The sequence below is a fragment of the Sinohyriopsis cumingii genome, chromosome 17 (assembly GCF_028554795.1).
Source record: "Sinohyriopsis cumingii isolate HCF-2022 chromosome 17, ASM2855479v2, whole genome shotgun sequence".
Lineage (NCBI taxonomy): Eukaryota > Metazoa > Mollusca > Bivalvia > Unionida > Unionidae > Sinohyriopsis > Sinohyriopsis cumingii.
In genome coordinates this window covers 14,334,211-14,622,568 of record NC_142977.1, presented here as the reverse complement: position 1 = coordinate 14,622,568, position 288,358 = coordinate 14,334,211, and the positions used below count along the sequence as shown (strand labels likewise).

Below are 288,358 nucleotides of genomic sequence, written 5' to 3'. Positions count from 1 at the left end.
CTATTTCATTGTTGTTTCTTTTCCACATAATAGCTTATTTTTATAAAAAGTTAAACTTTACTAATCTTTTTTCAAGATCACTTTAGTTTGCAAAAATATGTCATTTATTGGCATTCTACATTGAATTTTGTAAACTAGCTATAAACCTGACCTAATTACTCAACTTAACTGCTGACAGAAACAGTCTACAGTAAATGTATTTCATTTCTATAGCTCGATGGATAAACATTACATTTTTTCAAAGCTGTGCACAGAATAGGCCGACATATCACTAGTCAGGAAAACATGGGGGTGGTATCCCCTGTGTCCAAAATTAATATCATTTTGAATAGAATATTCTAGTGACAGTTGCCTCTTTTCAAATGGTAAGCATTGCTTTATTTTATTTTCGTCAATCTGTCAAATTCGGTATGCATTTTGCTTTAATATTTGAGATGGAAACCTTAGGTGCATAGAAATGTCAGACAGCATTGTACATCATGGATGGTGTCCAATATACTTTTATGATCAGAAAACAAAATCCCATTGTTTTAGTTATGGCCACTGATTTTAAAAATATTCATCCAAGCGAGATATAATAATAATAATAATGAGGACTTTGTATAGCGCCTAATCTTTAGAAGTTCTAAGCGCTTTGCAACATTCGACAACATAAAAACATACACAATGATATGATTACAAAAACAAACACCATGAAATTAGAAAACATAAAAAACATGCTGAGAATATTTAAGGTAGTTAACATTATTAAGTCTTTAAGTTTGTTTTTGCAGTCAGAATAAGTAGTTTTGAGAGCGCTTTTGAATGGGATCACTGCGTCTTTGTGTCTAAATTCAGTGGGCAATTCATTCCATGTTGCTGAGCCCTGGTATGCAAAAGAATGCTGTCCATATGACTTTGTTTTCATAGTGAGAATAATGAGTATATGATTGTCGGAAGAGGAGCGTAAGTATCTTGCTGGTGTGTACACATAGGTGAGGTTGGATAGGTATGTTGGACTAGAGTCTGTCAGTGAAACGTAGCACAGAGAACAAATTTTGTGTTTGATTCTGGATCGAATGGATAGCCAGTGTTGGGTACAGAGCAGTGGGGAGGTGTGCTCTGATTGTGGTACTCTAAGTATGATCCAAGCAGCTATGTTTTGAACTTTTTGAAGTCTCTGCAGTAGATATTAAGATGAACCAGACAGAATTGAGTTTCCATAGTCCAGTCTTGAAAGTAGTAATGAACACACAAGTGTTTTAGTGGCATCAACTGAAAGATATCTGAGAATGGAGCTGATGCGTCTCAGCTCAAGATATGCAGCCTTGCATATGTTCATGACATGTTGGTGCAGTGTGAGAGTACTGTCCAGAGTAACACCAAGGTTTTGTACTGATTGTGTGAATTTAATATTGATGTTGCTGATATTTATTGTGTGAGGTAAAGGATGTGAATGAGAAAGTCTTTGTGTTTTGATCAGAATGGCATCAGTTTTATCATCATTCATCTGCGGCTTTTTACAAGTCATCCATGATTTCACATCAGAAATGCACATCTCTACACCTTGGATGGTAGCATCAACTTCATTTGGGTGGATAGATTTGTATATTTGGGTGTCATCAGTGTACAATTGGTGAGACACTGGATGCTGATCTATGACACTTGAGAGCAGCTGAGTGTATAGAATGTAGAGAACAGGTCCAAGAACAGACCCCTGTGGAACATCACAACATAGATCAGCTGGGCTGGAGTGTAATCTATTTGCAGACACAATTTGTGTTCTGTGGCAAGGGCGATATGCAGATTGTACATTGCTAAAAAGACTGTTTGAATTCAGACAAGATACAAGCTGGGATCGAACAACCTTTTCTAAGATTTTTTTTTATGAATTGGAGATTAGAAACCGGGCAGTAGTTCTTTAAATCGTTATGGTGTAGTGTTAGTTTCTTCAGCAGAGGTTTTACAATGGGAGTTTTGAAAAATGATGGAAATTATGCTGATGAGAGAGAGGTATTAATAACATCAGTTAGTGAAGGCAATACTGGATCTAAGCACTGAAGCAGCAGTAATGTTGGAATTGGATCAAGTTCACATGACTTTGGTGCACTCTAGGATGATTACTTAAGAATGCATTTATTGGTGGTGAGAGACTAAATACATGACTTGATACTTGTGTTTAGCATTAATTGGAAAGCTGAAGATTAGTAATCTTTTGACATACATATCTTAATTGTACCATTTAATTTGCAAAATTCAATGTAATTTGCATTGGTAAAATGTGTAGCACAAGAAAAGTCATTATGAATCAGAGATAAATTATATCTTTGTTTTGTCTGGAGCTTGACTAATTTATTGCACATTTCTGTACACTATTTTGTCTTTGATCCAGGATTATTCACTGCATTCGGATGCATTTCATGGTGAAAATTCACCAGCTGGATTTAAAAGTGGTGAATATTGCTAGCGATTGTTCTGCAAACCCTGTATGTCACAAGGAGTCATTGTATTCAAGGACTCATACAGTATTTACAAGTTCTCATTGATATTTCAGATGAAAATGAAGAACTGAAAAAAAGATGAAAATCTCAAGTGGAAACCTTTCTGGTCAGCCATCTCATCCAAAACCTCCTGAAATGGAGAGTATTTTGCAGACTCCAAGATTTCCTCTTATCCTGCTGGTATGTTCTGTTTAGTTTATCTGGTCTCTTTTTATCAATTGCTTTTATACCATGCCACAATTGGAAATTCCTTATCAAAAGTGTGTATAAATTTCATCATTTTTCTGTCTGTTTAATAAGATGTGTTTAAGAGTACTTACTTACTCATGATGCTGTATATATGAGATTAGATGTTTTGTTAAAAAAGAATGCATTTTGTGATATATTGTATCACTGCCTTATATACAGTGGTCATTGCAACCAGTATGCATTTTGTTTACATGCCAAACAATCCAGTCTGATTTCTTTGTTTATTTTTAATGCAATTAAGGACTAGTGATTATTTTTATACATTTAGCTGCATCGAGAAGGACAACACCATCACCATCCCCATCCACTCTGGAGTGGAGAATATAAAGATTTCTCTCTGCCAGTTCCTCTGCAAGTAGTAAGTATTGAGGATGGAAAAAAATGTACATTATAGAATAATGAAACAAATACAACAGGTGTTGACTTTTATATAATCTCTTATTTCATTTACAGCTTACTAAATACGAGTAAGTCAATTATACACTGTATTCATGAATTTAATTCTCATCTAAGGTAGTAGAACTGTTTTATGTTTGACAAAATGTTGGGCAATTTGTGGCAGTACACTAAAAACACATTTTGTAGCATTTAAAAATGCTTATGTTCAATGCACGTAAAACTCATTGGTTTGTTGTCACTTCAGTTGGTAATAGTTTTGTCGTCTTGTAGACATTTTGAATGTTAGTGTTCAATGCTAAGGTCATATACATTGAGTCAACATCAACATTTGTTTGGAAAATGGAAGATTATGACATGAAAGCACAAGCTCTTGTAGCTTAGATATTGTTATTTCAGAACATTGTGAGATGTTAATTAATTAAATTATAGGTCATAAAACATACTGTTCAAGACTTATTTGTGCAAATAAACAATGAATTGTTTTTCATTGATGTGTCGACTGTTCATCATTCCATTGGTTTTTTTTATTTTCCTTTCTTATGTATACCATTGTTTTCTGTAAGTCAGACGCCTAAACCATCTACATTGAATGCAGACTTTACAGACACCAGCAGTGAAACAACATATCCAGGGAATAAAAACATAAAGGATTATAGGGAAAAGTTTTATTTATTTTCAAATAAACTGTACAAAAACCATGTATTTCATTCCGTAAATATTTTTCATTGTTAAACCCATGTTCACTGTACAGATCTTTATAAGGAGTTTATAATAATGATCTTGATCTTTCAAAACTAATTTCATCACAAATCTCTTACAGATTTCCAGTTCAATGTACTTATGAAACTGGACACAAATGTTGAGAATTTGTTGGAGCAGCTGGCCCTCCAAGTTCATACACAAGGCCCAGACACAGAATATAGAGAAGAAATTCTTGCAATGCCATGTGATTCAGTGGAGGAACTAGAAGGCCTTTGCCAGAGGTTGGAGGAGAATCCCAAACTCTCCAAGAAGATGGTAAATTGGGGCCTTATTTTCTATTTTAAAAAACTGTTATAACCTTTATTTGCTGTTGTGAACCTCAATATGCATTATGCAAGTTCTGTGGTGCCTGTATAATTATTTTTGAGGGTGGGGTGAACATGTAGTGGTCAGCTGTTTTGTCTTATAGATGTAGGCCAAAACATGTTTAGAGATGAACATGTAACAGGTATTTTACTACATACACTATTACATATTATGTGGCTATTTTAATTCAATCCTTGAGTGAATGTCATTTATGAAGTTAATAGATTCACGGTGGTTAATTTGGTTTATAATTGCTGTTAGTACATTGTGTTGCATAGTTAATGTTATCAAATTTTTTTCAAGTTAGAGAAAATAAATTTGCTTGCAAAACCATGGCAAAAAATAACCATATACAAGCATATTTTGTCACATCGATCATGAAATACTACTACTAATAATAATATCAAAATCAAAAAATAGTAATATTATTATTATTATTATTATTATTATTTTCAGATATGCTACTTGAGCTCCCTTGGCAGGTTTACAATTGGGGATAGTGTCTGCAGGATGATGAAAAAGCTTGGAACAAAAAGACTGGCCAGAGTATAGTCCAAAGGGACGTAAAGGGAAAAAAGCATTTCAAGAGCTTGTGATATGTCAGGTTTTGATAAGTAAGTATGGCTTGATTTAAATTGTGTTTTTCATGTGACTTGCCAGAGGTTTTTAAATGAATTGATAAAGTAACTTGAGACCACATTTCAAAGTACATGTTTTAAAAATATTCCATTGATTATTGCTGGCATTTAGAAAAATGCAATGCATCCTTTGTTGTGAAACTTATTTTAAAACATTGTATTACTCTTGCAGAAGCCTGCTTGAAAAATAATGGCAAAGCAAAGGCAAATGGAATGGAAGAGGCCATATCAGAGACCCTCAAATATGCACCCAGCCAACGCAGAATGATAAAAAACAAGGTAGTCCAACTGACTCTTATTTCATCAATATTGGATTCAATTTCGTCTTTTAAAGCATAGTATTTGCAAAGCGGATGCATTTCTAAACTGATAACAAAATCAGCTTATCCTATTGCCCAGGACTATCAGAGCTAGAGTACAGCTAACTACAATATACATACATCTTGTCTGATCGGACAAGTGCCTCCATTTGGAATTTTTATTCACATGAAATATTTGGACAAAATAAATTCATCTTTGCGCAAATTGATTGCACCATCCACTTGCCAGAAATAACAAGTGCAAAGTTACCTTGTATCTTGGCTTAATGATATTAAGGGAAGCACAAGTGCAGTGAAGAAAATTTCATACATTTTTATAATGCTGATTAACATGACTTCTGCATATGTAAGTAGTGCTGAGATGATATGACTTTATTTAAGCATTACAATTTTGTTTTAATTTGCAGGTGCCTGAGCAGAAGAAGTAATAGATAAACTTTACAGTGGAGTTGGAGACTGATTATGATTCATAATCTTAATTAAATCTAGAAAATAAACATTAAAGTCATATTAAAATATCTGTTGTATTGTTTCCTTCTTTCATTTTTCTCTTAAAAACAAATGTCTGAACCTTTAGTCTGTAAATTCAGTGGATTCCTTATCAGCCCATCTACTTTTACCTTACACCATGCTACTTTAAAAAAAAAATGAATTATCCCCATTGGGGTAGGTCTTCCCAACTCCTCACCCTACTTTGTCAACTTACCTGCCACATTTAAATCTAATGGAAGGCCCTGCTGTAAAACCTGTTAGTAAAACTACCCAACAAGAGGATTTCATACATTTGCAACTCCTAGATGGATGGTAATGTTTTCATTTTTGTAATGTAGATTTGGACATTCTTGCCACCAGTATGGAATATGTGTTTCAGAAACACAAGCAGCTTTCATCAGGTTTGCATATAGGTTTTATATGTTGTGAGTATGTTGTAGGAAGTTTTTTTTAATAACATTATACAGCATTCCAGCAAGTTCACCAAATCACATTGCCACAACGTTATATGACGTTGCCACAATCTTATGGCAATGTTATTTCAACATGTAACTGTTAGCTCTGTTACACCTCTCCATGATGATGACACTGACAGCCTGGAAGAGGACCGCTCCCACAGACTATTATGAAAGCAAGTTCAATTACAAATTTTATTAAATCTCTCTAGGTCTTCATTGCTTTCATGGCCAAATACATGGAAATGGAGGAAAATGAGGGAAGATCATATGATCTGAAGCCAGTGGAAATGGCAGAAAAGTGTCTGTATTGTTCACCAACTACACCTTGTTCTTACAAAATGTGGCTGTTACACATTCCCATGATGATGTCACTGACAGCCATCAGTGAGGAATGCTCCAACAAGCATAATACAAATTGCTTCCATTGTAATTGTTACAATTCCATTCTGACCGCTCCGATGTCCTAGTGGTTAGAGCATCCGCCTCAGAAGCGGGAGGTCATGGGTTCAAACCCCAGCCAAGTCATACCAAAGACTTACAAAAATGGTATTGACAGCTGCCTCGCTAGACGCTCAGCATTAAGAGGTTAGTGTTAGGACTGGTCGGCCTGGTGTCAGGATAATGTGACTGGGTGCAACATCATACTACATGTTTGCAGCATGATGCCCCAGTGCTATACATCACTATAAACTGCCACACTGCAGACATCATAGCAATATGACTGAAAAATTATTCAAGCTACGTTAAAAATCCAATCACACACACACAATTCCATTCTATGATCCAGAACGGACACTAATTCCATACTACAGTTCTTGCATTTCAATCCAATTTTGCTTTTGAAATGTAGTGCCACTCGATTCATAATGAACCCATTCATTTCAAACACTCGCAAATACTTATTATTCCTGTCTACAACTGAAAAATATCTATATAAAAAAACGTGTAACTGTGTTTTATGCAAGGGCATGGACATGCACAAAAACTTGCACTTGAAGCTTGAATAAAACCCCGACTTTGGATAAGACTTTACCCATCGATTACTCCAGCTTGGGGTAAATTCCGACCATGGCGATTTATTATATATCCATTGACTGCTCCAGCTTGAAGGCAAAATCCAAACACATCCCGAAAAAGATAACAAGTATAACTGCTCTTTACCTTCTGTAAATGCCACTTGAGCTTCCTGATGCTGTTGTATCTGCCATTTGACAGAATCACGAATGTGGATATATTTCTTAATTGCCTCTAGTTGTTGAGCTAGTTTAGGTGTATGAAATTCCATAGTGCAGACTCACTTATTATTAATATTACAACAGTGATTTAATTACACATCACCTGTCAGCACACCAATGATAAGTCAGTTATTTTATAACACATCAACAAGCTTGCCCCTTGCACCCCACCTTTTAATTTGGGCACCTGTGGACATGAATCTGCAAGGCTCAAATTGTCATTTTAATATAAGATCTCAACATTTTTAAGGCCTTAATTTTAAAGACTGATCCTTAAAACCCCCAAAAGGTCAGTTCACCCCAACCCGTCTGGTGGATACAAGGCTCAGATTGGCATTTTACGAGGTTTGTTTACCCCTGTCCCTGCTGGTTAGAAGTACATAATAAATACAAAGTAGAACCTTGGTATGCATTTTCTTTGGCCATGTTTCTCATTTCCTCACACTTGTTTTGAAATCCTTATGTTATCAACTGGGTCACCAGCCTTCATTTAGAGTAACAGCAAGTACATATATATTTAGGTCAAAGGAAACACAATAAAAATGTTTGATTTAACAATGACATATTTGCCTCAGGTCTGTGATCCTGAAGTGAATATTAACTGTCCATTTATTTTCTTGGCTTTTCTTTGCTAGGAAATTGATAATAGAGATTTCTGCAATGGTGAAGGCAATGTAAAAATTGGTTACTATAACATACTTTTTACGCCATGTTTGAAAAAATAAATCCAATGGAAAGGTTATAGTCTGAAAATCTTCATTAAATTAAGTTAATATAGGGGAAAAAACTTTAAGAGTCCATAAATATTTTTCAGTGCTGAATAAAGATATAACACTTTCTGCTGTGCTTTTAATAGTTTCTGGCAGCATGCAAAATTTCTAGAACTATAATGTATAAATGTTCTCAAAAGATTATGTTAATATGGGGGAAAAATCTGTTATGAAATAAACCGACAAGATCTTGTATGAATTCATGTTATCTTTAAATATGATATTGGTGTGAAAATATCTGGAAGGAAAAACAAGATGGTGCCACTCACACATACAATGTGGTTGCCACAGTGGCCATATTAATAAACTTTTTATCACTACTTCTGAATGGATAATTGTGTCAGCGTGTCAACATGTGTACAAAATACTTATGTTGATGTCTAGCAGGTCCTGAATGAGAATTATGGTGCTGTACAGACATCCTATAAGGCCACCAATGTGGCCATCCTGAAAATCTTGTTATCACTACTTCTCCTGAATGAATCGTCATATCAGTGAAAGACTTCTTATGTCTAGTTGGACGTAAATGAAAATGGTGCCAATCTAACCTCCAATATGGCTGTTTTAATGGGCATCTGGAAAACCCTTTCCTTGCTACTTCTCCTAGATGGCTGGTCATTTTGACATTGTGCTTTCACTAGATGACCTATTTGATGTCTAGTTGGCCGTAAATGGAACTATGCATATGGTTTTGATGTCTAGTTGGTCCTAAATGTGGTTTTTGCTCATAGACTTCTAATGGTATTATAGTTGGTTCCGCAATGAAACTGCTGTACAAAATTAAAAGGTCTTCTCGCTTTGTACCAAGTTTGGATACAATTATCTTCACCAGCTAGGATTTCTTGATCCTCTCTTTTATACATCAACCCTTGGCATATGTAGTTAGCTAAAACAGTATTTTGAACAATTAATTGCCCTCTTGCAAATAAAATCCCAATTGCATGCTTTTACCAATGTGAGAGCTTCTTATATAAGTAGCTAAGTATTCAGTAACTGAATTTCCACATCCACATGCATCAACTCAGAATTAAAAGTTGCAAAACATATACAAATTGGAAAATCTTGAGACATGTGTCACTTTGCATGGTGGGTGTTATGATTTAAATGCAACAAGGATTTTGAATTAGGGTTAATTTCTTTAAGCTGTATTCAATCATGGGGCCCTGGGTTATAGAATGGTCTAGGCATACACATCACTCAAACTAATCAACTCTCTCTAGTCCAACCAATGTGTGTATATGAGAAAGCTTGCCAGTAGCGTTATGTGTGTTGATTTCCTCCAATAAATATGCTGGCTGCCATGTAAAGCCTATGATGTCCTGAAAAATGGTGTTAAGCTCCATACAAGCAAGCTAAACAATCAATGATGTAATGGAACAGTAGACACCATTTTAGCTAAATATGCCAAGAATTGATTTAGAGACTTGGTTAGTGATGATGACTTAAAATTGGCAAGAGATTAAAAAGATAAAAGAAATGACCTTTCATGGCACTGTAATATAACAAATGAGGAAAAACAAAAGTATATTGCATCTGAACCTTTTGCTTTTTCACAGTTTCAATTTAATTTAAGTCATAACGCCCCTTATTTTGCCTTACCAAACATATAGCAAGTTATTACCTTAAGCCCTAGCACTGATAATGCCTCACAAGTAAGCAGTCTTTTATGCAGTCTCAGGTCTGAGTATATGTCTAGCAATACTTATGTCCAGTTTGTTTATAAAATTCTTTCTCACATGGTACAGTTTTCAGAGAGACGCGATAAATTCAACAAGTGTGGTAATGAAGGAACAGGCATTCTTTATTTATGCACACATCCCAAAGGTACATTGCTATGTTTGAATCAACACTGAACTGAAGAATGGAGCATCAGCTGCATCAATTAAAATATTGTGGCCCACACAAAATACTGCAAGGACGGTGAACTATTTATGAGTGCAATGGGCATGAATTACTGTAGCAGACTGGAGGAAGTAATCTGAATTTATTAATATCTTGAAGCTAAATATAGTAAAGTTTTCATCTATAATCTGTGGAATCGTTTTTACACACAGTTTGCAGGATTTGTCTTTGGGTCATTGTTTTTCTTTTTCTTCATCTTTCTAGCTTATGGTATCTTGATAAGTCTTATGGTGCCATGCAACTGCACTTGATGATTACCATAGCCAGTGACATTGTATCAAATCTTCTGGGATCAGATGATTCAATGCAAATTCCACATAACCTATCACCATCCCACTTACTAAGTTATTTTGCCTAAAAAATAATAAAAACAATCTGGTCTGATGTATTGATAGCGTTCTGAATGACCATAATATATTCTCTGTATCTACCCTAGAAAATCCTGAGTGGATCGCTGTTTGGTTTTAATAAACCAAAGTAATCCAATGAAAGGCACTTTGCAGACACAAGTGTCTGTTTCCTGTATGCAGTGATTAAATGATAGTAATATGTCTTTATTTTTTAAAACTGATGATACATATGATCGCCTTCAATGTGCAATATTAGTTATATTAATTAACGAGTGGGCAATATTTGAATTTCAAAGATAAAGTGTATGCCATGATCACTTTAGTAGGATGATTTGTCAAGTGAGGTGATCTTTTCTGTTAGAATAAATATTGTTAACTAAACTATTTTCGCAAGTTATGACATAAGAATAATTCAAAGAAAGAAAATTTATTAAATTGAGCATATAAAATGTAAGACTGCAACAGAGTCTAGATGAACTATTTCTTCAGAGACATAATCCAGACTCTGTGGCAGCAACATTATCAAATAGGACACAACTAAGAGACAAACACATTTTCAGTCACAATGGTTTGACAATTATCAATGGCTTGAATTCATTGACTATGAAGGCAAAGTGATTTGTAGTTACAACAAAAAAGTTCCCAAACTGTCACAGATTTTAAATTCTACCAGTGGACTTGTAAGTGTAACTGACAAATTCAGGATTTAATCAAGCCAGTCTCATGATAGTTTTATACCTAATAAAGCAAAATGTAGCACAGTATATTCATGACACTTAGGCCAGCATGTACAAAATATTCCTCAAGTTACAGTTGCTAGCACTCCACTAAGAAATGTCATTTTATAATAAATAAAAATGTAATGGAAAAAAAAATCGATAAAGTGATTGCACTCTTTAACATAGCCTACAACCTAACTCAATAATGAAAATGATTTGGTTCATTATATCTTTGTGTTTTATGAAATAAATGCATATATCTGATTGAATTTTAGGCAAGAGACTGAACTTTTGGGTTAAGTTAAAATGTATGTGGAACAAATGCATTTTCTAAAACCACTTGTATCAGTGTGCATTGTGACTTTTCTTTAAGATAACTGTAAATGGTACTGGGTATATTATCATTTTCTTCAACTGCACACTGTTGTCTTCCATTTGATTTGATGACTTACAGCTATACTGTCTACACAGTAGGCCTCAGCATCAGAAAAAATCTGTATACTTCAGTTACAGCTGAAATAAGTTTTGCATTAGCAGCTGAATCAGACAAAAAAGGTTGTGTTCTGGTGTGTGAATAGAAATGGCTAAAAGTAATACAGACAAAAGCCATAAGAGTACACAAGTTACATATGAAAACCACCAATTCGCTTGCATGTGTGGCATACAAGTGCAAAGATTTGCTTCATGTTTATTTGTGTACACACATTATTCAACTCATAAGATATTTTAAGAGCTATTTCTCTATTGTATGCATAATTCATTTACAAATATGATTAGTGGGCCACACCAAAGGCCATACTATTAGTTCACTTGGCAATATGGTAACGTCAGCTGAAAAGCATAATCATCCATTAAAAGAGCATTATGATATGAAAATTAGGTATTTAGAACATATAGATTTTTCTTTTCCAAATGGAGTCCAAGTAATTATTGCCCAATCCAGGTATAATTTTGTACACAAGTAAAGAACAAAATAAGATAAATCTTCATTTATTTGCAATTGATAATACACTTCTTAATGAATATACACTTTTACATTTATTTTGTATCACTTGAATAAACAATATTTCTTTCAGTTCATTTTAAACTTTTATTTTATATCACTTGAGTAAACAGTATCTCTTTTGTTTCATTTAACACTTAGAAACAGGTTCTTCGAGTTACAATAATCAACTTTGGAAACAATAAACAAACTGGAACTTTTGACCTAATTATATTACATTTACTAGGGTTAAAACAATAAATTCCATAACATAATAAATTAACAGTTCCAGTTAATCAAACACAAAATCATCTTTTATACAGGGTGTGAACTGTTAATATTTAGAGGATAAAGCTTATAGTTTCCAAATCGATTGAAGCTTACATGTTGCAGTTGCTGGCACATATCTATTTCCAGCATGGTTTGCATACATTCCACCTTTAATAATTTTGTTACTTCCCCACCACCCCATTCAGTAACAAGTATCAAAAATCAGGATCATTCTAAGGCAAAGTTTGTAACTTGTGTACCACAGTCATCAGAGAGACAAAGATGCAAAACTTTATGATGCCTGTCAAAGGAAGAAAACAATTTGTTGTTTTCCCAAGTTTTGAACCAGTTAACTTGAATTCTCAGACCATCAATTGCTACAGCCCCATTAATTACAATTGTTAGGGAATAATGAGAACTCACCTTCAGTTATCTGTGTATATATATATAATTTTAATAACCAAGAATACTGCATGCCTAGGAACATTATAGCATTCAATGGTAAAGTCAGAACTGAGATGAGAGAATTAAACAAGCATAGTACATGACATAATATATCCATAAACTATTGACTGGGAAAAATACTACAGAACACCATTTCTGCTGGCAGTAAGATGTTGAACCTATATGTCATAAATATCAGGTTGGACATCTAGGACCAGTAATATTCATAATGGGTAGTAATCCCCCCTCCCGCCCCCCCCCCCAATTGAGAAGGGCCTGATTTGTAATCTCAGCCACCCAACATATCACAGCCTTTATAGTACTTGAAACAAATATTGAGTAATAGTAAAACAAACTCTGAAAGTTATTAAAACCAATTTGTTGTATTTCCATAACTCTGCTTAGTTAACTGTGCAAGCAGACTTAAACATATCAGTGTATGACAGTTAAATTGAGCTATAGCATCGATTAACAGAAGCAGCAGAGAGGGTGAACAGACCACTTAAGGGAATGGTCACCTTTATGTTTAGACCACAAAAAAAAACAGTGGCCACTCATAGAGGTCAATACCACATCTACGATTATTGTTTGTCCCAAACAGAACCGTAGACGCCCCCTCTCTGCTGCTCAATAATCCTGGGAATCTTCATCTGAATCCTGGGAATCTTCATCTGTTTCATCTTTATTTGTTTTATGTTTCAAGTAATATTCAAGTTCTGATGGTGGTTTTTCTATTTTTGGATTTATGTTCTTTCTTTTTTTGTAATATATCATCAAACTTCTGTATCGATCTCCACCACAATTTTTGCAAATCTGATATAATCCTCTAACGCCGTTGTTACAACCAACACAACTTCGTGAAGGTTTTTCTTTATAAGATAATTATGTTTCTTGCAATATTCTCCACGACATTTTTTATCACGGTTCCTTGACGCAGCCACGTACAATTGTTCATTATCAGTTTAATTTTATCATCACCTTGTTATCCAAATATTTTATCAAGTCCAATACGATATCTTGTTCTAGGATCGTGCAAATTTATTGTTATAAACCCGTGCGGAGTAGTTTGCGCTCGTGAAAAGAAGTTTCTGAATTTAATTATATCCATATCTCCGCTGCACCAAGTTTGATGAATATTTCGCAACGTGTGTGTGTCTACGCCATTAAACACAACTAAAATATTACAGTTATCTCTGATCACTTTTGGTATTTGTGTGTATCGTTGAGTAACGTAGATCACATCTGTATTTTTATGTCTACCACGGGAAAATATTCTGGCTGGATTTGACTGTTTATCTAGCATCACATCGTCGTATACAACTAAATTATTAATAAATCCGTCTAAAACATCTACGGACGGTGCTTCATCAATATCTGTTATAAACTCTATAACATCATTATTTTCGTCCAGTAATCGCGCGTTTTCGTTAAAATCTTTAAGTACTTCATAACATCGTTGATCATCAGCGGATGGTGCTACCAAATACAACTTATCCCATTTCAACCATCTCATTATCAGATTAAGTAATAATTGCGTCTTACCCGATCCAGATGGTCCCATGATAATCATTCTGATGGAATTCGGTAGTGCAGGATGGTGCTTAACTGGCTTTCGCTGCCGAGTTGCTGAGAAATCAATTATATCCATATATGTTATAACATGAATCTATATTGTTTACGCTGTAAAGTTAAAACTCCAACCACTGATTTAGCTACGGTTGTAACAAAAAATAAAAAAATAGCGTATGGTGGAAAATGTTCTGTATGTGGTAGAAAGAAATTTTCGTTTTTACCTAATAGGCGCGGTGGTGATATTGCTAATTTGATGTCAAAGTTTCCAGGTGCTCCATGGGCTAAATACAGCGGAGAAAAACATCTACCAGGATATAATTATTGCGGTCCTGGTACTCGACTCGATATCAGGCTTGATAATCAGGATCAACCAAAACCAGGCGAGGAACCAATAAATGCTATTGATCGAGCTTGTCATGCTCATGATGTAGCTTATAAGAGTAAAAATCTACAAGATAGGCATATTGCAGATGTGAAATTAATTCATGCACTAAATTCTATAAAAAATAAAAATATCAGAGAATCATTAGCTAATTGGTTAGTAAGATCTGCGATGAAAAGTAAATTAGCGCTAGGGGCTGGTAATATATAATGGAATCGATTTATTATTCACCAATTGGATACTGGAAGGGTAAAGCAGCAATTAGTAAACTTTCTGATGCAGCAGCGGTTAAACATTCTACTGCTAGCGCGTGGTTGTCCAGCAGGCAATATGGCAAATTTATCTACCACGTCCTAAACAAATTAAGTACGCGTATTTCGATGTCAGCGTTCCCAATGAAGTTCATCAAGCTGATATTCTGTTTTTACCGCATGATACTGTGCGTGGAAAAACGTACAAGTACGCGTTAACTGTCATTGACGTTGCAAGTAGATATAAAGAAGCAGAACCGTTAGCGACTAAAACAGCTGCTGAAGTAGCTGACGCATTTAAACGAATTTATCAACGAGGTGGTCTGCGATGGCCACAATTATTGCAGGTTGATCCTGGCAAGGAATTTCTTGGTCCAGTATCATCGTTGATGAAACAACATAATACCAAAATACGACGAGGACATACTGCAATTCATCGTGATCAGGCAATTGTTGAGCGATTTAATCGAACACTCGCTGAGCGGTTATTTGGATATCAATACGCGAAGGAATTTATTCAGGATAAAAGATCTCGTGAATGGGCTGCAAGATTACCAAACGTGATAGCTGCGCTAAATAGCGAGATCACACGAACAACCAACATGAAACCCATTAGCGCGGTCACAAAAAAAATATACCAACACAACGAAAAGGTATTGAAAAACAAAAAATATTGGGTGATGTTACAGTTAGATATTTATATGAGCCCGGTGGTAGCGCGAGAGCGACTGATCCTATTTGGAGTGTTACCACACACAAAATATCTACCGTGACAAGATCCTCAGGTAGATCTGCAATCTACAGATTAGATTCGGCTGCTCCTCAACGCGGATTTGTACGTGAACAATTACAAGTAATCCCCACGGATACACAATTACCGCCAAAATCACTTCGCTGATTTCGATCACTTAACTAGCGCTAGTGCCTGCACCCCGACGTCGATTACACTCAAGACAGGTCAACATGATATTTTCTCGTGTATGACCGCGACTATTATCTTTTCTATCTACGGTAAATTGTCTTGAGTCATTACTCGAATACCGCCATGACATTATACAATTACAACTTGTGCAATGATTATTCTGCTGCTGTTTTAACTCAATAATAAATTCAACATCAAGATCAAAGTCACGTTTATTTTTTTTATCAGATTGTTTGTATCCGATTAGTTTTTTTCTTATTATATCATCATCGATGATGTTAAATTTATCAACGATTTCAGGAATTATAATTCTACGTAATTGAGATATTTTTCTGACCCTCGATACCGCTAAATAAACTAAATTTGACCACTCGATGTGATCGTCTACAATCCAGACTCGTGTATCAGAAATAGTTAATCCCTGAGACGAGTGGATTGTCATGGCGTATCCCAACACCCATGGAGATTTGTCAGCGTGTAATGCATCTTCGACCACACTGATATCAACGGCGACAATATCATTTAATACGAGATTATGTTTCCTTGATTCTGTCTGTCCTGGAATATCAACATTAATATTCTGTTTTGGTGTATCTGATGGTCTATAACACAACGGTACGGGTAATTCTGAATATTTTTCTTTATGTAGTTGAAATAACTGTTGTTGTAAATTGTCTCTGATTATTTTTCTACTTGCTACGATCAAATCTGTGGGTCTCCATAAATTTAAAAAATCACTCATTGAGGTCTCTGAGATCACTCCACGTATTATTTCACACTGAATTTTGTTTGTAATCTGATTAATTTTTTAAACTCCTTTAAATTTGCATCGAGAGCTCTATGATCATCATCTATTTCTTCATAATAATCAACGAAATTTTTTAACCAATCATGTGGAGATGGTCCAACAAAAGGCGGCGGTTGACCATGATCGCCACACATTATTATGGCGGTATTTTTCGTCAACAACCAATCAAGAAACGTTTTTAATGTATCCAACGACACCGTACATATCTCGTCCCAAATAATTATTTTAGGTATATATTTTTCTCCTATCCGTTCAGGAGTTCATGTATCCACGCGCCACCGAAAGAAACTATGATACGTGCACGATTGTACTTGCCGCTGTTTCATCTCACGTGCGAGTCTATGTGTGGGTGTCAGCACGATAATATCTGAATTTCTAAAAACATTAATCGCTCGAGTCGTTTTGCCGCATCCACCAGGTCCGTTGAGATATACTGTCTTATATCTAGTTATTGGATCACTCAACGATGGCGCTTTCGATATTTCTGATATTTTATTACCCTTACGATAAAAATCTCTCATTGGAACATCTGCTGATTCTGTGTAATTGTGTAATAGTTCCTTTTTTATTCTCCACGAACCCCATCGTTCATCATCACCTGTAAATTTCATAACAGGTTCTAAATATTTACTTGAAATATAAAATGAGTCTGTTGCGACTCTGACTGCGGTCTTGGGAAATCTATTAATCATCGATAATAAATTTATGGAAACATAAGCCAACATGGAAGATCTTAGATGAGTATACTGTGGGGAGACGTCATTTACGTAACTAACGATCGTACCCAATTTTGTTCCGTCGGATAAATAAACACTTTCTCGATTTACAAATATATTTTTCGCTGTTGTATCAGCGATTATAAAATCGTACTCGGCATCATCTAAAATTAATCGTGCGTGATGTCTTTTATAATCATATGCACCACCTTGAGTAAATTTGCCTATAATTTTTCTACCGAGATCTTTTGCGGTTTTGAGTTTATTGGGAATATCATCCTTAAACTCGCTAACAACTTCAGAATCTGACATGGGCAACCAAACTTTGGTCTGTGCATGATATGATATAATCGCCTCACTGACCACCAACGATGTCAGTATCATACAATCCAGCATATATCGTAACAAAACTATAGGTGCCCAACGTTTTTCACAAAAATGTCTACCAAACCAAACATAACAAATCTTGTGAAGATTTTCGTTAAACTCGAATGATTCAATACAGGCGAATCCAGTCAGATCAAATTCAGGTAATGGTCCATTAATTGCCACTCGCGTCATCTCGTTTGTAGGGTGACCAAATTTTTCAAAGTACACAGAACAATCTCCGCATCCCAGAAAACTTCCTGGATAACATGCAACCATATCAACCGAAATAACATCATTGTAATTATATTTGGTATTCCATAATCCGCCATGTCCGTATTCGACGCAACTTGCGCGTACGTCCTCGAGTAAATCAAATCGTGTTGGTTTCCATGAATTTTTTTCTCTAGCAAAATGAGCCGCAACAGATGGAACGGTAAAACAATTAGTTAGTAATTTGTCAGTATTTTCCGTGGAGTGCTTGCACTCTAAAAACATCTCCGCAAGATTTTTCATCTCGTCATGGAGGGATTCTGTGCGATATATTTCACCATTTGGTCTGACAAACTGATCAAATTCACCTTCCTCATTACTTTTAAATAACCATAACGATACAGGATCGTTTTTACTTATTTCGTTAATAAAATCAAACATATCTGCCCCAGAATTATCTGGGGGGTAAAATCTAACAGTTCGATCACGTGGAAATATTGTTACTGCGTTAGTCCATGCGTGCGCGTTATGATCGATAATATTTATTGGAGCTCCTTTCGATTTATATTTGGATTCATACAGAATTTCTCCCGTTATTGTCGCTACGGTTATTGGAAATTTTAATAGTTTTCCTAGTTCAGCAACATCTTTTATTGTAGCACCAGTATCCTTAACTGAATCAGCCCACGAGTTTATTTTTTTACGTCTTAAATCAGTTAATCCATTTCCACGCATCGCGTTTGTAAAGTGTTCTATTACTCGTTCAGCTACACAATTTAACCTTGAAAATTTCATCGGCGCTAGTTTATCAACGCTGGGTTTTTTATTTATCTCATAGATTCCATAAATAACCGCTGTTACAGGATACGCTCGCTCATAATACGGTTTGTCAATACCCGTCAGTAGACCCGGTTTGGAATTTTTACTTAATATGACAGTTTTATTATTACCAAGGACAGGATCATATTTGTCACGGATAATCCAACTACCTGTTTCTGTTAGTACAATAAATTTTACTCTGAAGAAATATTTTTGATTACCCTCGTATTCAGCGATGTAGTTAATGATAGTTGCCGCTCGCTTGTCGTTCATTGTGGCGTCCGTAACAGAGTCGACACTGACTTTGTCAGCGTTGCGTATAATCTTGAACGTTGACCATGTATGAGATGCACCATCCGTGTAAAATTCCTTCTTGGCGTCGTGAATTTTCGAGATCAGACTTTTATTTTTCGGATCAACCAAATCTCGCACTGGCAAGTCAGAAGATAATCTGTCGAGGTTGAATTTATATTTAACAGGCCTAGTTTGGGATAATCTCTCAAACTCGTTCATATAATTAAAACAAATATTTAAATAAAGAAAATTATATATATATACAATGTCTCAATGCAAATGGTTGATGATTGGCTCAGTAAATCGATGCAACAAATCCTGCAGAGGTGAATTTTGTTGGATGCACTCACAAAACATACGACGAGGAAGTCTAGGACCACTACCATGTCTGCGGTGTGGTATTGGAGTGCGAGGAAAAACAAAATTATGTGGAAAGTGCGGCGGAAAACGGTTCAGAGAACTTAAATGATATTATGACAAAAAAAATAATAGCGGTGAAAATGCTATAAAATCAGTGGAGGATTATATATCAAGATTTCAGACAAACAATGATTTAAACAAATAATTTTATTATAATGGAGCAAAATGAATTTGTCCAACATCCCACAATAACAAACTATGAATCAAATATTAATGGTATCATCAGACATTGCAAGTTGAAGAGACCAGTTGGTTTTGTCATTAATACTGGTTATCTAATGTTTACTACTGGAAGGAAATCCTATCTATGTCATAGATTTATTTTCGAGTGTCACAACGGATTGATCGAAGATGGTTTTGTTATTGATCATCTTGACGGAAATCCTCAGAACAACTCCTTATCCAACCTTCGTGTTGTCACGCAAAGCGTGAACTCTGCACGTGGTAATACTGGAAGATGTAAGACAGTTCCTAGAAGGGTGGTAAAGTCTACAAACATAGAAACCGGTGAAGAAATTACATTTCAGTCTATGAACACGGCTGCGAAATATTTTGATATTAACACGAGTGTGGTAAAATACGTCGCAGAAAATATAACCAAATCTACTTTCTCAAAAGTATATAAACAGAAAATCACCTTTCAATATTGTTAACTATCATCACCACATTGAATTATATTTAACCACATTGAATTATATTAGTCGCTGTATGTCCCCCTTATACTACTGAATTTTTAATTATGCAAAGGGAGATTACTTTGTAATATATAGTTTTCTTCGTAAATTTCCGATTTTTATGGTCAGATTAACCATATACGTCGTAATTAATTACTCGTAGAAGTATATTTATAGTTTCTAACTTACAAAATAGAAATTTCCCATCATACAACATAGCGAGAAACTGAGGTAACTTGACCGTTGTTATTGATCCGCATGTAGCTGTATATGCTGCATTTACAAACCGTTGTTATGCACAAATCGATATGCAGTGATTCATACCGCACGCAGGTTTGTATTTGCAGTCTGTTACGAAAAACACTGTTATATTCAGAAACCGTTGTTATAATACAGATATATTCAGAAACCGTCATTTTAATGTAGAAACAGTTATTTAAATGTAGAAATTATTCCGCTGTTTTAATTCAGAAATGCTGTAGCTATATATTAACTTCCGAAACATATGTTTGTAATAAGATTTGATAGCTCAATCCGTATCGTATTGGACTGTGACGCTCGCGGTCCAGGATCGAATCCCATGACTGACAATTGGTCGGTGGTTACGCATATTAGCGATTTTTATAATTAATTGGGGCACCGCCAGCCTCTCTCCGCTCTCAAAACCATCCAAACCACGTATCACCGGTGGTTAATACATGTTTTGTATTACCTACGGGTTGATTATTGGGGTAGGTGGTTCTGTTGAGCGGAGAAAATGGCCATTCATTTCATTCATTCATTCATTACATTTCATTCATTCATTCATTACATCTCATTACATATTTACTGAACCTACTAAAAGACTCGAATAGAGGTTCATTCATAATATATGTTTGTGCCGTCCACCCTTCTGTGGCCTCTAGACCGTTGTTTGACGGGTTAGAAGCTCTCGTAGAAGGAATATTTCATGTGCCTGGTGAACTTGATAGAATGCGATGGCAAGCTATGAGTTCTTGGCTGTACTGTCTTTCATTCATTTCATAATATATGTTTGTGCTGTCCTTGAAACATCCCGACGAACTCGCTAATAACTCGCTAGGGGTTCTCTATAGGGATAATTTTTTTATTTTAAAGATTTATATACTAAATAATGAACTACGAAAATATCAATGATGTAATTGTTGCTATTAAAAAATTGGGAAAAGATGAAATTAATATATCTAATGAACTAAATCCTGAAAAAATAGTTTCTGATTTTGAGATTTTACAAGAACGTAAAAACCAAGGAATACACACACTATCATCTGAATATAAGCTCATGAAACGGATTCAGGCAGCTATGTTTCAGTCGCTAGCTACCGTAGAAGATGATCATGTGAAGGAGTTCGTTCCTCTCTCTGCCGCAGTTGAAAAAATTAGATCTCTGTTATCCCGCGAGTACGAGGCAAAGAAAACGATTAGTACTCGTATAAGACAATTAAGAAAAATTATGTCAGAGAGTAACTTCGTCCAAAGTAACCCCGTTACTGATGATAATGAAAATGAAAGTTTTGGTAACTGGGGTCCCTGTCAACGCTGACCACGTGTAGTGTAAAATGATCAACTTAAAAAAAAATATTTTTTTTTGCAAGGCCGATTAATTTGTACCAAACACAATTTTGTATCAGTAATAAAATATTTTTTTTTAGTTGATCGAATATCCTCGTGTATAAAAACTCTCCACTACATAAAGATCTACGATTTCACATACAGATTTATTACAAGCTCTTCTCCACGTAGGTCAATTAAGCGATTAAGGTGGTCCGTGAGTTTGAAATTTATTCGTGACAAATACTGATTATGTGTGCGTAGATAAACAGGATTGGTTGGTACTTGTACGATCAAATCGCCAGGGGGAACTTGTGGTGTGAACGTGTATAGGATGTATCCTTGTTGAGCCTGATTTGATTTTCCAAGATCTATTTGATAACTGCCTTCGATTACGTCACAAACTAGATTAACCGCGATCGTCGACGTTATATTAACGATTCCCGGAGATACGTGTCTACCGCCGCCGAGTGGATCATTATCATGTCTGAGAACAGTTGGATATGGTGCTAGTTTTCTCCATGCATCAAGTATTTTAGGAAAAAACTCATCAATGACATCGTTGACAGATTTTCTTAATTTATCCGGATTATAATCAGAAAATTTAAATGTTACAATGTCAGCTTCGGATATTTTGTATTTGGTTGCGAAAAATCTTCTATAATCGCCTGATGATTCAAAAACCAGGTTTATGATTCTATTATGAAAATATTCAATAGTATCAGCTATACGATTTAAAATTTCCACCCGTTTAATAATTTCTTCACGCGTAGATGTCAAATCAGACAAATATTCCCGAAAACTATTACGTAAATTAATCAGTTGTTCTTCATGATCTGAATTTATGATATTAATGACATTATTGATATTTATATCGTAAAATAAATTACCACCATCAACGTTGTGTAAGAGCCAATAGTACTCACCAATATTATTGACATGAAACTGATCCCGTCTATCCCATACACATTTTTTCTATATTCCACCAGAAACTTGTGTAGTTCATTTTAATATTATGATGAAAACTTTTCGATGATGTAAAATTATCCCGAGTTGGTTCTGGTAGTCCTTCATACACCGGGGGAATTTTAGGCCAACCTAGTACGGATCTTATCGTGGATTGATAAATATCAACGGCATAATCAGGAAAATGTATCTCAACCGTCGAGGACAGGGTCGGTTCATGAACATTAATTGATATTTTTGCTTCTTTTCCCGTTATCGATTTTATTCTACGAGCAAATTCATCATTGATTTGTTCGACCTCATAACTACCAGTTGGTATTCCAACAACAACCCAGTCAGGTGTTCCATCAGGTTTGTTTTTATCAGCAAATACAAGCGAATTATTTGCTGGTGTACCATTAAATGATTTTGATCTGATATTTGGCCAGCTGTAATATACTCGTAATTGTGCTAGTGCAATTTCATTCGCGCGAATTGCAGTTGGAAAATTGATGTTAAATTCAGGATTAATCGAGCTTAGCGAGATCATCTTGGTCTTGTGCGGGGTTGTGTTCGTCACGATCTGCTGGAGTAATTCTGCCATTATTAATACTTGTATCTTTAATACCGATACCCTCGTCGTATATTTTAGTCATCATTGAAAACTCGAAATCAGATATAATTCCATCATTGAGACTCGCTGATAACAACGAGGATAATTTCGAGTATGCTACCGTCGCTGTGTGTAATTTTATTATGTAATCGGATAATTTTTCGTTCGTGCAAGTACATATTTTTTTTGTGATGATATTAAGCACACCTGCAATAGTTGTTGCCGCTGAAATACAAATAGTTACAGCTACTGGTGCCATCATTATCAACGCTGATAATATGACACCGGTTCCAGCAACAACAGCGGATACTGAATAAACAGCAACGTCGATGATAACTAATCGTCGTTGATACATTTTATTTTTACTGTATATTGCTCGACTCGATCTTTCAACGCTGCCTGCCATTCACGCGCTTGATTGTACCTAAATCTTTGAACGTCGATGGCACTCATTATATTTTATGCCGTAACCAATTGAGGTGTTTCAGCTATAATTTCCAAACACCACCAGAAGGATGTTGCGGTTAATTTCTTATCAGCTGCTTCCAGAATAAATATTTCCTCGGTTCCGTTATTTAATATAACAGATACAACCCCGGAAAACCTGTCGGTCGAATGACGCCATGGATACGTTGTAAATATTTCAAATTTTGCAGCACTAAACACAGACAGCCTGTACACGCCAGTGACTGTTGCGGTATATTTGATTGTATTATTTTGCTGCGACCATGTAGCAAATCCCGATGATACCGTGCATACGATGTTTGTGATATGTCCGGGAGATATTCCGGTTGGAATTTTAATCAAGTTGGTTTTGTTAACGATCTCAGGAATTCCAGCCACGATGTTTTGCTGTGTTTGTATAATCGTGTCAATGTTGGTCTTGATATCCTGCTGTGTTTGTTTGATCGTGTCAATGTTGGTTTTGATATCAACGAGTTTTATGTTGACGACAAGCGGAGTTCCGAAGAATTCTTCTGTGGTTTTTTGATGGTTTCTGCGAAATCTTGCAAAAGCGCCCACGTGAACGTCATACTCAGCCCGTAACGTGGATAATTTACCATCTACGGTGTCAACATACCTTTTCGTTGCAGCATCTTCGTCGGATGTTGGATCTCTTAAAACTACTATTTTGTTTCCGTTCATGCTAAGTTCACCCGTCATTGTGTCGCCGGTGTTTTTCACGCGATTAGCAACGCTTCTTCCAATTTCATCTCTAATGGTTGTAAACGATATACTTGAATCCCTGATTTTGCCGCTGTCAGTAAACACGGGTATATTATCCGCAACTGCACCAAATACTCGTCGAACTATATCATTCCATCTGATATTGCTCGTTTTTAGTTTACCATGTCGATCCTGAAAAATAACAACCTCATCTGGGTCAACTCCAGCAAGGTTCATAATATCAACGAGGTCATCCTTAGTCGCGTACTTTGATAGATCAACGTCGCCGGGCTTTTTCTTAACACGTGAAGAAGATTTTCCGTAAATATCAACCATTATAATAAGACCTGTTGTTTAAAACGAATCGGTTGCTTGTATAATCATGCACAACTTTATGTGGCGGCCTGGATGATTTTGATATAGCGTCGAGTACATTAATTACTTCACGGCCGCATATTGGCGGATCTGTCATTGTTTGTGTGGGTAGCGTTGAATACCAAACTTTCGCGTGGAGTGGTGCAACATACTTGATAAATTCAACAGGCGGAGCTAACCCGTATGAATCAAAATAAACGATTCCACGTGGATCAACCGCGTATGATACCCAATGAGTACCAGGTCCGGAACGTTCGTCGAGATTAATAATACCCGTTTCGAGTTTGTTTGGTTGTTTTGATAATTGATCTCGCATGAAAACACCTCTAAAGGCTTTTATTTTTAATTTTTAGCGGCATCAAGTAAATCAAAATTTGATGCTGGAACGTCTAACGTGGAAGTCTCAGGCCTCTTCCCCAACGAGATCCTGGCAATCTTAAGCCGCGTCCCTTTTTTTTGTACCCTTGCCCTGTTGCTTTCTTTAGAGCCATTCCAGCAGCTGTTCCAACAGCACCTAACGCGGCTGCTTTTGCTACGGCTGGAGCAGCAGCAGCTATTATCGCTGGTAGCGCTGCGAGAAGTGGAAATATACCGCCTGTTTTAATTGAGTCTTTAACCGCACCCTCAGAGAGATTGAGTTTGACGCCTGTTTTTGATTGTTTAGCGTCGTTGAAATGTTTAAGCTGGCGCTCTGATAATGATAGTTTATTTTGACCACCCGTGATCTGATCTCGCTTTAGTGATATTTTCATTCCGCAGTTTTTTGCTGAATTTGATTGAAGGTTTTTAATCTGACCGTGAGTCAGACTGACACTAACGTGTTGATATGGCATTTTATGATAAATACTTGCCATTTTCCAAATGGTGATCAAAGATTTTCCACTGGTGCATCAACGACTCTCATTCGACCACTACCACCTTCGAGTAACATGGCTTTATCGCTAAATATAACCGCGATTGCTCTGTAGAAGGCACCACCAGGTGGTGGGTTAGTAACATGAGCTCGAAAGTGTATATCAACAACAGATTGTTTGGATAAATCAAGATGTTCTAGCGAAAAATAATAAATCGGATATAAAGTTCTAAAATCTAATTGTGATATTTGCAAACCGGTATCTATATTTTGATCACGTCCCATAAATGACATCAAACGATGATATGCACGCGTTACATGATTTTGTTCAAAATTTAACAATATATCCTCAGCCGGTTCTTGATGTCCATTTATCCGCAAGGAAACTTCATTAACTCCAAGGTTATCAAATATCATATGTGAATGTTCTTGATTATTCGTCCGGTCATTATTTTGCAGCGCAATAAAAATATGTCGTGGTGCAGAAACACCCTGTTGTGATGCTATATGCCATGTAAATAAACCATTAATATTGCTTTGAGCAGCATCTGTGGTTACTGTTAACCATGATAGCAACGATTTACCACCTTGATCCATAAAAGATAGTAATTTTTGTTCCTCAGTAATAGATGGAGTCATTACTGGCATCCACAATGAAAGTTTTGATATATTTACTTTACCATCAGCAACACCAGCACCTCGCCAGATTGCATCATTATCATCACCTTTTCTTACGAGCACAATTGTGTGTTTAGCTCCAAAGATGACCTTTCTAACATTTCTGCAAAATCCAAAGATGTGAGATAATGGAATTGCACACGAAAAATTTCTATTATCTCCCGACAACGCTGCTCGGCGTGTTGCAAATCCCAGGTTGTAAGTCGCATTAACGCTTCCTATAATATCAAAATCAGCACCTGATCTATCTTCGTGCTCAAAATCAACTGGTTGTGGATCAACTGCAGTATTTTGTGGTGTTCGTATTTTGGTATACTGAACATGATCAGCGTGGTTAGTAATATCCTTGGCAAACATCATTGTTGGACCAGCCGATCTTATAAAGTCGTCAGAATATCTCGCTAGACCAATTATTGTTGTGGCAACATCAACATCTTTCTGAACTGATTCAATATTTTTTCCATCAATCATGTATGTGGCGCTATCAAACAACGCCATAATCCCGTTGTTGACAAAACCAACACGCAAATTGGCACCATATGGCGTATTAGCTACAACATTCGTTACAAGTCTACCTTCTACTTCAATAAACGCCTCAGCGGGCAAGAAATATCTACTCGTATCATGAACCTGTAATTCGATTCTCCCCCGCTGATTTGGTTGTCTTGCGTCATAAGAATAAAACTGATAATCACGCATAGATTCATCTTTAAGGACAGGTGCTTCCATGTCAAATGCTGGGTCTGATTCGCGCTTGAACATTTTTTATTATAGTTACCATTTTTCAAATGATGATCTAAATCATCGTCGACGAAGACCGCTTCCTGCTATTAAATTTGCTGTTATATTTTTTTCTGCTTCTTCAGATATCGCCGCTAGTTTTTGATTTGCAGCCTGATTTATTATTTTACTTACGTCTGCGGGCATAATTTCAGTACTTGCCAATTTCACCGGTGGTTGTCGTTTTCGTCGCAATAATCGTGCTAGTCTATCTTTGATCGCCGAGAATGCCCTACCAGCAACATTGATAATTGCTCCAGGAGCTTTTTCACGAACAATATCAACAGCTTTCATCAATAATTGTTTTGCAACGGGTGCTGCTTTTGGAGCTATCCTTGTGAATAATCCCCGAATGACATCACCAAGTCCATCCCCGTAAATAACACTATAGATTGGTAATCGTGAGTTTACCGCTCTGACCTGTACGGGTTTACGATGATTATTGTGTATGATCATCTTATTTTATTTACCATTTATCTAATCGCGGTGACTAATCATCAACGAGCTCATCAATAAGTTCTCGGTAAACGCCGATATCCATGATGCCGCCGCGAAATAATCGCTGGCAAATATCAGCTGCTTCATTGTTTATTTCTGGTGAATTATTTCCGGCACGTTTTCCCCCTATGAGAACCTCTAACCGTGACACGTCATTGAGGATATTATCAGGACATAAACCAGATCCTGTTTTAGGTTCATCTTGAGGTGTTTTAAATACTGGTGGTTGCATTACCGGAGAAAGTACTTCAGCGAAGACCGGGGAGTCACTTCTTCGAAATCCATGTGGTGAATCTGTCGGTGTAAATGTCATTTCTGGCGCGGAAATTTTACGTAAAGGTGGTTGTTCTTGTCCTAGTTGTTTTATTCTCTCTTCATAAAGTCTTTTTACTTCTTCATGAAGACTTTTGTCTTCTGGACCTCTAGCTTGTTTTTTGTTGTAATATACGCGATATATCCATTTAATGAAATTATCATCATTTACTTTTTCATGACGTGGTTTTAAAATACTAGATTTATTAAATATACCAAATAATATCATCTCAGGTAATTTTTCTCTTTCAGTATTTCTAATATCATCAACAACCCCTTCGTTAAATCTTGCAATTAATTCTAAGTTTTCTCCTACTGGTTTGGATTCAGATACATGTTTTTTTCTCACGTCGGCGACTTCAGTACGAAGTTTTCCAATTTTTTCAAGTATTTCCTCACCGACAGGTGGAGGTTGAGCCGCAGCTATTTCCCTGGCTATGCCAGGTGGGAGATCTCGTAAAATCTTTTTTGTCTGTTTAGTTCTTCTTGCTATTTTTTCAGTCTGCGCCGCAGTTTGTTTTGATACCGGAAGAAGATCTTCTTTGATGACAGTTGTAACTTTCTCAGTAGCTGCAGTGACGGGCTTAAACAGTTTTTTAGTTTCTTCTTCGTACTCAACTTGAGCTTCTTGCTGCGCTTGTAGATTTTTTCTAAATGAATCTCTAACAGGAAGAAATTTTTTAATTGCTTCTAATCGTTCTCGAGCTATCCTTGCAGTATAAGATTCCGGATATACCATTTTATTATAACATAATAATTTAATTATTATAACAAGGTGATGATAAAATTAAACTGATATCATTAATATAATGAACAATTGTACGTGGCTGCGTCAAGGAACCACTAACAAATGTGATAAAAAATATTGCAAGAAACATAATTATCTTATAAAGAAAAACCTTCATGCTGGTCCACGAAGTTGTGTTGGTTGTAACAACGGCGTTAGAGGATTATATCAGATTTGCAAAAATTGCGGTGGAGATCGATACAGAAGTTTGATGATATATTACAAAAAAAGAAAGAACATAAATCCAAAAATAGAAAAACCACCATCAGAACTTGAATATTACTTGAAACATAAAACAAATAAAGATGAAACAGATGAAGATTCCCAGGATTCAGATGAAGATTCCCAGGATTATTGAGCAGCAGAGAGGGGGCGTCTACGGTTCTGTTTGGGACAAACAATAATCGTAGACGTGGTATTGACCTCTATGAGTGGTCACTGTTTTTTTTTTGGTCTAAACATAAAGGTGACCATTCCCTTAAGTGGTCTGTTCACCCTCTCTGCTGCTACAGAAGCTACGAATTCATCGACAAGCAGTGAACAATCATCTTCACAATAAATGTCAAACATTAGCATCCATAAGCTGTCAAGACAAGTTGTTACACTGGATATATAATCATCCATTTATTTCAAACAAGCTGTGAAAAACGAACCTCACGTCCGCTATATGTACGCTGGCCATTGCAAAAGATGCTCTAATAGATTAATGTTTATCGTCGTGTCCTGACAACCATTTTGCGCGCGCACACCGGAAAGTCATGCTATATATTTGTTACTTGTAAACATATTTGTGGGCAGTACGCTATATATTGTTCCCGTAGGCGTATTCGCGGGCAGAATGCTATATGTTTGTTCTTCGTGAACGTATTTTTGGGCAGTTACTTTGTCAACTTCAACCTAAAGGTCAAAACTGCCCATGAAATTTATATATCTGCCCACGAACCGAAAACATGAATAGGACTATAACATAAGTATATATACTTATTTTCAACATATACATAATTACTATGTAAGAAATACAACCTATGTATATATATATTTTGATTTGAAATGTAAACTATATCATGTCCTTCCCGTAAACCCACTTTCGGGATGACTGCCCACAATCAGAGGATACACATAAGGACAATACAATCCTCATATAAACTGCTAGCCTGCCACCGCATTCTAACAAGTTTAGAGGATACACATAAGGACAATGCAACATATAATCCTCATATAAACTCCTAGCCTGCCACCGCATTCTAACAAGTTTAGAGGACAGTACAACATATAAATCTTAATTAATGTATAACTTATTTCTAAGGACAGTACAACATATAAATCTTAATTAATGTATAACTTATTTCTAAGGACAGTACAACATATAAATCTTAATTAAGGACAGCACGACATTAAGGACAATCACAACATATACGGGGTTATTTTCTACACTCAATATATTTTTTCACACACGCCCCAAGAATCAGCCTGTGGATGATACAAAAATATGTATCCACCACGTAGTGACATGGTGGAAGGGTGTTTTTCCTGTTGAGTTTCGGCTGAGCTCCCAATTAGTTATAAAAAACACAAATATACTTAACCACCGTCAGTTGTCAGTCATGGGACTCGATTGCCAGACCTCAAGTTTCATGGTTCCCTGCTCTAGCAATGAGCTACTGAAGCATCTGACAGATATATGATTCAGAAATTAATATATATAGTTACATACAGATCGGTTTCTGTACTCAAACAGCGGTTGTACTCGAACAGCGGTTTCTAAATATTTCTTCTGCACAAGATAAATATAACAGCAGTTTCTGAACAGATTCTGCACAAGATAGATATAACGGCGGCTTCTGAACACACTGTAAATATAAATGTTATAGCGTGTTCTGCCTCGATAAAATACATTTATCTCGTAACTGTACAATGTAACCGCATTTATTTTTCTATTTTCTAAGAAACCATAAATATCTTTTAACTAATTTGAACTGTTATGTAATTAAGTTACATTACTGATATTAATGTAGATGGCTAACTAACAAATTAGGACTACAAAAATCACAATCTACGGAGAAAGATATATTACAGAATTATCTCCCTTCGCTCAAGTTGAAAAATAAGTAGTATATGGGTGGAGATTGCTGACCCAAAAAATAAAAAATTAAATAGATAATAAATATAATTCGAGGTATTTACTTCCTAAAGATGACAGTTTGTCTCCATTATTGATATTGAAAAAAAAATTTGCGACTTTTTTTACTGAATACGGATGAATATCAAAATATCTCGCAGCAGCGTTCATTGATTGAAACATTTTCTCTTTACCGGTCTCTATATTGAAGGATTTAATCGCTCTAGGACCCTTTATGTATTTACCTGTCCCTCCCCGTGCAGAATTTTAATTTTGTGTAATAGCCTGAAGATTCTGTAAAGGGTTGTTCTGAGGATTTATGTTTTGCTCCATATATGTAATATTATTTGTTTAAATCATAATTTGCCTGAAAACTTATTTAGATAGTCCTTTACGGATTTTTAGCTCTGTCACCGTAATTATTTTTTTATCATAGTATCCTTTAAGTTCTCGATACTTTTCCACTACAATTTGCGCATAATTGTGTTTTTCCTCGTACTCCGACACCACATCGTAGACATGGTATTGGTCCTAGACTTCCACCACGAATGCACTGCAAGTGTTGTCCCCAGAATTCCTTTTTACAGGATTTATTACAAGTAAGTAATGAACCGATCATCAACCATTTGCATCGAGACATTGTATGCATAGCATTTAAATTTAAATATTTGTTTGAAATATAATATGAACGAAATCGATAGATTATCCAGAATCAAGTCCTGGAAAGCAGATAAATTTAATCTCGACAGGATATTTCCCGACTTACCGATGCGAGATCTGGTTGATCTGAAAAATAAAAGTTTGATTAATAAAATTCACGGCGCCAAGAAAGAATTTCACACAGATGGTGCATCTCATGCATGGTCGACGTTCAAAATTATACGCAACACCGAAGGTGTCATTGACGCTACGATGAATGACAAACGAGCAGCAACTATCATTAACTACCTCTTTGATGAATACCAAAGCAATCGAAAATATATTTTCAGAATAAAATTTGTCGTGCTAACAGAAACATATAATTGGATTATCCGTGACAAATATGATCATGTCTATGCTAATAAAAAAAACTATCATACTAAGTAATGATTCCAAACCAGGAATGTTGACTGGTATTGACAAACCGTATTACGAGCGAGCGTATCCAGTAACCGCAGTTATTTATGGAATCTATCCGATAAATGAAACACCCAGCGTTGATAATCTGAAACCGATATTTTCAAAAATAAACTGTATAGCCGAACGAGTAACGGAGCATTTTACCGTTTCGACTCGTGAAAACGGTATAACGGATAAAAGACGTAAAATAATAAACGAGTGGGGAGAAATGGTTAAAGATAGCGGGGCGTCTATCAAAGATGTCGCTGAGTTAGGGAAATAACTAAAATTCCCAATTATCGTAAAAACAATAACAGGAGAAATATTATATGAATCAAAATATAAATCAAAAGGAGCTTCGATTGAAATTATTGATCATAACGCACACGCGTGAACTAGCGCAGTAACGGTGTTTCCACGAAATAGAACTGTTAAATTCTATCGCGGAGACATGTTTGATGTTATTAACGAAATAAGTAAAAGCTATCCTGTGTCATTATGGTTATTTCAGAGTTCTGAGAACGAAGAATCAGATATGGAAGAAAAAAGCAAGTTTGATCAGTTTGTACGACCTAATGGCGTTATTTATCGAACAGATCTTCTCCACGAGAAAATGAAAAATCTTGCGCTGCAATATACTGATGATACTGACGAACTATTGAACAATCGTTTTACTGTTCCGTCAGTTGCGGCTCATTTTGCTAGAAAGAAAAATTCGTGGAAACCGACTTGATTTGATTTTCTTGATGATATAATATCGAGCTTTGTCGAATACGGACACAGTGGACTTTGGAATACTAAATACGACCATAAATATGTTATTTCGTTTGATATGGTTGCATGTTATCCGGGAAGTTTTCTCGGATACGGAGATTGCTCTGTATATTTTAAGAGATTCGGTCATCCGACACACGAAATGACACGAGTATCTATAAATGGACCATTACCGGATTTTGACCTAACTGGATTTGCTTATATCGAATCGTTCGAACTTGCTAAAGATCTCCAAACGATTTGTTTTGTTTAGTTTGGAAAACATTTTTCAGACAAAACGTGGGCACCAATAGTACTATTACGATATATGCTTGATTGTGCGATGTTAATATCGCTGACGATCAGTGAAGCAATTATACCATGCCGGAAACAAACCGAAGTTTGGTTACCACAACAAAAGAAATATTCTGATGACGAAAACCCCGAGAAAACTGATTATGAGAATAAAATTATGAAAGATCTTGGTAGAAAAATAATTGTCAAGTTCACCCAAGGAGGGTCATATGATCATAAACGACATTGTACAAGATTAATTATGGACGATGCTGAGTTAGATTTTATAATCGCTGATACTACGAGTAGAAACACGTTTATAAGTCGAGAAATAACTTTTTTGTCAAATGGAACTAAATTGGGTACAATTGTGAGCTATATAGACGGTCAGTCACCGCAGTTTACTCATTTAAGATCATCAATGTTAGCGTACGTTTCGATAAATTTATTATCGATGATAAATAGAGTTTCTAAGTTAGCTGTCAGAGTCGCTACAGATTCGTTTTATATCGATGACCATAGAACACTTGATGCAGAATTAAAACAGTTTAAAAAATTAATCAGACTACAACCGAATAAAATTCAATGTGAAATTATGCGTGAAAAAATTTTCAGAAACTTCAATGAACGACTTTCTGCAAACGTGGAGACCAAACGATTTGATGGTGGCAAGTAGAAAGATAGTTCATGATACACTTCAGCAGCTGTTGTTTCAGTTGCATAAAGAAAAGTTTCCAACGTTGCCAGTTACCGACCAGCAGATAAACGGCGGCAGAATATTGACGTTGATATACCAGTAGAGTCAAGGAAGAAACAAAATCTCGTTCTTAATGATATTGTCGCAGTTGATGTCAATGTTGTTGAAGATGCTGTACGCGCTGATAAATCTCCATGGACACTAGGATACGCAATGGCGATTAATTCATCTCAAGGGTTAACTGTTACCAATATAGTTGTCTGGGTTATAGATGATCGTATGGAGTTGTCAAATTTAGTTTATCTCGCAGTATCCAGAGTCAGAAGAATATCTCAGCTGCATAGAATTATCATGGACGTTACAATTATCAATGATGATGTTGACAATGATATAATAAGAAAATAAATTAGCTGGTTATAAGCAAATTGACAAAAAAAAATAAACCCCATTTTGATCTTGATGTTGAATTTATCAACACTCTGAAAAAACGGTAGAATAATCATTGTGCGAGTTGTAATTGTATAATGATGTGGCAGTACTCGAATAATAATCCAAGACAATTTACTGTAGATAGAAAAGATAATCGTCTTGGCCATACACGCGAAAATGTGATGTTGACATGTCTTGAGTGTAATCGACGTCGGGGTGCTAGTTAAGTGATTGCGGTGGTAATTGATTGTCTTCAGGAATTATTTGTAATCGCTCACGTGTAAATCCACGTTGAGGAGCAGTTGAATCCATTCTGTAGATTGCAGGTCTACCAGTAGATCTTGTTATGTTAGATATCTTGTGCGTCGTAATACTCCAGATGGGATCAGTCGCTCTTTTTTTTACCACCTTCAAGTTCACCGGGTTCATATAAATATCTTAAAGTAACATTACCTAATACTGGCTGCGCTGAAAAATCACGTCGTTGTACGGGTATATTTTTTTGTAATTGCATGAATGGGATTCATGTTGGTTGTTCGAGTAATCTCATTATTTAATGCGGTTATCACACTTGGTAATCTTGCAACCCATTCGTTGATAAATTCGTTCAAACGCAGAAGCTGCTTCAGTTGGTGTCTTTGTTGACAACGGTCCTGCTTCTCTGTATCTACTTGCAACATCAGCTACAGTTAGCGCGTACTTGTATGTTATTTGACGTCATTGGATTTTAACGGTATCGTGTGGCAAAAACAGAATATCAGCCCAGTGAATTTCATTAGGAACACTAACATCGAAATACGCGTGCTGAGTTCGTTTCGGTGGTGGTTGATAAATTTGCCGTATTGCCTGTTTGGATAACCACGCTTTAGCAGTAGAATGTTTGACTTTTGCTGCATCAGCGAGTTTACTAATTGCTGCTTTACCCCTCCAGTATCCTCTTGGAGAATAATAAATCAATTCCATTTATACATTACCAGCCCCTAGCGCTAATTTACCTTTCATCGCGGATTTTACTAACCAGTTAGATAATGATTCACAAATATTTTTATTTTTTATAGAATTTAATGATTGAATCAACTTCACATCTGCAATATGTCTGTCTTGTAGGTTTTTGCTTTTATACGCTACATCGTGAATGTGACATGCTTTATCAATATCATTTATAGGATATTCACCTGGTTTTGGTTGATCATGATTATCAAGCGTGATATCGAGTCGAGTACCAGGACCGCAATAATTATATCCTGGCAGATTTTTTCCTGGGTATTTAGCCCAAGGAATACCCGGGAACTTTGACTTTAATTTAGCAATATCACCACCATCATTTTTAGGTAAAAAAAAGAAAACTATTTTCTGTTACATACTGCACATTTTCCACCATATGCTATTCTCGCATTTTTTGTTGTAACCGTGGATAGATCATTAATTGGGGTTTTAGTTCTACAACGTAAACAATATAGATTCATGTACTTATATAACATGGATATAATTGGTTTCTCAGCGACTCGAAAACGAGAACCTGTCAAGCACCATCCTGCGTTACCGAATTCCATCAGAACGATAATGATAGGACCATCTGGAAGTGGAAAGACACAGTTGTTACTTAATCTTATAATGAGATGGCTAAAATGGGATAAGTTGTATTTGGTAGCCCCGTCTGTAGATGACCAGAGATTTTATGATGTGCTTAAAGATTTAAATGAAAACGCAGGATTATTGGATAAAGATAACGATGTTATCGAGTTTATAACAGATATTGATGAAGCACCATCCGTAGATGATTTAGACGGATTTATTAATAATTTGGTTGTATATGATGATGTGATGCTGGACAAACAATCAAATCCAGATAGGTTTTTTCTCGAGGTAGACACAAAAACACTGATGTGATCTATGTTACTCAACGATATGTACAAATACCAAAAGTGATAAGAGATAACTGTAATATTTTAGTTGTGTTTAATTTAGTCGATACTCATACGTTGCGAACTATTCATCAAACTTGGTCTGGTGGTGACATGGATATGATTAAATTTAGAAACTTCTTTTCACGAGCGCAAGCTACTTCACACGGATTTATAACAATAAATTTACATGATCCCAAAACAAGATATCCTGCGGTTCTTGATAAAATTTTTGGATAAATTAACAGCAGCAGGGGAGGTGCGACCTCAGGTTGGTTCAATTTTTATAATATATTCGTTACTAAACTAGGTTACGGCCGGAGAAATAATATGACTACCCATCCAAGAGGAAATCCTCAATGTAGTTAGTCATTTTGACTTTTAAGGTTATTAATTCCTTTTTTAAGGAAGGTTTATTTAGGTATTTGGACGCCTCTACAAAAAGGTCTGTTCACCTCCCTTGCTGCTATGTCTGTAAAATCACACAGTTGTGTTAGACATTGTGAAAAATTAGACAGAAATACAATTTAATACTTTAAACGTCTTGTTTGAAATCTAAAAATTAACTGTAATATTGTAATATTCAATTTAAGTTTTTCCTCGTTATATCAATCATACTGTAGCATGATGAGGTAAACAATCAGATCTAATATTCTTAATTGACTCTTAACTTTCAATGTCTCTACCTTGTCGTACTAACCGTACAAAATAGGGGGCTTTTTCAAGAAATACTGGGAAGCAATTTTGTACCAGGAGCTAATTTGCTCTATTTAACATGAACTAAAGTCATCTGGCTATGGTGTCATAAAGTCTAAGTCAGCATTATCTTCCTATATTAAATGAACAACATACTCAGTTACATAGTTTTAAGTCAGAAGATGGAGATAAAGCCTGTAAATGAGTCATCTCTCTCACAAATCTCTTTGCATCACCTGTCGACTGAGTCACATGTAAAGAAGTAATGATCTCCGTACCTACTTCATTAGAATGTAGACAAAAAAGACACACTTCATACGTAATCAATAACATTTATAAATAATGATATTACATTTCACGCATCAGTACATAATTCATAAATCACTTACTGATCATCACAATGAATCACATACATTAATCAATTCGAACTTACTTATAAGTCATCCTAAAAATATTAAAAATGTTCATTTATTTTTAAGCGCTGGATGACAATTGTCCATAAGTAAATGTTCGTCCATAAAATGGTTCATCCTCACACTGAATAAAAATTAACTAAATTATGCATTCCTTGGGGACTTTTTGAGGATTGGGCTTCATCTGTCCCATACCGTAATCTGATTGGCTCCTATTTAACTGCGTATATCGCAAATCTTTAGAAATCATATTTTCCTGCTGAATAAGTTTCCTTTTCAGAATATCTGGTTTCCTTTGATAATTCTTTTGACATTCAGCTTCCCTATTGACTTGATCTACTACATGCATCTAATGAGATGATGTAGGACATCAAAATTTAACAACAGAATCCTACCATTTTGTAACAGCTGATGTTCCTTGGTTGTTATTCAATTTGCGAATGGTCGAGAATATGTTTCGCAACGTTCCGTTTGGGTGCCACGTTGGCACACGCGACAATTATGTGATTAAAGGATCATAGATATAATTACCTTTGTAATATTTATTATTACTTTGTGTCAATTTTAACCGTTTTGTAAAAACAAAGACTTTGAACTATTTGGTCACTAATAATGAAAACGGGCTGTTAATATCAGTAGTGAATGGGGATACTTGAGCCTCAATGGGAATTATCATTACAGAGACCCCTGAGACACTCTAGCCTCAATGGAAATTTAACATGGAGAAAAATCGTGGGACACTCTAGCCTCAAGGGGAATTTAACATGGGAAAAAGTCTTGGGTCACTCTAGCCTCAAGGGGAATTGAACATGGTGAAAAAATCGTGGGTCACTCTACGTACAAGGGGAAATTAACATGAGGAATAGAGTTTGGGCTTGTCTAGGGACAAGGGGAATTGAACATGGGGGAATAAAGTGTGGGTCTATCTAGGGACTAGGGGAATTTAACATATGGAAATGGAACATGGTGGGTCTGTATAGCGCCAAGGGGAATTGAACATGGTGGGATTGTCTAGGGACAAGGATGGTAGAGGGTCAAACACAACAGAGACAGAAACATACATACACTAGTACAAGCGTGAGATTTATATATAAAGCATTACCAAGACCTGAAATCTTGCTGGGGTGTTGAAAAATTTGCATAATTGTAATGATGCTATAAATAGCTATAATCAAGGAAATGCTCAACGACAAAATGGATGTGACTAAAAGTAACGCTAAAATGACGAAATTGTCCCAGAATTTAAAGAAAAATAAACATATCCCCGAAAATTAAGTTACAATGGTTTAGACTAAAATGGATAAAATTAGTAACTACTTACAATATCAACTTCTGTGACGATCGTGGATAAATACCTATGTATATATAATCAGCTGAAATTCCTATGAAATCCCACTATCTATTTATAGCTCCAACTTGTGGGTTTTTCCTTTGGAAAATCCCACTATCTTTTTATAGCCTCAGCTTGAGTGACGTTCCTGTTTATGAATTCTAGTATATATGTATAGCTACAAAATGTGGAAATCCCGAAGTCGATATTTATAGTCTCAAAATTTCCAGCGTCAGTGACGTCACTGTACTGAACACTAGGGGATAAATGGCAACAGTGTTGCAAGTGGCTGACCTGAATACGCGCTACTGTAGGTAGGTAGGTAGAGTGTATCTGATAGGGATAAAGTGAGTTTTATAGGGAAAAACAGAGACCAATACACACACACACACACACACACACACAACATACGCGCGCAGACACACACACACACACACACACACTATAAAATGGATAAAATTAGTAACTACTTACAATATCAACTTCTGTGACGATCGTGGATAAATACCTATGTATATATAATCAGCTGAAATTCCTATGAAATCCCACTATCTATTTATAGCTCCAACTTGTGGGTTTTTCCTTTGGAAAATCCCACTATCTTTTTATAGCCTCAGCTTGAGTGACGTTCCTGTTTATGAATTCTAGTATATATTTATAGCTACAAAATGTGGAAATCCCGAAGTCGATATTTATAGTCTCAAAATTTCCAGCGTCAGTGACGTCACTGTACTGAACACTAGGGATAAACATCAACAGTGTTGCAAGTGGCTGACCTGAATACGCGCTACTGTAGGTAGGTAGGTAGAGTGTATCTGATAGGGATAAAGTGAGTTTTACAGGGACAAACAGAGACCAATACACACACACACACACACACACACACACAACATACGCGCGCAGACATACTCACACACACACATAGAGGGAAGAGGAAAAAACAAACCCCAAAATATACTATCCACACTCGGGAGGAAGAAAAAAAAAACAACCAAATATACGATCTACACAACGTACGCGAACACACACAGATACACACACACACACACACACACACACACACACACACACACAGAGGGAAGAGGAAAAAACAAACCCCAAATATACTATCAACACAGAAGGGAGATAATACAAACCCCAAATAAACTATCCACACAAACGTACTCGAACGCATACAAACCCGAAATATACTATCAACACAGAAGGGAGATAATATAAACCCCAAATAAACTATCCACACAAACGTACGCGAACGCATACAAACCCAAAATATACTATCCACACAACGTCGCTAACGCATACAAACTCCAAATATGCTATCCACACTCGGGAGGAAGAAGAAAAAACAACCAAATATACGATCTACACAACGTACGCGAACACACACACACACACACACACACACACACATACACACACACACACACACGGAGGAAAAGGAAAAACAAACCCCAAATATACTATCAACACAGAAGGGAGATAATACAAACCCCAAATAAACTATCCACACAAACGTACGCGAACGCATACAAACCCGAAATATACTATCAACACAGAAGGGAGATAATACAAACCCCAAATAAACTATCCACACAAACGTACGCGAACGCATACAAACCCCAAATATACTATCAACAGAGAAGGAGATAATACAAACCCCAAATAAACTACCCACACAAACGTACGCGAACGCATACAAACCCAAAATATACTATCCACACAACGTCGCTAACGCATACAAACTCCAAATATGCTATCCACACTCGGGAGGAAGAAGAAAAAGCAACCAAATATACGATCTACACAACGTACGCGAACACACACACACACACACACACACACACACACACACACACACACACACACAGAGGGAAGAGGAAAAAACAAACCCCAAATATACTATCAACACAGAAGGGAGATAATACAAACCCCAAATAAACTATCCACACAAACGTACGCGAACGCATACAAACCCCAAATACACTATCAACACAGAAGGGAGATAATACAAACCCCAAATAAACTATCCACACAAACGTACGCAAACGCATACAAACCCCAAATATACTGTCCACACAACGTCGCTAACGCATACAAACCGCAAATATACTATCCACACTCGGGATGAAGAAGAAGAAAAACAACCAAATATGCGATCTACACAACGTACGCGAACACACACACACACACACACACACACACACACACACACACACGCACACCACAGAGGGAAGAAGAAGAAAACCATTATACACTATCCACACGCAGTGAAGAAATAACCCTTTATATATATATACTATCAACAGAGAGTGAAGAAAATAACCCATTATATTCCATCAACACAGAGTGAAGAAGAAAAAGTTTTCTGAAAGCACCTAAGCCCTCACCTGCAATGACCAACTCTGCCAAACACCTACACCCACCCACCCCCACTCCCAACACTACAAAACCCATTTAACCCGTTATTTTATGGCATCAGTGTGTGATTTAGGAAACATCAAGACACAAAATGATGGAAAATAGACTGACTATTGTTTACGGACTTGCATGCCTAAAGAGCGTGCGTGAAGGAAAACATCTTTCCATTTCAATTCTAACTAAAACATGATCCAGAGGGATAGAGAGAGGTGAAAGAGCACAATTTCATAAAGTGTGAGTAAAAACAAAACACGCCATCCTTATTATACAATGTCAAGACCAAGAGACACTTACGTTTTCTTTCTGGTCTATTCTCTTTTAGAAGGTAGTATGAAATTTCACATCAGGGCCAACGCATCGGCTCACATTGTCAATTTTTCCATTTCCATGTTTTTACTGGCACAAGTTCTTCATCATCTTCAATTTCTTCTTCTTCTGAATCCCTCTTCTCTGTTTCGTCTTGTTTTTGTTTCTTCTCTTTTCTCGTAGGGCACTCTGAATTCCAGTGTCCTTTCTCCTGACAACGATATTAGGTATCTTGACTTTTGTCTCTCTTTCTTAGACGAAGCAGGTATTCTGGAGACAAATACCCATTTACCTTTGCAGATATAGCAAACTTCATTAGCACTTACACACTTTTGTATGACTCTCATCAAATCAACGACCAAAAGAGTAAGTTTTGTTGCCACTTTCGCATGTGAATTATGCTTTCGTATGACTTTTAGCAAATATTTGACCAGCAGGTCGATCTGTGCTGACTCTTCCATCTTCTTGATCGCTTGAGAGCGGAATGAATACTCTGACGCTAAGACACTCTCCTTATATACATGGACCTGCTGCGTATGAAACCTAGTCAAATGTAATTTTGCAATAAGATGAAACGATTTCATTGAGGAAGTAAAAAGCAATGATGTACCGTATCGCCTCACACAAAACCTGAAGTTTTAGTTCAAATCCGTGTCAGCGATTTCGAAGACGACATAACTGAGCTTTAATCAATGCTCTCCAATTATGCCACAAAACCACGAGTCCTGATTCACGCCAAAAGAAATTTCGTTCGGTCCATAAAAAATAGTATCACATCTGAGAAACGCAAAAACGAACTTCCAGAAAACTGAGAACGACGGCTTACACCTACAACGTAAATGTGTGAGTTCAAGTAGTGCGTAAAACTTAGTCAAATTAGATTTTTATAGTCAAGACGAAACGATCTCTTTTCGAACAAGAAAGCAGACACCAAGCGACAATGGCGATCCGTGTCACACAACACTTTTCAAAATGTATATTATCAGAGGTTTGTTCTAGCGATCTGCACGGTTAAATTAAATGTTGATGTATTTTGCAATAAGACGGACACAATTTCCATGGGATCGCCCATGGTACGATTGTTCGTGCATTAGTTTAATTTTTAAAAATATTTTTTTATATAAATCGCCTACAGGATAGACCCAGTAAAGCATGGCCATTCTCGTCACTGTCTGAATAGCTACTCAAGTCAATTCGAAGCGAACGCGGTAAGAAAATAAGTATAACCAATGAAATGGCTTACAACGGGTGATGCATTGTTTTGTTCTAGGGCTGTGTGGCATAATAATCCCTATGTTCTTGCGTTGTTACCATTACAGTGCAGACAGACTGAAATGTGAACTTACAAGCCCTCTTTGTGTGTGTTGTACCATTTCCTCTTACCACATCAAAATACTGAGCGTCACAGTATTGGTTCGCGTTTTCAAGCTGACCATTTTTTTTATATCTCACTTAAACATTTCGACATAAACACTCACATCGATAGAGTCAGAACAGACGTGTTACAGTATTGAGGGGCATGTTATCTTTTCTTTTTCAAACTAATAAATTTGGGGTTTGTATGAAGTAAAGAACCGAAAGTACAGTGAAACTCAAGGATGATGACCCAATCTGTCTGTTTATTGATGCGTGTATTTACTTAAGAAGAAATATGACCTCTAAAACACAAAGAGATACGGCAAGCATGATTAGATTAAACACAACGATGTTTTCCTTCACGCCCGTGTAATTTAGAGTTTCAATCGTCTTTGAAGACAAACTTGGTCTCCTTTTGTAGGGCTTGAATTAAAAAAACTGAAAAATCTTAAGCACTTTGCTATAGATAATTTCATCAACAGACCAAACAACATAAATACCGTTACAACAATAGAAAGCCTTAAATCTTCTATCAAAAAGAAATGCATGAAAAAAATTAAAGATTAACGATAACTAACCAATGAAACCGAATTTAACAAAGGCAATGACATGTGAAGAAATGCCTCTCACTTTGGAAAGGTAGGCGAATGTACTCTGTCATGCACCGTCAACTTGAAAAAAATTATAAACAGAGAGAAACCTGAATTCAAAATTCAGTTGTTTCTTTTTCTTCAAAATTATTTCGTTTCTTTTTTCTTTTTTTTTTTTGGAACAAATCTAAGCACTAATATAGAGTGGAAAAGGGAAAATGCACATACAAGCTTTGATATTTCTGAAAAAGGAGGGGATATTCCTAACGTTCATAACTACCTATATATGCTTGGACTTGTCTGTGACTTATCCACAAAACAAGATATACATATTTCTGGTCAAGCTGCAAGTGTGTGCGTGTTTTTGAAAATGGTAAAAATTGGATATACAATTTTCTCGTGACACTTATAAAGTGAAGAGTCTGTGCAAGTGTCAAAAGCCAAAGTCATATAAGTTTTGTATTTTGTACGGCTTGTAAAGATTTCTACTTTAGAAAATGTGAAGTATCACAAGTTATTATCACAAACAGAAGTGGAACATAGGGGCTTGCAAGAAAGAAAATAACCCAGACAGTTGGTGTCATCAAGAGTGCTAGAGACGGTACCCGAACTTGCTTGCCTGCTTACTTGAATTAAAGTGATTTTCGCTCTAATGGAGCATGTATCACTGGTTTAATAACGCACCGCGTGATTTTTAATTACTCCTGGGGAAGGAAAGAGAGCCTCATCCCTCAGGCTTTTATGTACTCACAGACTATTTTTAAATTTAGCCACTCAGGTGTAGGACTAACTAGTCCTTAACAACCTGACTGAAAGACTTTAAACATGAGTGGGAATCGTCTCACCACACACTCATTTTTCTGTCCGAGCGTGGTAAAGGAGGAAAAAGGTGCTCAGCAAGACAGCCATGGATGTTAAGTACTCACCAAAACGCTAGCCCGTACTTATTTCAAATCAAGTCCCGTTTTTGCTAATGGACAATAAAAGGTACCAATAATGTGTTAACCACCTGTGCAATTAGTTCAAATCTAACGAGTCTGTTAAATTTCCTACTTTCTAACATATCTGTCTAATATTAGTACTTAGTGTACATAAAAATAGCCATACTGATCTTATTTAAAATTATTATGTCTAAGCGACATATACCAGTTTGGTCACTGTTAGGTTTAAAAAGTTAAGTTTGTTGTGGTGTTCCAATGGGTCAAGTTTGTTTCGAGAATAGTTTAGTCAAGGAGGGATACCAAGCCAAATATGGTTCCCTATTTAATAAAAAGCAATCTTTTGGAGCCCTAAAAAAAGTCTGTTTTTTCTGTTAGAAGGTAACACGTCTCTCTTTTGCTTTCACGTTCTTTCCCGCACTCCTAGTCTCATGATTCTTGATATCAGGAAATGCGTAGCCATGATGGGCGGTAATGTAAGCAACGGTTTCTACCAGTTGACTGTGGGGGTATCCAGTGTAGGCTTGTCTGTAGAATTGGGGAAGAACTCTGACCCCTAATCCCCATTGAGAAGGTCTTGGTTTAAAGGTGTCTAGAGATTTGTAGGCAACGTATTGTATGGCTGTAATAAACTGCCCTGCTATGTTGACGTCATACAATGCTTGATCTAGCCCCATTTCGGTGTACTTCTCAACGAGGGTCAGCGTCCCCCTCCTCCTCAACCGCCTCAATTTCCTCTTCTGGTTCTGATACTAATTCTTCAGTTGAGGTAGATAGTTTCAAATCCGCTGCTATGGTGTCTGTCGCTGTTATTGTTGTTGTAGTTGTTCTTTCAGCTGAGATTGCCTGTAGCATCGGAGTGAGAAAAGAACGTAGTGCCTCCGATAATTACATCTGAGTTTGCCATACCGTTTGTGTAACATAATTGGACCTTTGTTTTGCCACCACTCTTTCCGGGACGGGTTGTTTGTTAGGTATAGTCGGCTGTTGACTAGCTGTTATTTGTGTTCTCGAGGTGGGTGGAGTGCTAACTGGCTAGGTCTGCATTTCTTGCTCCCGCTGCTGTTGCGTATATTTCTTCCCTCCACACCGAGTTCTGGACCTAATTCTTTAAATTTCGTTGTACCCGAACTTACATTATCCATATTATCACCAACAAAAGAAAACAAAACGCACAGACCTAAAAGAAACACTCATTCACTTTTTACAGAACATTACTATTTTTAAAATTTTGATAAGCGACGGAAACGAACAACTTAGAGTCACACTTTCTAACCAAGATAAAGAAATCATGTGCTGATAGACTCACTTCTGTATTTTTTCTTCTAACTGACTAACGTATCATAGGCAATGGAATGTGATTTCTTTTCGAGAGTATGGGGTAGCCCTGAAATTTTTTTTTGGGAAGTTGAAGCTATGGCGATCGCTTAGGTTATAAGATGACGGCCTCCTCTGACGACAGGCTTTCTCACAGGATAAGGTCTGCTTCTTCGGAAAGAGAAGAAGAACTCTTTGGTGTCGATAAAACTGTTAACAAAGCCTCTGCCAGGTTCATGCTGCTGCTGCTGTTGCTGCTCTCTCTGCTGTTTATGAAGTCTGTACTTCTCCGTCCATTCTTCTTTCTCCTTCTTGAATTCCTCCTTGAAAAGCTCTTCTTTCAGGTCTTCAGTGACTTTCAACATTATGATATTGTCTATTTCTTCAGGTCTCGGTATCAGACTTGTCATGACCCTATGCAAATTCACATAGGCTTCGTTCAACTTGGCTTATCTTGAGCACATCTTCGTAGGAAGATGAGTCGACAATGGATGGACAGACTGGAGACACAACACAACACAACACAACATTTTTGAACTCAATACGCTTTGATACGTTAGTACGTACTACGTACTACGGACTAACGTATCATAGCGTATTGAATTCAAAAATGTTGTGTTGTGTTGTGTTGTGTCTCCAGTCTGTCCATCCATTGTCGACTCATCTTCCTACGAAGATGTGCTCAAGATAAGCCAAGTTGAACGAAGCCTATGTGAATTTGCATAGGGTCATGACAAGTCTGATACCGAGACCTGAAGAAATAGACAATATCATAATGTTGAAAGTCACTGAAGACCTGAAAGAAGAGCTTTTCAAGGAGGAATTCAAGAAGGAGAAAGAAGAATGGACGGAGAAGTACAGACTTCATAAACAGCAGAGAGAGCAGCAACAGCAGCAGCAGCATGAACCTGGCAGAGGCTTTGTTAACAGTTTTATCGACACCAAAGAGTTCTTCTTCTCTTTCCGAAGAAGCAGACCTTATCCTGTGAGAAAGCCTGTCGTCAGAGGAGGCCGTCATCTTATAACCTAAGCGATCGCCATAGCTTCAACTTCCCAAAAAAAAATTTCAGGGCTACCCCATACTCTCGAAAAGAAATCACATTCCATTGCCTATGATACGTTAGTCAGTTAGAAGAAAAAATACAGAAGTGAGTCTATCAGCACATGATTTCTTTATCTTGGTTAGAAAGTGTGACTCTAAGTTGTTCGTTTCCGTCGCTTATCAAAATTTTAAAAATAGTAATGTTCTGTAAAAAGTGAATGAGTGTTTCTTTTAGGTCTGTGCGTTTTGTTTTCTTTTGTTGGTGATAATATGGATAATGTAAGTTCGGGTACAACGAAATTTAAAGAATTAGGTCCAGAACTCGGTGTGGAGGGAAGAAATATACGCAACAGCAGCGGGAGCAAGAAATGCAGACCTAGCCAGTTAGCACTCCACCCACCTCGAGAACACAAATAACAGCTAGTCAACAGCCGACTATACCTAACAAACAACCCGTCCCGGAAAGAGTGGTGGCAAAACAAAGGTCCAATTATGTTACACAAACGGTATGGCAAACTCAGATGTAATTATCGGAGGCACTACGTTCTTTTCTCACTCCGATGCTACAGGCAATCTCAGCTGAAAGAACAACTACAACAACAATAACAGCGACAGACACCATAGCAGCGGATTTGAAACTATCTACCTCAACTGAAGAATTAGTATCAGAACCAGAAGAGGAAATTGAGGCGGTTGAGGAGGAGGGGGACGCTGACCCTCGTTGAGAAGTACACCGAAATGGGGCTAGATCAAGCATTGTATGACGTCAACATAGCAGGGCAGTTTATTACAGCCATACAATACGTTGCCTACAAATCTCTAGACACCTTTAAACCAAGACCTTCTCAATGGGGATTAGGGGTCAGAGTTCTTCCCCAATTCTACAGACAAGCCTACACTGGATACCCCCACAGTCAACTGGTAGAAACCGTTGCTTACATTACCGCCCATCATGGCTACGCATTTCCTGATATCAAGAATCATGAGACTAGGAGTGCGGGAAAGAACGTGAAAGCAAAAGAGAGACGTGTTACCTTCTAACAGAAAAAACAGACTTTTTTTAGGGCTCCAAAAGATTGCTTTTTATTAAATAGGGAACCATATTTGGCTTGGTATCCCTCCTTGACTAAACTATTCTCGAAACAAACTTGACCCATTGGAACACCACAACAAACTTAACTTTTTAAACCTAACAGTGACCAAACTGGTATATGTCGCTTAGACATAATAATTTTAAATAAGATCAGTATGGCTATTTTTATGTACACTAAGTACTAATATTAGACAGATATGTTAGAAAGTAGGAAATTTAACAGACTCGTTAGATTTGAACTAATTGCACAGGTGGTTAACACATTATTGGTACCTTTTATTGTCCATTAGCAAAAACGGGACTTGATTTGAAATAAGTACGGGCTAGCGTTTTGGTGAGTACTTAACATCCATGGCTGTCTTGCTGAGCACCTTTTTCCTCCTTTACCACGCTCGGACAGAAAAATGAGTGTGTGGTGAGACGATTCCCACTCATGTTTAAAGTCTTTCAGTCAGGTTGTTAAGGACTAGTTAGTCCTACACCTGAGTGGCTAAATTTAAAAATAGTCTGTGAGTACATAAAAGCCTGAGGGATGAGGCTCTCTTTCCTTCCCCAGGAGTAATTAAAAATCACGCGGTGCGTTATTAAACCAGTGATACATGCTCCATTAGAGCGAAAATCACTTTAATTCAAGTAAGCAGGCAAGCAAGTTCGGGTACCGTCTCTAGCACTCTTGATGACACCAACTGTCTGGGTTATTTTCTTTCTTGCAAGCCCCTATGTTCCACTTCTGTTTGTGATAATAACTTGTGATACTTCACATTTTCTAAAGTAGAAATCTTTACAAGCCGTACAAAATACAAAACTTATATGACTTTGGCTTTTGACACTTGCACAGACTCTTCACTTTATAAGTGTCACGAGAAAATTGTATATCCAATTTTTACCATTTTCAAAAACACGCACACACTTGCAGCTTGACCAGAAATATGTATATCTTGTTTTGTGGATAAGTCACAGACAAGTCCAAGCATATATAGGTAGTTATGAACGTTAGGAATATCCCCTCCTTTTTCAGAAATATCAAAGCTTGTATGTGCATTTTCCCTTTTCCACTCTATATTAGTGCTTAGATTTGTTCCAAAAAAAAAAAAAGAAAAAAGAAACGAAATAATTTTGAAGAAAAAGAAACAACTGAATTTTGAATTCAGGTTTCTCTCTGTTTATAATTTTTTTCAAGTTGACGGTGCATGACAGAGTACATTCGCCTACCTTTCCAAAGTGAGAGGCATTTCTTCACATGTCATTGCCTTTGTTAAATTCGGTTTCATTGGTTAGTTATCGTTAATCTTTAATTTTTTTCATGCATTTCTTTTTGATAGAAGATTTAAGGCTTTCTATTGTTGTAACGGTATTTATGTTGTTTGGTCTGTTGATGAAATTATCTATAGCAAAGTGCTTAAGATTTTTCAGTTTTTTTAATTCAAGCCCTACAAAAGGAGACCAAGTTTGTCTTCAAAGACGATTGAAACTCTAAATTACACGGGCGTGAAGGAAAACATCGTTGTGTTTAATCTAATCATGCTTGCCGTATCTCTTTGTGTTTTAGAGGTCATATTTCTTCTTAAGTAAATACACGCATCAATAAACAGACAGATTGGGTCATCATCCTTGAGTTTCACTGTACTTTCGGTTCTTTACTTCATACAAACCCCAAATTTATTAGTTTGAAAAAGAAAAGATAACATGCCCCTCAATACTGTAACACGTCTGTTCTGACTCTATCGATGTGAGTGTTTATGTCGAAATGTTTAAGTGAGATATAAAAAAATGGTCAGCTTGAAAACGCGAACCAATACTGTGACGCTCAGTATTTTGATGTGGTAAGAGGAAATGGTACAACACACACAAAGAGGGCTTGTAAGTTCACATTTCAGTCTGTCTGCACTGTAATGGTAACAACGCAAGAACATAGGGATTATTATGCCACACAGCCCTAGAACAAAACAATGCATCACCCGTTGTAAGCCATTTCATTGGTTATACTTATTTTCTTACCGCGTTCGCTTCGAATTGACTTGAGTAGCTATTCAGACAGTGACGAGAATGGCCATGCTTTACTGGGTCTATCCTGTAGGCGATTTATATAAAAAAATATTTTTAAAAATTAAACTAATGCACGAACAATCGTACCATGGGCGATCCCATGGAAATTGTGTCCGTCTTATTGCAAAATACATCAACATTTAATTTAACCGTGCAGATCGCTAGAACAAACCTCTGATAATATACATTTTGAAAAGTGTTGTGTGACACGGATCGCCATTGTCGCTTGGTGTCTGCTTTCTTGTTCGAAAAGAGATCGTTTCGTCTTGACTATAAAAATCTAATTTGACTAAGTTTTACGCACTACTTGAACTCACACATTTACGTTGTAGGTGTAAGCCGTCGTTCTCAGTTTTCTGGAAGTTCGTTTTTGCGTTTCTCAGATGTGATACTATTTTTTATGGACCGAACGAAATTTCTTTTGGCGTGAATCAGGACTCGTGGTTTTGTGGCATAATTGGAGAGCATTGATTAAAGCTCAGTTATGTCGTCTTCGAAATCGCTGACACGGATTTGAACTAAAACTTCAGGTTTTGTGTGAGGCGATACGGTACATCATTGCTTTTTACTTCCTCAATGAAATCGTTTCATCTTATTGCAAAATTACATTTGACTAGGTTTCATACGCAGCAGGTCCATGTATATAAGGAGAGTGTCTTAGCGTCAGAGTATTCATTCCGCTCTCAAGCGATCAAGAAGATGGAAGAGTCAGCACAGATCGACCTGCTGGTCAAATATTTGCTAAAAGTCATACGAAAGCATAATTCACATGCGAAAGTGGCAACAAAACTTACTCTTTTGGTCGTTGATTTGATGAGAGTCATACAAAAGTGTGTAAGTGCTAATGAAGTTTGCTATATCTGCAAAGGTAAATGGGTATTTGTCTCCAGAATACCTGCTTCGTCTAAGAAAGAGAGACAAAAGTCAAGATACCTAATATCGTTGTCAGGAGAAAGGACACTGGAATTCAGAGTGCCCTACGAGAAAAGAGAAGAAACAAAAACAAGACGAAACAGAGAAGAGGGATTCAGAAGAAGAAGAAATTGAAGATGATGAAGAACTTGTGCCAGTAAAAACATGGAAATGGAAAAATTGACAATGTGAGCCGATGCGTTGGCCCTGATGTGAAATTTCATACTACCTTCTAAAAGAGAATAGACCAGAAAGAAAACGTAAGTGTCTCTTGGTCTTGACATTGTATAATAAGGATGGCGTGTTTTGTTTTTACTCACACTTTATGAAATTGTGCTCTTTCACCTCTCTCTATCCCTCTGGATCATGTTTTAGTTAGAATTGAAATGGAAAGATGTTTTCCTTCACGCACGCTCTTTAGGCATGCAAATCCGTAAACAATAGTCAGTCTATTTTCCATCATTTTGTGTCTTGATGTTTCCTAAATCACACACTGATGCCATAAAATAACGGGTTAAATGGGTTTTGTAGTGTTGGGAGTGGGGGTGGGTGGGTGTAGGTGTTTGGCAGAGTTGGTCATTGCAGGTGAGGGCTTAGGTGCTTTCAGAAAACTTTTTCTTCTTCACTCTGTGTTGATGGAATATAATGGGTTATTTTCTTCACTCTCTGTTGATAGTATATATATATAAAGGGTTATTTCTTCACTGCGTGTGGATAGTGTATAATGGTTTTCTTCTTCTTCCCTCTGTGGTGTGCGTGTGTGTGTGTGTGTGTGTGTGTGTGTGTGTGTGTGTGTGTTCGCGTACGTTGTGTAGATCGCATATTTGGTTGTTTTTCTTCTTCTTCATCCCGAGTGTGGATAGTATATTTGCGGTTTGTATGCGTTAGCGACGTTGTGTGGACAGTATATTTGGGGTTTGTATGCGTTTGCGTACGTTTGTGTGGATAGTTTATTTGGGGTTTGTATTATCTCCCTTCTGTGTTGATAGTATATTTGGGGTTTGTTTTTTCCTCTTCCCTCTGTGTGTGTGTGTGTGTGTGTGTGTGTGTGTTCGCGTACGTTGTGTAGATCGTATATTTGGTTGTTTTTTTCTTCTTCCTCCCGAGTGTGGATAGCATATTTGGAGTTTGTATGCGTTAGCGACGTTGTGTTGATAGTATATTTGGGGTTTGTATGCGTTCGCGTACGTTTGTGTGGATAGTTTATTTGGGGTTTGTATTATCTCCCTTCTGTGTTGATAGTATATTTGGGGTTTGTTTTTTCCTCTTCCCTCTCTGTGTGTGTGTGTGTGTGTGTGTATGTGTGTGTGTTCGCGTACGTTGTGTAGATAGTATATTTGGTTGTTTTTTTTTTTCTTCCTCCCGAGTGTGGATAGTATATTTTGGGTTTGTTTTTTCCTCTTCCCTCTGTGTGTGTGTGTGAGTGTGTCTGCGCGCGTATGTTGTGTGTGTGTGTGTATTGGTCTCTGTTTGTCCCTATAAAACTCACTTTGTCCCTATCAGATACACTCTACCTACCTACCTACAGTAGCGCGTATTCAGGTCAGCCACTTGCAACACTGTTGCCGTTTATCCCTAGTGTTCAGTACAGTGACGTCACTGACGCTGGAAATTTGGAGACTATAAATATCGACTTGGGGATTTCCACATTTTGTAGCTATAAATATATACTAGAATTCATAAACAGGAACGTCACTCAAGCTGAGGCTATAAAAAGATAGTGGGATTTTCCAAAGGAAAAACCCACAAGTTGGAGCTATAAATAGATAGTGGGATTTCATAGGAATTTCAGCTGATTATAGATACATAGGTATTTATCCACGATCGTCACAGAAGTTGATATTGTAAGTAGTTACTAATTTTATCTATTTTATAGTGTGTGTGTGTGTGTGTGTGTGAGTGTGTCTGCGCGCGTATGTTGTGTGTGTGTGTGTGTGTGTGTGTGTGTGTGTGTATTGGTCTCTGTTTGTCCCTATAAAACTCACTTTATCCCTATCAGATACACTCTACCTACCTACCTACAGTAGCGCGTATTCAGGTCAGCCACTTGCAACACTGTTGCCATTTATCCCCTAGTGTTCAGTACAGTGACGTCACTGACGCTTGAAAATTTGAGACTATAAATATCGACTTGTGGATTTCCACATTTTGTAGCTATACATATATACTAGAATTCATCAACAGGAACGTCACTCAGGCTGAGGCTATAAAAAGATAGTGGGATTTTCCAAAGGAAAAACCCACAAGTTGGAGCTATAAATAGATAGTGGGATTTCATAGGAATTTCAGCTGATTATAGATACATAGGTATTTATCCACGATCGTCACAGAAGTTGATATTGTAAGTAGTTACTAATTTTATCCATTTTAGTCTAAACCATTGTAACTTAATTTTCGGGGATATGTTTATTTTCCTTTAAATTCTGGGACAATTTCGTCATTTTAGCGTTACTTTTAGTCACATCCATTTTGTCGTTGAGCATTTCCTTGATTATAGCTATTTATAGCATCATTACAATTATGCAAATTTTTCAACACCCCAGCAAGATTTCAGGTCTTGGTAATGCTTTATATATAAATCTCACGCTTGCACTAGTGTATGTATGTTTCTGTCTCTGTTGTGTTTGACCCTCTACCATCATTGTCCCTAGACAATCCCACCATGTTCAATTCCCCTTGGCGCTATACAGACCCACCATGTTCCATTTCCATATGTTAAATTCCCCTAGTCCCTAGATAGACACACACTTTATTCCCCCATGTTCAATTCCCCTTGTCCCTAGACAAGCCCAAACTCTATTCCTCATGTTAAATTCCCTTTGTACGTAGAGTGACCCACGATTTTTTCACCATGTTCAATTCCCCTTGAGGCTAGAGTGACCCAAGACTTTTTCCCATGTTAAATTCCCCTTGAGGCTAGAGTGTCCCACGATTTTTCTCCATGTTAAATTTCCATTGAGGCTAGAGTGTCCCAGGGGTCTCTGTAATGATAATTCCCATTGAGGCTCTAGTATCCCCATTCCCTACTAATATCATTAAAGTCGTAACAATATTTCTCGGGAATTCCCATACGTTCCTTACCGGCGGAAACTACTGACGTACCAGTATAGTGTAAAATAATGTGGTACATACCACCTGAAGAAAATACCGAGGTAAACCGTTATTCCGGTAATACCTATATCGTGAACAGTCTTCACCATACCATAGCAGAGTGGATTCAGTCGGTAAGTGTTTACTAAGATGTTTCATTAGCTCCTTTAGAATCCTATTACATCTAGGTTTTGTATTCTAGCCGATTGCTATATGTGCTGCCATTTTTCTACACGCATTATTCTAGAGGACATGTCAGTGTTACAATTTTCTATGTTAAAGCTTGTTTCAAATGAACAGGGTCAGCTTGCCGTTGTACTCATCACACGGGATCAAGAGTTTGAAGGGCATAGTCGAATCCATTAAGCTGATCTAGGATCTTCGTCTGTGGTGACATATTTTATAAATGCACATCGTAGAGCAAGCAGATCACTAACTTCCTTTCTTATATATTATGACAGCGTGGCAAAGGCTGATAAGCTTGCTGTAACTGTGGTTGAAAACCTGGGCATTGCATATTCATTCCTAGTCATTTCAATCAAGCTCCAGTCCGGAAAGGTATATTTTGGGTCCAAGCACTTACCGTATACTGTTGGACAGTCATTATTTCACATGCGTTGACCATAGCTAGTGAAACATTTTGGCCGAGCTTTTGCAACTTACTATGATTATCCCATTGTATGTGTCATCGACTGCAATGTGTACTGTACTGAGTTCATGTCCACGCTTTACATTAATGGTTTCTATAATTCTTTTTCAGCCGCACGGTTCTTTACACGCTGACCACATGCTGTTTCTGGCTATTGCTGGTATATCCATGTTAGATATAATAAGTTGCGCTTTTGTATTAACTATAGGCAGAACTGAACACTGACTGCAAGTCCAACATTGACGTGTGGCAGTCTTGCTTGTGTGCACGTACTTACTTTATCGGTAATTCAGTTAAACATTACACACTGAATTATTATTTTCTAACAGACTCCCCATTTATCTCCTTAGAAATTTGCATTTAGGGTCCATTGTAATGAGAGTATGCCTGATGATGATGCTTTTAAGATGTATTCCATGCATCTGCCATTTTTTTCCATTATCTACAAGTTGTATTCCAACCTTAGGTCCTGATATTCTGTTGTACTTGTTCAGGTATTATTTTATACGGGGAACAGATTGCATCGGTAGAATTAGCTTGGACGCACGGTCACACTGTGTTGTTGATACAGATGATCCATCAACATTTCACTTGACTACTAGATAAAACTCAGCTTCACGTACTCTGGCAACTGTCCTGATGTCCTGGACTGTGTTGCAATAGAGGCAGCGGGTAAGGCTTTGCTGCAAGTAGTATGGCACTTAGTATAAGGTATATATATATATATATATATATATATATAATTTGATCACTCTCTGCATCCTTAATTGAACTTATAAAAGTTGAGCAATAGCTAGACTCTGTTGTGGTCATTTATATGTTTTGTATGTTGCTTAGGGTAATAACATCTCTGGGAGTTTTATATTTGACCCTGAGATCACCTAACTTACAATGTTGATAGAAATGTTCAAGGCAGATGTTATGCAAATCCCAGTACAGAAATGGTGTGTGTGCATGTGTGTGTGTTTGAAATTACAAATAAAGCATATTTAAAACTTTTGCAAAAATTTATACTGATAAGCCTTCAAGATTTTTTTATACGGACGAGTACGTTACACCAATGTTTATAAATAGTTTATGTGAAATATAGACCATTTCTCCCCTCCGTGGCTATTTCAGGCACACTTGGTAAGTTTATTATAGCTTTCAATCCTTAAAAAGTCGTTAGCAATACTATGTTTTACTTGTGTCTCTAAGTTTTCAAAGTTATTTGACCTGCTTGACTGTATCTTAAATTCTTATCCTGAAACCTTCGTCCACTATTATCAATGACCTAGATTACGTTCGTTGTTAAGTTCTCATACTGATCTCTTTTTAAAGTTTTATGAATGGCCTGGAATACCATCGATGTACATAACATTTTATTCCTATACGGAAAGGTCGGAGTTCAAACGAACTGTTTGAGCATTATGACGTCGAAAAGTGATACGTGTGTGAATTTCACATCTGTACATGGATTTTAAGTTTGAAACATTACAGGCGGTATCTTTATTATGCTTATTTGGTGTCCACATAATTCCTTTGTGAAACTGGTATCGTATATATCAATAAACGTTCCTCAGTACTTGTGAATAGTGGTTCGGAAGTGTATATACACATGACCATATTGTAAAGGTACTACAAAACACGTTTGGTGCAGATAAATAGTTTCTTCCCCGACCATGCAACTAAGAGCTCTTTCAAAAATCTCCACTCCATTCCCCACGAGTGCAGTTTGGTAATAAAATAACTTTCGTGAAACGTTATGAAATAAAAAAAAAAACATTAAAATAAATATATAGATGAATAGAAGAGTGAACATATTTGTTGTCTTTTGTTTTAGACGACACAGTCAACAAACGTGTCAGAAATATTAAATAATATGTTTAGTTAAGATTCTATAGGTACGCTCACAGAGATATGGGTTATTATTGATGTATATCCGTCTCGCTAATTCCGATCTGGCTTGAACATAAGTTAGAGTCAAAATCAAGCTCCTTCATGGATCGCATATCTGTTCCTACCTTTCCACAACAAGTATCCGTTATATAATAGTCGAATGTGAAAGAATGGCGACGAAAAATCATGTATCGAACACAAAGTTATTTAAATAGTGTCAAAAAACGTAAAGTTAGTGTCGCTAGAAATTATTTCAGCATTGCAAATTATCTTGGAAAATTTTATAAGAATGCTAAAGACCTATTATTTATAAAACTGCGTAAAACGATAATGAAGAAACCAATCTACAACCGTACAGGTCAAAGAGCTCCTTCTTTCGGCACCAAGGAGGGTCTGACTAAATCAGTGCAGGACTTTTTAACTGATGTTAAAAATTGGCATTTGCATAAGATGTCAGCATATTTGACTGTATGTTGTTATACTAGTTGGTAATAAAGTCTAGCAAACAATGCCGTCAAAGGACCTCGATTCAAGCATTAGTGTTCGGATACGTCTTGAGTACCGGTGAGTACTGTCCCTTGAGTAATGTCCCTCGCCTCAGCTCCATGTGTTTGAACTGTGTGGTACAAATAAGCGACACCAGTGTATATTACGTTTTGCCAGTGTAAAACCATCTTGTGCAGTTGGTGTGTGTGTGTGTGTGTGTGTGATTTGAATTTGTAAAGTAGCCTTACCAACTTTTTAGTCATATCAGTACGATGTCTGCAGTGTCAGGTTTTAATGATGACATCATGCCACAGACACATATCGTGATGCTGCAGACATGTAGCATGATGTTCCACCCAGTCACGTTATACAGACACCAGGATGTGAGATCCTAACACTAACATCTTAATGCTGAGCGCCTAGCGAGGCATCTGTTTGCACATTTTTTTATATGTTTGGTATGACTTGTATCATAATTATGTTACCACTTGATACCCTTGATACACCTTGCCATCTCGTGTATCATAATCATGTTGCCACTTGATACCCTTGATTTGTATTGCCATCTCGTGTATAATAATCATGTTACCACTTGATACCCTTGATTCACCTTGCCATCTCGTGTATCATAATCATGTTGCCACTTGATACCCTTGATTCACCTTGCCATCTCGTGTATCATAATCATGTTACCACTTGATACCCTTGATTCACCTTGCCATCTCGTGTATCATAATCATGTTGCCACTTGATACCCTTGATTCACCTTGCCATCTCGTGTATCATAATCATGTTGCCACTTGATACCCTTGATTCACCTTGCCATCTCGTGTATCATAATCATGTTACCACTTGATACCCTTGATTCACCTTGCCATATCGTGTATCATAATCATGTTACCACTTGATACCCTTGATTCACCTTGCCATCTCGTGTATCATAATCATGTTGCCACTTGATACCCTTGATTCACCTTGCCATCTCGTGTATCATAATCATGTTACCACTTGATACCCTTGATTCACCTTGCCATCTCGTGTATCATAATCATGTTACCACTTGATACCCTTGATTCACCTTGCCATCTCGTGTATCATAATCATGTTGCCACTTGATACCCTTGATTCACCTTGCCATCTCGTGTATCATAATCATGTTGCCACTTGATACCCTTGATTCACCTTGCCATCTCGTGTATCATAATCATGTTGCCACTTGATACCCTTGATTCACCTTGCCATCTCGTGTATCATAATCATGTTGCCACTTGATACCCTTGATTCACCTTGCCATCTCGTGTATCATAATCATGTTACCACTTGATACCCTTGATTCACCTTGCCATCTCGTGTATCATAATCATGTTACCACTTGATACCCTTGATTCACCTTGCCATCTCGTGTATCATAATCATGTTACCACTTGATACCCTTGATTCACCTTGCCATCTCGTGTATCATAATCATGTTGCCACTTGATACCCTTGATTCACCTTGCCATTTCGTGTATCATGATCATGTTACCACTTGATACCCTTGATTCACCTTGCCATCTCGTGTATCATAATCATGTTACCACTTGATACCCTTGATTCACCTTGCCATCTCGTGTATAATAATCATGTTACCACTTGATACCCTTGATTCACCTTGCCATCTCGTGTATCATAATCATGTTACCACTTGATACCCTTGATTCACCCTGCCATCTCGTGTATCATAATCATGTTACCACTTGATACCCTTGATTCACCTTGCCATCTCGTGTATCATAATCATGTTATCACCCGATACCCTCGTTTCACCTTGCCTTCCCGTATCTCTTAATTATGTTACGAGTCGGTACCCTTGTTTTCCGTTCCCACCTCGTATATCATAATTATAATGGCATTGTTTTACCTTGTCGTCTCGTATATCATACTTTTGCTACCACTTGCTACCCTTGCATCACCTTGCCTTTTTGTCTATCATAATTATGTTACCAATTGTTAACCTTCTTTAACCTTGCCTTCTCGTATATTATTAGTGTTACCACTCAATATAGTTCTTTCACCTTGCTGTCTCGTATGTCATAATTATATTATCATTCGGTACGGTTGTTACACTTTGCCATCTCGTATATCATAATTATGTTAGCGCTTGATATCCTTGTTTTACATAGCCATCTTGTGTATTATAATAATGTTATCACTCGATACCCTTGTTTTTCGTTACCACTTCGTATATCGTAATTATGTTACCCTTGTTTTACCTTGTCATCTCGTGTATTATATTTATGTTAGAACTCAATATCCTTGCTTTATCTTGCCACTTCTTATCAAGATTAAACTATCTTGCTCTCAATACCGCTATCTGCCATTCCACTTACGACCCATTTTAATCATTGTGCAAAACGTGATCAACTCCTCCCTCCCCCCGCTTAGTCCTAACAAGGTAATACTCGAGGATTTGGTTTTCAGTGACTGTCTAAAACACTCAATAAATACCTGCATTATGCGGCAGATCCCGCTTTAAAGTTTTTAGCCTGAGAGACCTTTTCCTAAAGAATATGTTCAGGATATTCTGAGTGCAAACGGATTAAAGTAAGACTCGTAAATATAACAGTAACGTTTTGGTATACGTACAAGGAACGGTATATGTTAATGTATTCATAATTATCTTAAATAATGATTATAAGTGGTAATCAGTAAGTTTTTTAAGTAATGTATAGTGCTCTCGGAAGAAATGTTGAGCTGTTATTTGACAAATGCTGCAAAAAATGCTTGTTTTAACTGTTACTTAGCAACCGCAGTGTCTATTGTATATTAATGAGTCTAGATTCGCTTTCGTTTCATGATTGCAATAAAGAGGTTTCATCATGTACTGAAGATTTATGTTTCTAATCATATTTATTGTTTGCGTATTGTTAGTTCTATCCCATTTTTGGAATTGCTATAATGGATGAATTTCTTCTCGTTTATTGCTATGATTCAACTTTCCAGTTTCCACACCTGTTCTTCAGAACGTCCCACTCACACTCACACATGCGCGTGCGCGCACACACACACACACACACACACACACATACATATATATATATCATGAGTTTTACATGCAATTTTAGCCAGGTTTTATTTACAGGTTATATGCCGTATTAAGCGATTCGATGCGTTCGTTGCATGGAAGGGTCAAAATATAACATGATTAATTGGTCGACCTTTGCGTATTTAGTACATTTTCAGTAACGCTATATATGTATTACATGCGTCGATATCACTACATATGACAAGTGCAAGCGTCTGCGTCAGTACACATTGCCAAGAGTAGGCGTCCATGTCAATTCGTATGATCAGATCAAGCGTTTATGTCAATATATATGCAAAAGCCAGCGTTTATTTCCGGTCCAATGCAAAGAGCAAGTGGCGATGTCAGAGCAGGAAGCTATGTCAGTACACTTGTCTAGAGCAGGCGTCTAGGTCAGAACACTTGTCTAGACAAGGCGTATAGGTTAGTACACTTATCTAGAGCATGAGTAAAATGGAGATTATATTTCGGTCTAATAATAATCAAATGTATTTTGAAGTCCTATTTATTTAAACTAGAGCTTCATCTTATCTGTGAAATAAATTACTTTTACAAAATTAATCAAATTGATAAAATACAGGATGATGTGAATATTTCTTTGTTCAGTTGTTACTCTGAAAAGGTGTACCCGTTGAAACATGTCAGTCTTCAGTTATTTCTATTTACTATATTCATAATGTCTTTTATATATATATATATATATATATATATATATATATATATATATATATATATATATATATATATATACTTGTTTTCATACATTATATATATAACAGATATAACAGATATATAAAACAGATGAATTTGCTGGATGCGAAATAACTGTTGTCTAAACAACAATTACGCCTCGTGAGTGTAGTAAATAAGACAAACTCAGGATCTGACTAGTCTATAATGTTGAAAATTGTAAGCGATATTTAGAGACACTAGGTAGAAGTTTGCGAGAGAATTAAAGTTGTTTAACATGATTGAGAATGTACCTTCTCAAACGGAAGAGGCAAAACTTGTATCTACGTGAGTGATAAGTTAAAACTACTTAAAGAACTGAAGGTTCTTTCCGTTTTAAATGCATGTTGTAAGACCGGTTCAGCATGTATTGCCAACATGTAAGAAAGGCTTTACCTAATATTATAAGTACATTTCTGAATATCTTTATTAAGGAAGGGTATATTGCTGAAAAATTTGGTAACGTATATGTCTCACCCTGTTTTTAACAGATTTTGAAGAGCGCAATTTTAATGTAATCTAAAACTGTTTGGAGATCTTTATGTTCAAACTGAACCAGATGCATTCGCGAGTTCTTCAGAAAAAATGATTTATCGGGTGCTGGTCATTTAACAATACGCAGTGGTCCCGATATACATTCATACCAGCGAAAACGAGGATTGATCATTTTGTGATTCTGAGGAAATCCGAAGCACCTGACAATGCTCGATTTTGTAATGAACATTTGATACTTGGTAGTGACTACCTCGTAGAATGACAACTGTATTTACTCTTATGATTGATCAGTCTACATACCTGTAGTTTGCGAAAAATGGTGATTAATACCCCTATGCAGAGGTAACAGAAATGTTAATTAAAAACTCTCTCGAAAATTATAGGCATGTTATCTACAAAACAGTTTGAGAAATATATTAACGAACAGATGGTCACTTGGTTCAAGATATTAATTCTAGCATTCCTAGTTCATAGCACATGGTTCATCATAATATGGGATTAGGCTACGCAGCTGTGAGTTACACTGTTGTTGCTATCAGTACAATGTAAGGTAGCGTATATTTCACGGATTTCAATATTTTTCTTGATAAATGAACGACATTATACACAATATCGCACAACTGCTTTCGTTTAAAATTTTTCACGATGGGCGTTACGGGCAAATCTCTTGTGATATTTCTTAATATGAACTTTTCCTGTCAATGGACATTTTCGGCCTGCTTGCCAATTGGCCAATTAGTTAAGAAAGGAGTAGCTTGGTCAACATTGATGTTTACAATATTTCTAAATGGCTTACTAGTCTAGTTTGAGGGTTGTGAATTTCGAACAAATATTGGATCCATATTATATATATCTAAATATAACTTGAGTAACACGTGGCAACTTGAGCTTAGTGCCACAGAGTTATATGTTGTTATTGGCAGTGTGACATCCAAGAATTATGACAATATCATATGATACCTGAGATCGTTATATTTGACTGATGCTAATCTGGAGAACGGATTAACTTACAGCTTACTCTACGTGACCCATTAAAGGGGCGTCAAAGAAAAGTCATTTGTAATGTTCCTTTGGTATCGGCATCAATGCATCTAGTTTTAAATCTTCCGTTGCTGCAAATGATTCGAATTAGTAGTATGTCCTTCAATGTTTATGGTAGTGAAATGTGGTGTAGTATTTCATAAAGAGATCTCTTCATGGAATAGAGAATGGATTTATTTTACCAAATATGGACAAGGCTTCCCAACACATATAAGATCAGACATTGCACTTTTGAGGGCTTGGTTGGACATCAGCGCAGTCCGAAATTTATAGAAGAAAACTAAAGTTTTTTTCTTTTCACATGATATAATTGATGCATAAGGATATACATATAACACGTTTGTTTAACAATGCGCGATTTCACATCATTTCGAACGGATGCAAGTCAAGCTATCGGATAATTTCAAATACTTACGATAGACTGAAGAAGTTTCATTTGCATCAGTATCTGGCTATTTACAACTGCTTTTAACAGGTTTTTTGCATCAGTGTCTAACTCGTTATTGGCATCAGTATCTAAATAATTATTAACTCCTTATTTACATCAATACCTAACTGATTATTTACAGGGTTATATAACTCGTTATTTGTATCAGTACCTAACTGGTTATTTTCATCAGTATCTAACTCGTTATTTTCATCAGTATCGAGTTCATTATTTGCAACGTTTGTTTTACAATGCGCGATTTTGCATTATTTAGAACGGATGCAAGTCAAAATATCGGTTAATTTCAAATACTTATGATAGACTAAAGAAGTCTCATTTGCATCAGTATCTGGTTATTTACATCTCTTTAAATAGTTTTTTTTTCCATCAGTATCAAACTGGATATTCGCACAAGTATCTAAATGGTTTTATCTAACTAGTTTCTAACTGGTTATTTGCATCAGTATCTGACTGGTTATTTGCGCCATTATCTAAATGGGTTTCGTTCACTATTATCTAAGTAATTTTTACCAGTATCTAACTGGTTATTTGCATCAGTATCTAACTGCTTATTTGCACCAGTATCCAAATGATTTTTGTCAGTAGTATCTAACTGGTTATTTGCATCAGTATATAGCTATTTATTTACACCGGAATCTAAATGGTTATCATGAATCAGTATCTAATTGGTTATTTGCATAAGTATCTAACTGGTTATTTGCACCAGTATCTAACTGGTTATTTGCATCATTATCTAGCTGGTTATCTGCACCAGTATCTAACTCGTTATTAGCATCAACATCTTACGGATTATTTGCATCAGTACCTGATTCTGTTTTGCATCAATATGTGGTTATTTGTACAAGTACCTAACTTGTTATTTGCATGATTATATATTTGATTATTTGCATCAGTACCTGGATATTTACATCAGTATCTGCTTTAAATTATACAGATTTTGAAAGGTTTCATTCGATACGTGTATCCTGTGACATTATTTAGTATGGCAGGCTAAAACATGACTAAACGGTATGGTATTTACTTATATAGCTTGAACAGCGACTGTTGTTCCTAAAACACAGCTTTATCGTGTATTTACGTGCCAATGTTTTTGCAGACTTGATACGCCATATTTGTGTTGCCAGGCCTTATATGACGTGTTTCAGAATTTGTGTTTGGATTTTGTGACTGATAACATTTCACAATTCCCACATGTTGAGTTATTTAAAGAAAAAGATAAGCTGCAACTGAATTAATTTATCTGTAAATGGCTACCAGCGTGTGTAGTTGACAAAGAACATATTTTATTCTTATGTCATTATGCATGCATTGTAATGCAATATTCACATTATGTTCCGTAAGTACAACTTTAAAATTCATGCTAAATTTAATGACGCATATAATTTTAATATTTTGAAATTTAATATTATATTTTATAGTTTACACAACCTGTATCATGATAATGCTACTGTATGTTTTGATTTACATTTTAATGTGCTAAAGATCATTTATATCACTTCTGCAACCTATTATTGGGTTCCACCACAGGATGGCAGGCTGTATAGTTCGGTTATTTCTTTCGTGATTGACATTTGTTTGTAACCTTGTATAAGTTTTATGACTGCAATGAAGTGTTTTATTCTACTGAATACTTATGTCATGTATTCGTGTAGGGAAGGAGATGATGATGATGATGATGATACTCTTTATTGACATAGTATTCAAGCTTTCCAGTTTTAAGTCTGAGTTAGATTAGAGATACAACAATTCCAAAAACGTATCACTCTCAAGCTATACTTCTATTTTGTTTGCAGATAGTTTGGACAAACTCATTTCAAATCACATTATGATTGGCTATTGACACTCACTAACTTTTGGTAGCTATTGACACTTCACTGTGAATTGGAGGCTATTGACACTTTACTGCGCCTTGGTGGCTATTGACACTTTACTGCGCCTTGGTGGCTGTTGACACTTTCCTTACTGTAGATGGCTATTGCTTTAGAAGGCTCAGACACATCACTCACATTGAATTCGATTTTGTTATATTTGGCTTTAACGTTTTTAACATGGATGCTTTTACATTTTCCGGTTCTAACACATATGCTAACAAGATTGGGACAATACTGCTTGAAATTATAACAAATTTAAATATCCCATATTACTCAAAATACAATTTCGAAAGCGACTGTTCTGAATTCTTCGTTTTTCATATTTACAAAGATAAATGTCTATGACGCTATCAAATTAAACTATAAACATTAGGGACGAAAACAACAATAATTCATTTTAAGGCATCATCTAATACTTCTATAAAAATACTACACGAATTATCTACATTTTGTAATAATTTCTTACGAGTCGACGTAATATTAATTTTTTAAACAAATATAATGTACAAAACTAAATTCAGCGAATGTGCGTTAATGTTTTAAAATTGTCTTTGGTTAAAAAGACTTGTGACATTTGATTCTAAACATGGAAACAAATTAGTTAATCTTCCAATACGTATATTAATACATTTCTATTTTGGCAGATGGATCTACATAGATCAATATGTGAAAAAATATTTGAATTTTGTATACGTTTCTACGACTTTTAAATTATTGTGTTTGAGGCAGTTAAAAAAGACCTATTTTTCCAAAAGAATATATTTTGATAAAATATTAAGGCAGAGAAATGTTCGTATGATCTGTACAAATCTTGGTGTGTGCATAACAATATTGGTTTAGTACATAATGTTATAAATGAAGATACATCATAGGTGTATTTAAATGGTCTTTAGCAATTTTCAATGTTCAAATTAGATATCATTCCACTGTATACACATACACACACACACACACACAGATATATATATATATATATATATATATATATATATATATATATATATATATATATATATATATATATATATATATATATATATATATATGAATGATATCTAACTTTTTATTTTTCTAGGATCTAATTATGATCAACTTCATTAGTTGCTAACTCTCACTACTTAATTACATTTTCAGGTTTGTGTTACTTTCAATCGGACCCACAGAAAGTGATTAACAGATGAATTTGAAACGAGTGTGGTGCTTTATAGTTGCCATAGTTGTGTCCCTCTTTTTTGTGCAACATGGTGTATATATATATTTCTTGTCACCTGCTTCTCATAGCCTTCATAATCTGAAAGCAGCTGGTGAAATTCAGATCGAAAGAATCATTCCATTTAGCGGGGGTGGTTTTGAAAATATGAAGCCATTGAATATTGTCAGCTGTAGGAAATTATTTGATGGAGATTCCACTGAGATGAAAAAGACGTATACACTTATGGAAATCTTTAAGCCAAAACCTATAAGTGACACAGAGTATATCAATATGACCAAACATTGCGATTCTTTTCTAGAGAAAAGAGGATATATCATGAGCTCACTAACGTCAGTGGAAGAAACCTTTCCATTGGCCTTCAGCATATTGATGTACAAAGATGTTTATCAGGCAGAGAGACTCCTTCGAGCGATATACAGACCTCAGAATATATATTGTATACACGTGGACAGAAAAGCTGCACATGACGTGAAAGACGCAATGACAAGCATTGCATCCTGTTTTGAAAATGTGTTCATTGCTTCTAAATTATATGATGTTCAGTGGGGTACACTTTCAGTTCTAGATGCTGACCTGACTTGCATGAGGAACTTACTGCATAAACACAAATCATGGAAATACTTCATCAACCTTACTGGACAGGAGTTTCCACTCAGGACAAACTACGAATTGGTCAAAATACTTCTTGCATACGATGGCGCCAATGATATAATGGGTGGTAAAGAAAGGTAATTTTTCAAAGAATTTTGACCACAATCATCTCTTAGGACTAAGAAAAAATATACATACTTTCTAACACTTAATTATTTCATTGGTAATTACATTTGATAATGTTTAATACTAAATAATTTAATGATCTTTTCCATCAACTTCCAGTTATAAAAAAGGCCACAGTGGTAAAATGCTATCTGAGTTTACATTACAATGTTATGCTTAACACGAAAGACGATCATATGGCTATTATAGTTTGTGTCAGGTCTTCTAATAATCATTCTCCACCTCGTATTCCAATGATTGTACGTAATTACAAACTAGCGGAATATTATTTAACCCTTCATAACCTTGAAAATTTGAAACCAAATTTTGGTCTGTCGCTGGAAACGTTTGTAATCTGGAAATATAAAGTCGACATCGGTGAGTGCAATAATAAAAAATGTTATTTTTATTTACACCTTGTTGCGCAAAAGTCTAATGTTCATCCACGTGTGTCGGGTTGGAACGGCTCACAGGTAAACTAAAACTCGGTACATCAATCCTATATACAACGTGCAAGATACCAACCGCTATATTCAGCAAAATTAACATAAACGGGACGAAACTACAGTGGCAAAATTATGTGAATCATAATAATGTAATGTTAACAAAATATAGATTTACCAATAATTTTAATTATATGCCATTCATTACAAAAACATGCAGTCTGAATAAAACCGTCTTTATAATGTTTCTGTAAAATTCATAATAACAAATCATATAACGTGTCAGTGTATTTGATAACTTTCAAAGACTAAATTGTTTTAAAAAAGGTATATTTTTCTCACCTGTTTAAGGTTAGATTATGAATTATTTGTGTTGTATGTGCGCTAATAATAATAATAATAATAATAATTTGTAAATAGCATATTCATTATAAAGGTAAATTAAATTTCTGATTTCCTAAATATCCTCCAAAAATATAATTTTAACATATTTCTAGGGTTAAGGCTCTTTGGTTTCGGAGCCATTATTATGTATTTTTATATATAATCTAAAAATGATAAATCAACACAAAATCTACTTTTACCACCTATCTATGACTTGAAAAATAACCTGTTTATGACGTGGAGAATTTGTTTCGGTAGCTTTGTACTCCATCATTACTAGAATAAAGCAAGACACTTTTCATCCCCTTTCTCCCAATAACCTATGCATCCACCTCTCTATCAATAACACTTTGCATCCCCCTCTCTCCCAATAACAATTTTCAACCCCTCTCTCCCAATAACACTTTCCATCCCCATCTCCCAATAAAAATTTGCATCATCCTCTCTCCCAATAACACTTTGCATCCCCCTCTCTCCCAATAACACTTTGCAACCCCCTCTCCCAATAACACTTTGCATTTGCCTATCTCCCAATAACAATTTGCAACCCCCTGTCTCCCAAAAACACTTTGCATCCTCCTATCTCCCAATAACACTTTGCATCCCATTCTCTCTCAATAACACTTTACATCCCCTTTCTCCCAATAACACTTTGCATCCTCCTTTCTCCCAATAACACTTTGCATCCTCCTATCTCCCAATAACACTTTGCATTCCCTTCTCTCACAATAACACTTTGCATATCACTCTCTCCCAATAAAACTTTGCAGCCACCAATCTCCCAATAACACTTTGCATTTACCTCTCTCCCAATAACACTTTGCATCCACTCTCTCCCAATAACTCTTTCCCTCCACTCTCTCCCAATAACACTTTGCATCCCCCTCTCTCACAATAACACTTTGCATCCCCCTCCATCACTCTATTAAAATAACACTTTGCATCCCTTATCTCGCAAAAACACGTTGCAGCTCCGTCTCTCACAATAAAACATTGCATCCCCCTGTCTCCCAATAACACTTTGCATCCCCCCTCTCCCAATAACACTTTGCATCCCCTCTCCCAATAACACCTTGCATCTTCCTATCTCCCAATAACACTTTGCAGCCCCCTCTCTCCCAATAAGACTTTGCATCCCCCTCTCCCCCAATAAGACTTTGCATCCCCCTCCCTCCCAATAACACTTTGCGTCCACCTCTCCCCAAATAACACTTTGCATACACCACTCTCCCAATAACACCTTGAATCCCCTCTCCCAATAACACCTTGCATCTTCCTATCTCCCAATAACATTTTGCAGCCCCCTCTCTCCCAATAACACTTTACAACCACCTCTCTCACAAAAACAATATGCATCCACCTCACTCCCAATAACACTTTGCATCCCCTGTCCCAATAACACTTTGCATATTCCTATCTCCTGATAACACTTTGCAGCAAACTCTCTCCCAATAAAACATTGCATCCCCCTATCTCCCAATAACACTTTGCATCCCCCTCCCTCCCAATAACACTTTGCATCCCATCTCCAAATACCACCTTGCATCTTCCTATCTCCCAATAACACACTGCATCCCCCCTCTCTACCAATAACACTTTGCATCCCCCTCTCTCCCAATAACACTTTTGAACCCCTCTCTCCCAATAACACTTTGCATCCGCATCTTCCAATCAAACTTTGCATCATCCTCTCTCCCAATAATACTTTGCGTCCCCCCCTCTCCCAATAACACATTGCATCACCTCTCCTCTCCCAATAACAATTTACATCCTCCTTTCTCTCAATAACACTATGCATCCTCCTCTTTCCAAATAACACTTTGCACCCCATTCTCTCCCAATAACACTTTACATCAGCTTTCTCCCAATAACACTTTGCATCCCTCTCTCTCACGATAACACTTTCATAGCACTCTCCACCAATAACACTTTACATAAACCTCTCTCCCAAACACATTTTGCATTCCTCATTCTCCCAATAACACTTTGCATTCCCCTCTCTCCCAATACCACTTTGCATTCCCTCTCTCCCAATAGCACGTTCCATCTCCCTCTCTCCAAATGGAACTTTGCAGGCACCTCTCTCCCAATAACAGTATAGATCCTCCTCTCTCCCAATCACACTTTGCATCCCCTCTCCCAATAACACGGCGCATCCCCCACTCTCCCAATAACACTTTGCATCCACTCCCTCCCAATAACACTTTGCATCCACTCCCTCCCAACAACACTTCGCATCCTTCTCTCTCACCATAACAATTTGCATCCCCCTCTATCACTCTATTAAAATAACACTTTGCATCACTTTTCTCGTAAAAACACGTTGCAGCTCCGTCTCTCACAATAAAACTTTGCATCCAGCTCTCTCCCAATAACACTTTGCATCTCCCCTCTCCCAAAAACCCTTTGCATCCACCTCTTTCCCAATAACACTTTGCATACACCTCTCTCCCAATAACACTTTGCATCCACTCTCTCCCAATAACACTTTGCATCCCCCTCTCCCCCCAATAACACTTTGCATCCGCTCTCCCAATAACACCTTCCATCTTCCTATCTCACAATCACACTTCGCAGCCACCTCCCTCCCAATAACACTATGCATCCCCTCTCTCCCAATAACACATTGCATCCCCTCTTCTCTCCCACTTTGCACCCCATTCTCTCCCAATAACACTTTACATTAACTTTCTCCCAATAACACTTTGCATCGCCCTCTCTCACGATAACACTTTCATCCCACTCTCTCCCAATAACACTTTGCATCCACCTCTCTCCCAAAAACATTTTGCACTCCTCATTCTCCCAAAAACACTTTGCATTCCCCTCTCTCCCAATAACACTTTGCATCCCCTCTCTCCCAATAACACTTTGCATCGCCCTCTCTCCCAATAACACTTTGCATCCCCACTCCCAAAAACACCTTGCATCTTCCTATCTCACAATAACACTTTGCAGCCCCTCTCTCTGAATAACACATTGCATCCCCCTCCCTCCCAATAACACTCTCCATCCCCCTCTATCCCAAAACACATTGCATCACCTCTCCTCTCCCAATAACAATTTACATCATCCTATCTCTCAATAACACTATTCATCATCCTCTTTCCAAATAACACTTTGCACCCCATTCTCTCCCAATAACACTTTACATCAACTTTCTCCCAATAACACCTTGCATCCCCCTCTCTCCCAATAACACTTTGCATCCCCACTCCCAAAAACACCTTGCATCTTCCTATCTCCCAATAACACTTTGAAGTCCCCTCTCTCCCAATAACACTTTGCAACCATATCTCTCACAAAAGCAATATGCATCCACCTCACTCCCAATAACACTTTGCTTTCCCTGTTCCAATAACACTTTGCATGTTCCTCTCTCCTGCTAACATTTTGCAGCAAACTCTCTCCCAATAAAACATTCCATCCCTTTCTCTCAGAATAACACTTTGCATCCCCCTCCCTCCCAATAACACTTTTTGCATGCAATCTCCAAATACCACATTGCATCATCGTCTCTCCCAATAAAACTTTGCAGCCCCCTCATTCCCAACAACACCTTGCATCCCCCTCTCTCCCAATAACACTTTGCATCCTCCTATCTCCCAATAACATATGCAGCCTCCTTACTCCAAATATCACTTTGCACCCCATTCTCTCCCAATGACACTTTACATCCCCTTTCTCTCAATAACACTTTCCATCCTCCTCTCTCCCAATAACACTTTGAAACCTCCAATCTCCCAATAACATTTTGCTCTCCCTTCTCTCCCCAAAACAATTTGCAAACCACTCTCTCCCAGATACACTTTGCATTCCGCTCTCTCCAAATAACACTTTGCATCTCACTTCCTCCAAATAACACTTAGCATCCCCAACTCTTCCAATAACACTTTGCATTCCCCTCTCTCCCAATAACAATTCGAATCCCCTCTCTCCCAATAACACTTTGCATCCCCGTCTCTCACAATAACACTTTGCATCCCTCTCTATCCCAAAAAAAACTTTGCATCCCTTATCTCGCAAAAACACGTTGCCCCTCTCTCCCAATAACACTTTGCATCCCCTCTCCCAATAACACCTTGCACCTTCCTATCTCACAATAACACTTTGCAGCCTCCTCTCTCCCAATAACACTTTGCATCCCCCTCTCTCTCAATAACACATTGCATCCCCCTCTCTCCCAATAACACATTGCATCCGCTCTCCTCTCCCAATAACAATTTACATCCTCCTATCTCTCAATAAAAATATGCAGCCTCCTCTTTCCACATAAAACTTTGCACCCCAATCTCTCCCAATAACACTTTATATCAACTTTCTCCCAAAAACACTTTGCATCCCCCTCTCTCCCAAAAACATTTTGCATTCCACATTCTCCCAATAACACTTTGCATTCCCCTCTCTCCCATTAACACTTTGCATTCCCTCACTCCCAATAACACGTTCCATCCCCCTTTCTCCGAAGGGAACATTGCATCCACCTCTCTCTCTCAATAACACTATAGATACCCCTCTCTCCCAATAACACTTTCCATCGCCTCTCCCAATAACACATTGCATCTTCCTATGTGCCAATGACACTTTGCAGATACCTATCTTCCAATAACACTTTGCATCCCCTTCTCTCAGAATAACACATTGAATCCCCCGTTCTCCCAGTCACACTTTGCAATCCCGTCTCTCACTATAACACTTTGCATCCCTCCTCTCCCAGTAACACTTTGCATCCTCCTCTCTCCCAAGTACACTTTGCATTTCCTCTATCCCAATAAAACTTTGCATTCCACTCTCTCTCAATAACACTTTGCATCTCACTCTCTCCCACTAACACTTGCAATTCCAACTCTCCAAATAACACTTTGCATTCCCCTCTCTCCCAAAAACACTTTGCATCCCCTCTCTCCCAATAACACTTTGCATCCCCCTCTTTACCAATAACACTTTGCATCCCCCTCTCTCCCAATAACACTTTCCATCCACCTCTATCCCAGTAACACTTTTCATACCCCTCTCACAATAACACTTTCCATCTTCCTGACTCAGAATAACACTTTACAGCCCCATCTCTCACAATAACACTTTGTATCTCCCTCCCTGCCGATAACACTTTGCATCCACCTCTCTCCCATTAACACGTTTGCATCCCATCTCCCAATAACACTTTGCATCTTCCTATCTTCCAATAACATTTTGCAGCCCCATCTATCCCAATAACAGTTTGCATCCCCATGTCTCCCAATAACAATTTGCAGCCCCCTCTCTTCCAATAACATTCTGCATACCCCTAACTCCCAATAACACTTCGCAACCTCTCTCCGAATAGCACTTTGCATTTTCCTCTCTCCCTATAACACTTTGCATCACACTCTCTCCCAATCACACTTTGCATTCCCCTCTCTCCGAATAAGACTTTACATCCCCCTCTCTCCCAATAACACTTTGGATACCCCTCTCTCGAAATAAAACTTTAATCACCATTCTCTCCCAACAACATTTTACATTCCCTTTCTCCCAATAACACTTTGCATCCCCCTCTCTCCCAAAACCATTTTGCATCCCTCACTCTCCCAATAACACTTTGCATTCCCCTCTATCCAAATAACACTTTGCATTCCCCTCTCTCCCAATACCACGATGCATCCCCCTCTCTCCCAATAACACTTTGCATCCCACTGTCTCCGAGAAACACTTTTCATCTTCCTATCTCCCAATAACACATTGCAGCCCCTCTCTCCCAATAGCACCTTGCATCCCACTCTCTCCCAATAACACTTTGCATCCTCCTCTAACCCAATAACACTTTGCATCCAACTCTCTATTAACAACACTTTGCATACTGCTCTCTTCCAATAACATTTTGCATCCTCCTCTCTCCCAATAGCACTTTCCATTCCCCTCTCTCCCAATAACACTTTGCATCCCATTCTCTCCCAATAACACTTTGCATCCCACTCTCTCACTCCATTAAAATAACACACTGTATCCCGTATCTCGCAAAAACACGTTGCATCCCCCTCTCTCCCAATCACACTTTGCATCCCACTCTCTCCTAATAACACTTTGCACCCCATTCTCTAACAATAACACTTTACATCAACTTTCTCCCAATAACACTTTGCATCCCCCTCTCTACCAATAACACTTTGCATCCCTTCTCCAAATAACACCTTGCATCTTCCTATCTAACAATAACACTTTGCAGTTCCCTCTCTCCGAATCACACTTTGCATCCACCTTTCTCACAAAAACAATATGCATCCACCTCACTCCCAATAACACTTTGCATCCAATGTCCCAATAACACTTTGCATATTCTTATCTCCTTATAACACTTTGCAGCAAACTCTCTCCCAATAAAACATTCCATTCCCCTCTTTCCCAATAACACTTTGCATCCACCTCCCTCCCAATAACACTTTGCATCCCATCTCCACATACCACTTTGCATCTTCCCATCACCCAATAACACTTTGCATCCACCTCTCTCACAAAAACAATTTGCATCCACCTCTCTCCCAATAACACTTTGCATCCCCTGTCCCAATAACACTTTGCAGATTCCAATCTCCTGATAACACTTTGCAACAAACTCCCTCCCAATAAAACATTGCATCCCCCTCTCTCCCAATAACACTTTGCATCCCATCTCAAATTACCACTTTCCATCTTCCTATCTCCCAATAATACTTTTCATCCCCCTCATTACCAAAAACACTTTGCATCCCCCTCTCATAATAACATTTTGCATCCTCCTATCTCCCAAAAACATATGCAGCCTCCTCTCTCCAAATATCACTTTGCACCCCATTCTCTCCCAATAACACTTTACATCCCCTTTCTCCCAATAACAGTTTCCATCCTCCTCTCTCCTAATAACACTTTGAATCCTCTAATCTCCCTATAACACTTTGCAATCCCTTCTCTCCCAAAACCACTTTGCAAACCACTCTCTCCCAGATACACTTTGCATTCCGCTCTCTCCAAATAACACTTTGCATCTCACTTCCTCCAAATAATACTTAGCATCCCCAACTCTCCCAATAACACTTTGCATTCCCCTCTCTCCCAATAACACTTTGCATCCCCTCTCTCCCAATAACACTTTGTATCCCCACTCTCTCCCAATAACACTTTGCATCCCCCTCTATCCCAATGACACTTTGCATCCCCCTCTCTCCCAATAACACTTTGCATCCCCCCTCTCTAAATAACACTTTGCATCCAACTCTCTCCTAACAACCCTTTGCAAATTCCTCTCTACCAATAACACTTTGCATCTTCCAATCTCCCAATAACACTTTGCAGCCCCCTGCTCTCCGAATAACACCTTGCATCCCCCTCTCTCCCAGAAGCACTTTGCATCCACCTCTCCCCCGAAAGAACTTTCCATCCACCTCTCTCCCAGTAACACTTTGCATCCCCTCTCCCAATAACAATTTGCATCTTCCTATCTATCAATAAGATTTTGAAGCCCCCATCTCTCCGAACAACACGTTGCTTCCCCTCTCTCCCAATAACACTTTGCACCCCCTCTCCCAATAACACTTTGCAGCCCCATCTCTGACAATGACACTTTCCATCTCCCTCCATCGCAGTAACACTTTTCATCAACCTCTCTAAAATTAACACTTTGCATCCCCTCTCCCAATAACACTTTGCATCTTCCTATCTCCCAATAACAATTTCAAGCCTCCTCTCTCCCAATAATACTTTCCGTCCCCCGCTCTCTCCAAAACAATTTGCATCCACATCTCTCCCAATAACACTTTGCATTCCCCTCTCTCCAAATAACAGTTTGCATTCCCTCTTTCCCAATAACACTTTTCATCCACCTCTCTCCCAATTACACTTTGGATACCCCTCTCTCCCAATAACACTTTGCATCCCCTCTCCCAATAACACCTTGCATCTTCCTATCTCCCAATAACACTTTGCAGCCCCTTCTCCCCCAATAACACTTTCGATACCCCTCTCTCAGAATAACTTTTTCCATCCTCCTCTCTCTCAATAACACTTTGCATCCTCCTCTCTCTCAATAACACTTTGTATCCCCCTCTGTCCGAAAAATCTTTGCATCCCCTCTCCCAATAACACTTTTCATCCTCCTATCTCCCAATACCATATGCAGCCTCCTCTCTCGAAATAAAACTTTGTTCCCCATTCACTCCCAATAACACTTTACATCCCCTTTCTAACAATAACACCTTGAATTCCCCTCTCTCAAAATAACACTTTGCATCCCCCTCTCTCCCAAAACCATTTTGCATCCCTCACTCTCCCAATAACACATTGCATTCCCCTCTGTCCTAAAAACACTTTGCATTCTCTCTCTCCCAATTACACGATGCAACCCCCTCTTTCCCAATAACACTTTGCATCCCCCTCTCTCCGAAATATACATTGCATCCCATCTCCAAAAAACACTTTGCATCTTACTATCTCCCAATAACACATTGCAGCCCCTCTCTCCCAATAACACCTTGCATCCCCCTCTCTCCCAATAACAGTTTGCATCCCCCTCTCTCCCAATAACACTTTGCACCCCATTCTCTACCAATGACACTTTACATCAACCTTCTCCCAATAACACTTTGCATCCCCCTATCTACTAATAAGACTTTGCATCTCTTCTCCCAATAACACCTTGCATCTTAATATCTCCCAATAACACTTTGCAGTCTCCTCTCTCCGAATAACACTTTGCATCCATCTCTCTCACAAAAACAATATGCATCCATCTCACTCCCAATAACACTTTGCATCCCCTGTCCCAATAACACTTTGCATATTCCTATCTCCTTATAACATTTTGCAGCAAACTCTCTCCCAATAAAACATTCCACCCCCCTCTCTCCCAATAACACTTTGCATCCCCTCCCTCCCAATAACACTTTGCATCCCATCTCCAAATACCACTTTGCATCTTCCTCTCTCCCAATAACACGTTGCAACCCCCTCATTCCCAATAACACCTTGTATCACCCTCTCTCCCAATAACACTTTACATCCCCTTTCTCCCAATAACACTTTCCATCCTCCTCTCTGCCAATAAGACTTTGCATTCCCTTCTCTCCCAAAAACACTTTTAAAACCACTCTCCCAGATAAACTTTTAATTCCGCTCTCTCCTGATAGCACTTTGCATCTCACTTCCTCCAAATAACACTTAGCATCCCCAACTATCCCAATAACACTTTGCATTCCCTTCTCTCCCAATTACACTTTGCATCCCCGCTCTATCAATAACATTTTCCATCCCCCTCCCTCACAATAACACTTTCATCCCCCTCTATCCCAATAACACTTTGCATCCCTTATCTCGCAAAAACACGTGGCAGCTCCGTCTCTCATAATAACGCTTTTCATCCACCTCTCTCCCAATAACACTTTGCAACCCCTCTCCCAATAACACCTTGCATATTCCTATCTCACAATAACACTTTGCAGCCCCTCTCTCCCAATAAAACTTTGCATCCCCCCTCCCCATAACACTCTGCATCCCCCTCTCTCCCAATAACACATTGCATCCGCTCTCCTCTCCCAATAACAATTTACATCCTCCTATCTCTAAATAACACTATGCAGCCTCCTCTTTCCAAATAACACTTTGCATCCCATTCTCTACCATTAACACTTTACATCAACTCTCTCCAAATAACACTTTGCATCCCCCTCTCGCACGATAACAATTTCATCCCACTTTCTCCCAATAACACTTTGCATCCCCATCTCTCCCAAAAACATTTTGCATTCCACATTCTCCCAACAACACTTTGCATTCCCCTCTCACTCATTAACACTTTGCATTCCATCTCTCCCAATAACACGTTACATCCCGCTTTCTCCGAATAGAACTTTGCATCCACGTCTCTCCCAATTACACTATAGATACCCCTCTCTCCCAATAACACTTTGCATCCTCTCTCCCAATAACACTTTGCATCTTCCTATGTGCCAATCACACTTTGCAGCCCCCTATCTTCCAATAACACTTTGCATCCCCTTCTCTCAGAATAACACTTCGCAGCCCCCTCTCTCCCAATAACACTTTGCACTCCCGTTTCTCTCAATAACACTTTGCATCCTCCTCTCTCCTAATAGCACTTTGCATTCCTCTATCCCAACAAAACTTTGCATTCCACTCTCTCCCAATAACACTTTGCATTCTCCTCTCTCTCATTAACACTTTGCATCTCACTCTCTCCCACTAACACTTGGAACTCCAACTCTCCCCATAACACTTTGCATTCCCCTCTCTCCCAAAAACACTTTGCATCCCCTCTCTCCCAATAACACTTTGCATCCCCCTCTCTCTTAATAACACTTTGCATCCCCCTCTCTCCCAATAACACTTTGCATTAACCTCTATCCCAGTAACACTTTGCATACCCCTCTCTCCCAATAACACTTTGCATCCACCTCTCTCCCAGTTACACTTTGCATCCCATTTCATAATAACACTTTGTATCCCCTTCTCTCCCAGTAACAGTTTGCATCACCCTGTCTCCCAGTAACACTTTGCATCCCCCTCTCTCCCAATAACACTTTCCATCCCCTTTCCGAATAGCACTATGTATCTTCCTCTCTCCCAATAACACTTTGCATCCCACTCTCTCTCAATCACACTTTGCATTCCCCTCTCTCCCACTAACACTTTACGTCCCACTCTCTCGCAATAACACTTTGGATACACCTCTCTCCCAATAACATTTTCCTCCTCCTCTCTCCCAATAACACTTTCCATTCCCCTCTCTCCCAAAAAACCTTTGCATCCCCTCTCCAAATAACTCGTTTCATCCTCCTATCTCCCAATGCCATATGAAGCCTCCTCTCTCGAAATAAAACATTCCTCCCCATTCTATCCCAACAACATTTTACATCGCCTTTCTCCCAATAACACTTTGCATTCCCTTCTCTCACAATAACACTTTGCGTCCCCCTCTCTCCCAAAACCATTTTGCATCCCTCACTCTCCCAATAACACTTTGCATTCCCTTCTGTCCAAATAACACTTTACATTCCCTCTCTCCCAATAACACGATGCATCCCCGTCTCTAACAAAAACACATGGCATACACCTCTCTCCCAAAAACACTTTGAATCCCCTCTCTCAAAAACACCTTGCATCTTCCCATCACCCAATAACACTTTGCAGCCCCCTCTCTCACAATAACACTTTGCATCCCCCTCTCTCACAATAACACTTTGCATCCCCCTCTATCCCAATAACACTTTGCATCGCCCTCTCTCCCAATCACACTTTGCATCCCCCTCTCTCTAAATAACACTTTGCATCCAACTCTCTCCAAACAACACTTTGAAAACCCCTCTATCCCAATAATACTTTGCATCCCATCTACCAATAACACTTTGCATCTTCCTTTCTCCCAAAAACACTTTGCAGCCGCCTGCTCTCCGAATAACACTTTGCATCCCCTCTCTCCCAAAATCACTTTGCATCCACCTCTCTCCCAAAAGCACTTTGCATCCACCTCTCTCCCAATAACACTTTGCATCCCCTCTCTAAATAACAATTTGCATATTCGTATATATCAATAGCATTGTGAAGCCCCCATCTCTCCTAACAACACCTTGCATCCCCCTCTCTCCCAATAACACTTTGCACCCCCGTCACCTAATAACATTTTGCAGCCCCATCTCTCACAATGACACTTTGCATCTCCCTCTATCGCAATAACACTTTTCATTATCCTCTCTAAAATTAACACTTTGCATCCCCTCTCCCAATACCACGTTGCATCTTCCTATCTCCCAATAACACTTTCAAGGAACCTCTCTCCCAATAACACTTTGCATCCCCCTCTCTCCCCAAAACAATTTGCATCCACCTTTCTCCCAATAACACTTTGCATTCCCCTCTCTCCACATAACAGTTTGCATTCCCTCTTTCCCAATAACACTTTGCATCCACCTCTCTCCCAATTCCACTTTGCATACCCTATAACAATAACACTTTGCACCCTCCTATCTCCCAATCCCATTGCAACCTCCTCTCTCGAAAAAAAAAACTTTCCTCCCCATTCTCTCCCACACTTTGCATTCCCCTCTCTCCAAATAAAACTTTGCATTCCCTCTCTCCCAATAACATGTTGCATCCACCTCTCTCCTAATTACACTTTGGATACACCTCTCTCCCAATAACATTTTGCATCCCCTCTCCCAATAACACTTTGCATCTTCCTATCTCCAAATAACACATTGCAGACCCCTCTCTCCCAATAGCAATTTGTATCCACATTTCTCAGAATGACACTTTGCATCTCCTCCCTCCTAATAACACTTTGCATTTCCCTCTCTCCCAATAACACCCTGCATTCCCCTCTCTCCCAGTAACACTTTATTTCCCCTTTCTCCCAATAACACTTTCCATCCTCCGCTCTCCCAATAACACTTTGCATCCTCGTATCTCCCATTAACACTTTGCATTCCACTCTCTCTCAGTAACACTGTGCATTCCCCTCTCCCAATAACACTTTGCATCTCACTCTCTCCCAATAGCACTTTCCATCCCCCACTCTTAAAATAACACTTTGCATTCCCCTATCTCCCGATAACACTTTCCACCCCTCTCTCCCAATACCACTTTCCATCCCCCTCTCTCACAATAACACTTTCCATCCCCCTCTATCTGAATAACAATTTTTATCCCTTACCTCGCAAAAACATTTTCCTGTTTCGTCTCTCCGAGTAACACTTTGCATCCACCTCTCTCCCAATAACACTTTGGATCCCCCTCTCTCCCAATAACACTTTCCATCCACCTCTCTCCCAATAATAATTTCCATACCCCTCTCTCCCAATAACACTTTGTATCCCCTCTCCGAATAGCACTTTGCATCTTCCTCTCTCCCAATAATACTTTGCATCCCACTCTCTCACAATAAATCTTTGTATTCCACTCTCTCCCAATAACACTTTACATCCCCTCTCTCCCAATAACATTTTGCATCCCCTCTCCCAATAACACTTTGCATCTTCCTATCTCCCAATAGCACTTTGCATCCCCCTCTCTCCGAATGACACTTTGCATCCCCCTCTCTCCCAATAACAATTTGCATCCTCCTCTCTCCTAATAACACTTTGCATTCCCCTCTCTCCCAATAACACTTTACATCCCCTTTCTCCCAATAACACTTTCCATCCTCCGCTCTCCCAATAACACTTTGCATCCTCGTATCTCCCAATAAAACATTGCATCCCCTCTCCTCTCGCAATAACAATTTACATCCTCCTATCTCCCAATAACACTATGCAGCCTCCTCTCTCCAAATAAGACTTTGCACCCCATTCTATCCCAATAACACTTTACATCCACATTCATCCAATAACACTTTGCATCCCCCTCTCTCCCAAAAACAATTTGCATGACTCACTCTCCCAATAGCACTTTGCATTCCCCTCTCTCCAAATAACACTTTGCATTCCGCTCTCTCCCAATGACAATTTCCATCTCACTCTATCCCAATAACACTTTGCATCCCCCACTCTCCCAATAACACTTTGCATTCCCCTCTCTCCCAATAACAGTTTCCATTCCCTCTCTCCCAATAACACTTTCCATCCCCCTCTCTCACATTAGCACTTTACATCCCCTCTATACAAATAACACTTTGCCTCACTTATCTCGCAAAAACACGTTGCAGTTCCGTCTCTCACGATAACACTTTGCACCCACCTATCTACCAATAACAGTTCGGATCCACCTCTATCCCAATAACACTTTGCATCCCCTTTCTCAAAGCAACACTTTGCATCCCCCTCTCACACAATATCACTTTGCATCCCTCTTTATCCCAATAACACTTTGCATACTTTATCTCGCATAAACACGTTGCACCTGCGTCTCTCACAATAACACTTTGCATCCCCCTCTTTCCCAATAACACTTTGCACCCCCCTCTCTCCCAATAACACATTGCATCCACCTGTCTCACAAAAACACTTTGCATAGCCCTCTCTCCCAATAACACTTTGCATCCCCTCTCACAATGACACCTTGCATCTTCCTATCTCCCAATAACACTTTGCACCCTTTCTCTCCCAATTACACTTTGCATCCTTCTCTCTCCCAATAACACTTTGCATCCCCTCTCTCTCAAAAACTCTCTGCATACCCTCTCCCAATAACACTTTGCATCCTCCTACCTCCCAATACCATATGCGACCTCCTCTCTCGAAACAAAACTTTGCTCCCCATTCTCTCCCAATAACACTTTCATCCCCATTCTCCCAATAACACTTTGCATGCCCCTCTCTCGCAATAACACATTGCATCCCCCTCTCTCCTAAATACATTTTGCATCCCTCACTCTCCCAGTTACAGAGTGCATTCCCCTCCCTCCCAATAACACTTCGCATTCCCTCTCACCCAATAACACGATGCATCCCCCTCTCTCCCAATAACACTTTGCACCCCTCTCCCAATAACACTTTGCATCTTCCAATCTCCCAATAACACATTGCACCCCCCTCTCTACCAATAAAACTTTGCATCCCCCCTCCCCATAACACTCTGCATCCCCCTCTCTCCCAATAACACTTTGCATCCCATCTCCAAATACCACTTTGCATCTTCCTCTCTCCCAATAACACTTTGCAACCCCCTCATTCCCAATAACACCTTGTATCACCCTCTCTCCCAATAACACTTTACATCTCCTTTCTCCCAATAACACTTTCCATCCTCCTCTCTCCCAATAAGACTTTGCATTCCCTTCTCTACCCAAAACACTTTCAAAACCACTCTCTCCCAGATACACTTTTAATTCCGCTCCTAACAACACTTTGCATCTCATTTCCTCCAAATAACACTTAGCATCCCCAACTATCCCAATAACACTTTGCATTCCCTCTCTCCCAATAACATGTTGCATCCACCTCTCTCCTAATTACACTTTGGATACACCTCTCTCCCAATAACATTTTGCATCCCCTCTCCCAATAACACTTTGCATCTTCCTATCTCCAAATAACACATTGCAGACCCCTCTCTCCCAATAGCAATTTGTATCCACATTTCTCAGAATGACACTTTGCATCTCCTCCCTCCTAATAACACTTTGCATTTCCCTCTCTCCCAATAACACCCTGCATTCCCCTCTCTCCCAGTAACACTTTATTTCCCCTTTCTCCCAATAACACTTTCCATCCTCCGCTCTCCCAATAACACTTTGCATCCTCGTATCTCCCATTAACACTTTGCATTCCACTCTCTCTCAGTAACACTGTGCATTCCCCTCTCCCAATAACACTTTGCATCTCACTCTCTCCCAATAGCACTTTCCATCCCCCACTCTTAAAATAACACTTTGCATTCCCCTATCTCCCGATAACACTTTCCACCCCTCTCTCCCAGTACCACTTTCCATCCCCCTCTCTCACAATAACACTTTGCATCCCCCTCTATCTGAATAACAATTGTTATCCCTTACCTCGCAAAAACATTTTCCTGTTTCGTCTCTCCGAGTAACACTTTGCATCCACCTCTCTCCCAATAACACTTTGGATCCCCCTCTCTCCCAATAACACTTTCCATCCACCTCTCTCCCAATAATAATTTCCATACCCCTCTCTCCCAATAACACTTTGTATCCCCTCTCCGAATAGCACTTTGCATCTTCCTCTCTCCCAATAATACTTTGCATCCCACTCTCTCACAATAAATCTTTGTATTCCACTCTCTCCCAATAACACTTTACATCCCCTCTCTCCCAATAACATTTTGCATCCCCTCTCCCAATAACACTTTGCATCTTCCTATCTCCCAATAGCACTTTGCATCCCCCTCTCTCCGAATGACACTTTGCATCCCCCTCTCTCCCAATAACAATTTGCATCCTCCTCTCTCCTAATAACACTTTGCATTCCCCTCTCTCCCAATAACACTTTACATCCCCTTTCTCCCAATAACACTTTCCATCCTCCGCTCTCCCAATAACACTTTGCATCCTCGTATCTCCCAATAAAACATTGCATCCCCTCTCCTCTCGCAATAACAATTTACATCCTCCTATCTCCCAATAACACTATGCAGCCTCCTCTCTCCAAATAAGACTTTGCACCCCATTCTATCCCAATGACACTTTACATCCACATTCATCCAATAACACTTTGCATCCCCCTCTCTCCCAAAAACAATTTGCATGACTCACTCTCCCAATAGCACTTTGCATTCCCCTCTCTCCAAATAACACTTTGCATTCCGCTCTCTCCCAATGACAATTTCCATCTCACTCTATCCCAATAACACTTTGCATCCCCCACTCTCCCAATAACACTTTGCATTCCCCTCTCTCCCAATAACAGTTTCCATCCCCTCTCTCCCAATAACACTTTCCATCCCCCTCTCTCACATTAGCACTTTACATCCCCTCTATACAAATAACACTTTGCCTCACTTATCTCGCAAAAACACGTTGCAGTTCCGTCTCTCACGATAACACTTTGCACCCACCTATCTACCAATAACAGTTCGGATCCACCTCTATCCCAATAACACTTTGCATCCCCTTTCTCAAAGCAACACTTTGCATCCCCCTCTCACACAATATCACTTTGCATCCCTCTTTATCCCAATAACACTTTGCATACTTTATCTCGCATAAACACGTTGCACCTGCGTCTCTCACAATAACACTTTGCATCCCCCTCTCTCCCAATAACACTTTGCACCCCCCTCTCTCCCAATAACACATTGCATCCACCTGTCTCACAAAAACACTTTGCATAGCCCTCTCTCCCAATAACACTTTGCATCCCCTCTCACAATGACACCTTGCATCTTCCTATCTCCCAATAACACTTTGCACCCTTTCTCTCCCAATTACACTTTGCATCCTTCTCTCTCCCAATAACACTTTGCATTCCCTCTCTCTCAAAAACTCTCTGCATACCCTCTCCCAATAACACTTTGCATCCTCCTACCTCCCAATACCATATGCGACCTCCTCTCTCGAAACAAAACTTTGCTCCCCATTCTCTCCCAATAACACTTTCATCCCCATTCTCCCAATAACACTTTGCATGCCCCTCTCTCGCAATAACACATTGCATCCCCCTCTCTCCCAAATACATTTTGCATCCCTCACTCTCCCAGTTACAGAGTGCATTCTCCTCCCTCCCAATAACACTTCGCATTCCCTCTCACCCAATAACACGATGCATCCCCCTCTCTCCCAATAACACTTTGCATGCCTCTCCCAATAACACTTTGCATCTTCCAATCTCCCAATAACACGTTGCACCCCCCTCTCTACCAATAAAACTTTGCATCCCCCCTCCCCATAACACTCTGCATCCCCCTCTCTCCCAATAACACTTTGCATCCCATCTCCAAATACCACTTTGCATCTTCCTCTCTCCCAATAACACTTTGCAACCCCCTCATTCCCAATAACACCTTGTATCACCCTCTCTCCCAATAACACTTTACATCTCCTTTCTCCCAATAACACTTTCCATCCTCCTCTCTCCCAATAAGACTTTGCATTCCCTTCTCTACCCAAAACACTTTCAAAACCACTCTCTCCCAGATACACTTTTAATTCCGCTCCTAACAACACTTTGCATCTCATTTCCTCCAAATAACACTTAGCATCCCCAACTATCCCAATAACACTTTGCATTCCCTCTCTCCCAATAACATGTTGCATCCACCTCTCTCCTAATTACACTTTGGATACACCTCTCTCCCAATAACATTTTGCATCCCCTCTCCCAATAACACTTTGCATCTTCCTATCTCCAAATAACACATTGCAGACCCCTCTCTCCCAATAGCAATTTGTATCCACATTTCTCAGAATGACACTTTGCATCTCCTCCCTCCTAATAACACTTTGCATTTCCCTCTCTCCCAATAACACCCTGCATTCCCCTCTCTCCCAGTAACACTTTATTTCCCCTTTCTCCCAATAACACTTTCCATCCTCCGCTCTCCCAATAACACTTTGCATCCTCGTATCTCCCATTAACACTTTGCATTCCACTCTCTCTCAGTAACACTGTGCATTCCCCTCTCCCAATAACACTTTGCATCTCACTCTCTCCCAATAGCACTTTCCATCCCCCACTCTTAAAATAACACTTTGCATTCCCCTATCTCCCGATAACACTTTCCACCCCTCTCTCCCAGTACCACTTTCCATCCCCCTCTCTCACAATAACACTTTGCATCCCCCTCTATCTGAATAACAATTTTTATCCCTTACCTCGCAAAAACATTTTCCTGTTTCGTCTCTCCGAGTAACACTTTGCATCCACCTCTCTCCCAATAACACTTTGGATCCCCCTCTCTCCCAATAACACTTTCCATCCACCTCTCTCCCAATAATAATTTCCATACCCCTCTCTCCCAATAACACTTTGTATCCCCTCTCCGAATAGCACTTTGCATCTTCCTCTCTCCCAATAATACTTTGCATCCCACTCTCTCACAATAAATCTTTGTATTCCACTCTCTCCCAATAACACTTTACATCCCCTCTCTCCCAATAACATTTTGCATCCCCTCTCCCAATAACACTTTGCATCTTCCTATCTCCCAATAGCACTTTGCATCCCCCTCTCTCCGAATGACACTTTGCATCCCCCTCTCTCCCAATAACAATTTGCATCCTCCTCTCTCCTAATAACACTTTGCATTCCCCTCTCTCCCAATAACACTTTACATCCCCTTTCTCCCAATAACACTTTCCATCCTCCGCTCTCCCAATAACACTTTGCATCCTCGTATCTCCCAATAAAACATTGCATCCCCTCTCCTCTCGCAATAACAATTTACATCCTCCTATCTCCCAATAACACTATGCAGCCTCCTCTCTCCAAATAAGACTTTGCACCCCATTCTATCCCAATGACACTTTACATCCACATTCATCCAATAACACTTTGCATCCCCCTCTCTCCCAAAAACAATTTGCATGACTCACTCTCCCAATAGCACTTTGCATTCCCCTCTCTCCAAATAACACTTTGCATTCCGCTCTCTCCCAATGACAATTTCCATCTCACTCTATCCCAATAACACTTTGCATCCCCCACTCTCCCAATAACACTTTGCATTCCCCTCTCTCCCAATAACAGTTTCCATTCCCTCTCTCCCAATAACACTTTCCATCCCCCTCTCTCACATTAGCACTTTACATCCCCTCTATACAAATAACACTTTGCCTCACTTATCTCGCAAAAACACGTTGCAGTTCCGTCTCTCACGATAACACTTTGCACCCACCTATCTACCAATAACAGTTCGGATCCACCTCTATCCCAATAACACTTTGCATCCCCTTTCTCAAAGCAACACTTTGCATCCCCCTCTCACACAATATCACTTTGCATCCCTCTTTATCCCAATAACACTTTGCATACTTTATCTCGCATAAACACGTTGCACCTGCGTCTCTCACAATAACACTTTGCATCCCCCTCTTTCCCAATAACACTTTGCACCCCCCTCTCTCCCAATAACACATTGCATCCACCTGTCTCACAAAAACACTTTGCATAGCCCTCTCTCCCAATAACACTTTGCATCCCCTCTCACAATGACACCTTGCATCTTCCTATCTCCCAATAACACTTTGCACCCTTTCTCTCCCAATTACACTTTGCATCCTTCTCTCTCCCAATAACACTTTGCATCCCCTCTCTCTCAAAAACTCTCTGCATACCCTCTCCCAATAACACTTTGCATCCTCCTACCTCCCAATACCATATGCGACCTCCTGTCTCGAAACAAAACTTTGCTCCCCATTCTCTCCCAATAACACTTTCATCCCCATTCTCCCAATAACACTTTGCATGCCCCCCTCTCGCAATAACACATTGCATCCCCCTCTCTCCTAAATACATTTTGCATCCCTCACTCTCCCAGTTACAGAGTGCATTCCCCTCCCTCCCAATAACACTTCGCATTCCCTCTCACCCAATAACACGATGCATCCCCCTCTCTCCCAATAACACTTTGCACCCCTCTCCCAATAACACTTTGCATCTTCCAATCTCCCAATAACACATTGCACCCCCCTCTCTACCAATAAAACTTTGCATCCCCCCTCCCCATAACACTCTGCATCCCCCTCTCTCCCAATAACACTTTGCATCCCATCTCCAAATACCACTTTGCATCTTCCTCTCTCCCAATAACACTTTGCAACCCCCTCATTCCCAATAACACCTTGTATCACCCTCTCTCCCAATAACACTTTACATCTCCTTTCTCCCAATAACACTTTCCATCCTCCTCTCTCCCAATAAGACTTTGCATTCCCTTCTCTACCCAAAACACTTTCAAAACCACTCTCTCCCAGATACACTTTTAATTCCGCTCCTAACAACACTTTGCATCTCATTTCCTCCAAATAACACTTAGCATCCCCAACTATCCCAATAACACTTTGCATTCCCTCTCTCCCAATAACATGTTGCATCCACCTCTCTCCTAATTACACTTTGGATACACCTCTCTCCCAATAACATTTTGCATCCCCTCTCCCAATAACACTTTGCATCTTCCTATCTCCAAATAACACATTGCAGACCCCTCTCTCCCAATAGCAATTTGTATCCACATTTCTCAGAATGACACTTTGCATCTCCTCCCTCCTAATAACACTTTGCATTTCCCTCTCTCCCAATAACACCCTGCATTCCCCTCTCTCCCAGTAACACTTTATTTCCCCTTTCTCCCAATAACACTTTCCATCCTCCGCTCTCCCAATAACACTTTGCATCCTCGTATCTCCCATTAACACTTTGCATTCCACTCTCTCTCAGTAACACTGTGCATTCCCCTCTCCCAATAACACTTTGCATCTCACTCTCTCCCAATAGCACTTTCCATCCCCCACTCTTAAAATAACACTTTGCATTCCCCTATCTCCCGATAACACTTTCCACCCCTCTCTCCCAGTACCACTTTCCATCCCCCTCTCTCACAATAACACTTTGCATCCCCCTCTATCTGAATAACAATTTTTATCCCTTACCTCGCAAAAACATTTTCCTGTTTCGTCTCTCCGAGTAACACTTTGCATCCACCTCTCTCCCAATAACACTTTGGATCCCCCTCTCTCCCAATAACACTTTCCATCCACCTCTCTCCCAATAATAATTTCCATACCCCTCTCTCCCAATAACACTTTGTATCCCCTCTCCGAATAGCACTTTGCATCTTCCTCTCTCCCAATAATACTTTGCATCCCACTCTCTCACAATAAATCTTTGTATTCCACTCTCTCCCAATAACACTTTACATCCCCTCTCTCCCAATAACATTTTGCATCCCCTCTCCCAATAACACTTTGCATCTTCCTATCTCCCAATAGCACTTTGCATCCCCCTCTCTCCGAATGACACTTTGCATCCCCCTCTCTCCCAATAACAATTTGCATCCTCCTCTCTCCTAATAACACTTTGCATTCCCCTCTCTCCCAATAACACTTTACATCCCCTTTCTCCCAATAACACTTTCCATCCTCCGCTCTCCCAATAACACTTTGCATCCTCGTATCTCCCAATAAAACATTGCATCCCCTCTCCTCTCGCAATAACAATTTACATCCTCCTATCTCCCAATAACACTATGCAGCCTCCTCTCTCCAAATAAGACTTTGCACCCCATTCTATCCCAATGACACTTTACATCCACATTCATCCAATAACACTTTGCATCCCCCTCTCTCCCAAAAACAATTTGCATGACTCACTCTCCCAATAGCACTTTGCATTCCCCTCTCTCCAAATAACACTTTGCATTCCGCTCTCTCCCAATGACAATTTCCATCTCACTCTATCCCAATAACACTTTGCATCCCCCACTCTCCCAATAACACTTTGCATTCCCCTCTCTCCCAATAACAGTTTCCATCCCCTCTCTCCCAATAACACTTTCCATCCCCCTCTCTCACATTAGCACTTTACATCCCCTCTATACAAATAACACTTTGCCTCACTTATCTCGCAAAAACACGTTGCAGTTCCGTCTCTCACGATAACACTTTGCACCCACCTATCTACCAATAACAGTTCGGATCCACCTCTATCCCAATAACACTTTGCATCCCCTTTCTCAAAGCAACACTTTGCATCCCCCTCTCACACAATATCACTTTGCATCCCTCTTTATCCCAATAACACTTTGCATACTTTATCTCGCATAAACACGTTGCACCTGCGTCTCTCACAATAACACTTTGCATCCCCCTCTCTCCCAATAACACTTTGCACCCCCCTCTCTCCCAATAACACATTGCATCCACCTGTCTCACAAAAACACTTTGCATAGCCCTCTCTCCCAATAACACTTTGCATCCCCTCTCACAATGACACCTTGCATCTTCCTATCTCCCAATAACACTTTGCACCCTTTCTCTCCCAATTACACTTTGCATCCTTCTCTCTCCCAATAACACTTTGCATTCCCTCTCTCTCAAAAACTCTCTGCATACCCTCTCCCAATAACACTTTGCATCCTCCTACCTCCCAATACCATATGCGACCTCCTCTCTCGAAACAAAACTTTGCTCCCCATTCTCTCCCAATAACACTTTCATCCCCATTCTCCCAATAACACTTTGCATGCCCCTCTCTCGCAATAACACATTGCATCCCCCTCTCTCCCAAATACATTTTGCATCCCTCACTCTCCCAGTTACAGAGTGCATTCTCCTCCCTCCCAATAACACTTCGCATTCCCTCTCACCCAATAACACGATGCATCCCCCTCTCTCCCAATAACACTTTGCATGCCTCTCCCAATAACACTTTGCATCTTCCAATCTCCCAATAACACATTGCACCCCCCTCTCTACCAATAAAACTTTGCATCCCCCCTCCCCATAACACTCTGCATCCCCCTCTCTCCCAATAACACTTTGCATCCCATCTCCAAATACCACTTTGCATCTTCCTCTCTCCCAATAACACTTTGCAACCCCCTCATTCCCAATAACACCTTGTATCACCCTCTCTCCCAATAACACTTTACATCTCCTTTCTCCCAATAACACTTTCCATCCTCCTCTCTCCCAATAAGACTTTGCATTCCCTTCTCTACCCAAAACACTTTCAAAACCACTCTCTCCCAGATACACTTTTAATTCCGCTCCTAACAACACTTTGCATCTCATTTCCTCCAAATAACACTTAGCATCCCCAACTATCCCAATAACACTTTGCATTCCCTCTCTCCCAATAACATGTTGCATCCACCTCTCTCCTAATTACACTTTGGATACACCTCTCTCCCAATAACATTTTGCATCCCCTCTCCCAATAACACTTTGCATCTTCCTATCTCCAAATAACACATTGCAGACCCCTCTCTCCCAATAGCAATTTGTATCCACATTTCTCAGAATGACACTTTGCATCTCCTCCCTCCTAATAACACTTTGCATTTCCCTCTCTCCCAATAACACCCTGCATTCCCCTCTCTCCCAGTAACACTTTATTTCCCCTTTCTCCCAATAACACTTTCCATCCTCCGCTCTCCCAATAACACTTTGCATCCTCGTATCTCCCATTAACACTTTGCATTCCACTCTCTCTCAGTAACACTGTGCATTCCCCTCTCCCAATAACACTTTGCATCTCACTCTCTCCCAATAGCACTTTCCATCCCCCACTCTTAAAATAACACTTTGCATTCCCCTATCTCCCGATAACACTTTCCACCCCTCTCTCCCAGTACCACTTTCCATCCCCCTCTCTCACAATAACACTTTGCATCCCCCTCTATCTGAATAACAATTTTTATCCCTTACCTCGCAAAAACATTTTCCTGTTTCGTCTCTCCGAGTAACACTTTGCATCCACCTCTCTCCCAATAACACTTTGGATCCCCCTCTCTCCCAATAACACTTTCCATCCACCTCTCTCCCAATAATAATTTCCATACCCCTCTCTCCCAATAACACTTTGTATCCCCTCTCCGAATAGCACTTTGCATCTTCCTCTCTCCCAATAATACTTTGCATCCCACTCTCTCACAATAAATCTTTGTATTCCACTCTCTCCCAATAACACTTTACATCCCCTCTCTCCCAATAACATTTTGCATCCCCTCTCCCAATAACACTTTGCATCTTCCTATCTCCCAATAGCACTTTGCATCCCCCTCTCTCCGAATGACACTTTGCATCCCCCTCTCTCCCAATAACAATTTGCATCCTCCTCTCTCCTAATAACACTTTGCATTCCCCTCTCTCCCAATAACACTTTACATCCCCTTTCTCCCAATAACACTTTCCATCCTCCGCTCTCCCAATAACACTTTGCATCCTCGTATCTCCCAATAAAACATTGCATCCCCTCTCCTCTCGCAATAACAATTTACATCCTCCTATCTCCCAATAACACTATGCAGCCTCCTCTCTCCAAATAAGACTTTGCACCCCATTCTATCCCAATGACACTTTACATCCACATTCATCCAATAACACTTTGCATCCCCCTCTCTCCCAAAAACAATTTGCATGACTCACTCTCCCAATAGCACTTTGCATTCCCCTCTCTCCAAATAACACTTTGCATTCCGCTCTCTCCCAATGACAATTTCCATCTCACTCTATCCCAATAACACTTTGCATCCCCCACTCTCCCAATAACACTTTGCATTCCCCTCTCTCCCAATAACAGTTTCCATCCCCTCTCTCCCAATAACACTTTCCATCCCCCTCTCTCACATTAGCACTTTACATCCCCTCTATACAAATAACACTTTGCCTCACTTATCTCGCAAAAACACGTTGCAGTTCCGTCTCTCACGATAACACTTTGCACCCACCTATCTACCAATAACAGTTCGGATCCACCTCTATCCCAATAACACTTTGCATCCCCTTTCTCAAAGCAACACTTTGCATCCCCCTCTCACACAATATCACTTTGCATCCCTCTTTATCCCAATAACACTTTGCATACTTTATCTCGCATAAACACGTTGCACCTGCGTCTCTCACAATAACACTTTGCATCCCCCTCTCTCCCAATAACACTTTGCACCCCCCTCTCTCCCAATAACACATTGCATCCACCTGTCTCACAAAAACACTTTGCATAGCCCTCTCTCCCAATAACACTTTGCATCCCCTCTCACAATGACACCTTGCATCTTCCTATCTCCCAATAACACTTTGCACCCTTTCTCTCCCAATTACACTTTGCATCCTTCTCTCTCCCAATAACACTTTGCATTCCCTCTCTCTCAAAAACTCTGTGCATACCCTCTCCCAATAACACTTTGCATCCTCCTACCTCCCAATACCATATGCGACCTCCTCTCTCGAAACAAAACTTTGCTCCCCATTCTCTCCCAATAACACTTTCATCCCCATTCTCCCAATAACACTTTGCATGCCCCTCTCTCGCAATAACACATTGCATCCCCCTCTCTCCCAAATACATTTTGCATCCCTCACTCTCCCAGTTACAGAGTGCATTCTCCTCCCTCCCAATAACACTTCGCATTCCCTCTCACCCAATAACACGATGCATCCCCCTCTCTCCCAATAACACTTTGCATGCCTCTCCCAATAACACTTTGCATCTTCCAATCTCCCAATAACACATTGCACCCCCCTCTCTACCAATAAAACTTTGCATCCCCCCTCCCCATAACACTCTGCATCCCCCTCTCTCCCAATAACACTTTGCATCCCATCTCCAAATACCACTTTGCATCTTCCTCTCTCCCAATAACACTTTGCAACCCCCTCATTCCCAATAACACCTTGTATCACCCTCTCTCCCAATAACACTTTACATCTCCTTTCTCCCAATAACACTTTCCATCCTCCTCTCTCCCAATAAGACTTTGCATTCCCTTCTCTACCCAAAACACTTTCAAAACCACTCTCTCCCAGATACACTTTTAATTCCGCTCCTAACAACACTTTGCATCTCATTTCCTCCAAATAACACTTAGCATCCCCAACTATCCCAATAACACTTTGCATTCCCTCTCTCCCAATAACATGTTGCATCCACCTCTCTCCTAATTACACTTTGGATACACCTCTCTCCCAATAACATTTTGCATCCCCTCTCCCAATAACACTTTGCATCTTCCTATCTCCAAATAACACATTGCAGACCCCTCTCTCCCAATAGCAATTTGTATCCACATTTCTCAGAATGACACTTTGCATCTCCTCCCTCCTAATAACACTTTGCATTTCCCTCTCTCCCAATAACACCCTGCATTCCCCTCTCTCCCAGTAACACTTTATTTCCCCTTTCTCCCAATAACACTTTCCATCCTCCGCTCTCCCAATAACACTTTGCATCCTCGTATCTCCCATTAACACTTTGCATTCCACTCTCTCTCAGTAACACTGTGCATTCCCCTCTCCCAATAACACTTTGCATCTCACTCTCTCCCAATAGCACTTTCCATCCCCCACTCTTAAAATAACACTTTGCATTCCCCTATCTCCCGATAACACTTTCCACCCCTCTCTCCCAGTACCACTTTCCATCCCCCTCTCTCACAATAACACTTTGCATCCCCCTCTATCTGAATAACAATTTTTATCCCTTACCTCGCAAAAACATTTTCCTGTTTCGTCTCTCCGAGTAACACTTTGCATCCACCTCTCTCCCAATAACACTTTGGATCCCCCTCTCTCCCAATAACACTTTCCATCCACCTCTCTCCCAATAATAATTTCCATACCCCTCTCTCCCAATAACACTTTGTATCCCCTCTCCGAATAGCACTTTGCATCTTCCTCTCTCCCAATAATACTTTGCATCCCACTCTCTCACAATAAATCTTTGTATTCCACTCTCTCCCAATAACACTTTACATCCCCTCTCTCCCAATAACATTTTGCATCCCCTCTCCCAATAACACTTTGCATCTTCCTATCTCCCAATAGCACTTTGCATCCCCCTCTCTCCGAATGACACTTTGCATCCCCCTCTCTCCCAATAACAATTTGCATCCTCCTCTCTCCTAATAACACTTTGCATTCCCCTCTCTCCCAATAACACTTTACATCCCCTTTCTCCCAATAACACTTTCCATCCTCCGCTCTCCCAATAACACTTTGCATCCTCGTATCTCCCAATAAAACATTGCATCCCCTCTCCTCTCGCAATAACAATTTACATCCTCCTATCTCCCAATAACACTATGCAGCCTCCTCTCTCCAAATAAGACTTTGCACCCCATTCTATCCCAATGACACTTTACATCCACATTCATCCAATAACACTTTGCATCCCCCTCTCTCCCAAAAACAATTTGCATGACTCACTCTCCCAATAGCACTTTGCATTCCCCTCTCTCCAAATAACACTTTGCATTCCGCTCTCTCCCAATGACAATTTCCATCTCACTCTATCCCAATAACACTTTGCATCCCCCACTCTCCCAATAACACTTTGCATTCCCCTCTCTCCCAATAACAGTTTCCATCCCCTCTCTCCCAATAACACTTTCCATCCCCCTCTCTCACATTAGCACTTTACATCCCCTCTATACAAATAACACTTTGCCTCACTTATCTCGCAAAAACACGTTGCAGTTCCGTCTCTCACGATAACACTTTGCACCCACCTATCTACCAATAACAGTTCGGATCCACCTCTATCCCAATAACACTTTGCATCCCCTTTCTCAAAGCAACACTTTGCATCCCCCTCTCACACAATATCACTTTGCATCCCTCTTTATCCCAATAACACTTTGCATACTTTATCTCGCATAAACACGTTGCACCTGCGTCTCTCACAATAACACTTTGCATCCCCCTCTCTCCCAATAACACTTTGCACCCCCCTCTCTCCCAATAACACATTGCATCCACCTGTCTCACAAAAACACTTTGCATAGCCCTCTCTCCCAATAACACTTTGCATCCCCTCTCACAATGACACCTTGCATCTTCCTATCTCCCAATAACACTTTGCACCCTTTCTCTCCCAATTACACTTTGCATCCTTCTCTCTCCCAATAACACTTTGCATTCCCTCTCTCTCAAAAACTCTCTGCATACCCTCTCCCAATAACACTTTGCATCCTCCTACCTCCCAATACCATATGCGACCTCCTCTCTCGAAACAAAACTTTGCTCCCCATTCTCTCCCAATAACACTTTCATCCCCATTCTCCCAATAACACTTTGCATGCCCCTCTCTCGCAATAACACATTGCATCCCCCTCTCTCCCAAATACATTTTGCATCCCTCACTCTCCCAGTTACAGAGTGCATTCTCCTCCCTCCCAATAACACTTCGCATTCCCTCTCACCCAATAACACGATGCATCCCCCTCTCTCCCAATAACACTTTGCATGCCTCTCCCAATAACACTTTGCATCTTCCAATCTCCCAATAACACATTGCACCCCCCTCTCTACCAATAAAACTTTGCATCCCCCCTCCCCATAACACTCTGCATCCCCCTCTCTCCCAATAACACTTTGCATCCCATCTCCAAATACCACTTTGCATCTTCCTCTCTCCCAATAACACTTTGCAACCCCCTCATTCCCAATAACACCTTGTATCACCCTCTCTCCCAATAACACTTTACATCTCCTTTCTCCCAATAACACTTTCCATCCTCCTCTCTCCCAATAAGACTTTGCATTCCCTTCTCTACCCAAAACACTTTCAAAACCACTCTCTCCCAGATACACTTTTAATTCCGCTCCTAACAACACTTTGCATCTCATTTCCTCCAAATAACACTTAGCATCCCCAACTATCCCAATAACACTTTGCATTCCCTCTCTCCCAATAACATGTTGCATCCACCTCTCTCCTAATTACACTTTGGATACACCTCTCTCCCAATAACATTTTGCATCCCCTCTCCCAATAACACTTTGCATCTTCCTATCTCCAAATAACACATTGCAGACCCCTCTCTCCCAATAGCAATTTGTATCCACATTTCTCAGAATGACACTTTGCATCTCCTCCCTCCTAATAACACTTTGCATTTCCCTCTCTCCCAATAACACCCTGCATTCCCCTCTCTCCCAGTAACACTTTATTTCCCCTTTCTCCCAATAACACTTTCCATCCTCCGCTCTCCCAATAACACTTTGCATCCTCGTATCTCCCATTAACACTTTGCATTCCACTCTCTCTCAGTAACACTGTGCATTCCCCTCTCCCAATAACACTTTGCATCTCACTCTCTCCCAATAGCACTTTCCATCCCCCACTCTTAAAATAACACTTTGCATTCCCCTATCTCCCGATAACACTTTCCACCCCTCTCTCCCAGTACCACTTTCCATCCCCCTCTCTCACAATAACACTTTGCATCCCCCTCTATCTGAATAACAATTTTTATCCCTTACCTCGCAAAAACATTTTCCTGTTTCGTCTCTCCGAGTAACACTTTGCATCCACCTCTCTCCCAATAACACTTTGGATCCCCCTCTCTCCCAATAACACTTTCCATCCACCTCTCTCCCAATAATAATTTCCATACCCCTCTCTCCCAATAACACTTTGTATCCCCTCTCCGAATAGCACTTTGCATCTTCCTCTCTCCCAATAATACTTTGCATCCCACTCTCTCACAATAAATCTTTGTATTCCACTCTCTCCCAATAACACTTTACATCCCCTCTCTCCCAATAACATTTTGCATCCCCTCTCCCAATAACACTTTGCATCTTCCTATCTCCCAATAGCACTTTGCATCCCCCTCTCTCCGAATGACACTTTGCATCCCCCTCTCTCCCAATAACAATTTGCATCCTCCTCTCTCCTAATAACACTTTGCATTCCCCTCTCTCCCAATAACACTTTACATCCCCTTTCTCCCAATAACACTTTCCATCCTCCGCTCTCCCAATAACACTTTGCATCCTCGTATCTCCCAATAAAACATTGCATCCCCTCTCCTCTCGCAATAACAATTTACATCCTCCTATCTCCCAATAACACTATGCAGCCTCCTCTCTCCAAATAAGACTTTGCACCCCATTCTATCCCAATGACACTTTACATCCACATTCATCCAATAACACTTTGCATCCCCCTCTCTCCCAAAAACAATTTGCATGACTCACTCTCCCAATAGCACTTTGCATTCCCCTCTCTCCAAATAACACTTTGCATTCCGCTCTCTCCCAATGACAATTTCCATCTCACTCTATCCCAATAACACTTTGCATCCCCCACTCTCCCAATAACACTTTGCATTCCCCTCTCTCCCAATAACAGTTTCCATCCCCTCTCTCCCAATAACACTTTCCATCCCCCTCTCTCACATTAGCACTTTACATCCCCTCTATACAAATAACACTTTGCCTCACTTATCTCGCAAAAACACGTTGCAGTTCCGTCTCTCACGATAACACTTTGCACCCACCTATCTACCAATAACAGTTCGGATCCACCTCTATCCCAATAACACTTTGCATCCCCTTTCTCAAAGCAACACTTTGCATCCCCCTCTCACACAATATCACTTTGCATCCCTCTTTATCCCAATAACACTTTGCATACTTTATCTCGCATAAACACGTTGCACCTGCGTCTCTCACAATAACACTTTGCATCCCCCTCTCTCCCAATAACACTTTGCACCCCCCTCTCTCCCAATAACACATTGCATCCACCTGTCTCACAAAAACACTTTGCATAGCCCTCTCTCCCAATAACACTTTGCATCCCCTCTCACAATGACACCTTGCATCTTCCTATCTCCCAATAACACTTTGCACCCTTTCTCTCCCAATTACACTTTGCATCCTTCTCTCTCCCAATAACACTTTGCATTCCCTCTCTCTCAAAAACTCTCTGCATACCCTCTCCCAATAACACTTTGCATCCTCCTACCTCCCAATACCATATGCGACCTCCTCTCTCGAAACAAAACTTTGCTCCCCATTCTCTCCCAATAACACTTTCATCCCCATTCTCCCAATAACACTTTGCATGCCCCTCTCTCGCAATAACACATTGCATCCCCCTCTCTCCCAAATACATTTTGCATCCCTCACTCTCCCAGTTACAGAGTGCATTCTCCTCCCTCCCAATAACACTTCGCATTCCCTCTCACCCAATAACACGATGCATCCCCCTCTCTCCCAATAACACTTTGCATGCCTCTCCCAATAACACTTTGCATCTTCCAATCTCCCAATAACACATTGCACCCCGCTCTCTACCAAAAAAAACTTTGCATCCCCCTCCCCATAACACTCTGCATCCCCCTCTCTCCCAATAACACTTTGCATCCCATCTCCAAATACCACTTTGCATCTTCCTCTCTCCCAATAACACTTTGCAACCCCCTCATTCCCAATAACACCTTGTATCACCCTCTCTCCCAATAACACTTTACATCTCCTTTCTCCCAATAACACTTTCCATCCTCCTCTCTCCCAATAAGACTTTGCATTCCCTTCTCTATCCAAAACACTTTCAAAACCACTCTCTCCCAGATACACTTTTAATTCCGCTCTCTCCTAACAACACTTTGCATCTCACTTTCTCCAAATAACACTTAGCATCCCCAACTATCCCAATAACACTTTGCATTCCCTCTCTCCCAATAACATGTTGCATCCACCTCTCTCCTAATTACACTTTGGATACACCTCTCTCCCAATAACATTTTGCATCCCCTCTCCCAATAACACTTTGCATCTTCCTATCTCCAAATAACACATTGCAGACCCCTCTCTCCCAATAGCAATTTGTATCCACATTTCTCAGAATGACACTTTGCATCTCCTCCCTCCTAATAACACTTTGCATTTCCCTCTCTCCCAATAACACCCTGCATTCCCCTCTCTCCCAGTAACACTTTATTTCCCCTTTCTCCCAATAACACTTTCCATCCTCCGCTCTCCCAATAACACTTTGCATCCTCGTATCTCCCATTAACACTTTGCATTCCACTCTCTCTCAGTAACACTGTGCATTCCCCTCTCCCAATAACACTTTGCATCTCACTCTCTCCCAATAGCACTTTCCATCCCCCACTCTTAAAATAACACTTTGCATTCCCCTATCTCCCGATAACACTTTCCACCCCTCTCTCCCAATACCACTTTCCATCCCCCTCTCTCACAATAACACTTTCCATCCCCCTCTATCTGAATAACAATTTTTATCCCTTACCTCGCAAAAACATTTTCCTGTTTCGTCTCTCCGAGTAACACTTTGCATCCACCTCTCTCCCAATAACACTTTGGATCCCCCTCTCTCCCAATAACACTTTCCATCCACCTCTCTCCCAATAATAATTTCCATACCCCTCTCTCCCAATAACACTTTGTATCCCCTCTCCGAATAGCACTTTGCATCTTCCTCTCTCCCAATAATACTTTGCATCCCACTCTCTCACAATAAATCTTTGTATTCCACTCTCTCCCAATAACACTTTACATCCCCTCTCTCCCAATAACATTTTGCATCCCCTCTCCCAATAACACTTTGCATCTTCCTATCTCCCAATAGCACTTTGCATCCCCCTCTCTCCGAATGACACTTTGCATCCCCCTCTCTCCCAATAACAATTTGCATCCTCCTCTCTCCTAATAACACTTTGCATTCCCCTCTCTCCCAATAACACTTTACATCCCCTTTCTCCCAATAACACTTTCCATCCTCCGCTCTCCCAATAACACTTTGCATCCTCGTATCTCCCAATAAAACATTGCATCCCCTCTCCTCTCGCAATAACAATTTACATCCTCCTATCTCCCAATAACACTATGCAGCCTCCTCTCTCCAAATAAGACTTTGCACCCCATTCTATCCCAATAACACTTTACATCCACATTCATCCAATAACACTTTGCATCCCCCTCTCTCCCAAAAACAATTTGCATGACTCACTCTCCCAATAGCACTTTGCATTCCCCTCTCTCCAAATAACACTTTGCATTCCGCTCTCTCCCAATGACAATTTCCATCTCACTCTATCCCAATAACACTTTGCATCCCCCACTCTCCCAATAACACTTTGCATTCCCCTCTCTCCCAATAACAGTTTCCATCCCCTCTCTCCCAATAACACTTTCCATCCCCCTCTCTCACATTAGCACTTTACATCCCCTCTATACAAATAACACTTTGCCTCACTTATCTCGCAAAAACACGTTGCAGTTCCGTCTCTCACGATAACACTTTGCACCCACCTATCTACCAATAACAGTTCGGATCCACGTCTATCCCAATAACACTTTGCATCCCCTTTCTCAAAGCAACACTTTGCATCCCCCTCTCACACAATATCACTTTGCATCCCTCTTTATCCCAATAACACTTTGCATACTTTATCTCGCATAAACACGTTGCACCTGCGTCTCTCACAATAACACTTTGCATCCCCCTCTCTCCCAATAACACTTTGCACCCCCCTCTCTCCCAATAACACATTGCATCCACCTGTCTCACAAAAACACTTTGCATAGCCCTCTCTCCCAATAACACTTTGCATCCCCTCTCACAATGACACCTTGCATCTTCCTATCTCCCAATAACACTTTGCACCCTTTCTCTCCCAATTACACTTTGCATCCTTCTCTCTCCCAATAACACTTTGCATCCCCTCTCTCTCAAAAACTCTCTGCATACCCTCTCCCAATAACACTTTGCATCCTCCTACCTCCCAATACCATATGCGACCTCCTCTCTCGAAACAAAACTTTGCTCCCCATTCTCTCCCAATAACACTTTCATCCCCATTCTCCCAATAACACTTTGCATGCCCCTCTCTCGCAATAACACATTGCATCCCCCTCTCTCCTAAATACATTTTGCATCCCTCACTCTCCCAGTTACAGAGTGCATTCCCCTCCCTCCCAATAACACTTCGCATTCCCTCTCACCCAATAACACGATGCATCCCCCTCTCTCCCAATAACACTTTGCACCCTCTCCCAATAACACTTTGCATCTTCCAATCTCCCAATAACACATTGCACCCCCCTCTCTACCAATAAAACTTTGCATTCCCCCTCCCCATAACACTCTGCATCCCCCTCTCTCCCAATAACACTTTGCATCCCATCTCCAAATACCACTTTGCATCTTCCTCTCTCCCAATAACACTTTGCAACCCCCTCATTCCCAATAACACCTTGTATCACCCTCTCTCCCAATAACACTTTACATCTCCTTTCTCCCAATAACACTTTCCATCCTCCTCTCTCCCAATAAGACTTTGCATTCCCTTCTCTACCCAAAACACTTTCAAAACCACTCTCTCCCAGATACACTTTTAATTCCGCTCTCTCCTAACAACACTTTGCATCTCACTTCCTCCAAATAACACTTAGCATCCCCAACTATCCCAATAACGCTTTGCATTCCCTCTCTCCCAATAACATGTTGCATCCACCTCTCTCCTAATTACACTTTGGATACACCTCTCTCCCAATAACATTTTGCATCCCCTCTCCCAATAACACTTTGCATCTTCCTATCTCCAAATAACACATTGCAGACCCCTCTCTCCCAATAGCAATTTGTATCCACATTTCTCAGAATGACACTTTGCATCTCCTCCCTCCTAATAACACTTTGCATTTCCCTCTCTCCCAATAACACCCTGCATTCCCCTCTCTCCCAGTAACACTTTATTTCCCCTTTCTCCCAATAACACTTTCCATCCTCCGCTCTCCCAATAACACTTTGCATCCTCGTATCTCCCATTAACACTTTGCATTCCACTCTCTCTCAGTAACACTGTGCATTCCCCTCTCCCAATAACACTTTGCATCTCACTCTCTCCCAATAGCACTTTCCATCCCCCACTCTTAAAATAACACTTTGCATTCCCCTATCTCCCGATAACACTTTCCACCCCTCTCTCCCAATACCACTTTCCATCCCCCTCTCTCACAATAACACTTTCCATCCCCCTCTATCTGAATAACAATTTTTATCCCTTACCTCGCAAAAACATTTTCCTGTTTCGTCTCTCCGAGTAACACTTTGCATCCACCTCTCTCCCAATAACACTTTGGATCCCCCTCTCTCCCAATAACACTTTCCATCCACCTCTCTCCCAATAATAATTTCCATACCCCTCTCTCCCAATAACACTTTGTATCCCCTCTCCGAATAGCACTTTGCATCTTCCTCTCTCCCAATAATACTTTGCATCCCACTCTCTCACAATAAATCTTTGTATTCCACTCTCTCCCAATAACACTTTACATCCCCTCTCTCCCAATAACATTTTGCATCCCCTCTCCCAATAACACTTTGCATCTTCCTATCTCCCAATAGCACTTTGCATCCCCCTCTCTCCGAATGACACTTTGCATCCCCCTCTCTCCCAATAACAATTTGCATCCTCCTCTCTCCGAATGACACTTTGTATTCCCCTCTCTCCCAATAACACTTTACATCCCCTTTCTCCCAATAACACTTTCCGTCCTCCGCTCTCCCAATAACACTTTGCATCCTCGTATCTCCCAATAAAACATTGCATCCCCTCTCCTCTCGCAATAACAATTTACATCCTCCTATCTCCCAATAACACTATGCAGCCTCCTCTCTCCAAATAAGACTTTGCACCCCATTCTATCCCAATAACACTTTACATCCACATTCATCCAATAACACTTTGCATCCCCATCTCTCCCAAAAACAATTTGCATGACTCACTCTCCCAATAGCACTTTGCATTCCCCTCTCTCCAAATAACACTTTGCATTCCGCTCTCTCCCAATGACAATTTCCATCTCACTCTATCCCAATAACACTTTGCATCCCCCACTCTCCCAATAACACTTTGCATTCCCCTCTATCCCAATAACAGTTTCCATCCCCTCTCTCCCAATAACACTTTCCATCCCCCTCTCTCACATTAGCACTTTACATCCCCTCTATACAAATAACACTTTGCCTCACTTATCTCGCAAAAACACGTTGCAGTTCCGTCTCTCACGATAACACTTTGCACCCACCTATCTACCAATAACAGTTCGGATCCACCTCTATCCCAATAACACTTTGCATCCCCTTTCTCAAAGCAACACTTTGCATCCCCCTCTCACACAATATCACTTTGCATCCCTCTTTATCCCAATAACACTTTGCATACTTTATCTCGCATAAACACGTTGCACCTGCGTCTCTCCCAATAACACTTTGCACCCCCCTCTCTCCCAATAACACATTGCATCCACCTGTCTCACAAAAACACTTTGCATAGCCCTCTCTCCCAATAACACTTTGCATCCCCTCTCACAATAACACCTTGGATCTTCCTATCTCCCAATAACACTTTGCACCCTTTCTCTCCCAATTACACTTTGCGTCCTTCTCTCTCCCAATAACACTTTGCATCCCCTCTCTCTCAAAAACTCTCTGCATACCCTCTCCCAATAACACTTTGCATCCTCCTACCTCCCAATACCATATGCGACCTCCTCTCTCGAAACAAAACTTTGCTCCCCATTCTCTCCCAATAACACTTTCATCCCCATTCTCCCAATACCACTTTGCATGCCCCTCTCTCGCAATAACACATTGCATCCCCCTCTCTCCCAAATACATTTTGCATCCCTCACTCTCCCAGTTACAGAGTGCATTCCCCTCCCTCCCAATAACACTTCGCATTCCCTCTCACCCAATAACACGATGCATCCCCCTCTCTCCCAATAACACTTTGCACCCCTCTCCCAATAACACTTTGCATCTTCCAATCTCCCAATAACACATTGCACCCCCCTCTCTACCAATAAAACTTTGCATCCCCCCTCCCCATAACACTCTGCATCCCCCTCTCTCCCAATAACACTTTGCATCCCATCTCCAAATACCACTTTGCATCTTCCTCTCTCCCAATAACACTTTGCAACCCCCTCATTCCCAATAACACCTTGTATCACCCTCTCTCCCAATAACACTTTACATCTCCTTTCTCCCAATAACACTTTCCATCCTCCTCTCTCCCAATAAGACTTTGCATTCCCTTCTCTACCCAAAACACTTTCAAAACCACTCTCTCCCAGATACACTTTTAATTCCGCTCTCTCCTAACAACACTTTGCATCTCACTTCCTCCAAATAACACTTAGCATCCCCAACTATCCCAATAACGCTTTGCATTCCCTCTCTCCCAATAACATGTTGCATCCACCTCTCTCCTAATTACACTTTGGATACACCTCTCTCCCAATAACATTTTGCATCCCCTCTCCCAATAACACTTTGCATCTTCCTATCTCCAAATAACACATTGCAGACCCCTCTCTCCCAATAGCAATTTGTATCCACATTTCTCAGAATGACACTTTGCATCTCCTCCCTCCTAATAACACTTTGCATTTCCCTCTCTCCCAATAACACCCTGCATTCCCCTCTCTCCCAGTAATACTTTATTTCCCCTTTCTCCCAATAACACTTTCCATCCTCCGCTCTCCCAATAACACTTTGCATCCTCGTATCTCCCATTAACACTTTGCATTCCACTCTCTCTCAGTAACACTGTGCATTCCCCTCTCCCAATAACACTTTGCATCTCACTCTCTCCCAATAGCACTTTCCATCCCCCACTCTTAAAATAACACTTTGCATTCCCCTATCTCCCGATAACACTTTCCACCCCTCTCTCCCAATACCACTTTCCATCCCCCTCTCTCACAATAACACTTTCCATCCCCCTCTATCTGAATAACAATTTTTATCCTTACCTCGCAAAAACATTTTCCTGTTTCGTCTCTCCGAGTAACACTTTGCATCCACCTCTCTCCCAATAACACTTTGGATCCCCCTCTCTCCCAATAACACTTTCCATCCACCTCTCTCCCAATAATAATTTCCATACCCCTCTCTCCCAATAACACTTTGTATCCCCTCTCCGAATAGCACTTTGCATCTTCCTCTCTCCCAATAATACTTTGCATCCCACTCTCTCACAATAAATCTTTGTATTCCACTCTCTCCCAATAACACTTTACATCCCCTCTCTCCCAATAACATTTTGCATCCCCTCTCCCAATAACACTTTGCATCTTCCTATCTCCCAATAGCACTTTGCATCCCCCTCTCTCCGAATGACACTTTGCATCCCCCTCTCTCCCAATAACAATTTGCATCCTCCTCTCTCCGAATGACACTTTGTATTCCCCTCTCTCCCAATAACACTTTACATCCCCTTTCTCCCAATAACACTTTCCGTCCTCCGCTCTCCCAATAACACTTTGCATCCTCGTATCTCCCAATAAAACATTGCATCCCCTCTCCTCTCGCAATAACAATTTACATCCTCCTATCTCCCAATAACACTATGCAGCCTCCTCTCTCCAAATAAGACTTTGCACCCCATTCTATCCCAATAACACTTTACATCCACATTCATCCAATAACACTTTGCATCCCCATCTCTCCCAAAAACAATTTGCATGACTCACTCTCCCAATAGCACTTTGCATTCCCCTCTCTCCAAATAACACTTTGCATTCCGCTCTCTCCCAATGACAATTTCCATCTCACTCTATCCCAATAACACTTTGCATCCCCCACTCTCCCAATAACACTTTGCATTCCCCTCTATCCCAATAACAGTTTCCATCCCCTCTCTCCCAATAACACTTTCCATCCCCCTCTCTCACATTAGCACTTTACATCCCCTCTATACAAATAACACTTTGCCTCACTTATCTCGCAAAAACACGTTGCAGTTCCGTCTCTCACGATAACACTTTGCACCCACCTATCTACCAATAACAGTTCGGATCCACCTCTATCCCAATAACACTTTGCATCCCCTTTCTCAAAGCAACACTTTGCATCCCCCTCTCACACAATATCACTTTGCATCCCTCTTTATCCCAATAACACTTTGCATACTTTATCTCGCATAAACACGTTGCACCTGCGTCTCTCCCAATAACACTTTGCACCCCCCTCTCTCCCAATAACACATTGCATCCACCTGTCTCACAAAAACACTTTGCATAGCCCTCTCTCCCAATAACACTTTGCATCCCCTCTCACAATAACACCTTGGATCTTCCTATCTCCCAATAACACTTTGCACCCTTTCTCTCCCAATTACACTTTGCGTCCTTCTCTCTCCCAATAACACTTTGCATCCCCTCTCTCTCAAAAACTCTCTGCATACCCTCTCCCAATAACACTTTGCATCCTCCTACCTCCCAATACCATATGCGACCTCCTCTCTCGAAACAAAACTTTGCTCCCCATTCTCTCCCAATAACACTTTCATCCCCATTCTCCCAATACCACTTTGCATGCCCCTCTCTCGCAATAACACATTGCATCCCCCTCTCTCCCAAATACATTTTGCATCCCTCACTCTCCCAGTTACAGAGTGCATTCCCCTCCCTCCCAATAACACTTCGCATTCCCTCTCACCCAATAACACGATGCATCCCCCTCTCTCCCAATAACACTTTGCACCCCTCTCCCAATAACACTTTGCATCTTCCAATCTCCCAATAACACATTGCACCCCCCTCTCTACCAATAAAACTTTGCATCCCCCCTCCCCATAACACTCTGCATCCCCCTCTCTCCCAATAACACTTTGCATCCCATCTCCAAATACCACTTTGCATCTTCCTCTCTCCCAATAACACTTTGCAACCCCCTCATTCCCAATAACACCTTGTATCACCCTCTCTCCCAATAACACTTTACATCTCCTTTCTCCCAATAACACTTTCCATCCTCCTCTCTCCCAATAAGACTTTGCATTCCCTTCTCTACCCAAAACACTTTCAAAACCACTCTCTCCCAGATACACTTTTAATTCCGCTCTCTCCTAACAACACTTTGCATCTCACTTCCTCCAAATAACACTTAGCATCCCCAACTATCCCAATAACGCTTTGCATTCCCTCTCTCCCAATAACATGTTGCATCCACCTCTCTCCTAATTACACTTTGGATACACCTCTCTCCCAATAACATTTTGCATCCCCTCTCCCAATAACACTTTGCATCTTCCTATCTCCAAATAACACATTGCAGACCCCTCTCTCCCAATAGCAATTTGTATCCACATTTCTCAGAATGACACTTTGCATCTCCTCCCTCCTAATAACACTTTGCATTTCCCTCTCTCCCAATAACACCCTGCATTCCCCTCTCTCCCAGTAATACTTTATTTCCCCTTTCTCCCAATAACACTTTCCATCCTCCGCTCTCCCAATAACACTTTGCATCCTCGTATCTCCCATTAACACTTTGCATTCCACTCTCTCTCAGTAACACTGTGCATTCCCCTCTCCCAATAACACTTTGCATCTCACTCTCTCCCAATAGCACTTTCCATCCCCCACTCTTAAAATAACACTTTGCATTCCCCTATCTCCCGATAACACTTTCCACCCCTCTCTCCCAATACCACTTTCCATCCCCCTCTCTCACAATAACACTTTCCATCCCCCTCTATCTGAATAACAATTTTTATCCTTACCTCGCAAAAACATTTTCCTGTTTCGTCTCTCCGAGTAACACTTTGCATCCACCTCTCTCCCAATAACACTTTGGATCCCCCTCTCTCCCAATAACACTTTCCATCCACCTCTCTCCCAATAATAATTTCCATACCCCTCTCTCCCAATAACACTTTGTATCCCCTCTCCGAATAGCACTTTGCATCTTCCTCTCTCCCAATAATACTTTGCATCCCACTCTCTCACAATAAATCTTTGTATTCCACTCTCTCCCAATAACACTTTACATCCCCTCTCTCCCAATAACATTTTGCATCCCCTCTCCCAATAACACTTTGCATCTTCCTATCTCCCAATAGCACTTTGCATCCCCCTCTCTCCGAATGACACTTTGCATTCCCCTCTCTCCCAATAATACTTTACATCCCCTTTCTCCCAATAACACTTTCCATCCTCCGCTCTCCCAATAACACTTTGCATCCTCGTATCTCCCAATAAAACATTGCATCCCCTCTCCTCTCGCAATAACAATTTACATCCTCCTATCTCCCAATAACACTATGCAGCCTCCTCTCTCCAAATAAGACTTTGCACCCCATTCTATCCCAATAACACTTTACATCCACATTCATCCAATAACACTTTGCATCCCCCTCTCTCCCAAAAACAATTTGCATGACTCACTCTCCCAATAGCACTTTGCATTCCCCTCTCTCCAAATAACACTTTGCATTCCGCTCTCTCCCAATGACAATTTCCATCTCACTCTATCCCAATAACACTTTGCATCCCCCACTCTCCCAATAACACTTTGCATTCCCCTCTCTCCCAATAACAGTTTCCATCCCCTCTCTCCCAATAACACTTTCCATCCCCCTCTCTCACATTAGCACTTTACATCCCCTCTATACAAATAACACTTTGCCTCACTTATCTCGCAAAAACACGTTGCAGTTCAGTCTCTCACGATAACACTTTGCACCCACCTATCTACCAATAACAGTTCGGATCCACCTCTATCCCAATAACACTTTGCATCCCCTTTCTCAAAGCAACACTTTGCATCCCCCTCTCACACAATATCACTTTGCATCCCTCTTTATCCCAATAACACTTTGCATACTTTATCTCGCATAAACACGTTGCACCTGCGTCTCTCACAATAACACTTTGCATCCCCCTCTCTCCCAATAACACTTTGCACCCCCCTCTCTCCCAATAACACATTGCATCCACCTGTCTCACAAAAACACTTTGCATAGCCCTCTCTCCCAATAACACTTTGCATCCCCTCTCACAATAACACCTTGCATCTTCCTATCTCCCAATAACACTTTGCACCCTTTCTCTCCCAATTACACTTTGCATCCTTCTCTCTCCCAATAACACTTTGCATCCCCTCTCTCTCAAAAACTCTCTGCATACCCTCTCCCAATAACACTTTGCATCCTCCTACCTCCCAATACCATATGCGACCTCCTCTCTCGAAACAAAACTTTGCTCCCCATTCTCTCCCAATAACACTTTCATCCCCATTCTCCCAATAACACTTTGCATGCCCCTCTCTCGCAATAACACATTGCATCCCCCTCTCTCCCAAATACATTTTGCATCCCTCACTCTCCCAGTTACAGAGTGCATTCCCCTCCCTCCCAATAACACTTCGCATTCCCTCTCACCCAATAACACGATGCATCCCCCTCTCTCCCAATAACACTTTGCACCCCTCTCCCAATAACACTTTGCATCTTCCAATCTCCCAATAACACATTGCACCCCCCTCTCTACCAATAAAACTTTGCATCCCCCCTCCCCATAACACTCTGCATCCCCCTCTCTCCCAATAACATTTTGCATCCCATCTCCAAATACCACTTTGCATCTTCCTCTCTCCCAATAACACTTTGCAACCCCCTCATTCCCAATAACACCTTGTATCACCCTCTCTCCCAATAACACTTTACATCTCCTTTCTCCCAATAACACTTTCCATCCTCCTCTCTCCCAATAAGACTTTGCATTCCCTTCTCTACCCAAAACACTTTCAAAACCACTCTCTCCCAGATACACTTTTAATTCCGCTCTCTCCTAACAACACTTTGCATCTCACTTCCTCCAAATAACACTTAGCATCCCCAACTATCCCAATAACGCTTTGCATTCCCTCTCTCCCAATAACATGTTGCATCCACCTCTCTCCTAATTACACTTTGGATACACCTCTCTCCCAATAACATTTTGCATCCCCTCTCCCAATAACACTTTGCATCTTCCTATCTCCAAATAACACATTGCAGACCCCTCTCTCCCAATAGCAATTTGTATCCACATTTCTCAGAATGACACTTTGCATCTCCTCCCTCCTAATAACACTTTGCATTTCCCTCTCTCCCAATAACACCCTGCATTCCCCTCTCTCCCAGTAATACTTTATTTCCCCTTTCTCCCAATAACACTTTCCATCCTCCGCTCTCCCAATAACACTTTGCATCCTCGTATCTCCCATTAACACTTTGCATTCCACTCTCTCTCAGTAACACTGTGCATTCCCCTCTCCCAATAACACTTTGCATCTCACTCTCTCCCAATAGCACTTTCCATCCCCCACTCTTAAAATAACACTTTGCATTCCCCTATCTCCCGATAACACTTTCCACCCCTCTCTCCCAATACCACTTTCCATCCCCCTCTCTCACAATAACACTTTCCATCCCCCTCTATCTGAATAACAATTTTTATCCTTACCTCGCAAAAACATTTTCCTGTTTCGTCTCTCCGAGTAACACTTTGCATCCACCTCTCTCCCAATAACACTTTGGATCCCCCTCTCTCCCAATAACACTTTCCATCCACCTCTCTCCCAATAATAATTTCCATACCCCTCTCTCCCAATAACACTTTGTATCCCCTCTCCGAATAGCACTTTGCATCTTCCTCTCTCCCAATAATACTTTGCATCCCACTCTCTCACAATAAATCTTTGTATTCCACTCTCTCCCAATAACACTTTACATCCCCTCTCTCCCAATAACATTTTGCATCCCCTCTCCCAATAACACTTTGCATCTTCCTATCTCCCAATAGCACTTTGCATCCCCCTCTCTCCGAATGACACTTTGCATCCCCCTCTCTCCCAATAACAATTTGCATCCTCCTCTCTCCGAATGACACTTTGCATTCCCCTCTCTCCCAATAATACTTTACATCCCCTTTCTCCCAATAACACTTTCCATCCTCCGCTCTCCCAATAACACTTTGCATCCTCGTATCTCCCAATAAAACATTGCATCCCCTCTCCTCTCGCAATAACAATTTACATCCTCCTATCTCCCAATAACACTATGCAGCCTCCTCTCTCCAAATAAGACTTTGCACCCCATTCTATCCCAATAACACTTTACATCCACATTCATCCAATAACACTTTGCATCCCCCTCTCTCCCAAAAACAATTTGCATGACTCACTCTCCCAATAGCACTTTGCATTCCCCTCTCTCCAAATAACACTTTGCATTCCGCTCTCTCCCAATGACAATTTCCATCTCACTCTATCCCAATAACACTTTGCATCCCCCACTCTCCCAATAACACTTTGCATTCCCCTCTCTCCCAATAACAGTTTCCATCCCCTCTCTCCCAATAACACTTTCCATCCCCCTCTCTCACATTAGCACTTTACATCCCCTCTATACAAATAACACTTTGCCTCACTTATCTCGCAAAAACACGTTGCAGTTCAGTCTCTCACGATAACACTTTGCACCCACCTATCTACCAATAACAGTTCGGATCCACCTCTATCCCAATAACACTTTGCATCCCCTTTCTCAAAGCAACACTTTGCATCCCCCTCTCACACAATATCACTTTGCATCCCTCTTTATCCCAATAACACTTTGCATACTTTATCTCGCATAAACACGTTGCACCTGCGTCTCTCACAATAACACTTTGCATCCCCCTCTCTCCCAATAACACTTTGCACCCCCCTCTCTCCCAATAACACATTGCATCCACCTGTCTCACAAAAACACTTTGCATAGCCCTCTCTCCCAATAACACTTTGCATCCCCTCTCACAATAACACCTTGCATCTTCCTATCTCCCAATAACACTTTGCACCCTTTCTCTCCCAATTACACTTTGCATCCTTCTCTCTCCCAATAACACTTTGCATCCCCTCTCTCTCAAAAACTCTCTGCATACCCTCTCCCAATAACACTTTGCATCCTCCTACCTCCCAATACCATATGCGACCTCCTCTCTCGAAACAAAACTTTGCTCCCCATTCTCTCCCAATAACACTTTCATCCCCATTCTCCCAATAACACTTTGCATGCCCCTCTCTCGCAATAACACATTGCATCCCCCTCTCTCCCAAATACATTTTGCATCCCTCACTCTCCCAGTTACAGAGTGCATTCCCCTCCCTCCCAATAACACTTCGCATTCCCTCTCACCCAATAACACGATGCATCCCCCTCTCTCCCAATAACACTTTGCACCCCTCTCCCAATAACACTTTGCATCTTCCAATCTCCCAATAACACATTGCACCCCCCTCTCTACCAATAAAACTTTGCATCCCCCCTCCCCATAACACTCTGCATCCCCCTCTCTCCCAATAACATTTTGCATCCCATCTCCAAATACCACTTTGCATCTTCCTCTCTCCCAATAACACTTTGCAACCCCCTCATTCCCAATAACACCTTGTATCACCCTCTCTCCCAATAACACTTTACATCTCCTTTCTCCCAATAACACTTTCCATCCTCCTCTCTCCCAATAAGACTTTGCATTCCCTTCTCTACCCAAAACACTTTCAAAACAACTCTCTCCCAGATACACTTTTAATTCCGCTCTCTCCTAACAACACTTTGCATCTCACTTCCTCCAAATAACACTTAGCATCCCCAACTATCCCAATAACGCTTTGCATTCCCTCTCTCCCAATAACATGTTGCATCCACCTCTCTCCTAATTACACTTTGGATACACCTCTCTCCCAATAACATTTTGCATCCCCTCTCCCAATAACACTTTGCATCTTCCTATCTCCAAATAACACATTGCAGACCCCTCTCTCCCAATAGCAATTTGTATCCACATTTCTCAGAATGACACTTTGCATCTCCTCCCTCCTAATAACACTTTGCATTTCCCTCTCTCCCAATAACACCCTGCATTCCCCTCTCTCCCAGTAACACTTTATTTCCCCTTTCTCCCAATAACACTTTCCATCCTCCGCTCTCCCAATAACACTTTGCATCCTCGTATCTCCCATTAACACTTTGCATTCCACTCTCTCTCAGTAACACTGTGCATTCCCCTCTCCCAATAACACTTTGCATCTCACTCTCTCCCAATAGCACTTTCCATCCCCCACTCTTAAAATAACACTTTGCATTCCCCTATCTCCCGATAACACTTTCCACCCCTCTCTCCCAATACCACTTTCCATCCCCCTCTCTCACAATAACACTTTCCATCCCCCTCTATCTGAATAACAATTTTTATCCCTTACCTCGCAAAAACATTTTCCTGTTTCGTCTCTCCGAGTAACACTTTGCATCCACCTCTCTCCCAATAACACTTTGGATCCCCCTCTCTCCCAATAACACTTTCCATCCACCTCTCTCCCAATAATAATTTCCATACCCCTCTCTCCCAATAACACTTTGTATCCCCTCTCCGAATAGCACTTTGCATCTTCCTCTCTCCCAATAATACTTTGCATCCCACTCTCTCACAATAAATCTTTGTATTCCACTCTCTCCCAATAACACTTTACATCCCCTCTCTCCCAATAACATTTTGCATCCCCTCTCCCAATAACACTTTGCATCTTCCTATCTCCCAATAGCACTTTGCATCCCCCTCTCTCCGAATGACACTTTGCATCCCCCTCTCTCCCAATAACAATTTGCATCCTCCTCTCTCCGAATGACACTTTGCATTCCCCTCTCTCCCAATAACACTTTACATCCCCTTTCTCCCAATAACACTTTCCATCCTCCGCTCTCCCAATAACACTTTGCATCCTCGTATCTCCCAATAAAACATTGCATCCCCTCTCCTCTCGCAATAACAATTTACATCCTCCTATCTCCCAATAACACTATGCAGCCTCCTCTCTCCAAATAAGACTTTGCACCCCATTCTATCCCAATAACACTTTACATCCACATTCATCCAATAACACTTTGCATCCCCCTCTCTCCCAAAAACAATTTGCATGACTCACTCTCCCAATAGCACTTTGCATTCCCCTCTCTCCAAATAACACTTTGCATTCCGCTCTCTCCCAATGACAATTTCCATCTCACTCTATCCCAATAACACTTTGCATCCCCCACTCTCCCAATAACACTTTGCATTCCCCTCTCTCCCAATAACAGTTTCCATCCCCTCTCTCCCAATAACACTTTCCATCCCCCTCTCTCACATTAGCACTTTACATCCCCTCTATACAAATAACACTTTGCCTCACTTATCTCGCAAAAACACGTTGCAGTTCCGTCTCTCACGATAACACTTTGCACCCACCTATCTACCAATAACAGTTCGGATCCACCTCTATCCCAATAACACTTTGCATCCCCTTTCTCAAAGCAACACTTTGCATCCCCCTCTCACACAATATCACTTTGCATCCCTCTTTATCCCAATAACACTTTGCATACTTTATCTCGCATAAACACGTTGCACCTGCGTCTCTCACAATAACACTTTGCATCCCCCTCTCTTCCAATAACACTTTGCACCCCCCTCTCTCCCAATAACACATTGCATCCACCTGTCTCACAAAAACACTTTGCATAGCCCTCTCTCCCAATAACACTTTGCATCCCCTCTCACAATAACACCTTGCATCTTCCTATCTCCCAATAACACTTTGCACCCTTTCTCTCCCAATTACACTTTGCATCCTTCTCTCTCCCAATAACACTTTGCATCCCCTCTCTCTCAAAAACTCTCTGCATACCCTCTCCCAATAACACTTTGCATCCTCCTACCTCCCAATACCATATGCGACCTCCTCTCTCGAAACAAAACTTTGCTCCCCATTCTCTCCCAATAACACTTTCATCCCCATTCTCCCAATAACACTTTGCATGCCCCTCTCTCGCAATAACACATTGCATCCCCCTCTCTCCCAAATACATTTTGCATCCCTCACTCTCCCAGTTACAGAGTGCATTCCCCTCCCTCCCAATAACACTTCGCATTCCCTCTCACCCAATAACACGATGCATCCCCCTCTCTCCCAATAACACTTTGCACCCCTCTCCCAATAACACTTTGCATCTTCCAATCTCCCAATAACACATTGCACCCCCCTCTCTACCAATAAAACTTTGCATCCCCCCTCCCCATAACACTCTGCATCCCCCTCTCTCCCAATAACACTTTGCATCCCATCTCCAAATACCACTTTGCATCTTCCTCTCTCCCAATAACACTTTGCAACCCCCTCATTCCCAATAACACCTTGTATCACCCTCTCTCCCAATAACACTTTACATCTCCTTTCTCCCAATAACACTTTCCATCCTCCTCTCTCCCAATAAGACTTTGCATTCCCTTCTCTACCCAAAACACTTTCAAAACCACTCTCTCCCAGATACACTTTTAATTCCGCTCCTAACAACACTTTGCATCTCATTTCCTCCAAATAAAACTTAGCATCCCCAACTATCCCAATAACACTTTGCATTCCCTCTCTCCCAATAACATGTTGCATCCACCTCTCTCCTAATTACACTTTGGATACACCTCTCTCCCAATAACATTTTGCATCCCCTCTCCCAATAACACTTTGCATCTTCCTATCTCCAAATAACACATTGCAGACCCCTCTCTCCCAATAGCAATTTGTATCCACATTTCTCAGAATGACACTTTGCATCTCCTCCCTCCTAATAACACTTTGCATTTCCCTCTCTCCCAATAACACCCTGCATTCCCCTCTCTCCCAGTAACACTTTATTTCCCCTTTCTCCCAATAACACTTTCCATCCTCCGCTCTCCCAATAACACTTTGCATCCTCGTATCTCCCATTAACACTTTGCATTCCACTCTCTCTCAGTAACACTGTGCATTCCCCTCTCCCAATAACACTTTGCATCTCACTCTCTCCCAATAGCACTTTCCATCCCCCACTCTTAAAATAACACTTTGCATTCCCCTATCTCCCGATAACACTTTCCACCCCTCTCTCCCAGTACCACTTTCCATCCCCCTCTCTCACAATAACACTTTGCATCCCCCTCTATCTGAATAACAATTTTTATCCCTTACCTCGCAAAAACATTTTCCTGTTTCGTCTCTCCGAGTAACACTTTGCATCCACCTCTCTCCCAATAACACTTTGGATCCCCCTCTCTCCCAATAACACTTTCCATCCACCTCTCTCCCAATAATAATTTCCATACCCCTCTCTCCCAATAACACTTTGTATCCCCTCTCCGAATAGCACTTTGCATCTTCCTCTCTCCCAATAATACTTTGCATCCCACTCTCTCACAATAAATCTTTGTATTCCACTCTCTCCCAATAACACTTTACATCCCCTCTCTCCCAATAACATTTTGCATCCCCTCTCCCAATAACACTTTGCATCTTCCTATCTCCCAATAGCACTTTGCATCCCCCTCTCTCCGAATGACACTTTGCATCCCCCTCTCTCCCAATAACAATTTGCATCCTCCTCTCTCCTAATAACACTTTGCATTCCCCTCTCTCCCAATAACACTTTACATCCCCTTTCTCCCAATAACACTTTCCATCCTCCGCTCTCCCAATAACACTTTGCATCCTCGTATCTCCCAATAAAACATTGCATCCCCTCTCCTCTCGCAATAACAATTTACATCCTCCTATCTCCCAATAACACTATGCAGCCTCCTCTCTCCAAATAAGACTTTGCACCCCATTCTATCCCAATGACACTTTACATCCACATTCATCCAATAACACTTTGCATCCCCCTCTCTCCCAAAAACAATTTGCATGACTCACTCTCCCAATAGCACTTTGCATTCCCCTCTCTCCAAATAACACTTTGCATTCCGCTCTCTCCCAATGACAATTTCCATCTCACTCTATCCCAATAACACTTTGCATCCCCCACTCTCCCAATAACACTTTGCATTCCCCTCTCTCCCAATAACAGTTTCCATTCCCTCTCTCCCAATAACACTTTCCATCCCCCTCTCTCACATTAGCACTTTACATCCCCTCTATACAAATAACACTTTGCCTCACTTATCTCGCAAAAACACGTTGCAGTTCCGTCTCTCACGATAACACTTTGCACCCACCTATCTACCAATAACAGTTCGGATCCACCTCTATCCCAATAACACTTTGCATCCCCTTTCTCAAAGCAACACTTTGCATCCCCCTCTCACACAATATCACTTTGCATCCCTCTTTATCCCAATAACACTTTGCATACTTTATCTCGCATAAACACGTTGCACCTGCGTCTCTCACAATAACACTTTGCATCCCCCTCTTTCCCAATAACACTTTGCACCCCCCTCTCTCCCAATAACACATTGCATCCACCTGTCTCACAAAAACACTTTGCATAGCCCTCTCTCCCAATAACACTTTGCATCCCCTCTCACAATGACACCTTGCATCTTCCTATCTCCCAATAACACTTTGCACCCTTTCTCTCCCAATTACACTTTGCATCCTTCTCTCTCCCAATAACACTTTGCATCCCCTCTCTCTCAAAAACTCTCTGCATACCCTCTCCCAATAACACTTTGCATCCTCCTACCTCCCAATACCATATGCGACCTCCTGTCTCGAAACAAAACTTTGCTCCCCATTCTCTCCCAATAACACTTTCATCCCCATTCTCCCAATAACACTTTGCATGCCCCCCTCTCGCAATAACACATTGCATCCCCCTCTCTCCTAAATACATTTTGCATCCCTCACTCTCCCAGTTACAGAGTGCATTCCCCTCCCTCCCAATAACACTTCGCATTCCCTCTCACCCAATAACACGATGCATCCCCCTCTCTCCCAATAACACTTTGCACCCCTCTCCCAATAACACTTTGCATCTTCCAATCTCCCAATAACACATTGCACCCCCCTCTCTACCAATAAAACTTTGCATCCCCCCTCCCCATAACACTCTGCATCCCCCTCTCTCCCAATAACACTTTGCATCCCATCTCCAAATACCACTTTGCATCTTCCTCTCTCCCAATAACACTTTGCAACCCCCTCATTCCCAATAACACCTTGTATCACCCTCTCTCCCAATAACACTTTACATCTCCTTTCTCCCAATAACACTTTCCATCCTCCTCTCTCCCAATAAGACTTTGCATTCCCTTCTCTACCCAAAACACTTTCAAAACCACTCTCTCCCAGATACACTTTTAATTCCGCTCCTAACAACACTTTGCATCTCATTTCCTCCAAATAACACTTAGCATCCCCAACTATCCCAATAACACTTTGCATTCCCTCTCTCCCAATAACATGTTGCATCCACCTCTCTCCTAATTACACTTTGGATACACCTCTCTCCCAATAACATTTTGCATCCCCTCTCCCAATAACACTTTGCATCTTCCTATCTCCAAATAACACATTGCAGACCCCTCTCTCCCAATAGCAATTTGTATCCACATTTCTCAGAATGACACTTTGCATCTCCTCCCTCCTAATAACACTTTGCATTTCCCTCTCTCCCAATAACACCCTGCATTCCCCTCTCTCCCAGTAACACTTTATTTCCCCTTTCTCCCAATAACACTTTCCATCCTCCGCTCTCCCAATAACACTTTGCATCCTCGTATCTCCCATTAACACTTTGCATTCCACTCTCTCTCAGTAACACTGTGCATTCCCCTCTCCCAATAACACTTTGCATCTCACTCTCTCCCAATAGCACTTTCCATCCCCCACTCTTAAAATAACACTTTGCATTCCCCTATCTCCCGATAACACTTTCCACCCCTCTCTCCCAGTACCACTTTCCATCCCCCTCTCTCACAATAACACTTTGCATCCCCCTCTATCTGAATAACAATTTTTATCCCTTACCTCGCAAAAACATTTTCCTGTTTCGTCTCTCCGAGTAACACTTTGCATCCACCTCTCTCCCAATAACACTTTGGATCCCCCTCTCTCCCAATAACACTTTCCATCCACCTCTCTCCCAATAATAATTTCCATACCCCTCTCTCCCAATAACACTTTGTATCCCCTCTCCGAATAGCACTTTGCATCTTCCTCTCTCCCAATAATACTTTGCATCCCACTCTCTCACAATAAATCTTTGTATTCCACTCTCTCCCAATAACACTTTACATCCCCTCTCTCCCAATAACATTTTGCATCCCCTCTCCCAATAACACTTTGCATCTTCCTATCTCCCAATAGCACTTTGCATCCCCCTCTCTCCGAATGACACTTTGCATCCCCCTCTCTCCCAATAACAATTTGCATCCTCCTCTCTCCTAATAACACTTTGCATTCCCCTCTCTCCCAATAACACTTTACATCCCCTTTCTCCCAATAACACTTTCCATCCTCCGCTCTCCCAATAACACTTTGCATCCTCGTATCTCCCAATAAAACATTGCATCCCCTCTCCTCTCGCAATAACAATTTACATCCTCCTATCTCCCAATAACACTATGCAGCCTCCTCTCTCCAAATAAGACTTTGCACCCCATTCTATCCCAATGACACTTTACATCCACATTCATCCAATAACACTTTGCATCCCCCTCTCTCCCAAAAACAATTTGCATGACTCACTCTCCCAATAGCACTTTGCATTCCCCTCTCTCCAAATAACACTTTGCATTCCGCTCTCTCCCAATGACAATTTCCATCTCACTCTATCCCAATAACACTTTGCATCCCCCACTCTCCCAATAACACTTTGCATTCCCCTCTCTCCCAATAACAGTTTCCATCCCCTCTCTCCCAATAACACTTTCCATCCCCCTCTCTCAAATTAGCACTTTACATCCCCTCTATACAAATAACACTTTGCCTCACTTATCTCGCAAAAACACGTTGCAGTTCCGTCTCTCACGATAACACTTTGCACCCACCTATCTACCAATAACAGTTCGGATCCACCTCTATCCCAATAACACTTTGCATCCCCTTTCTCAAAGCAACACTTTGCATCCCCCTCTCACACAATATCACTTTGCATCCCTCTTTATCCCAATAACACTTTGCATACTTTATCTCGCATAAACACGTTGCACCTGCGTCTCTCACAATAACACTTTGCATCCCCCTCTCTTCCAATAACACTTTGCACCCCCCTCTCTCCCAATAACACATTGCATCCACCTGTCTCACAAAAACACTTTGCATAGCCCTCTCTCCCAATAACACTTTGCATCCCCTCTCACAATAACACCTTGCATCTTCCTATCTCCCAATAACACTTTGCACCCTTTCTCTCCCAATTACACTTTGCATCCTTCTCTCTCCCAATAACACTTTGCATCCCCTCTCTCTCAAAAACTCTCTGCATACCCTCTCCCAATAACACTTTGCATCCTCCTACCTCCCAATACCATATGCGACCTCCCCTCTCGAAACAAAACTTTGCTCCCCATTCTCTCCCAATAACACTTTCATCCCCATTCTCCCAATAACACTTTGCATGCCCCTCTCTCGCAATAACACATTGCATCCCCCTCTCTCCCAAATACATTTTGCATCCCTCACTCTCCCAGTTACAGAGTGCATTCCCCTCCCTCCCAATAACACTTCGCATTCCCTCTCACCCAATAACACGATGCATCCCCCTCTCTCCCAATAACACTTTGCACCCCTCTCCCAATAACACTTTGCATCTTCCAATCTCCCAATAACACATTGCACCCCCCTCTCTACCAAAAAAACTTTGCATCCCCCATCCCCATAACACTCTGCATCCCCCTCTCTCCCAATAACACTTTGCATCCCATCTCCAAATACCACTTTGCATCTTCCTCTCTCCCAATAACACTTTGCAACCCCCTCATTCCCAATAACACCTTGTATCACCCTCTCTCCCAATAACACTTTGCATCCCCTCTCTATCAATAGCACTTTCCATCCCCCTCCCTCACAATAACACTTTCATCCCCCTCTATCCCTATAACACTTTGCATCCCTTATCTCGCAAAAACACGTGACAGCTCCGTCTCTCATAATAACACTTTACATCCCCCTCTTTCCCAATTACACTTTGCAACCCCTCTCCCAATAACACCTTGCATATTCCTATCTCACAATAACACTTTGCAACCCCCTCATTCCCAATAACACCTTGTATCACCCTCTCTCCCAAAAACACTTTACATCCCCTTTCTCCCAATAACACTTTCCATCGTCCTCTCTCCCAATAAGACTTTGCATTCCCTTCTCTCCCAAAAACACTTTCAAAACCACTCTCTCCCAGATACACTTCTAATTCCGCTCTCTCCTAATAACACTTTGCATCTCACTTCCTCCAAATAACACTTAGCATCCCCAACTATCCCAATAACACTTTGCATTCCCCTCTCTCCCAATAACACTTTGCATCCCCTCTCTATCAATAACACTTTCCATCCCCCTCCCTCACAATAACACTTTCATCCCCCTCTATCCCAATAACACTTTGTATCCCTTATCTCGCAAAAACACGTGGCAGCTCCGTCTCTCATAATAACACTTTACATCCTCCTCTCTCCCAATAACACTTTGCAACCCCTCTCCCAATAACACCTTGCATATTCCTATCTCACAATAACACTTTGCAGACCCCTCTCTCCAAAAAAAACTTTGCATCCCCCCTCCCCATAACACTCTGCATCCCCCCTCTCCAAATAACACATTGCATCCGCTCTCCTCTCCCAATAACAATTTACATCCTCCTATCTCTAAATAACACTATGCAGCCTCCTCTTTCCAAATAACACTTTGCATCCCATTCTCTACCAATAACACTTTACATCAACTTTCTCCAAATAAGTTTCCATCCCCCTCTCGCACAATAACACTTTCATCCCACTTTCTCCCAATAACACTTTGCATCCCCATCTCTTCCAAAAACATTTTGCATTCCACATTCTCCAATAACACTTTGCATTCCCCTCTCACTCATTAACACTTTGCATTCCATCTCTCCCAATAACACGTTACATCCCGCTTTCTCCGAATAGAACTTTGCATCTACGTCTCTCCCAATTACACTATAGATACCCCTCTCTCCCAATAACACTTTGCATCCTCTCTCCCAATAACACTTTGCATCTTCCTATGTGCCAATCACACTTTGCAGCCCCCTATCTTCCAATAACACTTTGCATCCCCTTCTCTCAGAATAACACTTCGCAGCCCCCTCTCTCCCAATAACACTTTGCACTCCCGTTTCTCTCAATAACACTTTGCATCCTCCTCTCTCCTAATAGCACTTTGCATTCCTCTATCCCAACAAAACTTTGCATTCCACTCTCTCCCAATAACACTTTGCATTCTCCTCTCTCTCATTAACACTTTGCATCTCACTCTCTCCCACTAACATTTGGAACTCCAACTCTCCCAATAACACTTTGCATTCCCATCTCTCCCAAAAACACTTTGCATCCCCTCTCTCCCAATAACACTTTGCATCCCCCCTCTCTCTTAATAACACTTTGCATCCCCCTCTCTCCCAATAACACTTTGCATTAACCTCTATCCCAGTAACACTTTGCATACCCCTCTTTCCCAATAACACTTTGCATCCACCTCTCTCCCACTAACACTTTGCATCCCATCTCAAAATTACACTTTGTATCCCCTTCTCTCCCAATAACAGCTTGCATCACCCTGTCTCCCAGTAACACTTTGCATCCCCCTCTCTCCCAATAACACTTTCCATCCCCTCTCCGAATAGCACTATGTATCTTCCTCCCTCCCAATAACACTTTGCATCCCACTCTCTCTCAGTCACACTTTGCATTCCCCTCTCTCCCACTAACACTTTACGTCCCTCTCTCTCGCAATAACACTTTGGATACCCCTCTCTCCCAATAACATTTTTCCTCCTCCTCTCTCCCAATAACACTTTCCATTCCCCTCTCTCCCAAAAAACCTTTGCATCCCCTCTCCAAATAACTCGTTTCATCCTCCTATCTCCCAATGCCATATGAAGCCTCCTCTCTCGAAATAAAACTTTCCTCCCCATTCTATCCCAACAACATTTTACATCGCCTTTCTCCCAATAACACTTTGCATTCCCTTCTCTCACAACAACACTTTGCGTCCCCCTCTCTTTCAAAACCATTTTGCATCCCTCACTCTCCCAATAACACTTTGCATTCCCTTCTGTCCAAATAACACGATGCATCCCCGTCTCTCCCAAAAACACATGGCATACACCTCTCTCCCAATAACACTTTGAATCCCCTCTCTCAAACACACCTTGCATCTTCCCATCACCCAATAACACTTTGCAGCCCCCTCTCTCACAATACCACTTTGCATCCCCCTCTCTCACAATAACACTTTGCATCCCCCTCTATCCCAATAACACTTTGCATCGCCCTCTCTCCCAATCACACTTTGCATCCCCCTCTCTCTAAATAACACTTTGCATCCAACTCTCTCCTAACAACACTTTGAAAACCCCTCTATCCCAATAATACTTTGCATCCCATCTACCAATAACACTTTGCATCTTCCTTTCTCCCAAAAACACTTTGCAGCCGCCTGCTCTCCGAATAACACTTTGCATCCCCTCTCTCCCAAAATCACTTTGCATCCACCTCTCTCCCAAATGCACTTTGCATCCACCTCTCTCCCAATAACACTTTGCATCCCCTCTCTCAATAACAATTTGCATATTCGTATATATCAATAGCATTGTGAAGCCCCCATCTCTCCTAACAACACCTTGCATCCCCCTCTCTCCCAATAACACTTTGCACCCCCGTCACCCAATAACACTTTGCAGCCCCATCTCTCACAATGACACTTTGCATCTCCCTCTATCGCAATAACACTTTTCATTATCCTCTCTAAAATTAACACTTTGCATCCCCTCTCCCAATACCACGTTGCATCTTCCTATCTCCCAATAACACTTTCAAGGAACCTCTCTCCCAATAACACTTTGCATCCCCCTCTCTCCCCAAAACAATTTGCATCCACCTTTCTCCCAATAACACTTTGCATTCCCCTCTCTCCACATAACAGTTTGCATTCCCTCTTTCCCAATAACACTTTGCATCCACCTCTCTCCCAATTCCACTTTGCATACCCTATAACAATAACACTTTGCACCCTCCTATCTCCCAATACCATTGCAACCTCCTCTCTCGAAAAAAAAACTTTCCTCCCCATTCTCTCCCACACTTTGCATTCCCCTCTCTCCAAATAAAACTTTGAAGTCCCTCTCTCCCAATAATATGTTGCATCCACCTCTCTCCTAATTACACTTTGGATACACCTCTCTCCCAATAACATTTTGCATCCCCTCTCCCAATAACACTTTGCATCTTCCTATCTCCAAATAACACATTGCAGACCCCTCTCTCCCAATAGCAATTTGTATCCACATTTCTCAGAATGACACTTTGCATCTCCTCCCTCCTAATAACACTTTGCATTTCCCTCTCTCCCAATAACACCCTGCATTCCCCTCTCTCCCAGTAACACTTTATTTCCCCTTTCTCCCAATAACACTTTCCATCCTCCGCTCTCCCAATAACACTTTGCATCCTCGTATCTCCCATTAACACTTTGCATTCCACTCTCTCTCAGTAACACTGTGCATTCCCCTCTCCCAATAACACTTTGCATCTCACTCTCTCCCAATAGCACTTTCCATCCCCCACTCTTAAAATAACACTTTGCATTCCCCTATCTCCCGATAACACTTTCCACCCCTCTCTCCCAATACCACTTTCCATCCCCCTCTCTCACAATAACACTTTCCATCCCCCTCTATTTGAATAACAATTTGTATCCCTTACCTCGCATGAACATTTTCCTGTTTCGTCTCTCCGAGTAACACTTTGCATCCACCTCTCTCCCAATAACACTTTGGATCCCCCTCTCTCCCAATAACACTTTCCATCCACCTCTCTCCCAATAATAATTTCCATACCCCTCTCTCCCAATAACACTTTGTATCCCCTCTCCGAATAGCACTTTGCATCTTCCTCTCTCCCAATAATACTTTGCATCCCACTCTCTCACAATAAATCTTTGTATTCCACTCTCTCCCAATAACACTTTACATCCCTCTCTCTCCCAATAACATTTTGCATCCCCTCTCCCAATAACACTTTGCATCTTCCTATCTCCCAATAACACTTTGCATCCCCCTCTCTCCCAAAAACAATTTGCATCACTCACTCTCCCAATAGCACTTTGCATTCCCCTCTCTCCAAATAACACTTTGCATTCCGCTCTCTCCCAATGACAATTTTCATCTCACTCTGTCCCAATAACACTTTGCATCCCCCACTCTCCCAATAACACTTTGCATTCCCCTCTCTCCCAATAACAGTTTCCATCCCCTCTCTCCCAATAACACTTTCCATCCCCCTCTCTCACATTAGCACTTTACATCCCCTCTATACAAATAACACTTTGCCTCACTTATCTCGCAAAAACACGTTGCAGTTCTGTCTCTCACGATAACACTTTGCACCCACCTATCTACCAATACCAGTTCGGATCCACATCTATCCCAATAACACTTTGCATCCCCTTTCTCAAAACAATACTTTGCATCCCCCTCTCACACAATATCACTTTGCATCGCTCTTTATCCCAATAACACTTTGCATACTTTATCTCGCATAAACACGTTGCACCTGCGTCTCTCACAATAACACTTTGCATCCCCCTCTCTCCCAATAACACTTTGCACCCCCTCTCTCCCAATAACACATTGCATCCACCTGTCTCACAAAAACACTTTGCATAGCCCTCTCTCCCAATAACATTTTGCATCCCCTCTCACAATAACACATTGCATCTTCCTATCTCCCAATAACGCTTTGCACCCCTTCTCTCCCAATAACACTTTGCATCCTTCTCTCTCCCAATAACACTTTGCATCACCTCTCTCTCAAAGACTCTCTGTATACCCTCTCCCAATAACACTTTGCATCCTCCTATCTCCCAATAAGATATGCGACCTCCTCTCTCGAAACAAAACTTTGCTCCCCATTCTCTCCCAATAACACTTTCATCCCCATTCTCCCAATAACACTTTGCATGCCCCTCTCTCGCAATAACACATTGCATCCCCCTCTCTCCCAAATACATTTTGCATCCCTCACTCTCCCAGTTACATAGTGCATTCCCCTCCCTCCCAATAACACTTCGCATTCCCTCTCACCCAATAACACGATGCATCCCCCTCTCTCCCAATAACACTTTACACCCCTCTCCCAATCATACTTTGCATCTTCCAATCTCCCAATAACAATTTGCAGAAACTTCTCTCCCAATATAACTTTGGATTCCTGTCTCTCAGAAAAACTTTTTGCATCCCCCTCTGTCCAAATAACACATTGCATCCTCCTCTCTCCCAGTAACACTTTGCATCCTCCTATCTCCCAATAACACTTTCCATTCCAATCTCTGCCAATAACAATTTACATTCCGCTCTCTCCCAATAACACTTTGCATCACCTCTCCCAATAACACTTTGCATCTTCCTGTTTCCAAATAACACTTTCCAGCCCCTTCTCTCCGAATAACACTTTGTATGCCCGTCTCTCAAAATAACACCTTGCATCCTCCTCTCTCCCATTAACACTTTGCATCCCGTCTCCCAATAACACTTTGCATCCTCCTATCTCCCAATAACATATGCAGCCGCCTATCTCGAAATAACACTTTCCACCCCATTTTCTCCCTATAACACTTTACATCCAATTTCTCCCAATAAAATTTTGCATCCCCCTCTCTCCCACAAACAATTTGCACCCCTCACTCTCCCAATAATACTTTGCATTCCCTCTCTCCCAATAACACTTTGAATATTCCTATCTCCAAATAACACTTTCCAGCCCCTTCTCTCCCAATAACACTTTGCCTCCTCCTCTCTCCCAATAACACTTGCATATCCCTCTCTCCCAATAACATTTTGCATACCCTCTCCTCTCGCAATAAATAACACTTTACAACGTCCAATCTCCGAATCACACTATGCAGGCTCCTCTCTCCAAATAACACTTTGCACCCCATTCTCTCCCAATAGCACTTTACATCCCCTTTCTCAAAATAACACTTTGCATCCTCCTCTCTCACGATAACACTTTCATCCCCCTGTCTCCCAATAACACTTTGAATCCCTATCTACCATTAACACTTTGAATTCGTTTCTCTCCCACTAACACTTTGCATTCCCTCTCTCCCAATGACACGTTCCATCCTCCTCTCTCCCAATAACACTTTGCATCCACCTCCCTCTAAATAACACTTTGCATACCCCTCTCTCCCAATAACAGTTTGCATCCCCTCTCCGAAAAAACAGTTTGCATTTTCCTATCTCCCAATAGCACTTTGCATCCCACTCTCTCCCAATAACACTTTGCATCCCCCTCATTCCCAATAACACCTTGCATCCTCTCTCCCAATTACACTTTGCATACTCCTATTTCCCAATAACATATGCAGCCTCCTCTTTCCAAATAACACTTTGCAAACCATTATATCCCAATTACACTTTACATTCCCTTTCTCCCAATAACACATTGCATCCCCCTTTCTCACAATAACACTTTACATCCCCCTCTCTCCCAAAAACATTTTGCATCCCTCACTCTCCCAATAACACTTTGCACTCCCATCTCTCCCGATAACACTTTAAACCCCTCTCTCCCAATAACACTTTCCATCCCACTCTCTCACAATAACACCTTGCATCCCGCTCTCTCTGAGTAACACTTTGTATCCCTTATCTCGCAAAAACAGGTTCCAGTTTCGTCTCTCATTGTAACACTTTGCATCCACCTCTCTCCCAATAACACTTTGCATCCCCCTCTCTCCCAATAACACTTTACATTAACCTCTATCCCAATAACACTTTCCATACCCCTCTCTAAAATAGCACTTGGCATCCCCTCTCCGAATAGCACTTTGCATCTTCCTCTGTCCCAATAACACTTTGTATCCCCCTCTCTCCGAATGACACTTTCCAGCCCCCTTTCTCCCAATAACAATTTGCATCCTCCTCTCTCCTAATCACACTTGGCATTCCCCTCTCTCCCAATAACACTTTGCATCTCCCTCTCTCCCAATCACACTTTACATCCTCTTTCTCCCAATAACACTTTGCATTATCCGCTCTCCCAGTAACACTTTGCATCCTCGTATCTCCCAATAACACATTGCATCCCCTCTCCTCTCGCAATAACAATTTACATCCTCCTATCTCCCAATAACACTATGCAGCCTCCTCTCTCCAAATAACACTTTCCACCCCATTCTGTCCCAATAACACTTTACATCCACTTTCATCCAATAACACTTTGCATCCCCCTTTCTCACGTTAACACTTTCATCCCCCTCTCTCCCAGTAACACTTTACATCCCCCTCTCTCCCAAAATCATTTTGTATCCCTCACTCTCCCAATAACACTTTGCATTCCCCTCTCTCCCAATAACACTTTGCATTCCCATCTCTCAGAATAACACTTTCCGTCCTCCTCTCTCCCAGTAACATCTTGCATTCCCCTCTCTCCCAATAACACTTTGCATTCCACTCTCTACCATTAACACTTTGCCTCCTCTCTCCAATCACACTTTGCACCCCATTCTCTCCCAATGACAATTTACATACAATTTCTCCCAATAAAACTTTGCATCCCCCTCTCCCACAATAACACTTTGCATCCCCCTCTCTCCCAAAAACAATTTGCATCATTCACTCTCCCAATAGCACTCTGCATTCCCCTCTCTCCAAATAACACTTTCGATTCCGCTCTCTCCCAAAGACACTTTGCATCTCAGTCTATCCCAGTAATTCTTTGCATCCCCACTCTCCCAATAACACTTTGCATTCCCCTCTATCCAGATAACACGTTCCATCCCCTCTCTCCCAATAACACCTTGCATCCCCGTCTCTCACAATAACACGTTGCATCCCTCTCTATCCCAATAACACTTTGAGTCCCTTATCTCGCAAAAACACGTTGCAGTTCCGTCTAACACAATAACAGTTTGCATCCACCTCCCTCCCAATTACACTTCGCATCCCCCTCTCTACCAATAACACTTTGCATTCCCCTCTCTCCCAATAACACATTGCATCCACCTCTACCCCAAAAAACTTTGCATCCCCTTTCTTAAGATAACACTTTGCATCACCCTCTCTCACAATAACATTTTGCATCCCTCTTTATCCCAATAACACTTTGCATACCTTATCTCGGATAAACACCACGCACCTCCATCTCTCACAATAACACTTTGCATCCCCCTCTCTCCCAATGACAATTTACATACAATTTCTCCCAATAAAACTTTGCATCCCCCTCTCCCACGATAACACTTTGCATCCCCCTCTCTCCCAAAAACAATTTGCATCATTCACTCTCCCAATAGCACTCTGCATTCCCCTCTCTCCAAATAACACTTTCGATTCCGCTCTCTCCCAAAGACACTTTGCATCTCAGTCTATCCCAGTAATTCTTTGCATCCCCACTCTCCCAATGACACTTTGCATTCCCCTCTATCCAGATAACACGTTCCATCCCCTCTCTCCCAATAACACCTTGCATCCCCGTCTCTCACAATAACTCGTTGCATCCCTCTCTATCCCAATAACACTTTGAGTCCCTTATCTCGCAAAAACACGTTGCAGTTCCGTCTAACACAATAACAGTTTGCATCCACCTCCCTCCCAATTACACTTCGCATCCCCCTCTCTACCAATAACACTTTGCATTCCCCTCTCTCCCAATAACACATTGCATCCACCTCTATCCCAAAAAACTTTGCATCCCCTTTCTTAAGATAACACTTTGCATCACCCTCTCTCACAATAAAACTTTGCATCCCTCTTTATCCCAATAACACTTTGCATACCTTATCTCGGAAAAAAAACGACGCACCCCATTCTCTCCCATTAACACTTTGCATCCACTTTCATCCAATAACACTTTGCATCCCCCTTTCTCACGTTAATACTTACAACCCCCTCTCTCCTAATGACACTTTGCATCCAACTCTCTCACAAAATCATTTTGTATCCCTCACTCTCCCAATAACAATTTGCATACCCCTCTAATAACACTTTGCAGCCCCTCTCACAATAACACTTTGCATCTTCCTGTCTCCCAATAAGACTTTGCAGCCCCATCTCTCACAATAACACTTTGCATCTCCCTCACTCACAATAACACTTTCCATCCACACTCTCCCAATTACACTTTGCATCCCCTCTCTCACAATAACACTGTGCATCCCCCTCTATCACTCTATTAAAATAACACTTTGTATCCCTTATCTTGCAAAAACACGTTGCAGCTCCGTCTCTCACAATAAAACATTGCATCCCCCTCTCTCCCAATAACACTTTGCAGCCCCCTCTCTCCCAATAGCACTTTGCATACCCCTATCTCAGAATGACACGTTGCATCTCCTCTCTCCTAATAACACTTTGCATTTCCCTCTTTCCCAATAACACTTTGCATCCCCCTCTCTCCCAATAACACTTTACATGCCCTTTCTCCAATACCATTTTCCATCCCCCGCTCGCCCAATAATAATTTCCTTTCTCGTATCTCCCATTAACACTTTGCATTCCACTCACTCTCAGAAACACTTTGATTCCGCTCCCCCAATAACACGTTGCTTCTCACTCTCTCCCAATAACACCTTGCATCCTCCACTCTACCAAAAACACTTTGCATTCCCCTCTCTCCCAATAACACTTTCCACCTCTCTCTCACTATAACACTTTGCATCCCCCTCTCTCACAATAACACTTTGCATCCCCCTCTATATGAATAACACTTTGTATCCCTTATCTCGCAAAAACAGATTCCAGTTTCGTCTCTCAGAATAACACTTTGCATGAACCTCTCTCCCAATAACATTTTGCATCCCCCTCTCTCCCAATAACACTTTCCATCCACCTCTCTCCCAATAACACTTTGCATCCCATCTCCAAATACCACTTTGCATCTTCCTCTCTCCCAATAACACTTTGCAACACCCCATTCCCAATAACACCTTGTATCACCCTCTCTCCCAATAACACTTTACATGCCATTTCTCCAATACCATTTTCCATCCCCCGATCGCCCAATAACAATTTCCTTTCTCGTATCTCCGATTAACACTTTGCATTCCACTCTCTCTCTCTCAGAAACACTTTGATTCCGCTCTCCCAATAACACGTTGCTTCTCACTCTCTCCCAGTAACACCTTGCATCCCCCACTCTACCAAAAACACTTTGCATTCCCCTCTCTCCCAATAACACTTTCCACCTCTCTCTCACTATAACACTTTGCATCCCACACTCTCACAATAACACTTTGCATCCCCCTCTATCTGAATAACACTTTGTATCCCTTATCTCGCAAAAACAGACCCAGTTTCGTCTCTCAGAATAACACTTTGCATGAACCTCTCTCCCAATAACATTTTGCATCCCCTCTCCGAATAACACTTTGCATCTTCCTCTCTCCCAATAACACTATGCATCCCACTCAATCCCAACAAAACTTTGCATTCCCCTCTCTCCTAATAACAACTTACATCCCCCTCTCTCCCAGTAACACTTTGGATACCCCTCTCTCCCAATAACACTTTACATCTTTCTATCTCCCAATAACACTTTGCAGCCCCCTCTCACCCAATAGCACTTTCTATCCCCCTCTCTCAGAATAACACATTGCATCCCCCTCTCTCCCAATAACACATTGCATCCTCCTCTCTCCTGATAACACTTTGCATTCCCCTCTCTCCCAATAAAACTTTGCATCCCCCTCTCTCCCAATAACACTTTACATCCTCTTTCTCCCAATAACACTTTCCATCCTTCGCTCTCCAATACACTTTGCATCCTCTTATCTCCCAATAACACATTGCATCCCCTTCCCTCTCGCAATAACAATTTACACCCTCCTATCTTCCAATAACACTATGCAGCCTACTCTCTCCAAATAACACTTTGCAGCCCATTCTCTACCATTATCACTTTGCATCCACTTTCATCCAATAACACTTTGCATCCCCCTTTCTCACGTTAATACTTGCAACCCCCTCTCTCCTAATGACACTTTGCATCACCCTCTCTCTGAATGACACTTTGCATCCCCCTCTCTCCCAACAACAATTTGCATCCTCCTCTCTCCTAATAACACTTTGCATTCCACTCTCTCCCAATAACACTTTACATTCCCTTTCTCCCAATAACACTTTCCATCCTCCGCTCTCCCAATAACACTTTGCATCCTCGTATCTCCCAATAAAACATTGCATCCCCTCTCCTCTCGCAATAACAATTTACATCCTCCTATCTCCCAATAACACTATCCAGCCTCCTCTCTCCAAATAAGACTTTGCACCCCATTCTCTCCCAATAACACTTTACATCCACATTCATCCAATAACACTTTGCATCCCCCTCTCTCCCAAAAACAATTTGCATCACTCACTCTCCCAATAGCACTTTGCATTCCCCTCTCTCCAAATAGCACTTTGCATTCCGCTCTCTCCCAATGACACTTTGCATCTCACTCTATCCCAATAACACTTTGCATCCCCACTCTCCCAATAACACTTTGCATTCACTCTCTACCAATAACACTTTCCATCCCTTTTCTCCCAATAACACTTTGCATCACCCTCTCTCACAATAATACTTTGCATCCCCCTCTATCCAAATAACACTTTGCATTCCGTTCTCTCCCAATGACACTTTGCATCTCACTCTATCCCAATAACACTTTGCATCCCCCACTCCCCCAATAACACTTTGTATTCCCGTCGCTCCCAATAACAATTTCCATCCCCTCTCTCCCAATAACACTTTGCATCCCCCTCTCTCACATTAGCACTTTGCCTCCCCTCTATACAAATAACACTTTGCGTCACTTATCTCGCAAAACACGTTGCAGTTCCGTCTCTCATGACAACACTTTGCATCCACCTATTTACCAATAACAGTTCGGATCCACCTCTATCTCAATAACACTTTGCATCCCCTTTCTCAAAACAACACTTTGCATCCCATTCTCACACAATATCACTTGGCATCCCTCTTTATCCCAATAACACTTTGCATACTTTATCTCGCAAAAACACGTTGCACCTGCCTCTCTCACAATAACACTTTGCATCCCCCTCTCTCCCAATAACACTTTGCACCCCTAATCTCCCAATAACACATTGCATCCACCTGTCTCACAAAAACACTTTGCATAGCCCTCTCTCCCAATAACACTTTGCATCCCCTCTCACAATAACACCTTGCATCTTCCTATCTCCCAATAACACTTTGCACCCTGTCTCTCCCAATTACACTTTGCATCCTTCTCTCTCCCAATAACACCTTGCATCTCCTCTCTCTCAAAAACTCTCTGCATACCCTCTCCCAATAACACTTTGCATCCTCCTACCTCCCAATACCATATGCGACCTCCTCTCTCGAAACAATACTTTGCTCCCCATTCTCTCCCAATAACACTTTCATCCCCATTCTCCCAATAACACTTTGCATTCCCCTCTCTCGCAATAACACATTGCATCCCCCTCTCTCCCAAATACATTTTGCATCCCTCACTCTCCCAGTTACAGAGTGCATTCCCCTCCCTCCCAATAAAACTTCGCATTCCCTCTCACCCAATAACACGATGCATCCCCCTCTCTCCCAATAACACTTTGCACCCCTCTCCCAATAACATTTTGCATCTTCCACTCTCCCAATAACAATTTCCAGAAACTTCTCTACCAATATCACTTTGGATTCCTCTCTCTCAGAATAACTTTTTGCATCCCCCTCTGTCCAAATAACACATTTCATCCTCCCCTCTCCCAATAACACTTTGCATCCTCCTATCTCCCAATAACACTTTCCATTCCAATCTCTACCAATAACAATTTACATTCCGCTCTCTCCCAATAACACTTTGCATCACCTCTCCCAATAACACTTTGCATCTTCCTATTTCCAAATAACACTTTCCAGCCCCTTCTCTCCGAATAACACTTTGTATGCCCGTCTCTCAAAATAACACTTTGCATCCTCCTCTCTCCCATTACCACTTTGCATCCCGTCTCCCAATAACACTTTGCATCCTCCTATCTCCCAATAACATATGCAGCCTCCTCTCTCGAAATAACACTTTGCACCCCATTCTCTCCCAATAACACTTGACATCCAATTTCTAGCAATAAAACTTTCCATCCCCCTCTCTCACGATAACACTTTACATCCCCCTCTCTCCCACAAACAATTTGCATCCCTCATTCTCCCAATAAGACTTTGCATTCCCCTCTCTCCAAATAATACTTTGCATTCCCTCTCTCCCAATAACACGTTGCATCCCCCTCTCTCCCAATAACACTTTGCATCTGCCTCTCTCCTAGTTACACTTTGGATACACCGCTCTATCAAAAAGACTTTGCATCCCCTCTACCAATAATACTTTGCATATTCCTATCTCCAAATAACACTTTCCAGCCCCTTCTCTCCCAATAACACTTTGCCTCCTCCTCTCTCCCAATAACACTTGCATATCCCTCTCTCCCAATAACATTTTGCATACCCTCTCCTCTCGCAATAACAATTTACAACGTCCAATCTCCGAATCACACTATGCAGGCTCCTCTCTCCAAATAACACTTTGCACCCCATTCTCTCCCAATAACACTTTACATCCCCTTTCTCAAAATAACACTTTGCATCCTCCTCTCTCACGATAACACTTTCATCCCCCAGTCTCCCAATAACACTTTGAATCCCTATCTACCATTAACACTTTGAACTCCTTTCTCTCCCATTGACACTTTGCATTCCCTCTCTCCCAATGACAAGTTCCATCCCCCTCTCTCCCAATAACACTTTGCATCCCCCTCTCTCCCAGTAACACTTTGCATCCCCTTCTCTGACAAATAACACTTTGCATCACCCTCTCTCCAAATAACAATTTGCGTCCACATCTCTCAAAAAAACACATGGCATACACCTCTCTCCCAATAACACTTTGAATCCCCTCTCTCAAAAACACCTTGCATCTTCCCATCACCCAATAACACTTTGCAGCCCCCTCTCTAACAATAACACTTTCATCCAACTCTCTCCTAACAACACTTTGCATACTCCTCTCTTCCAATAACACTTTGCATCCTCCTCTCTCAAAAATAAAACTTTCCATTCCCCTGTCTCCCAATAACACTTTGAATCCCCTTCTCTCCCAATAACACTCTGCATTCTATTCTCGCCCAGTAACACTTTGCATTCCTCTCTCTCCCAATAACACTTTCCATCCACTCTCTCCCAATAATACTTTGCATCCCCTCTCTCACAATAACACTGTGCATCCCCCTCTATCACTCTATTAAAATAACACTTTGTATCCCTTATCTTGCAAAAACACGTTGCAGCTCCGTCTCTCACAATAAAACTTTGCATCCCCCTCTCTCCAAATAACACTTTGCATCCCCCTCTCTCCCAATAACACTTTGCACCCCATTCTCTACCAATGACACTTTACATCAACCTTCTCCCAATAACACTTTGCATCCCCCTCTCTACCAATAACACTTTGCATCTCTTCTCCCAATAACACCTTGCATGTTAATAACTCCCAATAACACTTTGCAGTCTCCTCTCTCCGAATAACACTTTGCATCCACCTCTCTCACAAAAACAATATGCATCCATCTCACTCCCAATAACACTTTGCATCCCCTGTCCCAATAACACTTTGCATATTCCTGTCTCCTTATAACACTTTGCAGCAAACTCTCTCCCAATAAAACATTCCACCCCCCTCTCTCCCAATAACACTTTGCATCCCCTCCCTCCCAATAACACTTTGCATCCCATCTCCAAATACCACATTGCATCTTCCTCTCTCCCAATAACACTTTGCAACCCCCTCATTCCCAATAACACCTTGTATCACCCTCTGTCCCAATAACACTTTACATCCCCTTTCTCCCAATAACACTTTCCATCCTCCTCTCTCCCAATAAGACTTTGCATTCCCTTCTCTCCCAAAAACACTTTTAAAACCACTCTCCCAGATACACTTTTAATTCCGCTCTCTCCTAATAGCACTTTGCATCTCACTTCCTCCAAATAACACTTAGCATCCCCAACTATACTAATAACACTTTGCATTGCCCTCTCTCCCAAATACACTTTGCATCCCCGCTCTATCAATAACATTTTCCATCCCCCTCCCTCACAATAACACTTTCATCCCCCTCTATCCCAATAACACTTTGCATCTCTTATCTCGCAAAAACACGTGGCAGCTCCGTCTCTCATAATAACACTTTACATCCCCCTCTCTCCCAATAACACTTTGCAACCCCTCTCCCAATAACACCTTGCATATTCCTATCTCACAATAACACATTGCACCGCCCTCTCTCCCAATAAAACTTTGCATCCCCCATCCCAATAACACTCTGCATCCCCCTCTCTCCCAATAACACTTTGCATCCCATCTCCAAATACCACTTTGCATCCTCCTCTCTCCCAATAACACTTTGCAACCCCCTCATTCCCAATAACACCTTGTATCACCCTCTCTCCCAATAACACTTTACATCCCCTTTCTCCCAATAACACTTTCCATCCTCCTCTCTCCCAATAAGACTTTGCATTCCTTTCTCTCCCAAAAACACTTTCAAAACCACTCTCTCCCATATACACTTTTAATTCCGCTCTCTCCTAACAACACTTTGCATCTCACTTCCTCCAAATAACACTTAGCATCCCCAACTATCCCAATAACACTTTGCATTCCCCTCTCTCCCAATAACACTTTGCATCCCCTCTCTATCAATAGCACTTTCCATCCCCCTCCCTCACAATAACACTTTCATCCCCCTCTATCCCAATAACACTTTGCATCCCTTATCTCGCAAAAACACGTGGCAGCTCAGTCTCTCATAATAACACTTTACATCCCCCTCTCTCCCAATAACACTTTGCATCCCATCTCCAAAAACCACTTTGCATCTTCCTCTTTCCCAATAACACTTTGCAACCCCCTCATTCCCAATAACACCTTGTATCACCCTCTCTCCCAATAACACTTTACATCCCCTTTCTCCCAATAACACTTTCCATCCACCTCTTTCCCAATAAGACTTTGCATTCCCTTCTCTCCCAAAAACACTTTCAAAACCACTCTCTCCCAGATACACTTTTAATTCCGCTCTCTCCTAATAACACTTTGCATCTCACTTCCTCCAAATAACACTTAGCATCCCCAACTATCCCAATAACACTTTGCATTCCCCTCTCTCCCAATAACACTTTGCATCCCCTCTCTATCAATAACACTTTCCATCCCCCTCCCTCACAATAACACTTTCATCCCCCTCTATCCCAATAACACTTTGCATCCCTTATCTCGCAAAAACACGTGGCAGCTCCGTCTCTCATAATAACACTTTACATCCCCCTCTCTCCCAATAACACTTTGCAACCCCTCTCCCAATAACACCTTGCATATTCCTATCTCACAATAACACTTTGCAGCCCCCTCTCTCCCAATAAAACTTTGCATCCCCCCTCCCCATAACACTCTGCATCCCCCTCTCTCCCAATAAAACATTGCATCCGCTCTCCTCTCCCAATAACAATTTACATCCTCCTATCTCTAAATAACACTATGCAGCCTCCTCTTTCCAAATAACACTTTGCATCCCATTCTCTACCATTAACACTTTACATCAACTTTCTCCAAATAACACTTTGCATCCCCCTCTCGCACGATAACACTTTCATCCCTGTTTCTCCCAATAACACTTTCCATCCCCATCTCTCCCAAAAACATTTTGCATTCCACTTTCTCTCTATAACACTTTGCATTCTCCTCTCACTCATTAACACTTTGCATTCCATCTCTCCCAATAACACGTTACATCCCGCTTTCTCCGAATAGAACTTTGCATCCACGTCTCTCCCAATTACACTATAGATATCCCTCTCTCCCAATAACACTTTGCATCCTCTCTCCCAATAACACTTTGCATCTTCATATGTGCCAGTCACACTTTGCAAACCCCATCTTCCAATAACACTTTGCATCCCCTTCTCTCAGAATAACACTTCGCAGCCCCCCTCCCCCAATAATACTTTGCACTCCCGTTTCTCTCAATAACACTTTGCATCCTCCTCTCTCCTAATAGCACTTTGCATTCCTCTATCCCAACAAAACTTTGCATTCCACTCTCTCCCAATAACACTTTGCATTCTCCTCTGTCTCATTAACACTTTGAATCTCACTCTCTCCCACTAACACTTGGAACTTCAACTCTCCCAATAACACTTTGCATTCCCCTCTCTCCCAAAAACACTTTGCATCCCCTCTCTCCCAATAACATTTTGCATCCCCCTCTCTCTTAATAACACTTTGCATCCCCCTCTCTCCCAATAACACTTTGCATTAACCTCTATCCCAGTAACACTTTGCATACCCCTCTCTCCCAATAACACTTTGCATCCACCTCTCTCCCACTAACACTTTGCATCCCATCTCAAAATTACACATTGTATCCCCTTCTCTCCCAATAACAGTTTGCATCACCCTGTCTCCCAGTAACACTTTGCATCCCCCTCTCTCCCAATAACACTTTCCATCCCCTCTCCGAATAGCACTATGTATCTTCCTCTCTCCCAATAACACTTTGCATCCCACTCTCTCTCAATCACACTTTGCATTCCCCTCTCTCCCACTAACACTTTACGTCCCTCTCTCTCGCAATAACACTTTGGATACCCCTCTCTCCCAATAACATTTTTCCTCCTCCTCTCTCCCAATAACACTTTCCATTCCCCTCTCTCCCAAAAAACCTTTGCATCCCCTCTCCAAATAACTCGTTTCATCCTCCTATCTCCCAATGCCATATGAAGCCTCCTCTCTCGAAATAAAACTTTCCTCCCCATTCTATCCCAACAACATTTTACATCGCCTTTCTCCCAATAACACTTTGCATTCCCTTCTCTCACAATAACACTTTGCGTCCCCCTCTCTCCCAAAACCATTTTGCATCCCTCACTCTCCCAATAACACTTTGCATTCCCTTCTGTCCAAATAACACTTTGCATTCCCTCTCTCCCAATAACACGATGCATCCCCGTCTCTCCCAAAAACACATGGCATACATCTCTCTCCCAATAACACTTTGAATCCCCTCTCTCAAAAACACCTTGCATCTTCAAACCACCCAATAACACTTTGCAGCCCCCTCTCTCCCAATAACACTTTGCATCCCCCTCTCTCACAATATCACTTTGCATCCCCCTCTATCCCAAAAACACATGGCATACACCTCTCTCCCAATCACACTTTGCATCCCCCTCTCTCTAAATAAAACTTTGCATCCAACTCTCTCCTAACAACACTTTGAAAACCCCTCTATCCCAATAATACTTTGCATCCCATCTACCAATAACACTTTGCATCTTCCTTTCTCCCAAAAACACTTTGCTGCCGCCTGCTCTCCGAATAACACTTTGCATCCCCTCTCTCCCAAAAGCACTTTGCATCCACCTCTCTCCCAATAACACTTTGCATCCCCTCTCTAAATAACAATTTGCATATTCGTATATATCAATAGCATTGTGAAGCCCCCATCTCTCCTAACAACACCTTGCATCCCCCTCTCTGACAATAACACTTTGCACCCCCGTCACCCAATAACACTTTGCAGCCCCATCTCTCACAATGACACTTTGCATCTCCCTCTATCGCAATAACACTTTTCATTATCCTCTCTAAAATTAACACTTTGCATCCCCTCTCCCAATACCACTTTGCATCTTCTTATCTCCCAATAACACTTTCAAGCAACCTCTCTCCCAATAACACTTTGCATCCCACTCTATCTCCAAAACAATTTGCATCCACCTTTCTCCCAATAACACTTTGCATTCCCCTCTCTCCACATAACAGTTGGCATTCCCTCTTTCCCAATAACACTTTGCATCCACCTCTCTCCCAATTCCACTTTGCATACCCTATAACAATAACACTTTGCACCCTCCTATCTCCCAATACCATTGCAACCTCCTCTCTCGAAAAAAAAACTTTCCTCCCCATTCTCTCCCACACTTTGCATTCCCCTCTCTCCAAATAAAACTTTGCAGTCCCTCTCTCCCAATAACATGTTGCATCCACCTCTCTCCTAATTACACTTTGGATACACCTCTCTCCCAATAACATTTTGCATCCCCTCTCCCAATAACACTTTGCATCTTCCTATCTCCAAATAACACATTGCAGACCCCTCTCTCCCAATAGCAATTTGTATCCACATTTCTCAGAATGACACTTTGCATCTCCTCTCTCCTAATAACACTTTGCATTTCCCTCTCTCCCAATAACACCCTGCATTCCCCTCTCTCCCAATAACACTTTATTTCCCCTTTCTCCCAATAACACTTTCCATCCTCCGCTGTCCCAATAACACTTTGCATCCTCGTATCTCCCATTAACACTTTGCATTCCACTCTCTCTCAGTAACACTGTGCATTCCCCTCTCCCAATAACACTTTGCATCTCACTCTCTCCCAATAGCACTTTCCATCCCCCACTCTTAAAATACCACTTTGCATTCCCCTATCTCCCGATAACACTTTCCACCCCTCTCTCCCAATACCACTTTCCATCCCCCTCTCTCACAATAACACTTTGCATCCCCCTCTATCTGAATAACAATTTCTATCCCTTACCTCCCAATAACACTTTGGATCCCCCTCTCTCCCAATAACACTTTCCATCCACCTCTCTCCCAATAATAATTTCCATACCCCTCTCTCCCAATAACACTTTGTATCCCCTCTCCGAATAGCACTTTGCATCTTCCTCTCTCCCAATAATACTTTGCATCCCCTCTCTCCCAATAACATTTTGCATCCCCTCTCCCAATAACACTTTGCATCCCCCTCTCTCACAATAACACTTTGCATCCCCCTCTATCTGAATAACAATTTGTATCCCTTACTCCCAATAACACTTTACATCCCCTCTCTCCCAATAACATTTTGCATCCCCTCTCCCAATAACACTTTGCATCTTCCTATCTCCCAATAGCACTTTGCATCCCCCTCTCTCCGAATGACACTTTGCATCCCCCTCTCTCCCAATAACAATTTGCATCCTCCTTTCTCGTACTAACACTTTGCATTCCCCTCTCTCCCAATAACACTTTACATCCCCTTTCTCCCAATAACACTTTCTATCCTCCGTTCTCCCAATAACACTTTGCATCCTCGTATCTCCCAATAAAACATTGCATCCCCTCTCCTCTCGCAATAACAATTTACATCCTCCTATCTCCCAATAACACTATGCAGCCTCCTCTCTCCAAATAAGACTTTGCACCCCATTCTGTCCCAATAACACTTTACATCCACATTCGTCCAATAACACTTTGCATCCCCCTCTCTCCCAAAAACAATTTGCATCACTCACTCACCCAATAGCACTTTGCATTCCCCTCTCTCCAAATAACACTTTCCATTCCGCTCTCTCCCAATGACACTTTGCATCTCACTCTACCCCAATAACACTTTGCATCCCCCACACTCCCAATAACACTTTGCATTCCCCTCTCTCCCAATAACAGTTTCCATCCCCTCTCTCCCAATAACACTTTCCATCCCCCTCTCTCACATTAGCACTTTACATCCCCTCTATACAAATAACACTTTGCCTCACTTATCTCGCAAAAACACGTTGAAGTTCCGTCTCTCACGATAACACTTTGCACCCACCTATTTACGAATAACAGTTCGGATCCACCTCTATCCCAATAACACTTTGCATCCCCTTTCTCAAAACAACACTTTGCATCCCCCTCTCACACAATATCACTTTGCATCCCTCTTTATCCCAATAACACTTTGCAGACTTTATCTCGCAAAAACACGTTGCACCTGCGTCTCTCACAATAACACTTTGCATCCCCCTCTCTCCCAATAACACTTTGCACCCCCCTCTCTCCCAATAACACATTGCATCCACCTGTCTCACAAAAACACTTTGCATAGCCCTCTCTCCCAATAACACTTTGCATCCCCTCTCACAATAACACCTTGCATCTTCCTATCTCCCAATAACGCTTTGCACCCCTTCTCTCCCAATAACACTTTGCATCCTTCTCTCTCCCAATAACACTTTGCATCCCCTCTCTCTCAAAGACTCTCTGCATACCCTCTCCCAATAACACTTTGCATCCTCCTATCTCCCAATAAGATATGCGACCTCCTCTCTCGAAACAAAACTTTGCTCCCCATTCTCTCCCAATAACACTTTCATCCCCATTCTCCCAATAACACTTTGCATGCCCCTCTCTCGCAATAACACATTGCATCCCCCTCTCTCCCAAATACATTTTGCATCCCTCACTCTCCCAGTTACAGAGTGCATTCCCCTCCCTCCCAATAACACTTCGCATTCCCTCTCACCCAATAACACGATGCATCCCCCTCTCTCCCAATAACACTTTGCACCCCTCTCCCAATCATACTTTGCATCTTCCAATCTCCCAATAACAATTTGCAGAAACTTCTCTCCCAATATAACTTTGGAACCCTCTCTCTCAGAATAACTTTTTGCATCCCCCTCTGTCCAAATAACACATTGCATCCTCCTCTCTCCCAGTAACACTTTGCATCCTCCTATCTCCCAATAACACTTTCCATTCCAATCTCTGCCAATAACAATTTACATTCCGCTCTCTCCCAATAACACTTTGCATCACCTCTCCCAATAACACTTTGCATCTTCCTGTTTCCAAATAACACTTTCCAGCCCCTTCTCTCCGAACAACACTTTGTATGCCCGTCTCTCAAAATAACACCTTGCATCCTCCTCTCTCCCATTAACACTTTGCATCCCCTCTCCCAATAACACTTTGCATCCTCCTATCTCCCAAGAACATATGCAGCCGCCTATCTCGAAATAACACTTTCCACCCCATTCTCTCCCAATAACACTTTACATCCAATTTCTCCCAAAAAATTTTGCATCCCCCTCTCTCCCACAAACAATTTGCATCCCTCACTCTCCCAATAATACTTTGCATTCCCTCTCTCCCAATAACACTTTGCATATTCCTATCTCCAAATAACACTTTCCAGCCCCTTCTCTCCCAATAACACTTTGCCTCCTCCTCTCTCCCAATAACACTTGCATATCCCTCTCTCCCAATAACATTTTGCATACCCTCTCCTCTCGCAATAAATAACACTTTACAACGTCCAATCTCCGAATTACACTATGCAGGCTCCTCTCTCCAAATAACATTTTGCACCCCATTCTCTCCCAATAGCACTTTACATCCCCTTTCTCAAAATAACACTTTGCATCCTCCTCTCTCACGATAACACTTTCATCCCCCTGTCTCCCAATAACACTTTGAATCCCTATCTACCATTAACACTTTGAATTCGTTTCTCTCCCACTAACACTTTGCATTCCCTCTCTCCCAATGACACGTTCCATCCTCCTCTCTCCCAATAACACTTTGCATCCACCTCCCTCTCAATAACACTTTGCATACCCCTCTCTCCCAATAACAGTTTGCATCCCCTCTCCGAAAAAACAGTTTGCATCTTCCTATCTCCCAATAACACTTTGCATCCCACTCTCTCCCAATAACACTTTGCATCCCCATCATTCCGAATAACACCTTGCATCCTCTCTCCCAATAACACTTTGCATACTCCTATTTCCCAATAACATATGCAGCCTCCTCTTTCCAAATAACACTTTGCAAACCATTATATCCCAATTACACTTTACATTCCCTTTCTCCCAATAACACATTGCATCCCCCTTTCTCACAATAACACTTTACATCCCCCTCTCTCCCAAAAACATTTTGCATCCCTCACTCTCCCAATAACACTTTGCATTCCCCACTCTCCCGATAACACTTTCCACCCCTCTCTCCCAATAACACTTTCCATCCCACTCTCTCACAATAACACCTTGCATCCCGCTCTCTCTAAATAACACTTTGTATCCCTTATCTCGCAAAAACAGGTTCCAGTTTCGTCTCTCATTGTAACACTTTGCATCCACCTCTCTCCCAATAACACTTTGCATCCCCCTCTCTCCCAATAACACTTTACATTAACCTCTATCCCAATAACACTTTCCATACCCCTCTCTAAAATAGCACTTGGCATCCCCTCTCCGAATAGCACTTTGCATCTTCCTCTGTCCCAATAACACTTTGTATCCCCCTCTCTCCGAATGACACTTTCCAGCCCCCTTTCTCCCAATTACAATTTGCATCCTCCTCTCTCCTAATCACACTTGGCATTCCCCTCTCTCCCAATAACACTTTGCATCTCCCTCTCTCCCAATCACACTTTACATCCTCTTTCTCCCAATAACACTTTGCATTATCCGCTCTCCCAGTAACACTTTGCATCCTCGTATCTCCCAATAACACATTGCATCCCCTCTCCTCTCGCAATAACAATTTACATCCTCCTATCTCCCAATAACACTATGCAGCCTCCTCTCTCCAAATAACACTTTCCACCCCATTCTGTCCCAATAACACTTTACATCCACTTTCATCCAATAACACTTTGCATCCCCCTTTCTCACGTTAACACTTTCATCCCCCTCTCTCCCAGTAACACTTTACATCCCCCTCTCTCCCAAAATCATTTTGTATCCCTCACTCTCCCAATAACACTTTGCATTCCCCTCTCTCCCAATAACACTTTGCATTCCCATCTCTCAGAATAACACTTTCCGTCCTCCTCTCTCCCAGTAACATCTTGCATTCCCCTCTCTCCCAATAACACTTTGCATTCCACTCTCTACCATTAACACTTTGCCTCCTCTCTCCAATCACACTTTGCACCCCATTCTCTCCCAATGACAATTTACATACAATTTCTCCCAATAAAACTTTGCATCCCCCTCTCCCACAATAACACTTTGCATCCCCCTCTCTCCCAAAAACAATTTGCATCATTCACTCTCCCAATAGCACTCTGCATTCCCCTCTCTCCAAATAACACTTTCGATTCCGCTCTCTCCCAAAGACACTTTGCATCTCAGTCTATCCCAGTAATTCTTTGCATCCCCACTCTCCCAATAACACTTTGCATTCCCCTCTATCCAGATAACACGTTCCATCCCCTCTCTCCCAATAACACCTTGCATCCCCGTCTTTCACAATAACACGTTGCATCCCTCTCTATCCCAATGACACTTTGAGTCCCTTATCTCGCAAAAACACGTTGCAGTTCCGTCTAACACAATAACAGTTTGCATCCACCTCCCTCCCAATTACACTTCGCATCCCCCTCTCTACCAATAACACTTTGCATTCCCCTCTCTCCCAATAACACATTGCATCCACCTCTACCCCAAAAAACTTTGCATCCCCTTTCTTAAGATAACACTTTGCATCACCCTCTCTCACAATAACACTTTGCATCCCTCTTTATCCCAATAACACTTTGCATACCTTATCTCGGATAAACATGACGCACCTCCATCTCTCACAATAACACTTTGCATCCCCCTCTCTCCCAATGACAATTTACATACAATTTCTCCCAATAAAACTTTGCATCCCCCTCTCCCACGATAACACTTTGCATCCCCCTCTCTCCCAAAAACAATTTGCATCATTCACTCTCCCAATAGCACTCTGCATTCCCCTCTCTCCAAATAACACTTTCGATTCCGCTCTCTCCCAAAGACACTTTGCATCTCAGTCTATCCCAGTAATTCTTTGCATCCCCACTCTCCCAATAACACTTTGCATTCCCCTCTATCCAGATAACACGTTCCATCCCCTCTCTCCCAATAACACCTTGCATCCCCGTCTCTCACAATAACACGTTGCATCCCTCTCTATCCCAATAACACTTTCAGTCACTTATCTCGCAAAAACACGTTGCAGTTACGTCTAACACAATAACAGTTTGCATCCACCTCCCTCCCAATTACACTTCGCATCCCCCTCTCTACCAATAACACTTTGCATTCCCCTCTCTCCCAATAACACATTGCATCCACCTCTATCCCAAAAAACTTTGCATCCCCTTTCATAAGATAACACTTTGCATCACCCTCTCTCACAATAAAACTTTGCATCCCTCTTTATCCCAATAACACTTTGCATACCTTATCTCGGAAAAAAAACGACGCACCCCATTCTCTCCCATTAACACTTTGCATCCACTTTCATCCAATAACACTTTGCATCCCCCTTTCTCACGTTAATACTTGCAACCCCCTCTCTCCTAATGACACTTTGCATCCAACTCTCTCACAAAATCATTTTGTATCCCTCACTCTCCCAATAACAATTTGCATACCCCTCTAATAACACTTTGCAGCCCCTCTCACAATAACACTTTGCATCTTCCTGTCTTTACATGCCCTTTCTCCAATACCATTTTCCATCCCCCGCTCGCCCAATAATAATTTCCTTTCTCGTATCTCCCATTAACACTTTGCATTCCACTCACTCTCAGAAACACTTTGATTCCGCTCCCCCAATAACACGTTGCTTCTCACTCTCTCCCAATAACACCTTGCATCCCCCACTCTACCAAAAACACTTTGCATTCCCCTCTCTCCCAATAACACTTTCCACCTCTCTCTCACAATAACACTTTGCATCCCCCTCTATCTGAATAACACTTTGTATCCCTTATCTCGCAAAAACAGATTCCAGTTTCGTCTCTCAGAATAACACTTTGCATGAACCTCTCTCCCAGTAACATTTTGCATCCCCCTCTCTCTCAATAACACTTTCCATCCACCTCTCTCCCAATAACACTTTGCATCCCATCTCCAAATACCACTTTGCATCTTCCTGTCTCCCAATAACACTTTGCAACACCCCATTCCCAATAACACCTTGTATCACCCTCTCTCCCAATAACACTTTACATGCCATTTCTCCAATACCATTTTCCATCCCCCGCTCGCCCAATAACAATTTCCTTTCTCGTATCTCCCATTAACACTTTGCATTCCACTCTCTCTCTCAGAAACACTTTGATTCCGCTCTCCCAATAACACGTTGCTTCTCACTCTCTCCCAGTAACACCTTGCATCCCCCACTCTACCAAAAACACTTTGCATTCCCCTCTCTCCCAATAATACTTTCCACCTCTCTCTCACTATAACACTTTGCATCCCACACTCTCACAATAACACTTTGCATCCCCCTCTATCTGAATAACACTTTGTATCCCTTATCTCGCAAAAACAGACCCAGTTTCGTCTCTCAGAATAACACTTTGCATGAACCTCTCTCCCAATAATATTTTGCATCCCCCTCTCTCCCAATAACACTTTCCATCCACCTCTCTCCCAATAACACTTTGCATCCCATCTCCAAATACCACTTTGCATCTTCCTCTCTCCCAATAACACTTTGCAACACCCCATTCCCAATAACACCTTGTATCACCCTCTCTCCCAATAACACTTTACATGCCATTTCTCCAATACCATTTTCCATCCCCCGATCGCCCAATAACAATTTCCTTTCTCGTATCTCCCATTAACACCTTGCATTCCACTCTCTCTCTCAGAAACACTTTGATTCCGCTCTCCCAATAACACGTTGCTTCTCACTCTCTCCCAGTAACACCTTGCATCCCCCACTCTACCAAAAACACTTTGCATTCCCCTCTCTCCCAATAACACTTTCCACCTCTCTCTCACTATATCACTTTGCATCCCACACTCTCACAATAACACTTTGCATCCCCCTCTATCTGAATAACACTTTGTATCCCTTATCTCGCAAAAACAGACCTAGTTTCGTCTCTCAGAATAACACTTTGCATGAACCTCTCTCCCAATAACATTTTGCATCCCCTCTCCGAATAACACTTTGCATCTTCCTCTCTCCCAATAACACTATGCATCCCACTCAATCCCAACAAAACTTTGCATTCCCCTCTCTCCTAATAACAACTTACAACTTGCATCCCTCACTCTCCCAATAACAGTTTGCATTCCCCTCTCTCCAAACAACACTTTCCATTCCCTCTCTCCCAATAACACGTTGGTTCCTCCTATCTCCCAATAACACGTTGCATCCACCTCTCTCCTAATTACACTTTGGATAACCCCACTCCCAATAACATTTTGCATCCCCTCTCCCAGTAACACTTTGCATCTTCCTATCTCACAATAACACTTTGCAGCCCCCTCTCTCCCAATAGCACTTTGTATCCCCCTTTCACAGAATGACACGTTGCATCTCCTCTCTCCTAATAACACTTTGCATTTCCCACTTTCCCAATAACACTTTGCATCCCCCTCTCTCCCAATAACACTTTACATGCCCTTTCTCCAATACCATTTTCCATCCCCCGCTCGCCCAATAACAATTTCCTTTCTCGTATCTCCCATTAACACTTTGCATTCCACTCACTCTCAGAAACAATTTGATTCCGCTCTCCCAATAACAAGTTGCTTCTCACTCTCTCCCAATAACACCTTGCATCCCCCACTCTACCAAAAACACTTTGCATTCCCCTCTCTCCCAATAACACTTTCCACCTCTCTCTCACTATAACACTTTGCATCCCCCTCTCTCACAATAACACTTTGCATCCCCTTCTATCTGAATAACACTTTGTATCCCTTATCTCGCAAAAACAGATTCCAGTTTCGTCTCTCAGAATAACACTTTGCATGAACCTCTCTCCCAATAACATTTTGCATCCCCCTCTCTCCCAATAACACTTTCCATCCACCTCTCTCCCAATAACACTTTGCATCCCATCTCCAAATACCACTTTGCATCTTCCTCTCTCCCAATAACACTTTGCAACACCCCATTCCCAATAACACCTTGTATCACCCTCTCTCCCAATAACACTTTACATGCCATTTCTCCAATACCATTTTCCATCGCCCGCTCGCCCAATAACAATTTCCTTTCTCGCATCTCCCATTAACACTTTGCATTCCACTAGCACTTTGTATCCCCCTTTCACAGAATGACACGTTGCATCTCCTCTCTCCTAATAACACTTTGCATTTCCCACTTTCCCAATAACACTTTGCATCCCCCTCTCTCCCAATAACACTTTACATGCCCTTTCTCCAATACCATTTTCCATCCCCCGCTCGCCCAATAACAATTTCCTTTCTCGTATCTCCCATTAACACTTTGCATTCCACTCACTCTCAGAAACAATTTGATTCCGCTCTCCCAATAACAAGTTGCTTCTCACTCTCTCCCAATAACACCTTGCATCCCCCACTCTACCAAAAACACTTTGCATTCCCCTCTCTCCCAATAACACTTTCCACCTCTCTCTCACTATAACACTTTGCATCCCCCTCTCTCACAATAACACTTTGCATCCCCTTCTATCTGAATAACACTTTGTATCCCTTATCTCGCAAAAACAGATTCCAGTTTCGTCTCTCAGAATAACACTTTGCATGAACCTCTCTCCCAATAACATTTTGCATCCCCCTCTCTCCCAATAACACTTTCCATCCACCTCTATCCCAATAACACTTTACATCCCCTCACCGAATAGCACTTTGCATCTTCCTCTCTCCCAATAACACTATGCATCCCACTCAATCCCAACAAAACTTTGCATTCCCCTCTCTCCCAATAACAACTTACATCCCCCTCTCTCCCAATAACACTTTGGATACCCCTCTCTCCCAATAACACTTTACATCTTTCTATCTTCCAATAACACTTTGCAGCCCCCTCTCACCCAATAGCACTTTCTATTCCCCTCTCTCAGAATAACACATCGCATCCCCCTCTCTCCCAATAACACATTGCATCCTCCTCTCTCCTGATAACACTTTGCATTCCCCTCTCTCCAAATAACACTTTGCATCCCCCTCTCTCCCAATAACACATTACATCCTCTTTCTCCCAATAACACTTTCCATCCTTCGCTCTCCAATACACTTTGCATCCTCGTATCTCCCAATAACACACTGCATCCCCTCCTCTCTCGCAATAACAATTTACATCCTCCTATATCCCAATAACACTATGCAGCCTTCTCTCTCCAAATAACACTTTGCACCCCATTCTCTCCCATTAACACTTTGCATCCACTTTCATCCAATAACACTTTGCATCCCCCTTTCTCACGTTAATACTTGCAACACCCTCTCTCCTAATGACACTTTACATCCCCCTCTCTCTGAATGACACTTTGCATCCTCCCTCTCTCCCAATAACAATTTGCATCCTCCTCTCTCCTAATAACACTTTGCATTCCCCTCTCTCCCAATAACACTTTACATCCCCTTTCTCCCAATAACACTTTACATCCTCCGCTCTCCCAATAACACTTTGCATCCTCGTATCTCCCAATAAAACATTGCATCCCCTCTCCTCTCGCAATAACAATTTACATCCTCCTATCTCCCAATAACACTATCCAGCCTCCTCTCTCCAAATAAGACTTTGCACCCCATTCTCTCCCAATAACACTTTACATCCACATTCATCCAATAACACTTTGCATCCCCCTCTCTCCCAAAAACAATTTCCATCGCTCACTCTCCCAATAGCACTTTGCATTCCCCTCTCTCCAAATAACACTTTGCATTCCGCTCTCTCCCAATGACACTTTGCATCTCACTCTATCCCAATAACACTTTGCATCCCCACTCTCCCAATAACACTTTGCATTCCCTCTCTACCAATAACACTTTCCATCCCTTCTATCCCCATTAACACTTTGCATCACCCTCTCTCACAATAATACTTTGCATCCCCCTCTATCCAAATAACACTTTGCATTCCGCTCTCTTCCAATGACACTTTGCATCTCACTCTATCACAATAACACTTTGCATCCCCCACTCCCCCAATAACACTTTCTATTCCCGTCGCTCCCAATAACAATTTCCATCCCCTCTCTCCCAATAACACTTTGCATCCCCCTCTCTCACATTAGTACTTTGCATCCCCTCTATACAAATAACACTTTGCGTCACTTATCTCGCAAAACACGTTGCAGTTCCGTCTCTCATGACAACACTTTGCACCAACCTATTTACCAATAACTGTTCGGATCCACCTCTATCTCAATAACACTTTGCATCCCCTTTCTCAAAACAACACTTTGCATCCCCCTCTCACACAATATCACTTTGCATCCCTCTTTATCCCAATAACACTTTGCAGACTTTATCTCGCAAAAACACGTTGCACCTGCGTCTCTCACAATAACACTTTGCATCCCCCTCTCTCCCAATAACACTTTGCACACCCCTCTCTCCCAATAACACATTGCATCCACCTGTCTCACAAAAACTCTTTGCATAGCCCTCTCTCCCAATAACACTTTGCATCCCCTCTCACAATAACACCTTGCATCTTCCTATCTCCCAATAACACTCTGCACCCCATCTCTCCCAATTAAACTTTGCATCCTTTTCTCTCCCAATAACACTTTGCATCCCCTCTCTCTCAAAAACTCTCTGCATACCCTCTCCCAATAACACTTTGCATCCTCCTACCTCCCAATACCATATGCGACCTCCTCTCTCAAAACAAAACTTTGCTCCCCATTCTCTCCCAATAACACTTTCATCCCCATTCTCCCAATAACACTTTGCATGCCCCTCTCTCGCAATAACACATTGCATCCCCCTCTCTCCCAAATACATTTTGCATCCCTCACTCTCCCAGTTACATAGTGCATTCCACTCCCTCCCAATAACACTTCGCATTCCCTCTCACCCAATAACACGATGCATCCCCCTCTCTCCCAATAACACTTTGCACCCCTCTCCCAATAACACTTTGCATCTTCCAATCTGCCAATAACAATTTGCAGAAACTTCTCTACCAATATCACTTTGGATTCCTCTCTCTCAGAATAACTTTTTGCATCCCCCTCTGTCCAAATAATACATTTCATCCTCCTCTCTCCCAATAACACTTTGCATCCTCCTATCTCCCAATAACACTTTCCATTCCAATCTCTGCCAATAACAATTTACATTCCGCTCTCTCCCAATAACACTTTGCATCACCTCTCCCAATAACACTTTGCATCTTCCTATTTCCAAATGACACTTTCCAGCCCCTTCTCTCCGAATAACACGTTGTATGCCCGTCTCTCAAAATAACACTTTGCATCCTCCTCTCTCCCATTAACACTTTGCATCCCCTCTCCCAATAACACTTTGCATCCTCCTATCTCCCAATAACATATGCAGCCTCCTCTCTCGAAATAACACTTTGCACCCCATTCTCTCCCAATAACACTTGACATCCAATTTCTAGCAATAAAACTTTCCATCCCTCTCTCTCACGATAACACTTTACATCACCCTCTCTCCCACAAACAATTTGCATCCCTCACTCTCCCAATAAGACTTTGCATTCTACTCTCTCCAAATAATACTTTGCATTCCCTCTCTCCCAATAACACGTTGCATCCCCCTCTCTCCCAATAACACTTTGCATCTGCCTCTCTCCTAGTTACACTTTGGATACACCGCTCTATCAAAGAGACTTTGCATCCCCTCTACCAATAATACTTTGCATATTCCTATCTCCAAATAACACTTTCCAGCCCCTTCTCTCCCAATAACACTTTGCCTCCTCCTCTCTCCCAATAACACTTGCATATCCCTCTCTCCCAGTAACATTTTGCATACCCTCTCCTCTCGCAATAACACTTTACAATGTCCAATCTCCGAATCACACTATGCAGGCTCCTCTCTCCAAATAACACTTTGCACCCCATTCTCTCCCAATAACACTTTACATCCCCTTTCTCAAAATAACACTTTGCATCCTCCTCTCTAACGATAACACTTTCATCCCCCAGTCTCCCAATAACACTTTGAATCCCTATCTACCATTAACACTTTGAACTCCTTTCTCTCCCATTAACACTTTGCATTCCCTCTCTCCCAATGACAAGTTCCATCCCCCTCTCTCCCAATAACACTTTGCATCCCCCTCTCTCCCAATAACACTTTGCATCCACTTCTCTGACAAATAACACTTTGCATCACCCTCTCTCCAAATAACAATTTGCGTCCACATCTCTCCCAAAAACACATGGCATACACCTCTCTCCCAATAACACTTTGAATCCCCTCTCTCAGAAACACCTTGCATCTTCCCATCACCCAATAACACTTTGCAGCCCCCTCTCTAACAATAACACTTTCATCCAACTCTCTCCTAACAACACTTTGCATACTCCTCTCTTACAATAACACTTTGCATCCTCCTCTCTCAAAAATAAAACTTTCCATTCCCCTGTCTCCCAATAACACTTTGAATCCCCTTCTCTCCCAATAACACTCTGCATTCCATTCTCGCCCAGTAACACTTTGCATTCCTCTCTCTCCCAATAACACTTTCCATCCACTCTCTCCCAATAACACTTTGCATCCCCTCTCTCACAATAACACTGTGCATCCCCCTCTATCACTCTATTAAAATAACACTTTGTATCCCTTATCTTGCAAAAACACGTTGCAGCTCCGTCTCTCACAATAAAACTTTGCATCCACCTCTCTCCCAATAACACTTTGCATCCCCCTCTCTCCCAATAACACTTTGCACCCCATTCTCTACCAATGACACTTTACATCAACCTTCTCCCAATAACACTTTGCATCCCCCTCTCTACCAATAACACTTTGCATCTCTTCTCCCAATAACACCTTGCATGTTAATAACTCCCAAAAACACTTTGCAGTCTCCTCTCTCCGAATAACACTTTGCATCCACCTCTCTCACAAAAACAATATGCATCCATCTCACTCCCAATAACACTTTGCATCCCCTGTCCCAATAACACTTTGCATATTCCTGTCTCCTTATAACACTTTGCAGCAAACTCTCTCCCAATAAAACATTCCACCCCCCTCTCTCCCAATAACACTTTGCATCCCCTCCCTCCCAATAACACTTTGCATCCCATCTCCAAATACCACATTGCATCTTCCTCTCTCCCAATAACACTTTGCAACCCCCTCATTCCCAATAACACCTTGTATCACCCTCTGTCCCAATAACACTTTACATCCCCTTTCTCCCAATAACACTTTCCATCCTCCTCTCTCCCAATAAGACTTTGCATTCCCTTCTCTCCCAAAAACACTTTTAAAACCACTCTTCCAGATACACTTTTAATTCCGCTCTCTCCTAATAGCACTTTGCATCTCACTTCCTCCAAATAACACTTAGCATCCCCAACTATCCTAATAACACTTTGCATTCCCCTCTCTCCCAATTACACTTTGCATCCCCGCTCTATCAATAACATTTTCCATCCCCATCCCTCACAATAACACTTTCATCCCCCTCTATCCCAATAACACTTTGCATCCCTTATCTCGCAAAAACACGTGGCAGCTCCGTCTCTCATAATAACACTTTACATCCCCCTCTCTCCCAATAACACTTTGAAACCCCTCTCCCAATAACACCTTCCATATTCCTATCTCACAATAACACATTGCACCGCCCTCTCTCCCAATAAAACTTTGCATCCCCCATCCCAATAACACTCTGCATCCCCCTCTCTCCCAATAACACTTTGCATCCCATCTCCAAATACCACTTTGCATCCTCCTCTCTCCCAATAACACTTGCAACCCCCTCATTCCCAATAACACCTTGTATCACCCTCTCTCCCAATAACACTTTACATCCCCTTTCTCCCAATAACACTTTCCGTCCTCCTCTCTCCCAATAAGACTTTGCATTCCTTTCTCTCCCAAAAACACTTTCAAAACCACTCTCTCCCATATACACTTTTAATTCCGCTCTCTCCTAACAACACTTTGCATCTCACTTCCTCCAAATAACACTTAGCATCCCCAACTATCCCAATAACACTTTGCATTCCCCTCTCTCCCAATAACACTTTGCATCCCCTCTCTATCAATAGCACTTTCCATCCCCCTCCCTCACAATAACACTTTCATCCCCCTCTATCCCAATAACACTTTGCATCCCTTACCTCGCATAAACACGTGGCAGCTCAGTCTCTCATAATAACACTTTACATCCCCCTCTCTCCCAATAACACTTTGCATCCCATCTCCAGAAACCACTTTGCATCTTCCTCTTTCCCAATAACACTTTGAAACCCCCTCATTCCCAATAACACCTTGTATCACCCACTCTCCCAATAACACTTTACATCCCCTTTCTCCCAATAACACTTTCCATCCACCTCTCTCCCAATAAGACTTTGCATTCCCTTCTCTCCCAAAAACACTTTCAAAACCACTCTCTCCCAGATACACTTTTAATTCCGCTCTCTCCTAATAACACTTTGCATCTCACTTCCTCCAAATAACACTTAGCATCCCCAACTATCCCAATAACACTTTGCATTCCCCTCTCTCCCAATAACACTTTGCATCCCCTCTCTATCAATAACACTTTCCATCCCCCTCCCTCACAATAACACTTTCATCCCCCTCTATCCCAATAACACTTTGCATCCCTTATCTCGCAAAAACACGTGGCAGCTCCGTCTCTCATAATAACACTTTACATCCCCATCTCTCCGAATAACACTTTGCAACCCCTCTCCCAATAACACCTTGCATATTCCTATCTCACAATAACACTTTGCAGCCCCCTCTCTCCCAATAAAACTTTGCATCCCCCCTCCCCATAACACTCTGCATCCCCCTCTCTCCCAATAAAACATTGCATCCGCTCTCCTCTCCCAATAACAATTTACATCCTCCTATCTCTAAATAACACTATGCAGCCTCCTCTTTCCAAATAACACTTTGCATCCCATTCTCTACCATTAACACTTTACATCAACTTTCTCCAAATAACACTTTGCATCCCCCTCTCGCACGATAACACTTTCATCCCAGTTTCTCCCAATAACACTTTGCATCCCCATCTCTCCCAAAAACATTTTGCATTCCACATTCTCCCAATAACACTTTCCAGCCCCCTCTCACCCAATAGCACTTTCTATCTCCCTCTCTCAGAATAACACATCGCATCCCCCTCTCTCCCAATAACACATTGCATACTCCTCTCTCCTCATAACACTTTGCATTCCCCTCTCTCCCAATAACACTTTGCATCCCCTTCCCTCCCAATAACACTTTACATCCTCTTTCTCCCAATAACACTTTCCATCCTTCGCTCTCCAATACACTTTGCATCCTCGTATCTCCCAATAACACATTGCATCCCCTCCTCTCTCGCAATAACAATTTACATCCTCCTATATCCCAATAACACTATGCAGCCTACTCTCTCCAAATAACACTTTGCACCCCATTCTCTCCCATTAACACTTTGCATCCACTTTCATCCAATAACACTTTGCATCCCCCTTTCCCAGCTTGATACTTGCAACACCCTCTCTCCTAATGGCACTTTACATCCCCCTCTCTCTGAATGACACTTTGCATCCTCCCTCTCTCCCAATAACAATTTGCATCCTCCTCTCTCCTAATAACACTTTGCATTCCCCTCTCTCCCAATAACACTTTACATCCCCTTTCTCCCAATAACACTTTACATCCTCCGCTCTCCCAATAACACTTTGCATCCTCGTATCTCCCAATAAAACATTGCATCCCCTCTCCTCTCGCAATAACAATTTACATCCTCCTATCTCCCAATAACACTATCCAGCCTCCTCTCTCCAAATAAGACTTTGCACCCCATTCTCTCCCAATAACACTTTACATCCACATTCATCCAATAACACTTTGCATCCCCCTCTCTCCCAAAAACAATTTCCATCACTCACTCTCCCAATAGCACTTTGCATTCCCCTCTCTCCAAATAACACTTTGCATTCCGCTCTCTCCCAATGACACTTTGCATCTCACTCTATCCCAATAACACTTTGCATCCCCCACTCCCCCAATAACACTTTCTATTCCCGTCGCTCCCAATAACAATTTCCATCCCCTCTCTCCCAATAACACTTTGCATCCCCCTCTCTCACATTAGCACTTTGCATCCCCTCTATACAAATAACACTTTGCGTCACTTATCTCGCAAAACACGTTGCAGTTCCGTCTCTCATGACAACACTTTGCACCCACCTATTTACCAATAACAGTTCGGATCCACCTCTATCTCAATAACACTTTGCATCCCCTTTCTCAAAACAACACTTTGCATCCCCCTCTCACACAATATCACTTTGCATCCCTCTTTATCCCAATAACACTTTGCAGACTTTATCTCGCAAAAACACGTTGCACCTGCGTCTCTCACAATAACACTTTGCATCCCCCTCTCTCCCAATAACACTTTGCACACCCCTCTCTCCCAATAACACATTGCATCCACCTGTCTCACAAAAACACTTTGCATAGCCCTCTCTCCCAATAACACTTTGCATCCCCTCTCACAATAACACCTTGCATCTTCCTATCTCCCAATAACACTCTGCACCACATCTCTCCCAATTGCACTTTGCATCCTTCTCTCTCCCAATAACACTTTGCATCCCCTCTCTCTCAAAAATTCTCTGCATACCCTCTCCCAATAACACTTTGCATCCTCCTACCTCCCAATACCATATGCGACCTGCTCTCTCGAAACAAAACTTTGCTCCCCATTCTCTCCCAATAACACTTTCATCCCCATTCTCCCAATAACACTTTGCATGCCCCTCTCTCGCAATAACACATTGCATCCCCCTCTCTCCCAAATACATTTTGCATCCCTCACTCTCCCAGTTACATAGTGCATTCCACTCCCTCCCAATAACACTTCGCATTCCCTCTCACCCAATAACACGATGCATCCCCCTCTCTCCCAATAACACTTTGCACCCCTCTCCCAATAACACTTTGCATCTTCCAATCTGCCAATAACAATTTGCAGAAACTTCTCTACCAATATCACTTTGGATTCCTCTCTCTCAGAATAACTTTTTGCATCCCCCTCTGTCCAAATAACACATTTCATCCTCCTCTCTCCCAATAACACTTTGCATCCTCCTATCTCCCAATAACACTTTCCATTCCAATCTCTGCCAATAACAATTTACATTCCGCTCTCTCCCAATAACACTTTGCATCACCTCTCCCAATAACACTTTGCATCTTCCTATTTGCAAATGACACTTTCCAGCCCCTTCTCTCCGAATAACACGTTGTATGCCCGTCTCTCAAAATAACACTTTGCATCCTCCTCTCTCCCATTAACACTTTGCATCCCCTCTCCCAATAACATTTTGCATCCTCCTATCTCCCAATAACATATGCAGCCTCCTCTCTCGAAATAACACTTTGCACCCCATTCTCTCCCAATAACACTTGACATCCAATTTCTAGCAATAAAACTTTCCATCCCTCTCTCTCACGATAACACTTTACATTCCCCTCTCTCCCACAAACAATTTGCATCCCTCACTCTCCCAATAAGACTTTGCATTCCCCTCTCTCCAAATAATACTTTGCATTCCCTCTCTCCCAATAACACGTTGCATCCCCCTCTCTCCCAATAACACTTTGCATCTGCCTCTCTCCTAGTTACACTTTGGATACACCGCTCTATCAAAGAGACTTTGCATACCCTCTACCAATAATACTTTGCATATTCCTATCTCCAAATAACACTTTCCAGCCCCTTCTCTCCCAATAACACTTTGCCTCCTCCTCTCTCCCAATAACACTTGCATATCCCTCTCTCCCAGTAACATTTTGCATACCCTCTCCTCTCGCAATAACACTTTACAATGTCCAATCTCCGAATCACACTATGCAGGCTCCTCTCTCCAAATAACACTTTGCACCCCATTCTCTCCCAATAACACTTTACATCCCCTTTCTCAAAATAACACTTTGCATCCTCCTCTCTAACGATAACACTTTCATCCCCCAGTCTCCCAATAACACTTTGAATCCCTATCTACCATTAACACTTTGAACTCCTTTCTCTCCCATTAACACTTTGCATTCCCTCTCTCCCAATGACAAGTTCCATCCCCCTCTCTCCCAATAACTGTTTGCATCCACCTCTCTCAATAACACTTTGGATACCCCTCTCTCCCAATAACACCTTGCATCCTCTCTCCCAATAACACTTTGCATCCTCCTATTTCCCAATAACATATGCAGCCTCCTCTTTCCAAATCACACTTTGCAAACCATTCTATCCCAATTACACTTTACATTCCCTTTCTCCCGCTAACACATTGCATCCCCCTTTCTCACAATAACACTTTACATCCCCCTCTCTCCCAAAAACATTTTGCATCCCTCACTCTCCCAATAACACTTTGCATTCCCCTCTCTCCCGATAACACTTTCCACCCCTCTCTTCCAATAACACTTTCCATCCCACTCTCTCACAATAACACTTTGCATCCCCCTCTATCTGAATAACACTTTGTATCCCTTATCTCGCAAAAACAGGTCCCAGTTTCGTCTCTGAGAGTAACACTTTGCATCCACCTCAATCCCAATAACACTTTGCATCTCCCTCTCTCCCAATAACACTTTACATTAACCTCAATCCCAATAATACTTTCCATAGACCTCTCTAAAATAGCACTTTGCATCCCCTCTCCGAATAGCACTTTGCATCTTCCTCTGTCCCAGTAACACTTTGCATCCCACTCTCTCCCAATATCACTTTGTATCCCCCTCTCTCCGAATGACACTTTCCAGCCCCCTTTCTCCCAATAACAATTTGCATCCTCCTCTCTCCTACTAACACCTTGCATTCCCCTCTCTCCCAATAACACTTTGCATCTACCTCTCTCCCAATTACACTTTACATCCTCTTTCTCCCAATAACACTTTCCATTCTCCGCCCTCCCAATAACACTTTGCATCCTCGTATCTCCCAATAACACATTGCATCCCCTCTCCTCTCGCAATAACAATTTACATCCTCCTATCTCCCAATAACGCTATGCAGCCTCCTCTCTCCAAATAAACTTTGCACCCCATTCTCTCCCAATAACACTTTACATCCACTTTCATCCAATAACACTTTGCATCCCCCTTTCTCACGTTAACACTTTCATCCCCCTCTCTCCCAGTAACACTTTACATCCCCCTCTCTCCCAAAATCATTTTGTATCCCTCACTCTCCCAATAACACTTTGCATTCCCCTCTCTCCCAATAACACTTTGCATTCCCATCTCTCAGAATAACACTTTCCGTCCTCCTCTCTCCCAGTAACACTTTGCATTCCACACTCTAACATTAACACTTTGCCTCCTTTCTCCAATCACACTTTGCACCCCATTCTCTCCCAGTGACAATTTACATACAATTTCTCGCAATACAACTTTGCATCCCCCTCTCCCACAATACCACTTTGCATCCCCCTCTCTCCCAAAAACAATTTGCATCATTCACTCTCCCAATTGCACTCTGCATTCCCCTCTCTCCAAATAACACTTTCGATTCCGCTCTCTCCCAAAGACACTTTGCATCTCAGTCTATCCCAATAATACTTTGCATCCACACTCTCTCAATAACACTTTGCATTCCCCTCTCTCCCGATAACACTTTCCATCCCCTCTCTCCCAATAACACTTTGCATCCCCGTCTCTCACAATAACACGTTGCATCCCTCTCTATCCCAATAACACTTTGAGTCCCTTATCTCGCAAAAACACTTTGCAGTTCCGTCTAACACAATAACAGTTTGCATCCACCTCCCTCCCAATTACACTTCGCATCCACCTCTCTACCAATAACACTTTGCATTCCCCTCTCTCCCAATAACACATTGCATCCACCTCTAGTCCAAAAAACTTTGCATCCCCTTTCTTAAGATAACACTTTGCATCACCCTCTCTCACAATAACACTTTGCATCCCTCTTTATCCCAATAACACTTTGCATACCTTATCTCGGAAAATCACGACGCACCTCCATCTCTCACAATAACACTTTGCATCCCCCTCTCTCCCAAAAACAATTTGCGTCATTCACTCTCCCAATTGCACTCTGCATTCCCCTCTCTCCAGATAACACTTTCCATTCCGCTCGCTCCCAAAGACACTTTGCATCTCAGTCTATCCCAATAATACTTTGCATCCCCACTCTCCCAATAACACTTTGCATTCCCCTCTCTCCCGATAACACTTTCCATCCCCTCTCTCCCAATAACACTTTGCATCCCCGTCTCTCACAATAACACGTTGCATCCCTCTCTATCCCAATAACACTTTCAGTCACTTATCTCGCAAAAACACGTTGCAGTTCCGTCTAACACAATAACAGTTTGCATCCACCTCCCTCCCAATTACACTTCGCATCCCCCTCTCTACCAATAACACTTTGCATTCCCCTCTCTCACAATAACACATTGCATCCACCTCTATCCCAAAAAACTTTGCATCCCCTTTGTCAAGATAACACTTATTTCACCCTCTCTCACAATAACATTTTGCATCCCTCTTTATCCCAATAACACTTTGCATACCTTATCTCGGATAAACACGACGCACCTCCATCTCTCACAATAACACTTTGCATCCCGCTCTCTCCCAAAAACACTTTGCATACCCCTCTAATAACAGTTTGCATCCCCTCCCACAATAACACTTTGCATCTTCCTGTCTCCCAATAACACTTTGCAGCCCCATCTCTCACAATAACACTTTGCATCTCCCTCACTCACTATAACACTTTGCATCACCCTCAGTTCCAATAACATATGCAGCCTCCTCTCTCCAAATAACACTTTGCACCGCATTCTATCATAATTACACTCTGCATCCCCTTTCTCCCAATTACATATTGCATCCCCCTTTCTCACAATAACACTATACATCCCCCTCCCTCCCACAAACATTTTGCATCCCTCACTCTCCCAATAACAGTTTGCATTCCCCTCTCTGCAAACAACACTTTCCATTCCCTCTATCCCAATAACACGTTGCATCCTCCTATCTCCCAATAACACATTGCATCCCCTCCCCTCTCGCAATAACAATTTACATCCTCCTATCTCCCAATAACACTATGCAGCCTACTCTCTCCAAATAACACTTTGCACCCCATTCTCTCCCATTAACACTTTGCATCCACTTTCATCGAATAACACTTTGCATCCCCCTTTCTCACGTTAATATTTTCAACCCCCTCTCTCCTAATGACACTTTGCATCCAACTCTCTCACAAAATCATTTTGTATCCCTCACTCTCCCAATAACAATTTGCATTCCGATCTCTCCCAACAAAACTTTTCATCCTCCTCTCTCCCAATAACACTTTGCATTCCTTTCTCTCCCAATAACACTTTCCGTCCCCTCTCTCCCAGTAACATTTTGCACTCCCCTCTCTCCTAAACACACTTTGCTTTCCCCTCTCTCCCTATAACACTTTGCCTCCTCCCTCCAAATAACACTTCCACCCCATTCTCTCCCAATAACACTTTACATCCAATTTCTCCCAATGAAACTTTGCATCCCCCTCTCTCACAATAACACTTTGCATCCCCTCCTTTCCCAAAAACAATCTGCATCACTCACTCTGACAATAACCCTTTGCATCCCCTCTCTCCTAAATAGCACTTTGCATTCCGCTCTTTCCCAATGACACTTTGCATCTCACTCTACCCCAATAACACTTTGCATCCCCCACTCTCCCAATAACACTTTGCATTCCCTGTCTACCAATAACACTTTCCATCCACTCTCTCCCAAAAACACTTTGCATCCCCCTCTCTCACAATAACACTTTGCATCCCCCTCTAACCAAATAACACTTTGCATCACTTATCTCGCAAAAACACGTTGCAGTTATGTTTCTTACATAACACTTTGCATCCACCTCTCTCCCAATAACACTTCGCATCCCCCTCTCTCCCAATAACACTTTGCATTCCCCTATCTCCCAATAACACATTGCATCCACCTCTATGCCAAAAATACTTTGCATCCCCTTTCTCAAAATAACACTTTGCATCCCCTCTCTCACAATAAAACTTTGCATCCCTCTTTATCCCAATAACTTTGCATACCTTATCTCGCAAAAACAGGTTGCACCTTATCTCTTACAATAACACTTTGCGTCCCCCTCTCTCCCAATAACACTTTGCACCCTCCTCTCACCCAATAACACTTTGCGTCCCCTTCTCTCCCAATAACACTGTGCATCCCCCTCTCTCCCAAAAGCAGTTTGCGTCGCTTCTCCCAATAATACTTTGCATCATCCTATCTCCCAACAACATATGCAGCCTCCTCTCGCGAAACAACACTTTGCACCCCATTCACCCCCAGTAAAACATTGCATCCCGGTCTCCCACAATAACACTTTGCATCTCACTCTCTCCCAAGAACACTTTGCATCCCCCACTCTCCCAATAACACTTTGCATTCCCCTCTCTCCCAATAACACTTTACATCCCCCTCTCTCACAATAACACTTTGCATTGCATCTCCGTATAGCACTTTGCATCCCCCTCTCTCCCAATAACACTTTGCATTCTCCTCTCTCCCAATAACACTTTGCATCCCCTCTCCGAATAGAACTTTGCATCTTCCTCTCTCCCTATAACAGTTTGCATCCCCCTCTCTCCCAATGACACCTGGCATCCTCCTCTTTCCTAATAACACTTTGCATTCCCCTCTCTCGCAATAACACTTTGCATCCCTATCTTTCAAATAACACTTTACATAGCCTTTCTCCCAATAACACTCTTCATCCAACCTCTGCTAACAACACTTTGCATCTCACTCTCTCCCATTGACATTTTGCCTCCCCCACTCTCCCAATAACACTTTGCATTCCCTTCTCTTACAATAACACTTTGCATCCCCTCTCTCCCAATAACACTTTGTACCACCACTCTCGCAATAACACTTTGTAGCCACCTCTCTCAAAATAACACTTTGCACACCGTTCTCTCCCAATAACACTTTGCATCCCCCTCTCTCACAATAACATTTTGCATCACCCTCTATCCAAATAACACTTTCCATACCTTTTCTCGCAAAAAGACGTTCCAGGTTCGTCTCTCACAGCAACACTTTGCAACCCCCTCTCTCCCAATAACACTTTGTATCCCCCTCTCTCTCTCAATAACACCTTGCATCCACCTCTCTCCCAATAACACTTTGGATACCCCTCTCTCCCAATAACCCTTTGCATCCCTCCCTCAATAACACTTTGCAACTTCCTATCTCCCAATAACACTTTGCAGCCCCCTCTCTCCCAATAACACTTTGCATCCACCTCTCTGTCAATAACACTTTGCATCCCCCTCTGTCCCACTAACACGTTGTGTCCCCCTCTCTCCCAATAACACTTTGCATCCCCTATCCCTATAACACTTTGCAGCCCCTTCTCTTCCAATGACACTTTGCATCCCCATTACTCCCAATAACACTTTGCATCCTAATCTCTCCCAATTACACTTTGCTTCCCCTTCTCTCCCAATAACACTTTGCATACCCCTCTCTCTCAATTACACTTTGCATCCCCTTCTCTCCCAATAACATTTTGCATAGCCCTCTCTCCCAATAACACTTTGCATCCCACTCTCTCCCAACAAAACTTTGCATTCCCCTCTCTCCCAATAACAACTTACATTCCCCTCTCTTCCAATAACACTTTGGATACCCCTCTCTCACAATAACACTTTACACCTTTCTATCTCCCAATAACACTTTGCAGCCCCCTCTCACCCAATAGCACTTTCTATCCCCTCTCTCATAATAACACATTGCATCCTCCTCTCTCCCAATGACACTTTGCATCCTCCTCTCTCCTGATAACACTTTGCATTCCCCTCTCTCCCAATAACACTTTGCATACCCCTCTCTCCCAATAACACTTTAATCCTCTTTCTCCCAATAACACTTTCCATCCTTCGCTCTCCAATACACTTTGCATCCTCGTATCTCCCAATAACACACTGCATCCCCTCCCCTCTCACAATAACAATTTACATCCTCCTATCTCCCAATAACACTTTGCACCCTACTCTCTCCAAATAACACTTTGCACCCCATTCTCTCCCTTTAACACTTTACATCCACTTTCATCCAATAACACTTTGCATCCCCCTTTCTCACGTTAACACTTTCAACCCCCTCTCTCCTAATGACACTTTGCATCCAACTCTCTCACAAAATCATTTTGTATCCCTCACTCTCCCAATACCAATTTGCATTCCCCTCTCTCCCAACAAAACTTTGCAACTCCTCTCCCCCAATAACACTTTGCATTCCTTTCTCTCCCAATAACACTTTCCGTCCCCTCTCTCCCAGTAAGATTTTGCACTCCCCTCTCTCCCAATCACAATTTGCATTCCCCTCTCTCCCTATAACACTTTGCTTCCCCCCTCCAAATAACACTTTGCACCCCATTCTCTCCCAATAACACTTTACATCCAATTTCTCCCAATAAAACTTTGCATCCCCCTCTCTCACAATAACACTTTGCATCCCCCTCTTTCCCAAAAACAATCTGCATCACTTACTCTGACAATAACCCTTTGCATCCCCTCTCTCCTAAATAACACTTTGCATTCTGCTCTCTCATAATGACACTTTGCATCTCACTCTTCCCCAATAACACTTTGCATCCCCCACTCTCCCAATAACACTTTGCATTCCCTCTCTACCAATAACACATTCCATCCCCTCTCTCCCAAAAACACTTTGCATCCCCCTCTCTCACAATAACACTTTGCATCCCACTCTATCCAAATAACACTTTGCATCACTTATCTCGCAAAAACACGTTGCAGTTACGTTTCATACATAACACTTTGCATCCACCTCTCTCCCAATAACACTTCGCATCCCCCTCTCTCCCAATAACACTTTGCATTCCCCTCTCTCCCAATAACACATTGCATCCACCTCTATGCCAAAAATACTTTGCATAACCTTTCTGAAAATAGCACTTTGCATCCCCTCTCTCACAATAAAACTTTGCATCCCTCTTTATCCCAATAACTTTGCATACCTTATCTCGCAAAAACACGTTGCACCTTATCTCTTACAATAACACTTTGCATCCCCCCTCTCTCCCAATAACACTTTGCACCCTCCTCTCTCCCAATAACACTTTGCGTCCCCTTCTCTCCCAATAACACTGTGCATCCCCCTCTCTCCCAAAAACAGTTTGCATCCCCTCTCCCAATAATACTTTGCATCATCCTATCTCCCAACAACATATGCAGCCTCCTCTCGCGAAATAACACTTTGCACCCCATTCTCTCCCAGTAAAACATTGCATCCAGGTCTCTCACAATAACACTTTGCATCTCACTCTCTCCCAAGAACACTTTGCATCCCCCACTCTCCCAATAACACTTTGCATTCCCCTCTCTCCCAATAACACTTTACACCCCCCTCTCTCACAGTAACACTTTGCATTGCATCTCCGTATAGCACTTTGCATCCCCCTCTCTCCCAATAACACTTTGTATTCCCCTCTATCCCAATAACACTTTGCATCCCCTCTCCGAATAGAACTTTGCATCTTCCTCTCTCCCTATAACAGTTTGCATCCCCCTCACTCCCGATGACACTTTGCATCCTCCTCTTTCCTAATAACATTTTGCATTCCCCTCTCTCGCAATAACACTTTGCATCCCCTTCTTTCAAATAACACTTTACATCGTCTTTCTCCCAATAACACTCTTCATCCAACCTCTGCTAACAACACTTTGCATCTCACTCTCTCCCATTGACACTTTGCCTCCCCCACTCTCCCAATAACACTTTGCATTCCCTTCTCTTACAATAACACTTTGCATCCCCTCTCTCCCAATAACACTTTGTATCCCCCACTCTCCCAATAACACTTTGTAGCCACCTCTCTCAAAATAACACCTTGCACACCGTTCTCTCCCAATAACACGTTGCATCCCCCTCTCTCACATTAACATTTTGCATCACCCTCTATCCAAATAACACTTTGCATCCCTTTTCTCGCAAAAAGAAGTTCCAGGTTCGTCTCTCACAGCAACACTTTGCAACCCCCTCTCTCCCAATAACACTTTGTATCCCCCTCTCTCTCAATAACACCTTGCATCCCCCTCTCTCCCAATAACACTTTGCATCCCCTCTCCGAAAAAACACTTTGCATCTTCCTATCTCCCAATAATACTTTGCAGCCCCTGCTCTCCGAATAACACCTTGCATCCCCCTCTCTCCCAGAGGCACTTTGCATCCACCTCTCTCCCAAAAGCACCTTCCATCCCCCTCTCTCCCAATAACGCTTTGCATCCCCTCTCCCAATAACACTTTGCATCCTCCTGTCTGCCAATAACATATTCAGCCTTCTATCTCCAAATAACACTTTGCACCCCATTCTCTCCCAATAACACTTTACATCCCCTTTCTCCCAATAACACTTTGCATTCTCCTATCTCACAATAATACTTTGCATCCCATTCGATCACTATGACACTTGGCATCTCCTATCTCGCAAAAACACTTTGTAGCTCTGTCTCTCACAATAATACTTTGCTTCCCCCATCTCCCAATAACACTTTATACCCCATTCTCTCCCAATAACACTTTTCTTCCCCTTCTCTCCAAACAACACTTTGTTTTACGTTGAAACGTTGAATGTTCTTTATTGTATCAGACTATATTTTACACTGTTTGTTTTTGCTTTTGTTATTTTGTTGGCACATAAGTTAAATTATAGATAATTGAGCCTTGTTATTGGTACGAGGACTGGAAGAAAATGTCTGCACGAGACATATATCCGTGTAAGCGACGTTGTATAATCGTCATGTTATTGTAGTGTAGGCTAAACAATGTTCACTTGTAAAGAAATTTTTAAAAAGTTGATAAATCAGAGTCTCTAATTTAAATGCGACTTCGTTTCCTCGTTTGTCTTGAAGCATTTCAAATTGCACGCTGTCATTTAAAATATGTCCGACGTCCAATTGCATGTCAGTTTTGCACAAGACTTCGCGTATCGAATTGTTTTAATTGGATGAGATTTACAACTAATGTAGAAAACTGCAAAATGGTACAAATGCATGTTGCGTAGATTGTGAGATATTTTATGAGGAGATTTCGTTAATACATTTTTCAGATACTTTCTTCAGTAGCATTTTTGTTGTATGCAACCAATAGCGGCACCTTCCTGATGCATGAATGTGCAATAGATTTTCTATGAGAGATGGGTTTCCACATTGGTGTCACTCGTAGCGATGTTGGTGTTATTTCAGATCACTGGGGACGCAGTCATAGTGTGGGATCAATTAATAGAAAAGGAAACTCTCATGTAGTTTGCCCGAATCGAACTGTAGAGAACAGGCGATCTATATGCATCATCAATTCCAACGGAATACTGTTTTTGTTGACAATATAGAATAATTGGTATAGAAAAGCACATTCCGGATATAGAAATACGTATATATAAGTTTTACATTTTAAATCTATAAATACATATACCAGTACAATATTCCTTCAAGGTTAGCAACCTCATACAATTCTAAAATGTCTGTCTTTTCAAATAAAATGTATACAACAAGATATAGAAAAATTTAACAATAGCCAAAGTGCTTAAAAATTCTATATCTTAGAATAATATCACAATCATTTGTCAAGAAAGTATTTTTAATGGGCGTTTAACCTAAAATATAAATATATTATGCTCTGTAACTTTAAGAATATTTTATTTCTAAATTATTGCTGAGCATGAAGCTGCTAGCGAACTCGTCTTTACAATAATCATTTCTATGATTACTAATATATATAATTTTTTTTTAAAGTTGAAACAAACAAGTACATGCCATATTTACAAAATTCACATCCAATAATAAAGAAATATATTTTTAACACTGTTTCAAAGCTTCAAAAGAGACTTGAATCAAATTGTGTCAAAATATTTACATCTTTTCATTACTATCATACATAATGGAACTGTTTAAAATATAGTACTTAGTTCTGTTCTTACCTGCAAAGAAAATGTAAACTATTCACGGCTTTAGGAGTTTAATATAATTCTGGAGAATCATAACTCGATTCCAAGAAATGTCTTTACCTAGGGTGATTCATTTAACCTGTGTTTTATCGTTAAAACATTATAATGTCCATTTTCCCGAGTTTGACGACGATATACGAACTGTACTATAACATCGTCTTATAAATATGGTCGCAGGCCTGTTAACTTTCAGCTTCCGTTTAACTTCATAGCTTACAAGATTTATAATACATGTTCTTTGGATTCACTCGAGGCATCACAGGAAAATCGCTCCAGGAGCACTTCATCAAGACGGGAGTAATAAACGCCAGCCAAGGAGAACTTGCTGATAAAGCAGAACACTTCCTATGTCGACTTGCACAACATTTCTGATTACAGAATTGCAAAAAAAAAATTATAATGCACATTTAAATTGTAAGAGTAAATTTGCATCCAATATAAATTCCTAAACATTCAATCCTAAGATTTTCTACACGAAACATGTAATGATAACCAAGCTGGTCTTCTTCTTCTCACTACTACTATTGATGCTACTGCAGCTACCACTTCTATCACAACTAATAATGGTACTAATATTACTACTACTACTGCTACTGCGACTATTATTACCAATACTACTACATCTACTACTGGTACTATTACAGCTACGACTACTACTACCACTACTGAAGCTACTACTAAAGCTACTAATGCTACTACTACATCTACTACTACTTCTACTACTAATGTTATTACTACTACTGCCTACTACTAATACAGCTACTACTGCCTACTACTACTACTACAGTTACTAATGCTACTACTATTACTGTTACTGCTACAGCTACTGTTGTTATTACTACTACACTACTTCTGCTACTTCTACTACTACGGCTAATACTACTATTACTGCTGCTACTACTGCTACTAATAGAGCTACTACTGCTAATAATACAGCTACTAATGCTTCTACTACCATAAATACCACTACTACTGCTGCTACTACTACAGATTCTACTGCTACTGCTACCGCTACTACTGCTACAACTACTGCTAATACTGCTAATGCTATTATAAAATTAGTAATGTAAACGAGTGAGAACAATAGCATTGTAAAATTCAACAAAAATCTTATTCCCTAGAATAGAAAGAGAAAATTTAAAAACAAAGGAAAATTACTGTATTGCGTATTAAATCCCAAAAAATATCATAGAATTACAGAGTCCTTACAATTGATGTTTTGATTAAACGATAGAGGAAATCCAAATTATATCCAACGCTGAAGGTGTTGATGTGCCCGTAGTGGCCTGTATAATGCTAATGTACCAACAGTCCTTTGTTAGATCACAAAAGTACAATCCAGAAATACATTCTTGTTTGCAATTGCAATATAAATTCAAGTGTATATTTCCAGGAATGTTAGTTTTGAAGAGCACTTTGTATTTCCAGAGACGAATCACTTGAATGAAATAATTTAAAGAAATAATTTCCAGCCCATAAGAATTATGGACTTTATATAATACAAGTGATTATGCCAAGATCTTAAAGCCATATCGGATAATTGTTCTCGTAACAAGATTATCGTCTTCTACCTGACCTCAGGCTGCAATTAGATTTTTGTACAACTAACATTACCTAATGGAATATAACCTTCTAGAAGGTTGAAAATATTTACAAGATAAAATCTAGTCATAATTAGAAATATGTTACTAAAATTGTAATATAAAATGTGTAGTAAACAACCCGGCAATTTAATGTTCAAGATTGAGATTGTGATAACCATGTTTACTAGAGAGCCAAAACCAATAATTCAGTTCAGGTAGAAAATTAACTTGATTTTGGACAAGATCAGGTACATTAAAAGAACTTTGAACAAATAACGCGCAACTAGAAATGTAGCATATTTAAGATCTGAACACACCAAATAATTCTGCCTGACATGGTTTTCAGAGCCTAAACTGAGTGGATTTGACTGAATCGATACTCTGGTTTATGTCATAGAAATGTTTTTAAAAATGTCTACCTACTATTATTTTTCCCTTATGCCCAGTATATGATGATTGTATTTAACACAAGACTCACGCTTGGGTCTCAACTATACTACTCATATATTTATATCGTACATAAAGATGCAAATAGAACCTTGCATGACATAAATCAACCTTATGGCTTCTATCGTTTTAATCAAATTATATCTGCTATGATTGTTTCATGCAGTGAATGGCATCAACGATGGGAACACGCAGGAACACCTCCACATAATATCCGTCCTTTCAAGGGGGGTGTCCACATTGTGGCGAACAGAGACTTCGTTGATTTCCTCATAAATAATCACGTAGCACAGGATGTCTACAACTGGACCAAAAATACCACAATACCTGATGAGATTTTCTTTAATACCATGAACCATAATCCCCAGCTTGGGCTCAGAGGGCAATATAATGGTAAGTTGTATAGTTATAATTCTTCTATGTAACGGGAGTTTCTTAGTTTGCAGATAACGAATCGCAAAAGGTGACCGTTTTAGTACCATGTGAATTGTTTTCCTTTGTAGGCCACCGAACACGTATTAATAATACTCGATCAAACGTCATTGAATATAAATATACATCTTTGCTTGGTCTCTTGTATGTACGCACGTACATGCATTTTTTTCGATGAATGTGTCTAAATCGATAATGTTAATTTTAGTCAAGTGTGCAGAAATATATAGATATTACCTAAATATCACGTGACCTTTGCAATATACGCTAAAAGACGATGTAACATTGTCACGAGTGCTTGTATGGAAAGTTTCATACATATTTTCGATACATGGATTTCACACGGGTAAATACAAGTTAGTTAATATGTAGAATCAAATGCATACAATAACATTTAGTGTCATGATAATTACAGATAATTAGGAAGTGATTCACGTGCATCACCTTTCAAATGTTCCATGAATTTTGACCATCTACCCAATAGAATGTTTCATACTTTCAGTTGTTTCTACTCTTTGATGGCATCAATCGTTTCTTTCTATATTATATCGTATAAACGTAAAAGGTTGGTCTTGATATCTTCGTTTGTGCTGCAATTCTTTAATAACAATAGGCATTATTTACGGCCTTCATTTGCTCCATGATGAGCAACGTTATTTATTACCTCAGATGAATATCGATTTTGTTACTTTTCAATATATTGAACAGAAGGAAATGTCACTTTAAGTATTCAGTTTGAGTCTAGACTCAAAAAGAATTCAAACATAAAGACCCATTTTCCTGAATGAAATTTTGTATTTACCTTTCTGGCTAAACAGAAATACTTTTTAATTAAACATATATCAGTTCAAATTCAGATACTCACATAAACTTCTTCCACAGTTGGATCAGAGGAGGGGCGAACGAGCGGAACGACCATTTACTTCAGCAGTGACACAGCTCATAAGAAATAATGTGAACAATAAGTAATAGCATGTGTAATGCGTTTTTGCCCATAGTACTTTACGTTCTTTTTTAAGAATAGGATAATTATATCATGTTCATTCATTATATTATTTTAAAGACTATTGGATTTCATAAATAACTAATAAGAAGTTACCACTGTAATCTAAATGTAATTTTATATAAATAAACAATGACGGCATAGTACAAATGAATACAATAGCAATCTTCCTTGGTTTTCATTAAATCAATAGACTACATAATTTTAGATGTAAAATGCCTAAATAACATTATATTATGGATTATTCATAACGTATTATTTAAATGATTTTTCTTCAGTCTCAAAGGTTAAATAGCTTAAACATTATATTATAGAGGAAAACCTTCAAGTGTGTTTATGCTTTTGAGGTAGGGGTATGTCGTTTGTTTACTCGGTCACTGAGAGAATGTATTCGAGACACCTCATAGATGTTAGATATATTGACTGCACACACTTTCTCACTATAGTTGACTCGTTGCTATGGGGCAAGGTAATATTGCAATCGGTTGAACTTTATTCAAATTGAAAATAATGTGGATATTAGGGAACCGTAATAGGTAAGGGAAAGGTCTGCATCGTTTGTATTTTTAATTAATTGAAGCGTCAGATTGACCAATACAAATAAATATCATCTAGCTGAAGATTTAAAACATGCACTGTATCTTGCCTATTCACAAACATTTGGCTTACGATAACAAGGAGCCATGTTCCAGAAGACGAACAGGTTAACCAGAAACATTAGAGTTTAAGAAGATTAGATATGAGCAAAAATTAATAATCAGAATTAGCTTTCAGTTTGTATGGAAACCGCTGGGTAGGACAAATTTAGATTGGTAGAGTGAAAGTCCAACTATATTTATCAATTATACTCGTAGGAAAAATAGATAAAAATTACGTTCGATATATTGACATCACATATGGTCACATGTGAGCACAATGTACAACCGGATAACGGAATGTAATTTTTTGATGATGTTTAATATATAATAGAGGCAATAGTTAGGAGGGAAGTAAGACATAATACGCAATGGTGTTTAATCAAAAGAGATCGTCGAACGTTACATACCGATAGATATCTACCGAAAGGAGGTAAATGCTACCAGAACGGGCAAAATAGAAATAAAGGCGCCTCAGTGTTCTATATCGACCAAATCAATTTGCATGTCATATAATCTGTTATTTTAAGACAGAATTGGTTAGTCGTAGGTCGCTCTCATAGATCCAGTCATACTGAATTTGCCCTTATTTTCGTCAGTCATTTTAGTTTATACTGTTAAATCAGTCGATGTTTCTAAATACAATAATGTATCACTATTTAATAATCGTCATTTCCTGTTTTATTACAGCACACTTAAAGTTGGAAATTCTCAATCCTGTTGTATGATAAACTGATTAATCTGTTAAAGTGTAACTGCTGAATTCTCGACAAAAAGCCCTTTCAGTTCTCTCTTTCGAAAATATTTCGTTTCAGTTTTCGATATTTTGACTTTCTGCTTATACATTGTAATCCTGATTGCTATTTTTATCGCCCAGCATCTGTTATACTATGTGATTACGTTCCTCCTGGTTTATTTATCAACCTACTTATACTATCATTTAGAATCTTATTGCGTTTACTTGGTTTCAAATCTTGATTGTATATTACCTTTTGTTTTACAACCTTTTGTAACAAATTTTAATAACATTCCAGCAAAACAATAAAACCTAGTAAGGTTATAATTCCTATTGTTTTTTTATAACTACGAAACTAGGAACTGCTCTGTCTATGCTACCTGAATAAACGACCATGTTATCTTCTATTCAGTTCAAAAGTTTGTACGTTATTTTGAACATTTTCTTACGCATCTCTAATGTTCTATCTATTGAGCTGATTCACTTCAACTTCCGTTGCCTCTCAAGAACCTAATTTTATTTTTAAGTGTTTCTTTGTCCACAAAGAATACTAAATATGATGCACCTTTCATTTTGCCTGAGACATATATGTAATAAATAGACAGTTTTCTACTATGTCTATCTCCTCTATAGAAATAGGTATCGTTCTTATCTTTTAGATTTATGAGACATTTGTATTTTTTGGTGTGTTTTCGCATATATGTTCGCTTTCTTTGCTAATATTTATCCTCATTATGTTCACTGACACTGCTTTATGTACTTTGTCTTGTAGCATCCCTTGATCTATCAAGTTATCAAATCATAAAATGGCTGTATAAATTCGGCCGGCCCCGGGTGGTCTAAAAAACTAGCCTTTACAGATCACTGCCATCACACACCGTCCGCGTGACTCTCGGTTTCGACCAATGTGGATATGTGAGAAAGCTCTAGATGTTCGCCATGGGTCGGCAGTTGTTAGTACCTGGGTTTTACACGGATTATACCTGCACCAGTTATACTGGCGGCCATGTATAACCTATATTAGGCTGAAAAATGGTGCAAACCAAACTTAACAACAACATTAAGAAATTGGAATAAAGAACTTCTATGATTTCTTCTCTATAGATCTTTACTGGTATATATACATACCTCTTAAATACTTGTTCATCACTTTGATATAACTGATTGGATGAGTTGAATATAATTACTGCTTCTGGGAAAGCTAGGTTATATTACATCACTTTCGCTCTTTTCTTGCATCGATTGTACCTTCCTCTCGTGTTCTAATTTCTCATATAGTTTCCATGAATCTCTTACGCCGCATTCGTTCTTTTCTTATATCACTTTGGTTTCTCTCTCATGTCGCGTAGGCTGTATTTTACAAACAATCAGGAGATGGATTTCCAATTCTTTAACAAACATGTACTGGCTTTGGCTAATCTGGTAATGCAGTTGTGAAAACATTTTCTTTGTGCTTGATTTCAAACTACTAATGCCATCTTCTCCGTATTATATCATTCCTTTGGTTTTCACTCTTTCAATACCTTTTCTGCTTTATCAATTTTACAAATTCTTGATAATGTTTCCCGGCTGCTTTCCAAGTCTCTCTCTCTCTCTCTCTCTCTCTCTCTCTCTCTCTCTCAGTGTGAGGTTAGAATCTCTGTATATTCGTCAACCTTCCAAAATTTCTTCTAGGTCTCATTTCACGAACATGTCGGCTTCACTCTATATTTTACGTTTATTTGCAACAAAGTTATCAGTTAAGGCTAGTATGCTTCTAAAGCTAGTAGTAAATCATTATTCACCGTCTCTTAACTAATAAAGTTGGAGAACAGCCTATTTATTTATCTTTATCTTTAGTGGAGTCATTTGCAGGGTTCTGTTCAAGGTTTTGTTGCTTTGTAATTGAACGTTATTTGGGTAATTAGTATTATAGTGCTGCAGGTAGGATCTACCCTACACTACTGAGTCGCACTTGTGTAAATATATTTATATTCTGTGAATACATTTTAATATTAATGTGTGTAAATATTGTAAACTTTACGCTTAATATAGACATATTCACTATTAAAGAAAAATTTGGAAATATAGAATTTCATTTCAACTCTTCTGTCAACTCTTTTTGCTGAAATTCAAGGAAATTATCAATTTGAGGAAAATTCCTTAAAACATATGGTAATCCTATTATTGCTATATCTGCAAATGAATTTGATATTTCGTTGATCTCGGATTTACAAAACTCTCTTACTTGCTTGAAACGATTTTTGTTCATAAATGTTTCCGAGCCTATTGTGCTGAATGTGTTTTCAGTTCTTTTATGTTTCGTTTTCAATACCAATTTTTAAGGTTGTATTTTCGTCTTACTAGCTTTTTTCAACTTTGCTCCTGTGATTGTCATTGCTGTATTGTAGAAAACGTAATCAATTTTGAGGTTCATTTTAATGCATTTAAATGGTCTACAATGACCGGTTGCAGTGGTAGGGAATTTAATGTGCTTTGATAATCCTGTTTATAGTCAAAATGATTATGTTCGACAAACTGAGTCAATAATTGATAACCACATTTGGTAAATACAATAACCTATTTAAATATGGATTAGAAATATTATTAAACATCAGAGAAAAAAATATCATATAATGAAAATAATACACATTTTTAAAAAGGTCATCAAGTATTGTGGCGTCACATGACCTTATAGCTGAACAAAAGGAAAAAGCAATATTCCAACATATTTGGCTTGTACTTGAGAATCAAATACAGATAAACAATAAACAGAAAATAGGTTCCTATAAATATAATGATTCACGAATTAAACCAAAATGAACCATTATATTAAGATTGCTCAACAGTCTGTCAATACAAACCTTATTGTAGTGAATGTGTTTTCAGTTTTTTTTTCTGAGCACTTTATATTTGCAGAGAAGAATATGGAATTAAACGAATTGAATAAATAAATGCGAGCTCACATGAATTACCGGACACAACAGTAACACACCTGATTCTGCTCAGATATTAAGGCACGAAAACATAATTCTCCAGTAACAAGATTATATAGTCCTCGGTCTGACCTCAGAGATTAGCGTTTTCTAAACAAAACATTTACCTAATCGACCATATCTGGAAGGTCCAAAATGTTTACCTGATAAACTCTTATTTATAATTAGAACGTATGTTACAAAAAAAAATATTAAAGAAAATGGGAAACACAATATCCTTGACTAGCCCAAGTTAAATGTTTCCTTCTGTAGATAAGATTCATAATATTAAAAACATGTTCACAGAGAACATATTAGCAATGCATTAATTATTCAAAAAATAAATGGATATACATGATTCAGGGCAGGAAGAAAATTAACTTCAATTTGGACAAAAACTAGTCCAAAAGAAATATCTAGCTATTCATTGTATATCATGAAACAACAAAACAACAGAACCTAACTAAAAACAATGCAAATTAAATATACATAACAGTACAGACAATTAACATATATCAAGAAACCAAAAGCTACAAAAGTTAAGAGATAATGGAAAGGACACACGTAGTTGATTAATTAACAGGCATCTCTATATGTATCTGATAATGTTACCAGTTTTCATAACTATAACATTATAAAAATTCAATCACCAACAATAACATAGTTTATTCTAACTTTCAAAACTGAATATTTTGCGAAAACCTTGTCATAATGTTTTCATATATTTGTTTACTTAAACTGAATTATTCAAAACAACATTTTGCAGTTTGCGCATGTGCGAAAATAGACTTTGTAATATACGTTCTTTTAAGCACTTCGCCAACTAATACAACTCACATACGATATAATACTTGGATTTTATATATACACACACACACACACACACACACATATATAATATATCGTTCTCAATCCGCCAAGTTTATTTGATTTTGCAAATATTTCAAATATAATTTTCTCTTTCTATTGTATAATCATAGTTAAATTTTCAAGTGTTATTTCTGACAAAACTGAATTTAATTTTTTGTTCTTGATTTCAGTTGCTATTTTAGCTTCACATAGGCAAGTTAACCAATTTAATTTGTTAATCTGAAATTTTAGACAATAATAGTGTGATGTTCTACTTACCTAAATAATAATAATAATAATAATAATAATAATATAACATCGATCATTTATATATCACAAATTTTGTATGTTCCTTATCGTGGAGGCGTCGGCAAACGATATTGATAGGACACTGCCTTTGAATGGGAAAATGCGAACGTGTTTTTCCGATGGAAATACTGCACGACCTTAGGAGTGAAGTATATCCATTCAACAAAACGAGTTCCTATTTTCCCATACAAATACAGTAACCTTTTTATTATATGTTCATTTTCTTAATCTACCTAAGGCTTAATTATGTAAAGAAAAATACACTACATGAAACAAAGTAATTGAATGTATACCGTATTCCAAACTAAATACACAAGTGCAGATTCATCATTACACAACAACAATAAATGCGCATATAACTCCACCGAGATAAATTTAAACTTTGTTGCGCGCTAGACATAACGTTTGAAAGAAAATAGCGTTTTGGTTTACTTAAAATTGAAATTTCTAATCACAATTTTAATTAATGCTCATCGCAACAACTTTTCCATGTGATATGGAATAAATAGAATGTTATATTTTGGTCGATACTACGAATGTTCGTGACTATGGACTGGATTTATCTACCAATTCTACATGAAATACATGGGATTGAAGCAGCTAGGGAAAAGCATGTTGACATTTGCAAGCGTGTTTCAGTTCTGTCATTGAATATGTCAAATAATAATGTGGGAAAATATAAAACGTTTCAATTGCAATTAGCGAAAGACGCTGTGGAATTGAATAGTTATTTCATTGTGAATGCAGTAAGTAGGATGTAATTGCACCTGGAATATAGTTGAAATTAGAGTACAATTTCGAAATGTGTAATCAATCTTGAGACCCATGACAAGACTCGTTTAATTCGGATTTGCAGAACTAAGAAAGTGCATTTTGAGTAAATTCAGGATGTAAAACTGTAAGTATATATTTTGCATTAGTATTACCAGCAAAAGATAGTTTATGCATTGTAACTTGCATGGTATTTGTAAGGAACCAGTCTGGAGTCCATAGCTAGCCTAAACCCAAAACATTGAATCAAAAAGTTCACTCGGAATGCGACAAATCAGCTCATATGTCGCAGTCAGCGAAACATCTGCTTTAGTACATTCAGTTGGTTTACTTCATCAACAGACAAATAAAGTAAGTCCTGCGTCTGCGTCCATTGTCTGTTTACAATCGAGAGTAGTTTCTATTTTCACGTGACTTTAATATGAATTGAAAACGAGTTCAGTATCGTAAAATGCTGCACGATCCTGACAATGTAAAGTTAACGGAGAAAACAATGAGGATATAATTAGAACTTTAATATTTACCGCTGATCGTATTTCTTATGGTTGCAGTAGTATCGTCGCTCCAATGTTTGCAGTATTTAGTCATTGTTAAATATCTTTATGAAAGGAAGTTGTATAATTTATATATTATACTTTATTGTTTCATTTTTGTTTTCTAAATTTATTTTTAATTCATTTTTTAAAGTTTATCCAGACAAATTAAAGCGAATTAACATTTTCAGGCCAATAGAGCAGAACCTAGAAAAATATAGAAATATATCATATATAGAATTGCTGTACTAACTCCAAAGAAAATAAGTCAACCTTTCATTATATAGATCATTGTGCCTTGAATTTTTCAAAGCAATTTATTGTATTAATGGTTGTACAGTAACACAGGGCACATCATTTCTACACTAATGTACCAAATATATATATATACGTGGTTATATCCGTTTTTCATTAAGCACTGTTGTCGTTTTCAATCTTAACGTACGGCACTAACTTCCCCATTATACACCGTGTGATGCCATTGACTACACACATACAATATATACAAAACTGCACTCTAAACGAGATCTCTATGTTTGTTTGATATTGTTAGGATTCGACTTTTGAAATGTTATAGAAAAAATGATAATTTTTATTTCATTGTTATGTTTTCTTTTTCATTTTACAGGATCAATAGCACCTCATGAAATCAGGTACTTCAGCCGTATCAAAATTTGGACAGATGGTGTCGGCGATGATTGTCATGGAAAGGTTGTTCGTGATATATGCATATTTGGCATCGGAGATCTTCCGCTTCTAATGACAAAAGAGGAATTCATCTTCAACAAATTCCATTGGGACTTCCAGAGTTTTACCTTAGACTGTATTGAAGAGCTCTATTTTAATACAACTAGAGACGAATACTTAGGTATTAAGGACTTTAACACGTCTGTATATGAGACAGCAGATATTGTGAAATACAAAATCAAATAAAATTGTGGACATTTGGGGATTCATTGTCTTGGAAGCTTGCTTCAAAGCCAGATCATTAGGAGTGACTGTAGCAATTTATTTTTAAATATTTTTTATCTAGAAACTAAACAGCTATGATATATGTCCAAATGAAATTAACATACTTACATATTTTGACTTTATAATCTTTACCATAACACATGTTGTTACATGATCCGTTTTTTTTTTGTCGTCTATTGATTTTTCTGAAAAAGCGTACCAAATACGATATGTATTAAAAACGTTCAGAATATTTTGTTTTACATATTTTTTCTTTGCCCATGTCATGAATTTAAACTCTAACGCATATTGCCAGTTGACAAAATAACGTTGCATAAACTGCATACTGATACGTTATAAGAATGTGATGAAAGAAAACTATGCAAGGGTGAGATTGAGTCTCCTGAATATTTTCTCGTTACTTCATCGACTCAACGTATCGTGTTTTGCAAGGTATGTGGTTTACACCTAAGGTATTTTGATCCGATAATATATCTGATCAAGAAAGACGATAATTGTCAAACTGACTTCTAGTATCAATGATATATTTTGTGTTATATAAAGTTTGAGACAAATCAATAAAATAAGGACAGTGCATGTCAGGTTAATCCTCACAAAATAGTTGTCATTCTTGCAATGTGATTTAGAAAATAGAAAATCGGTCTTATGCATTGAGTAGAATCAGAAAGTAATACAATAATATAAATTTAGTATTTTGTATGTTTATATTAAGACATACTTATCAATAATATGTATGTATATATGTAGTAATTGTGCATATTATGTGACTTAGTTAACACAGATCAATATACATATGGACAGGAAATTGTACAAACAAAAAAATAAAGACACATGGTAAATTATATCTGTTATGGAAGAAAGGGTATGGAACAAAGCTGAGAGGTAAGACAAAACCAGTGAAGAAAAACAAACGACTCAGCGAATCTAGAAGAGATTAGTTGCGACATAGAAGAGATTAGGAGGAACTGAATGCAAGTAATAATGGTTACTGTTAGCGCACAATGACGGGGAAGAAAATAGCAAAATGTTTTTAAATCTACACAACAGAAACTTCGTTAGTAAAATGGTGCACGTCCTTGACAAATAATCGAGTTAATTGAAAAAGATGCTGAACTTTGATGTATCGATCTTCACCAAGAGGAATACATAAAGAAAACAAACGAATATCCTCCTAAATCAAGCCTGTTGGAATCGAGACTGTTCGAAATTTAATTATATTAACATGGATTTAATGAATAGTCATATATCCTATCTAGAAGACATTAATAGTCTCTGCAAATGACAAATGATAAAAGCCTAGGATTCGATGGTGTTACGGTAACACTAATGATGGATGTGAAAGGGACATGAATATTTGTATTGTATTTATGTCCATATTCTAAAACATTAATATTTGAAACAAACAAACAGCTAAACTGAAATTCTGTCCTGAATACATACTTAATAGAGAATGGGACTAATTATTTTCATTGGACCTTAACTCTTGAATTATTTTATGGCATAATCCAATTCCTACTTGTTCCATCGAAATTAGAGGAAACACAAATTTATTTTCCATTAGGCAAGCGTGCCCTAAAGCAAATCTAGAAATATAGCATTAATAAAATGTCAGGTTACCTCAGATGCCTAATCCTTCGGAACGCTGATGGTTGAAATGGAATGGAGAGAAAACTAAAATACAACTACAATTTGAAATAAAATGCAACTATTGCGGACATTGAAAGATGGTAAACGATTTCCTCAATAGATGACTTAAAACTTGTGAATTATATCTGAGAAATATAAATGCGTTAAATAAATTGTTTCATTTATTCTTTTCTAGAACAAATTTGGCTCTTTCCATAAGAATTAATCTTAATCCATTTGGGATAGCTATTTTGTTTTCACAGTTATATTAATCAATTCATGTTAATTCACATGAATATTTTTCAATATTTTATGTTGCTAAACCGCAGCGTAAAATAGCAGATGCAAGCGCATCTAACAAAATGGGATTTGAGAAGAGTATCATTTATGCTATTGATATGATTGCTAAAAATGGTTCCCGTGATATTGTTACGTGTTTAGGCTCTTTCAAACATTAAAAAGAAAAGGTGAAGTCATCAACCTTTGTACAGTTTAACAAATAGTTTATTTTCCTTGAACATCAAGGTTAAAATGAGAAAATGAATTTACAGTTTCACAAATCAAATCCAAAATTAATCCAAGAATTAAAATATAGAAAACGTAGTATTAAAAATTCCAAATGAAGCTGAGTTCGAATCCAGATAAAATCCAAAATGGAAGGTGATGCCGTATGTTGTGGTCAGCGTTGCACTGATGTGTCAACAGTTCTAGAAAATAATATTCCAGTGTTTGAATTCTGTCCAAGAATTAAGTTCATTTGAACTTTTACTGTTTCAGAATCAAAGTCAGAAACTAGGTCAGCATTAGATACAAAGTTTATATTATTAGTTGTTAACAAGTAACAGGTGAAACAGAACCGAACTGAATTTTTAGACAATGTCAAATCCAGTAAATAAAGTTACATTACAATAGAATATTAGAAGAAATTAAAACTAACAAACAAACAGTTAAATTAAATAAAATATAAATTAAATAAATATACATAACAATATGTTTTGTTTTATATAAAAGTCATACAATACATTCTCCCTTAGCTGTAGCATAGTAGATTTTTAAGGCATACAACGGATATAACATTTTGCAAAGGAAATTTAAATTAAATTGGAGTTATTGTTTATAGTAATAGGTTATACATGTTTTGGCACACCCTAGAGACAAACATCAGAGAGGTATTTAACGCCGTTGTCAAAACGTAATTGCAAATGGTGAAAAACCAAGCTTCACATCCAAATGTAATGTTCCTTTTAGTAATAGAACAGTAAGGATAGGCATCAATGTTCTAGGGTTCCATAAAAAATGATGAAGTCCCCTATTCTTCCATAGATGGTATGGAACATTTCACATACATACTGGTATCATTACTTTACTTAAAACAGTCACGATAAATAATCTTTGTTCCCTCTGTATCTGCTGAAAATATGCCTCATTATCATTAACATATGAGAAGCATTGTTAACTGACATGTTACTATGGATAAAGAGAACGTGAAGTAACACCAACTTAGCGTTCCTAAAGAAATGTTTAATGCTCAGAAACGACGATAAAACTAAGTATGATGATGTAATACATTTACTACAGTTGTATTTAAAGTACTGCCTAACAAAGGAAGATACTAGGAAGGAAGACAAACATGACTGGTATATTTTAAAACAAAATTACTTTTATTTCGTTAAAATTGCGGAAGGGAAACGATCCATAGCAATAGCTTTGAAACAGACATGATCGAATACATTTATGTATATAATAATACTTGTGTGTAAAGAACAATTTGTTAATTTGCTTTATCTTTGATCTTTACTTCATATAAGGTGTAATATTTCACACGTTTTCTGTGTGCATGTGACCTTGATCAGGTTCAAACAAGATCTCAATAAATTTGAATAAATATACTGAAAACGTTCGTGTGGTCTCCTGGTACGTATGTACATGTACGCATTTGGTTCCATCTTCTATTTCTGGTTCTTTTTATTTGGTTTCTTTTAATATAATTCGTTCTGTTTTTATTAACTTTAGAGCCCATTTATATTTTAAATGGTTTATTTTAAGTAACCTGTATTTATAATCACAAACAAAACTATTTAGATCGACACAATAAATTAAGAAAGAGTGCAATGTCTTAAAGGTGTTATTTTTAACAGATGTTCATGAAAGTTGATATTTCTAACTGATCGTTATGACATATTAAACACCGAAACATATTAACTGTATACATTCTTTATTTCATATTAGTATATGTACAAACTGATCCCTAAGATACCAATTTTGGTGTTGTTATCTTCATGGGGGTAACACAAATTTGGCCCCAAAGACCCAAACCTTGGATCGTTATCTTCATTGGGTAACAACACAACTTTAAAACATGACTTCAAGATATAACGGCTGGCTAGAAGTTTCTAAGCACTGATGAATAACATCAAATCAGACACGTCATTAAAGATAATTAATGTACCGGCTATTACCTTCTAAAGACAGTTGTTCAGCTTTATATAATTCTACTGTGTCAGAGATAGTTTTCTTCATATGCTTCAGTGTGTAACGTTTGGCCCCTCCAGCCTAAATCAGCATAGTCACCGTTTATATTGTACCAATGTCATATGAATGATAGCCAGAAAAAACCATGACTGAGCATGAGAAACTGATTTTGATCAAGAAAGACACCATTTCTTTTGGACCAATGCCAGATGGATGATAGCCAGAGAAACCATGACCAAGCATGAGAAACTGCCTTTGATCAACAAAGACACCGTTTCTCTTGGACCAATACCATATGCACGATAGCAAGCATAACCATGACCAAGCATAAACTGCCTTCGATGACGATACAGATTAGCGCAAGAAATAAATTAAATCACAAGCAATTGAGCTCCATATTTTAGTGCTTGACAAAAACTACTGCAGCCACTAAGAGCACAAATGTGCCAAGACCATATCAAGGGGTGTGAATTCTTGCTATTAATCAATTGTTTTAAAAGGTACCGGTATGCATTCATTGTTACAACAGGTTTTTGTTTGACATTATCCTCATTGGTTTCTAATGTATTGTTAAGGTTAAATATTGTCAAAATTTCACTCAGTATAGTTAGAGGCAAACCTGATTTAAATGCCCATATTCCTGAAAAAAGTTTATAATTTTGTTCCTGATCATGATGAAGTATACCATCTATGATGTCGCAGAGTAAACGAACTGGATAGCCTTCTTCGATTTATTTCTCAGTCATCATTTCAAACTCTCTTTCAACCATGATTTTATGTCATTTTTTGTGTTCCATTATCAATAGCGAATCACAGTTATTGATAAAGTTTGTAAAATTCTGGATACACGGAGTTATTTACGTCTTTCAATAAATCCCATTTTCATTTTGAGTGGTGAGCAGACCATGTTTTCTTATTTACATAACAAACATAAATAAAGTTGAGACTGGTGGGTGATGACTGGGACTCAAAGAATAATAAAACATGTGCAGATGATGATGTAGTATTCTCACAACAGGTAGATGATTATGATCCTGTACATCTAGATGTTACTACAATCAAAGGTAACAATATTTAACAGCAAGGTCTTGACCTGTAGAAAGAGGACATATCGGAAAGCAATGTAATTAATGCATAACAATGTAAGAACAAAAGATAAAACACTATAGTTTGAATATATATACATTGGTTCTGATTTCAAAGAAAGGGATCATTCCTTTTATACTAAAGCGTATGTCAGAAATGCTATGTACGCTGCGTATCCAATGTATATTTCATCATAATTGTTACTTGCTTAGCACCTTAAATGTCTTCAAACTTGCTGATCTCAATAGAATTTGCAATGGTTACCATGTACTAAACTGCGTGAAGAAAAAAGGACGTCGGGTCTAACATTACAAATAACAGGATATCACACGTTCATTGTTAATGCACAGATGTTTTTATGACCCTACAGCCAAGATTTTTAATCAGTTGTTTACAGTATGACACCTTCAGCTTGACCTCATGGAAAACTATCCATATACTTTAAAATTGATTGATGCCGAATGTGTTTCTCTGGGCGTGTATGTAATGAAGTTCGAAACGAATATAGGTGCATGAAGATTCAATGACGTGATAACTTGGCATTTAACGATATGTGTAATCTAATTATAATATTGATGAAATAGTAGCTATTGAAAGCCCATGTGGACTTTAAACTTGTACTATATCGCGCTAATTTTTAGCAGTCAAAACAAGTAGGACCTGTAAGTCTTGTAATATATGACTCTACATCTTAGCACTCAAAACTAGTGGGACCTGCAAGACTTGTGCTAGATCACCCTACATTTTAGAAGTCAAGACTATTAGGACTTGTAAGACTTATACAGTATCACCCTACATTTTAGCAGTCAAGACTAGTAGGACCTGTAAGACTTGTACTATATCACCCTACATTTTAGCAGTCAACACTAGTAGGAGTATCTATGTAAATTAATGCGTTAAGAAAAGATAATTAAAAGAGCGACAGCAATGACTATATTATCGATTGATCTGACTAAAACAATGACTTTATTATCGATTGATCTGACGACAGCAATGAATATATTATCGCTTGATCTGACGACAGCAATAACTATAGTATCGATTGACCTGATGATATCAATGATATATTATGTATTGATCATACGACAGCAATTGCTATATTATCTATATTATCGATTAATCTGGCGACATAAACGATTATATCATCGATCAATTTGACTAATGCAATGACTTTATTATCGATTTGAATAAAGCAAATTTGGTACAAAGAACATTTTCCTCTCCACTATTCCGGTTCATTCGGGGGCCAGCAGAATAATTTGTGTGGGCGAGTGTGGAACACATAAAGACTTGAGTCAACATGCTGTACATACAGTGTGCGATTTCTACATGCGGTGGCATTGTAGCGAAGCGACTAACGACCTAATATAGAGCTTAATGTTTTGTTCTTTTAGCGTGTCATATTATTGTTGTTCTAGGGTTTGACGCCATTTTTCAACACACTATAGGCAATATGGCGGCCAGTATTAATAGTGGAGGAAGACACCGGGAAAACCCCGGAAAGAACCACCGACCCACGAGAAGCTACTGGCAAGCTTTCTTACATACCCACATTAGCCGAATCCGAGACTCGAACCCACGCAGAGAGAGGTGAGATGGCAGTGATCCGTAACGGAAAGCGCTTTAGACCACTCGACCACTCGGGGCCCCCTTAGCGTGTCATATAACGTTGCGTGCGGATCATTAGTTTGAGGGAACATGAGCTCGTCCAGATTCATATCCAGATAATGTAGGTCAAGGAGCAACGAAGTAGTGGCCATCAACTGCTGATATTGCCACTTCCTAGCAACAACAACAAAAAGGAATATTACGCATCATAGTGGTAGCAATTTTAATAAAGTTCAAATATTGTATTGGTGTGTCACCATATTTGTTTCATTTATTAATAAAGCGTCTAATTACGGTAACCAATAAAATCAGAAAATATTAGCAGTTGTATGTGTAGTATGTTATTTGTAGTAAAAGTAGAAATAGTAGAAATAATAGCAGTACTATTTCTGAATAATTGTAACTATATTATTGTCATAAATTGTAAATCAAGGAAAGAAGCATAACAAATTTAATTTACTGTTAGGACAAACATTTTATTACCTAGCTATTAAAGACTTTCTTTCTTATTATTGTCATCGTAATAGGCATCACAGACTTCAAAGATGATGCTACGTTGTTGTATAAAATCTAATCAGTTGCACTATTTCATAACAATTGTGTTTATTAATTGTTATGAGTCGTGTAAGGACATAAATAGAACAAAGATAAACAAACGAACGATTCAATGCTTGCAGAGAGACACAAATGCATGAACAATATGTGCCTGGGAAGTTATGTGTGGGATCGTTTTCTATGAGGGCGGTAATAGGTGGGATGTAGTTTGACATAAATTCTTGCTCGATGTTTATGTTTGCAAAGTTAGCAAGGATGTACTTGAAGAAATAAACATTTGGTTTGTACAGTATCCTTTGTCGAGATACGAATTAGCGAGGCGTGAATAAAGTGCAAGTATTGACAAATCTTGTTTAGTCCATGTGACGTAGTGTTATTATCAAGCATTTGTTAAATTACTATAATTATGTTAGAAATGTGTATATAGTCATCAAACCTTTTCATGTAAAAATACAATATCGTTTACTGTCCTTGGCGGTAGCATCCACTTCAAATTTTTGATATTACAGAAGCCCTTATTCACAGCATCTTGCCCCTTTTTTATCAGGTTTCATTGGAAGCTTCACAGTCTCTAAAATTAAATTTCCAAACACATATATATCCAGCTAAACAAAACAGATATGCAAACATTAAATGTTAATGCACACACACGTCAAAGTATAGCGCGAAATAGTATGTAGGGGATGTTCCAAAGAGGCTATGATACATGTGATTCAGTGAATTGAATTGATTAGGGCATGATTATTACTGTTACTAGAGGGTATAGTTTTAAAGGCAATTCACAACTTCAGACAGCAGTTACAATCAGTTATTTGGCTGTGTATTTTAGTATGTCTGCTTTTTCATAAACATTAGTGGCAATGTTCTCAATGCCCTCATATTCATTTCTTGTTTTATTGAAATATACTTCTTCCATACAATCTAAGGTAAAATGTTGATAGTGCCAATATAATTTGTTGACGAAGAATTCATCTGTTTTTCGCAGCAACGGAAGGTCACGAATCCTTAATATGCATATACTGCGGAAAATCTTTCCATGACAACTAGTTCCAGTCCGCCTCGTCCATATTTTTAATCTGCTGAAATACCTGACTTCATGAGACGGTTTTGATCCTGCAATATGCAAAATAAAAATAAAATTGAACAAAACCAGAAAGATTTTTAACGACGCGTAATTTATTATGCTCATATCTGTGTTAAGTGAAATTATTGCATATTTTCTGTGGAAATTGGATTAAACTTAAAATGAATGTAGATCAGGCTTCAGCTTGCAATGCTTGCAGAATATTAAATATATATGTATATATGTGTGTGTGTGTGTGAATGGGAAGATGCCTAATGTTTGGCCATTTTTTCCCCTGAATTTGCTGGATATTTACAAATGATTTAGCTTTAATTCCTTTTGAAAACGGTGTTCAAATTGCATCGGACACAGCGATATGACATTTATAAACATCAAAACATCTAAAGCTAAGGAGCAAGATCATGTCAACATGAACGGTTTCCATTCTATAAATAGTATTAGTCAGATACTATTTCAAGAAGGTGTGTCGAGTGATAAACTGGAGCGTGTAAGGTGACAATATTATTGTCATGTGCTGAAAGACCTCTATCACAACACGTAGTTTATATTGATGAAATCAATACTATGTAGCTGGATTGAAACATTTCCATGCAAAATCCCTTCCTTTACCATTAAATATAAACAAATTTGTTATATGGTTTCCTTGAAATATTTATTGACTTCCTGATTGTTTGCATTTTGAATAGTTAAATGTTTCCAAATGCTACATAATGATATATACTTGTGTATTTCGGTGACAGTGCACAGTGAGTAATATACATGTTCATTTCTCAAATTTATAAATTATAAAGATATTTTATGTTAGCGTGTAATCTCGTGTAACAATTTCTTATCTTTGATCCAGTGATCAAGATAAAGGTTCAAGCATATTTAGGACAAATGACGATTACATGTATAAATTATTCTCATGTCCCACATGAACTGCGTTAAATGCATAGCACTATTGACCGAAATGCTTTGTTAATACACGGATGCAACTTTGTTAATACAAACTGTGCTACCAACAGGTTCCATAGCTTAATTTTGGAATGTACGTGTCAATTCCAGTTACTACTAACATATTCACGTAGCCTGAGTACTAACGTAGAATGTACATGACAATTCAAGTTACTACCTACAGGTTCTCACAGCCCAACACCTGATGTAGAATGTACATGACAATTCCAGTTACTACCTACAGGTTCTCACAGCCCAACACCTGATGTAGAATGTACATGACAATTCCAGTTACTACCTACAGGTTCTCACTGCCCGACATATGATGTAGAATGTATATGACAATTCCAGTTACTACCTACAGGTTCACACTGCCCGACATATGATGTAGAATGTATATGACAATTCCATTTACTTCCTATAGGTTCCCGCAGCCTGACTTCTGACGTAGAGTGTATATATTAATTCCAATTACTACAGACAGGTTCCTGCAGAACAACATCTGACATAGAATGTATAGACCAATTCCAGTTGGAATCAGGTCACAATTAGTACTTCCAGTTCAGTACCCAAGAATGTAGTTCTAGTCTTTTTTACAACATTCTTTCCGCTCTAATTTTGTGGTGATATAATAGTTATATTTATGCATTTTTGGTATGGATTTAAAGGTATTTGCTTATTATTGAGAATATGATCTCAGAGTGTGGTTTGCGTGTGTATTTCGGTGACAGTGCACAGTGAGTAAAAAGGCATTGGTGATGATCCGGAAGTAAAATCTGTGTTTTGTTTACATGCAGCTCTTTTGACAGTCCAGCATCTCGACAAACTGCAGGTTAACCTTTTACAAGAACTCCTTCACCCTTAAGTCATCTTTGAAGGTATTAACATATGATTTGTATTCATTGTCACCCAGTGGAAAGGTCAGTATTGAGAAACAAATGTAGTGAACATATTATTACTATTATTTGTATTCTATGTCCAGGTACTACCTGCAGGTTTTCGCAGCCTAACATCTGATGTGGAATGTAGATGACAATCCCAATTACAACCTATAGCTTCTCACAGCCTCAGCTATGACTTACGATAAGATTAAGTCCATACGGAATGAAAGCTAAGACTGGATAGCGTTAGGTTTGATCATAAGGAGGAGGTCACACAACTATCTTCCTTGTAAGCATTTATCGTCATTAGATCATCTGTTAAAACAAACTAATAATTTGAGAGAGAGAGAGAGAGAGAGAGAGAAAGAGAGAGAGAGAGAATTTTGAAAGGTCTAACGCATTGTGTGAACGATACAAAGACTGCTCCATTTCCTAACATGTTGACATGTATACAAATTATTTACCTTTTGAAAAATGTTTCATGGCGTAATTCCAAGTTTTCAAAGCAAGGTCCTTATATCAAACATTGTACACAATTATTTTGGCGCACATAACCTGAGAAGAAACATTTAACTGAGTGATGCGTGTTTTGTTTGTTTTCTTGTGAACCTAAAATAAAAGCTTGTAACTGAACGACAGGTAAATAATAATGCATTAATAACACGCGATGCCCTCAAATTTTACAATATGTTGGGTAATTTTGGCGCTGGATTTAGTTCACGATTGACGATGAATAAAAATTATTAAAATGAAACAAGCAATAATTTTGTATTCTCGAAGTTATAATAATATCAGGATTAGAGCATAATAATAATATGCACGGTAATAGGCAGGGAAGCACGGTTGTGAACAGCCAACTACCTCAAGCGACATAAACACTTAATGATTACTTGCAGACGTAGCTATTATATTCTTGCCGTTACTTAATCAAATTTACAAATTTACAACATACTGTAACACTTCAGCGCACATTTATGCACATTTTTAAAGTTTATGGAGTCGTTATTATTCCCTCCCAAGTCTGCTCACATTTCACTTCAGTCTTTCATAAGTATGGACGACTCGTTCACAAAGGAGCGAAAAAACATACACTGTGGCCTGCCGGGGTGTTATGCTGACACTGTGGTAGGTGTTGGATGGGGTGCTTCCAATATTTATTTAAATTATTATAGAAGCCCCATTCTTGTTGCCGAGAAATCAGTGACATCCATGTTATAGAAATATAATAAATAATATGGATTTATATTGTGTGAAATGCAGGACACATACTCGTACAGGTGAACTAACAACTAGTACAACACAGAATAACAGATCAGCAGTTACAGGTATGTATGAACAATGTGGTACAAAGAAATTTAAATTTATTTCTAATCCAAACAATATAACGAAGTGACCAGGAATTCCATGGGGGAAATACCCAGGAGAAAAACACCTTCCAGGATAGAATTATTGTGGTCCTGGTAGTCGATATGATATCAGGCTTGATAACAAAGATCAGCCAAAACTAGGTGAATAGCCAGAAATTGTATTGATAAAGTGTGTCACGCTCATGATGTAGCTTATAAAACTAAAAACTTGCGAGATAGGCATATCATAGATGTAATATTAATTCATGCGTTGAATTCCATAAAAAATAAATCTTTCAAAGAATCATCAACTAATTGGTTGATGAGATCTGCGATGAAGGGTAAGCTTGTATTAGGAGCTGGAATTTACTCAACCGATTAATATTATAATGGAGTAGATTTATTATAGTCCAAGGGGATATTGGAGGGGTAGAGCAGCGCTTAGTAAACTCGCTGAAGAAACAAATGTTACACGTGTTGCTGCTGAAAAATGGTTAGCACGACAGGCAATATATCAAATTTAGCTACCACCGCCTAAACGAATCTTGAATGCATATTTTGATGTTAGTGTGCCAAATGAAGTTCATCAGGCTGATATTTTGTTTTTACTATCAAAATTGGAAGATGCCGATTAACGTACAAATACGCGCTAACTGTCGTTGATGTTGCAAGTAGGTACAACGAAGCAGAGCCGTTATCAACAAAAACAGCGACTGAAGTAGCTTCTACGTTTGAACGAATTTATCAACGTGGACCCTTGCAATGGCCACAGCTGTTACAAGTTGATCCTGGCAGAAAATTTCAAGGTATAGTATCATAGCTGATGAAAAAAACAAAATCAGACAAGGACATACTGCAATTCATCGTGATCAGGCAATTGTTGAACGATTTAATCGAACGTTTTTTTTTTTGGATATCAATACGCGAAGGAAATAAATCAAGACAAAATATCTCGCGAATGGGTTGTAAGATTGCCAAGTGTGATAGCTGTGTTAAATAATGAAATTACTCGAACAACTGCCATGAAACCTATTAGCGCGATCACAAAAAAACATATACCTGTACAACGACATGATGTTTCAGAGCAGCCAGTATTAGGTAATGTAACTGTAGAATATTTATATTAACCCGGTGAACTTGAAGGTGGTAAAAAATGAGCGACTGGTCCTATCTGGAGTATTACCACACACAAAATTTCCAGTGTGGTTACATCTACGGGTTGACCTGAAAACTACAGACTAGATTAAACTGCTCCTCAACGTGGATTTACACGTAAACAATTACAAGTAATTCATGAAGACATGCAATTACCACCACGATCACTTAACTAGCACCCATACGCCGATTATACTCAAGACAGGTCAGAATCACATTTTCACGCGTATGACCAAGACTATTATCTTTTCTCTCTACGGTAAATTGTCTTGGATCATTATTTGAATATCGCCACAACATTTTACAATTACAACTTGCACAATGATTTTTTTGTACCTGTTTTAGTTCTATGACAAATTCAACATCGTGATCAAAGTCTCGTTTGTTTGTTGTTTTGTTTTTTTTTTGTCACTTTTTTATAACCAACTAGTTTTTTCTTTCTATATCACTATCATCGAGGACATCATTGGTGGTCTCTGTAACGCCAATGACAAAATGACATCAGCTGCGACATCATTTAATACCAGATTCTGTTTCTCAGTCTGTCCTGGTATTTTAACGTCGATATGATGTCGTCGTGCATCAGCTGGTCTATAACACAATGGTACACGTAGATCTGAAAACTTTTGCAACTGAAATATCCGCTGTTGAAGTGTATCACGAACTATCTTTCTACTTGTCACTGTCAAATCATTTGTTCTCCACACTTGCAGAAAGTCGATCATAGAAGTTTCTGAAATTATTTTATGCATTATTTCACATTGAAATTTATTCGGATGTAGTCTGATTAATTTTTTAAACTCCCTTAATTATACATCAAGAGATCTATGATCATCAGTTATCTCCTCGTAAAAATCTACAAAATTCTTTAGCCACCCGTGAGGAGATGGCCCAACAAACGGTGGTGGTTGACCATGATCGCCGCACATGACCATAGCGTTATTTTTCAATAACAGCCAATCGAGAAACATTTTTAATATATCTAGCCACACTGTGCATACTTCATCCCAAATGATGATCTTTGGAATATATTTCTCTCCCATTCGGTCAGGAGTCCATATCTCATGTCACCCTTGTACCGAAAAAAAGCTATGATAAGTACATGACTGCATTCCTCGTTGTTTCATTTCTCTTGCGAGTATGTCTGTAGGTGTTCAAACAACCATATCATCTGAATTATGTCGAAATAATTCGTTCACTCGAGTCGTCTTACCAGAACCCACGGTCCGTTTAGATAGACCGTCTTGTGTCAGGAGACTGGGTCATACACAGATGCCGCAGACGATAATTCTGATATCTGATTATTTTTGTAATGAATATCATTTATCGCAACATCTGCGGATTCAGATTAATTATATAACATTTCTTGTTTTATTCTCCATTCGCTCCATGATGCATCAGTGGTTGTAAATTGAGATTGCAATTCTGAATAAATTTGTTTCGATATAGAATGAATCTGATGCAACTCTGATTGTAGTGTTAGGGAATATAGTTATCATCGATAACAAATTTAAAGAAAATAAGCGAGCATTGAGGATCTTAAATGAGTAAACTGAGGTGACTCACCATCAATATAACCAATAATTTTACCTAATCGTGTTCGGTTAGACACGCAAACGTTTTCTCGACTTACAAATATATCTCTCTTCGTTGCATCGGCGATTATAACATCATACTCAACATCGTCCATAATTAATCGTGCACAATGTTGTTTATGATCATATGCCCCACCTTAAATAAATTTACCGATTATTCTTCTACCGAGATCTTTTGCGGTTTTATCATCATCAGGTGGTGGTAACTAAGCTTCGGTCTGCTTCCGATATAATATAATTTCCTCACTTACAATCAACGATATTGATATTTTACAATCAAGCATATATCCTAATAAAACTATTGGTGCCCAGCGTTTCTCTGAAACGTGCCTACGAAAGCAAACATAACAGATCAGATGAAGACATTTAGCAAACTCGAATGATACAATACGAGCGAATCCAGTTAGATCAAAGTCAGGTAGGGGTCCATTTATCGATACTCTTGTCATCTCGTGTGTGGGGTGTCCAAATCTTTTAAAATATCCAGAATATTCTCCGTAACCAAGAAAACTTCCTGGATAACATGCACCCATATCAACCGAGATAACATCTCTGTGGTCATACTCTGTATTCCACAATCCACCGTGTCCGTATTCACGGCAACTTAGTTGTACGTCTTCGAGAAATTCAAATCGTGTTGGCTTCCACGAAAGTTTTTCTCTTGCAATGTCAGCTGCAACTGACGGAACTGTAAAACAATTATTTAGTAATTGTTCAGTATTCTCTGTTGAAAATATCTGCGCAAGATTTTCGATTTCTTCATGAAGAGATTCTTTACGATATATTTCGCCGTTAGGTCTTACAAATTGATCATATTTCTCATCATCGAAACTCTGAAATAGCTATATAGACACAAAATCGTTTTTACTTATTTTGTGAATAAAATCAAACATGTTTCTCCCAGAGTCTTTCTCTGAGTAAAATCTTACAGTCCGATCTCGTGGAAATATTGTGACTGCGCTGCTCCAGGTGTGTGTGCATTATGGTCAATAAATTTTAACTTATTTCCTAGCGCGGCGACATCATTTATTGTATCTCCGGTATCCTTGACCGATTCGGCTCATTTTTTTTTCACGTCGTAGATCCGTTAACCCATTTCCGCGCATCGCGTTTGTAAAATGTTCGATTACTTGTTCGGCTACACAGTTCAGCTTTGAAAATCTCATTGTCGCAAGATCATTAATGTTAGGTTATCATTTTGGTGATAAATTCCATAAATAACCACGGTCATATGATACGCTCGAGTGTAATATGGTCTGTCAATTGCAGTCAGTATTCCTGGTTTGGAATTTTTACTTAGCACAGCGGCTTTTCCATTAGCAAGGACAGGATCACGTTTGTCACGGATAATCCACTTAGAGGAATCTGTTTCTGATAATGCAACAAATTTTATTATGATTATCGATAATCGTTTTCGCCTGCTCATCGTTCAATGTAGCATCAATGACTTTATCGATGACTTTGTCATTGCGTATGACCTTGAATGTCGACCACGTGTGAGATGCCCCATCATCACGAAATTCTTTTTTAGCATTCCAAATATTATTAGATTATTCGTCGGATCAGCCAGAGTTCGCCTGCGCAAGTCAGGAGTTATTCTGTCAAAATCGAATCTGGATTCAGGAAACGAAGTTTTCCAAGGCTTGATTGTAGATGATCTCTAAAATTCTTCCATATTATATTTTAGACAAGTATTTAAATTAGGATATTATATATATGATGACTCAAATAAGAAATCAGTGCAAGTGGTTGATGGTAGGGTTTTAAACTCCTTGTAACAAATCCTGCGTAAATGAATTCTGTGGTCAACATTTGCAAAGAGTGCGAAGAGGGATTCTTGGTCTAAAACCCTGTTAACGGTATGGTGTTGGAGTCAAAGAGTAAACGCAGTTGTGCGTACAATGTGGTGGTAAAAGATATAGAGAACTAAAGCGGTATTATGATAAAATAATAACGTTGACTCTGTCAAGGACAACGTCAAGGACTCTACCCTTGATAAAGTTATAAGAAACTATGAAGATTATATAGCCTCTCAAATAAAGCCTGTGTATATGAATTCTGTGATCAACGTTTGCAAAGCGTGCGTCGAGGAAGTCTTGGCCCAATCCCGATCTTACGGTGTGGTGTTGAAGTTAGAGGGAAAACGCAATTGTGTTTGCAATGTGGTGGTAAACTATATAGCTAGATTTGAAGACAAATTATACGAGATTTGTAAACGTACTTACGTGAATGTCATATTCGGCCCGCAACGTGGATAATTTACCATCAAGGTGCTGTAGTTAACGTCTACATATTTTTTGGTTGCGGCATCTTCGTCATATGCTGGATCTCTGAGCACTACCATTTTATTTTCCGTTCGTGCTGAGTTTACCTGTAGCACCGAGAACTCTACGAATTATATCATTCCATTATCATATTGCTCGTTTTCAAAACACCGTATTTATCCTGAAAAACAAGAATCTCATTTTGGTCAACCCCACAGAGGTTCGTGATATCAGCGAGTTCGTCTTTAGTCGCGTAATTTGACAAATCTATTTCGTCTAACATTTTTTACTCTTAGTAGTATCACCGCGGGATCTTCCATAAATATCTACCATTATTCTTTTCTTTCTGATCTAAATCAGTCATTTCTCGAACGGTTGACTTGTATAACTGTGTACAACTTTGTGAGTTGAGAACGATGATTTTGATACAGACTTGAGTACAGCAATTACTTCACGGCCGCATATTGGCGGACGGTTAATTTTTGTGTTGGTAGCGTTGAGTACCAAACTCGCGTATGATACAGAATGAGACCAGGTACAGTGCTGTTATCTAGATCAGTAATACCGGTTTCAATATTGTTTGCTTGTTGTGGTAATTGATCCCGCATAAAACACCTCTAATTTGTTTAGTTGCTTAGCAGCATCAAGTAAATCAAAATTTGACATAGGTGAAATCAACGCAGTGTTCCTGGAAGTCTCAGACCTTTTCCCCGATGAGTTCCTGGAAGTCTTAAGCCCTTTCCCGTTGCTTTTATTAATGGCATTTCAGCATTCGTTCCAACAACACCTAACGCGGCTGCTATTGCAACGGCTGGAGCTGCAGCGGCTATCAGTGCTGGTATTTGCCGGGAGAAGTGGGAATATCCCGCCTGTCTTAGCGGTATTGCTGATGGCACAAGTGGAAAGTTTAAGTCGTGTTCCGGTCTTGGTTTGTCTAGCTTTATCAAAATTTTTGCGCTGACGTTCTGTCAACGACAGTTTATTTTCACCACCTGTGGTTTGATTGTGCTTCAGCGTTATTGTGGTTCCTGTGTTTTTTTTACTGATGCAGTTTGAAGTTTCTTGATCTGACCAGGAGTCAGACTAACACTAACGTGATGGTAAGACATTTTATAAAATACCTGTGTTTCTAAATAACGTGGATTAAGGTAACACATTAACATTTTCCACTCGTGTATCAACAACCTTCATTCGACCACCACACCTTCAAGTAACACTGCTTTGTCGCTAAGTATAACCGCGATTGCTCTGCAATTAGCACCAGCACATGGATTCACGTTACCTCTATAGTGTATATCAACGACAGATTGCCTAAATAAATCTAAATGTTCTAGTGAAAAGTAATAGATTGAAAATCCAGCTGAGATTTGTAAACCAGTATCGACGCTTTGATCACGTCCCATATCGACAACAATCGATGATACGCGCGCGCAACATAATTGTTTTCATAATTTAAAATTATATCTTCGGATTGTTCTTGATGTCCGTTTATTCGTAAAGAAACCTCACTAACTCCAAGATTGTCAAATATCATATTGCTGTGTTTTTGACTATCCACCCGATCAGCATTTTGCAGCGCAACAAATATGTGTCTCGGTGCAGAAATACCCTGCTGAGTTGCTACTTGCCACGTAAATAAACCCGCAACATTACTTTGGATACTATCTGTCGACACTTCAAACCATGATGACAGAGACTTACAGCCTGTGGTCATAAAATAAAGTAATCGCTGTACTTCAGCAATCGATGGGGTCATTGCTGGCATCCATAGCGATTGTTTAAACAGTATTACCTTATCAGCAGCAGCAGCGATGGTCGCCAAATGGCATCATTATCGTTACCTTTTCGTACAAGCACAAAGTATCTTTCCGGACATTTCTGCAATATCTGCAAAATCCAAAGATATGTGATAGTGGAATCGCCCATCAAAATCTTCTACGGTCACCTTTTAACATTAATTTACGTGTAGTAAATCCTATGTGGCATCAAAAAATCAGCACCTGGTCTATCTATCGCTCCAGGAGGTTGTGGATCAGTCGCAGTATTTCGTGGTACTTGTACTTGACGAAATGGGTTGGTATCAGGATAATTCGAATAATCTTTCAAACATCATTGACGAACCGGTTGATCTTGTATAAGCGTCAGAGTATCTTGCTAATTATACTATTGTTGTGGCAATATCAACCTCTTTTTGAATTGTCTCGATTCTTTTTTTCCATCGATCATGTATGTGGCACTGTCAAATAACGCCATAATACCGTTATTAACAAAACCAACTATGACATTCCTCCCATATGGTGCATTGAGAGGAACATCACCTTCTACTTCAATAAAACCATCAGCGGGTAGAAATATCTACTTGTATCATGGACCTGCAATTCAATTCTTCCTCGTGCATTAGGTACACGTGCGTCATAAGAATAAAATTGATAATCACGCACAGATTCACCTTTTTGGACTGGTTAATCCATGTCGAATGCTGTATCGGATATACGTTTGAACATCTTTATTATACTGATATTTTTTAAATCGTGGTCGCCTGGATCTTCGGAAAACTCCACTTCCTGAAATAAAACTCGTGTTTATTTTTTCATCTCCACCTTGTTTTACAAAGGTTGCTAGTTTTTGATTTGCGGCCTATTATTTTACTGACATCCGCGGGCATAACCTCTGTGGATGATAGTTTTACTGGTTGTTGTGGTTGTACCGAACGTCTGCGTAATAGTCGTGTTAATTTGTCTTTGATTGCCGTGAACGCTTTACCAGCAGCATTAGCAACTGCACCAAGAGCTTGTTCATGAATAACGTCGATGGCTTTCATTGATAATTGTTTTGCGATTGGTGCTATCTTGGGAGCCATCCTTCTAAATAATCCCTGAATAACATTACCGAGTCCATCTCCGTAATACGCTCTATAAACAGGTAATAGTGAATTTGCTACTCTGACCATCACGGGTCAGCGGTGACCGTTGTTGTGTATGATCATCTTATGTGTTAGTTATTTGTTTGATCGCTGTAGTAGCCGTCCGCGATTTCATCCATGAGAGATCGATAAACATTAATATCCATGATACCGCCTTGAAATAATCGACGACAAATATCAGCTGTTTTGTTAATAATTTCTGGAGAATTGTTACTGGCTCGATTTCCTCCTATAAGAACCTCTAGCCGTTGCACGTCATCTAGAATATTGTTAGGGCAAGTAACAAGACCACTTCCCGTAAAACCGCTACCAGTAGCACCGATGCTAGGTGTATCGAAACATTCTTCCTCCTCAATACGAGGTGGAGCGAATTAAGTTTTTTTTTTTTTTGATGACAAAATCTCCCCTGGTAACAGATGTTTTTTGATATCTTCAACTTCTTTCCCAAATTGTTCGTATTTGTCCTTGTATTTACCAGTGATTCTTTGTATATTTTAGAATAATCGAAATATAAAAGTAGTTCATTTTTCTGAAATATCTGCGGTGTTTGGATCTAATAATTTATCACGATCTTTATATCCGTGAGCGGCAATCACCCTATGATTTTCATAAAGTTGTGTATAACCCTCTTTGGTAAATTTAGCTGGTGATTTTGAATGTGGTTTTGATTCTGGCGTAGCAAGTTTTTTTTATCTTCACTGACCTCCTTGCGGCCTTTATCAATACTCAAATATTTGTTGTATTTCTTCATCGACGGGTGGAGGTTGAGCTGCAGCTATTTCCGTTGGGCGCTTATTTAAGATTCATTTTGTTTTCTTAGTTTCCTTCACTCTTTGTCCAGTTTGCTCAGCAGTTTGTATTACTGATGGAAGAAGACCTTCAGTAGCCGTTGCGACTCTTTCAGTAACTTTTGTAAGGGGTTTAAACAATTGTTCTGCACCTTCTGCAAATTCAACTTAGGATTCCTGACGCGCGTGTAGTTTTTTTTAAAACAGAATCTCTCAAGGGAATATATTTCTTAATTGCTTCTAGTCGTTCTAGAGCTAATCTAGCTGTGTAAGATTCCTGCGCTGGTGGCATTATTTGTTATAATTTTATTTATTCAATAGCAGCAGAGAAGGCAAAGTCTCCTACTCGGAACCCAGTCACCGCGATACCTTTTTTTGCGAATTTCAGGAAGACTTATTTTTGCAATTCGAGCGTAAGTCAATTAGAGTATGTTCGCCCTCTCTACTGCTTAGCATCATTTGATTTGTAGTGTGATATAGCTTTCCACCTGATCTTGTATCCTACTTATCTGTGTATTCTCTACTATTCCTCCAATCCCTTCTCCTCTTCCTTCCGACTTTCTCCAACTTCTTTCTCCTCCTAGACTTCTCTATATTTCTCCACCTTGTGAACTTTCCATGAACTAAATAAATATAATGCATACTATAATTTGATTAAAATTTAAAGTTTTGAAATAATTATTTGACGATGAACAAGGGTCTTGTCTTGGATGTTTTTTTCCTTCCTTCAGAAGTGAGTACGAAGAAGTTTGTAGTCATTGGATACTAATGTTGACTTTGCTTCGAGATGGGTATTTAAAAACCATTTCTTCTATCTAAATATTTTGTGAATCTATCTATACAAATAACAAGTCATCTGGCCTAATTTGGCTGTCGACTGCAAACGTAGTAAAATCGTTGTCGCAAATCAGTTCGGGCAGCCGGGTGGTTTATAGAACTCACCTTTACTGATCACCTCCACCTCATGTCTGCCAGCTTAGATTCGTGTCTCGCGCTTGGCAAATATGTGTATGTGAGAAAGCGTGCCAGTCACTTTCGGTGGGTCGGTGGTTCTTGCTTGATCTTTTCTCCACGTGCTATGCTGGACGCCAAGTATTGCCAGCCTATCGAGTGCCGAAAAATGACGCTAAGCCCGCAAGAACATTACAAAACGACTAGATTTTCTCATTCTGGCTTAAAAATGCATTTCCATTTCTGTCTGACACATGTTTAGCAGCAGAGAAGAGGAACAGACCTTTTGCTGAAACGTCATTTTGAAAGCTAACACATCATACGAAAAAAATATAAGGTCACTAACGCTAAACCAAAGCCTCTAACTTTACAGATAGTTTCTCTAATTGGGTTAGTTTTAGTTTGTTACTTTGTCTTTGACGTTAGTGTTTTTCTAAATTTGTATGTGTGTTTTTGTTTACCCACCGGACGTTTCGTTGAGATCGCACCCTCTCTGCTGCTTTAATTGAATCATTATTATATCAACCAAATATTACACGATATCATGTTCAGGGATCGTGTAAATTTATTGTTATAAATCCGGGTGGAGTGGATTGTGCTTTTGCAAAGGAATTTTTTAACTTAATCATTTCCATATCCCCATTACACCAAGTCTGATGAATATTTCGCAGAGTGTGTGTATCAACTCCATTAAAGCAACTAAAATATTACAGTTATCTCTGATCACTTTAGGTATTTTTGTATATCTCTGAGTAACATGAATCACATCAGTATTTGTATGCCTACCTCCAGAAAATACCTGAGATGGATTTGTTTGTTTGTCCAGCATTACGTCGACGTATACTATGAGGTTGTTAATAAATCCACCAAGGTCGTCAACGGATGGTGCTTCATCGATATCAGGCATAAAATTAATAATGTAATCGCCAGCTTCATTTAACAAATTTGCATTTTCATTAAACAATTTAAGAACATAATAGCACCACTGATCATCAACTGACGGTGCAACTAAATTTAGCTTATTCCACCTGAGCCATCTCATCATCAAATTAAGTAATAATTGCGTTTTACCGGACACAGATGGACCTATTATTATCAGTCTGATAGAATTCGGTAATGCTGAAATATGTTATACTGGCTCGTGCTTTCGTGTCGCATGCATTAAATTCTATAAAAAAAATAAATCCTTCAGAAAATCATTAGCTATTTGGTTGGTAAGATTTGCGATGAAAGGAAACTCATTATTCGGAGTAGGTTATTAATTAACCGATCATTAAAGTAATGGAATCGATTTATTATAGCCCAAGACAATATTGGTTGGCAGAGCATGAATTATTAAATTCGTTGATGCAGCAAATGTTACACGTTCTGCTGCTGAAAGATGGTTAGCACGACATGCAATATGGCGGATTTATCTGCCACCACCTAAAAAATTGAGTATGTATATTTTCATGTCAGCACTCCTATTGAAGTTGATCAAGCAGATATTTTATTTATACCACATGATGGTATTAAAATTGGAAGGCGTCAATCATGTACGTATAAATACGCGTTAACTGCCGTTGACGTTGCAAATAGATATTAAGAGAGATAGAACCGTTATCAGCTAAAACAGCAACTGAAGTTTCTTCTGTCTTTGAAACAAATTATCAAAGAGGACACTTATGATGGGCACAACTATTACAGGTTGATCCGGGCAACAAGCGTATTGGTTCAGTATCATCTCTGATGAAGAATCATAACGTAAAAATCAGTCGAGGACATACTGCAATTCATCGTGATCAGGCAATTGTTGAACGATTTAATCAAACACTTGCTGAGCGGTTATTTGGATATCAATATGCAAACAAAATAATTCAGAAAGATAAGAGATCCTGCGAATGGGTTGCAAGAAAACAAAGTGTGACAAAAGCATTAAATAATGAAATTACCCGAACATCTTCTATGAAACCCATTAATGCGATTACAAAAAAAAACATATACTAATACAACGACAAGAATTTTCAAACAACCAGTATTAGGTAATGTTACTGTCAGGTATTTATATGAACCCGCTGAACTTGAAGGCGGTAGGAAAAAGAGCGACTGATCCTATTTAGCGTATTACGACACGTAAAACTTCTAGTGTGGTAAGATCTACGTGTAAACCTACAAACTACAGATTAGATTCAAATACTCATCAACGTGGATTTGTACGCGAGCAATTACAAGTAATTCCTGAAGACACACAATTACTACCTCATTCACTTTTGTAAACTAGTACCTCGACGTGGATTACATTCAAGACATATCAGCATCCATTTTCGCTTGTATGACCAAACTTACTATTAATTCTGTATACCGTGAATTGTCTTAGATTATTATTTGAATACTGCCACATTACAGTGTTACAGCTCGCACAATGATTATTTTGCTGTTGATTCAATCTCATGATAAATTCAGGATCGAAGTCAAAGTCGCGCTTATTTTTTTGTCACACTGTAAATAACTAATTTTTTTCTTACTATAACATTGTCACTAACATCGATTTTACCAGTAGTTTCTGTGAAGTCAATTATCTGCAGCTCAGAGATTGTTCTGACTCAAGACACTGCGAGATAAACTAAATTTCACCATTTGATACGATCATTGACGATCCAAACATTTGTACCAGAAATGGTTAATCCTTGTGATGAGCACATTGTCATTGCTTATCCTAGGGTCCATGAAGTTTTGTTCATAGTTAACGTGCTCTCTGCTCTTAATAACACTGACAATATCATTTAATACAAGATTTTGTTTCTCTAACGATCCTGGTAGACCAACGTCGATATTTTGCCGTCGCGTATCAGCCGGTCGATAACACAATGGTACCGGTAGATTTGAAAATTTTTCTTTACGTAATATACATAATTGTTGTTGAAGTTTATCACTAGCTATATTTCTACTTGTAAATAACAAATTATTTGGTCTCCATAAATTCCAGATATTATTAATAGGAGTTTCTGAAATTATTACACGCGTTATTTCACATTTAATTTTATTCGATTGTAGTCTGATTAATTTCTTAACTTCTCTTAATTCTTGATCAAGCGCTCTATGATCATCAGTTATTTCTTCATAATAATCTACAAAATTCCTCAGTCATTTATGTAGAGACAATCCTACAAAAGGTGGTGGTTGACCATGATCGACATTCATTATCACATCAGTATTTTATGTAAATAACAAATTAAGAAATATTTTGAACGTTTCTAATGAAACAGTACACATTTCATCCCAAGCGATAATCCATGGAATATATTTCTCTCCCATTCATTCAGGAGTCCATTTGTATCCCTTCCATCGAAAGAATTTATGATAAGTGCATGATTTAATATTTCTATCTCTCATTTCTCTTGCGAGTCTGTGTGCAGGTGTTAATACAACTATTTCTGAACAACTGTTCAAGAATAATTCGATCACATGAGTTGTTTAACCACAGCCTCCAGGCCCATTGAGACAAATTGTTTTATGTCTAGCTACATGGTCAAATACAGATGATGCTGATAACAATCTTGATATTTGATTTTTTAGCAATATACACCTTTAATTTCAACGTCGGCGGATTCAGAATAATTAAGTATCTTTTCTTGTTTTATTATCCATTCACCCTATATGCATAAGTGCCGATATGTAGCTGTTCTAACAATCCTGTATTTTTTATTGATATAAAATGAATCCGTAGCGACTACGACAGCATACCAAGAAACTCTATTTATCATCGGTTATAGATTTATCGAAATGTATGCAAGCATTGAAGATCTTAAATGAATAAACTGCAGTGACTCACCATCACTATAACTCACAATTGTACCTAATTTAGTTCCGTCTGATAAATTAAAATTACTTCGACTTATAAAAGTATTTCTATTCGTTGTATCAGCAATTATAAAATCTAGTTCAGCATCATCTATAATCAATCTTGTTCAATGTTGTTTATGATCATATGATCCTCCTTGGATCTATTTACCGACAATTTTTCTACCAAGATCTTTTGCGATTTATTCTCAAAATCAGTCATATCATGATTTTCATCTTCTTTCTGTGGACGATATTATATAATTGCTTCACTTACTGTTAAAAATAATAGTATTTTTACGTCGAGCATATACCGTAATAATACTCTTGGTGCCCACATTTCTTCTGAAAAAAGTTTGCCGAACCAGACATAACAAATCGGATGAAGATTTTCGGCAAACTTAAATGACTCGATACAAGCGAATCAAGTTACATCAAAATCCGGTAATGTTCCTTTTATCGATACTCTGATCATTTCGTGTGTGGGATGATCAAATCTCTCAAAATTCTTTGAACACTCTCCCATACCAAGAAAACGTCCGGGATAACATGCAACCATATCAACTGAAATAACATCTCTATAATCGTATTTAGCATTCCATAATCCACCGTGTCCGTATTCTACACAACTGCGTTGTATTTCTTCAAGAAAATCCAATCGTGTTGGTTTCCACGAGTTTTTCTCTCTAGGTAAATGAGCAACAACTGACGGAACGGTAAAACAATTACTCATCACTTGTTCAGCCCTGATTTCGTCAGGGTCATGGGTATATTTCAACGCAAGATTTTTCATTTCTTCGTGGAGAGATTCTGTATGACAAATATCACCATTAGGTCTAACAACTGATTATACTTTCCATTATCTAAACGTTGAAATAACCACACTGATACAGGATCATTCTTATGTATTCCGTTGATAAAATCAAATATATCATCGTTATAAAATTCAACAGTTCTATTTCGTAGAAATATTGTTACCACAGTAGTTCACGCATGTGCCTTATGATCAATGATTTCAATCGAAGCTCATTTCGATTTATGCTTTGATTCGTATAAAATCTCTTCGGTTATTGTTCTTAATATTATTTTAAATTTTAATTTCTTTCCTAACTGAGCGAAGTCTCTGAAGATGCTTTTTCACGTACCGCGTTTGTAAAATGTTCCATTACTCGTTCGACTACACAGATTATTTTTGAAAATTTCATCGGTTTTAGATTATTAACGCTGCATTTATCATTGTCGGATAAACTCGATAAATAACCGCGGTTACAGGATACGCTCTATCAGCATTCCTGGTTTGGAATTTTTACTTAATATGGAACTTTTTTTCATCATGAAGGAGAGCGTCACGTTTGTCGCTGATAATCCAAGTATTGTTTCTTTCTGCTAATACAATACAATTTACTCTGAAAACATATCTTTGATTGTCGAGATAATTAATAATCGTTGCCGCTCTTTTGTCGTTCTTTGTAGCATCGACGACATTGTCTACAAAATCGGCGATGACCTCGTCACTGCGTGTGATTTTGAACCTCGACCACACATGAGATGCAGCATCCTTGCTAAATTCGTTCTTGGCGTCATGAATAGTATTAATGAAACTTGTATTCGTCGGATCAACCAGAGCTCGCATCGGTAAGTCGGGGTATATTCTGTAAAGATTAAGTTCATCTTTAGAAGGCTTAATCTTAGATAATCTCTCAAATTCATCCATATTATAATTAAGACATGTATATATTTAAATTTGTATATGTATATATGTATCCATTATTATTAAGAGCGATGACTGTAAAGCTAAGCTATCTCTGGTAGAGTAATTAAGTAGTTATCTCGATTATATTATCAATTATTTATTTAATCTGTTTGTCACCATTCAGTAATTATTATGATGGAATAGTTATTTTATCATCCTTGACATGTCAATGGAGATTTCTATTATTGATGGGGGATAACTCTTGTCTCTTTGGTACAGCAATTCAGTAGTTACCTCCCCTTGTTACTGCCAATGACCTCAAAGAAGGGAGATAGCTCTGTAACATATCTTTCTCCGGTAGAACTTAATATTTTTATCATTTTAATTAATTAATTAACCATCTATGTAATCACATATCAGTGAAGTATCCTAATTATATAATAGTTCAAAGTAGTAAAAGGATCTTTACGGTTTGTAACTTATCGACAAAATCAAATCAGAAAACAGGTCACACACGCCGTTACATATACAATAATAATAATAATAATAATAATAATAATAATAATAATAATAATAATAATAATGAGGACTTTATATAACGCCAAATCTTTAGAAGCTCTACGCGCTTTACAACATTAGACAGCTCATATAAGACAAAAAAACATAATGATATGTTTACAAAAACAAACAACATGAAATTAGAAAACATAAAAAAGCATGTTGAGAATATTTAAGGTAGGAAACATTGTTTGGTCTTTAAGTTTCTTCTTGCAGTCGAAATAAGTGAGTTTTTAGAGCACTCTTGAATGTGATCACTGTGTCTTTGTGTCTAAGTTCAGTGGGCAATTCATTCCACGCTGCTGAGCCCTGGTATGCAAAAGAACGCTGTCCATATGACTTTGTTTTCATAGTGGGAATAATGAGTATACGATTGTCAGAAGAGGAGCTTAAGTATATTGCTGGTGCGTACACATGGGTGAGGTCGGATACGTATGTTGGACTAGAGTCCGACAGTGAAACGTAGCACAGAGAACAAATTTTGTGTTTGATTCTGGATCGAATGGATATCCAGTGTAGGGTATGGAGCAGCTCGGAGGTGTGTTCTGATTTTGGTACTCTAAGTATGATCCTAGCAGCTGTGTTTTGAACTTTTTGAAGTTTCTGGAGCAGATATTGAGATGAACCAGACAGAATTGAGTTACAATAGTCCAGTCTTGAACGTACCAATGAACACACAAGTAGTTTAGTGGCATCAACTGAAAGATAGTTGCGATGCGTCTCAGCTCAAGAAATGCAGCCTTGCATATGTTCATGACATGTTGGTTCAATGTGAGAGTAACACCTACGTTTCGTACTGATTGTGTAAATTTACTGTTGGTGTTGCTGATATTTATTGTTTGAGGTAAAGGATGTGGATGAGAAAGTCTCAGTTTTACCATCATTCATCTGAGGCTTGTTACATATCATGCATGATTTCACATCAGAAATGCACCTCTCTACACCTTGGATGGTATCATCAACTTCAGTTGGGTGGCTAGATTTGTATATTTGGTCGTCATCAGCGTACAATTGGTGAGACACTGGATGATGATCTATGACACTTGAGAGCGACTGAGTGTAAAGAATGAAGAGAACAGGTCCAAGAACAGACCCCTGTTGAACACCACAACATAGATAAACTGGGTTGGAGTGTATTCCATTTGCAGATACACTTTGTGTCTTGCTGACCACGTAGGACTTGAACCACAGTAAGGCTGTATAATGAATGCTAAATACATGCTGGAGACGGTGAAGTAATATGTCATGATCTATTGTGTCAAATGCTGCAGACAAATTTAGGAGGGTGAGGACTGTAACCTTTCCGCTATCCAAAGCAGAGAGAATGTCATTAACTACTTTTAGAAGAGTAGTTTCAGTACTGTGGCAAGGGCGATATGTAGATTGTACATTGCTAAAAAGACTGTTTGAATTTAGATGAGATACAAGCTGGGATAGCACAACCTTTTCTAAGATTTTTGAAATGAATTGGAGAATAGAAACTGGGCGGTAGTTCTTTAAATCGTTATGGTCTAGTGTTTGATTCTTCAGCAGAGGCTTTACAATGGCAATTGTGAAAAATGATGAGAATTCCCCTGATGAGAGAGAGGTATTAATAACATCAGTTAGTGAAGGCAATACTGGATCTAAGCACTCAAGTAGCAGTGATGTTGGAATTGGATCAAGTTCACATGACTTTGGTGCACTCTTCATCAGGATTGTACATCCAAAATCCATAGAGACAAGTTCAAACGCTGCTAATGGTTGCCACTCAAATTCGTATCTTAACTGTATGGTGACGACGAGTCAATTGAAATTTTGGTGTCAAGCTTATCTCTAATGGTCAGTACTTTGTCACGGAAGAAATTTACAAACATATCCGGAAGGTTGACTGGAGAGAAGGTAGTTGGAAGTGGTGCAGATTTGTTCCTTGACATTAGCCTTAGTTCAGTTATTTCTGAATCCTTCTCCCTTATACAGAAATATTTTAAATCTGACTTTGTCAAAGGCTGAAATATATACAATATACGATTAGTTAATACGACGTGGGAAAAAATCAACGCCGTGTTTATTTGTAGAAAAATCCAGCACATGTAACTTGATAATAATTTCTGAAACATATACCAGAAAAATTAGAACATAGCGCAGTGGAAGCGTGGCTGACTCTTATATTCGAGGTTCGGCGTTCGAATCTCGTGACTGACATACTGTCGACGGTGCCGATAATATCGGTTTTTCTATATAAGATAAGGGCTCCAGTCCGATGAGATTTCATTACACCTCCTCACCACGTCGAACAACGTTGTGGGTCCGTTTTGCATTCTCCCCGGGATATGATATTAGGGTGTGTGTGTGTGCATGACATTGAAAGGCATAGACAACCTTCTGAATATTCTAAACGTTCGCTGGGGGTATGTCTATGGGAGAATTTGTGGAGCCTCCAAAAATAAACAGTATCGTGATGTGAACTCTAAATCTCACTGAAGAGTACCTCACACAAAATTGAGAAAGTATGTGGGCCAAAAAGAAAATTGTCGTGGAGTGCCGAGAAGACCCTAAGAAAGATCTCTCAAAAGGACCCTATGAAAGGCACAATGGCCAATGAAGGGACCCCATGAAGGATAACCAATCACCATGTTACTTTTTTTGTTTAATATTTATTTTCTATAATGAATTACAAAAATATTAATTCTGCTGTAAAATATTTGAAAAAGACGGCATAAAATTTCAGAAATCAAAAATTATTTCTGATTTTGAATCACTGCAAGCGCGTAAATTTGAAGATACATATACACTACCAGCGGAATATAGGTTCAAAGATTATACAATATGTTCCGATCTTTGACTACTGTAAAAGATACGGGAGTTTAAAAGATTCGTATCCCTCTCAAGCATGATCGAACAAATTAGATCAGAATTAGTTCACGAATACGAAACGAAGAAAATTATTAACACCTGCGTGGGGCAGTTAAAAAAGTGTATCTCAGATCGTGAAAATGAAATAGTAAGACGATTTTCAAAGTAGTTACGAAAGTGAAATTAGTAAAGAGGATTTTGAACGTATTAATAACACAGATGACTTTTATTCGACCTGAGAAATAATAAAAAATTATGTTATAATAAATTTATTTGTTTATGACAAATTCAAGGATGAGGTTATATTATGTGATTTTATTTCTGTTTTTGATGAGATTTTCACTATTTTGAATATTATTTACCCCATCAATTTAATGAAATTATTCAATAATCTGAAAAATTATGGGCAACATACCCATCAATTTGATGAAATAATTTGATATTCTGAAAAATTATGGGTAATATACTTATCAATTTTATGAAATTATTTGATCATCTGATTTATTTTGGATAATATACCTATCAACTGATTAAATCAGACTTTTTACTCAGAATTAGGTAAAAAAAATTTATGCTAATCAAATTTAATACAAGAATGTACATAATTCATAATCTGATCTCTATCACACGTGATCATGATAAAATATTATCGCCGCAGTTCATTTAATTGTTGCTGCGTCAACAAAAAGTCTTCGTTGCTGTATTCATCAATAATTATATTAACACTAAATTGTTCTGCATTGACTGGAGGCTGTGTTATTATGATTCTGATGCCGTTTACAAGCATGCTTTCGTCGTGTATAAAAACTCATATATTGGTAAATTATATAATACGTCATGATTCAATAATTAATTGAAAACACTCTACAAAAATAACTAGTTAAGAGTTTACGCATAGATTTATATTTTAAAATAATCTGTGTAAATCGATTAAATATGTTTGAAATGTATTCTTGCCAATCAATTAATGTGACATCGTAGATAAACTGGATTGATCGTTTCTTGTACTATCAAATATGCAGGATGTACTTGCGGTGTAAATGTACATAAAATATATCCTTGTTGAGCCTGACTAGATTTTCCAAGGCCTATTTGATAACTGCCATCAATTGTATCACATAAAAGATTAACTACAATCGTTGAACTTATATTTATTTACATTTCCTGGTGAAATATGTGTTCCGTCACCGTACAGATCATTGTTATGTCTTAGAATATCTGCCGGTGGAATTATTTTTCTCCATGCTTCAAGTACTTTAGGGAAATATTCGTTGATAATTTTGTTGACCGATTTCTTTAATTGGTCGGCATTAAGTCCAAGATTAAATGTCGGTACATTTGTTTCTCATAGTGGATATGTTGCAGACGAATATTTATTAAGATATATTTGTTTCTTCCACCCCGCGGACTTAATCACCTCTTGCAGAATACTTTGGTGAACAATTTGAAGATCAAATATAATTTGGTCCAATATTTCTATTTGTTTTATACTTTCTTCTTTTGCTTTTGTAAGCGTCAAAAAATACTCGGTAACTAACTGGCTTAATTTGTCGCAATATTGTTTATGCTCGATATCAATATTGTCAAAAATAAATTTGACATCATTGGCGATATATGGCGTTTTGGGTGTTCCGTATATCCACCATATTTCATCAAATGGGGTTGTAATTCACCACCGTCCGGGTTAGCTTTTATAACTTTCCACAGCGGATTCTTTTCATAATTTGGAATATTTTCCCAATACGACCTTTTATCCGAGGTAAAATCAAATCGCGCTGGCTCAGATATTGCTGTAGGCGCTGGCTGTGAAATTTCAGGCCAACCTAAAACAGATTTAATTGACGATTGATAAATATCTACAACGTAATCTGGCGATTATATTTCAATTGCAGATGATAAAGTTCTTCGTCTGTAATCCACCGAATGATTTTGATATGATATTTGGTCAACTATGGTATACTCGTAATTATGCTAGCGCGATTTCTTTCACTGGAATTGCAGTTGGAAATTAACATTAAATTCTGGATTAGTTGAGCTCACTGATATCATCGTAGTTTTTGACGGAGTTGTAACAACGACAATCTGCTGAAGTAGCTCGTTCGGAGTTGAAATTCTTATTTAAATCCTGATTTTCTAAATCAATAACAGTCATTGCTTCTTCACAAATTTTAATCATCTCCGTGAACTCAAAATATAATATCTTTCCATCACTAAGACTTGGTGTTAAAAACGATGATAATTTGGAGAATGCCAACGTTGCTGTGTGTAATTTTAATATATAATAATGCAATTTTGCATTTTTGCAATGATATTAAGAATACTAGCAATTTCTGTTGCAGCTGAAACAAATGGTTACAACTGCTGGTGTCATCACAAATGATGGTGTTATTGTTGATAATAATACGCCGGTTCCAGTGATAACAGCAGACGCTTAATAAACAATTATGTCAACGATACCTACACATCTGCGATAATTTTTATCTTTACTGTATACTCTTGAACGATATTTTTTAAGTTTGTTTTCCATTCGTGTGCTAGATTGTATCTTCAACGTTTAACGTTGATAGAAAGGCTCATTATATTTTAATTAGGTGGGAATTAAGCTACTAATTCAAGGCAACAATAATACATCAAGCCGAGCCTTTTTCTTCGGGTTCCACAGTAAATGTTTCCTCGTCGTTTTGATCTAACATCACTAATATAGATCCAGGACATCCACCTGAAGGAGTCGGTTGATAACGCCGTGAAATCGTGGTAGATATTATAAATGTTACAACACCGAGTACTGAAAGCCTGTATATACCGGTAACCTCAGCGCGATGTTTAATGGTTTTATTGAGTGGTGACCACATTGCTTGTCCAGACGCTACTGTATATACCACGTTGATAATCTGCTTGTGTCGAATTTTAATCAGATTAATTTGTTAACATATCAGGAATTTCACTTATAACAATCTCCTAGTCTTCTTCCAATATTATTGATATTACTCTGCGCTATCGTAAATAACTCTGAAAATGATTTAGGATGTTCGATAATACCTAATCGTTTATTAATCGTTTCAATGTCTGATGTAGCATTTCTAATATCGATTTCACTCATTTTTCTAAAATTGCTACGAAGAGTTGTAAACATACTTACGTCAGCGTCATACTCAGCTCGCAGCGTGGATAATCTAGCACCTACTGTGTCTACATATTATTTGTTGCAGTATCTTCATCAGATGTTGGATCTTGTAAAACAACTATTTTGTTTCCAGTCATGCTGAGCTCACCAGTCATTATATCACCGGTAGATCGCAAACGATTAGCAACGCATTTTGCAATTTCATTTCTAATAGTTGCGATTGATATATTTGAGTCTCTGAATCTACCGCCGTCAGTATATACTGGAATATTATCCGTAATAGCACCGAGAACTCGTCTTTAAAACACCGTGTTTATCCTGAAAAAGAAAAACTTCATCTCGGTCAACTCCAGAGAGGGTCATTATATCGGCACATTAATCTTTAGTCGCGTAATTTGACAAATCTATATCATCTTTCTTTTTCTTGTCTTTGATAGAAGAAGATCTTCCGGAAATTTCAACCATTAAACTGTAAGATCTGTTTAAAACGATTAACGTGTATAATCGTGCACGACTTTATGAGATGGTAATGTTGATCAAGATATAGCATTTAATACATGACTTACTTCACGACTACATATTGGCGGATCAGTTAGTGTTTGTGTTGGTAATGTTTAATACCAAAATTTAAGTTTTTATTGTGTTTACGTAATTAATGAATTCTTTTGGTGGAGCCAACCCATACGAATCGAAATAAACAATTTCACGTGGATCAATTGCGTATACCACCCAATGAGTTCCTGGACCAGAACTATTATCAAGGTTAATAATCCCTGTTTCAGCATTGTTTGGTTTGAAAGGTAACTGATCACGCATAAAAACACATCTAAAAATATTTATATTTAATTTTTTGCAGCATCAAGTAAATAAAAATTTGAATTGGAAGAATTAACGAAGTGTTCCTGGAAGTCTCAGACTTTTCCGTACCGGTAAGGGGTTCCTGGTAATCTTAGACCTTCACCCTTTTTTAAAATCCCTGTCCTGCTGCTTTCTTTAATGCCATTCCAGCGGCGATTCCAAAAGCACCAAGTGCAGCTGCTTTTGCTACAGCTGGAGCTGCAGCGGTTATTAACGCTGGTATAGCCGCAAGAAGTGGAAATATACCACCTGTTTTAATTGAGTCTTTAATGGAACTCGGAGAAAGATGAAGTTGAACTCCGGTTTTCGATTCTAAAGCCTCATTAAAATCGTTTGGATCACCACTAGAAATTTGATCTCTTTTTAGTGTTATTTTTGTTTCGCATTTACTTGCAAGTTTTGATTGTCAGAGTGACATTAACATGACTATATGACATTATAAATATCATAAGCGATTTAGTTACGTTTTCTACTGGAGCATCAACAACTCTCATTCGTCCACCAACACCTTCAAGTAAGATTGATTTGTCGCTGAGTATAACAGCGATTGCTCTGTAATTAGGAACACCTCTAGCGTCTTTATTTACTCGAGCTCGAAAGTGAAAACCAACGACAGATTGTCTAGATAAATCAATATGTTCCAGCGAAAAGTAATAAATCGGATACAGATTTGTAAAGTCTAGTTGAGATATTTGCAAACCAGTATCTATATTTTGATCACGTCCAATAAATGTCATTAACCGATGATATGCACGTGCTACATGATTTATTTCAAAATTGAATAATATATCTTCAGCTGATTCTTGATGTCCATTTATCTTCAGTGTAGCTTCAGAAACTCCAAGTTTGTCAAATATCGTTGGAGTCTCTTCTTGCGAGTTTACTCGTTCAGTATTTTGAAAAACAATGAAAATATGTCTTGACGCAGAAACACCTTGCTGAGATGCTATATGCCACGTGAATAAACCATTAACGGTACTTTGAACACTGTCTGATTTTGTTGTTAACCATGATAATAAGGATTTACCGCATGAACCCATAAAAGAGAGTAATTTTAGTTCTTCGGCAATCGTTGGAGTCATTACCGGCATCCAAAACGGAAGTTTTGTTACTAATACTTTACCAGCATTAACGCCAACACCTTCTCCCAAAATATCATCATCGTCAGTAGACTTTCTTACAAGTACAACTGTATGCTTGGCCCCGAAAATAACATTTCTAACATTTCTACAAAATCCAAAGACGTGAGACAGAGGAATCGCGAATGAACATCTTCTTAACATCGATCGACTGTTTAATTTTCATATCATGATTTTATGTTCACTCGAAGTAAACATGTTCAAATTAATAATATCCTGTTCCTTTACGTCAACTCAGGACAGTCTGCCACGACAGTTCAGATATAATTGCTCAGAAATATTTTGTTCAGATAGATCGTAGGTATCACGATTTAATCTAATCCATCTATACGTCCTTCCGAATCCGTAAGCGAACTAGCTTATTAGCGTGACTACGTAAAACAAAATACCTCCCTCCCCATACTTTATGTTGGTCAGTGAAATTTGGTCGGCATTTTGTGAAGCATATGATGATTGCCTGTCACATCTATCTGAGCGAAATTGACATCTATATAATGATGAAACTTTAGCATTTTTATCGTTAGGAGTATTAAACAAGCATTTATTGCCTTAGGGTAAATGAAATTAGACATGTTTTTTTACATTAATAAATAAATTATACATTATATAATTATGTCACTTCAGTGATTCGTATTTTATTTTTCTACTTTTGAAGGCATGGTAATTTGTACGTCTACAACTATTATCCACCACAGGGACATGCTTGCGTTAAAAACAGATATAGCTTGCTGTTTGTAACTTATATTTGCTGAAAAGTAATTCTTTTGACTTGGGCTACGTGCATATTTAGTAGATATGAAACTGGCTGAAACTAGACTGGAACTTTAGCAGCTCAAACATGATGTTAATGCTTTCCAAAGGACACAAGATTCTTACAAATGTTCAAATAGAGATACAATTGGAACTTGTTTATAATACGTATAAAACTGGACACTTATATCCAGAGACTGATATATCGTAAGGGCGTCAATGAAGCTTTTAACATTTCCATGAACATATTGCATTTGGCTTTATATGTCGTACAGCGTCAATGAAGCTTTTAACATTTCCATGAACATATTGCATTTGGCTTTATATATCGTACAGCGTCAATGAAGCTTTTAACATTTCCATGAACATATTGCATTTGGCTTTATATATCGTACAGCGTCAATAAAGCTTTTAACATTTCCATGAACATATCGCATTTGGCTTTATATATCGTACAGCGTCAATAAAGCTTTTAACATTTCCATGAACATATCGCATTTGGCTTTATATATCGTACAGCGTCAATGAAGCTTTTAACATTTCCATGAACATATCGCATTTGGCTTTATATATCGTACAGCGTCAATGAAGATTTTAACATTTCCATGAACATATCGCATTTGGCTTTATATATCGTACAGCGTCAATGAAGCTTTTAACATTTCCATGAACATATTGCATTTGGCTTTATATATCGTACAGCGTCAATGAAGCTTTTAACATTTCCATGAACATATTGCATTTGGCTTTCTATATCGTACAGCGTCAATGAAGATTTTAACATTTCCATGAACATAATGCATTTGGTTTTGTTTATTCCAAGACTTTCCTATTTATTATTACTATTGACATGAATGGTCTGGTTTACAATTGCTGTTTTATCTATCCTTCCTAGCAAAGGGTCGTCAGTGCATTTCAATCCACTGTAATGTGGAAAGAATTGGATAAACAACACTTGGCTAGCGAAGATTGGGTAGAACATGCAATAATTCCATGTTTATACAGCATATAAAATGTGGGTCATTTAAAGATTGGCCGTTTACTTCTTTAATTTCATTAAATATGAACCGTATAAAAGCGATTTTCGAGTTGATTATACAAAAGTAGGTAACACGTTGAGTTTCGGTTCATACTTACCTAAACTTCAGAAAACGACTTGAGAAGTCCCTTTTATTAAATTGTATATCTGAACACAAAACTAAAGGACATTTTGCATGAACACATTATAAATGCGTATCATGCATGCAGTGGATCCAGAAACGAGGGCATGCTAGCTTAATGTGACCTAATTTCCTTCTTTGAATGTTTTTTTAATTATTTTCAGCTATGCGTTGCTTACAATCTTGATATTTTATTTCCTAGTTTTCCTTCACTCATTAAAATCGTTATTAGCAAGTATCTTCACCTGTGCAAACCAAATATTTACTATTTAGGTCACTGTGATCAATTTGAACATTAAAGTGACCCTGGTTCGACTCTGCAGTTTCGTATATTGCACAGTGTTAGCTTTTATTTAAAAAGAATCGAATTTCCTCGTTGGTAATAAATGCAGACTCCACCAAAACGGAGCTTTCAGCACATACAACTCACTCTCTGTAACAGCGAGCACTATCATCAGACCTATACAACGCCAACATAATGTTATTGTCTAAAGTAGATTTGTTTTCATAGTGTACATTTTTTTAATTTAATTTCATAAATATCTAAAGTAAAGTATAGCAGCAGAGGGGGGGAGCAGACCGAAACTAAATTTAAAAATAATTGTTCTACAACAATTACTTCTCGATAGAACCCTATTTTGATGAAATAAACACTTCTACGGCCCTACATAAAACACATCGAAATTATTTTTATGCTGCAAAAATTGTGTCAAGTCCGATACGGTATCGTGTCCGCGGGTCGTGTAAATTTATTGTTACAAATCCGTGCGGGGAAATTAAATCATTGACAAATAAATAATGGCAAATATCGGAGAAGCACTTACTACTAGATTAGCTCGAGAACGTCTCGAAGCAATTCAGAAATTTCTTCCTGTCCGTGATAGTGTCAGACAAAAATTACAACTAAGACAGCAAGCGCGGGAAGTCTTTGCAGAATCCGCGGAGGAATTATTTAAACCCGTCACTGCAGCTACTGAGAAAGTTACAACTGTCATCAAAGAAGATCTTCTTCCGGTATCAAAACAAACTGCGACGCAGGCTGAAAAAATAGCAAGAAGAACTAAACAGACAAAGAAGATTTTACGAACACTTCCAGCTGATATCGCTGCAGCTCAACCTCCACCTGTCGGTGAAGAAATACTTGAGGGTACTGACGTCGCCGCCGGGGAAGAAAAACCAAAATCAGTAAAAGAAACCGCAGAATTAATTAAAAGATTTAAGGAAGATTTTATCGAAGAAATTAAAAATACTAAAAGGGAAGAATTACCTAAAAAAGTATTACGCGGTTTATATAATAAAACTAAAATTTTAACCCCCGCCTATGAAAAAGCAGCTGATGCTAATATTATCAAATGGATATATCGAATATATACAAACAAAAAGCAGGCTAGAGATGATGATCCAGATTTTATAAATCTTAATGAAGATTTAAGAAACCTTCATAATATACTAGTAAAACAAACAAGAGAAAAACAAGCAGAACAAAAACAACCCGCCGGGTATCAACTTCCTCCACCTCTGCAACAACAGCAATCTTCTTCTCCACCACCGCAGCAGCAGAAACAAACTCGGCAGCGGAAAAAACAACCTTCACCACCGCAGCCACAACTTCGGCCGCAATCTCCAGAGGAAGAATTTCACGACGCACCAGCCGCTACTGGTAGTGGTCTTGGTGGTCACATTACTTGCCCTGATAATATCGTCAATGACGTATCACGGTTGGAAGTTCTCATAGGAGGAAGACGTGCCGGAAACAACTCTCGGGAAATTATAAATGAAGCCGCAGATATCTGTCAGAGACTATTTCAGCGTGGTATTATGGATATCGGCGTTTACCGGGGACTCATTGATGAACTCGCAGACGGTTACCACAGCGACTAGCAAATTTAGTTAGAGAAACAATAATTAAATAAAATGATCGTGCACAATTCTCAACCCGGACACGCTCGTGTGTTACAAGTCCGCGTAGTAAACTCGCGATTACCAGTCTACAGAGCAACCTATGGAGATGGTCTCGGTGATACAATTACTGGTTTGTTTTCAAGAATAGCCCCTAAGGCATTACCGATTGCAAAACAATTGTCGATGAAAGCTATTGATGTCATTAAGGATAAAGCCCTTGGATCTGTTGGTGATCTCGCCGGGAAAGCATTCGCGTCAATCAAGGACAGACTGGCGCGGTTAATTCGTAGACCAGAAAAACCACCACCGGTGAAACTACCAAGTACTACGCTTATGCCCGCGGATGTCAGTAAAGTAATAAATCAGGCTGCCAATCAAAAACTCGCGGAATTAATAACCCAAACACCCGAACAAATAAATACAAGTTTGATATCAGGAAGCGGACTTCGTTTTAGACGGCGATGATTTTATATAAAAATGTTCAAACGCATATCCGATCCCGCATTTGACATGGATGCACCAATACTCAAAGACGATTCTGTACATGATTTTCAGTATTATTCTTACGAGGCAACTGTACCTGATCAACGGGGGCGAATTGAATTGCGAGTTCGGGACACAAGTAGATATTTCCTACCCGCGGAAGCATTTCTTGAAGTTACGGGTATGCTTGTAACAAATGTTGTCCCTAATACAGAATACGGAGCTAATGTTCGAGTTGGTTTTGTCAACAATGGTATCATGGCACTGTTTAAAAGTGCTTCATACAGCATTGATGGAAGGGAAATTGAAACGATTCAGGATAACGCTGATGTTGCTACAACAATCCTGGGATTGGCACGATACTCCGATGACTACACTAGATCAGCTGGTCCGACTATGATGTTCGCTAAGGATAATTCTGATCATCCCGAACACAGACCTTATGAAATGAGACAACCAAGAGACCGTGCTGCTCCTCCCGTTGCTATTAATACAGTAGAAAATTTATCATTTCCCGTTCAGGATTACAATTTAGGTTTTGCAACGCGCAAGGCGATGTTATTGACTAACCATAGGAGATTTTCATGCGCAATTCCACTCTCTCACATCTTTGGATTTTGCAGAAATGTCCGAAAGGTTATTTTTGGAGCCAATCATACAGTTGTACTTAACCGAAAAAGTGATGACAATGACGCCATCTGGCGAGAAGACGGTGCTGCTGATGGTAAAGTAGTATTATTCAAGCTTGCGTTATGGATGCCAGTTATGACTCCATCACTCGCCGAAGAGCAACGGTTACTCTCTTTCATGGACACAGGCGGTAAATCATTGATATCGTGGTTGACAACAACAACAGATTCCATTCAGGGTGCCGGTGTTGGGGAGTTTACGTGGCATATATCACAACAACAGGGAATATCAGCGCCGCGACATATTTTTGTTGCACTCCAGGCTAATGCACGGGTAAATTCACAAACACAATCGCATATGATATTTGACAAACTTGCTGTCTCTGGGGTTTCGCTGCGAATAAACGGGCATCAAGAACCATCCGAGGACATACTGATAAATTATGAACGAAATCAGGTCGCACGGGCATATCATCGTCTGATGTCATTTATGGGTCGCGATCAAAATGTCGATACTGGTCTGCAAATATCACAACTGGATTTCATATCGTTGTATCCCATTTACTACTTTTCGCTGGAACATTTGGATCTAACAAAGCAATCTGTCGTTGATATACACTTCCGGGCTAACGTGGGCGAGTTTCCCGCCGGCCCGCCTGCTGGTTTCAGAGCTGTCGCGGTTATACTCTCCGATAAAGCAATGCTACTTGAAGGTGTTGGTGGACGAATGAGAGTCATTGACGCTCCCGTAGAAAACATGTAATGAAACACAATTAAATCATACCTTATTAAATAAATGGTATATCATCACGTCAATGTTGCTTTATCGCAAGGACAAATCAATAAACTACGATCCAAACAAGCATCATCGTCAGGAACATCTATAACTCTCAAACATTCACAGCTCGGTACAGGACAGAATAAACTATCAGTTACTCAAACACAGCTCAATCAAATTTCTAACGCGATCGCGGCCCGACGTGGAATCAAACTTCATTTTGCAGCTGGGGCCATCCACGATATGGTTAAAACCGGTGGAATATTTCCTCTTATTCCAATACTCGCCGCAACACTAGCACCAGCAGCAGTCGCAGCAGCAAAGGCAGCAGCGTTAGGAGCAGTTGGAACCGCAGCTGGACTCGCACTAAAGAAAGCAACTGGAAACGGATACCGCAACCGGGGTACCACGGGTGGTAATATCCCACCTGCCCTTCTCGCTACAGTACTTCCCACCGTCATGAAGCGTGTTATGTCTTCACCTAATTCACCAAGATTTCCTTTAATGGCAACTCTTTTGGGACTAGCATCAAAGAATACAACTGGGAGTGGATATAAAAAAAAGGGGAGATCCACTCGCGGATCAGGGCTAAGACTACCGGGAACCCCCGCATCATGGTATCCAAAAAAATTCTAACGCAGAAACTCAGAGAGTTTCCATTGAAGCTTCCAGCGTCCAATTTTGATTTACTCGATGCTGTTAAAAAATTGCGTATAAAACATTTCAGAGGTGTATTTATGCGAGATCAATTACCGACGCGGCCGAATAATCCAGAAACTGGCATTATCAATCTCGACAACAAAGATGGTCCGGGAACTCACTGGGTTGCTTACGCGATCGATCCACGTGGAATTATCTATTTTGATTCGTACGGTTTAGCACCGCCAGTTGAGTTTCTCAAGTATGTCCGCGGAGTGCCTCGCACTCTCAACAGCAGATTTTCTAATGTTCCAGTGTGGCAGTCGACGTTACCAACACAAACATTAGTTGATCCGCCCATTTGTGGGAGCGAGGTTTTAAATGTTCTTGATGCAATCTCAAGAAATCCAGCAACGTCTCCGCATCGAGTAGTGCATGAATATACCGCATCCAACGCTAGCGTTTCCAATGCTTAGCATTTCTGGAAGTCCCTGGAAATCTCCGATTTCTGAGGACTTCTCACGCATTTGAAAAACAGCAATAAGAATAATGGTGGATATTTACGGAAGACCTTTCACAAGAAAAGTCAAACCTGGCACGGATGTTGATCTCTCAAAATATGCGACCCGAGATGAAGTCGATAATCTTTTGAATCTAGCCGGAGTTGACCCAGATGAAGTTGCTGTTTTTCAGGACAAGCAAGGAAAACTAAAAACTAGCAACATCAAGTGGAATGATTTAATCCGTAATGTTCGTACAGCTATCCCTGGTAACTTTCCCGTTTTTACTGACCGTGGTAGCATCAAGGACTCGAATATATCAATCGCAAGCATCAAAGACAGTATTGATAAAGGTGTTGATAAATGTGTGAAAAAAGCCGGTGACACGATGACAGGCGAACTCAGCATGAATGGAAACAAAATAACCGTACTCAGAGATCCAGCCTCGAACGACGATGCAGCAAACAAACAATACGTCGACGCGCAGTACAAACTCGTTGTTGACCTAGTCAGCGACAAAGTAACAAAAGCCGGCGACGTAATGACCGGTGAACTCAGCATGAGCGGCAACAAAATAACCGCGTTAGCGAATCCCGAATCCGACCAGGATGCGTCAAACAAACAATACGTGGACATCGTCAACGGTAAACTAAATACGCTGCGTGCAGAGTATGATGTTCACGTGGGCGCGTTTACAAGACTTCGAAGAAACTTCTCAAAAACTGATGAGACCGTGGATAAGTTCTTTGGGGATCCTCCAGTCGTCGACACGAAACTTTCTGAAATCATACCAAATCTTACTAATAACGCCAACGATATCAATAAGATTAATACCCGGTTAGGTGTAGTCAGAACGGAAAAAAGTTTTTCAGATCAAGTTCAGATAATAGAAAATAACATTAACACGATCAAACAAACACAGCAGAATATAGTATCGGGTATTCCTGAGATCGTTAACAAAACCAGTCTGATTAAAGTCCCCACTGGAGTTACTCCCGGGCATATCACCAACATCGTATTCACGGTATCATCGGGATTCGCAACATGGTCACGACAGAATAACACTATCAAATATACAGCAACAGCCACCGGTGTTTACAGGTTGTCTGTGTTTTCAGCCGCTAAATTTGAAATCTTCACAACATATCCTTGGAGACATTCCACCGATAAGTATTCCGGGGTTTGCACTGTAATACTAAACAGCAACGCCGAGGAAACATTTATGCTTGAAGCCGCCGACGATACTTTAACAGCAACATCTTACTGGTGGTGTTTGGAATTCGTCGCTGCAACGCCTCAATTGGTCACTGCATAATTGAATCGCATGCGATTTAAATAATGTCAACGCAAGGACTCTCCGAGTCCTCACACAAAAGCGTTTCAACGCCGCGCGGGAATGAATATAGATACAATCAGGTCTATGAGTGGCAATCAGAATTAAAAACCGTCATCGACGAGCTTAATCGTAAAGTAAGGAAGTATAAACGCCGCGTTGTAGTATTGGATGTTATGGTTTATTCGGTATCTACCGCTGTTGCATCCGCGGGATTAATACTATCAGCGATAACTCCCGTGACTGCAGTAGTCGCTGCAACAATTTGTGTTTCTGTGACAACAACCACCGCCGGCGTCTTTGGAATAATAGCAAAAAAAATATCATCATGCGCGAATACAAAACTGCACGATTACACGACAAAATTAACTACCGCCGTGACCGCATATCAGAAACTGTCATCGCTGATATCATCAAGTCTCGACGACGGAACGATATCAGATTCTGAATTTACGGCGATGTCACACGCGTACAATGACTATTTGAAAAGTTCAGTAAATAATAACGATGGCAACGCCACAGGAATTGCTTCAACAAATAGCCACAAACACAACACCGGTAAAAACAACGATGATCTCAGTGTCCTCGACGACACCACAATTCAGCATTAATTTTCCAACTCCAATTGCCGTAAACGAAATCGCGTTGTCGAAGCTCAGTGCGTATCACAGCTGGCCCAATATCAGGTCGGAATCATTTTCCGGTCAGCAGCCAAATAATTCGTTTGTGTTTTCGTGGAAAACCAAAGCCGACTCTGACGAATTCGACTGGGATACAATTACGCTACCCACTGGGAGTTATCAGATCGAAGAAATCAACGCGGAGATACAACGCCAAATAAAACGAATCACCGGCAAGGAAGCCAAAATATCTGTGACCGCGCACGAACCAACGCTGTCTGCGGTCATTGAAATCTCAACACCGGGATACGCCGTGGATATTTATAGCAGCTCAATCCGAACAGTATTAGGATGGCCACGAGAACGACCCAAGGTCGAACCGGGTCCACCGCCACCATCGAAGTCGGATTTCGAGACCACCAAGGAAGAAATACACGACCTCGCGTACAGCAATTATTTTTCCCTTGCAGATAAATTACTATCAAAAGGAAAAGGAGATCTTTGGTCGCCAAATGATATGTTTAATTTTTGGAAGATCACGGTTCCACGTGATGATGGAACTCACATTGCAGATAATTACAAACTCGACGACTTAAATTCTAAATTTTTTATTCCGATATCGACTGAACATCAGCAACAGCTACAATTGTTGCGGGGATATTTTCAGGATTATATTTCCGATACGTCAACGGGAACTAGAAACGCTAGCGTTTCTGCAAGCAGTTCTCGCGATAAAATTATCACCACGTTAGAAAAACTAAACAAACTTGCATCCGCGATGGAAATCATAAATCTAAAAATAATTCAGTTGTTGTTGGATCTCGTGGATCCGGATTCGTTTAAGGAGGATCCTCGGAATGTCCTGGGGGAATATGGACAGCAAACTAGATTAAAATTTGCAACCCAATATGGTATTTCCGTGAAGGATATTCCAGATTTTAAATTTCCTGGATATAACGCACCCGCGCTACGAAAATCAGTCCAAGATCTCATCGCGGAATCTTTCAAAGATATTTCTGCCGCGTACACGAAAATAAAACCACAACCTGTTATTTTAAGACACGATAACAGTACAGCATCCGATGGCAGACACATATCTCCCGGGATAGTTTCGATCACAGATGTGGTCGCGGTCAATCTTGTATGTGACGTCATCGACGGTAGCTACAGCGCATCAGATAATACTACACCCCAACAGGGGTTTATCCTGTATACGTTCACACCAAAAGACCCCCCTGGTTTTCTGATTGTGCAAGAACCAATCAATGTGGTCTATCTACGGTGTGCCAATCCGTGGTTGTCAACGATAAATTTCAAACTCGTCGACCAACGGGGGGGGTTGTTGGACCTGCGTGGTGAGACTGTGAGTATAAACCTGCTGGTGAAATCCTAATGGATTTTCGTCTTAAGACTTCTCATTTAAAAAAATTGCAGTTGTGTATAATGCGCGAGTATATCCATGTCCGAGTTCGCATACATGACAAACAAATTCTCAACGCGGCAATCAGGACCGCATTTGATTTCCCGGAACAGTATTCGGATGTCGAAATAGTCGTTGACGACCTAGTCGTTGACGACCAAGTCGTTGACGACCACGGCAACGAAGACTTCTTGTTGACACGGCCGCAACAGGAACAGTTACAGAAGTATCACACGATCACAGTTTTTTGTGACCAAGAACACATCATGAACTATTCTCATTCGTGTATTTCCGCAGAAACACTCAAGCAAATCTTAAAAATCTAAGGACTTGAGAAGTCCCTTGGACTTCCTGAGAAATGCTTGCATATTTCCAGAAACGCTAGCGTTTCCATAGTAGAATTTCAAAGACAAAAAAAAAATAATACTTTTTTTTTACCCTTGTAAACTCACAATGGTGTTTCTGCGGAAATGTGAAACATTTCTCACGCTAGCGTTTTTACGTTAGACTTCCAGGGAAGTCTCTGACTTCTCAGAAATGCTTAATGTATCCAGAAGTCCTTGCATTTCTGGAAATGCTTGCATTTCAGAGCAATCGTGGAAATCTCTGATTTCTGAGATTGCCGCGTCGGAATTCTTTATTTGATTTTTTAGCAGTCGTACTCGGGAATTAATTAATTTTCGAGTCTCATACTCGTGTGATAGTGTGCGACGAATACTTTCAACTGCACGCGTCAGTGGAATAAATTCGGGTATTTGTTCATTGGTGATCTCGGCAAGTGATCTATAAATGCAATTTTGCAGCATTTTAATAAACCTGTATCTGGAAGGAAGAGTATTCTTCTTCGTTGATAGCTCATTCAAGGATTCAAAATCCGACATAACTGTGGCCGGGTCTGTTAAAATATTAAAACCCCGCTGTTTCAATTTTTGAATTTCATCAATTACGATTCTTATGTTTTCGTAATTCATATTATTATACCATTTTTTTTATCTAATATGGAAAAATGTAAACATTTTACACGTGTGAAATCAGAGATTTTTGAAATCAGAGATTTTTAAAATCAGAGATTTTCAATGTAGTTTTTGCATATCCGAGTTATCGTCAATGATAAGAGGGATATAACAAAATGTGATTTTTTGATTTAATTTTTTGGACAATGCTGTTTTGTGGATCCCATCTGCGACATGCTGTACAGAAGGTGGACAAATATCGAAATACCTACCAGCGGCGCACATTGACACGAATACAATTTCTTCACCTGTAATTGCGTTTATAGATTTAATAGCTCTTCTTACAGTTTTTTTACTACGCCCTGTTTTACCCAGCAGGCAGTTCTTGCTCTGGGTGACCATGCGAAGATTGTCTACGGAGTTATCAAGAGGGTTACCGTTAATGTGATCAATGACAAAACCATCCTTGATCAGTCCATGGAAACATTCATAGATGAAACGGTGACATAAATACTTCTCTTTTGCGGGGCCAGTAAATAGACGATAACCAGTATTGGTTACATAACCGACTGGTTTCTTTAGTCGGCGGTGTCGTACCGTGCCATCGCGTGATGCTTCATAATTTTTAATAGTTGGATGTGCAACAAATTCCTGTTGTGCAACAAATTCTTGTTCGGGAACAAATTCTTGTTCGGGGACGAATTCTTGATTCATTATATTACAAGCAAATCATTTGTCTAATTCATAATTTGTCTGAAAACTTATTTATGTAATCACGCTCGGAGAAATTCAGAGAGTTTCCTACGAGAGTGTTATCACAGTTTTTTTTATCGTAATACCGTTTTAGTTCTCGATAGCGTTTTCCACCACACGCTGAACACAATTGCGTTTTTCCTCGTGTTCCAACACCACATCGGATACACGGAGTTGGTCCTAAACTTCCACGGCGGACCTGTTGAGCATGTTGTCCGCAGTATTCGTGTCTGCATGGTTTGTTACACGGCGTGGTCGAATTTAGTCTGATCCATTTGCATTGATTCATTATATATAACACTTTTTACCTATTTAAATACTTGTCTTAATTATAATAATGAGTTTTGAAAGACTATCCAGAATAAAACCTGGAAATCTCCAATTTCCCCGAGGTCGATTCGATCTTGACCGGTTAACTTTTGATCGACGACGACGAGAACTCACACTCGTAATTGGTGTTATCAAGAACGCCAAAGAAGAGTTTCGTCGTGATGGTGCCGCACATGTGTGGTCTTCGTATAAAATCATTTCTGAAAATGCCATCATTGATGGTACCATCAACGATACAATCGCGTCGAACATAATTGGGTATCTCGATGATAAAAAATATTTCATTCAGATAAAATTTATCGTTGGCGTCGACGACACGGAAACAGGTGAAACAACATGGATTATCAGAGACAAACTAGACCCTATTCTTGATGCCCGGCGGGGGAAAACCGTCGTCGTAACCAAAGACTCAAACCCGGGAGTACTTGTTGGGATTGATATACCATATTATGCCAGAGCGTATCCTGTGACCGCAGTCATTTATGGAATTTATCCGATGAAGAAACCACGCGTTGATAAACTCGCCCCGATGAAGATGTCAGAGTCATTGATAAAATCCACAGGGTTGAATTGTGTAGCCGAGCGAGTAATGGAACATTTTAAAAATGCCGCGCGAGGAAACGGCCTAACACCGCTAAGACAGACTAAAATAGCAGCGTGGGCGGCAAAAGTAGCACATGATGGAGCGTCAGTAAATGATGTTGCCGAGCTCGAACGATTACTAAAATTTCCTATAACGGTTTCATCGTTGACCGGTGAGGTATTGTACAAGAGTAAATATGATTCCCGTGGAGCACCAATAACTATTATCGATCATAACAGTCACGCCTGGACTGACTCGGTTAGGATATTTCCTCGAGATCGTGTTGTAAAGTATTATCCGGAATTGGAAAATGCTAGCGGGGGAACCACTAGTGGTTCTGGAAATGCCAGCATTGAAACTCGAAGAGTTTCCATGTTTGATTTTATTTATCAGATAAGTAAAACCGATCCAGTATCGGTGTGGTTATTCCGAAGTGACCTCGAAGGTGAGTTTGATCAGTTTGTGAGACCCAGCGGGGAGGTATACAGAACAATGGAATTACATCACAAAATGAAAAAACTCGCAGAGAAGTATGCGAGAAATACTAACACGGACACTGATACGTTACTGACAAAGTGTTTTACTGTCCCGGGTGTTGTCACGCATATAGCCCGAGAACGAAATTCATGGAAACCAACCCCGAAGAGTTTTCTCGAGGATATTCAACAGAGTTGTGTCGAATACGGACACGGTGGTTTGTGGAATACCAAGTATGATCACCGCAATATGATATCCGTGGACATGACGGCATGTTATCCAGGAAGTTTTCTTGGGCGTGGAGAATGTAGTGAGTATTTTGCGCGGTTTGGTCATCCTACAAGCTCGATGACAAGAGTTGCCATAAACGGACCATTGCCTGATTTTGACCTGACCGGGGTTGCTTGTGTGTCGTCGTTTAAACTCGCTACGGGTTTACATCCTGTGTGTTATGCTTGGTTTGGTAAACATTTCGTTGAGAAGCGATGGGCCCCAATAGTGTTATTGCGATACATGCTTGACAGTCGAATACTGCTGTCGCTGACGGTCAGTACCGCGATTATATGCTACTGTCGTCAAACCGAAGTTTGGTTGCCAACTCCGCAAGTCACCGTTGAGTGCGCTAGCGCACCAGAAACTGAAAATTTCCAGGAGTATCCAGAATCGTTTATCGACACTATCATCGAAAGAGCTCCTGGAAATAAAATTTCCCAAACTGATGAAAGCACAGCAAAAGATCTAGGACGAAGAATAATAGGAAAATTTACTCAAGGTGGAGCGTATGATCATAAACTACATCATAGTCGATTAATCATGGACGAGGCCGAATTGGATCTTATTGTCGCTGATGCCGCCACGAATAATACGTTTTGTACCCGCGAAGATGTGTTTCTGTCAAACGGGGAAAAATTAGGAACTGTTGTTAGTTATATCGACGGAGAATCATCTCAGTACACACATTTGAGATCTTCGATGCTAGCTTATGTATCAATAAACCTATTGTCGATGATTAATAGGTTTCCCGTTGACGCAGTGAGAGTTGCAACGGATTCATTCTATATCGATAAAAAACACTTAGCGGCGTTGAATAAGGTTATACCGAATGATCCATCGTGGGGTTCATGGAGAATAAAAAATGAAATGTTGCATGGATATTGTGAATCAGCTGATGTTGAAATCGAGGATGAATATCGCGGCGCAGAAATATCTGGGAAATTTTCAATTTCTACGACAACTTCGCTGCCGCCGGTGCACGATCCTGTTGTGAGACATAGAACAGTTTATCTCAACGGGGCTGGTGGTTCCGGTAAGACAACTCGCGCGATAGAATTATTTAAAAACTCTGACATGATTGTGCTAACACCCACACATAGACTTGCCAGGGAGATGCGACAACGGGATGTTAACGCGTGTACGTATCACAGTTTTTTCAAATACAGCGGCGGCACATGGACACCATCGCGGATGGGAACGAAATATATCCCTGGAATAATAATCTGGGATGAGATAGACACTGTGCCGTTGGATACATTAAAACAGTTTTTGGATTGGTTGCTAAAGAAAAATACCGCAGTTGTTATGTGCGGCGATCATGGTCAACCACCGCCATTTACAGGTGAATCTCCACACACGTGGCTGAAAACTTTTGTAGATTATTATGAGGAAATAACTAACGATGTTAGAGCACTCGATGAAACGCTGAAAGAGTTTAAGGCGTTGATCAGGCTACAAACCAATAAAGTCCAGTGTGAGATAATGCGTGAAATAATTCCAGAGACTTCGCTGAGCGACTTTTGGGAAACGTGGAAACCAAGTGATCTCATAGTGGCAAGTAGAAAGATAGTCAGGGACACACTTCAGCAGCGGTTATTTCAGTTACATCAGAAGAAATTTCCAATGCTGGTAGTGCCATTGTGTTATAGACCAGCTGATACGCGATTGCAGAATACCGACGTTGATATACCTGGGAGATCGGAAAAACAGAATTTAGTATTAAATGATATTGTCACAGTTGATATTGATGCTGTTGAACAGGCACTGAAAATGAGCAAATCCCCGTGGACGCTAGGATACGCTATGACCATCCACAGTTCGCAGGGACTAACTATTTCAGATACAACAGTTTGGATTGTTGATGATCGCATCGAGTGGTCAAATTTAGTTTATTTAGCCGTGTCAAGAGTAAGAAGGATAGGTCAGTTACGAAGAATTGTATTAGATGATGTTATCAACGACAGTATCAACAGATCAATCGCTGGTGACACAATAAGAAAGAAATTAGCCGGTTACAAACAGAGCGACAAAAAAAATGGCAACGAGTTTGATCTCGACGAAACATTTATTATACAATTACAACAGCAGCAGAATAATCACTGCGCAAGTTGTAATTGTTTATTGCTGTGGCAGTATTCGAAAAATAATCCAAGGCAATTTACCGTAGATAGAATAGATAGTAATCGCGGTCATACGCGTGAAAATGTGATGTTGACCTGTCTTGAGTGTAATCGACGCAGAGGTGCTGCTGCAGTTATTTAAGTGATCGAGGTGGTAATTGTGTATCCGCGGGGATCACCTGAAGTTGCTCGCGTGTGAACCCACGCTGAGGAGCAGTTGAATCTAATCTGTAGATTGCGTTTCTCCCAGTTGATCTGGTTATGCTGGATATTTTGTGTGTGGTAACACTCCATGTGGGATCGGTTGCTCTTTTTTTTCCTCCTTCGAGTTCGCCGGGTTCGTATAAATACCTAACGGTGACATTACCCAGTAGTGGGGACGCTAGCGTCGTTGGCTGCGTTGAAACATGTCCGTGAATCACTTTAGTGATCGGGGGTACATATTTTTTTGTGATTGCATTTACAGGTCTCATGTTTGTTGTTCTGGTAATTTCATTATTCAGTGCGTGGATCACGTTTGGCAGTCTTGCAACCCATTCACGAGATCTCGTATCGTAAATGAATTCCCTCGCGTACTGGTATCCGAATAATCTCTCAGCGAGTGTTCTATTAAATCGCTCAACAATTGCCTGATCCCGATGAATTTCAGTATGTCCTCGTCGTATGGTAACGTTATGCTGCTTTGTCAACGATGACACCGCGCCCTGAAATTCCTTGCCAGGATCAACTTGTAATAATCGGGGCCAGCTTAGAGGTCCTCGTTGATAAATTCGCGAAAACGCAGAAGCAACTTCAACGGCTGTTTTAGTCGCTAACGGTTCTGCTTCTTTGTATCTACTAGCAACATCAACTACTGTTAGCGCGTATTTGTATGTTTTTCTACGGACAGTATCATGAGGCAGGAATAGTATGTCAGCCTGATGAACTTCATTGGGGACACTAACATCAAAATGTGCAAAGTTGATTTGTTTCGGCGGTGGTAAGTAGATTTGCCATATTGCTTGTTTTGACAGCCATTTTTTGGCAGCCTCGCGTGTTACTGATGCCGCGTTGGCGAGTTTATTAATTGCTGAGTTACCTCTCCAGTATCCGGCCGGGGAATAATAAATCGCTTGCATGGAAACACTAGCGTTGGAAGTCCTTGGACTTGTCTGCATCGTTATTAATTATCCAGCGCCTAATGCTAATTTAGATTTCATCGCTGATCTTACTAACCAATTAGCGAGTGACTCCCTAAATGATTTATTTTTTATGGCGCTTAGTGCATGAATTAATTTCACATCCGCGATATGCCTGTCTTGTAGATCTTTACTTCGATAAGCAATATCATGTATGTGACACGCTGCGTCGATAGCGTTTATCGGATACTCGCCGGGTTTGGGCTGATCGTTGCTGTCAAGCCTGATATCTAGTCGTGTTCCCGGACCGCAGTAATTGTATCCTGGGAGATGTTTTTCTCCGGGATACTTTCCCCAAGGGGTACCTGGAAGTCGTCCGAGGGCGGCTGCAATGTCACCACCTCGTTTTTTTTTTGAAATTTAAATTTTTTTGTGCCACATCGCGTACACGTACCTGAAGTTGCTAGTCTGTTATTTTTTGTTGTAACCGTTGTTAGATCATTCGTAGGGGTTCGTGCCCGACACTTCACACAATATAGATCCATAATTATTATTCTTTGTATACAAATGGAAATTACTGATTTTTCTGCGACGCGGCGAAGGGAGCCAGTTAAGCATAATTCAGTGCTACCAAATTCTATCCGGATGATTATCATTGGACCGTCAGGATCGGGTAAAACGCAGTTGTTGCTGAACCTGATTATGAAGTGGATGAAGTGGGATAAGCTGTATTTGGTAGCACCATCTGTAGACGATCAGCGATGCTATAATGTTATAAAAGATTTTAATGAGAGTGCAAAAGCGCTGAGTGACGAGGATGTAGTTGAATTTATCACTGATATCGAAGAAGCTCCCAGCGTTGAGGACCTCGACGGGGAAAAAAATAACCTAGTAGTGTATGATGATGTGATGCTGGATAAACAAAAAAATCCTGCAAGAATATTTTCCCGGGGTCGTCATAAAAACACCGATGTCATTTATGTTACTCAACGTTACACACAAATACCAAAAGTAATCAGGGATAACTGTAATCTTCTTGCGATATTCAATGGAGTTGATGTTCATACGCTGAGAAATATTCATCAAACCTGGTGTGGTGGCGATATGGATTTAAATAAATTTAAAAATTTCTTTAGTCGCGCTCAAAGAACCCCGCACGGATTTGTAACAATAAATTTACACGACCCGCGGACACGATACCGTATCGGACTTGACACAATTTTTGCAGCATAAAAATAATTTCGATGTGTTTTATGTAGGGCCGTAGAAGTGTTTATTTCATCAAAATAGGGTTCTATCGAGAAGTAATTGTTGTAGAACAATTATTTTTAAATTTAGTTTCGGTCTGCTCCCCCCCTCTGCTGCTAGTATTCAGTGTCATTTTGTTTTGATCAGTCACTCAGGCTTATTAATACCGTCTAAATATAACGGCTGTTGTTCCCGATTGTTCTCCACAGGCCTCACTGATATTATTGGGTGAAATAAACATAAGATATATCATCCTACATCAACAAACATGTCACACGCTTGCTATCTGTGATGTCCAAGAGAGATAACTCTGTGGGAACTAAACATGGATATTAGTTACCTTGACCTAAGGAATGCATTTCCCCTGATACGTGTCACCACATTAAACATCACAACACAGGCAAAAACCTGTTCTAAATATAAGTTAACACAATGTAGACAAGACATCCAACTGTTTGAAAGCAAAAACAACTTCATTATAATACAGCTATCCTTACTCCTGTACACTTGACACCGATCATGTGCTTTTCTCCGTCATCATTATAATTATACCGCAAGTTCTATAATGTTAGTGCAACTTTTTTTTAGCATATAAAATGGATTATGACGAGGAAGGTGCTTACGTGAATAAACCAGCATGTAAGCCCATTAACAAACAGGAACACACGTTGAAGGAGTCTTTCGGCTTCTCCTAAATTGTTTTAGTAACGTAAACAAGTTGTTGAATAGACATGTATATATTATGGTGATTAGCCCCATGTAGTCCAATATGATGACACTTGAATATCCGATGGGGAAGTGGGTGTATTGTCACTAAAACCGTGAATACGTAATGTCCGCTGAACACAATTAATTTGAATCGTACTGCTTGTTACCAGGGTAACACGACTGGGTGAGATAGGATGCCACAGTGTTAGATATCACTATAAATATTCACAATGCAGCACTCTCTCTCTCTCTCTCTCTCTCTCTCTCTCTCTTCTGAGATGCTAGTAGACATCGCTATCATGTACATCCTAATCAGGGGCGTGAACAGCGTATAGCAACTAGGACAAAAGACAGGGATCCACAACGGTCTGGGGGCCCACCGCTCTCAGTTTATAACTAGGGGCCTACTGGAGACTTGTCCTTGGGCACTAATCCTGTATTGTGTGATTGATCATAATCCCTAATCACAGGTAGGGGTTGGGCCTATATGTCTGTTTTATGGATTTAAACGTGCTTGTTTGATTCTGAGTCTTATATGCAGCTTTAATAATAACACTGGAATTTCTAAAACTGAATTTTGTCCAGTTAAATATATATATTTCCATTAACAGTTCAGTATAATGGGGATCTATATAAGAATGCTTATAACTTAGAATTTTTTGGTAATGAACTTCTAATCCACATCCCGTTCCTCAAATTTTATCTAAGGTTTTATAATAAGATTGATTTTATATTAGAATTACACATTGCTGCGTTTACATTGGAAGTGAAATCAGTCATTTTGTTTCAGTTAATTCTTGACTATATCACATTTTACGATTATTATGAATTCATTCATAGACATTTTGGAGTATATCATTGTGATACATCATGACTGTTGGCACATTCTAACATTCGATGCTATTGGAACATCAGCGCGTTAAATATTGGAATTTGTTCGAATAACCACTGGAATTCATTTGGAACTCGTATATTTGGACTTGTGACAGAACGTTTAGGGCTACTGGGCATTTGATTCACAATGCTTTAAGTTGTTTTTTCTAATAAATATTATCTTCGTATTGTTAGGAAATAAAAACTAATTGTTGTTATTTGCAAAACTTCCTGGCTTTCGCTTATTTATGTTACTTGGTTTAGTAGAATCGTAAATTTTGAAAGCTTTTCTCAAACTGATCAGAGTTCCTTGTGTAATTTATGCTGATTCTGGCTGAATGCTAATGCCGCTTGCCGGATCAGATAGCCATCCTAAAAAATCGTTTATGAGAAAATATCAGTAGAACGTTCCACTTGGTCATACTTACAAAATCGTCTGCGTAAAAATTAATTTGTGTAGGCCTATTAACTTATGCAGAGGAAAAATATAATGAGCATTGTATAAAGAGCCTATTAGGAGAAGCCAGTAATTAGAAGAATTCACTTGCAAAAATAATTTGCAGTGTGAACGATAACGTTCTATGTTATCTATATTATGTTGGATTTGTGACGAGAAAATTATAGATTAGTGTCATCTCATAATACGATATAATCTGAGATTAAGCAAGCTATAATTTATTCCGTTTGTCTTTCATTATCTCAGAGGATTGGTCTCCCATCTCATATTAAAGCATTTTTGAAAATTTGAGGAAAAAAGTAATCTGCATTCCAAATAAAATAAAAAAAAAACATTTAATTTCTCTGAGAGAACTGCGTTGCTTTTACAGCCTGAAGTGTATGAACACTTCACTTGAAAAACTGATAAAGGCCAAAAGCGTATTAAAATATGTAAACTCATATGACGACAACCGTAGTTTGCCAATGACGACAACCGTAGTTTGCCAACACACAAAGGATGCTATCCATCAGACTACATAACATCCTGGGAACAATTGATGAGACTGCAATGCCAGCAGCGGAAGAATTCTATAAGTTAAATGGAGAACATGTTCCTAACTAAGTCTACGACTCAGCAACACATGTTTTGAATAGCTTGGTATCAGTAAATTTTGAGACTGCCATGATTGTTATTTGCGAACAGACGTGATGTTGCTGGTAAATGTTTTAAAACTTTCGTGATCTCTGTTTGCGTATTACAGCCTGGAACCTGTTTGGTGTTATTCGTGCCCTTGGCTATCACGTGAAGCGGCGTAGTTTTAACGAGAGCTATCTCAGTGGTGCAATATCAGAAAACCTGAAAGACTTGCTGTAGCCAGTTATAAATATCGGAATTGCTATGACGAATCGCAGGACACCAAATATATCTCATATCTGGGCATTACTAGTATAAATCGCTGTATTATGTCACATAACCTTCCTTTAGGCGATTTATCTTGGTTGGCGCCAGACAAAATGTACATGACAATATTAAGTATTGATCACAGCACTGGTTGCATTCTCGAAGTTGTTTTAGAATATCAATCTGAAATTCATGATTCGCATTACGACTATCGTTTGGCGCCAAAAGCGTGGTTGTGGACGATTCCATACTGAGTCAGTATTTACAAAACTGGAGACAAAACTCAGCCTTGGAAATTATAATATTCAAAAACTAATTTTATATCAACTAGACAAAACGCGTCTCGTTATCCGCTAAAAGGTTTAAGTGTTTTGACTTAGTTATCGGGCTATTTAGTATTTACCTCATTGTGAAATTCAGCTTGGAAACTAGGTTAAAGTCCTATATTAATTTTAAAACTGAGAAAGGATGATCTGAAACATAAGATTTTGAGCTGAATCTATTTCAAATTAATGAACAATTCCGGATATGGAAAAACCATTCCAAATAAGAAAGAGAGTCAATACAGAACAAGTGAACGACGCGGCAAGGTCTGACAAGCATGTTTCTAATCCCGCCTTCATTGCCATTAAAAGTCCAAGAATTCGGTTGCCTTGCACAGATGAAAGCATAATCTGATTCTCAACAAGCCTGTGTGCGCTAAATTTGCAGTACTCGAGCTCTCCGAGTTTCTTATGTGTGATTTTCATTACAATGTCATCAGACAAAAATACGGTGACCAGTTTGAGCAGCAGCGTACTGGTATTAACTCGCTGTGCTTTGAAATCGGGACATGTTTGCGACATTAAATAAATTAAATGTTTTAGCTGACTTCGCTAATAAAGTTACTTACTCAGCAGGTTCAAAGAAAAGCACTTATCAGCTTTCGAAAAAATTATCGCAATAGATAAAAATGTACTCGTTGAGGCTTCATAATGAATCTGCAAAAACACAAAGGGAATAAAGGAGAAAGTTGTGCATAATGTAATCAAACACTGTGCTTATCATATCACTATTGGGTGGAACGCAATAAGTCAGGATGAACACATTTCATCAGAGCACCGCGTGCTGATTAATGTTGTGCTACGTAAAATTGGTTGCCATGGTGACGAAAGATTCATCCTGAAGGATGGTGTAAATAACTGATCGTGGTCTATTAAAAAATAAATAAGTGTCAGATGGTGCAGCGCCAAATATTTTGCAGAACTAAAATTACTGTAGTGGCAAAGCAATAGGCAAATTTCATTTGCAAGATATTTACAAAAGGTATACTATGCCTTAGGCGAAATTAAAAGTATGCCACTCATTGTTCACTGTGGATTAGGCTGTATTACGCCTTCCAGAAAGGAAAAAAAGTATCGCTTTGTGTTCCTAAAGACATTCTAGCTCTGTTTAGAAGCTGAAATTATTCTTGCTCTCCTTGCCCAATTTGGTGTCTCTACAATTCTTGGTGTCCTCTTACGCATGCCTGTACCAGCTATAATGTAGTTTTCCTTCTGTGATTCTGCCTTAAGATTTTCTAACCTATATGGCTTGTAGCCATTCAAGTTATCAATTAAATAGTTCCTGGAAGCAACCATCAATGACACAATGAACAATCCGCTGCTAGTGCGTATGTATTTGCGTAGTGCTAGCGCGAGAAAATTATGATGTCTGTGTAACCGATCATACCTGAATACTTGACAAAAATTCGCATGTGTCTGACTCGACTCATACTTAGCGTATAGTGAGATAGTGAGTGCGTTGCGCCATTATATACCATATTTTTTATATACCAAATATTTTGTACTGGACATTCGAACAAATATAATGCAAATGAAACAAATAAAATCAAACGAAAATAAAGGACAAGGTATACTACAGACCCCCAAAAATAATAAAGAACAAAGTATAGAGGAAAACAACAAAGTATAGAGAAAAACAACAACGTATAGAGAAAAACAACAAAGGACAATCTGAAGTACCGACAAAGAAATAAACAAAATGAAAATAAATAAAAGAAATAAAATAATAAGTACAAAGTATAATAAAGGTCACAAAAATTAAAACATTGTTGAAACATATTAACAGTAAAAAAATGTAGGTCAATTTATGCTACAGACAAAATAAAGACAATAAAACAAAAAATAAAATAAAGGTCAAGTTTATGAGACAAAACAACAAAATTTAAATATGCGGCACAGTATAATGCACACAAAAAATAGAATATAATAAAAATATAGTAGAGAAAAAGTGTTTTACAAACAAACAATAGAGAAAAATGAAAATGAAAAAAAAAATGTAAATTGCAATCAATATTAACTTCTTCAAGCTAGTTCGACAAAAACAGAAAACTAACATACTCGAACTGGCGAAGAAGCTTTATGTATAAACGCAATGCATCATCATAAAATCAAACGTCAGTTCGTGTCAAGCGTGTTTTCAGCTTGGAACATACAAGTAGACGTTTCTCATGTTTTTAAAAATATGTGTTTCCACTGACATGATCTATGATGATACCTTTCGGTATCAGAACATGCTGGAACGTAAATATAAACCTGTTTGCACTCGATAATTATGACATCTGTCAATGTATGGATATAGAGCATGTAGCCATTGTTTTCGTCTGTTTGTAAGAATTGTTTGATGCAGAATATGGCTGATGTGTCCTTGCTCATTTGCCTCATGCGTATCATCGGTAGGATGCTCTTTCCACGCTGTACTTCTGGCTTACACTCTAAATTTACACAAACCTCAAGTGATTTTGTAATAAGACAGTGAGATCTTACTGGAGGTTTGTGTAAAATTAGAGTAAAAAGCCAGAAGTATCTGACCTCATTCACTTTCATTTAATGTAAAATGATTTATATAATCACAAACCGCCATCATGTGTCGCCTCAATTTGTATGTAAAATCATTATATAACCACAAGCTACTTTCGTATTTCGTTACAAAAGATCAGATATAAGGGAAGGGGACTAATGTATTCTTTCCGTGAATTAGTACACGTACACAGCAAAGCTTTAGCAACATTTCCATACAAAATTCGTTTTTTCTGATGTGAGCCAAGGTTGATATCATCATCTCTCTCAAAAAAAGGTCTGCTCACTCAGATTATACGGAAAAAGAACAATGTGCACTTGGGATAGAAAGTAAGGGTGATTTCATAGCCTCCTTTTTCTATACTACTATTCTTGGTATCACAATTTATCTGTCAGTTGAAATACATTATCTTCCTTGTCCCATTACGGAATAAAGTCAAAGGTTAAGGTAAGCATATATGAGCACGCAGTACTTCGAAAAGGATAAATTGCTTAAAAGTCCTCCAGAACACATACAATTTAAAAACTATGTTAAGAACACATAATTTAAAAACAATGCAAGAACACATAATTTGAAAACAATATTAAGTAGGGATAAGTCAATGTAAATATAGAATATAACACTACAAACATTCCTGAATAAAATTAGAATAATGAGATGTTATCACGATTAAGCATTGTACTATAAATCTTACTAATCAAATATGACGTGTAATGCGAGAAACGAAAGCAGGAAAATATAAACATGTATGCCAGTATTTACTCTATAAATGGCAAATTATCTGATATTAATATATCCGGTTGTTTGAAGCAACCTTCTCTAATACTGTAACCTCACAAAAATCTATATCCTCCTTTCGGCACTAATTATGTTGACAAGTGTGTTTCTTTCTTGCTGAAAATGTTCTAGAGGTAAGCAAGATGAATTCGTGTTGCTTATCAACAAATGGAACAAATATAAACATTTTTATTGTGTGTGTGAAGCCCCAAGTGTAACCAATTCTTGGATATTGTTTTCTAATTACACAGAAAAATGCTTAGCTACTGTTTTGGGCAGTTAAGATCAAAGAGGTGATGCTTAAGGTGTGCAATCCTAATTGAATTAGTACCGTGTATGGTTTCTATCGGAGTCAATACACTAATTCCGATGATAGACCGTTGTAAACGGCATACGACTGAAATTTAGATATTTCTTTGTTCATGAAAAATCATGATCTAAAGCACATCTCAGAGCTTAGGTCCATCTTTGATACAAGGGTAACATGGATCCGCGTCCACATCGCGCTCCCCGCCAGTATTCAGCGAAGTATCCGCCAGTCTCCCGGTTACATGCTACTACTAAGAACAGCCCTCGACGTGCTAATGCCACTTCACGTTCAACCCTTTAGACCTGCCCTGCGAGTTTTAGAACTTAACGTCGAGGGTCTCTCAGCAGCCAAACGAACCATGATCAGCACTGTCTCACACCGTCATAATGTTGACATGATCTATCTGCAGGACTATCACTTAGCAGACCAGGTAGCAGGACGATACAGCATTGGGAGCTTTGACCTCATCTCATCAACGCCAGATTCCAAATTCGACCATGCAACGCATGCATGCTGTGACATTATTGATGCCTCTCCAGTTTCCTCCACCAGATTCTGCATTGTGGTTCATAATGGAATGTACAAGATTGATAATGTCTACAAACTTCCCAGTGCCCATTGGGACAAGAATAGGCTTCCAACTCTCGGAATACCCAGCCGTCTGTATAGGCGACTTCAACAATCATTATCCTGACTAGGGCTACTCGCACCCTGATGAAAACGGGGAACACTTGGTAGAGTGAGCAACGAACAATGATCTCCTTCTGACCCAACACTTCAAGCAACGTGGGACATTTCATTCTGCAAGATGACAAAAGGACTACTGACCGTACCTCTTTTGGGTCAGATCCATTGGTGACCATCCTCAGCCAGCAAGCTAAACAGTTCTAGATGACTTCCTACACAGTCAGTGCAGACCAATGCTTTTTTTTTATATTGGACTCCAACTGCTAACTCTACTCAGCCCTTCACAGCTGCGCTGGAACTTCCACAAAGCAAATTAGACGAAGTTCAGTGACTTATTGGAGCGTAGCAAGGTCACTATTCCATCTCGCTGCATCTGAATCAATAAAGCTTACCACCGCTTCTAAAGAACCATATTCAATGCAGCCACTCAATATGTTCCAGGTCTATACACTCTGTTTGGATGAAGAGTGTCAGGCTCTTCTCATGGCGTATCAAGCATCTGGAGACCCAAACATAGCAGATCACCTGATTGAAGCCCTGAACACTGCCATGTGCACTCGGTGAGAGGAAACTACACGTCCACTCAGCTTTTCGAATTTTAGCCGGAAATGCTAGAGTTTGATTCGTTGACTTGGCACTGCTTAGCTACCGTCAGTTCAAGTCCTCTCTGTTGCCATACCAAATGGTGCCGCTATCCACTTACTACAAGTGGCAAAAGCACACGTGGTGAAACAGCAACTACGACAAGTACGAGATGAATAGCAGCAATACTGCCGTCGGAAGTCAGATGAACTAGATTAAAATACTCTGGAGGCATTTACAACAATAGAGCTTCAAAAGGTGCTATGCAAAATTAAATCAGGCAAAGCAACAGGATATCACAATATCCTGCCTTAGTTCCTGAAGCGTCTTGGCCCGAAGACAAAAGTATGTCTCGCGGCTTTAAACACGCTGATTACTGGAGAAAAGTGCATTCTGACTTTGTGGCTACAGGAAAAGAGTATTGCGATCCCAAAACATGGCAAAGATCCCCATAATGCAGTGTTCTATTTGTTAATCTCTTTAATTTCTGTCTGTTTCAAGATACTGGAGCGCCTGATTATCCAAAGAATTGGCACGGACCTGGAGAACATCATAACCTTTCATTAAGCAGGCTGCACGCACGACCTAGGCCACTTTCAATCAAGTCTTTGCCCTGACTACGTTTGTTGAAAACCGTTTTTAGAGTAATCTTAAAACCAAATTTGTTTTCCTTCATCTAACAGTGGCATATGACACGGTCTGGCATGCAGGGCTGTTGTTGAAAATTTCCAGAGTATCGCTGCGCTGAATAGTTGGGGCTATCGAAATATTCCGTCGCGACAGTTACTTCAGACTTCAAAGCTGCATCTCGTAGAGATGTCAGACTAGTGGACTCAAACCGGGGTCAGTTCTTTCGCCAAGTCTGTTCAATATTTATGTCAATGACATGCATGTAACACAGTCGCTCTCGGGACAGTAGGTCACTCGGGACAGTAGGTCACTCGGGACAGTAAATTAATGAACAAGGACCTGGAGGAATGACGGACTTCTTCAAGAAATGGCGTCTACTGCCAAGAACAACAAAGACAGTCTCCATCGTCTTTCACCTTAAAAATGAAACACGAACCATCAGCTTTGCGTCCTTCTCAATGGGCAGCACATACAAAAAGACTCGATACTAACATACTTTGGTGTGACTCTGGAGAGGTCTCTAAAATTATACAACCACCCTAAGAAACTGCAGCAAACCCGAACACTCGAAACAACCTACTCCGCAAACTGGCTGACTCAACTTGGGGCGCTAGTGGTCAGACACTCAAGAAATCAGCACCGGTCCTCTGTTATTTAACAGCAGAGTATTGCGCTCCTGTTGGATTCGATTGTTCCATATCAAGCTAACTGACGTCCAGCTCAACACAACAATGCGCATAATCTCTGGAACACAGCGTTATGCTCCTTTACCATGGCTGCCGGTACTCAGCAACATTCCTCCTACACATCTCCGTCTCCATGTATCAACCACAAAATTGCTGGTTAAAGTTTATGCCAGTGAGAATCTTGCACTGTACATGGACATTACCTCACATCCAGCAGTCAGCCTGGCTTCGAGACATTCAATCTGGTTAGGTCCTTTGCCGGAGGATATGAAGGCTATTTCGGCATGAAGTGATGAGTGGTCTTCAACAGATGTTGTACATCGTAGCTGAGCCATCTGTCTGCCACCCTAACTTCAATCCCTTCGACAACATCGGTAGACCAGCTCAACAGTTTCTGGACAAGACATGGTCGTTGTAATGCCAGTCTTGTCCGATGTGGCCAGGTCAGTGACTCTTCCTGTAGCTGTGGTGTTCCACAGACCATGTCACACATTGTGAACATCTGTCCACTGAGAAAGTTCCCTGGTTGAATGCAGACTCTGCACCTAGCTGATGATGACACTCTTAAATGGCTGGGCTTGCACTGCACATGGTAAATAAACAAGTTTGATACAATCTTCTGTCTGAAGTAGACCATATGAGCCTCATCAGGATACTGCTAAAATCTTACTTATCGTTATTTGCTTATCACTGTCTCCAAACCAATACATCATCTATTTATATCCACCCATTTCTAATATTCTTTCATAATTGTACCGTGAGTTATGTAGTATATCCACAGATAAAAAGTCGTTTAGCGTGCAGTTGCAGCTTGGGGACAGTGGAATCTACTAGAGAGTATGTCATAGGGATAAACTCGACCTTCGTTACCAGTGCGACTTTTTAGCCTATCTCAAGCCACAGAAACTGACGACGTAAATTTTTTTTAGGGCAGATCAGTTCGGGGACCTTGGATCTCTCTCTCTCTCTCTCTTAAATTGCAGAAGGGGCTTATTTGTCATCTCCATTTACCTGACTGTGATTTCGTTCAGTCGTGCTATTTATTTCGGTTATCAATATTCTATGAGCCATTTTAATAAAAGTGAAACCATGTTGCAATCAAGGCCAAAGCTTTGTATAGGATTCACAGTAAAATTATACGAAAAATCGCAACCAGTCTAGAAACTGGAGAGCATAACTAGATTATAAGGATTGGGAGGGTTATGATTGGTTGATAATGAAAAGTAACATTTAAGTGAAAATAATCACGCAAAAGCTTATCCTACTTGTGGCTAAACGTTAGAGACAATGTTCTAAAGCCAGTCAGTACTTATAGCAATACCTGATTCTTCAGGTACGGAATTGGAAAGACATGTTTCAGATAAATTCGGATTTATAAAATTGCAACGAATCATATGTTGTTTCTTTTTTTTTTTTTTTGTCATACAGTACTGAGTAATATAACCTGAATCAAGGCAATTTAAAAGCTACCGAATTTTCAATGTTACGGTGTTTCATATGATTACAATGGGATCCGAATAAATAGCGGGTGTCCTTGACTCACTTCCTGTTGATGATCATTACCATTATAATCACACGGTTTTAAGGGAATACCCTTTCAGCCATGCAACAAGTAATCATCGTCATTAATATAATTATGTACGCCATGCAGATACTCTTAGTTAAATTGATTATATTGATCGCTTCCTTTCAGTACAAATGTATGCAATCAATTTTCATCAACGATGCGTCTTTCATTATTCATGCAGTTTTCCTGTAGTCTCAGAAAAAGAACTACTGCGGACATTTAAACTAAACCACATCTATACACATTTGGGTAAAATTCGTTCATTTTGTTCATACATCGTTGTACAAACAACGTTGGTCAAACAAATTTGTTTTCCTTAGTACTCTCTCTCTCTCTCTGTCTCTCTGTCTCTCTCTCTCTCTCGCACACACACACACACACACACACACACACAGACACACACACACAGACACACACAGGGCCGGCGCTACCATATAGGCAAACTAGGCAGGCGCCTAGGGCGCTGATTTCAGGGGGCGCATTTTTTTAAAAAATATATTGTTTATAAATTTTGAAATTGATATTTTCGGGGGGGGGGCGCCAGAATCTAACCTTGCCTAGGGCGCCAGATAGTCTGGCCGGGTCTGGCGCCAGCCCTGCACACACACACACACACACACTGAGCTTATCAACAGTCCTTTGAACATCTCCCTTAAAGGTTCGTGTTATATTTAGCTTCACTATGTAAGACGTGAATGATGCTGTGTAGCGTGTTCCCTCGTCGACCGACCGGGAATTAGAAGCCATACAACTAAAAATATCTCACGCGCTTCACAGCCCATATTGACACAGTTGCACAGATTCACAGATCTATTGTTATTCCCACCATTATTTATGTAGTTCCAGATGACACTCACAGAAATGGACACCTGCAAAAGTTACCTAAAGTTTGTATATATCTTTATGATATTAATTCACATTTCACTAAGACTGTGCTTTGAGACAGTAATACTCAACTTATTGGCGACTACGTGGATTCAGAATGGTGGAGAAGACAATTTTGTGCGGCTTTATGATCAAGTGAATATTATGAACTGACCATTTAATTAGGAAATGTGTCTGATTTGAGCTTTTCTTTCAGGCTGGCACATTTTTACTTCTTTACCTCAAGATCATTTACTTTATTCAACTAGTGATCTAGTAGGGTTTTATTTTTTATCAATCAGAGCAAGAAGGTTTTGTCAAGCCAGATGGGATCCGGACATCTTTTCTAAAAATAAATCCCCTAATTCAAAGGTATGTTCCTAAAAAGTATGCATCGGTTTTCGGTCTGAAATGATGTAAATACAAACTTCAAAATTTTTAGTCTTTTTAAATAGAGGAACTCAAATGGGTAATGATTTAATATTGAATGTATGAAACGAGTGAAATAATATCCAGCTTTTGCAAGCCTTGGTTTCATAAATTTATTGTTAAATCATTACTCATTTGAGATTCTGTTGATGGGATAGTTCTTATTTTAATGGAATAGGAGTGAAAGAAGAAGAAATAAATTTAACCGTTCTGATTCAGCCGGTGAACCTTTCACGTGTTGTGCGTAAAACATAGTCCCTCAACTATTTTACACCGTAGTAACATTATTTTTAGTTTTATTGTTACCAACTACTATTCAAAGAACAAGTGTGTTTTCTTATAAAAAGAAACTTTGACTCAAACAACGCAAGATTTAAACACAGAATGTATATGCAAGTTCTGTCACATAGTTTTAGTCCGTTTAGAGAAATGGTTAAAAGCGAAAGTGTCTCACTCTCAGCTGCACTTCTAAATATTCAAATTGTGCATATTCATGCTAAGGGATGATTGTAGATGCAGCTTTCCAGTTTTCTGTATTTGTGACAGGATATTTGCATTAGCCGACTTAGAACGTTAGACGTTAGCAAATATATAGACTAATTTTGTTCTAAGTCGGAAATAAATCACATGATAAGACCTATTATATGCCGTAAGCAGTCTGTTGTTTGATAAGGTAATTTCAGTTTGGAGACCTGTTAATTTCCAAATTCTTCTATGAAATTATTTACTCCTGTAAGTTAACATTTAATCCACTCTTGTATATAATAGTGGGATCCATGTTTCGGTATACCGCCCATCCCTTTCCCCACGCACACTATCAATTGACCAATTTCCTTGGTTTCCTTTGTTATTGTTGTTTTTCTTGTTCTTGGTTGGTCATTCAAACTACACGCGTCCTTCAGAATAAACAAGACAAATTACACAGACAAAATCATTTTTTCAAAACAGGACGTCTTGTGCGCTTGATGTATTGCTTCATGAGGTAACCGTTAGAGTACAGTAGTGGATCCACGTTTACGTAGTCTAACAGCTCACAGTCACAAGTAAACATTACATTGTTGCTGTAATTAAGTGAACGAGGGTTTGCTAGATGCAGAAATTCACATATTTACTGTAATGTATTCCTGACCGGATATTTGCAGTAGTTTACTTTGAACAGTACATTACAGAATATGTAAACAAATTTCATTTTAGTCGGAACTTTATCACATGTTTACCGCGTAAATAATCAGTAGTTGGGAAAACTTCTGTCAGTTTGGTGACCGCTTTATATCCACATTCTTCTGTGAACAGAGGTGAGTTTATTTTATTTCTCTAAATTAACATTAAACTACGCTTGTAGATAGGGTGGATTGAATGCCAAAGGTTCGCCGCCCCCTCCTTCCCCCACCCCACACACCCGCTATCAACTGCGTACTACCCATTGTTTTACTTGTTGTTGTCGTCTTATGGTTTTTTTTCATGTCATGATATGTTATACATGACATAACACGTCCATGTGGAGATAAATTTGCCATATTCAGACGCACGAGCCCATTTTTTCAAAATTCCTTTCTTGACTAGAGTCGAAAAACGGCCGCCAAAATGTGTATTGAAAACAAAACATTTCCAGAAGGCGGGGTTGAAAAAGTTTTTCCAAGATCGGAGCCAATCAGTAAGGAGAATACTGCACAATAATTACATGGGCTTATTTGGACCAGACAGAATCACATAAAGTGATATGTTCACATGTTATAATAAGAAAAATTATGAAACTGTGCACAGTATAGGCAAAATGTACTAACCATGTACTAAATAAAAAATATAACATTTCGTGGAAACTATAGCACAACTTAGCAATCGATAAAATGCAAACTGTCTTTTCTTTACAACAAACAATTATAGCTTGTTCTCTCTGACAGCACAACTAGTGGAGATCTTTTGATATATAGACAACCGTGAACCAGAATCCCTAGACATCGATTAGGAAACAGGAATCCTTGCATATGGCGACAGGACATCATGGCGCTCATCTGGGAACTATGCTGGTGTAAATCAAATCAGGTTTGCATTCTTCTGGCCCAGGATGGAAAGTCTCTCTGTCTCTCTGTCTGCACTGATCCTAGCTGTCGTGATTTGCATCTAAACGCAGTATTTGCGATTGCAGTCAAATGTATTAATGATATGTTATGATATAAAATATATTATCTTTTAATAACTTTTTATTTATGAAGACGTCAACTCATTTTTCTTATTATAGGCATCATGACATGACAGGACATTTTTGAACGAGTGTAAATGTCTTATGCTCAATGGGGCAACATATAGTTTCGGTGTATATAGTTTGCATCCTGTTTACATGTCGTCCTGACCTCATATTTACGTACTTTTATGAGGCGCCGTAGGGGACAAAAGCTGGTCCAATCAGAACGTTGCTGTTGAAACTTTAATGTCACATGTACCGAATTCCAGTTTCACGTGTTGAATCAAAAATTAAAGTTCCATTTTCTAGGTCGAGATTTTAGATTGTATCTATTGAATTAAACAGTAGTGGTTGAAAGTTATATTTTCTATGCCGAGGTTTTATATGTGTCGTTTGAATTACATGGCGGTGGTTGACATTTCAATGTCATACGTCGAGAATTCCTAATTTACATATTAGTTCAAGGAATTTATGTTGAAAGTTCCATGCCATATGAAGAGTATTTAGATTTAACCTGTTGAATTACACACCGCTAGTTGAAAATAATATTTCCAATGTCGAGATTTTAGATTGTATCTTCTGAATTACACGGCGGTTGTTTAAATATTAATGCGTATGTCGAGAGTTTCAATTTAATAAGTTGAATCACATTGATTGTGCTGCAAGTTCTATTTCGTATGTTGAGTTTTTAGATTGTATCTGTTGAATTACACAGCAGTGGTTGGACATTTTATTGTGCATGTCAGAATTGCTATTTTGTTACTATGAATTTCTTTCCTAGAGGTCGCTCTCGTGAACGGACCGAGTTATTTTTAAACAGTGAGGCTACTTCTCTATGTCTTGAAATTCAGCAGATGGAAATACAACTTTCAACACAAACAGTTACATTCAACGTGTGAATTGGGGATTATCCACATATGATACTGAAATTTCAACCACCGCTGTATAATTCAAAATATGCACTGTATAACGCGTACATGGGAAATAGAATTTTAAACCATGACTGCATAATTCAACACATATAATCTGAAATATCGATCATAAAATGGAACTGTAAGGACATGCAATTTGATCCAACACGTGATATTGGATTTCTCGACATACGACATCGAAATTTCAACTGCAGATATGTCATTGGACCAGCTTTTGTCCGCTACGGATCCTCATATTCTTTGTCAGATTTATGATACCGATTCAAACCGGAAACGATATACGTCGAGTATGAGCCATTCCTGAACATAACAAGCTGATTATGTAAGTTATTTTAAACCATTTTAATTAAACTCGACAGGTAATTTGATGAGATTTAAGACATACAACGTTAAAGCCTACCGTTTTTGGAAGTTGTTAGATTGTAACAAATTGGGGAATCAGAACTGTTTAGAAAAGATGAAAATATATGACAACGATTGATTCTATTATCTCGTGATGATGAAACTTGAACGCATATTCGATTGAAACAACACTGGAATACCTGATTGCTGACACGCTGTTCCAATGCCTTTTGTAGACAGTTTATTTGGACCATAACTCACAAACGAGGTAAAAATGTATTTACTATCGAATTCTTTTTAAAGCATGAGTTGTTAAATATTTGCGTTGATTTGTTAGTCAAGCAATAAAATAATGCGGTGGATGTTTAAATAATCACATGGCGTTGGGCTGTCAATTAGATGCTAATGAAGTGTCATAATTATTGATAATTAAAGGTAAATTTTAGTTTGATTTCTTTCCTTGGACAGAAGCAGCATAGGACGGTTGATAAATGGAAAAAGTGAGTTTTACAGGTTTTTTCATGGACAGACGTATGGACAAATTTGCTTTAGAAATGACGGAACAATTTACTAAAGCAGGAACAAATAGTGGAACGCTTTAAAACAAAACACAACATAAACGAAACTATTTTACAGCTCTCTCAACTACGTCGAGGAGGTCATAATGCAAAAGAGAGGAAGGCAGACGTAATGTGGAAATGAAATTTCATTTGAAATGAAGATCAACCTGGTTTATTCACGTTTGAAGTATATCGAGTTTGCTTGACAAAACTTGTATTCGAAAAGATCAGTTAGAAAGGAAAACATGTTTTCGATCATAATAGGATTTATTGGAGTCTTTGTGTATAACTGCCTTCTTGTCTTTATGCATATGGGTCTTACGGCCTTTATTGAATTTTATTCTCTAAGTTTACATTTCATATATGCCTACATGACATTCCTAGGTCCATGTTCAACTTTTGTATGTATTTACTTGCGTCCGTTTGAAGGATTGTCTTGTCGAGAGATATGATTGAATTCCGAAAATAATACCTAATTGTAACTAACTAATTAGTCAGTTTTCAAAATATCACACCTTTGTTTAGTATAAATGTTTTTATCTAAGTTAGATACGGGTATAATGAAGAATAAAATTGTTGTATGTATCGGAATCACGTGATTACATTCCAAAGTGTCATGACTATTTACAGTGGTAGAGGCTGAGTTCGCTTTATTTGCTGCGAATATCGCCAGCATTTGATCTTGTCCACCACTGTTACTACTTACGTTTGAGGTTCGCGCATGTCACGTGCCCTTGTGCAATGCTGCTTTAAAGGGTGTTCAAGTTGTTCCAGCATGCATTCATGTTTTGTACCATGCATATGTTTGAATCAATACCGTGGATTGTGAACCATGCCTAGGTTTAAATCAATACCATGGATTGTGTACCATACATAGGTTTAAATTAATACCATGGATTGTGAACGATGCATAGGTTTAAATCAATACCATGGATTGTGAACAATGCATATGTTTGAATCAATACCGTGGATTGCGAACCATGCATATGCTTGAATCAATACCATGGATTGTAAACCGTGCATATGTTTGAATATGTGCAATGGATTGTAAGCCGTGCATATGTTTGAATCAACATCATTGATCGTGAACCAGGTGTGTTTGAATCAATACATGGATTATGTACCATGCATATGTTTGAATATATACCATGGATTGTAAACCATGCATATGTTTGAATACATACCATGGATTGTAAACCGTGCATATGTTTGAATGTATACCATGGATTGTAAACCGTGCATATGTTTGAATCAATATCATGGATCGTGAACCACGTATGTGTTTGAATCAATACATGGATTATGTGCCATGCCTATGCTTGAATCAATACCATGGATTGTATACCATGCATATGCTTGAATATATACCATAGATTGTAAACCATGCATATGTTTGAATATGTACTATGGATTGTAAACCATGCATATGTTTGAATATATACCTTGGATTGTAAACCATGCATATGTTTGAATATATGCCATGGATTGTAAACCATGCATATGTTTGAATATGTACCATGGATTGTAAACCGTGCATATGTTTGAATATATACCATGGATTGTAAACCATGCATATGTTTGAATATATACCTTGGATTGTAAACCGTGCATATGTTTGAATACATACCATGGATTGTAAGCCATGCATATGTTTGAATAAATACCATGGATTGTAAACCGTGCATATGTTTGAATATATAAAATGGATTGTAAACCGTGCATATGTTTGAATATGTACCATGGATTGTAAACCGTGCATATGTTTGAATCAATATCATTGATCGTGAACCAGGTATGTGTTTGAATCAATGCATGGATTATGTACCATGCCTATGCTTGAATCAATACCATCGATTGTATACCATGCATATGCTTGAATCAATACCATGGATTTTGAACCATGCATATGCTTGAATATATACCACTAATTTTGAAGAGGGCATTTGCTCGAGCATAAACCATGGATTTTGTTCCTTGTATATGCTTGAATATATACGAGGGATTTTGAACCATGCATATACCTAAATATAAACGATATATGTTTTACCTTACATATGCCTGAATATATACCATGGATTTTGTACCATACATATGTCTGAATATATATCATGGATTTTGTACCATACAAACACCTGAATATATACCATGAATTTTGGACAATACATACACCTGAATATATACAATGGATTTTGTACCAGGTATATGCCTGATGTATACCATGGATTTTGTGCCATACATATGCCTGAATATATACCATGGATTTTGTACCAAACATATGTCTGAATATATACTTTGGTTTTTGTATCATACCAATGCCTGAATATATACCTTGGATTTTGTACCATGCCAATGCCTGAAAATATACCATGGATTTTGTACCAAACATATGCCTGAATATATACCATGGATTTTGTACCATACATATGTCTGAATATATACCTTGGATTTTGTACTATACAGACACCTGAATATATACCATGAATTTTGGACAATACATACACCTGAATATATACCATGGATTTTGTACCACGTATATGCCTGAATGTATACCATGGATTTTGTGCCATACATATGCCTGAATATATACCATGGATTTTGTACCAAACATATGCCTGAATATATACTTTGGTTTTTGTATCATACCAATGCCTGAATATATATCTTGGATTTTGTACCATGCCAATGCCTGAATATATACCATGGATTTTGTACCAAACATATGCCTGAATATATACCATGGATTTTGTACCATACATATGCCTGAATATATACCTTGGATTTTGTACCATGCCATTGCCTGAATATATACCATGGATTTTCTACCATGGATATGCCTGAATATATACCATGGAATTTGTACCATGCGTATGCCTGAATATATACCTTGGATTTTGTACCATGCCAATGCCTGAATATATACCATGGAATTTGTACCATGCGTATGCCTGAATATAAATCATGGATTTTGTACCATACATATGCCTGAATATATACCTTGGATTTTGTACCATGCCAATGCCTGAATATATACCATGGAATTTGTACCATGCGTATGCCTGAATATATACCATGGATTTTCTATCATGGATAAGCCTGAATATATGCCATGGAATTTGTACCATGCGTATGCCTCAATATATACCTTGGATTTTGTACCATGCCAATGCCTGAATATATACCTTGGATTTTCTGCCATACATATGCCTGAATATATACCGTGAGTTTTGTACCATTCATATGCCAGAAGATACACCATGGATTTTGTACCATGCATATACCTGAATATATACCATGGATTTTGTGCTATACCAATGCCTGAATATATACCTTGGATTTTGTACCATGCCAATGCCTGAATATATACCATGGAATTTGTACCAAACGTATGCCTGAATATATACCATGGATTTTGTACCATGCCTGTACCTGAATATATACCATGGATTTTGTACCTTACACATGCCTGAATATATACCTTGGATTTCGTACCTTACACATGCCTGAATATATACCATTGATTTCGTACCATGCCTGTACCTGAACATATTCCTGTTTTTTTTTAATTATAGCGAAACAGATGAAAATAGCGCATACGCTATAATAACTCCACTGTAGGTAAGACCTTTTGTGCAATAAAATCATACCTTACTTATCATGATAAAAACACTGTCTTCAAATCGCTATTTTCACTTGCACAATATTGCATATAGTATATAAAAAGGCTTGCATATACGCTGTGAATTGTTTTAATTCGATGTCCATAGAGTGTCATATGTAGCTTTTTGAATGAAATTTTCAACCATGTAAATAACGATGCTCATCCATTTTATACTTTTTTCTCCTTTTGCGATATCAGCAAGTATTGACTACTGTCAGCACATATTGATTGCTGGCATCACGTATTGGCTACTGTCAGCAAGAAATTGCTATTGTCAACAAGTATTGACTACTGTCAGCAAGTATTGATTAGTGTCAAAAAGTATTGACTATTGTATGCATTGACTATCGTCAAGAAGTATTGATTTTTGTCAGCAAGTATTGACTATTGTCAACAAGTATTGACTATTGTAAGTGCTGACTGCTGATATAAAAGCATATAGACATACTAAAGTTTCTGGAAACCTACTGGTAATTAAAGGTGTACACAACTTACGTGAAATCTGTGATTTCCGCCAAAGAAAGTGAACAGGAAGTAGCAACCTTGTGCAGATTGAATATTTGTACCAATAAAAAATGATGTATAAATATCAGGATTTACCTCTTATATCGTAGAACTCATACAAGTACCGGATATATAACGCTACCAAAAATCATCAATTGTGGAATAGAAAAAGGTAAACAAGGCGTAAGTATTAATATTTACATGCATCTGGCGCATTCCTAATTGTAACGTACTTTCTAACGATAAAGATTATACTCATATGTGGCACGAAACCTTTGACCCCTTGCCCAATCAGCAGGTTTCAACAGGTTTATCTTGGTTTGATGACCTACATTGGTATGAATAGGATGAATGCAAAATGATCAATACCTACAACAAAGAATACATTACTGCGGTACTCAGTAAATACGACACCACCTTTGCTCTACCTATACTCTTATCTGAAAGCAAAGTGATATAAGGTTTGGTGCTTAATGCTGGAAAATTCAATTAGATATTATGCTTCATGGACGTGGGGTTGTATCTCAACACAATATTTCAGACCGAGAAAGTAGAAAATTAAAGATACTGGTCATCAAACATTTTACAACAATTGCTGCAATTCTCGCTCCGACACAGTTCCCGTTCGTTTCGGATACTCATACTTCAACCAGCCGTTGTAGTGTATATATATATATATATATATATATATATATATATATATATATATATATATATATATATATATATATATATATATATATATATATATATATATTAATAATAATAACAATAATGAGGACTTTGTATAGCGCCTAATCTTTAGAAGCTCTAAGCGCTTTACAACATTAGACAAGACCTATAACATAAGAAACATAATAATATTATTACAAAAACAAACAACAAGAAATTAGAAAAAACATTAAAAAATAAAAAACATGCTGAGAATATTTCAGGCAGGAAACATTATTAGGTCTTCTAAATTTGTTCTTGCAGTCGAAATAAGTGAGTTTTGAGATCCCTCTTGAATGTGATCACTGTGTCTTTGTGTCTAAGTTCAGTGGGCAATTCATTCCACGTTGCTGGGCCCTGGTATGCAAAAGAACGCTGTCCATATGACTTTGTTTTAATAGTGGGAATAATGAGTATACGATTGTCAGAAGAGGAGCGTAAGTATCTTGCTGGTGTGTACACATGGGTGAGGTCAGATAGGTATGTTGGACTGGAGTCCGACAGTGAAATGTAGCACAGAGAACAAATTCTGTGTTTGATTCTGGATCGAATGGATAGCCAGTGTAGGGTACATAGCAGCGGGGAGGTGTGCTCTGATCGTGGTACTCTAGGTATAATCCGAGCAGCTGTGTTTTGAACTTTTTGAAGTTTCTGGAGTAGATATTGAGATGAACCAGACAGAATTGTGTTACAATAGTCCAGTCTTGAAAGTACTAATGAACACACAAGTGTTTTAGTGGCATCAACTGAAAGATATTTGCGAATTGAGCTGATGCATCTCAGCTCAAGATATGCAGCCTTGCATATGTTCATGACATGTTGGTGCAATGTAAGAGTACTGTCCTGAGTAACACCTAGGTTTCGTACTGATTGTGTGAATTTAATGTTGGCGTTGCTGATATTTATTGTATGAGGCAAAGGATGTGAATGAGAAAGTCTTTGGGTTGTGATCAGAATGGCCTCAGATTTATCATCATTCATCTGCAGCTTGTTACAAGTCATCCATGATTTGACATCAGAAATGCACCTCTCTACACCTTGGATGGTAGTATCAACTTCAGTTGGGTGGCTAGATTTGTATATTTGGGTGTCATCAGCGTACAATTGGCGAGACACTGGGTGATGATCTATGACACTTGAGAGCAATTGAGTGTACAGAATGAAGAGAACAGGTCCAAGAACAGACCCCTGTGGAACACCACAACATATATCGACTGGGCTGGAGTGTATTCCATTTGCAGATACAATTTGTGTCCTGTTGACCAAGTAGGACTTGAACCACAGTAAGGCTGTATAATGAATGCCAAATACATGCTGGAGACGGTGAAGTAATATATCATGGTCTATTGTGTCAAATGCTGCAGACAAACCAAGGAGGGTGAGGACTGTAATCTTTCCGCTATCCAACGCAGAGATAATGTCATTAACTACTTTTAGACGAGAGTTTCAGTACTGTGGCATGGGCGATATGCAGATTGTACATTGCTAAAAAGACTATTTGAATTTAGATGAGATACAAGCTGGGATAGAACAACCTTTCCAAAGATTTTTAAAATGAATGGAAGATTAGAAACTGGGCGGTAGTTCTTTAAATCGTTATGGTCTAGTGTTGGTTTCTTCAGCAGAGACTTTACAATGGCAGTTTTGAAAAATGATGGGAATTCTCAAGATGAGAGAGAGGTATTAATAACATCAGTTAGTGAAGGCAATACTGGATCTAAGCACTCGAGCAGCAGTGATGTTGGAATTGGATCAAGTTCACATGACTTTGGTGCACTCTTCATCAGGATTGTAGGTATGAAATCCATAGAGACAGGTTCAAATGCTGCTAATGGTTGCCGCTCAAATTCTGTATCCCAGCTGTATGGTGACAACGAGTCAATTGAAATTGTGGTGTCAAGCTTATCTCTAATAGTTTGTACTTTGTCACGGAATAAATTTGCAAACATGTCCGGAAGGTCGACTGGAGAGAAGGTAGTTGGAAGTGGTGTTGATTTGTTCCTTGACATTAGCTTGTTAGTAATCTCAAAGAACTCTTTGCAGCTGGAACTTTCCATGATCTTAGTAGTGTAGTGGGCTGATTTCGCTGCATGGACTATATTTGTGACATTCTTCTTAACGACTTCATAGATTTGCTCATGAATAGTGAGTCTGGTGGAAAGCCAGAGCCTCTCAGCTTTACGGCGGTCTTTTTTTATCAGTGCGAAGCTGGTCCCTAACACTGCTATACCATGGAGAACACACACACACACACACACACACACACACACACACATATATATATATATATATATATATATATATATATATATATATATATATATATATATATATATATATATATATATATATATATACATGTGTGTGTGTGTGTGTAAGGCATAAGCCCGCATCGAAATATTTATTTCACAAGCATCTATAAAAAGAAATGCAAAATAAGTCTCAAAAGAATTACAATAGCATCGGCATAATTAAATATGATTGCATAAATACTGGTCTCTAAAACACGCAGCGCTAAAGGTACAAAGAAATGTAAATTGTTTTTCACACCTTTATATTAGTCAGTCTAAAATAAGGCCCATTACTCCACACTTCCAAAAAAATAATCTAGCTTTAGTTCCGTCCGTACCTCCATGTTGTATTCAGAGCATATTCGCCTTTCTGTTTTAAACAATTATATATTTCTTATATAAAGGGGTCAGAACGCAGTCCGATCAATACTTTGATTATTATTTTCTTTCTTTTCTACGGGGGTGTGGTTGATATGTAGTTAGTGTTATCACGTCGAGAAAATACCTCTTATGTATTAGCGCTACTGAAAAAGGTACTTTCTGTTGGAAGACTATACAAACAACGCATTTACCGTCTGGTTCTAGTTTTAAGTACAGTTCATATATATATATATATATATATATATATATATATATATATATATATATATATAAGTTCATTTGGTGTTTATTTGTCCTTGTCTTTGTTCGATTGGTGTATATGTGGGATAAGTCGTTGTTTAGGTGTTTATGTGTTCAGTTGTTGTTTATGTGGATATGTATGTGTACTGTTTTCCCTAAGAAGCTAATATCAGTTGACTTGCAACGGTCAAGTTTGAACTGGGGGTATTTAGGTCAAGAGAGATTAATCTTCATAACGAAGTGCAATGGGAAGGTATATCGTTCTAGGCGCCATTTTAATCGTTCTGAGTGTGCAAACGGATGAAAATAAGACAGGTAAATCTAATGGTAACGTTTTGGTATACGTGCAAGAAACGGTATAAGTCAATTTATTAATTATTATACTAAATAATGACTATAAGTGGTAATCAGGACTTTTTTTAAGTAATGTATAGTGCTCTCGGAAGAAAAGTTGAACTCTTATTTGACAAATGCTGCAATAAGTCCTTGATTTAACTGTTACTTAGCAACCGCAGTTTCTATTGAATACGAATGAGTCTAGATTCGCTTTCGTTTCATGATTGCGGTAAAGAATGTTTCATCATGTACTGGAGTTATATGTTTCTAATGATATTTATTGTCTGTGTATTGTTTGTTCGATCACATTTTTGAAATTGCTACACTCACACAGACACAGGTACATACACAAACGCACACGCACACACATATATATGTGCATGTGTGTATGTTGCATTGAACGGACAAAATATAACATGATTATTTTGATAATATTGTGCACTTAGTATAGTTTCAGTAACACTGTATATTTATTACACATTCTCCGAAACATAGTTTAGTTAATCGATATTAGACACAACTATCCTTAATAAAATATATACCGCAAAAAGGCATTGTCATAGTTCAGGGAATGAATATGAAAATGACCATGATCGATGTTATAATGAACATTTGATATTTGGGAGTGAATTCCTCGTAGAGTGTCTGACAACTTCATTTATTCTTATGTTTTATCAGTCTTACATACGTGTCGATTGCGAAAAAGGGTTATGCAGAAGTAACAGAAATAATAATTTTAAAAAACTCGAAAATTACAGGCCTGTTATTTACAAAACATTTTGAGAAATATATTAACGAACAGACTGGCTCAAGATATTAATTCTAGCATTCCTAGTTCTTAGCAATACGGTCACGATATGTGATTAGGCTACGCAGCTGAGAGTTACACCGCTGTTGCTATCAGTACAGTGTAAGGTAGTGCTGGGTTCACGGATTTCAATATGTTTCTTGATAAATGAACGGCATTATACACAGTGTAGCACAACTGGTTTCCTTTTAAATTATTCACTTTAGGCATTATATTTTGCGATATTTGTGAATATGTATGTTACCCGTCAACGGACATTTTTCGGTCTGGTTGCCGATTTGCCAAATAGTTAATCAAGAAGGAGGTTGGTCAAACCTTGATGTTCTAAATGGCTTACTAGTCCAGTTTGAGGGTTGTGAATTTGGAACAAAGAATGGACCCATAGCTGTGGAAATCAAACCTGATGATATTTCTCTTCTGGCTTCTAATCATAACAAGCTGCAACAACTGATATATATATATATATATATATATATATATATATATATATATATATATATATATATATATATATATAACTTCACTAACACGTGGCGTTTTGAGCTTAGTGCCACAAAGTCATACGTTGTTATTTGCAGTGTGACATACATGGATTATGTCAATATGATATGATATCTGAGATCGACCTCTTTGCCTGATGCTAATTTTGCACCACATCCTGGAATAACTGAAAACTTAGTTCACTTGACCCATTAAAAGGGGCCTGAAAGAAAAGGCTTAAAAACCCATTTGTATTGTTTGTTTTGTACTGGCATTAAAGCATATAGTTTTAAACTCTTTGGTTGCTGCAAATGCTATCGAATGAGTAGTAATTCCTTCATTGTTTATTGCAGTGAAATACGGTGCAATATTTCATAAAGACATCTCTTCATGGAATAGAGCTTGGATGTATTTTGCCAAATATTGACAAGGCTTCCCAACACATATAAGATCAGATATTGCACTTTGAGGGCTAGGATGGACATCCGCGCAGTCAGAAATTTATAGAAGAAAACTAAAGTTTGCTTTCTTTTCATAGAATATAATTGATGCATAATGATATACATATAAAACGTTTGTTTAACGATGCGTAATTTGATGTCATTTCGAACGGATGCAAGTCAAGCTCTCTGTTAATTTGAAATACTTATGATAGACTGAAGACGTTTCATTTACATCAGTATCTGGCGATTTACAACTGCTTGTAACAGGTTTTTTGCATCAGTATATAAATCGTTATTGGCATCAGTATCTAACTTGTTATTGCCATCAGTATCTGACTAATTATTGGCATCAGTATCTTATTCGTTATCTGTATCTAACTAATTATTGGCATCAGTACCGAACTCGTTATTGGCATCAGTATCTAACTAATTATTGGCATCAGTATCTTATTCGTTATCTGTATCTAACTAATTATTGGCATCAGTACCGAACTCGTTATTGGCATCAGTATCTAACTGGTTATTTTCACCAGTATGTAACTGGTTATTTTCACCAGTATCTAACTCGTTATTTGCATCAGAATCTAACTCGTTATTTGAATCAGTATCGAACTCATTATTTGCACCCTTATCTAACACGTTATTTGCATCAGTATCGAACTGGTTATTTGCATCAGTATCGAACTCATTATTTGCACCATTATATAACACGTTATTTGCATCATTATCTAACTGGTTATTTTCACCAGTATTTGCATCATTATCTAACTGGTAATTTTTAAAAACTTATCATCCTCAGAGCAAGAATCAGTAAGTTGAGTCAAGGTTATAAATGGACTACGTGATATAAAGGACGTGTCAATTGATAAGCAAACTTCTATTTTTCCAGAAGGATGAACTCTGGATCCTCATCTGGGAGTCTGTTTTGAGTTTTAACTGATGTTATGATAAGAATTATATCAGTCGTGCCTTAACACTTGACACGTCAAGTTGTTATATGTTGTGTCCAGTTTGGTGCTGAATATTTATTTTCTTCAAATTATTGAATTTCAAGTGATTCTTTTCCCTGGAAATACTTAAGTGCTCTGATAATTCTTGGACAAAGACATTTGTCGGAATTTATATGGAATTCAAAAATTGGAATAATATTTTCTGTGATTCAACAAGAGGCTGTTGACACATCAGTACAACACTGACTATTGCATACGTCATCGCCTTGCATTTCGGATTTTCATCGGGATTTGAGCTGTGATTCAATTAGAACTTTTCATTCATAGGACTTGTGTTTTAATTCTTGGATTACAATTTGGATTTAATTCGCAATACCGTTAAGTTATGTTTTCTTATTGTTACTTTGTAGTCTAGGGAAATAAATTATTTGTTAATTTTTATAAAGTTTGGTTTCATCACTCTTTTCTGTTACCAATGTTAAGAGCATACACTCGTGCTAATGATGACGAGAGTCTTTATTGACATAGTATTCAAGCTTTTCAGTTATATTTCTGAATTAAATTAGAGATAAAACCATTCCAAAAACTTTCCACTCTCAACCTATACTTTTGTTTCGTGTGGAAATATTTTGGCAAAACTCATTTTATATCCCAGTATGATTGGCTATTGACACTCACTAACTCTTGGTGGCTATTGACACTTCACTCCAACTTGGTGGTTACTGACACTTTACTTACTATTGATGGCTATTACTCTAGACGTCTCAGACACATCACTCAGAACTGCATTAGATTTTGTTATATTTGGCTTTAACGTTTGCAACATGGATGCTTTTAACATTTACCGGTCCTAACGTGCACACCTTTAACATTTTCCGGTCCTCACATGCATACCTTAAACGTTTTCCGGTCCTAACATGCATACCTTTAACGTCTTCCGGTTATAACATGAATGCTAACAAGATTAGGACAATAAGGTTTGGAAATATAGCAAATTTAAATATTCCATATTACTCAGAATACAATTTCGGCAGCGATTGTTTTGAATTCATCGTTTCTGGTATTAAAAGATAAATTTGGATGATACGTTCAAGTTAAGCTATTAACATTAGGGATCAAAATAACAATAACTCATTTTAAGACATCATCTACATTTTGTAATAATTTCTTACGAGTCGAAGCAATATTAATTTTTTGAAACAAATATAATGTGGAAAAATCAATTCAGCGAAGGTGCGTAATGTTGAATCTGTATAAAATTGTCTTTGGTTAAAATGACTTGTGATATTTGATTAAAAATGTGGACAAATATTTAATATATTAATAAATTTCTATTTTGGGAGATGGATCTTCATAAAACAATGTGTTAAACAATTTCTGTGAATTTTGGATTGACGTTTCTACGGCTTTTAAATTATTTTGTTTTTGAGGTATGCAAAAAAAAGAACGAATGTTTCTTAGGAGAATATATTTTAATAAATTATTGAGGAAGATAAATTTTAATATGATCTGTAAAACCCTTGGTCTGTGCATACAAATATTTTTTTTCGTACATGATTTTATATGAGAAGATGAAGTCTACGTGTATTTAAATAGTCTTTAACAATTTTCAAGGTTTAAATTAAATGTTGGTATTCAGTTGTATAGATATTATATCTAACGTTTTTATTTTCTAGGATGAATATTTCATTCATTGCTAACTCTTACTATTTAATTACATTTTCAGGTTTGTTTTACTTTCAATCGAATAACAGATGAATCGGAAACGATTTTGGTGTTTTATCGTTACCACAGTTATATTCCTCTTTCTTGTGCATTGTGGTGTATACATCTATTTGTTTTCAACTGCTTCTCTCAGCCTTCATAACCTGAAAGGTGTTGATACAAGTCAGATCATAAAAATGTTTCCATTTGTTTTGTTTTCACGTCCCTCAAATGCAGCGGGTGTTTTTGAAAAGATGATGCCAGTGAATCTAGTCAACTGTAGAAAATTATTCGATGGAGATTCCATTGAGATGAACAAGACGTATACACTTATGGAAACCTTTAAGCCAAAACATATAAGTAATACAGAGTATATCAATATGACCAAACATTGCGATTCTTTTCTTGAAAAAAGAGGATATATCATGAGCTCACTAACGTCAGTGGAAGAAACCTTTCCACTGGCCTTCAGCATATTGATGTATAAAGACGTTTATCAGGCAGAGAGACTCCTTCGATCGATATACAGACCTCAGAATATATACTGTATACACGTGGACAGAAAATCTGCACGTGACGTGAAAGACGCAATGACAAGCATTGCATCGTGTTTTGAAAATGTATTCATTGCCTCACAATTATATGATGTCCGGTGGGGTACACTTTCAGTTCTAGATGCGGACCTTTCTTGCATGAGGGATTTACTGCATAAACACAAATCATGGAAATACTTCATTAACCTTACTGGACAGGAGTTTCCACTAAGGACGAACTACGAGTTAGTCAAGATACTTCATACGTACGATGGTGCCAATGATATAATGGGCGGTACTGAAAGGTAATTTTTCACATATATTTATCATGTCATCTTGTGGCACTATAGCGAAATATACATATTTTCTTACACTTAGTTATTTCACTGGCATTTACATTTGATAATGCTTAATACTAAATCATTTAATTACCTTTCCATCAACGGTCAGTTGTCAAAGACCACAATGGCAAAATGCTAGGCAGGTTTACATTAAAATTTTATGCTAGACAAGAAAGTCGATCACATGGCTATTATTGGCTGTGTCACGCCCACTATTAGCAATACTCCACCTCTTGTCTTCGAAAGAATAAACTTAATTACAGTCTAGCTGAATGTTATTTAATCCCTTCATACCTTAAAAAGTTCAAATCAGATCTTGGTCTGACGTTGGAATCTTTTGTGATCTGGAAATATTTATTTGCCAACGGCCAATGCAATGATAAAAATGTTATTTTTAGTAGACGGAGCAGTCTAATGTGTGTGTGTGTGTGTGTCTATATATATATATATATATATATATATATATATATATATATATATATATATATATATATATATATATGCGTACATGGTTGAATATGACGCACACAGGTAAAATAGTCAATCCTGTATATAACGTGCAAGATAGCAACCGCTATATTCAGTAATGTTTAAAAGAAAAGGGTCTAAAGTAAAAGGACAGAACTCTGTGAATCATAAACATGTAATGTAACAAAAATATAGAATTTATTAATAATTTAATTATATGCTACATTGTACAAAATGCAGTCTGAATAAAATCGTTTTTGTAGTATTTTTTTTAAATTAATAATTAGAAAGTATATAACATGTCTATGAATTTTCTAAAATTCAAATACCAAAATAATTTAGACATACTTATTATTGTTATTATTATTATTATTATTATTATTATTATTATTATTATTATTATTATTAAAGAAACAACGATATAAACATGTATACAGAATGAAATTAATATATAGAACTGTCAGATGAAAATAGATTTTTTTTACCAAATCAGTGATGAATACAAAGAAAAATAGAAACAATATTGTAAAATATGGCTGATAATTTAATAACATACTTAAAAATCAAGAAATTTAATCAGACTTTGGTATGAAGAAATAACATTTTATCAGATGTTTCAACTTATATTTATGAATTATTTGTATTGTATGTGCAATAATAATAATACTAATAATAATAATAGTAACAATAATGTGTAAATAGCATATTCTTTTTAAAGGTCAATTAAATTCCTGGTTTGCTAAAAGTCATCCAAAGTATAAATTAAAGATATTTCTAGGATTAAGGCACTTCGGTTCCGGAGCCATTACTGTGGGCTTTTTAACATATAATCTAAACATGATAAAATAATATATTATCTCCTTATATCACATATCTATGACTGGAAGAATGACCTATTTATGATTAAAGAATTTTGTTTCTATAGTTTTGTACTCCTTCATTACAAGAATAAACCTTGTCTCTCTCCCAATAACACTTCATTGTACCTTGAAACTTTGTTCGGTATTTATAGGTTACTGCATTTGTATGTAACAATATGATAAATTTGAACTTGGTCGCGCGCTAAACATAACTTTCCAAAAAATGGCGTTTTGGTCCACTTAAAATTGAAATTTGGAGTCATATTGTGAATGAATACGCATTGCAACAACTTTTCCATTTGATCTGGAGTGAATAGATTTTGGCATGTTTTATCGTTTCTATGAAAGTTTGTGATTATGGGCTAGATTTATGTGCCAATTCTACATGAAGTACATCGGATTTCAGCGGCGACGGAGCAGCATACTGTTCACATCTGGAAGTATTTTTCTGTTCTGCCATTGAATGTTTGAAATCATAATGTGGGAAAAATATGAAGACTTTCAATTGCAATGATCAAAAAGGCGCTATGGAATATAATGTTTATATCATTTTGAGTGCAGTAAGGAGGATGTAATTGCACTTGGAATATAGTCGAAATTACAGTACAGTTTCGAAATGCGTAATCAAGCTTGAGAACCCATGACATGGCTCATGTAATTCGGATTTTCAGAACTAAGAAAGTACATTTTGAGAAATTTCAGGATGTAAAACTGTAAGTATATTTTTTGCGATTCCTATTACCAGCTAAAAGAAGACTTATGCCTTGTCACTTGGATGTTACTTGTAAGGACCCTGTCTGGCGTCTATAGTTTTCCTAAAGCAGCTGGTATGTGGCAGTCCACGAAACATCTGCTTTAGTTCATTCAGTTGGTTTACTTCAGCCACAGACAAATAAAATAAATCAAAAGTGCTGACGTCTGAGTCCATTGTTTGTTTACGATAGAAAGTAGTTATTTTTTCCCACGTGAGTTCAATATCAATTGCACGCGAGTTCAATATCGTAAAATACTGAACGATTCTGACAATGTAAAGTTAACGGAGAAAACAAATGAGCACACAATAATGAATCAGATTATATCTGGAAGCATTTGTTTCTGAATTATGATACTTTGTTCTATGTTGGCAAATTAGTTTATTTTATAGGTACATGAGCATTGTAATTAGTAAAATTGCCCGGATAAAATTGTAGGCACGAGTGAATAATCCGGATAATCGACGTCGTATAATCGTCATTTAATTGTAGTGGAGATTAAATAATGTTCATGTGGAAAGAAATCTCCACCATATCTTTTCCTAAACTAAAAATATTAGTAAAAACAAAAGCTGGGTCTTTTCATGCATCATACGTGATAAAGAGTGGTCTTTTCTTACTTCCAGATTACCAGTTATGTCCAGTTACCAAAATAATAATCTCTTGGACAATTAAGTCATTTAGCAATCTCACCATCTGACGCCACATGCATGCGCAATACTTTATTTTGGGGGGCAGTGATCTATTACCATCAAATCAAAACACGTGGTTGAGAATGTGAAGAAAGTCTCTCATTTAAATCTCGACTTCGCTTCCTCGTTTGTCTCCAAACATTTAAACGCGCACGCTGTCATTAAAAAAAAATGTGCAAAGTCCGATTGCATGTCAATGTTTAGCCATGACTTCGCTATAATCAACGCGTTCGTCGTGACATTTAGGGCATTTGTTTTAATCGGCTGATATTTGCAACTAATGTAGAAAATCTCGAAATTGTACAAATGCATGTTACGTAGACTGTTGGATATTTTAGGATACTTAGTTCAGTAGCTTATGCGACCAATATGGCACCTTCCTGATGTATGAATGTACAATAGATTTGTTACCAACAATACAACAATCATTTTTTAGAAAAATATTTTACTGGACGTTTGACCTAAAATGCTAATATATTATGATCTTTAATTTTAGGAATATTTTATTTCTAAATTATTACTGATCTTGAAGTTACTAGCGAACTCGTCTTTACAGTAATCAGTTCTATGATTGCCAATACATATTTGCTAAAATTGAAACAAAGAATTACATGCTATATTTAAAAATTCATATGAAATAATAAAGAAAAATATAAATAATGTTTAAAGTTTCGAAAGGGACTAGACTCCAATTGTGTCAAAACATTAAAATCTTCTCATTGTTATCCTAAAGGAAATGTTTAAAATATAAAAAGTAGTTCTATTCTTACATGAAAAGACAAAGTGAACTATTATTATTCATCATGAACTTCAACAGAAAACTGTTTCACGCACGGCTTTCCGTGCTTAGTATAATTCTGGAAAGCGTAGAATCATATCTCGCTTCCAAAAAATGTCATGACATCGAGTAATTAATTTAACCTACGTTCATCATTAAAAAAACAAAAACATTACAAGGTCCGTTTTCCCGAGTTTAATGATAATATACGAACCCGAATATAATATCTTTGTTTTCTAAATATGGCCGTCTGCCTGTTAACATTCAGCTTCCGTTTAATTTCATAGTTCACAAGATTTCCAATACCTGTTCTTTCTATTCTCACGAGTCATCACAGAAAAATCGCTCCAGTAGCACTTCATCATGATGCGATTGATAAACGCCAGCCAAGGAGAACTTGCTGATAAAGCAGAAATCTTGCTGTCTCGACTTGTACAATATTTCTGATTACAGAATTTGCTAACTTAGGACACGAAAAGAAAAACTGTAATACACATTGGAATTATAAGAGTAAAAATTGCATTCAATACAAATTCCTAAAAATGATATCCTCACATTGTCTATGAGAACCTTGTTAGGATAACTAAGCCAAATATATTCTTTCATCTGATTTCTTCTAATGTCATTGTATTTCTTTACAATGTTGATAACGAAGGCAAGAACTATCATCGAATCTGTCTTTATTTTATATTTTTAAAAAAACGTTTTGTTTTGGCATAGTATGCAAAGGCTCTGGAAATATCGTTTTCTTCTCTGCAAACATTTTATTATAAGTGTGATGGAAAACGCGTTTCGAAAATGTGCAAAATATACGAAACACTTTTCAGCCGTTGTGACTGCTATACAAATAGCTTTTGACTTATTTCGATGATTGACGAAGGACATTTACATGATTTGTAATAATCATTTCTTAATTTCTCATCGAAGTGAGAACAAAAGTAATGAAGAAAGACGATGAAGAATAAAAGCATACATCAAGATATTATTATTATTATCATTATTATTATTATTATTATTATTATTATTATCATCATTACATGATCAATAGTATACTTGCTAGTGCATTATTATGAAGGTAACAAAGAGTGTTCAATATTAAAATTAAGAAAATAAAATAATAAAAATTTTAATAATAATAAAAATTAATTTTGATGAAGATGACTTTTATGGTCTTCTTGTTGTTGTTGGTTCTTCTTACTACTATTACTGCTACTGCTACTGCTACTACAATTACTACTTACTTCTGTCTCATAAAGCATGGACCCACTTCAGTGTTTAATATTTGATTGATTAAGGGAGCGTATCGTAGTAAAACTATTTTGATTTTGAAATAAAAGTCATTGACTTTCATTGCGACTCCATGGTCGTAAAATAAGTAAAGGCAACGAACGAGAAGCAACATGTATGGTAAAATTCAACAAATAATTTATTCCCTACAACAAACAGAGGAAATTTAAAGAAGAAATTTACGATATTGCGAATTAAATCCCAAAAATTTTAGAATTACAGAGTCCTAAAATTAATGTTTTGAATAAAGTTTAGAGGAAATCAACATTAAGTCTAACGCTGAAGGTGTCGATGTGCCCGTGGTGGCTCGTGTAATGATGATGTGCCAACAGTCCTTTGTTTGATAACAATAATACAATCCAAGAATGTATTCTTTTTTGAAATGCCAATATAAATTCAAGTCTGTGTTTCCAAGACTGTTATTTTTGAAGAAAACTTTGTATTCCTAGAGACGAATCACTAAGATGAAATAATTTGCAGAAACAAATTCCAGTCTATATGAATTATTGGACACAACATAATACAAGTGATTCTGCCGAGATCTTAAGGCACAAACATATAACTGTTCCAGTAACAAGATTATTTAGTCTTCTACTTGACCCCAGGTCACAATTATCATTTTCTAAAACATGATTAAATAGTCTTCTACATGACCCCAGGTCACAATTATCATTTTCTAAAACATGATTATTTAGTCTTCTATATGACCCCAGGTTGCAATTATCATTTTCTAAAACATGATTATTTAGTCTTCTATATGACCCCAGGTTGCAATTATCATTTTTTAAAACATGATTAAATAGTCTTCTGCATGACCCCAGGTCACAATTATCATTTTCTAAAACATGATTATATAGTCTTCTACATGACCCCAGGTTGCAATTATCATTTTCTAAAACATGATTATATAGTCTTCTGCATGACCCCAGGTTGCAATTATCATTTTCTAAAACATGATTATATAGTCTTCTACATGACCCCAGGTTGCAATTATCCTTTTCTAAAACATGATTATATAGTCTTCTACATGACCCCAGGTTGCAATTATCATTTTCTAAAACATGATTATATAGTCTTCTGCATGACCCCAGGTTGCAATTATCATTTTCTAAACATGATTATATAGTCTTCTACATGACCCCAGGTTGCAATTATCATTTTCTAAAACATGATTATATAGTCTTCTGCATGACCCCAGGTTGCAATTATCATTTTCTAAAACATGATTATTTGGTCTTCTGCATGACCCCAGGCTGCAATTATCATTTTCTAAAACATGATTATATAGTCTTCTACATGACCCCAGGTTGCAATTATCATTTTCTAAAACATGATTATTTAGTCTTCTGCATGACCCCAGGTTGCAATTATCATTTTCTAAAACATGATTATATAGTCTTCTATATGACCCCAGGTTGCAATTATCATTTTCTAAAACATGATTATATAGTCTTCTGCATGACCCCAGGTTGCAATTATCATTTTCTAAAACATGATTATTTAGTCTTCTGCATGACCCCAGGCTGCAATTATCATTTTCTAAAACATGATTATATAGTCTTCTACATGACCCCAGGTTGCAATTATCATTTTCTAAAACATGATTATATAGTCTTCTGCATGACCCCAGGTTGCAATTATCATTTTCTAAAACATGATTATATAGTCTTCTATATGACCCCAGGTTGCAGTTATCATTTTCTAAAACATGATTATATAGTCTTCTGCATGACCCCAGGTCACAATTATCATTTTCTAAAACTAACATTACCTAATGGAATATAACCTTCATGGTTATACTTGGAAATCTGTTACTAAAATTATAATATAAAATGTGTAGAAAACAACCCGGCAATTCAAAGTTCAAGATTCAGATTGTGATAAACATGTTTATTATAAAAGCCAAAATCAAAAATTCAGTTCAGGGAGAAAATTAACTTGATTTTGGACAAGGTCAAGCACAATATAAAAAATCAGATTATCAATAGCATGTAATGAAATTTAAAAAAAATAAGAAACTAACAGACAGACATTGCAAATTGAATATGCATAATCCTTTCGAAAACTATTCTGCTCTCTGTTTCACAGACGCAAAGGTTCAGACAGACAGAGACACTTTGGTGTAAATGGCGCTAACTTTTCCAAAAAGTTCTCTCTATAACACACACACACACACACACACACACACACACACACACACACGAGTGTGGTGATTTTCAACAACTGGAAACCAATATTAACTTCAGTACATTGTAATTTGCCCAAAGGCACTGCGCTTAAATGAAAAAAATAAAACACACATTCTAACTGCATAGGTGTAGTGACCATGGCGGTAAAAATGTATTTATCAGTCTACAATAGCTAATGAAGACACCATATTAGTATCAAAGACACCATACTAGTATCAAACTAATGAATGGATCTTTGGCCAAATAATACGCAATCTGACATTTATAGCTCTGAAAACACCAGATAATTCTGTCTGACATAGTTTTCAGAGCCTAAACTGAGTGATTTTGTCTGAATCGATACTCCGGTTATAGGTCATCAAAATGTTATCAAACGTGTCTGCCTAATGTTACTTTTCTCTTATGCCCAGTATATGTTGACTGTATTTAACAAAAGACTCAGGTTTGGGTCTAGACTTTACTACTCATATATTTATATCGTACATAAAGATGCAAATAGGACCTTGCATGACATAACTGATTCAGTCGTTTTAATCTAATTCTACATGCTATGACTTGTTTTCTGTAGTAAATGGCATCATCGATGGGAACACGCAGGAACACCGCCACATAATATCCGTCCTTTCAAAGGGGGTGTCCACATTGTGGCAAACAGAGACTTCGTTGATTTCATCATAAATAATCACGTAGCACAGGATGTCTACAACTGGACCAAAAATACCACAATACCTGATGAGATTTTTTTTAATACCATGAACCATAATTCCCAGCTTGGAATCAGAGGGCAATATAATGGTATGTTATTTAGTTATAATTCTTCTATGTAACGGGACTGTCTTAGCTTGGAGATAACGAATCGCAAAAGTTGACCGTTTTAGTCTTATGTGAATTTTTTTTTTTTTTCTGGTCCAGGGAACACACATTAATACTGGATAAATCGTCATTAAATAGAAATACGCATCTTTGCTTGTGCTCTTGTATGTATGCACTTACATGTATTTTTGTCGGTGAATGTGTCTTAATTGATGATGTTAACTTTCGTCAAGTGTGCAGAAATATAAAGACATTACCTATAAATGACGTGACCAATGCAATATGTGTTCAAAGTACGGTATAAAATTGTCACGTGCGCTTGTATGGAACTTTTCATATATAATTTCAATACATGGATTTAATATGGGTAAATACGAGTTAGTTAATATGCATAATCAAATGCAATGATAAATTCGGTGCTCTGATAACTACAGTTTATAATAAAGTGGTCTGAATTTGTCACTTTTCGAATGTTGTGTTGAACATGTTGTCCAAGAATGAGCATGAATTTTAAATATAATCTGAACGTTGGACAATTTTGACTTATCTACACAACAGAATGTTTCTAGCTTTCAGTCTTTTCTAATCTTTGATGGCATGAATAGATTCTTTCTAAAGTATATTATATAAGCGTAGGATTTTTTGTCTTGATTTCTTCTTTTGTGCTGAACTTCTTTAATAACAATAGGTCTTATTTACGGCCTTCATTTGTTCCATGATAAGCAAATTTATGCTAGGAAAGAAATACAGATCTTCATATGTGGATTTATATTTTCAGAGCTTGTATTTTTTTCCTTGACCTACATTTATTGCCTTAGATAAATATGCATTTTAATTACTATTCAGTATATTGAACAGAAGGAAATACCACTTTATGCCATCAGTTTGAGTCAAAACTTGAATCGAACTGAAAAATAAAGACCCATTTTCTTGAATGAAAAGTTTTATTTACTTTTCTGGCCAAACTTGCATAATTTTGACTTAAACATATAACAGTTAAAATTAGATACACACATATAAAAAGACAAATTATAAACTAAACAATAAAAACTTACAAACTGATCCCATAATTCTTCGAAATTTGGATCGAAGGAGGGGCGAACCAGCGGAACGACCAGATATTTCAGCAGAGTCGGACATGATAAGAAATAATGTGGACATTAAGTTTGACTATGTTCATTCATTATCTTATTTTAAAGGATATTGGTTTTCAATACATATACGATGTCGTAAATAACTGACAAAAAGTTACCACCATACACTAAATGTACTTTTATATAAATGAACAACAACGGCATTGTACAGATATATACGGTAATAATTTTCTATTTTATTTTATTAAATCAATAGAATATTTAAATTTGGATGTAAATTGCCTAAACAGTATTATATTATGTATTATTCAGAACTTATTACTTCAATGATTTTACTTGGGTCCAAAAGGTTAAATAGCTTAAACATCATATTGTGAAGGACAATCTTTCAAGTGTGTTTATGGTTTTGAGGTACGGGGTATGTTTTATGTTTATAAGGTCACTGAGAGAATGTATTCAAGACATTTCATAGACATTAAAAATATATTTATCTATTAACTGCACACACTTGCACACCATAGTCGACTCGTTGCTAGTAGGAGAAGGTAATAATGCTATGAGTTGAAATTGATTCAGATTGCAAATGATGTGGATATCGGGGCACCGTAAGGGAATAATCTGCATCATCTGTCATTTTAATTAATAGAAACGTGACATTGACCAATGCAAATAATTATCATCCAGTTGAATAATTAAAAAACGTAGCATAATATCTTGACTATTGACAACAATTTAGCTTACTATAGCAAGGTGTCCGTTCATGTAGACGAACATGGTCACCAAATCATTACACATTCACGAGCTTAGATCTGAGCAAAAGATAATTATCAGGATTTGCTTTTAGTTTCTATGGAAACTACTAGGTAGGAAAATAGGTTTTGGTAAAGTGAAAGTCCGACTACGTTTATCGAATAAACATATGTGTGTTTCATCAAAATATATTATCGAAAGGTACATATCGATAGATATCTACCGACAGGAGGAGATTTATGCCACCAGAAAGGGCAAAAGAGAAATAAAACCGCCTCAATGTTCTCCAAAGACAAAATCAATTTGTATGTCATATAAACTGTTATTTTAAAATTTGTATTGTTTCGCTTCAGACAGAAGTGATTAGTCGTAGGTCGTTCTCATAGATCCAATCATACTGTCACTCCCATTTAATTTGTTTTTGTTTTCGTCTGTCATTTTAGTTATTACTGTTAAATCAGTCGCTATTTGCAAATGTGATAATGTATTAATAATTTAATTATCGTTATTTTCAATTTTTTTACAGGACACTTAAAGTTGAAAACTTTCAATTCTGTTTTGGGAGAATTTCATAAAACTGTTATAGTAGGATTCTCGACAAAAAAAAGCCCTTTCATATCGCTCTTTCGAAAACATTTCGTTTAATTCTTCAATATTTTGACTTTCTGCTTATCAATTGTCTTGTTTGCTTTCGTTTGCTTTCTTTATCTCCCTGCATCTGTTATACTCGATGATTAAATTCCTCGTGACTTATTTGACAATCGCGTATTGCTTTACTCACCACAGTATCAACCTACCTTTGCTTAAGTTGAGAATCTTATTGCATTTTCTTTGTTTCAAGTCTTGATTGCATACTAACCTTTGTTTTTGCAACCTTATGTAATAACGCTGCAGCAAAACAATTTTTTTTAATAGAAAGTTTATAATTCCTGCTGTTACTCTTGAAAGTACGAAAATAGGAACTGCTATACCAATACCAGTGGAAGAAATTGCCATGCTATCTCCTATCCAGTTCAAATTTTTTAAATTGTTTAGTACATTTTCTTACCCATTTGTAATGTTAGATCTTATTTTTAGTGTTTCTTTCTCCATAAAGAATCACGAATATGATGCACTTGTCATTTTGCCTAAAACATACATGTACTAAATATACAGTCTTCTACTATACCCATCTCCGCTTTAGACATAGGTTTCGTTTTTATCTTTTACATTTATCAGACATTTATATTTTTGTGTTTTCGCACATATGTTCGCTTTCTTTGCTAGTGGTTTTAAGATCGGAACATATTTATCCTCATTATGTCCACTGACACTGCTTTAGGGGCCCCGAGTGGCCGAGTGGTCTAAAGCGCTCTCCGTTACGGATCACTGCCATCTCACCTCTGTCTGTGTGGGTTCGAGTCTTGGATTCGGACAATGTGGGTATGTGAGAAAGCTTGCCAGTAGCTTATCGAGGGTCGGTGGTTCTTTCTGGGGATTTCCCAGGTTCTTCCTCCACCGTTAATACTGGCCGCCATGTATAGCCTATCGTGCGCTGAAAAATGGCGTTAAGCAACAACAACAACAACGACACTGCTTTATGTAATTTGTCTGGAAACATCCCTTGATCAATCAAGTTATCGAATCATAAACTGGCTGTATAAAATCGGCCGGACCTCGGGTAGTCTAAAGCACTCGCCTTTATTATCGATCACTGCCATCTCACAAATGTCCGCGTGAGTGTTGGTTTCGACCATTGTGGATATGCGCGAAAGCTCCCAGATGCTTCACGTGGGTCGGTTAATGTTACTACCGGGGTTTTACACGGGTTCTACCTCCACCAGTTATACTGGCGGCAATTTTTGTTGTTGTTTTTGTTGAGTTTAATTATAGTGGCGTGCGCACAATTGTGCATGTGCCACTTTTTTTCTGACACTACCGCAGCCTGCTAGTTGTTCCTGGGGAAGGGAATGGTGCCATATCCCCCAGGCTTTTATGGGTTCAAGGAACCCTGCTAGTTTGGCCTCAATCTGTTGGTACATAAATGTCCCTTACAGTTGAATGGTTGACTGTCATTGGTGGGAAGGAGAGCACGGGGACGGTCCTGGTTGCTTCACATCGCTGGTTTCTTGTTCCATTTGCCTGGTGTTTCTTGCGTTTTTTTTAAATTATTTTTTCTTCTTTTCTTTCTTCTTCAAAATGTTCTAAAAAAAGGGGGGGGGTGTGTGTGTCTATGCTGTGTATAGAGGTTGTTAGTAGAAATCATATTTGAAGAGAGATTTTCAAGGTTATTATGGTATTACTAGTCGAGGTGTTTAGTGTGTGCTTCCTATGTTATGTTATTTGTAGGTTGTTAGATATTGCATCTTTAAGTTATTTATTTATTAATGTTTTTAGAGATTGAATGTTATTTATACTTTATTTAGCAAGAGACCTGAGTCGTTAAGGACATCTAGGACCGGAGTCCTAGCTGATTGCTCAGTTCTTTAAGGACATCTAGGACATCCGATTTTGCGGTTTCCTTAGTTTTTGATAGGTGCTTCGTAAGTGAGTTATTTATATTTTTATAAAATTGAATGATATGTTATGGGTTTTTATGTGGGGGCTTCTAAATTTATTTAGCTAGTTACTGGATCTTTTGGTTTTGTTGGGATAGTAATTATATTTTGTTCCCAAGTCCTGCTAAGTCTATGAATTTATTTATATTTTTATATGCTGATTGTTTATTTTTATTAGAGTCCATAAGTAACTCTGGGTATGTGTGTTGTGATCCAAACTCTTTTTGGTTTTTGATAAATATTTTCCTAGCGGGCTGATATTTTGCATGGCGGTCATGCATAGCCTATGAGAAATGGCGTAAACCAAACTCAACAACAACAATAAAACTTGGAATAAAGAAACTTTATGATTTCTTCAATACAGTTCTTCGCTGGTAAAAATACTGACCTCTTAAATATTTTGTTACTTTGATATACCCGATTGGATGAGTTGAATATAATTAGTGCTGCTGTGAAAGTTAGCGTCTATTACATCACTTTCGCTCTTCTCTTACATCGATTGTTTCTTCCCCTTAGATCTCGTGAGCTAATTTCTTATATCGTTTTCATGAATCTCTTACGCCGCTTTCATTCTTTTCTTATTTAGCTTTGGCTTCTCTCTCATATCGCGCAGGCTTTATCTTACAAACAGTCAAACAAATCGTTTTCCGGTTCTTTAACAAACATTATTGTCTTTGGCTTATCTGATATTGCAGTTGTTATAGCATAACTCCTAAAGTTAATCAATTTAAGACATATTCCTATTACTACAGTTGTATGACCTATCGGTTATAACATTTTGTTTGTGTTTCAAACTGTTCATATCATCTTCTCCCTATTATATCAATGCTTCGGTTATTGCTCTTTAAAACGTTTTCTGCCATAGTATTTTACAAAATCTTGAGAATGTTTCCAGGATGATTTCCAAGTCGATCTCTTTGCTTTCCAAGTTGAACTATCTCTCTCTCTCTCTCTCTCTCTCTCTCTCTCTCTCTCTCTCTCTTATTGTGAGGTTACATTCTCTGTTGATTCGTCAACCAAAATTTCTGTAGGTTTAATTTCACGAACATGTCGGCTTTACTCTCTGTTCTCCGTTTATTTGCAACAAAATTGCCAGTTAACGCTAGTATACTTCTAAAGCTAGTGGTAAATTATTATTCACCGTGTCTTACCTAACAATTGTAACTTGATGTCATTTGTCATTTTAAATTGATGTGAAATATGAAAGCAATACATATTTGGTAAAAACATTACAACATTAATATAAAATAATGACAAAGTAAGACATGCTTTAGATGAGACAAAACTAAGATCGTCACTGAGTTTTATAAAACTAGTTTTTTTCTGCAAACTTTTCTATATAATAAAATCTGGAATAAAATTTCAATAATGGACGTCATTAAATAAAGATATAAAGACAGCATTAAAATTGTACAATTGATGAAACAAAATATAACGCTGGATACGACGTCAACATACTGGGTGTTCCATCTGTTGATTTTCAGACGATAGCTAAAGTTAGATAAACGTAACCAGACCAGAAAATGTCGATGAAGGAGATCTCGATAACAAACACCTTATTCCGTGCGTATCGTTTGAATTTTCGGATGCAAACCAGCTTGATAAACGATTTCAGTCATCAAACCATAGATGCATCAAAGTTTGTGATACCTGATCTGAAAATAATAAATACAATCAAAGAGAGAAATTGCAGAACAAAGTAAAATAATAAAGGCTTTAAAACTGTTAAGTTTATCGTTGTTAAGATTTTGAACCAAATAGTAGCTTGCTTCTATCATTATTGTCTTTGCTCATCACACTTCCTTCATATTGTATAAATGGTTTAACTATGTAACACAATATCAGCATTTCCTACAATAGTCATCGTTTAGAAAATATACATAACTTTCATAACACAATAGCATTTCCTACAATAGTCATCAATTAGAAAATATACATATTTTTCATAACACAATAGCAGCATTTCCTACAATAGTCATCAATTAGAAAATATACATAACTTTCATAACACAATAACAGCATTTCCTACAATAGTCATCAATTAGAAAATATACGTAACTTTCAAAACACAATAGCAGCATTTCCTACAATAGCCATCAATTAGAAGATATACATAATTTTCACACCGTCGTGTAAGCGTCACAAAGTTTGAGGGCAGGCGATTTTTGAACTTTATCTTTAATGGAGCAATTTGCAAGGTTTTATTATTATATTTGTTGCTTTGTATTTGAACATTATTATTTGGGTATGTAGTATTACTGTGTTCCAGGAAGTATCTACATTACACTAATAGTCGCACTTCTATACATGTGTTTAATTTATATCATTACATTTTTTATATTAATGTGCTTACATGTTATACAATTTACACTTAATATAGACATAGTCATTGCAAACATAAATAAAGAAACTACTGGAAATATATAATTCCATTTCATTTCTTCTCTCAACTCCCTTCTCTGAGATTCAAGGAAATTATAAATTTGAGGCAAATTCATTATTACATATATTAATCCTATTATTGCTATATCTGCAAATGAATTTGATATTTCGTTGACTTCCGATTTACTGAACTCTCCTGCATGCTTTAAACGATTTGTGTTCATATTTGTTTCTGAGCTTATTGTGGTGAATGTGTTTTTAGGTCCTTTTGTGTTCCATTTTCAATACTAATTTTTTAAATTCCAGTTTGTATTTTCGTCTTATTAGCTTTGTTCCACTTTCATCCTGTGATTGTCATTGCAATATTGTAGAAAACGTAATTAATTTTGAAGTTCATTATAATGCGTTTAAATGGTCTACAATGACCGATTGCAGTGGTAGGAAATTCAATGTGCTTTGATAATCCTGTTTACAGTGAAAATGATTATGTTTAACAAACTGAATCATTAATTGATAACCATATTTGGTCAATACAATAACATATTTAAATATGGATTCGAAATATTTGAAAATTAAAACAATATAACAATTAATCATTTAAACATCAGGGACAAAATATCATCTTATAATGAAATGAGCGGATAAATAATACCAATTTCTTAAAAGGGTCCATCAAGCATAGTGGCGTCACCTGACTCTATAGCTACAACAAAGGAAAAAGTAAAGTTCCAAAGTCTTTGATTTGGATAAGAGAATTAAATACAAGCACAGAACAGAAATGAGGTTGCTATAAATATAATGATTCACGAATTAAACAAAAATGAAACAGTCGATTAAACAGTTATCAACAGACTGTCAATATAAACCTATGCTGATAGAGAATTATAACAGACAAGAGAAATTTTTAATGATTTTAGTAAAGAACAAAGTAAAAATTTTAAAATACAAAAAAAGAAGCTCGACAAAGATATTATTTTCAACAAAGAATTTTTAACAAATTATTTTCTTTCAAAAAGGATTGAAAATTAAAATTTTTCATAAATGCTGTGCACTGTTAAAACAAAACATCAATTGAATGAGACTCTGAAATTATGACATATATGTACAGATAGTAATCTAATGTCTTACAATAAGTAAAGAAAAGATTGAGAAGCAACAAACTTTGTGAAAGTCAACAAATATTTTATTTCCCTGGAATACAAAGAAAAACCATAAAAAGAACTTAAGGTATCGCGATATTAATTCCAAATAATCCTAGAATTAACAACACAAGTCCTAATGAATATGGTTCTGATAAACGGTTGTAAAATTCAGAAAACAATAATCTCACTCTAGAAGTGTTAATGTGCCCTTGGTGGCATATGTCATGCTAATGTGCTGACAGCCTTTTGTTGAATCACAGTAACAGATTGCAAGAATATATCCTTATTTGAAAATTCACGTCTAAGTCTCTATTTTCAGGAATATTATTTTTGAGAACTTCGTATTTCCAGAGAAGGATATGGAATGAAACAAATTTAATAAATAAATGCTACCCCAAATGAATTACCGGACACAACAGTAACACACCTGATTTTGCTCAGATATTAAAGCACGAATACATAATTCTCCAGTAACAAGATTATACAGTTATCGGCCTGACCTCAGGTCACATTTAGCACGTTCTAAACAAAACTATTATCTAATGGACATTTTCTGAAAGGTCCAAATTGTTTTCCAGATAAACTTGAATTTATAATTAGAACGTATGTTACTAAAAGTATAGTAAAGAAAACGGGAAACACAATATCCTTGACTAGCCCAAGATAAATGTTCACTTCTATTAATAATAATCCTAATATTAAACCCATGCTGATGGAGAAAATATGCCGTAGTTGTTTACATAATAAAAAGGATATCAATGATTCAGTTCAGGTAGGAAATGAACTTCATTTTAGACAAAAACAAGTCCAAAACAAACATCTATCAATCCATAGCATATAATAAAATAAAAAAACTAAAAAATATAACTAACAAAACGTAAATTAATTATACAGTACAGTACAATTAACATATAGCAAGAAACCATAAGCTAGAAAACGTAAAAAATAATGGAAAGGACAGAACTATTTAGTTATTTAAAAGGCATAGAAAATAAACGTTGATAGAATCATATTAAAGTTGGGTAAGATGTTAGCAAACATTTATCATTACAACAAAAAATATAAAACAAATGTGTGAGAAAAAAGCAGCAAACACTGCTACGACATTTGTAGTATAGATATGTTATCAGCATATCCTAGCTAAAGCATACAAAAGTTTATACAAGTTGTAAGAGGATGAATCGTATTCAAACACGCGAGTGTTTCGAATTTAACGAAGAAATCGTCAATCGATTCTTCCCTTTGGTTTACTCGCGGCATGTTTAACTGCACAATACGGTGGTCAGCAATTGGTCGTCCATTCCCTCCAGGATTGGAACTTGAGTCATCTCTCTCAGCTGTTCTAGCCGCTACTCATTCCATTTCGAGAGCGAGAGCGATTTCTCTTTCCTTTTGGGCCATTCGTCGTTCTGTTTCATTCTCAGCCGCTCGTCGTTCTGCCTCTCTATCTTTCGTAGCAGTTTATATCATGGCCATCACTTTCTGCTATTTTTCTTTCTGCATCTCTTACCCTCTCCTTCGTAGCCGCTTCTATCTTGGCCAGCTCTTTCTGGGTTTCTCATTCTGTTTCTCTCTCTGCCTTTCATTATTTAACTCGCACTGCAATGAACGTTGAAAGTCGGTCCCCATCGTAACCGAAGTATTCCAATGCCAACGACGCGATACTCTTTTATCATCCGTCTTTCAGTCGCCATTGTAAAAAAAAACTATCAAAAAGTGAAACCTTGCTTCAACTTACTAGTCAATTAACAGATGCTATAAAATCTTATCAACGAAATACTTACTCGTTTCCAACGACAGACTTGCCTCAGGTAAGATATCCCAACCGAGATTTGTTTCACTACTCCTGGAAGTAAACGAAATTAAACAAACTTGCAAAATGCAAACATACACAATACACAGAATGGAAACTCTCTCTGAATTGTTTAATAATACTTACAAATAATAAATAATTGCTCGTAAAGATGATATTTATGTCTATTTCAAATTCCCGGATGATGCATCCACTTGGTAATGTTGTCTCCTAGGGTATTAGGAGGACATAGAATTTAAAATTTGAAATAGATGGACATATAGCTCCTAGACTCCAGTCAGCAAAGGCGACGGTCTAGGGGTGGGTGGGGTAAAATACAAAAAATATAATGTGACGAATAACTATTTAATAACATATCTAAATATTCAAACAACACAAGTAAATTTCCACAATTTCTTCATTCGGTCGGCCTATTTAATCTGCCAATTTCATTATATGTTGTGCAATGTGAGAGTGTTTCAACCTGTCCCTACTACTTGACTCATCTGTATTATTTCCCTTTCCTTGACTTGTACTCCAGTACCCCTTCCATCCATCGACCACATCCGTCATCCTTCCACGTTTTCCGGTCGTCTGCCTTCAAACTTCTGCCTCCGTTGTTCTAACCGGTCCCGTGACCTCTATAACAACTTCTCCCTACTTCGTCACCTTTGGTTGGCGCTCGCTCTAACACGAACAACTGCAAAACAGCACCGAAAGGTTCCCAGTAAAAAATTAAGGAACGTGTGGTCTAGTATCCATTTCGACTTAGACAATCTCATAATTTCACTCAACCTTTCATCATCATAATGGTAATTAAACATTTGGTCATGCATACACTCACATCGATATATTATATACGCTCTTGAACGATACAATAAGGGTAACGATGAAATACATACACACACATTCATGCATACACACATCTATCTATATATCAATATTCTTTCCAACTTCGTCATGCTCGGATCAGTTACCCGCCAATCAGGTATTCACGTCAGTATATTTTCACTCAAATGGCTCAATTTAATTGATTTTGCAAATATTTCAAATATAATTTTCTCTTCTTATTGCATGATCATAGCTAAATTTTAAAGTATAATAATGGTTCAAGATGCTGAGATGTTCATGTCTGACAAAACGGAATTTAATGTTTTATTGTTAAATTAAATTGCTATTTTAGCTTCACAGAGGCAGGTTAACCATTTTAATGTGATAAAATGAATTTCGAGACGATGACAGTGCGATTTACTAGTTACCTATATAATAATAATAATAATAATAATAATAATAATAATAATAATAATAATGATAATAATAATAATGATAATAATAATAATGATAATAATAATAATGATAGTAATAATAATAATAATAATGATAATAATAATGATAATAATAATGATAATAATAATAATAATAATAATGATAATAATAATGATAATAATAATATAAGATCCATCATTTATTTATTGCACATTTTGTATGTTCTTTATCGTAAAGCTGTCGGCAAACGACATTACCGTTTACACTTAATGCTGATAGTATTTCTTATGTTTTGCAGTCGCTCCTCTGCTCCGACTTTCGCAGTATTTTGTCATTGTTACATACCGTGTATGAAAGGAAGTTTTATAATTTATATTTCTATATTTTATTGTTTCAGTTTTGTTTTCTAAATTATTTTTTGTATTTCTTTCGTTTTATAAAGTTAAAATTATACAGACAAACCAAACCGAAGTAACAATTGTTTTAGAACAGTAGATCTGACGTTAGAGAAATATTGAAAAAATATCAAATATAGAATTGACGTACTGACTCAGAAGAACACAGTTAACTTTGTATTATCTAGGTCACTGTGCCTTTAATTTTTTCAAAACGATTTATTGTGTAAAAGGTTGTATAGTGACCCAAGACATATCATTTCTATACTACTGAACCAAATATGTGTGTGTGTGTATTTGTCTGTTTTTCATTAAGCACTGTTGTCGCTTTCAACCTTTTGATACAACGCTATCTTCTCCATCATACAGCGACTAACGCCTTTGACTGCACCCATAAAATATATACAAATCTGCACTTTAAACGAGATCTCTTCATATCTGTTTGATATTGTTAAGGATCGAGTTTAAAACTGTAAAAAAACGAATGATCATTTTTTTATTGTAATGTTTTCTTTTGCATTTTCCAGGATCAATAGCACCTCATGAAATCAGGTACTTCAACCGTATCAAAATTTGGACAGAGAGTCTCGGCGCTGATTGTCATGGGAAGCTTGTTCATGGTATATGCATATTTGGCATCGGAGATCTTCCGCTTCTAATGACAAAAGAGGAATTCATCTTCAACAAATTCCATTGGGACTTCCAGAGTTTTACCCTAGACTGTATTGAAGAGCTGTATTTTAATACAACTAGAGACGAATACTTAGGTATTAAGGACTTTAACACGTCTGTGTATGAAACAGCAGATATTGTGAAATACACAATAAGATAAAATTTTGGACATTTGGGGATTCATTGTTTTGCAACTGAGAGACGATATAATCTAGCTTTGAAGCCTAATCATTCCGAGTGACTGTATCAGTTTATTTTCAATTTATGTATATCTAGAAAACTACTAGCTATGAGATATACAAATGTAAATTCCACATGGAATTCATCACGAATCCTTACATGTTTTGACTTTATAATCTTAGCCACCTTAATACATGTATTGCATGATCCATTTTTATCCTCTATTCATCTTACTATAACAGCATACAAAATATGATGTGTATTACAAACGTTCTGAATATTTTGTTTTACATTGTTTGTTTTTGCCCATGACATAAATTTATACCTCAACCCTTAATGCCAGTTGACAAAATAACGTTGCATAAAATGTTCTGAAAAGTATACTGATACGTCATACGAGTGTGATGAAACGAAAACTATGCAATGGTGAATGTTTTCTCGTTACTTCATAGACGCAGCGCATCGCGTTTTGCTAGGTAGTGGTTGTACACCAACGGTTTTATGATCGGGCATTGTGATTGACCAAGAAAGGTGTGTAGAAATCAAGCGGCTTCTGCACAATAAATGTCAAACTAACTTCGAGTATCAATAATATATTTTGTGTTTGCAAAGTTTGAGACAAATCATTAAAATAGGGACAGTGGAGTTCAACTCCATCCTCACAAAATAATAGATATTGGTGCACTGTGATTTAAAAAATTTAGAAAATCGTTCTTATGTCTTAAGTAGTATCAGGAAACAATGCAATAATATAGATGTTACATTTTATATATTTATGATAGGGCCTGCTTATCTACAATATGTATCTATATATGTAGCAATTATACATATTATGTGAATTTGTTAACACAGATCATAGTATACAGACAGACAGGAAACTGTACAACCCCAAAAACTAGAGACACGTGGTAAATTAGATATATCATAAACAAAAGGGTATGGAATAAAACTGAGAGGTAAGATACAACCAGTGAAACAAAACAAACCCATCAGCAAAACTAGACAAGAAGAGTTGCGAAATCGAAGAGATTATGAAGAATAGAATTGAAGTAGCAATGGTTACTGTTAGAGCAGAATGACGCGGAAGAAAGCAACGAAATACTTCTGAATCTATACAACATAAACTTCGTTTGTAACATGATGCACACTCTTGCCAAATATTGGAAGTAATTGAGAAAGATGATGAACTTTGTTGCATCGATCTTTGCCAACAGGAATACATAAAGAAAACAAAAGAAAAACCTCCTAAATCAAGCCTGGTTGATCTCGAGACTGTTCGTAATTAAATTATATTCACATGGATTTAATGAATGGTCCCATATCCTATCTAGAAGACATTAATAGTCTCTGCAAATGACAAATGAGAAAAGCCTAGGATTTTATGGTGTCACAGTATCACTCATGATGAATTTGAAAGGTCCTTAAATATTTGTATCGTATTTATGTCCATATTCTAAAAATGTAATATGAATTTGAAGCAAGCAAACAGCAAACCGAAATTCAGTCCTGAATACATACTTAATCAAGAATGGAACGAATTACTTTCATTGGACCTTAACTGCTGAATTATTTTAGGGAATAATCCAATTCTTACCCGTTCCTTCGAAATTAGAGAAATGATGAATTTCTTTAATCTAAGGCAAATCCAGAAATATACCAGTAATTAAATTTCAGGTGATCTCAGCTGCCAAATCCTTCGAAACGGGTGCTTTATAGACTGCATTTCGTCATCTGTTGGTTGAAATGGAATAAAGAGAAATCTAAAATAAAACCACACATTGAAATAAAATGCAACTATCGGGGAAGTTGAAAGATAGTAAACTTTAATTCATTAATAGATGGTTTAAAACTTGTAAATTATATCTGGGAAATATAAATGAAAAAGTCTATGGCAAATTGCGGTAACTGATTTTTATCAGCTATTCTTTTCTAGAACAGATTTTGTTTATTCCATAATAGAGAATCTTAATAAATTTGGAATAGATTCTTTGTTCTCACAATTTTATCAATCAATCCAGGCTAATTCGCATAAATATTTTTCAATATTTTCTGTTGCTTAACCGTAGCATAAAATAAAATGGTAGGTACAAGTGCATCTAAGAAAATGGGATTTGAGAATGGTATCATTTATGTTATTGATATGATTGATACAAATGGTTCCCATGATATGGTATTGTTTTACAAACGTTAAACAGTACCTTTTCCCTAAGCTCTAGCATCGTATATTTTTAAAGCATACAAGCGGCAACAAAAGTTGGCAAAGAAAATATAATTTAAATTGGAGTTATTGTTTATTGCAACAGGTTATAGATATTTTGGCACATCCTATAGACAAACGTGAGAGCGGACTTTAACGCCGATGTGCAAACGTAATTACAAATGATGAAAAACCAACCTTCACATCTTGCTTTTAGTAATATAGCAGTAAAGATATGCATCAATATTTTAGAGTTCCATTAAAAATCATGAAGTGCCCAATTCTTCCATGGATGATATGGAAGATTTCACATAAAATGCTGTTCCCTCTGTACCTGCTGAAACAAAGCCTCATTATTTCTGGCATTGTCACATATGCCAGGCATTGGCAACTGTCATGTTACTATGGATAAAGAGAACGTGCAGTAACACCACAAACTTAGCGTTCGGAAAGGAGAGTTTATTGCTCTGAAACGACAATAAAACGAAGTATGATGAAGTAATACATTTACTAAAGTTGTATTTAAAGTATTGATTAATAAATGCAGTTGCTAAACATGATAGGTATATTTTAAAAGAAAATTACTTATATTTCATTACAATGTTTAACAACTTTAAGCATATAAAAATGGCTAAATGGCTAAAGGGAAACGATCCATGGTAATAGCTATGAAATACACAGCTGATGGAATAATTTTATGTTCATGATACTATTGGTGTGTCAAGAAAAATATTTTAATTTGCTTTTGATTGAGTCCCTTATCTTTGATCTTTACTTCATATATATAATATTTCGCACACTTTAACTGTGCATGTGACCTTGATCAGGTCTTAAAAAATCTTATTAAATTTGAAAATACATATTGATGAAGTATGTGTTTTCCCTTGGTACGTGTGTTCATGCACGCATTGGGTTCCCTCTTCTATTACTGTTTTTTTTTTTAAAATTTCATTTCTTTTAATTTAATTCGTTCTATTTTTATTAAACACTAGAGCCCATGTATATTTTAAATGTTTATTAAAAGTAACCTGTATTTACAACCACAAACAAAACTATTTAGATCTGCACAATTCATTTGTAAAAAGTGCAACATTTGAAAGGTGCTTTTTTAAATTTATCTACATAAAAGGTAACGTTTCTAACTGATCTTTATCACATATCAAACACCAAACCTTTTAAACTATATATAAATTCTTCCTGGGAGTAACAAAACATTGGTCCCAAAGACAGACACCATGGATAGTTATCTTCATTGGGTAACAAAACTGAACTTTAAAAAATAACTTCAAGATATTTACAGCTGGCTAGAAGTTTCTAAGCACTGAGGCAAAACATCAAATAAGACAGGACATCAAAGATACTTTCTAATGACACTTGTTAAGCTTTATGTAATTCCAAGGTGTGAGTGATAGTTCTTCATATGTGTAATATGTAATTCTAAGGTGTGAGTGATAGTTCTCTTCATATACTTATGTGTGTAACGTTTGCCCTTTCCAGTTTTAATCAACAAAGACACCGTTTCTAGTGGACCAATGCCATATGCATGATAGCCAGCAAAACCATGACCAAGCATGAGAAACTGCCTTTGATCAACAAATACACCGTTTCTATTGGACCAATGTCAGATGCATGATAGCCTGCAAAATCTTGACCAAGCATGAGAAAGTGCCTTCGATGACGATACAGATTAGCACAAGAAAGAAGTTAAATCATTAAAGACTTTTAACTTCGTCAGTAGTATATAGGGATACCCTTGCGACAAGGGGACTTTAATGTTAAAATAGGGAGGTTGTACCCTGGCGACAATGGAAATTTAACATGGGGAAATTTTTTATGACTTATGGCGACAAGGGGAATTCAACATGGAGAGCACAGGATAGGTATTATAGCGACAAGGGGAATTGAACATGGGGAATGCAGGACCGGCACGCAAGCGACAAGGGGAATTTAACATGAGGAAATTTTATATGGAATATAGCGACAAGGGGAATTTAACATGGAGAAATTGAACATGGATGGGACTGTATAGCGTCAAGGGAAAATGAACATGGGAGATGGATAGAACACAGACAATAGACAACATACATTTTTTAAAAAAAAAGAAAAAGAAATTAGGCATCAAAGTTAATTTCTTTTCGAGGCATATGAATGGCCCTGAAAAAAGGGCCTTTGGTTTCTTCTTCTTCTATTTCCTCCACTTCTTCCACCAAGTTCTCACTTTTTCCATCATTCCTTTCTTCTTCTTCTCTGGCATCCAGTCAGGATGGCCCAATGCTCGGAACTTCTCTTGGACTTTGATCCAGTTGTTATTGAGCCTGTCAAACTCTTCTATTTTCTTCTTGTTTTCTCGTTCTTTTCTCTCTTTTGTCCAGTTGTCTTTGATCTTCTTAACTTCTTCTCTCATCACTTTCATCATCTGTTCTCCAGCTTTCTTCACCTGACTTACTCCCCATTTCATGAATGACAACTGACTCCATGCCAGAATGTCTTCCAGGAAGCACCTTACTCTTGTGAGATGATCTATGTCCTCCTTCAGTGATCCCACTCTCACATAGGGAGGATGAATCAAGCCTCTCAATCTCTTTTTCTCCTCTTCCATCATCCCTTCTATCAACTCTTTTGCTTCCGTTAGACTATTATCATAGTCCAGACACTTTTCTAACTTAAATTCTTTCTCTATCTTTTCCATTACAAACGTAACATCTAATAGCCAGTAATAGATACCTATTAAATGATTCAGCAACTCCGTTGCAGCCACCATCTTCGCTTGAGTTATTTCGTAGAATAGCGCGAAGGACGAACGCTGTAAGTTCTTATATGAAAAGCACGGACGTGAAGGAAAACATCACTTACTTTTCTCTTCTCGTATTCTGTACTATCCACACAGTGATGGCTAGATAAATAACATAACCATAAAAAATTCACACACGGAAGCAGCATAAACATAAACAAAATATACTATCCACACACGGGAAGCAGCAAACTCAAACCCAAAATATACTATCCAAATACCCCGAAGCAGCAAAAAACAAAGCCATAACCTACTATCCACACATGCAAAGCAGCAAAATCAAACCCAAATCTACTATCCACACACGGGAAGCAGCTAAACAAACTCTTACTATACTATCCACAAACCCAATTATATACTATCCACAAACACACGAAGGAGCCAAAACTAAACACTCATCTACTATTCACACACGCGGGGAAACCAAATCAAACCCCAAATCTGCTATCCACACGCGCGAAG

At 38.7% G+C, this 288,358-nt stretch overlaps 2 protein-coding genes and 1 long non-coding RNA gene across 16 annotated transcripts in view; all 3 read left to right on the top strand.

Annotated features, from left to right (window-relative positions):
* LOC149777793 (uncharacterized) overlaps positions 1-5,671 on the top strand; it is a 37,608-nt gene extending 31,937 nt beyond the window's left edge. For 3 of the 5 annotated variants that reach the window (XR_016415309.1, XR_016415311.1, XR_016415310.1), the window contains 6 exons: positions 2,534-2,660; positions 2,998-3,087; positions 3,949-4,145; positions 4,653-4,810; positions 5,007-5,113; positions 5,562-5,671. This is a non-coding gene — a long non-coding RNA (uncharacterized LOC149777793). The remainder of the gene's footprint in view (positions 1-2,533; positions 2,661-2,997; positions 3,088-3,948; positions 4,146-4,652; positions 4,811-5,006; positions 5,114-5,561) is intronic. The other 2 variants (XR_016415312.1, XR_016415313.1) reach the window with 2 other exon arrangements.
* Positions 5,672-65,432: 59,761 nt separating this feature from the next.
* Positions 65,433-179,777, top strand: LOC149777792 (beta-1,3-galactosyl-O-glycosyl-glycoprotein beta-1,6-N-acetylglucosaminyltransferase-like). Its single transcript, XM_089938263.1, has 3 exons — positions 65,433-66,233; positions 170,778-171,004; positions 179,462-179,777. The coding sequence occupies exons 1-3, from the start codon at positions 65,470-65,472 to the stop codon at positions 179,764-179,766; spliced, it is 1,296 nt and encodes a 431-aa protein (XP_089794389.1). The 5' UTR covers positions 65,433-65,469; the 3' UTR covers positions 179,767-179,777.
* A 54,377-nt stretch (positions 179,778-234,154) lies between these two features.
* Positions 234,155-283,188, top strand: LOC149777791 (beta-1,3-galactosyl-O-glycosyl-glycoprotein beta-1,6-N-acetylglucosaminyltransferase-like). 10 transcript variants are annotated; one of them, XM_089938837.1, is made up of 7 exons: positions 246,454-246,758; positions 247,365-247,506; positions 253,049-253,094; positions 253,752-253,824; positions 262,008-262,823; positions 270,454-270,680; positions 282,584-283,188. In XM_089938837.1, exons 5-7 carry the CDS (start codon positions 262,036-262,038, stop codon positions 282,886-282,888), a joined length of 1,320 nt encoding a protein of 439 aa, XP_089794963.1. In that variant the 5' UTR covers positions 246,454-246,758; positions 247,365-247,506; positions 253,049-253,094; positions 253,752-253,824; positions 262,008-262,035; the 3' UTR covers positions 282,889-283,188. The 10 variants fall into 10 exon arrangements, with proteins under 10 accessions (XP_089794967.1, XP_089794968.1, XP_089794972.1 ...); XM_089938841.1 differs by lacking the exons at positions 246,454-246,758; positions 253,752-253,824 and adding an exon at positions 234,155-234,348; XM_089938842.1 differs by lacking the exons at positions 246,454-246,758; positions 253,752-253,824 and adding an exon at positions 246,423-246,445.
* The last annotated feature ends 5,170 nt before the right edge of the window (positions 283,189-288,358 follow it).

What these genes read in the sequence shown, in the direction of transcription:
- LOC149777791 (XM_089938841.1), top strand. Translation starts at nt 262,036, where the DNA reads ATGAATCGGAAACGATTTTGGTGTTTTATCGTTACCACAGTTATATTC. An exon ending in ATAATGGGCGGTACTGAAAG is followed by an intron (nt 262,824 to 270,453) that starts GTAATTTTTCAC and finishes TGTTTTCTGTAG; the next exon opens with TAAATGGCATCATCGATGGG. An exon ending in AATCAGAGGGCAATATAATG is followed by an intron (nt 270,681 to 282,583) that starts GTATGTTATTTA and finishes TGCATTTTCCAG; the next exon opens with GATCAATAGCACCTCATGAA.
- LOC149777792 (XM_089938263.1), top strand. Translation starts at nt 65,470, where the DNA reads ATGAATTTGAAACGAGTGTGGTGCTTTATAGTTGCCATAGTTGTGTCC. An exon ending in ATAATGGGTGGTAAAGAAAG is followed by an intron (nt 66,234 to 170,777) that starts GTAATTTTTCAA and finishes TGTTTCATGCAG; the next exon opens with TGAATGGCATCAACGATGGG. An exon ending in GCTCAGAGGGCAATATAATG is followed by an intron (nt 171,005 to 179,461) that starts GTAAGTTGTATA and finishes TTCATTTTACAG; the next exon opens with GATCAATAGCACCTCATGAA.